Source organism: Zalophus californianus, chromosome 7 (genome assembly GCF_009762305.2).
Source record: "Zalophus californianus isolate mZalCal1 chromosome 7, mZalCal1.pri.v2, whole genome shotgun sequence".
NCBI classification, from domain to species: domain Eukaryota; kingdom Metazoa; phylum Chordata; class Mammalia; order Carnivora; family Otariidae; genus Zalophus; species Zalophus californianus.
The window spans coordinates 130,752,339-131,040,696 of NC_045601.1; the positions used below are offsets into that span (position 1 = coordinate 130,752,339).

At 42.4% G+C, this 288,358-nt stretch overlaps 1 protein-coding gene and 1 long non-coding RNA gene across 6 annotated transcripts; both read right to left on the bottom strand.

The window, feature by feature from the left end:
• Positions 1-28,241: 28,241 nt before the first annotated feature.
• On the bottom strand, positions 28,242-205,532 carry NEDD9 (neural precursor cell expressed, developmentally down-regulated 9). Of its 5 annotated transcripts, none has more exons than XM_027601733.2 (8): positions 205,373-205,532; positions 139,806-139,991; positions 55,734-56,180; positions 37,961-38,062; positions 37,147-37,248; positions 34,934-36,175; positions 33,504-33,593; positions 28,242-30,634 (listed from the first exon to the last, which is right to left on the bottom strand). In XM_027601733.2, the coding sequence occupies exons 2-8, from the start codon at positions 139,815-139,817 to the stop codon at positions 30,125-30,127; spliced, it is 2,505 nt and encodes an 834-aa protein (XP_027457534.1). In that variant the 5' UTR covers positions 139,818-139,991; positions 205,373-205,532; the 3' UTR covers positions 28,242-30,124. The 5 variants fall into 5 exon arrangements, with proteins under 5 accessions (XP_027457534.1, XP_027457535.1, XP_027457536.1 ...); XM_027601734.2 differs by lacking the exon at positions 205,373-205,532 and adding an exon at positions 203,941-203,956; XM_027601735.2 differs by lacking the exons at positions 139,806-139,991; positions 205,373-205,532 and adding exons at positions 63,399-63,672; positions 74,403-74,597.
• A 45,093-nt stretch (positions 205,533-250,625) lies between these two features.
• LOC113927235 lies at positions 250,626-254,745 on the bottom strand. Its single transcript, XR_003521552.1, has 3 exons — positions 254,388-254,745; positions 253,364-253,535; positions 250,626-250,745 (listed from the first exon to the last, which is right to left on the bottom strand). It is a non-coding gene; the product is annotated as an uncharacterized LOC113927235 (long non-coding RNA).
• Positions 254,746-288,358: the final 33,613 nt, after the last annotated feature.

The window sequence follows — 288,358 nt, forward strand, 5'->3', positions numbered from 1 at the left end:
AAGGCTTGTCTGCATCTCTTTAGTTTGTTCTGTTCCCAGAAGAGATCCCCAATAATGGATATATATTTTGAACATTGGAAGCCAAATATATAGCACCTCCAGGCCTTGCCTGAAATGAGTCTAACTCTCCATCCCTCCCGAGGTTCCCTACAGTGGCTGCCTTCAAGTGCTTGTTTCAGCGTTGCCAATTCTCATTAACTGTCAGATCCTGTTCCAAATACATTAGCCAACCTGTCCTGCGTAGTTGCTTTGCAAACTGTTACAAAAGTACTTGGTTCAAATTCTTAAGTACTGTTGTTAAACCAATGAGTTATGCTTCTGAGTGACTGAAAGAAATGAGATTGAGGAACGTGGGGATAGAGTCCCACCGTGAAGAGCTGCCCCCTAAAAGTAAGGGTGGACTAGAACTAAATGGGCCCTCATATGGAGCACAGCCTCTTTTCAAGTCATTTGAAAGACCTAGAAACTCTAAAACCTAAAATTAGAATAGGATTAGTCTAGATTGTTAATAGTGCCCCCATAGTTATGGCATAAGCAACAAAAACTCTCTGGAGCAAGCTATATCATCCTAGGCCTCATTTCTACAAATAATTTTTCAAATACAGATGTCTAGCATATAATGAAAAAAATAGCACAGAAAAACTTTTTTTAGCCTAATAAAATTGTGTGTGTGTGTGTGTGTGTGTGTGTGTGTGTGTGTGTGAGAGAGAGAGAGTGTATCAGTCCAAAAACCAGCTTCCTATATGATTTATCAAATGTCAAACACTTTAGGGAGGCATTTCCCTAAAGTCAGGAAGAAGACAAGGATGCCCACTACCTCTACAATTATTTAACATTGCATTTGAATGTTAGTTACTTCCATTAAACAGGCAAAAACAATTAGACTCCTAAGAATTGGAAAGGAAGAGGCAAACCCTGTGTTGGTAATATAATTGTATATCTGGAAAAACCAGAGGAATTAATGGAAAAGTCCAAGCATGAGATAATAAAGTAGTATGATGTAATATTAGCACATTGGAATCATTAGCCTTCATATATAAATGATAAGCAATTTGAGGATATAATGAAAGAGAAGACCCTGTATACAATAACAAACATTTAAACACCTAGACATCAAGCTAATAAGAAATATGCAAAATAATAAAACTGTAAAACATTCTTGAAAGATATAAAGATAGCTTTGAACAAATTGAAAAAAATACCTATCCTTCAATAGGAAGACTTAACATCATAAAAATGTTATTTCTCCCTAAGTTAGTTATAAATTTAATGTTACCTCAATAAAAATTTCCTCAGATTTTTTCGTCCAGAATTAGACAAGTCGATTATGAAGTTTATATGGAAGAATAAACAACTGAGAATAGCCAGGAAATAGTTGGAAGGAATATCTGATGTATGGCTAATCCTCTTAGAATATAGTAAAACATTTAAAATCCTCTAAAGCATTGATATACTGGCTCAGGAAAAGACTTTTAAACTGAAGGATCATAATAGATTGCCCAGAATATAATTAAGAAAAATGTAGTGTATGACAAAAGAGGCACTGAATCAGAGGGGAAATTTTACTTTAAATAGTGGTGGAGCAAATAGATAACTGCAAGAAAAAAGAAAAAAAAGAAAGGATCTTTTTCTCATAAGGTAGTCCCGGATAAATTATAAATGTGTTAGAGATCTAAATGAAAACAAAACAAAGGCGGAAAAAAACAAAAAGAACCCACACAGGTACTAGAAGAAAACTGTGGGTGAATTTTATTTTATAACCTGAGTGAAAATTTCTAACTGAATTAAAAAAAAGATTCAATAAAAGAAAAAAATTGACAACATTGCAAACAAAACAAAATAAGTAGAGTCACAAGATAATTACAAATTGAGAAAAATTTTGTAACATACCACAAAGTACTAATATGCTTAATGTAATAAGGATTTCCCAAAAATTGAGAAGAAAAAGATACGCAAACTGATTTAAAAAATAAGCAAAGGTATGAATAGAGAGTTCACAGAAAAGATACACAAATGGCCCTCATTTGCAATAAGAGAACTGCATCTCAGAACTACTGAGACACTGACGTCTATCAGATTGAAATAAAATCTACAAAGTTTGACATTTAAATTTTGGCAAGGTTATGGGAAAACGGGCACTTTCACACAGTGTAGGTGGGGACACAAAATGGTACAATGTCTATGAAGTGAAATTGGGAATGTCTAGCAAAATTTCATATGCATTTCTCAAATATTCAACTGCAAATATATGAAGATCGATACAGAAGGCTATTCACTGTGACCTTATGTGTTATAGCAAAAGGCTGGAACAACCCAAATGTTTCTCAGCAGAGAACGGGTCAAAGAAGCTATAGCATATCTATGAAGTGAAGTACTATGCAGTTGTTGAAGGAAACAAAGGGGCAATTCCCATTTCCAGATATGACGGAGCAGGTGGTGGAAAACTGCTGATTTCTATTGAGAACAACTAGAAAAGATGGATACAACTGAAATTGATCTCTCTGAAGCATTCAGAGAGCCACCAGGACAGCCTGGCGGTGAAGGGTCCAGATATCAGAGTGAGGGAACCTCACTGAAGTAAGCCCAACATCCTGAAAGCTGCTTTCCTCCTCTTGGCATCCATGATCCTTGGCACTGAGAAAGAAGCTGAGAGCTTTGGTGGGGGTGGGGGTGGGGTGGAGGGTGAGGGGGCAGGGCACTAAGAGGCAGAGAATCAGCAGAGCTCCCGGCAGTCTTATAGGTCTGAGGAGCTAACACTTGGAGTAGATTTCCGAATCAGCCAAGACTCAAGAAGCCAAAGTTCCAGAAAAAAAGGGAGGTGCAGAGAAGTGAGCCTGACATTTGATGGTGTTCTCTTTGAAGTACTTGGTGACTCTTAGTCCATAAAGTGAAAGGCTGAGAAGCCAAGAAAAGCAGCTGGAACACAGAGTGGAATTCTTAGCAGTCTTAGGTTGTTGTGGAGATAAAAACTGGAAATCAGGGACTGACTAGGAGGCAGCATCTAGTATATGTCATAGACTTTCAGGTGAGACCCTTATGAGGGGGCACATTAGGGTAGATCAAGCCTTGTTACAACTCAGCCTTGATCCATCTTAGTACCTGATTGGGTGGAGATAAACTGTCCCTACTCTAGCTGCTTGCCAGACCATAGATATTCCTCCCTGTAGGAAAATCACTTCATCTGGAGCCTCTACGCTTTTCCAGGCATAGTGATTAGCATTCAATCCAAAATTACTAGGATCCAAGAAATTGGGCCAAGAGAAAAACATAATAGAAATATACCCACAGGTGTTCCAGATTATTACAGTTATCAGAAACAGATTTAAAAATAATTGTAATTGCTGTGATCAAGAAAATAAATGGAAAAAGGAAGACTTTTGTTAAAGAACAAGAATCTATATTTTTAATAAGCATATAGAAATTTAGAGCTGAAAAATATAGTAATCAAAATTAGAACTCAATAAATGGGGTTTGACAGCATGTGGGACACAGCTGAAGAGAGAACTGGTGAGCTGGAGATAGGGTAGTAGAAAAATTTTGACTGAAGTACTAAAAGGTTGGAAAATACAGAAAAGAGTGTAAGAGACATGATCTATCATATGAAACATTCTAACATATGTAATTGGAGTTCAAGAAGGAAGGAAGAGAATGTGGCAGAAATAATATTTGAAGAGATAACAACCAAGAATTTCCCCAAAGTGATAAAAAGTTGTGAGTCCCAGAATCAAAAATTACTAAGAACCCTTAGCAGAATAAAGGCAAAAAAACAAAAAACACTACGCATTGGCACATGATAATAAAATTACTAAAAATCTAAGATAAAGAGAAATGATAAAAGCAACTAGAAGAAAAGAAAAGATGAATTACTTTCAAAGAACCACCAAGACCGAAAGTTAATATCTCAATAGAAATTATGGAAACCAAATGATCGAATGACATCTTTAAAAGCCTGAAAGGAAATAACAGCCAGTCTAGTATTCTATACCTCATGAAAATAACCTAAAGTGAAGGCAAAATAAAGGTATTTCTAGGAAAACAAAAACTGAGGGTATATATTACATATGTCACCAGTAGACTTTTATTAGAAGAAATATTAAATGGGGCACCTGGGTGGCTCAGTTGTTAAGTGTCTGCCTTCAGCTCAGGTCATAATCCCAGGGTCCTGGGATTAAGCCCCACATCGGGCTCTCTGCTCAGTGGGAAGCCTGCTTCTCACTCTCCCACTCCCCCTGCTTGTGTTCCCTCTCTTGCTGTGTCTCTCTGTCAAAAAAATAAAATCTTAAAAAAAAAAAAGAAATATTAAATGGAGTTTTCATGTTCTGCATCACAACTGTGGTGGTACATACAAATCTATATGTGCATTAAGATTCATAGAACTGTACATCAAAAAGTGAATAATTATTTAAAAAATGGAGTGCATTCAGCACAAGGAAAATAGTCCCAGATAGAAATCCGGAAGTGCAGGAAGGAATGAGGAGCAATAGAAAAAAACAGATATATAGGAAAATCTAAGTGATTATTGACTGTACAGAAATAATAGCATCTTTTTTAAAATTTATGTTGATTCAGAATATATTATAATAACACATAAGGCAGGATGGGGTAAATAGAGAAAACTGTTCTAACAAATGAACATTTTGGGGAAGTGTAAATACTAATTTATGTTAGAATCTTGCAAGTCAAGAATTCATGTTGCAAACTTGAAGATAAACAGTATAACAGTAATCTAAGAAACACTTTATATAAGAATAATAGAAGAAACACTTACTTTAAGAATAGTAAAAGAATGTATAACTGAAAAGCTAATGGAGAGGTAAAAATAGTAAGTACTACTTAAAAGAAGGGAAGAAGGGAAAGAAAAAGAAACATAAAACAGATGAGGTGAACAACAAATAATTAGTCAATAATTACAGTAAATATGAATGTACTAAACACTCCAATTAAAAGATAAAGATTGTCATGATAGGTTTAAGAACAAAACATAACTATGCTGTTTTGTTTGGATTTATTCCAAGAATAATGCTTGGTTGTTATTTTAAAAATAATTAGTTTAATTCACTACATAAAAGGAATGGACAAAGAAGAAAAACTCGTGAACTATTTTTATGAATCCAGCATAATTTGACAAGGAAATTACAAGAAAAGAAAATTACAAGTTAGTCTGTCTTATGGACATGGATGAAAATTTCTAAACAAAATTTTGGCAGCTTGAAGCTAGTGGTATAGGAAAATGGTACTATAATACAATCCAATCTATTGGGTTTAGATAAGTATCCAATCTATTGGGTTTAGATAAGTATGCAAGATTGTTAACTATATGCCATACTGTATGAGGATAATTTTCAAAAGAAAAAAATTGAAGGCTAAACAAAAACGAATGAAGTTATCTACAGGGGAGTGAGGGAGTAGGGTTGAGGGGACATAGATGGAAGTGAACCTTCTGTGAAAATATCTTCTTAGATAGTTTGGACTTTGGAGAACTATAAATGTTTTATATAATTAAAATACAAAAATTAAGAAGGAGTGAAAGCAAGCAATAAAAATGGTGAGTTAATTGAAACAAATTAATCTAAATGTATATCAAGTTGTTACCATAATCACAAAGAGAAAAGAATTACTCTATGTGACTTTTAATTACAGTAATTTGTACATCTCTCATGGGATATATCCTAATGACAAAAATAACTACAGAAAACCCTCAAAAACTCAAATGGTATTCAGTATTTAATTTTTAGTAATACTATTGTTATTATTACTTTGAAACTGTTATATAAATATTGCAGGATAAAGTAAATATCTAAATATATCACCCTTAAAAGGCATCAGGATTTTCAGTGTAAGTGAAATGAGATAAAAGTAAAAAATCAAAGACTTTAAGTAAAACTTTGTAATTTTTTATTTAAATTAAAATATAAATATGAATTTGTGACTTTTCCCTTTATTATATAAAAAATCTTATTTCTTAATTCTGTCAAATATGAAGACTAGATGAAATGATGACTCATAGCAGTGGTGACCCCTAATGCCCAGATTGTGGTCTCTAAATACCCTTTCCCATTTAAAGTAGAGCATTTTGGGAAACTTGATGATTCCAGGACTGGAGCAGGGAAATACTAGTTGGATTTGGGTTCTTATCATATCAGAAAGCGAGAAAGCAATCAAAGACTAATGCAATCATATTAAAAGTTCACAGAAATTAAGTAGGATAGGCTCCCACCGACCAAAGATGGGAAAATTTTATCTCAAAAAGAGAATAATGGCTGCAATTTATAGAAACATACCAAATATATAAAAATGCATAAGTTCAGAATAAGATAAGCATGTCCATTCTTGCCACTTCAGTATTGTACTAGAGCTCCTAACCAGGGCAACTGGGAGAAAAAAGGAAAGAAGGAAGGAAGGGAGGAGGCGAGAGAGGGAAGGAGAAAGGAAGAGGGGAAGGAAGGAAGGGAGGGAGGGAGGGAGGAAGGGAGTGGGGAAGGAGGTTAGGAAACTGTGGAGAATCTGGAAATTCATATGTATGCTGGTAGTGTAAGTGTACAAAGTGCAGTCACTTTGGAAAGGAGTTTGACAGTTCCTCAAAATGTTAAACACCATATAACTCAGCAATTCCCTTGGGCAGATATCTGCCCCAAAGAAATGAAAACATACATCCGGGGCACCTGGGTGGCTCAGTCCATTAAGCGTCTGCCTTTGGCTCAGGTCATGATCCCAGGGTCTGGGATCAAGCCCTGCATTGGGCTCCCTGCTCAGTGGAGAGCCTGCTTTCCCTCTCCCTCTGCTGCTCCCCCTGCTTGTGCTCTCTCTCTCTCTCTCTCTCTCTAAGAAATAAATAAAATCTTAAAACAAAACAAAACAAAACAAAACATACATCCACACAAAATCTTGTATATAAATGCTCATAGCAGCATATTCATAATAGCCAAAAGTGGATACAACCCAATGTCCATCAACTGATGAATGGATAAGCAAATTATGGTATATCCATACACTAGAATATTATTCAGCAATAAAAGGACTGAAATACTGCTCCATGCTACAACATGGATAAAAGTAAAAAACATGATGTTAAGTGGAAGAAGCCAGTCACAAAAGGCCACATATTGTATTATTCCATTATATGAAATACCCAAAGTAGGCAAATCTACAGAGAAAGAAAGTATGTTAGTGGTTGCCTAGGACTTGGAGGGAGGGACCCAGTAGAATGTGAATGATTATTAATAGGTACAAGGTTTCTTTTGGTGATGATGAAAGTGTTCTAAAATTAGATTATGGTGATGGTTGCACGATTCTGTAAATATACTAAACACCCTCGAATGTTGTATTTTAAATTGTGAACATTATGGCATGTAAATTATGTCTTAATAAAGCTGTTTTTTTTAAATTTTTTAAAAAGATTTTATTTATTCATTTGAGACACAGAGATAGAGAGAGAGAGAGCGTGAGCAGGGAGAAAGGCAGAGGGAGAAGCAGGCTCCCCGCTGAGCCAGGAGCCCAATGTGGGGCTTGATCCCAGGACCCTGGGATCATGACCTGAGCCGAAGGCAAATGCTTAACCATCTGAGCCACCCAGGCGCCCCATTAATAAAGTTGTTTTAAAATTTCATGAGTGTATATAATGCCATACATTTAAAAATAATGTTGATTACCCATGGAGATTGGTAGGGTATTAACTCTTACTCTGGAAAGAATCAAGCATTTTTCCTGTTTATCCTTTCAAACTGCGCTTTTGGGTAGCAAAACAGTTATAGTTGAAAGGAAAGTATTCATTATGGGAGAATTACAATTAATAAAGGCAGAATGTTATGGAAATAGGAAATTACCATATTGAAACCCTCATGAGTAATTTCAAGAAGGAACTGAAAAAATAACAGTATTTTAGATTCACAAAAAAAGTAACTTGAAATTACAGAACTGAAAGATAAAATAACGAAAATTAAGAACTCAAAATAGCAGTTTAGATACAGCTGAAGAGAGGATTAGCAAACTGAACAGCAAATCAGAAGAATGATGCATAGAGAGACAAAAAAATGAGAAGTAACCTACTAGAGGGTAAGAGACATATATGATCAAATGGTGTCCTGGTAGAAGGGGAGAGAAAGAATGGGGCATAGCAATATTTTAAAAGATAAGGTTGAAAGGGAATATAACCTTAGATGCTGAGGCCACCATTTTAGATAAGCATCCTGGGCCATACAGAAGTAGATGAGATAGTGGATTTTCTGAGGAAGAATAAAATCTGGGATCATGCTGTTTCTAGAGAGATCAAGGCAGAGACTTAAAGACGGTAGTCCTGTATCCAGGAATTTTTTCAGGTCTTATTTCTGGTCCTTAGTGATGTCCACTTGTATTTCCCATTCTTTGGTTTCTTTAATCTTTATAATAAATTCCCTGTCACTTAGCTTTTTTTGTTTAAAGTGATGTTTTAAAAGACAAAAGCAGTATCTTTTTATTGCTTTATTTCCCTGGTGAGACATCCTTCTTCTTTTTTTAAGATTATTTATTTATTTATTTGAGAGAGAGAGAGAGAGAGAGGGAGAGAGAGCACAAGCAGGGGAGGGGCAGAGTGAAAGGGAGAAGCAGACTCCCTGCTGAGCAGAGAGCCTGACGCGGGGCTCAGTCCCAGGACTCTGAGATCATGACCTGAGCTGAAGGCAGGTGCTTAACCGACTGAACCACTCAGGCGCCCCCCTTCTTTTGTTTTAGACCTTTGTGGAAATGACATTATTGTTTTCATTAACATGTATGCTCTTTGCTTTTGGTTTCAGATTATGGAAGCATCTTTCTATTCCAGTATACAAAGAGCTTTTGTATGTTATGAATGGATGTGGGATTTTATTGGATATCTTTTGGGAATTTATAGAGATAGTCATATGGATTTTTTTATATCAACTTATTTTTGTTATGGTTTACATTAACAGATCCACTACTGTTATATTAGCCTTATCTAACTGGACTAAACCTTACTCATTTATGGCACAATTATTCTTTAATTTTTTAATTTTTTATTTTATTTTATTATTTTTTAAAATTTGAATTCAAGTTAGTTGACATATGGTGTAGTATTGGTTTCAGGAGTAGAATTTAGTGATTCATCATTTATGTATAACACCCAGTGCTCATCCCAACAATTCAATTTATGAATATCCTTTTAGAATCTGTGCCTGTTTCATTCATTTGGACACTAGTCCTTATCTCTCTTTTTTTCTCTTGTTTTAGAATAAAAATTGTGTAATGCTTATAAGATGAATTAGAAACTCTTCATCTTTTCTCTATTCTGCATAGTTTTAACTCACATCAGGTTTATTTATATCTTCCTTAGGAAGATAAGAGTCGCTTCAAAATCCGTCTGAATGCAGTGTCTTATTTTGGGGGTAGTGCTTTGAAACTTTTTCAGTTTTTTTCTCTTAGCTAAGGGTTATTTTCCATTAAGTTTTCTATCTCTTCCTGGTTTTACTCTGATGATTTAAAATTTCCAGGCACTATCCTATTTCATCCAGATTTTCAAACACATTCACAAGGAGTTACATATAGTAGTTTCTCCTGTATGCTATGATTATATGTCTCTTCATTTCTAATGTTATAGATTCATGGTGGTTATTTTTTCTTTTTTTCCTGCACACAGTTGCCAGGGATTTGTCTTTTTTGCTGGACTTTTAAAAACCCAAAATCTTGATTTTTATTTATCAATTATACTTTTTGTTTGTTTTCTAATTCATTACTTTTTGCCTTTATCTCTACCAATCCTTTTTTTCTACTTTGTTTCAGTTTATTTTGTTCTTTTCTGAAAATTAGTTTATTTAGTTAGTTCCTTAATTTCTCATTACTTTATTTTGATATTCTTCATTTAAGCATGAGTGTGAAGCTCGATACCTTCTCAAGAGAACTGAAAACATTATTTCCAAATCCTAGCTATGGACCTGTATTATGTTATCTTACTCAAAGGAATCAATCTGAGAGAATTCACATGCAAATATGTGGTTAAATCTGTAAGAGGGAAAAGCTTGCTGTTAGTCTCGTAAATTAAAAAGATGTCTTTCTTTGAAAACATCAAGAAGTATGAATGACCATGTTTCACTTTTGTTATTCCCACTTGATTTTAGGATTATCCAAATTCCCATTTCCTAAAACTGCTAATTCAAAAAAGGTATGTTCCCCCAAGGAACTTCTTGCCTTTAAAAGCCTCACCCCGCTTAACCAAGAATCTTTCTTATTAATATTATTTGACAGCTCTCATGCCTTTTTGACCAACCAGTTCTCCGAGTTCAACCACCTTTGTGCTGAAACATTTTAAATATCTTATAATGCAGGAAAGTGATTCATTTTAATTGAAGAGAGCTCGTTCAGAGTTTCCAAAATGAAAGTTGAGCTTGCACAAAGAAAGCCTCAGACAGAAAGGCTAATTTTTCATAAACGACGGCAAAGGGGACACAGAGTGGATGCCTGTCTGTGACCTTAGCGTTTGTGGTTTCTGCCCAGGAGTTCAACACCCATTCTTGATTGTCCTGTGACTCAGCCGAATGAATACTTGCACGAAACAGAGGCACACAGCAGGGGAGTTCTTCATGAGTTTAAATTGTTTAGAGTTTCTTTTGTACCTATAATTCACAATTTAAACATTCTCCAGGGCATTTGTTTCTGTGTTCCTCGGGCTTAACACTGAGGCCTTTGAGAAATTCCTATGTGTGATTACACGGCGAAATGTCTCCTTAGCGTGGGAAAGAAGGCATGGGGACGTTGAACGGGACTTTGTGCCCTGAGAACATGTTTGAGAAACTCAGAGTGAGGGTGGGAATCCGGGGAGAGAAGTGACTCCTCCAGAAACTGAGAGAGGAGCGTAAAACAGGTGCCCTGGTAGTAGAGAGGATGTACGGGAGGAAAGAGCCTGGGCTTCCGAATTGGACAGAGGTGTGAGTAATTCCCGAGTCATGAAGAAGTAATGAAAATTAGTCCAGTGAAGAGGCATGGCAGTGTGTGCCAAGCGGAGAGGTAGCATGAGCAAAGTTAAGAAGGTGTGAAGTGGCTGATGTGTGAAGAGGGGCATGGCTGAGGGAAGTGTGGGCAGGACAGGGTGCAGGAGACGAGGCTCTGGTCAAGGAGGACCTTGAATGTCACACCAGGAGAACATTGGGGTGTCCCTGCAAGATGGCATAATCACACTGGTGTTGGAGGAAAATCACCCTGAATGCAGGACGGAGCACAGATGGGAAAGGGCAGGGTGCATGGAGGAGGCTCATTTAGAAGGTCCTTAACAGTAGTCTAGCTGAGCAGGACAGTACCTGGCAAATGAGGGACAAGCCGTAGGAGTGGTCATGAAAAGCAGACAGGTTCTATGATACCAGAGGCAAAAGGCTATCACTCTTGGCCACTGGTTGGATATAGAGCTTGAAAGAATGGAATGAGTTTTGATTTCTGGCTTCACCAACAGGGTAGGTGGTAATGCCAGTGCAGAGACAGACCGCATCTACAGAGGTTGTCTGCAAAATGCAAGCAGAGTGGTTATGTGTGTTTGAAGGTGTGAGAAAAGTAGAGAAGGCCTGCGCTAGCCCCATGCCAAATGACGGGGGGGTGGTGTGGCCGGTGACCAGAGGCTTGTTAAGTAGCGTTGGGACCCACCTGGAGGTGAGGACTGTGAATGGAACTGTCTGCATGACTGTATGATTTTTTTCCACAAGCTTGTGAAAGAGGTGGATGCTGACACTTGCCTGGCATGGTCAGATGTCCCTTAGACCAAAGCAGGGAAGCACATAGATGCAGAAGCATCCCATCTGACAATAACCAATTGGTGGAAGAAACCTAACTGTCTTTATCAATAGATGGTTAGATAAATAAAATGTGGCAGATCCATACAATGGAATATGATTCAGCCTTAAAAAGGAAGGAAATTTGGATGCAGGCTACAACATGGATGGACCTTGGGGGACATTATGCTGCGTGAAATAAGCCAGTCTCAAAGAAGACAGATACTGTGTGATTCCATTTATACGAGGTTCCTGGAGTAGACAAATTTGTAGACAGAAAGCAGAAGGGTGGTTGCCAGGGGCTGGGAGAGGGGGTAGGTGTCGAGTTGTTATTTTTTATTTTATTTTATTTTAAAGATTTTATTTATTTATTTGAGAGCGAGAAAGAGCACGAGCCGGGGGAGGGGGCAGAGGGAGAGGGAGAAGCAGACTCCCTGCTGAGCAGGGAGCTGGACGTAGGGCTCAATCCCAGAACCCTGAGATCATGACCTGAGCCAAAGGCAGACTCTTAACTGACTGAGCCACCCAGGTGCCCTGAGTTGTTTAATACAGAGCTTCAGTAAGGGAAGATGAACAAGTTCTGGAGATCTGTTGCACAACGATATGAATATACTTATCACTAGTACACTATATACTTAAAAATGGTTAAAATAGTAAATTGTATGTTACGTGGTGTGTTGGTTTTTTTGCCACAATTAAAAAAAAAAAAAAAGACATACTACAAGCAGTAAGGATGCGTAGCTTGATTTACAACTGTAAAAAAAGGTGTCCCGTCTGATGCGGCTGAGCTGGGTCATCCCTCCCTTACCCCTCCCCTCATTCACCTTTGCCTGTCCTGGGGCCAGCTCAGCCTGGTGTCTCCTCTCTTGACACCTGCTAACTGACTTTGGCCATCACCTGAGGATTCACACTGGCTTTCTACAATGCACTTGATTTTTCCTGTTGCCTCCCCAGCACTGACTCAGGGAGGGAGGATATTGGGTTTTGTTCTCAGCAGCTGTGGCTGGTGAATGACACAGGTGACTGATTCCTCTTGTTAACCACATAAATCTATCTTATAACATTTAGCAGAAGGTCACCTCCACGATTCACTTACGCACCACCATATTTTATTAAGGGTTGAGAGAAGCTTAGCGGTGCATTTATATCTACTTTTTAAGATAAACAGATCAGTGCAAGAGGAAAGTAAGGAGAGAAGCATCAAGAACGTTCAAAGTTAAGGATGTTTCCCTGAAATGCATGTTGTAAGGTTGGGTCAGGTAGAGAAGTGAGCCTCGCCTTTGACTCTGAAAATACTGGGGATCACAGCTATGAGAAAAACTCATGGTTGTACAGTCTACCGTGTTCACAAAACTCTTTCAATAAATGCCTGTTGGTATATATCCTACCCTGGCCACTCTTGGGCTCTGAGAGCACAACAGTGGACAATACAGGAAGGATTTCTTCTCCCAGGGGATCACATTTTTAGGTAGAATTAGAGAAAAAGGCAAGAAGTATAAGAGCTAATTAGAAGAGTTCTGAGAGGGTTAAGTGAATGTGCTAGAAGGTGGCTGGGAGGGGACCTTGGTTTGGGAGGTTAAAGCAGCTGAGCTCTGGGTGACGATAAAGAGCCTGATCTTGACTATCTGGGAGGGAGCCGCAGGGCAGTGGGACAGCTAACTTTGGCTTATTTGAGAAACATGAAAAGACGTTCCTGTGATTGGAACATGGGAGGCGAGAGTGAGTGTGGTCTGAGCTGAGGTCAGAGGTCAGCACTGGTCATGAAGGGCTTTACAAATCAAGGTTCGAATCAAAGGGCAAAGAGGAGGACAGGAGGGCACTGAGCAGGCGGATATCAGGCTGTGATTTATGTTTCTAAAAGGTTGTCCTGGCTGCTATGTGGTAATTGCATTGTAAAGGGCCAGTGTGGGAACAGGGAGGCTGGTTTGGGGACATTTGCTACCATCTAGGAGAGAGATGACTCTGGCCTGGATTATGTTAATGGGACTGGGTCAAGAGCGCTTAGGGAAAAGAGAGATCAAGCCCTGGAGCCCTCCAACAAGCAGGGCTTAGCGTTTAGGAGAGCTTAGCGTCTCTAGGTCTGAGACCCGAGAGAAATATCTCAGGGGGTCCTTATGAAGGGACACTTGTGAACAGCGGAATTCTCAAAAGCATCACTACATTGTCCCTTCCTCCCCAGGCCGCCTCCTTCTGCCCCTTCCCGTGCAGCCTGCAGGTTTGCAGGGGTGTGGGTTTGCAGGGGTGCAGACCTGGCGCCTCTCTCACTGCCCAGCAACCGAGGAGTCTGCGGCCCTTGTCACGGGTGATGCAAAACCCAAGGAAGTGTAGAGACTGGGAACAGCGAGCGAATTCATTTGAAGGAGGTGGGGCAGGTTGTTCTGTGGAAGATCAAGAGGAATGCGGCACTAGCCGCTGGATAAAAACCTAGAGTAAAGATCAGATTCCAATCTGTTGGGCAGATAATCAATGAAACCAATGCACCTGTGCAGCAGAGATGAAGGATAACAATAGAAGTGATGCTCTGTTTCACCGCAGAACTCAGACAAGAAAGCCCGCTCGGTTAGAAGAGCGCAGTTTGATTCCACCACACCCTGACTTTCATACAGTTTACTCTGTCATTTCCCCCTCTCTTTTCCTTTTTCATACATAAAGGAACTGGCTTTTGTGACCAGGTCTATTGTGTTATTATTCATTTTTTACTAAATGGTTATTGATGTATTCTATTGACATCTGAAGGAAATGGGAGTGGAGGAAAAAAGCTTTCTGTAAGAAGACCCTTTAGCAGTGTGCTCATTCAACTTTTATTTTATTATTATTTTTAAAGGTTTTATTTATTTATTTGAGAGAGAGAGTGGGAGCAGGGGGAGAGACAGAGGGAGAGGGAGAATCTCAAGCAGACTCTGCGCGGAGCGTGGAACCCCACGCACGGCTCCATCTCACGACTCTGAGATCATGACCTGAGGTGCCCCTCAACTTTTATTTTTATATGTCATTAAATTATTTTGCTCTCATTGCTTGACAAGCAATAACAACAACAAAATCCTTGGCGTACTTTATTTGATTGGAGAATTCTAACCTATTTCACTTATCATTGTAAAACCAAGGACAACTCAAACATTTTATAGTCTTTTGTACATAGCTGTTACATAGAGGGCAATCTGTTTTTAAGTCAGAATAAATTTCTCTAAAGGAAATGAATCCCGGGTAACTTTTATTTCAAGTCAAATGTCTTGTTGTTTAAATGAACTTCTTGTTTAAAATAATAATATAGGGATACCTGTGGATCATTCGGTGAAGCATCTGCCTTCAGCTCAGGTCATGATCCCAGGGTCCTGGGACTGAGTCCCACATCGGGCTCCCAGCTCAGCGGGGAGCCTGCTTCTCCCTCTCCCTCTGCTGCTTCCTCTGCTTGTGCTCGCTTGCTCTCTCTGTCAAATCAATAAATAAAATCTTTAAAAAATAATAATAATATAAAGAACTCCATCACTGGGGCACCTGGGTGGCTCACTTGGTTAAATGACCGACTCTTGATTTCGTGTCAGGTCATGGTCTCAGGGCCGTGAGATCAAGCCCCACGTTGGGCTCTGTGCTGATGGGGGAGTTTGCTTGGGATCCTCTCTCTCCCTCTCCCTTTGCCCCTCCCAGCTCAGTTCTCACGTTCTCTCTAAAAATAATAATAGTAATAATAAAATCCATCACCCCATCAGTAGAACAGTGAGGCTGTTTCATCAGGGTTTGACCCGGATCAAGTCTGGCAGAGTTGCAGGTGTGGCTGAGCTGCTTATCTCTGGGGTTACCCCAAGCGAACATTCATCACCTCTTCCACGCTGTAGTCACCGTGACCTGGGGCTTGGAGGCACTGCCATCCCCTTGGATGCTGTCAGTGGTCATTGTCCTGGAACCTGGGGGATGAGCCAGAAGGCTTTCTGAGGTGCCCTGAAGCCCAGAGAATGCTCGCTCGGGCCCTGCCGACACGAGGGCTTTCCTGACAAGAGTCTTCAGGAACTTTGCAAAATGCCTCTTAGTTGCCCTACCTCTGCTCTCTTCCAGGACAAATGACAGCAGAGGCTGAAAAATGGGAGATTCTTACCTTTCCTTCATCGGGTTTGTGGTGTGTAATAGGACATTCTCCTATGAAGTTTGAAATAAGTCATGGCTGTGAAGAGACTTGTTTCTGATTTTCTGCTTATGTTGTGGCCCCCAAACAAGGCTGGGCCATCTGGAAAGTTATATTTCCCCCTCTCCCTTTATTTCTTGGAAACTCAATATTATATTTCAAAGATGTGCTCAGTTCAATGAGTACTTATTTTCTCTGTGTGTATTTTATTTTATTTTTAAAGATTTTACTTATTTGAGAAAGAGAGAGAGCGAGCATGAGCAGGGGGGAGGGGTAGAGGCAGAGGGAGAAGCAGACTCCCTGCTGAGCAGGGAGCCTGATGTGGGGCTCGATCCCAGGAACCCGGGATCATGACCTGAGCTGAAGGTAGATGCTTAACTGACTGAGACACCCAGGTGCCCCATCTCTGTGTTTATTTTAATGGAATATCTGATGTGTAATATATTTCACTGTGTTTACAGAAGCAAAGTTACCTGAATAGCTTAAGCTCCCTCCACATTTCTGACCTTCCTCGATGAATCATACTTGTCTGGTTGGCCACCCAACAATTAACACACAGTTCATGCTAAATCTATGAAAACATTGATGTACTAACTTAGTTAGTCAGTGGATCCTAAGAGGGGATGTTTAGGTTTGGAAAAAGGTGTTTTGTGTGTTTGTTTTGTTTTTTAACTTCAAAATTATAGCCATGCATTTATCAAACAATTGCATGATGCTGACTGTGTGCCGACACCTGTTCTTAAATATTACAAATATTTACAAATATTATTACAAATATTAACTTGTAACTTTAAGCTTTGTTATGAGCCTATGACACAGATACTATTATTATACTCATTTTACGGATGAGGAAATCAAGGCTTGCAGAGAGGAAAATAGCTCAAGATCACACAGCTAAGAGGCAGAGATGAGATTTAAACCCAGATTCTATTGCTGAGGCCAAGCTCTCAGAGGTAAAATCGAAGTGTTGTTGTTTTTAAGGCATTTTATTTGGACATAATTCCAAATTTACAGAAAATTTGTAGGAAGGAGAATAGCACCCTTTCCTGAGACTCCTTGTGCTTAGCACGTGTAACATTCTTTTTCTGAGACATACATGTCTACACTGTGTCCCTTTACCCCAGAATACTTCAGTGCGTATTTGCTGGGAATACAGCTGTTCTCTTCCAAAAGTAGCATATTTATCAACCTTAGGAAATTTAACATTGATGAGATACTTCTGTTAATTTACTGTCCATATTTCAATGTTGACAATTAACCCAGTAATAAGGTCCTTTACGGGGGCACCTATGTGGTTCAGTCAGTTAAGTGTCCGACTCTCGATCTCAGTCCAGGTCTTGACCTCAGGGTCATGAGTTTGAACCCCGTGTCGGGTCTTTTATTATTTCCTCCAGAATGGGATGGATCCAGATTCGCACCAGGTATTCTTTCTTGTTGTGAGGTCTCTCTTGCCTCTTTTAATCTGAAAACATTCCATCGCCTTCCTTTGTTTTGTATAAGATTGATATTTTTGCAGAGGATGTATCCCCTCTCGCCTTTGAAAAATAGAATGAGCATCCTTCATCTTGTGTTTGATGTTTCATCATGATTAGGTGAGGAGATTCAGTCTTACAGAAGTGATGTTGTGACCGTCTCAGGCGCTCATCTCTGGACACACACGATGTCCATCTGCCCCTCACTGGTGGTGTTTCGATCGCCCTGCTCTGTCAAGTGGCTGTCTGATTTCTCCACCATATAATTACTATTTTTCCATTGCAGCTAATAAGCGGTCTGTGGGGAGACTGAAGGATGTTTCTCTGCCACGTGGAAGCACCAGTCACTGGGGGAAGTATATGTGTGTGAGGGTAGAAGGAAGTCCTTCCCTCCATGGGAATGTGACCAGAGTGGGGATGTGCTCCTTCCACCTGTAGCTGGAAAGTTTGCACATTTTTTGTTATGAGGCTTCCAGACGTCACGGGGCATTCGATGTTTCTGGGCGCTGATGAGTCAAGCTTGCAGCGATGAAATAATAAAGGGGCTGTGATGCCTCCTGAAAGAACAAGGAATGGGAACCTCACCCTTAATGTTGGACACGGGATTTCAGGAAAGGGCATTGGTTCCTTGAGGGAAGACGGCCAGCAGCGGAAGTGGAAATCTGGACTGGTTTTACATCCCAACCTGGGAGAAGTTGCAATGAAAGATTGACTCAGGGTGTCAGAAATGGCCAGTAGAACCTGTCCCACCCCGGGACCCTAGCAGCAGGCAGACTGGCTGTGAGCCCAGTAGGACTGGCCCAGCCCATCCTCCTGGAGAACATCTTGACTCTGCAGAAGGGAGAAGCAGAGCCCGGGAGTCTTTACACACCCCATGAGCATCTAAGCTCTCTTACAGTCAAAATATTTCCCGTGAATACATGTGATAGTAAAGATAGTAGGCTACAAAGAGAGGACAGGGAATGAGTTAGGTAAAAAAGATTAGACAAAGGGAAAAGTTAGAACGCAGAGACTCAAGCCATAGGTTACTACATAGTTACTGACACTGGGTGTCAAATTTGTCTCTGAACTTCTTGCTAAGAAAGGCGAAAAGGAGAACATGATCTACGGGTTACAAAAATCCCACTTCCATGACAAAAAGCTTATCAGTTTCTCACAAGAAAGAAAACATTCCTGATGCTTCCACATGAGTACATCTGCCTACAATTTGCTTACAGGTAATAGAGCTCTTCTTCTATTTAGGCTTTTGTCAGTTTTCTCTATAATTGATTTTTACCTCTAGACCGCATGGTTGAAAGGTCTGTAAATGCTGTGAGGTATCAAGATCTGAGTGTCAGGATGGGGAAGAAACAGAAGTGCTGAGTCCCATCCAGAGAGTGCAGAGGGTGATGTAACAGCACCGCACACCGATTCTAAATCCGGGGACAGAGGGCTTGGTCTCATTACACCAACCTCTCAAGGGAGTACCCTGGAGCTGTGCCCACAGGAAGCTATGAAACATGAAATCCCACCTCAGGAACTTGCAGGCAGAGAAATCACAGCCCTCCAACAACCATCACCACCACCACCACCACCACCACCACCACAAGACAGGCACTAAAGTAAATGATGGAAAATCACTTACATGAAGGGAAACAAAGCAACCAACACGTATGAGTACTCTAAATCCTGCCCTTCAGAGGGATTTCAGTTTTTATTTGTTATCTTTAAAGGTCCTGCAAAGTCCTTCTGTTTCAAAGGGCTTCTCCAGTGTGGGATTGGTAGGGGGCAGTCAGGGAGTAGAGTCATTCATTTGGTGAGTGAACCAGTCAGCACACATGAATTGAACTCCTTGTGTGAGCCAGGCCATGAGATGGAGAAGAAGAACCCAAGATGCCCTAGATCTGAAATATACAATAGAATAGGGCGATGTGCAAGCAGAGAAATAATAGTACCGCTCTGTGTTTGCAGAGCACTCCAGAATTATGTTAAAAGCTGTGGTTCATATATACAAGGGAGTATTACTCAGCCATCAGAAAGGATGAATAGCCACCATTTGCAACGACATGGATAGAACTGGAGGCGATTATGCTAAGTGAAGTAAGTCAAGCAGAGAAAGACAATTATCCTATGGTTTCACTCATATGTGGAACATAAGCAATAGCATGGAGGAGATTAGGAGAAGGAAGGGAAAAATGAAGAGGGGGAAATCGGAGGGGGAGATGAACCATGAGAGACTATGGACTCCGGGAAACAATCTGAGGGTTTCAGAGTGGTGCAGGGGTGGGTTAGCCTGGTGATGGGTATTAAGGAGGGCACGTAATTCACGGAGCACTGGGTGTTATACGAAAACAATGAATCATGGAACACTACATCAAAAACTAATGATGTACTGTATGGTGACTAACATAACATAATAAAAAAAAAAAGCTTATATTCGTCACATCGAGCAAGGTCTGCATTAGCATCCCCATTTCGAAGGCAGGTTGGTGGCCAAATCTGTTTGAGAAACCCCGTTGTCCTCCTAGGCTTTTTGTTTCCCCAACAAACCACAAGGGGGTGCTGTGTGAGGCTACCCTGAGGGCTCCCCAGTGAACTCTGCTTTAGGTCAGCAAAATGCTGGGCACTAAGTGAAAAGCTTCAGAACCTTCTAAGGTGGTGCCCAGATAAAGACATTGTTACCTGGAGTGAATGAGCACAGGCCATTTGCAGTGGCAGGGAAATAAAGGAGTCTTGGGGGGGCCCTTTCTAGTAAGGGCAGCCGCCTGGGAAGTGTAAACACACGAGCCCAGTCCACTTTGCGAACAACCGGACATGATAACTTTTCTCTAGAATGCTTTCCTCTGCACAACAGGCCCCCACAGGCCCTCTTCTGAGTGTTCTTTGCAGACCTTTTGTTTTCTTGCTTGTTGATTTTCCTTTTGCAAACAGGATTGGGGGACCCATTATTCAACTAAAACCTTCTTTTGTCAAATCTTGGGTTTTTTTTTTTCCTAGTGTTGATTGGATGTCTAGACAGATAGGTGGAAATTATTTCCCCAGCGTGCGGGGGGTGGGGGTGGGGGGGGGAGGACAACCTTAACTAAGTTGTCCATTTACATTTTTACATCCTCCTAAAAATACACCCACACCAGTCCTTTGTCTTGGTATTTCAACATTGTGCAAGACTTGAATATGTTGCTTCTCTTTGCAATGTTTTAAAATGTCCCACTCACAAGCATTTTTCTTGGAGACTTCAACTTCTTTAATAGGGATTTAAATCACAAAGGGCTCAGGCAGTTCTGAAAAACCTCTGTTATGCTCCCTGGGTCATAAAGGAGACTCATAAACTGCTTTTTCATGGTAGCTGCGGGGGGAGGGAGAGATGGTGTCTGGTGTCTGATGGTATCCTAACTGCCAGGCAGTCCAGAGAAAATTAGGGGTATGTTTTCATTTAACATCATTCCTTGCTGACTCTTGTCTCCCTGGAAAATTGTCCGCGAGGAGACAAACGAGGGTGCCCTTTCTGTTAACTCAGTTTTCTTAATTATAGTTGTTAGGAGATGGGCTTAAATCGTGTTGTGAGGTATGGGCTCTTTCTTCCCTCCAGGCTGCAGAGGAATTTGTTTTAGAGACTGGTAACAGTAAACCCTGAGATAAAAGTCAGTATGCTAAATTTTTTTTTGGTTGCCCCTTGAAGGTTTCTCCCCTGTATGCTGGCCTGTACTCATTAAAATGCTCTCAAGGTTGTTTTTTCTTTTCTTTTTTTCAACCACAAGATCAGCATGTGCATACACGTTCAGGACCTGGGAGGAAAGAAGGTGGACTTCACAGAGTCTTCTCCTGATAGCTTGGCGTTTCTTGGAAAACGTTGTTCGCTCTCTCTTGTTCTTTGCCCAGCCTTGTGTTCAGCGCCAGGCTGGGAGAATGCTCACCATAGGCTGCTTCCGTGGAGATGTGGAGAACTTGGGTGCTTCCTAGCTCAGAAGGAGTCCACGTCTGTCCCGATGCCCAAACCAGAAACCCTCAGCCTCGCTCCCTCTCCATCGGGCGCCATGTGCAATGCATCAATCACGTTGATTCCTATACACCTGGAATCTGTCTGCTTCTGCCTCCTTTTTAGTCCAGGCTACCTTTGCCCTTTCTCCTAGAACTGATACAAGAGCTTCCTAACTGAGCTTTCAGGATCCTGGAGGTCCCTCCTCACTCCCCTCCACACTGCAAAGAGCTGTTTTCAGAACAAAGTTGGTATTTGTCTGTAATCATAATGGCGGCCTTTTCAAGAAGGCTTCCCGTGTGTTAAGCACCTCTTCCTGGATTAAATCCCTGGATAGGCCAGACAGTGTCTTGGACTGTATTTCTCCTTCTATCTATATGTATTTTATTTTCTATCACTTTCTTGGTTCCCATTTCAAAAGTACTTTTTTTTTAAAGCTCCTCATACGGGATTGACTTTCCGTTGGGCTTTTGTCTGTAATCTGCCTTAAATTGTTGAAAAGGCATGTTTACTTTTGGTTTCAAACAAAGAAAAGCAGAGAGCAGGTCTTCCCTTGCTTTCCTGCTCTGCTGGAGCCTCACACGTTTGCTGAGCAGATAAGAGACCCTGGCTGGGAGGCTGGGAGGCTGGGAGGCTGTGCGGCTGGGCGGCTCCTCGAGGTGGGACCGCTCACTGTTGCCTTGAAGGCACAACCCATCTCGCGGGTTCTGGCGGCCAGGCAGAAAATGTTCAATGAATAAATGAATCCTTGTTTTTCATGTCCTCTGGTGAATGGCAACCGTTCTTTTGTCATATTTCCTCAAAAACTGTGAAGAATGTAGATGTGGTTTATGACTTTTACTGATGAGGGAATGGGGAAAGTGCCTTTGTCTTCCAGATGGCTCTTGAACTAGCCCCAGGGTTGACACTAAAAAGCTGAACTTTCTTTTCTTTTTTTTTTAAAGATTTTATGTATTTATTTGAGAGAGAGGGAATGCGAGATAGAGAGCACGAGAGGGAAGAGGGTCAGAGGGAGAAGCAGACTCCCTGCTGAGCAGGAAGCCCGATGCGGGACTCGATCCCGGGACTCCAGGACCATGACCTGAGCCTAAGGCAGTCGCTTAGCCAACTGAGCCACCCAGGCGCTCAAAAGCTGAACTTTCTGATTTGACCTTATTTTTGTGGGCCTTCCGGTGTTTCTGTGAATTAACGGGTAATATTGGCTTGAAAAAAATGGAACGTTACAGTTAGTTGGGAAATGCTTTACCTCCTTTTTTTAAAAAAAGATTTTTATTTATTTATTTCAGAGACAGAGAGTGAGTGAGAGAGAGAGAGAGGGAGAACACGAACAGGGTGGGGGGAGGGTGAGGAGCAGAGGGAGAAGCAGACTCCCCGCTGAGCAGGGAGCCCCATGGAGGCTCAATCCCAGGACCCTGAGATCATGACCTGAGCTGAAGGCCGACTCTTAACCGACTGAGCCACCCAGGCACCCCTGCTTTACCTCTTTTTAAAATCAACTTTATTAAGCTATGACTAACATACTATAATATGCACCCATTTTGTGTGTGTAATATAATTTTGACAGATACCTGCATTTGCATAATTACCCTAAGATTCAAGATGTAGATACAGAACTTGTCCAGTATGGTAGCCACTAACCACATGTGTCTATTTAAAGATTTATTTATTTATGAGAGAGAGTGCACAAGTGGGGGGAAGAGCAGAGGGAGACAAGCAGACTCTGCACTGAGTGGGGAGCCAGACTCGGGCTCAATCCCAGGACCCTGGGATCATGACCTGAGCTGAAGGCAGATGCTTAACCAACCAGGCGTCCCATCACATGTAGCTACTTAAAATGAACTAAAATTAACTGAAATTAAAAACTCCTTGTTTGTACTAGTCACCTTTCAAATGCTCAAAAGCCACATCTGACTATTGTGTACTGCGTTGGACAGTGCACATGGCAAAACACTTCCATTATAAATCTACAGCACTGAAATAAAATATACTGATCACACCAGAAAGTTCCTTTGTGCTCTTTTCCAGATTATTCCCAACTCTCACCCTTGACTTCAGGAAATCGCTGATTTGATTTCTGTTACTAGAAAATAGATTTGTGTTTTCTAGAGTTTCATATATATGTACTCTTTATTTGGGTAGCTTTTTCTCAGCAAAATATTTCTAAGGTTGATTCATTCATGCTGTTACATGTATAATTAGTTCACTCCTTTTTATGAATTTTTTGTTTTGGTTGCCTTTTTTTTGTAGTTAACATACAGTGTTGTATTAGTTTCAGGTGTACAATATGATTCAATAATTTTATACATTATTCAGTGCCCATCTGATAAGTGTACCCTTAATCCCTTTCACTTATTTCACCCCCTCCCCACCTCCCCTATTAGTTTGTTCTCTATAGTTAAGAGTTTGTTTCTTGGTTTGTCTCTTTTTTCTTTGTTCGTTTGTTTTGTTTCTTAAATTCCACATATGAGTGAAATCATATGGTATTTGTCTTTTTCTGACTTATTTCACTTAGCATTATAGTCTCTAGCTCCATCCATGTTGTTGCACATGGCAAGATTTCATTCTTTTTTAAGGCTGAGCAATATTCCATCGTGTGTATACACACACACACACACACACACACACACACACACACCCACCCGTCTGCATCCATTCATCTATCAGTAGACACTTGGGGTGCTTCCATAATTTGACTATTGCAAATAATGCTGCAATAAATGTAGGGATGCATATATCTTTTTGAATTAGTGTTTTTGTATTCTTTTGGTAAATAGTGTGATTACTGGGTCATATTGTGATTCTATTTTTAATTTTTTGAGGAACTTCCATGCTGTTTTCCAGTGGCTGCACCAGTTTGCATTCCCACCAACAGTGCACAAGGGTTCCTTTTTTTAAAATTTAAAAATTTTTGAAAGATTTATTTATTTATTTATTAAAGATTTTATTTATTTATTTGAGAGAGAGAATGAGATAGAGAGAGAGCATGAGAGGGGAGAGGGTCAGAGGGAGAAGCAGACTCCCTGCTGAGCAGGGAGCCCAATGTGGGACTCGATCCCGGGACTCCAGGATCATGACCTGAGCCGGAGGCAGTCGCTTAACCAACTGAGCCACCCAGGCGCCCTGAAAGATTTATTTATTCACGAGAGAGAGACAAAGAGACAGAGAGAGAGAGTGAGCGAGCAGGGAGGGGCAGAGGGAGATGGAGAGAGAAACTTTAGCAGACTCCTCGCTAAGCTTAAAGCCTGACACAGGGCTCGATCTCACCACCTTGAGATCATGACCTGAGCCAAAACCAAGAGCCTGATGTTCAACCAACTGTACCATCCCGGTGTCCCACGAGGGTTCCTTTTTCTCCACGTCCTCACCAACACTTGTTGTTTCTTATGTTTTTGATTTTAGCCATTCTGACAGGTGTGAGGTGATAGCTCATTATGATTTTGATTTGCATTTCCCTGATGATTAGGGATGTTGAGCATATTTTCACATTGTCTGTTGGCCATCTGTATCTCTTTGGAGACCATGTCTCTATATGTCTTCTGCCCATTTCTAAATTGGATTATTTGTTTTTTGGATATTGAGTTGTAGAAGTTCTTTATATATTTTGGATACTAACCCTTTCTTGGTTATGTCATGTGCAAATATCTTCTCCCATTCTGTAAGTTGGCTGTTTTGTTTTGTTGATTGTCTCCTTTGCTGTGCAGAAGCATTTTATTTTGATGCAGTCCCAATAGTTTATTTTTGCTTTTGTTTCCCTTGCCTTAGAAGAGACATATCTAGAAAAATGTTGCTGTGGCGGATGTCAGAGAAATTACTGCCATTCACTCCTTTTTATCGCTGAATAGTATTCCATTGTATGAATAGACCACAATTTATTTATATACTCACCTATTGATGCCATTGGATTGTCTTCATTGCAGTTTTTTATGGGGACATGTATACTTCAATTTCTCTTGGGTAAATACCTATGATTGGAATTGCTGGGTTATATGGTAAGTGTATGTTTAACTTTATAAGAGATTGCCAAACGATTTTCAAAAATGGTTGCACCATTTTACATTCCTACCAGCAGTGTAGGGGTGTTCCAGCTGCTCCATCTTTACCAGTTATTACTGATAATTTGTTTACTTGTTCTATTAATTACTGAGACAGGAGTATCTAAATCTCTACCTATAATTACAAATTTTCCCTTTCTCCTTTTAGTTATATCAGTTTTTGCTTCATGTATTTTGAAACTTTGTGACTAGGTACATACACCGTTAGTAATGTTTCACTTTTTTTTTTATGAGTTGACCCTTTGTCATGAAATGTCCTCCTTTGTCCCTGTACTCAATTCTACTTTGGCAATATAACCACTCCAGATTTTTCCTTTTTAAATCACAGTGTGCATGATACATCTCTTCCTATCCCTTTGCTTTTAAACTTATTTGTGTGTTTTTATTTAATGTAGGTGTCTTTTAAATAGTATATAGTTTAGTCTTGCTTTTTTTTAAAAAAGATTTTATTTATTTATTTGACAGAGACACAGTGATAGAGGGAACACAAGCAGGGGGAGTGGGAGAGAGAGAAGCAGGCTTCCCACTGAGCAGGGAGCCCCATGTAGGGCTTGATCCCAGGACCCTGGGACCATGACCTGAGCCAAATGCAGATGCTTAATGACTGAGCCACCCAGGTGCCCCAGTCTTGCTTTAAAAAAAAAAAATCCAGCCTGAGAATCTCTGACTTCTAATTGGAGTGGTTAGACCACTTACTTAAAAAAAAAAAAGTCATAATTAACAAAAGAATAAACTGCATGTATTTCAAGTGTACAATCTGATGAGTTTTGACATGTGTATACCTGCGAAGCCATCACCACAATCAAGAAAATGGGCATTTTCATCATTCCCAAAAGTTTCCCCGAGATCCTTTGTAATCCCTCCCACCCTTTTCTCTTTGCGGGACAACACTGATCTGCTTCCTGTCACTATAGTTTGCATTTTTAGAATTTTGTGTAAATGGAAACATACCTTGTGTATTCTGTTCTGTCTGGCTTCTTTTACACATCATAATGGTTTTGAAATTCTTTCATGTTGGTTTTATTTCCATTTTTTTTTTTGGTTCCTTTTTGTCTCTGTGTAGTATTCCATTGTGTGGAAATACCATGAGGTTTTATTCATTCACAGAGACGAGCATCTGGGTTGTTTCTAGTTTTTGGCTATTACAAATAGAGCTGCTATGAACATTCTTCTTCAAGTTTTTGTATGGACATATGTTTTTATTTCCCTTGAGTAAATACCTAGGAGAGGGATTCCTAGGTTGCATGGTAGGCATAGATTTAATATTTTAAGGAACTGCCCATCTATTTTCCAAAGCATCTGTACCATATCTCCCCTGTCCATCAAGCTGGTATGGCTTGCCTTTTTAACTTTAGTGACTCTGTTTGGTGTGTTTATATTTCATTTGCTTGTTGCCCATTCATATGTCTTCTTTTGTGAGGTTTCTGTTCACATTTTTTTGCCCATTTAAAAAAATGTCATTGTCTCCTCATTCCGATAAATGTTCTTGGCTGATGTATGTGGTGCAAATATTTTCTTCTGGTTTGTGGTTTGCCCTTTTGTATTTTTAACAGTCTCCTTAGAAGAGCAAAAGTTTGATTTTGATGAAGTCCAATTTATCAATTTTTTTCTTTTATGGCTTATTTATTTCCTTACTTATTTTTTTTTCTATGTAAGGAAACTTTGTCTACCTGAGATCACAAAGATTTTCTCCTATGATTTCTTCTAGAAGTATTACATTTAAGTCTATGATCCATTTCATTTTTGTGTAGGGTTTAAGGTAAGTACTTATTTTTTTCCACGGAGAGATCTAGTTGTTCCAGCAGCATTTTTTCAAAAGACTTCTATTCCCCACTCAAGTGCCTTGACACTTTTCTTGAAAATCACTTCATACTTATAGATGTGGGCAAAATGGTACAAGGTATACTCAAATACCTTACCTACAAATCTTAGTAGGATACATGTGTGAAAGAGTAGGCTAAGCATTAAAAATAATTTATGTGGTTATGAATCTCTAATTTTCATCAAAAATTTTTCTTTTACATGTATCATATGACCTCACTGATATGAGGAATTTTTAACCTCAGGAAACAAACTGAGGGTTGCTGGAGTGGTGGGGGGTGGGAGGGATGGGGTGGCTGGGTGATAGACATTGGGGAGGGTATGTGCTATGGTGAGCGCTGTGAATTGTGCAGGACTGTTGAATCACAGATCTGTACCTCTGAAACAAATAATGCAATATATGTTAAGAAAAAAAAAAGAAGAAGAAGATAGCAGGAGGGGAAGAATGAAGGGGAGTAAGTCGGAGGGGGAGACGAACCATGAGAGACGATGGACTCTGAAAAACAAACTGAGGTTTCTAGAGGGGAGGAGGGTGGGGGGATGGGTTAGCCTGGTGATGGGTATTAAAGAGGGCACGTTCTGCGTGGAGCACTGGGTGTTATGCACAAACAATGAATCATGGAACACTACATCAAGAACTAATGATGTAATGTATGGTGATTAACATAACAATAAAAAAATTAAAAAAAATTTCTTTTAACTCTTTCTTTTTTATGTCTCTTCCAAAATGAATTAAGTCATTCTCTTTGACTCTAAAACCTCATGAATGGCAACCTCCATATTATGATAGCAGAAGTCATTCTATCCATCACTTAAATGTACAGGCTTTTTGGTGAAGCTAAGCCTTGTTCCAGATATTTGGGTTTGGCAACGTTCACAGATCCCAGAATGTTCTTCAAATGTAAATACACTCTGAAGTGATAAAAAATGAAAAAATAAACAACTCTCAATTTTCCTAAAAAATCCAGATCTATACTATCAATACAATAACCATAATTTAACTTTCTCTATTAGGAGTGCCCAAATATGCCAAAATGAAATTCTGTGACAAAGACAAGAATAGGGAAAAGAAAACCCAGTGCCTATGGAAATCAAGATCGAAAAATTTAATGATTTAAAAATAGCCTTTATATACAAGATGGGGAAGAGAGTAATACAGATCGAAATTTTGGTTTTGAAAACGTGAAATGTCACCACTTAGCTTAGAACAAGTCTGTCATCTCTTAAGAAACACACATTATACAATGAACTCTATAGGGACACCTTTCAACTCCTGCGGAGTTTGTTTTCAGAAATCTCCTTTTTCCCCACATGCTTGCTTGTCATATAATGATACATTTTAATCATCTCTTGACAGAATGGGAACTCGGAGAACTACAATAATGGTTGTTTCGAGAAGCACCTTCTATGATGTTTTGCTGATTTTTTTCTCACACTTAGATCACACATTCTTTTCTCTTAAATCTTTTCCTGTTCCAGTGATTTGGTTGTTTAAAACAAGCAAGCTTCATTAAGTCAAGGCATATATTGCAAATAAAAACGTTTTCAAATAGGCTAGATGAGAACCATTCGATAAGAACTGGACTGAAATCCTATAGATAACGTGCTTCCTGACTTGTTAATATGTGAATACATTTACCCACTAGGTAGGAAGTATTTCATTTGCCCCAAGACCAGTCTGATAGCTCGTGCGTATGTCTGTGCTGTGCCAACACCAGCAGGTATAATAGGACAGACTATGGCATGGGCGCTGTGATGAGCTGTAAGACGGTGGTGGGCTGTATACACAGGCTCATGGGCCAGACAGAATTGTAAAGATTGGATGGACTGAGTGTCAGGTCAGCAGCTGCATGTTTTAAGGAAGGTGCTAGATTGAGCAATGAATTCCCTTAGAATAGGATGTGGCCTGGTGGCTCTAACCTTTAAGTGACCAAAGAACTGGGTGGTTTTCCTCAGGTAATGGAGGTAGTAGCACCTAAGTGAACGTTGAGAGTCAGAAGGCCCTCTACTTAACAACTGGCAGGTGGAACCTTCCCTTCTTTTTGTGGACAATGGTAGTCTGATGTGTCTTTATGAATTACTGCTGCAAATAATATGATTTTTGGAAATCTAAAAACACCCCTTGGAAAACCTCATGGCCAAGTCACTCGTAAATGCAGATGATCAAAAGGCCCTGGGGAAAACATTTGCTTTCCTTTTATTGCGATGTCCTCTCTGTGTTGAAACAACCTAGCCCAAACTGAGGATATGGCCTCTACATACTTCTAAAATATCGGTGCTTGGGTTAACATATACTTCCTGAAATTCTCTCTTTTATATATATATATATATATATATATATATATATATATATATATATATATATTTCTCTCTTTTATAAAAGGGCTTTTTCAATCACAGGTGAGGCATTTTGCCACAATGGGCCCAAGACGGTCAATTTTGAAAGGGGTTTCCAAACAAGAACAAGTCATGCCATGCCTTGTTATTGGAAGGTGAACACTTATACGTATACTGTGCTTCCCAGACTTGGAAGTGACAGGCTCAGAATAATCGCTAATATATGTAGAGCAATATTACAACTAACTGGTATGTTTTCTAAAAAAAAAAAAAATGCAGCATTAGGACGTGCTTACTAAGGTGCTTCTTCATTCATGTTTTCTAATGGAATGTATCGGACAAACATCTACAAACGAACACCAATACACAGGCATACACACACACGTGGACCAGTTTCTGTACAGTTTATGCCTTAGATGCTTCTGTGTTTACATAAGAATCACACAGAAAAAAAAAAATTCCCCCTCTAGCTCCCTGAATTTCTGAATGTTGTCTAACCCATAAAATGTTAAAATAGTTCATTTTCATATAAAATTATCTACAAAAATAGATAACATTTACAAAAACCAGATAGCATTTCCAGTTTTCCTTAGTAGCGCACTCAGTCCCCGCTTTCCCTCCTTCTCCTCTCAGAAGGTGGCCATCTCCAGCAAAGAACGCTTGAAGAGCTGGGCATTCCTGGACAGGTCTGTCACTTGGTGCACCATCTCCTGCAGGGCCGTGGTGCTGGGGTAATGGAGGGCCGCCATCTTGGTCGCCATCACGATCGTCTTGAGCTGCTCGCAGAGCTGGTTGCTGGAGTTCATCACTTTGTTGCGAATGTCCTGGGCGGCAACCTGCCTTGTCAGCGTGTCCCCAATGAACACCAGTTTGTGTGCGCTCAGGATGACAAACTTGCTGTGGGCCACGAAGATGCGTGGCGGCTGGGCCGAGCTGACGCAGCTGAAGAGGGCGTCGATGGCGTTGAGGAGGGAGATGTAATGGGTCTCGCACTGGTCGTAGTAGAAGCAGAGCAGCTGACGATCCTGAGCGCCCACGCTGCTGTTTGTGGTCGGGAGGCTCTGAGAAGGCTTCCACTTGGAGATGTCATTCTCCACGGGCTTGGTGATTTCTTGTTCCAACAACTGGAACTGACTCAGCTGCAAGGGAGACAAGCAGATTTCGTGAAGGGGAAGGCAGTGTGCTGTCCTGGAAATTAACCAGGGCTTGGAGTTCAGGGACAGGGATTTCAATCCCTAATAAGTGGCAAGTGCCTATTAGATGGGAGGCTTTGCTTTCCTAAACTGTAAAATGTAGAGGTTGAGAAAGAGGATGGCTAAGGAATCCTTCAGCTCAGGCCCCTGTGGTTGGGTACTGGTCTCTTCTGCCCTAAGGCTGGAAGTCAGCTACTTTTATACTCAGCTCTGTTACCTGCACGTTTATGAAAGTTCCATGAGTTAACATTTACAAAGTGCTTAGAGTGGTGTTTGGTCTATCCTCATCTCTATGTAAATGTTTATTGAATGTTGAGTGGAGGCAAAGGAAAATCAAATGGAGGGATCTCTTTATCAAGTAAATCAATGACAGTTGGCTCCTTCTCTGGGAAAGACTTGACTCTGTCCCTTCCAGACTCTTAGATAAATGACCATCCATGACCCCTTTCTGTTTCTCCTACTCTTTCAGTCAAGATTTGTAAATGTTATTATGCAGCACTACGGGAGAGACTAGCGCCTATAAATACATGTGCAGTGTGGAAAAGAGCATCTCTAAGGGAATCTGAATGCTAATTGTTCATCAGAGCACTTAGCCACCCAGAGCTGTTGAAAGAAAAAAACCTCTCACAGAGTTAGACTCAATGAGTGTTAGCTTTCTTCTTTCCTTACTGCTCCCGGCTGGTGTATTATTTAAACTGCAGTTATAATAGTCTCATGCTATTCCACCAAATCTCAGGGGAGACCCTTCTTTTGCAGGTAATGACCTGAGCTTAGGACTCCACGATCTTCTGCTCCAAGGTAGAGCTCAGTCAGAATAGGGATAATCTCATCCAGCTTCTCCGCCAAGAAATGCACAGTGAGCTTTCCTTTTCAACAGAATCTGCTTTCTTCTTAGAAATTACTACAGTTTCAACAAGTTCCCTAAAGCCCTGCAGTCCTACTTGGCCAAATGCCAAAGTGGACATAAACAGATACAGGGTGATGTTTGAAGACATTTTGCTTATGCTTTTGCAAATATGTTCATAAATATATCATCTTATTAGATGGAGAGGTGGGGGAATTTTCTCATTTTATATAGAAGTAACTGAAGTTCAGGGAGGTTAAATGACTTGCCTAAGGTCACAGAGTTGGCTGGTGAGAAAGCAAGGATTAGAACTCTGGTTTCCTGGGGCGCCAGGGTGACTCAGTCAGTTAAGCAACAGACTCTTGATTTCAGCTCAGGTCATGATCTCAGGGTTGTAAGATGGAGCCCCTCATTGGGCTCCGCACTCAGTGTGGAGTCTGCTTGAGATTCTCTCTCTCCTTCTCTGTCTGCCCCTCCCTCCACCCCACTCACACTCTTTCACTATCTCTCTTAAAAAAATAAATAAATAAAATATAAATATAAATAAAATAAAATAAAATATCTTAAAAAAAGGAACTCTGGTTTCCTGAGTGCAGTGTGACAGTTTGTGTCTCTACATGCCATTTCATTGAGGCATGTAAGTCCTCAATCCATTACTCTTTATTTTTATGCCCTGTACCAGCAATACTCATCATTATCAGCCCCACTCATGCCCAACTCTTGAGTGAACCTGCCTTGCCCAGATCCCTTGTTTGAGGGCTTGGATATATTTTGAACACATTTGATCTTGCCCTCATTCTCTTAGATTGGACCAAGAACAGCCAAGCCATATGCTTGTGTTGTAGGAGATAGATAGATGATAGACAGATAGAGATGGCCCAATCAGACTCTCTCTCTCTCTCTCTCTCTCTCTCTCTCTTTTTTTAGGAATTTGATGAACCACAGTAAGGAGCTATCAGCCGAGGATGCTGAGATGAAAAGCCATCTGTGGAAAGGACTTTGAGTGGCCATTTATGGGTTCCGTAAAGTTCAATGGGAGCCAAATGAGTAGATAAACAGAGGAAACTGTCAGACAATAGAGGAGAAGAAAGCAGATTTAGAGAAAAGGAAGTACAAGAAGGAGAGAGAATTTACAATCCTAGCTCTCATTGGACTTGACCGTATCTGCATTTTCTTTTCCTGCATTCCCCTACTATGGCCTTACTATAAAACCTGTTTGCTTGGGCTAGCTTGACTGGGTCTTGCTTCTTGAGACCAACAGTCTTAAGCCAAAGAGTCCTAACATGTTAGATGTACAGAAGTAGCTGGAAAAATGGCTGTTTAGACATAATCCAGGTACACCAGCTGGATTGCTAAAGCTATAAACTTTCTCTTTGTTCTTATCCCCTATTATAAGACTTGGAGCTTATTATTATTTTTAAAGATTTATTTATTTATTTGAGAGAGAGAGTGGGGGGGAGGGGCAGTGGGAGAGAGGAGAGGAGAGAGAGAGCAAGAGAGAGAAAGAAAAGCAGACTCCCCACTGAGCGTGAAGCCAGATGGACTCGGGGCTCGATCCCATGACCCTGAGATCATGACCTGAGCTGAAATCAAGAGTCGAACACTCAACCAACTGAGCCACCCAGGCAGCCCAGAGCTTATTATTTTTTTAAAAGATTTATTTATTTGAGAGAGAGAGCATTCGGGGAGGAGCAGAGGGAGAGGAAGCGAGAATCCCAAGCAGATTCCACACTGAGCACGGAGCCACGGAGCCAACATGGGGCTGGATCTCAGGACCCTGAGATCATGACCTGAGCCAAAACTAAGAGTTGGGACACTTGATCATTGAGCCACTCAGGCACCCTGAACCTTGGAGCTTATTTATGCCCAAGAATGCTGGAAGGACCAAAATCATGATCTTCTGAAAGGCTACCTTCCTTATGAAGCAGGAAACCTGCAATACTAGGTAGGTTTTGTCCTGGTTGAACTTACTTGATGATGCTCCAGCTGCATCTTGTTCTGTTTGATGATATTTTCTTTTTCCAGCAGCTCTTTCTGTTGCCTCTCAAACTCCTCCTTCCCCTGTTATTTTTCAACATAAAGAAAACATTACATCACCCCTGTGATTCACTTGTGCTACACTTTCATTGACAAATGTGCAAATACCCTTTAGTTTTCCATTGCCTTGGCCCTTTTAGGCCCTGTTAGGCCCTAAGAACGCCAGTCAGGGATGGTGCACTCCCCTGCCAGACTTCCAGAGTCCCCACATAGGGCAGGGCTGGAAACTAAAATCCGTTTCCACATGGGGTGCCACCATCTCCGCTCCACTTTACCATTTTGGGAGATCCACGCTCCCCTTCAAACCTCCTTACACAGTACTATTTCTCAGGGTTCTTCTCAGATTATATGCAAACCCATAAACCTCCTAACGCAGGTCTAAATGGGGACCGTGCTGCACTCCTGGTTTCTTCGAATCATCTACAACTCTAGACCAAATTAGTATTTCCCAATATGCAGAGCTGAACCACCCTCCAGGGGAATGGTGAATGCCCCTATCAACTCTCTCCCACACCTTTCCTTAGCAGTGGGGGGTGGGAGGCGGGGCTCAGCTCTCTCCCTTGCCTGGTCTCCTGTATGCACGGGAACTGTAGTTAGTTAAACAGTTCTTAGGGTGATCCATCCCTCTCAGTCAAATGAAAGGAATGGCCGAGGAAGATAGCACGACAAATTCTGAATAATGGATCTTGGTCAAATGTTTGAATTCCCCAAAGTGAAAGGGATCCCAGGTCAACGTGGTGGAATTTCCACATGTAGAAGGCAGACTGTGCCTGCCCAATTCCCCATGTGCTGGTGACGTTCTAGGTCAACTGGCAAACGCCCAGTGTTCCTCAAGGTAAGCCTGAGGTGGGGTGAAGTTTTTCTGTAAGTAATTAAACACACAAACACACACACTGTAGGACTGAAGGGACCTGAGAATTTCTCTAGTCTAGAGTTTTCATTTTTTTTTTAACAGTGCCTCTCTCCTTCTTCAAATAAAATACCATGCAGAACTCTATCATAAAATGCAAATAGAGGTGGAGCTGGTGTGATTATCTGAAGACCCACGTTCCTACTTGGGGAGTCCCTTCCTGCTTGGCATATCAATGGATCGCTCCAACCCCGTGCTCCATTCACTTTGCAGATGAAGAAGTGACGGCCCCAGGAGGTTCCTAAGTTGATCACACAGTGTCAGGAAAAGGTCTAGAACTGATTACTCAGCACTCTCAGGCCAGCGTTCTTCCTACTGTACAATGTTGCTATGGATTCTGCTCTTGAACCGTTAACAATGTCGCCTCTGGCAGTCCAGCCTACCAGCCGTATGCGTGTCAGTCCCAGGCTCCCTGAATGCGAACATAGGCGCTTTATGAGCCTGGTTTCCTTACCTGTAGGTGGACGTAGTCATAATCATCCATCCAGCTCCTTTCAGAGCCATCACTGCTGCTACAGTCAGGAGGCTGGTCCTTGCCCAGGCTTGGGAGCAGTGGCTTGTGGAGGACCTGGGCCTTGTGGTCCCCAGGATGTAGCAGCTGCATCTGCGATGCAGGGTGTGGGTACTCCGTAGAGTTCATGATGTTCTCGGACCCACTCTTCACAGGCGAGCTGCCAGGGCCCGGTCTAAAGAGGGCCTCTGCATTGGTGTTGATGGTAGTGGTGAGCTGCTTGGCATCATCAGGCACTGTCTTTGCCACCATCACAAACCGGTCCAGGTCATCACACTTGTTCTGGGGCTTGTTGACGGCCAGAATATTCAGGGACCAGCTGCACTCATTTAAGTCGTGGCTGGTCTGGCTCAGGATCTGGTGGGAGTCTTCCACTCTTTGGAGCTCCCGCTTCATTTTATTGTGGAGGATGAGTTCGGGGAGGAAGGAAGCATTTGCTACAGCTCCCTTGGCAAAATGGAGGTAGTCCCTCACGAACAGCTCCACCTTGTCCACGGATGTGCGGATCTCGTTGATGTGTCGTTCCATGTATCCGTAACACCGCCAGTCTGTGGTCACCAGCGCCATGAGGCTGGAGACGCCCATCTCCAGGGTCTGCTGGAGCCGCTGAAGCCTCTCGATGGCTGTGTCTGGATCCATCAAGAGTCTTTTGTCCTGAGATGGGGAGGCCGACAAGGAAGATTCCTTGGAGGTGGTGGAAGATGTGGACATGTTGCTCCTGGTGCTGCCCGTGCTGGAGAAAGATAACCGGTTGATACCATCGACCATGTCCTGAGAGCCTTTGGCATCTGGGGGGTTGTGCAGAGGGATGTCGTACACACCGTCTCTTTCTTCGGGGTTTGCTTTCTCACTGGTTTCTGTTGGCGGCTCCAGAAACTGAACCCCTCGCGGGATGTCGTAGGCATCGTTCTGGGGACCCAGGGACTGTCCCAGCTGTGAGGGCGGGTGGTTCAGCGAGACGCTTTGGTGTCTTCGTGTCGCCAGGTCAGCGGCTCCCGGAGCATCACAGTTATATTTTATGTGAAGGTCCTTCCCCATCGGCTTGGAGCTGGTTGGGGGGATGTCATAGATGCCCTCGGGTCTGCCGTCCAGCCTTACAGCTTGTCTCACTGGAGGGGGGAAATCATACTCTTTTTCCCTAAGCCCTGCCTCATCTCGGCAAGCAGAGGGTGGGATGGCATATACCTGAAAAGCAAGTAGAAAAGGAGCTGTTATTTGTTCAGCTGGCTCATGCGAACGTGCAGAAACTGAAAAGGACCTTAAAATGAGTTTAGAATTCTCAGTCTTCATCACTGGCTCCTGGCTTTTCACCTTCCACCCACTTCTGGCCCGTGTTTCCCAAGGCTCTGCTCTGCTCTGTTCTCACTTCCCTCATCCTTGGACAGGAGCATCCTTCCCATGGCTTCAGTGCTGCTTGTGTGTGGACCCCTCCTGGCTGAGTTGCCCTCCCTGGGTCCCAGTCCCGTGTTTCTGACCACCTCCTGGGTCTCCTTCCTCGGCTGATCCAGGCAGGGAGGCAGACTGTGCATTCACACACAGGACGAGGCATCGGAAGACCTGAGGTCTCTCCCTGGATCTGTCGGCTGTGAGATGCTGAATAAGTTGCTTAAACATTCCGACGCACAGTTCCCTTCTCTGCACAATGGGGATAACTATACTTCCTGTGCAGGCGTACCCCAACGGACAAGAGAGGGTATCAAATGCAGCAACCCCTATCCATGGACTGAGGACACTGTAACACTTCCCTTAAATATGAGATATGTTGGCTGCTTGCAAAACTGAATTATTTTAGCTTCTTACTGGCTCTCCTTGTTGACTACCTCATTTTTAATGGAATGCCCTAACTATGGAATGCTTAGACTTACCTTTGAGATTTTTTTCCTTTCCCTTTTTTTTAAAGTAATCTCTGTGCCCCATGGGGGGCTCGAACTCATGACCTCGAGATCAAGAGTTGAATACACCCTGACTGAGCCAGCCAGGTGCCCCTATTGCCTTTTCTTCCCCCTGTTCATTCTCTCATAAAGGCTAGTTTTTCCCCTTTGGTTTGCCCTTCTCGTTTTACTCTAATAAACACACACACACACACACACGCGCGCGCGCGCGCGCACGCACGCACATGTACCCATTGTTTTGCTGCTCTGTGGTAGCTCACTTACCCCTTTAGTAGGAGGGATGTCATAGACGCCTTGAGGTTTTATCTCTCCCACTGGGACTGAAAACACAGGGCCTTTCACTGATGATGGAGGGATATCGTACACCTGAAGAGAAACACTTGCGTTACCCAGAACAGAAATGTCGTATACGTGTCATTTCTTACACTACCAAGCCTTTCACTATGGATTTATTTGCCAGGTTATGTATACCTTTGCTGTATGTCATAAGGGGTTGGTAGAATTTTTCTTTTTAGATTTCATGTTCTTTGACTTAGACTGAGTATAAAAATGACCTTACATGAAGTATCTACACTGTCTGGACTTTATTTTTAAAGATTTTGTTTATTTATTTGAGGCAGAGAGAGTGAGTGAGAGAGTGAGAGAGAGAGAGAGAGAGAGAGAGAGAGAGAGAGCATGAGCAGGGGGAGGGGCAGAGGGAGAGGGACAAGCAGGCTCCCTGCTCAGCAGGGAGCCCTACAATACAGGGCTCCATCCCAGGACCCTGAGATCATGACCTGAGCCGAAGTCAGCCACTTCACTGACTGAGCCACCCAGGCGCCCTGCTGTCTGTGCTCTAAACTGTAGTTTAAATTTTACATTTCCTGAACGAAAATGATAAGCGATAAACGCTTTGTCAGATACAGGCCTAGGATTTCCTGATTAAGCAGATCCAGAAAACATAATTTAAATAGCATTGTTGGAAATGGCTTCTGGATAGTTAGCTTCAAGTGAAACATGCATACTTGGTGAACTTCCCTTTGCTCTGTAGCCCTGAAGCAATGCCACCCTGAAGCTCTCCCGGCGTTCTGATACATACCCCTTGCGTGGCGTGGGAAGGAGGGATGTCGTAGATGTCCTTTTGGTGTCTGGACGGGTACTCGTAGACGTAGCCCTGGCCTGTCCTCACGGGGGTTACCACCTGTGGGCAGGAAGACAGAGAGGTGTAAAATTCCAAGCCCCAGTCCTGAGTGACTCTCTTAGCTTCCTAACCAGGCACCCCTCCGTCACCTCTCCCCCATAAGAAGAAAGAAAGGAAAACCCGGAAGGGAAGAGAAAAAAGGAAGGAGACAAAGCGACATCAGGTCAGAACACTTTTAAATCCCCTCTCGAATCCCAATAAAGAACAAATCCCTGAAATAGCTCCATCCCTCTTCCTCTTGATGATAAAACCATCTCAAAGTTGGTCCAAGTCTCAATTCCCAGGATGTACCTTAAGGGAGAATCATTGTTAAATTATGAAATTTTAAATTATGATCCTAGATCATCCCTTTGAAGCACCAAAACCACAGCATAATGAAAAAGAAAACATTTTTTTAAAAGGCTCTGAAACTATTTGTAAAGCGAATAATGCAAATAGAGTGTTGAGCTACTTAAAATTCCTCTCATGCCTTCCCCAGGACGCCTCTACATGTGACATTATTATTATTATAACAAATTCCATAGATCACTAGAGTACTTTTATGAAGCCAACAGCTCAAGAAGCCTCCAGGAGATTTCAATCCAACCTTTGAAACCAATGACAGACCTATCAGGAGCCACCAGGAACAGAGTTCAGGTCTCTAATCATTTTCTCATTTCCACCAGGGAAGCAGACATCCCAGACAGTACCTACGTCCAAGGGATGTGGGAAGTCAAACACACTCATCACAACTCTGGCATCTGGAACCAATGCCAATAAAAGGAACCTCACCCGGCAGGCTAGTAGTTTCCCATCTACCATCCTTCCTTGTGTCCTAAGCATCGGCAGAGAACTTACTCGAACTGAAACTCATTTGGAAATGTATTTAATCCTCCAAGGTCTTCTAAATAACTAGAGTCTTGTGTTTGCCTAACCCCTGCCCCCCGAATGACTAATAGTGCCCCCCCCTTAGTATTGTCTTTTTTTTTTTTTTTTTTTTTGGAGAACGGGCATTGTAAATTAGGCAGAGTTGGTTCTTCCTTAAGAAACCATCATCTTTTATCCTCCCCCTAATGTGAAAATTCTGGCATCAGGCTGCCTACGAAACTATGTGAAAAATGCTCGTGTTCATCTTATGCTGAAGTGGGTGGAACTCAGCCAAAAGCACCAATGCCCTTCTCCCCAGGGAAGCTCTAAAACGCTGAAATCCCTGGTGCTTGCAGCTCATTACTTCTTGCAATGAAGGTAAAGGAGATTAGTATTACAGTCACCATCCCATCAAATCTCTTCACTGCCTTGGGTTTAAGAAAAGGAATCTATGGCTTTAAACTTTGTTGGCATGGAGCATACAGAACCATTTATAGAGTGGCCACCGTATTGTGCCTAGCAAATCTTCCTTTTAAAAGTGGTATGCCCTTTGCCATGCCAGTGGCAGAAAAACGCACTGTGTTCCTAGGGCCCTTATATGATTTTTTATTTTTTTCGCTCACTATTGTCCAGGAGAGAAGTGAAGTATCTTCTCTGAGTGTATCGCATCAGCCCCTCTATTTATAGCTCTCTGTTTTGGCTTTATAATAGAACCTGTACACAACACAGCTTTTGTTCAGTCTGAAAGTTTCTAAGAGTGGATTCTGTCCGAGGTTGCCAAGTTAGTAATAATGCTAATGGAAAACCAAGGCTGGCTATGCTGAAGGCCAGCTGAGTGGTTCCATCTTTAGTTTAAAGATGGGAAGCGGGGGCTGGGAGATAGAGGGGGTGCTGCCGGTATCTGAAAATAGTCCTTGGTGAGATGTAAACATATGGCAAGACCTCAGAAAGGCGGGGCCCTAGACAAAGCTTTTCCTTGCCTTTGTGGATCTTCCCTGGCAGGGAGCATTAGTGCTTCCCGGTATTTAACTTCTCACTTCCTGACAAATGTCACAAAACCTCAACTTGCTCTCTCTCTTTCTCATTTGGAGGATGCCTGTGGTCATCTGGTTTTTAAAAACTTTGCATTCCAAGCCAGTCATTTTCCTTGTTTATGCATTAAAAGAAACAGATGGTGAAAACCACAGTTGGGGGGGGGGAAGCCAACAAAATGAAGTCTCCCCCGAGGCCAGCATTCCCGATGGTACCATCTAATTCGCGCTGGTCCACAAATAGCATTTAAAAGGGACCAGTGTTTTGCCTCTGGTCAGACACAGCCGGGGCACACAGCGATCCACTCTGTAACGTCTGAAGGAACAAGGAGCTGGACGTCTTCTCCTTTTGGACATTCTCCTCCTCAACCCATTGCTTGGGTGGCTTTCATGCCAATTGCGTGTTCTCTCCTCAGAGGAAAGTGCTGACTGTTCTGTACCTTACAGAGTATCCAGTTCTGCGGTCATAAGACCTTTTCTTCCTGCTTGACACAGTACACAAAAACCTCTCTACTGTCCCAGAATCACTGAACGTTAGCCTCTGAGGAACACCAGGGTCTAGCTAAGGGGATGTAAATTTTGGAAGCATTCTCCTGCGTGTTTGCAAGGGCAAGACCTTGATGGCATTGCTACACAAAGGGCATTTCAAACCTAATTTTCTCAATGAAACAAAGTCACGTTTTTCATTTCCTTTCTCACTCCGTTGGTTTTTCTTTTGTGCTTTCCTTTTATTCTGTGTATTTATTTATAGTTACAAGGGCTTAGCCTTAGGAACCTCTTAGTTCATTAGAGTTGATGCAAACGGGGCTAGAAAGGGGGGATTCCTGGGGCTCTCAGACCAAGGGCTAGGGCAGGCAACCCCCTTCCTGATGACCCTGGCAGAGGATTTGCATTTTCCAAATACGGATTTTCTGCCCTGTGAGGAACCTGATCGGTCCTCAGATATTAGTCTACTATTTTTGTCAACTAACTGAAGAGTCTGAAGGTGGACACTTTGAGAAGAGAGGAAGGGCAGATGTAGACATTTCGGAAAGGAACAGTCCATTTAATAAATCTCCCAAAGTGCAGAAAGTGGGGTTAGGTTAGTGCTCTAATTATGTGCTTGCCTAAAAACAAGCAAACACATACACGGCGCCCCCCACCCTACACTCTGATGTGTTTGATTCTCACCATTTTCAGCATCAGAGCCTGGGCACCAAGAGCTGCTTTTAGAGATGATTTAAATCCCTCCAATGTCTCATAATTTTGAGAGCCGTGCATGCTGAAATTTTAAAAAGGCTGGCAGCGATGTGTGAGTCAGTGAGCTGGAAGAGAGGCCCTTGGGCCGGGCCACTTGCACCTCCCCAGTCCTTAGCCTGGGCTTGCACCTGTAGCCCAGCAAGGGCCTGATGCTTAGATGCCTGTGGGGCCCAGCAGATGAGGGGGAGGGAGAAGCGAGCTGGGATCTTGCGCTGGGGAGACAGAGCTCACAACCTCCCGAAGGAGAGCAGCCATTCCTCAGCTCCAGTCAGCTGTCATCCTGAGAAAATACGCCCCGTGTGGCTAAGTCTCTCAAATTTTCAGGACAAGCCAGAGATCTGTATTTTTTAACATGAAATCTGATTTCCAGAATTGGCTCAAATATTTCAAACAACGCCCTGGCCAAATGTCTCTGGCCCTCAGGGGGCCCGTCTTGCCTTCATCTATGTATTTCTGCCCTCCTCCCTCAATACCTTGAAAGTCTGAGGGCAGGTACCAAAAAGCTCTTTAGCAATTCCATTCCTTGGCAAGACTGAACTCCACCATTTTATACAGATGCCCCACGTGCCCCACCTCTGTGCCTTCACTCATGCTGTATCTTTCTCCAAGATATTATTCTTCCCGTCCTCATAATTCACATTTTATTCGGCTTTCAAGGCCAGGCTGAGTGACTCTCTCCCATGGGGCCTTTCCAGACAAATAGAATACCTTTCTCCTTCGAACGCCCCAAGCACGTTCTGTGTACATCTCTAAGGGGACTTATCACTTGTGGTCCTTTTCAGTGCTTCCCATTTCTTCTCTTGGCATGGTGGAGATAGAGCCTGTTTCTTCATTTGTAGATAGACAGCAGGGCCTATCACAGTGCCTTGACTGTAGTAGGGCTTGGATAAATGCATTGACTGGATACATTAATGAGCTAAAGGAAAACTCGAGGCTTTTCTTAAGCAAGATGGTGTGGAACTGGACAGGACGGGAACCAAGGTCTGCCTGTGCAGGATGAGGTTGGTTTCCAGGTGAGTCAACTCTAGGATGAGTGGGACCCATGGGAGAAGGGGCGGAATGGGCTCTTCTCAGCCATGCATGGTAAGGACAGGCAAGTGAGGAAGCCAAAAAAGCAGAGTGAATTTTAGATAAAATCAAGAAATCAGAAACCACAGAAGCATGATCACCTGTACCACTGTTTGGTGCAAACCACCATGGAGGCCAAGAAGGGCTGCTAGATGGTTTCCTTTTCCCCAGAGTCTGCGTGTGACATGAGCATCTGTGTTCTTCTCAGCCATAAACTAGAAATGTACGGGGGAGTTTTGCAAAAAGAAATCAAGACAAACTCTGCAGTTTACCTTAATATCAGAAGGAAAACACAATGGAAAGGAGCGGGAGCTGTATATCAGAGGCCATGGCCACATTAGGTCTTTAGCTCATGGAAAGGATTCGGTCTGATGAGGGGAGTGATTTAGAACACAAGCTGGACTCAGGCAGAGCTGACTCTACCACGTGTGAGAACATGACCAAGGGATCTGTCCATTCTAAGCCCGTTTCCTCATTAGGAGAATGGAAATAATAACACTTATAGGCTATTAGTGTATAAAATGAGATCAAGTACATAAAGTGCCTGGCCTCGGGTAAACCCCTTAAGCCTCAGTTATGTCTATTATAATTGTCTATTCTAATTCTATTATAATTGCTAGGTTATACAGCTTTTACTTTTGGACTTAAGTTGTGGACCTGGTAATTCAGATCAACCATCCCACTGAAGACAGTTTTTGAAAAATGAGGAAAAGACATTAAAAATCTTCTTCATAGCATTAAAGCATTAAAAGATAGTAAAGAATGATCAGGTCCAAATTTGGGAGCAGAGAAGGAATTCACAGAGGTAAGCCCACACTTTAAGGCTGCTTTTTTTCCTGGGGGGCATTTGCGGATGTGAAATAGGTGTCTGAGAGGCCACACCTCTCAAAAAGACTCAGAGGTGTCTTTTTGCAGCATCTTTGGGTGCGGGGGAATATTGGACTCTAGGGCTCCCCAAGGTTGGGACCCTGATAACCATCCCCATTTTGGGGTTGGAATCCTAAGGGCTGCATGTAAAAGTGAGAAGGTGCTGGAAGGGAAGCCACCCTTGCACGGGCTGGAGCCAGGTTTTCACTCATCGGGGTGGGTAAGAACATTTCCAAGCCCGAAATTAGATTTATGCATGGCTGGGAGGCTGGCAGAAGGAAATAAAATCCTCTCTGGAAGTAGAGAACATTTTTATGGGCCTTAAATGATTTCTTACAAATATTTAAAAATACAATGTCCACCCTACAAAGATACCCAGAAATATAGGAGACAAGACAGCAGAAAAAGACAAGAGCCAATTTTTGCTTTCTTCTCAATATGAGGAGGACGTGGTCTGTGTCTTAGTGACCACAGATCTCAAGGCTGTTTGCTTTCAGACTGTTTCATGATTAAACCATGGGAGCAAATAAAATTTAATCATTTAGATATGAGTCAAATAGAAAGAAATTAATCTTTACAAATGCATACAGTGTTCCCAGTTAGGTCTGTGAGGCAATGGGAATTTCACATCAAAGCAGTAAGTGACAAGAGACTTTGGTTCTCTATGGCCATCAATAGATTTACTTGGGTTACTGTTTTACTCTGGTCTTATCAGTATTGCCATTGTCACAGTTATCACCCTAACAGCCCAAGACACTCCAGTGGAAAACCCCAGGAGAAAAACATGCTTTATGAGGCATAGAAATAAACCTGTTATCCAGGAGAAAGATGGCAACATCCCAAACCCAGGACCCTTGATTGAATTTCTCTTCAGACAAGGCCTTTTCAGTGGAAGATCACGAGCTGGGTTTGTCAAGAGGATCTCACCAAGAAGTGGGGCACATACCCAACTGGAATGTCTAGAAGCAAAATACCTTCAAGACAACTGCTGCTCACATGGTATCCCTGGGGCCAACGTCTCAGCAAGTCTCTGTGGGCATCCGCTTCACCTCTTCAGAGCAGAGCTCATGGGTTGGGTGCCTCGGAGTGGGGCCTAGCTGCTGTGAAGGCCCTCAGCTGCATGCTACCCAATCATGAAGGCAGACCCTCCCCACCCCGCGAATCCTACAAAAGCCGAGATTAATAGGGTCTCAGGTCCCGCCATGTTCTGCCATCCTTCCTTCTGACGCCAGCCCTACTACTTGCTACTTATGGCACCTTCTCATCTTTCTCCTCCAACACCCACCCCTGTTTTGGTTCCTTCCCTCCTGCCATGCTACCCGCAACCGTAAAGAAGAATAAAAACAGTAAAAAGGAAGCGGAAAAATCCTACTGTTTGACAGAAAGAACTGGGTGGAATGGAGAAGAGATGGAGATGGGGTGTTGGGGGTGGAGCACAGATTAACTGTTCTAGGGTATTCTCATCATTATTATTGCTCATACTTCTACATTTGGTGGATGCCTGCTTCAACAATTACAAAAATCAGAAAAAAATATTTTTAAATAATTTTAACAGAATTTCAAAAAAATAACAAGAAATCCCACTTGGAAGGATATGGAGGGGTCTTTGTAACTGTTTGGGGTTTCTGTGTCCCATGATTTAATTCTCTGAGTCTAGGTCTCTACATTTCAAAGCAACATCAGAAATGGCCAGAATGACACAATCCTTTCTTCCTGATATCCAGATAATGCCTCGATAACTGACCACCAGAGTTTACCCATCAATCTAGCAGAGCAGACATGTGTGGACCCAGCTCCTGGCGTTCCGCCCCAGGGCCTAATCAACACCTAGGCAACCCAGGAGGTACTCAGGAAGTATAATGAGTAATTGGTGAGAAGGTAAAAAGTGCCACTGTGCCGTAATAATTATAGTACAGTTTTATAACTCCGCCATTAACAGTACTAAGATTGTCTGAATTCAGAAGTAGGCCTCACTTATTAGCAGTCGGCCATTTGCATTTTTCTTGGCATCTGTGGAAAGTAAAATTAGATTGCTTCCTGTCTATTTCTAACTCCCCTAGCCCCCTGTTTTATTTATACTATCTTTGGGTTTCATGTATTAACGAGAGTATTTAGATTTCTAAAACCGCCCTCTGGAAAGGACTTATTTCACGTAAGTGCCCTTAAAAAGCATTCACAGAGTCACCACAGTATTTATTAGATCTTATAATAACCTCTTTGTCTTAAAGCCCATGAACTGCGTGACCCTTTCCCTTTAAAGAAAAACCCTTAGGAAGAGAAACTTCACTATTATCACTGCCTGCCTGTTAGAACTTGGATCCAGTTTTCAGAAACGGCAACGTTATACAGGTTTGTCTGTTTAAAATCCAAGATTACTAGTTTCTTTTCTATGACCAGAGGAAAAGCCACATGTTGCCTCCACTGGATTTATTAATTCTCTATAAATTCTCTCTGCCCAGCTTGGGTGTAGCAATGAGCTCATTTATTATTCGCATAGCAACAATATAATGAAAACCGAGTCTGGCCCAAAAAATACACCCTTGTGGGCCAACTGCACGCTTCCTAACACTTCTCTTGAGCTCATCGAAGTTTCTCCCCCTCTGTTGTTGGGTGGTGATTTACTTTCCCTCAAAGACATTCTGCTGTCTGATTTTTAGGCTAGAACTCAGCCTTTTCCTCACCACATCTAAATCGTGGCGAGTCTCTCTCTCTCTCTCTTTTTTTTTTTTTTGTTCCCCAAGGAGGAAAAAGTCACAACCAAAGGCTCAGAAGTGGAACGGGGCTCTTGGGTCACTTTCATTTGACACAGCATTTGGGAGGCAAACCACTCCATGGAAACAGTGCCTCGATTGTCAAGCCTCTAGCACGCCTCCCCTGCTGCTTTCAGGAAGCAATTCGTGCAGCAAGTGCTAAAGCAATATTTAGTTACGGAGTGACCAAGAGCCGAAGAGCAGCTCGAAGCATTTAATGTGTAAGAGCATGGCGGGGAATGACGTCTGGGCTCCTGCAGTGGTTTGAGGTCTTTCTCCGGACAAAGCTGAATGTGACCCGTGACAGAGCTGGGTCCAGCGAAGTCATTTTTTTTTTTTTTTTAATATCCCGTGGACCGAAATGTTCTTGGAGAACTATAAAAGGCACAAACGTTTTGGTTCTTTGGATGTCCAGATACATTCAACAGGGCACTAAGCACGACATCTGGGTTTTGAAATGGATTTTAGAGAGATGCCCAAAAGGGGATGTGATTATGGAAAGGGGGCAAGGCATGAGCATTTCTGGATCCACATGCCTGGAGCTCTTGGTTCCTCCTACACAGGAGCCCCCTCACGGCCTCATTGGGAGACAGGACACGGTGGCTGAGGTGACAGACCCATCACATGGGCTGTTGCTTCCAGAGATACCTGACCTGCCAAGGGTCTCTGCCATATCCGAGAGGATTAAACAGAGGAAAATGGACAGAAAAATAAGTTCTAGGAGGAAACACTCTCTTAGCTTTTGGTACCAAAGCAGGGAAGAGAGTTCTCCTGAAGAAGCTGCTCTCTGGAAAGTGTTCTCACGTACAGGATGGGCCTTCGAGCTCCAAGTCTCCCTGGCTCGGCATACCCACCACCACCGCCGCCCCCCCCCCCCCCCCCCCGCCCCCGGGTTCTTCCGGCTCCTTGTCTTCCATTGCCACAGCTCCATCTCCTGGAGGTGACTGCGGTTTCTAGATGGGAAGGCAGACTGCATCCTAAAGGAAGAGTAAGAAGATTTGCCAAAACCTATGGGGTCAACTTGAAATTTATATCAAAGCTTGAGTGTCTTTTTTTTTTTTTTTAAGAATCTTGAGGTCAAGCGGTTTTACTAAACTTTTCAAGTGACTCTGGGAAAGAATCAGATAAGGATATCTGGATCATAAAATTTTAGCGAAAACCATTAGAGATAATTCATCCCTACTCCCCATTTCACAGTTGAGGGAACTGAAGTTCGGAGAGGTTATTCAGCGGGTTAATGACAGAGAAGTAAATAAGAGCCTGGTTAGCTGGGTCCCGCGGCCCACCTCTACTTTTCTCTGTCCCGTTGCTTACATTAGCAAGACAGATTAGAAATTTACTAGAAATTTACTACTTTCCTAGTTTCACAGAGAAACTTACTTCCTTGTTAGAGAAGCAAAACTTGAAATCTGGGTATCTTAAATTTTGGGGGTGCCCCTTTCCCTGGCAAGCCCATTCTGGGAGATTTAACTAGACAGCAGTCTCTCCTCATCCATGGTGGATATGTTCCAAGACCACCAGTGGATGCCTGAAACCGTGGTTAGTACCGAACCCTATATATACTATGTTTTTTTCCCTCTACATACATACATAAAGTTTAATTTATCAATTCAACACAGAGATTAACAACAACAATAATAAAATAGAACAATTATAATGATATGCTATATGTGAACGTGGTCTCTCTCAAAATATCTTACTATACTGTAGGTACCTTCTTATAATGACATGAGACAATAAAATACCTACATGATTGAGGTGAAGTGGGGTGAGTGACGTAGGCATTGACCATGTCAGAAGGAGGATCATTTGCTTCCAGACCCTGACTGACCGTGGGTAACTGAAATCGTGAGAACAAAAACTGCAGATAAGGGGGGGGACTACTGTGTCTGGTTAAATGAAGTTATCCATCTGGACCAATTGGAAGTCATTTGAAAAGATGTTGCTTCCAATGGTAGAGGAAGCCAACACAGCAATGTTCTCAGTGATACTACGGTCTTTACATCACCTTCATCATCTGCTCAGGACTTCCAGATCACCTGCCCTGATCACTGCAGCTGAGTGGCAGGAATTTCCACCTTTTTCAACTCACACTCCCTCAGCATAGAGGCTTCTGAAGTGACTTTAATTCTTTCTGTCCAAGACGATGCTGTTTAGCACCCAGGATTCTGATGATCTGGAATTGCTAATGAAATGTCCTAAACAAGCCCTCTTATTTTAGGGCTTGGCAGCATCAACCATTAGCCAGGATGTAAAAATCATTAGCTTCAGAGTCAGACAGATGCAAGTTCAAATATCAAGGTCACCTCCTACCAGAGGTATGTCCTTCAGCAAGTTAACTCACCTCTCAGACCTCAGATCCCTCCCCCGTAAAGAGAGTGTGGTGTTAGGAACACCTTAGGAAGCTGTTGAGAAGATCAGATGAGATTATGGATGTAAGGTCCCTAACATGGAGCCAGGGCCCAGGGCACTTTTGGGTTACCCCCACTTTTGTCCTAAAACTATCCTGAAAAATGAGTAACTTCATAGCATGCTAAGGGCTACACAGTCAATTGGTGGTAAATTTGAAAATAAATGACCGTTATGATAAATAACTGGTTTAAGCACATCCTGCTTTAAGAAAACCCAATAAAAATTACCTAAATAAACCAGATGTGATTATCCATGGCTAAAGATTCTTTGCTTCAAAAATCGACCTACTCTGGAGTCCCTTTAAAGAGAAGATCCCTTGGTACTCTTCAAATGTTACTGGAGTTACATAGAACTTTGAGAGAAAACACACTGTCCTAAGTGAGTCACACCGTGACTCCTTAGCCAGGAACAGCATACCTCTCTAGAAGTGTACCTTGAAAACTGGGTGTATGGCACTATTTAGAACCAAGCGCACTTCTGATGGAAACTTGTAGTGCATTTTCCACAATGTACTCAAAGAAGCCTGCTTGTGCTCTCTCTCTCTCTCTCTCTCTCTCTCTGACAAATGAATGAATGGAGAGGTCTTTAAAAAAAAAAAAAAAAAAGAAGCCTGCTTTTAAAGACGTGTTCTACCAATATTGTCTGAGTTTTGTCATCAAATCAAATAAATAAATGTATTTTTTCTCCCTCACAAATACAGCATTATCCACTCAGCCAGACATCACACCACACACAATATCTGACCCATTCACTCTGATAAGCACAGTGGCTTAGCATGAAATCATTGAAAAAGGAAGGAAGATTACCTCTGCTTGCTCTGGTGTGGGTTTACAAGAAGTTATTGATGCACTTTTAGAAATACGCACTATCTGTGAGCTTTATGACAAATTGCAACTGAGTTAGAAGGCCTTGGCATTGACCAAACAAAAAAGGCCTTTGTACATTTTTAGGGAGGTGTTCCAGTTTGCTCATTCCCCTGGCGTGGGTGGCTCGGCTGGGAGGAGAGACTTCTCATTTTCAAAGTGAGCTCATAAAGTCCTGCCCTTAAGTGCTCAAGGACCTCCAGTTCTGTGTAGGATGTAGAATTCATCTTGACTTTTGAGGGCAAGGAATTTAGATGGAAGTTCACTTCTCCACACAGCCCCAAAAGCCATGTATTGAGGGGAAAAATAATTTAAATTCAGATTATCTTTATATAGAGATGCACAATTTTGAAACATGGTCCTACTTTATGGAGTTTATAAGTGAAGAAACCAGAGGTACTCTGTGCCCTGTCAAACTCTGATTCTGTTTTCAAGGGGTATGTGTGTGTCTGTGTGTGTATTGGAAAGGAACAAAGGAAAGTGAGGTGTAGTCAGAGTTTATCTTCTCGGGGCGCTTTCATTTCCTCTAAATCTATTTTTACTTGTTGGTAGACAAATCATACTGCTAATATATAGCAGTTAGCTGGTTGGTAACTGAATGTTGCTCCGGGCAACCAGATTTTGCAATGCTTCACATCCCAATAAGGGAAGTCCTCTGTTCCCATCCAATGACTTTGGGTGAGGGTGTGTTTGTGTGTTTGTGTGTGCGTGCATCTGTGTGTATGTGTGTAATTCGCGATGACTCAGTGTCTAAGAAGGTACAAATGTTATAGTGAATCTATTTCTGGTTCTTACGTTACCTTTCAGGAATGGGCCTGGAAGACCTGGCAAAAATCTTTTAATCATTTCCTGACAACATTTGGCTGTGTCCCATTTTGGAATGTAGGACATGGTCTTTAAAGGTGATGTCATGGGGTTTAGATAAATCTAGAGTTTTCTGAGTGCCACCCCCAAAACAGTACTGGCCCCCAGCCTGGCCCATCATGCCCATTGTAACGGCCATTGGTTTTTAATGAACCCATGAGCTTCCCTTGAGATTAAGTGAAGAGGACGACATATTTTGGGGACAAAAGAGGAGGGAGAAAACGGCTGGGGTGCAGACAGGAAGCTTCACAGAAGAGATGAACATTGACATGGGCTTTAAAGTATGAATAAGAGTTTACAGATAGAATGGAGGAGAAAAGTCATTCTAGGTAAATCACAGAATATGCAAAGGAAGCTCTGCTCCCCAGTAAAAATAGTATTGTTCTCCTCTTTAAGTGGCCATGGAAGAGTCAACTAATCTTGTCTACATTGGGCAAAATGCATAGAAGTTAGGCTCTCGGGCACCTGGGTGGCGTATCCGGTTAGGCGTCCAACTCGATTTCAAGCTCAGGTCATGATCTCCAGGTTGTGAGATCGAGCCCCGCATCGAGCTCCTCACTCAGTGGGGAGTCTGCTTGAGATTCTCTCTCCCTCTCCCTCTGCCCCTCCCCATGCTCATGCACGTGCACTCTCTCAAATACATAGGTACGCTCTCAGACATGCTGAACTTTACATCAGTCATGCTTTGAATGCTCACTTGTTGTGTAGAGATAGTTATGATTACAGAAAAAAGATGGTGGCAATCCCCAACATCCTTCTTAGGGGAAAACTACCATGTAGAATCTGACATAGGTCATAAGAGATCGTAAGGAACTGGACGATAAGATTTGAACAGTGTGTAAATCCGATGGGTGATAAGATCAGAACCACTTTTCAGTTTACTTAAAGGTCAACTCAAATTACATGCTTCATTTCTTGCGTCTGCCTCATTCCTTCGGTCATTGGCTGTCATCCGTGTGCTGACACTTTGCTGTGAGTGTGGCCTATAGCAGGAAATGTCATACATGGAAATGCCATATGTAAACAACAGCCCAGGCCCCTGCCTGCCGTAATGGGGCTTATAATTTAGCTCAAAACTGATCTTCAGAAGGATGCAAAACAAACCTAATTGCATCAGTTAGAATAAAAATGATGTGTCCAAAAATAAGCAGAGAAACACATATCATTCTCCATGCAGATCAAGGCACAGAATGGATGAACTCAGGCGGCAGTTTTACTAATCTTTGAAGTAGAAAAATGAGGCTATTTTAGACCTTTGTGGCCCTTAGGCTTTTGGACCTTTGGGGGCCTCATTCTCAGCCACAGTCCCTTAGTAAGTAGAATTTTTGCTTTTAAAGAATTGAGAACATTAAAAAATATACATAATTTAGCTTTTCAAATTATTGGACTGTGAGTAACTCAGTTAATTTAAAATTGCCTGTGAGTTCTTGGCCATCACAGGGTATATTTAGAAATCTTTGCAAAGTGAGAAGAATCTAACCTACAAATTGTTTTCAAATGTAATAAAGTAGCTCTGAGCTCTAAATGTAGTAATTAATGAGGCTGACATTATGTTGTTTCCTACACATTTGTCTAAATGTTTATTAATCATATTTGCATATAAATATATTTATATTAATTATATATTAATTATATAAATTATATATAATATATAATTATTATATTTATATTAATATATATTAATATTATATATTTTGTGTTTCATACTTTGGAGTCAAAATTTTTTGGGGGGGAGGGGGGCCCTCAAACATTCTTGCAGGTCCTGGGCATTCTGCCCATAATGCCTAACGGATAAAACGGCACTGCACCCGAAACCCACAGGGCAAAAGACCAATGAAATTAAGAAAGGTGTCAGTGTATATGGTTTCCAGATAGCTAAGAGTTCTTTTCCACTCTGTGCAAAGTTCTTGTAGAACCCAAGAGAGAGAGAGCCCTGCACTCAGAGGGAACAGCCTATGTGTTAGCAGGGAAGTATTTGCATATTTGATGCACAATCAGAAACACAAACAGGGCTGAGGCCGTTCAAAACAAACTCTGAGAAAGGAAAGACAAACAAGGGAGAGGAACTAATTTTTTAAGCCCCCGCCGTGCTAAGCCTTGGGCCAGGTCCTTCCTGTATGTTGTTCTATTGAATTCTCACAAGAACTCTGTGAGGTAGTTGTGATTAGTCCCATTTTACAGATGGAGAAACCAAAGCCTAGGGAAGTTGAGGAACTTGCCAAGGGATTGACAGCTATGAAGGAAGAGAGCCAGGGGTCAGCCTAACCCCAAAGCCCATGCTCTTTGCACCATACTCATGCTGTCTTGTTTCATAAAAGGGTGGAGATGACATGAATATCTTCCTTTTTCTAACTGCTGGTATAATAAGTGATACATGGCACTTAATGTGGTTGGGATGAGTAGAGGCATCTTAGGTGGGTAGAGGCTGCAGTTTCCCAAAGAGCAAAGTTGAAGTGATAGAAGGCAGAATTTTTTTTTTTCCTCTTAAATGATTCATTCATGGAAAAAACTGTTGTGGATAAAACTCCTGAAGCCCACAGTCTGTAGCAACATCAAGGGCATCTTTAACTATGGAAAGTCCCGAATCACAATCAGATTGGAACATATCCAACCCCCCATCATGGTCACTTCACAGTGTTTCCCAAATGCAGTCCTGGGTCACCTCCCCCAGAACTAGCTAACGAGCTCACCCCAGGGCAGATTCCCAGGCCGCAGGATTAGAATTCCTGGTGGGAAAGGCCTGGAAGTCTGCATTTCAGCTCACCTTCCCTACCTCTCCAAATGATTCGTATGTTCTCTAAACATTTTAAACCACACTTCCATGGTTTAGAACAAGATCCACCTCCTCTTTCTTTTCTTCTTTAATAGCTTTAAAGGACCATAGCTTAAACTTCCAGAAATGTCTAGTTCTGGGCTTACCACCATTTTACCGATGGGAAAGTAAAGAGAAAAATGGGTTTAGGGCTATTCACTAAGTCAGCTACAATAACAAATGAAAAACAAAAAAAAAAGCCCGAAGACAAAAACAAAACCCAGAAAGCCTGCCTGACTCTTGCTGTACTGAGACTAACTCTGGGGGCCTTGGCTTACGTCATTAGTGTGATTCTCACCCACCGAGAAGACCCTACACAGAGGAAGATGTTGACAGAAGTTTTTTAAACAACTATTATCTAGAAGGTTAAAATTACCTTTTAGCAGCCAAGCCATCTCCACTAGGAAGGAAGGAGAGAAGGAAGGAAGGAAGGAAGGAAGGAGGGAAGGGAGGGAGGGAGAGAGAAAAGAGGAAGGAGAAAGGAAGGAAGAGAGGGAGGGAAAGGAAGGAAGAAGTTTTTCCTCCTCATACCCATGGAGGTTCGCGCCAGTGGCCCAGTGGACATGATGAAGGGGGTCAGCCGAGGGGACCAGAGGCACTCGGATGACGTTCAAGTTGAGGGCAGGATATCCTGCAGAACACTTGGTGTTTGGCAGGGAGGAGCCAGGACCATTCCCTCCTGCCCTGCCCATCCTTGCTGCCATGTTACCACTTTGGACCCCCCACGGCGCAAAGCTTAGCACTGCAGGCATTATCTACTTCTCAGTTCTGGTAAAGTCCTCCCCTGGAAGGCTGGCAGAGGTACGATTCAGAAGTTGGCTTCCTCCTCCAGGAATCATCTACCTTTTGGTAAGCATAAAATGTTCCACTGATTTTAGAATTAGACAAACAAACAAAACATTGAGTTCGAGTGCACACCCCAGCATCAATCCAAGGGAAGGCGTGGTCAAAGTCTCTCCTCTTTAAAAGGTTGGAGGGTCAAGGAGCAAATCTGCAGTGCAGTTCCAGCAAATAAAATGGGAAGGAGTCTGAAGTGCTTTTCAGACTTGGAACTAAAAAGGTTGAGTCTAAAAAGGAAAACATGTCACCTTCCTGCCAAAATAAACTGTGATGAAAGTTTAGACCCCCACCAACTTTCAGCCAAGCATTTCCTGTTCTGGTCTCCCTTGTCTGCCTCACACTAGCTCAGATGAGGGAGAGCTATTTTTAAGGTGCAAACAACCAGGACTTAGAATGAGAGAAATTATTTATTTATAGTTACACCTTTCAACTGTTCTTTTTTTCCCTCTGGAGATAAAGGGGCTTGGTTTGGCTTTCCCTTTGAATCTAAAGTCCCTGGGGTAAGAAGGACTTTGGAAGGTCATGATGGAGTCACTTTGCCTCCAGACAGTGATCATTGTCCTGGGCAAAACAAGTCACCACTTCTTCTCATATGCCTGCGCTTGGCTTATGCAACACAGGTGCTCCTGAGCAATGGTGTGTAGTACATACCTTTTGTATAAAAGGTGATTTGAAAATACATTCATGGTTTTGTTACTTTAAGGAATCCAACAGTGATTCTCCCCCCTTTTTTGTCCAGCAGAGAATTCCATTATCATGCAAGTAGATATTCCGTAATTGACCTGGGTTTATAAATTCAGCCTTTGTATTAGATTTTCTTGAGCCAGGACACACGCATATGTAGTGTTCTTGGAGCCAGCAAGCTCCTTCTTGTATCTAACTGCGTCTTCCCTTCTTTCTTATTCCATTAAATCAGCACATTCTTAATACCAAACCTCAAAGGACCCATTGTAGACCCTTGGAATTTGCCGGCAAACGAAAGAGAAAAGTCCTCCCTTGTAATGCTCACACAAGCATGATCTTGGTGTTGGCTATTACTCCCGTAGTTGACTAACCTTATTTTCTTTCCAGTGTGTATTTCCACCTGACATTACAGTGTTTGCTTGTCTCCCCACTACAATGTAAGCATCATGAAGGCTTTGTTCACTCTTTAGTTCATCACTGTATCACAAGCATCAGAAATATACTAAATGAAGGGTGTCTGCCTGGCTGGCTCAGCTGGTAGAGCATGTGACTCTTGATACTGGGGTTGTGAGTTCAAGCCCCATGTTGGGTGTAGAAATTACTTTTAAAAAAATTAAAATATATATATACTAAATGGTTAAAATTAATTTGATGAACAAATTTCTATTTATGTCAAATTGTTGTGACGTTTGGAATGATACAGAGTGCTGAAGCGGTACTTCCTTTTTTTTTTTTTTTTTTAACAAAATGGTTTCCTAACTATTCTAGCTCTACTGTTTTCACCCACTGGCTCGGCATTATTATAGGAATTACCTGAAGGACAAGAGGATGGCTCCTTTCTAAATTCACTAGTATCCATATGTATTAATTGGACAACCTTGAAACTAACAACTCTACAGAAAAGTTGGTTGGCATGACCCACTTCAAGCTTCTTTGCTCCCTTTACTTTTGGTGGGTTCTCTGTGCAGCCCAGCCCAGTGGGGTCATGATTCAGCTTTTGGTGAAAGGAGAGTCCTTTCTGCATCATTGTACTTATGCGAAATTTGGTGCCTTGTACCGCTCAAGGAGGAAACAGAAAAGACTGGAAACTATTTGAGTGTAGAACCTAGGTCTAAAAGCAGATCTATCAGAAAGACAGAAACAACTTAATGATCCAGTATGATCTGGAATGACACAAGAACTTATAATGACATGGGAACAAAGTTTTGCTGACCAATGAATGGAAAAATGATGCAGAACCAATGCTCAAGTTCAGGTATGTAGGTATACTTACTCTTTGGAAGATATATTTACTTCTTGCAAGTTTCAAGTTTTTGTTCTGGGAACATTTCTACCGCTCTGAGTGCAATGGAAACAAGTAAGTAGAAACAAAAATCCAGTAGGTCGCTCACTCACCTTTTTGCTTAAGTGGGGACCATTAGCTCCCCCAATGCTTCTCTGCACTGATGGTGGTACTTGATACACATCTTGTTCCTGGGTACCATGGCTAGTGGGGACCTGGTAAATTCCCTGATGTTGGTAGGAAGGTGGCACTTGGTAGATGGTATCTCGAGGGGCACCATGTGGGTTTGGCACTTGATAGAGCTTCTGTTGGCCAAAGGTCTGGTGCATTAGCCCAGAAGTAGGCTGGTCCTGACTGGAGGGGGTATCCTGAATGGGGCCAATCAGAAGCTTCACCCGATTGCCTGGGACAATGCCTTGTCGACCATGTAAGGAGCAGAGCCACCATCCTTCCAGTCCTCCTGTGTTCTGCTCTATGACAGTCAGGATGTCTCCCTTGCGGAAGGCCAGTTCCTCAGCACACTCTGGGACATTGTCGTATAAGGCCCTTGCCATAAGATTCTAGGAAGAAGAGAACAGAGGGAAATCACGTTAGAATGCTAGCTCAGTCCTTTAAACACCGAAAGTCCATGCTCCTATGGAGGCGCACACTTCCTGGAAGGGAGAGAAGAACAAATATGAACAATAGCCTGTAAAGAGAAAAACAGGTGGTGCAGACAAAACACAGATACATACGTCCTATGTCTGCCACCAATGACATCAGACTGTCTCCTCGGCGAAGCTCAGAACACCCCAAGAGTTCTTTCCTCCAGCACTAGATGCTGTGCCAAGGGATTATGAGTAGCACTGGTAAAGAGTTCACTATACAAAAACACTTTTCTTCCTTTCTTAAAGCCAGCTTAAAGAATAAAATATTCCAAGATGTGCCACAGCAGACATTTCTCAAGCTTTTCATATACTGGAGGCAGAAAGAGTCAAAGAAAATCCCAAATAACAAACGGTACACATGGCATTTATATCTGGTGTTAAAATGGAAACAGAAGTAGACTTATATATGCCTTGGCAGGGCTTACAAATTCCTATTCTCAGTTGATCAAGAAGTCCTTGGATACAGGGAGAATCGACAAGCAAGTATTTTTTCCATGATAATCAAGCATGGAGCACAGGTGACAGTAGTAGTAGACAGTACATCTCCAGACTGGATGGCAGGGAGCGATGAAGAATTTACTGCATGTAGGTAGATGTCACCACTTTCTTTTTTGGTCTTTTATTCCTACCTTTCCTGAAGGCCCCTCCTCACCCTGCCACTGCCCCCCACCCCCAGCCCCGTACTTCTTGAATCTCACCATTCACATCAGAAAGGCTCTGCCTTCCCCTTTCATGGGCCCAAAACACTCTCTCCCTTTGTATGAAGGCCTGTCTGGCACATTCAGTAATAAGCAGACAGCCAAAGTAGGCATTCAGCAGAGAGTGGGCAAGCAGTACGTGCTGACATTCTTGGAAGCCTTTCAAAGGCTCCGTAGATTTCATTTATTGGCGTTAGTCATGTTTTGCAGTATGATGGCAGCCATCACCACATGCCTGCCCCTTCCCAGCACACAGAGGAGTCGGGATGCTATAAATTCATCACAAGCACTTGGAAAACTAAAAGTGATCTCTCTGGTGCTTCACTAAAGTGTCTGGATGCACTTGAGTCACTGGCATGATGATCATTTGTGGGAGGAGGAACTGCCTATTGGGTGGAGCATGTTTAGGACTTTACATTTTCATGGAATTTTTGGCAGTTGTTTGGATTTCTGCGCCGCCCCCCTGCTTCTCTAGAAACATGGACTTGATCTCTTAGCCCCGTGCTTTTCATTCCTTTAGAACTGACATACATTAATCATCTCCCCCTGTACTATGCCCCATAACCACAGTCTTGTGCTGTGCGCTAGGCCTCCTCTCTGGGAGCAGGGGGTGGGGGGCGCTGCATTCTGTAAGGCAGCTCCCCTCCCGTCACTACCTGAGAGGGGGTCCTACCCTTACTGTTAATCTTCTTAGTGCAACTACTTAACCTAAGAAAAGGAGATCAAGCCATAGAGGTGAGTACCCAGGGAGGCTGAGGATGCTTTTTTAAGAATAAGATTGAAATTCTTGTTCTTGACAGTTTTGAGATCCAAGAAGTCTATAATGTAGACAGGTGAGCAGTAAGGGAAGCTCAAGGGAAACTAGGTGAAGGTTTTACTTAGTATTTATATGCTAGGAAGCTTTAGGGTTTTTCCTAACAAAAATACACATACATGAAGATAAAATCATGCAGCATCCTATCCTGGCTTGAGGAACCACTTAAGGATGTGTCATATCCCTAAAATCTGTTTCTCTTCTTCCATTTTTTGAGTGTTGTGTAACTTAAAAGAAAAGTCATAGAGTTATGGATAAGATTCTGGTCCTTTGTACCAAAGTAATCTGAGGGAGATCACTCCACCAGAACTGTATTGTGATTACAGAGTAGGGAGAGAGCCGAGCATTCTGGTCTCTGTCCCTTTCACTGGGGCCTTATTCAATGATTGGGAATGGCTGGTAAAAAAGCCCAAGATGAAATCAGAAGTGATAGAGTTAGGGCCAGTTCTATGGAAGCTGGGGGGGGGGGTAACTGTACGATTCTAGTGGCTACGAAGAAGGGAAAGAAAAGAAACAGAAAATAGTAGAAAGGCAAAGGACTACAGACCTAATCAGCACAAATAAGCTGGAGGCAGTGGAGTTGGGTCCGTGCCATGGGACTCCATGCAGCACTGAAGTGGGGCACTGGACCGTGCTTGATGGGAGGCAGCTAGAAATCCCCCATGTGAGAGTCGTTCTGGATGTTCTTCATCTCCTGACCCCCTGACCTTCCCACCACCTGGGAAGCAGCATGCTAATGCTTCAGATGTGCCCCAAGAGCTGTTTCTCCGGGAAAACTTTCAGAGACTGTTGTCCTCGCTAACTAACCCAAGGTGAGTTATCCTGACGGGTTGTCCATGATTCCCCAGCAGTCCTCCCTGCTGCCCACAGAGGTGAGACTTTAGGACGAGAGCTTGCTTGGCATGACCGTTGGTGGCATGCACCCAAGTGCTAGGCTGACACTTCACACAGTGACAGATATTCTCAGCCTTGGCTGAACAGGAGTGAGTGATTTAATATCTGTGCAAGCTACACAGATATTAAATCTCTCCCTCTCCCATACGGAAGGTTACGTGCACTTCCAGAGACCTTTAGAGAACACCAGACCCAAACTCCCTGTTTTACAGAAAAAGAAACAACTCTGGGGAGGCCAGTTCATCATTTGCCCAAAGCCACACTGTTGGTGTCAAGGATGGGAATGGGACTATGGTCTCTTGGTTCAGTTCTCTTTCCACAACTCTGAGCCACACAGTGTCCTCCTAACTGGGCTCAACTCCATTATATAGCAAAGTTCTGAAGATGACAATTCTTGTCATGTCTATAGAATAGATTATTTCCTTTTGTGCCTTAACTTCCTCATTGGTAAAATGAGGAAGGTTTACTGTGAGGATGAAATGAGTTAATCCAAGTCAAGTACCTTAACACTGCTGGAGGCTTAGGAAACTATTGTGACAACTTATTTAATTTGCTGGATGGCACTTTGGCCTTAGGCTCCCTCCCAACTCAGACTCCAGTCAGGTCTCCATCAAGGGTTGGGTCCTGTTCTAAATTATGCTACCATAGCTGATATTTCTCTTGCTCACAACTATATATCAGGAAAACTGTATCTTGCAGTATTTCTCTGAATTAATAATGAGTTGTGGTCACTGTAACCTCTTATGGAATATTTGCCTGCAAAGAGCAATAATCAAACTATTGATTGCCCTCAAGAGACCGAGACAAAATATTATTATTAATACTACTACTCTGATGACTCCTGAATGAATTATGGATATATCTCTTTAGAGTTCAGCAGAGCCCAAGCCATCAGAAAGTGGGGAAAAAATGGGTGAGGAGCTTGGCTTTTGAAAACGCTTGGTGCTTTGGGGGCAAGAGTTCATTCGAGAAGATAACAGCAAAATTAACGTCAGCCAGAACACAAACCATCTCATTCATAAGTCAAGCAGAGAAAGTCAATTATCATATGGTTTCACTTATTTGTGGAACGTAAGGAACAGCATGGAGGACATTAGGAGAAGGAAGGGAAAAATGAAGGGGAGAAATTGGAGGGAGAGATGAACCATGAGAGACGATGGACTCTGAGAAACAAACTGAGGGTTCTAGAGGGGAGCGGGGTGGGGGGATGGGTTAGCCCGGTGATGGGTATTAAGGAGGGCACATACTGCATGGAACACTGGGTGTTATACGCAAACAATGAATCATGGATCACTACATCAAAAACTAATGATATATTGTACGGTGACTAACATAACATAATAAAATAAAATAAAATAAAATAACCCCCAAAAAACAAGAGTGCATGGAGTTGATAGGCAGATCAAGAGTTAATTTGTCTGGATAGGAGAAGGTAGAGGGACCTCCTCCTTCAGGGTGGGAGGTGTGATGCCTTAAGGCCACAAAGTCAGAAGGGTGATTATCTGAATATCTTAGAAAAACCCAGGAGAAGGGGTTTGTCTATTCAAGATCTCCTCTTTCTCCCACCCGCCCCAGGATATTTATCTCTAGGGCAGAAAAGGTCAACAGAGAAACAAATCTAGGAGAGATAAGAGAGCTATGTCCTTCTATAGCCAGTTGGATGGTTAGCCTCAGGAGGGTGGCAGTTAGAAATGCAACTAGGGCTTGGCAGAGCGCCAGAACAGTTGGGGCACAGAAGTTGAAAGCCAGAGGAACTTCAATTACACTCCAGCTCCTTTACCTTACAAATGAGAAAAGAGGCTCGAGGGGTTAATGATTTGCCAAGCCACCTGGCAAGAAGGTCACAGAGCTGGGGCAAGAATTCAGGGCCTCCAGCTCCAGAATTGGGATAGTATTCAACAAAGTCAAATGCATGTGCTACCAAAGCTGTGGTTCTAGTTAGGATTGGAAATCAGCATTTAGAGTTATAAATTCTCTTTTAGGGAACCCTAACTCTAGCAGCCTCTAGCATTGATCCCCCCCACCCCAGTCTTTCTCGAAGCTCTCTTTTGGCTCCCATGATTCCACCTCTGGTTTCTTCTTTCTATTCTCATGACCACTCATCTACCTTCTTCTTCACAGACTAATCATGTTCCAAAGGGATCCCTCTGTTCTTTGCTCGTCTTTACATGCTCAGTCTCTAGAGGAAATCTTATCCCACCAATGGCATCTAAACACACCAGATAACAGATCCATAGCTCCAGCCTAGAAGTTTCTTCTGCACTCTGGTCCCATATCTCCAACTGGCTAATGGGTATCTTCACTGCTAACTCAACAAGTTTACACTTGTTGAGTGTGAAAACCCCTTTCTCCTGCTTTATCTCTCTTAGTTCACAGCACGCATGAAGATAGGAGGCTCAGAGGTTTGCTGAGTCTCTTCACAATCTGGAACCCAATCAGTTTGGCCCCCATCTTCCTCCTCACTGTCTCTCCTAGTTCAGGCCTTTAACAACCTTCTATTGGGAGTCCAGCAATTGCTTCTCAACTGGTTTTCCTGCATTTACCTTCTCCCACCTCAAAATCTATCTTCCGCCTTCCCCAGAAGAGTTATCTTTCCAAACATATCTGCTGGTTTCCCTTTCCAGTTCTTTGTAATAGTATTTCTCTCAGTATGACTTGTAATGTCCCATTCAAGACCGTGAACTCCTGAAGTTCAGGGAGGCTGGCCTATTCCTTTGACATTTCCAGAACTTGAGCCCAGTGTCTGAAGCAAAATGTACCTCACTAAATGTTTGCTAACTTAAAATGGATTCTGGACTCCGATTTCCTGGCTCTCTACAGAGAAGGTGAAATTGTTTTCTAGAGACATCAGCAAGATACTCGGTAAAACTTTTCAGATGGACATAGGAAGATGAACTAACGGAACCAGAAAGATGAATGGCATGTCCAGACCTCACAGCCAGAGAATGTGGAAGATGGCAAGCAGGAAAGTGCCCCCGCCCCCATTAAACAGGATGATGACATAGATGGGAGCTTGAATCTAGTGTCCACAACCACTGAGCAAACAGGAAGGCCAGGAGGAGCTGACCATCCCAGCCAGATTAAATATAGTCATCTTTGGAAGAGCTTTTTCTCCCTCCAGTGCAGCGACCTCCATCTGGCAGCAGGTGACTGGGCACCATTCATGCTTTGCCAGGATGTTGGGTTCTGCTGTTCCTGGTTCAGCTGTGCCTGAGGAGTGGGAATAAAATACCATAGGACTAGCCAGAACACTGGGTACAGAGAGCTCTAGGTCATATGACAGTTTCCACACCATCCCCCACTCTTCCCTGCCTTTTTTTTTTTCGTTGCTATCAAAATGTCAAGAAAGCTTATTATTACTCCCACTGCCAGGGAAACTATCTGCTTTCCCAAATACAGAGAGGTGTGACTTATAATTTCCATGACCATTCATACTGTTCTTTGAAGAGAAATGAACACAATGGCTGATGTGTCACCCCATTAGGACTGATAGCATCATCAATGGCCCGACTTCCTCTTATTATTTTTACTTCATTCTATATTTATCACATAGGAGCTCCTGCCAAGACCTTGGGGCTGCCACATTCTCAACCACATGACTTTCCTGTACCCAACTTCCCAGACTTTTGGCCTGGACTCTGGTGGAGTTCTTGTGCACGCACGGGCATGCACACACACATACACACAGTGGACAGATCCTGAGAAACAGGCACAGTAAGGAAGGAAATGGCCATTGTCAAGGAAATCAGTCCTAAAGGAAGTAGCTAAGGAATGAGCATCATCAAGGTTAGTTTCAGGACACACTGGGGAAGAGAAAGAAAGGCTCATGTGCCTGCTGACAAAAATCAGCTTCGGTCTGAGGGCGATCAAACCACTTTGGCTCTTCCCCCCACCATAATCTTTGGGTTATAGGGAAATGTGGAATTTCCCCAAAGAAGGTAATAGTCAGAAAACATGGATATCTACAAGTGTCTGGATTTTGATTCTTGGAATACTTGGTTTACACCTGGGTTTTTTCACTGGATGATCTGGGCTGTTGAATTTTTGGAGCTGAATCCTCTCTGGAGGTTGTTAAATAGCAGACGTGAGACTTTCAAGAAAGTTCAGGAGTTAGAAGATAGAATATATATCACTTCCAGATTTTTTTCTCGGCGATATATGTCAACTGTAGTCTGACATGGTGTTCATTATGTGAGCTGAACTAGCCATGGGAAGGCAGCAGGAGAATTTCCCTAGTCATACTTCTGATACCCTGTGAGGGGCACCCAACATGTGCTGTGAAGATTTCTCTGACACCAAGGCCACATTTCAGCCAATGATTTTCATTTTCTGGAAAGTGCTTCTCAACTCCTATGGTGGTCACAAAGCTTACATGAGTATCTCGGACCTTCTGAATATTCGTGTCATTTACTCTGCCCCAAGTCCTCACATTTTCTTAGATTTCCTAGCCTTGTGAACTTTACCCATAGCATTCTCTTTTGAGCACTTCTGAGTGGAAAATGCTTTAAGAAATCTGGCATTAGACACTTGTCTCCCAGAGGTACTCTTTGACACACAGCAGCCCTGACAGCCACTGTGGGGCTGTGTCCTGTGTGTGGTCAAGACCCAAGGCACCCAGATTTGGGAATCTTAACATCTCTTCCATTATTGGTCCATTCCTGTTTGATGAGGTATCGTTTAGAACCTTGCATTACTTTGGGGGTTCATGTACCAAAGTGACACTACCTCTTGAGAGTTGGTGAGATCTGAGGCTCTTGACCAGTTTTGATATGTGGACCTTAGAAAGAATTTTCCATCTGACCAGATTTGGTCACATCATATGGACAGCATAGATGTGAGATTAAATAAGTGTTCCTTCAAATGCTGGTTTTCCTTCCTTCTCTGCACAATGCCACCTATTCTCCTTTGATTGAAGTTTGATGCAGGACAAAAACATCCATATGATGGGGTTTGTTTACCATGAAACCAACAAAAGCCTGGAGCAAATCCTTTGTTTCATCTAAAAAAAAATAACAAATGGGTTGTTAGGGAGGCCTGCATGTGTGTGTGTGTGTGTGTGTGTGTGTGTGTGTGTGTGTGTGTGTGTGTGTGTGTGTGTGTGTGTGCGCGCGCGCGCGCGTGCGCGTGCATGTGACTTCATAGTAACCTTCTATTATTTCTTGGCCAGTTGTGGAGGATGAATTTGAATCCTGACCAGAGTGAGAAAGTAGCATTTCCTCACAAGTCTGATGATCAGAAACAATACACATGTCTTCAGGAGCTCGGTTTTCTATTCCTCTATGGTCTTTGAGATTTTTTTTTTAAGCAACTCCTGAGGGTCTTAAAGAAGGTGGAAGGATGCCGTTGTTTCTATGTGTTAGAACCAGAAGTCACCCATAGCTTGACCAGAACCAATTAGGCTAGAATTTTAGACCAAGAAGGGATTCTAGAGATCATTCAAACCCGATCTTGTTTTACAGCCCAGAGGGTCATCTATTAGATTAGCAGCAGAGCCAGAACTAGCATCTGGTTCCCCCTCTTAATCTAGGATTCTTTTCCACTGGACCAGGATGTGCTTCCTGAGAACCTCTCCATCTTAGAATTTAGTACTGTTGTTATTAAGCCTTGGAATTTATAAGCATTTGTCCCAGGTTGCCTGGTTTTGAGAGATTTAAGTATAGTATATTGGCAAAGGATCAAAAACATGGGGTAGGCACAAAATCTTTTCAGGGTTCTGTCCCTAGATAAATCTGACGGGCGCCATATAATGATGAAGGCCGGACACCCACTCATCCAAAAGATAGGTTTTTATTAACAATAAAACAACCAGCTGGATTTCAGCCAACATTACAGTGTTGGCACTGGACCACATCTATCTGCCTGTCTAGACAAATCCCTCCAACCTCCAGGTACTTGGGGAAGTGAAATGAGAATTACGTTATAAAGGAGTAGGAGACGCCAGTCCACTATATTACGGTTTATTTCCAAAAACCAGTATCATTTCTCAAAAGGCAAAGCTCGAAAGTTATAACATCTTATCAAGTATTTGAAAGAAGGGAAAGATCTTATTTTTTCCATTCCCACATATCTTATCTTCCTGCACCAAGGTATGCCGCTCTCAGGGTCTGAAGTAATGTCTAAATCCATCAACACCAGTACGCACACACACTAGCAACCCTGGCCTGCCCCCCAGACAGACCCAGTCGACATACCTTGGATGCCCCCCCACAACTCTTTGAGATGTCCCCTTACCTAGGTTCGCTGCCTGATTGCTATTATCCCACTTCACTTGTGAGGTCCTCAGAGAGTTTTTAAAAATGGACCAGTACACATGGCTGAAAGGGTGTCTATAACCATAGGCTGTCAGCCTTGCACCTGCAGAGAGGTCTCAAGGAAGAACCTTCAGATGCTGTAACCTCTCAGCTAGAAGAGGGAGAAAATATGGCAAGAGCACATGGAATGGAAGAAAACCTCTAAATGAAATGGTTCAGCGGCTAGGTATATAAAGCTCCTACATGTATGTATAATATACCAGTTTATAAGAATAAAATGGCTTTCTTTAAGGTTCTGTTCTAAATGCGTGTCCCATTATTTTATATACATCAATATAAAATTATATATATCCATTATGCATGCACACACGTACATGTACACACACACACACACACACACACGACAGAGGAAGGCTTCAGAGAACTAAAGGTTGCCTTAGAGACGGTCTGATGGTTTTACATGTGGTCTGAGTGAGATCTCATGCTTCTTAGTATTTTGTGGTATTCACTTGAACACACAGGGCCATGTATGTAAGAGGAAGTTTCCCCTTGCTGAGGACCTGTGACATGAAGCTCAACCTCAGTGATGGTACAATTATAGTGAATGGTTCTGTGCTTGTATTTTTGTGCTTCTGTCACATAGAACCAGTAAGGCAATTTTTTTTAAGTAGAAGGAAGCAGGGGAGATGAGACCAGTGATTCTTAACTAGGGGGGATTTGGGGATTTGGCGATGTTTGGAGTCATTTTTAGTTGTCACCATGCGTGTGTGTTGCTCGTGGCCTGTGGGTAGAGGACATCCTGCAATGCACAGGATGGTCTCCCATCACAAAAAATGATCGAGCTCTAAAAGTTAGCAGCGCTAAGTGGAGAACCCTGCATAGAGGAATGGACACTCACTGAATTAACAGGATCTAGTCTCGGTCCTCAGACTGTAAGAGTAATGGCCAAGAAATCACAATTTCCCCACCTGCAAAATGGGGATAATGAACATGTTCTTTCTAATATTATGAGAAATCATGAAATTATACATGCGGAACACTCTGATTTCTTCAGAAGAAAGGGTCTCTATAAAATCAAAGCACAGTTATTATTACTGCACTATTATGAGCTCATGAAATTGTGTCTTAAGAACTGTATTCCTCCCCCTTGGAAAAAAAAAATTCCTCCAGGAAAAGAAAACAAACCAGAAATGATCTCATCATGATTACACCTGCCACACCAAAAAACAGACACAGTTCAGAGAAACTAAATTCTTTCCCTGCAGCAATGAAGTAAGCTGCGTCTGTAATTAAGATCTTAATAAGGGAGGCAGGAGGCTTGATGCAGCCGCTGCAGGCCATGAGGCGCGGAGCCGCCCCGCTGGGTCGAAAGCAAGAACAATTGAAATAACAATCTCCCTCACTGCTTCTGGCTCTCAGGTGTTCTCCGCAGAAGTCCATATTTCAAAAAGGCCCTTTCCTTCATTTCTAGAGATGCCTATTTCTGCAAGGGAAAAGAAAAGAACCAACTAATTATTTACCAGTAAAGTGTATTGATGACTCTATGTGAAAAATTCACCTGAATTCACTTAAAAGAAGAGCACCTCTTAGATAATTTCCTGTCAAAAAGCTGACATAAGGGAAAAGGGATAATGCCTTCAGCGGCTGATCTTTGGATCAATTCACGTTGACTGTCTAGAGTGGCCATGTGCTCCCGAATTTCCAAGACAGTCCCAGTTTCAAGTGTCTTTCCCATTGTCAGACCGTATGTCCCATCGTTGGGTTGTGAAACGTGGATGCATATCCACGGAAGTTATATATATTTTAAGCTAAAAATAAAAGATAGGCATGCAAGTGTATATCTTCCTAATGGGTCTGCCTTGGTAGAATTTAGGATTTGGGAGAAAAAAAAGGATAGGTATTCAGTCAATGGACATGTTCTCCAATTGACAAGATGACCTTTGTAAGGAAATGAGATATATTTTAAGGCCATCTGGGCCTCTGTGAGATCGTCGAGAAGTCTTGGCTTCCCAGGGAATGGGGTTAAGAGAAGGAATGCTGTTGAGCTCACTGTGTTCTTATTGCTCCTTTCCCTTCCCCCATCTAAAGGTACGCTCAACACACTTGGCTCCAAGTGGAGAAGGCTGGAGAATCAGAGAATAACTTGAAGTTCTATCCCAGAGGAGCATTCAAGGAAAAGAGGTCTTCAAAATTTTGCTTATGCCAATGCTGTTGTGGTGGTAAGGCAATACTGCTGGTCCACTAACCCATTTCCTGCCAAACTCGGACTCATACCACAAATGCCTGGTAACCAAAAAACAAACAAACAAAAGAATTCATCGACAGATTACTGACATGTCCTGATAGAAGACTCAACACCAAGAAGCCTGGAGCGTCTAGAAGTCTACTTTACTAGCTTCCTGGTGGGCTGGTTTTGCTTGTTATGCTTATTGGGGGTGGGGTGAATTCTAGCTCATTCTTTTAGTAGAGCACAGGGCTGGGTGACAGAGAAGCCTACATGCGTCCTGAGTTAGCCACATCCCCTGTGGGAGTGAGGTGCTAAGTTAACAATAATGAACTGACTACTACAAATCAATGAGATTAAGGCTAATTCATAGAGGAGCATAAGGTTTCCACATAACTAAAAAAAAAAAAAATTAGAAAAAATATTAAGGGCACATCATTTTGTCTAAATACATACTGCTTTAATAAATAGGAAAGATCTGGTTCAAATCTTAAGCTTATATACTTTTTGGTTGCTGCAACTTTCTATCGAGCTTCCCAAATAATTCCCCCCGAAACACACTCAAACACACACACATACACATACACAAAAGAGTAAAGAAAGGAATTAAATTTCAACTCCAAAGATCCTATCAGACATTTCTGTGCAGTGCTTGCACCTTTACATAGTCATGGTTGCTCAATCTTTATTTCTGGTAAGCGTTAAGTATCAACATTCCACTAAGAAACATTTCTGGTAATGTATGTATTACCTTGACATATTAGAAATATAAGGAGGAATTCTCATTTGCAACATATACACCATGATTTACAAAGAGATAAGACACCTCCAAAGTGATGGGCCCAGCCTTGGAATAAGGTTCCTGAACCACCTAAAACACCATTTAGCACCATTAATCGTTGGGGAGGAGGTTGGGGGGAAAAAGACTAGCTCTTTTTAAATAATAAACTGGGCCCAGGCATATGTATTTGAGAGCACTTGACTGGCAAGTTTAATATCTCCATGATCAGCTGCCCCAGCCCCACTCCAGGCATGAAAACATGACTGTCAGAACTCATGCATGTTTTCTGGGGTGCCTGTTCCATCTTCCTCAAAGGATATGCCTCAATTCACCTAGATCTCATTGTCAAGTAAAAACTACCTTCTCAAGGAATCACTCTTTCTAGGGGACGGTGGCAGGGATCACCACCAAGTCCATTTCTCTTAAAATGAAGATTCTTCAGGAAGACAGACTTTTGCAGCCAAGCTGTAATGTTCCTCAGGCGTGTATCGGCCTCATTAACCAGTACGAATGACCACAGGGAGATGACTGGAATGCTCTAAGTAAATAAGATGGAGGGGGGTGCCATTGATGGAGTTTTGAGCAGGGTTTTTTTGGGGGGGGGGAAGTCCCCTTCCATGCCCATATTTTTTGCAGTCATCCATCACCTAGGAGACCAGCAGCTATTCTCTGCGCTTTAAGTTGGAAATACAGCATTTCTTCCCAGTGGTCCTTCTTGTTTATCTTGGCAACGAGGCTTGGTAATTAAATCTATATGTTACTGCAGAGTAATGCCATGGGCCCAGTGGCTGGCATCTCAAACCAATTTGTTTAGGTTTCTTTCTAACCCTAAAACGATCTAAAGATAGATCACCAAGACCTCTTATTTTACATCTCCTGCAGTAGGATAATATATAGTTTCCCTGAGCTTCCATACCCCCCAAATCACCTCCTTAGCATTTTACCTTCAATTTTGTACATTGATAACTTTCTCTTGTCCTCACTAATATATTTGTTATGGATAAGTGATTCTAGCAAATTCTTCCTCTTAAATTTTTATCTGTATAATGCTTCTATATCTATATAATATATATGTTTTATAATGCATCCTATAATAGCTGCCATTTTTACATGCCTCTGTGCTAAAAATAGATGATTTCCATATAGTATGTCCTTGCCACAATCTGATAAGATCAGTATTATTACTCCCTTTTTATAAATGAGGACACAGAGGCCTGAAGTAGCAAAAGTGGGATTTGCAACAAAACCCAGGTCCTTTCCACTATGCCATACAGCATTAAGACTTTTAGTGGCAAAAAAAAACAAACAAAACAAAGCACCCACCTCTTTTTAGCAGCTATTTGTAAAAGTATTTTACGTCCTTCAACATTCAAGTCAGTATCTGTTGAGTGCTGACTACGAGCAAAGTCGTGTAGTTTTAGGTATATCAACTCTTGTTAATAAGGATGGAGATCCTAAGTCATTCATATATTAGCAAAGGGGCACATCAGTGTGCTGGTAAACCCCTGTTGTCTGGCACCTGCCTTTCCACACTACACATCCAGCCCATGGCACACGAAACAATACTCGGCCATCTTTACCTAGTTAACTGGGATTTTGACAGAATCCTGTCACCGAGTCTTGGTCCACACTACCCTCTCAACACCTATCCACGCAAAGAGAGCCAGGGCTGACTAGCATTATCTATTTTACTATATGCCAGGAGCCGTGGTAAAGCCACGGTAAAGCCGTGGTACTTTACATCCATGTATTATCTTGTTTGGGCCTTAGAACAATAGTCTGACACAGGTATTATCCCTATTTTACAGGTAAGAAAACTGAGGCTCAGAGAGCTTGCCTTTCCTGAAGCTGTCAGGCCATAAGTCACAAGAAACAGACATGCCTTTCTCCAAAGCCCCTACTCTATCCACAAGAACATATAAGATCAAGGCCGTGCCCCCTCCAGGCTGTAACAGAGACTAGATCACACTTTTTATTCAAGGACTTGTCTAACAATCTGCCTCTACCCCCAAATAAAGGGTTGGGGGCTCTCATTTTCAGTGGGGCTTCCTTAAAACTGGATGGCCCCCCAGGGCACCCAATGGCAGTTACAGGTAGCCTTTCCATAGTGACTCCTTGGAAGGGGTTAATAAGTAAGGGAGTGCTAACAGAGTAGGACAGAGATGGAAAACCTAGAGCCTGTTGTAGGGATTACAGGTCAGTCGAGGAGACAAACGTGCAGGCTTTTGATGGTTTTATAGAGTGGATGGATGAGGAGACCTGGCCGGTGGGAGGTGACAGGATAACCCAGTAGGGTAGACACGGAGACAGAGAGACGGGGGCCAGTGAACGGGAGCAGCAAGAGACCAAGCTTTCCCACAGCAGAGTCAAAAGAGAGAAGAGAGGTAGGGGGTACGGGGTGGGTTTTAAGGGCACCGTGTCTACGTGGGTGGAGGAGGCGAGCTGCACGCAAGTCTGCTAGTAGAGCTGCGTAAGGACTGCTTGAATGAAAAAATGAGAGACGACAAGGTCATAAGGGCACACAAGGGGGAGGGAATTTGCAAAGGGGAAAAAGTGGAGAGGAAGTTTTTTTAGAAATCTGGGGGTGTGGGGGGGGGAGGGGTAGGAGCTGCAGACCGGAAGCCACTGATGATTCTGAGAAAAGGAGTGATGTGTATTACAGTAAGGAAAGGATGCTAAAGGAATCCTTGGTATGTCCCGCACTGCGCAACTTGCTAAATTTGGTATTGTCAGAGCACCTCCAGCTCTCCAAAGACTTTCATCTCTACGTGGGTAAGCTCTGTAGCTCTCACAGTGGGTTTGCTCAATAAACACATCCATCCATAAACAATTCAGTTACTCGTGAAACATCTTTCAGTGCCTTTAAAATTCCTAGATCTCACCTAAGATTTAAAAAGGAGCACGGGGGACCGGAGTCTCTCGTTCGGATGGGGTGCAATGAATCACTGACAAGAGAATACCTAATTCAAAGCCGAAACATCAGAGCAAGGAAAGAGCGGGGAATTATCGAAGTCATAAACGACCGTGTCGACTCGCCTGAAGACCCTCGATCATTTTCTCTCAATGTAGCTCCGGAAAATAAAAGGCGTTTCAAAGTCCCCCTCAAAAGCGTTCCACAGTACACACGTTGTTTGCCCACAGCCAACCCAGAATCCAGTTTTCTCATTTCTGTTGTAAGTTCCACCTGTACTTTTTCTTGGCTCAAAACGTTGAAGAGTGAATTTGTTGTTTGACCATACTTCGGTGGAAAAAAAAAAAAAAGAATTTGTGGAATGGTAGACTAGATAACATAATTTAGAATTTTAGGGTAGGCACCCAGGGTTCCGAACTGTGGCAAAGTCACAGAGGCTGCTCAGCTATTAGAGACCAGACAGGCAGTGTAGGCTGAGCTCTGACCAGGCCTGGGCCTGCACAAAGTGGGCGGGGTCTCGGGCGTCCTCTCAAACACAGCAGTGCATGCATGATTCAGTCCCCCTCCTGGCAGACAGCAGAAACGATCTGCTTCCAGACCCTCAGAAGGGGAGCCTTCCCTGGGCAAGCCACCACCACCACCGAGGCACCATGCCCTACCCCCGTTTCAGGACATGCTTTGCATATTCAGAAGAGCTTGTGGACAGCTCTCAATAAATGCAGGCCCCGCAATTTACAGTCTACTATCACAGAACCTCATACTGAAGCCTTTTAAGACAAATGGAACCTAAAGTCCATATGAAACTGCAGCCTCCCCATGAACACCACCACCAAGAACCATAAAATGGAATCAAGCTAGGCTAGATGTGCGCTAACCAGAACCGTTGTGTTCATCAGTAATAGCTTACATTCCACAGTTTTCAAGATTATTCTAAATACAGAGCCGGCCAGCCTGGGGCTGCGGAAAAGTGCAGAATGAGTGGGGGTTTGGTTGCCCTCTAGTTATGATTTCTGAAGTAGCCAAACCAGATAATCTGGTTTAAAAAAAAAATCTTATAGTGGCTGAATTATAAATCTCTCCAGTGAACAGAAGTCTGACTGTGCTACATTTATAGCATGTAGAGCAACACTTGGTTTCAAAGATAATTCCTGACTCCAGGATTTTACAATCGAATAATAATCTGGTTTTACTACCAAAGTGGCTCAGATTAAACAAATAACTGCCAAACATGTGTTATACTTTGCTTTGTCGAGTTATAGCTAAAAAAAAAAAAAAAAAAAAAAAAAAAATCTATCCTGCAGGAATACTGGAGATGAAATAGTTTTAAACTCCCTGGGGGACAAAAACAGTCACAAAGGACATTTCAGGGAGGTCACTTTCTTTAATGGTGGTTTAAAGTCACAAGTTTTGGAGCCAGATCGCTTTAGTTCAATTAACATTTCCGTGACTTTTAAAGCTGTGTGGCTTTGGATAAATCACTTAGCCTCTCTGTGCCACAATTTCCACATTTGGAAATAACACCCACCTCATAGAGTTTTTGGAAGGGTTAAATATGACAATCCTGTATTATCATGGTAACTCTTAATACTATTTATCATCCCTCTACCTTTGCGTCATCTCCTCAACTTAAAATGACAAAATCGTCTCCTGAAATGGAGTTGTCCATTATTAGAGAGAAGACAGGCTTTATAAGACAGGGACAGTAGATTTCTTCAGGTACTGCTTTATTTTATAGTCACCCCAAGGTGTCATTTTGGCATTTAGCCAGTAAGAGAAATCAGTGTTTTTTTCTGGTGAAAAAAGCTAATAACATGAGCTAATCACAGCCATATATTTACACCGGGCAGGGTGTTCAAACTGGTAAGACCCGGTAAAGAGAAGGGTTTTTTCCATGAATGCCCATCACAATTTATTTCGTCAGTTGCCATGACGTTTTCTCTCCATAAGAATAAAACGAAACACGATGAGGTCACTGAATAAAAGTGACTTTAGACTTTGTTGTTTTTGTCACTTTCTAGATCGAGGTATTCAGCGTTGATGTCAGCCATTTGTACTTTCCAATCATAAACGTATGAACATATTTTCCCCTTGCCTTTCCCCTGCAAGGTGGTTATTATGAGACTAAATGCCTTCAGCAATAGGGATAGGAGGGGGAAAGAATCACTGCAGGCTCAGGAATCTCTAGGCCAATCACTATTCTAAACAAGGGACTGTGGAAATATGGCGTGAGCCACTTCAAGAATGGGAACTTTCCTGCCAGGTAGAAGATTTGTTGCTGGTTGCATCCTAAAGCCAAAAGTATTAAGAATCTTCAGGATTATTCATTCCTCTGCTCTTTCCTATGGAGAAATAGTGGAATAATAATAATAATGATAATAATAATAATAGAAAGCTAATAATGTGCCTTCACACAGTTGTAACCTTTCCAAGGAGAATCATAACTCATGCATTATAATGAAGACTTTCGGCATCTTGATTTAGAGCTTTTGAACGAGATTTATAGCTTTTGAATAAAAGATTTACCACCGAGGTTAACCAGTGGCTATTAGCCAGAACCGAGTATTTACAACCTCACATTAAAAAAGGATGGGCCAGAAGCTATATAATTCAGAAAGGAAGCAAAGTAGCTCCCAGCTAGCACAAACCTGAAGGTCAGACAGGTAATACAAATTGTCAATCCAAAAGCATAGCCACCTTACCAACCGTCATTTTAATAATAGCACATTTGTTTAAAAGCATTAGGTCTCATGTCTATTCTAGAAGTCACACCCAATTCACTGCGATGTGCTTCGAAGTGCAGTGTCTCTGGAAGCTGCTTGCCTGGTTAGATGGGGGTGCCTTACATAAAATAGGGATATTTTGAGCAAGTTATAATCCTTTTGCCAAGAATACACAAAAACAATGGAGCAAAATGCATGGGAAAATAATGTATCACGACATTCTGTAAGCTACAGGGACAATAAGCTGGCTGGACACTTCAGACCCTCAGCCCATTCAAACACCAGTAAAAGTATTTTCAAGAAATGGCAGATCCTCATTTGTTCTTATATGCAGTATCATTTAAGGATGTCAGAATTCTCCACCATCCGCTGTGTAGCAGTACCTGAGGCTTTTAATTTCTCCCACCCAAAGTACATAAGGCAAACTGCTTCTCATATCAAATGCTTAAAGCAAAGGCTGAAAACTGCTTTGAGAGCCAGTCTGAGAGACTCAGCAATTCTGATTCCCCTCTCATTACAGCTCCGGGACAGCGGAGGCCAGGCCTGGGGGGAGCCGCGCGGAGACTTGCACTCCTCTTCAAGTTAGACACCCTCCGAATTCCAGGGCTCCTGCAGCGGCTCTAAGACGAATGCCCAAAACTTTCAGGGGAGATGGACCGGGGTGTGCTGTGAACTCCCGGAGTGGGTCTCGGAGACTGGGTCTCTGCCTGCCGTATGCCAACCTCGGTGACTGAGACCCATCTCTCCCGAGCCCCGAAGGGGTCCCTGGAGAGTTGTCACAGTGGGCAACACACACACACAGACCCACACGCGGAAACCTTAGGGAAAAGGCACCCGCTTACCTTATACTTCATCTCGGCGGCGGGGAGAGTTGAGCCGTTTTTCTACACTAGTGAGACTGCATCAAGCACTGGCTAGTCCGCCCCTCCATGGAGTGCAGGGCTAAATGAAAGTGAGAACGGTCCGGGCCTGGGCGGGTTTGCCAGTCGCAGCGCGCAGAGCTCCCTACGGCACAGCCTCTGAGCTCACTGTTTTGATTGAGGCTGGCCGAGCACCGACTATATTTGCATACCGCCCGCCATTGGCTGGCGGACCAAGGTAGCGCGGGGCCCCGCCCACCTCTTAACTTCGGAAACTGACAAAGAACTTGTAATGTGGTCATTTCTTCTATTAACAGGGTGGAAAATAAAACGATGTGGGGAACCCTCTCGAACTTTACTCCCTATCTCCCAACCCCCCCCAAAAAAAAACCGGGAAAAGGAGATTCTTTTTCAGATTAACCTAAGTTTTAAAGAAATTGAATTCGCAGAGCAGTCTGACAGTCGTGCTTCCTGTGACCTAGCAACTCCTTCATAAACCCATTTCATTTCAAAGCCATTCACCTCCCAATCTCTACATGAAACGAATTCGGGGAACAAAAGGTTTTCTGTCTCCGGGCCCCTTTTTACTAACTACCCCTGCTGATATCTCTCTCTCTCTTTCTCTCCTCCCCACCCCTCCCCTTTTTTGTGGCTGTTTGCTTTTTTTGTTCTTTTCAATGTTCAAAGTACTTGCAACGTCAGTCTGCAGAGGAGACAGAATACAATTCTCCCTCAGTGAAAAGGAACTCCTCTAGCACAGACACCCGGGCTTTCCTGGCCAGCTTCTCACCAGGGCCTCAGAGAGCTGTCAGCCACATTCGGCGATCTTCTCTGGCTTTGCTGAGGATAAAGGTTAGATGTGACCTTTCCGAAGAGGCTGGCCAGTGCACGCCCTATACATCATCGCTGTCCACTGAGTACTGTGTCCTTTGATGGCTGGCATTTCTAGCTCCAGCTTTGAACACTGCAGTGTTTTCCTTCTGACCTCTCTCCTGAAGATGACCCATTAACCCACCAACACTTATTATCAGGGGAACAAAAAATGCCCACTGTTTGATGAGCCTGGTTAAGAAAGACCAGTCTGTCCAGTGAAGCACAGAACATTTGGTTCAGCCTCCTGATTTCTATAGAGAAAGAGATCACCCAGGAGAAGACAGAAACAGTCACCTTTAGCGACTCTTCGGAAGGATAGAGCTGATAGAGGGGAAAATTCCTTTTCACTGGGTCTCAGGGTTGAGACTCCGTGATTGTAGACAATAGCTGTCCCTGAATGGGTTGGGCTCCAACCAGACTACACGACTTGGATGGAAAAAATCGGCTCTTATTTTTTTCCTGACCTAGTTGGATCAGAATCAGTTTGATTCCCCTCCCCCACAAATTCCCAGTGGATTAAAATTCTACTTTTATGATCCAAACAAAAAGAACAGGAGAGCAGCTGTCCTGCAAAAGTGGTTTCCAGATACAGGGCTCATAGTTTAGATCACAGTTTAATATGGCACCAATTCCCTGGACGTGACCAGCCCCCCACCCCCATCCCCCCTTACTAGCGGTCATAATGAGGTTGACACACCCATTCAGGCCTCAGCTTGGACTTTACTTTTCCTCATTTAGCGTTGGAGTGAAAATGAGCCTGAGTGATTTTGCAAGGTCTTTCTGAATATAGATTAAGCATGCAGCATATTGCATTGCAAAGGCTCTTCCTAACAGTCCCATAGTCTTCTAGGCGAGTCATTAGTTTGCAGGAAATTGTGTTTTTGGTGTCTACCTGGATCAGTCAAAGGCCTTCTCATCTGTAAGATGAGTCTTGTGGCCTCCAGAAGATCTAGATAACATTCCTTTGGCTTCCTAAGCAGTGAAGCTGAATCCACCTTCTGTTTAGTTTGATGAGTACCATTGAGTAGGTGAACACTATCTCACTCGATTTCAGTGCTTTCAAACGGTTTCCCAAAGCATTTGCTAGGGCTTTTTGTCATTTTGTTCTCTCGCTAGAAAGTTTAATTCATGCTAAGTGACCCTCTTGCTTTCCTGTTTCTCTCCTGTTGGGTAAGACACCTCAGATCTACCTGCAGTTTCATTTCAGGGCAGTTTGGGTCGGCGTTAGTTACCTTGGAGTCAGGTAAACTGTGTTAGAATCTCAACAAATTTTCTTAATTTCTTGATTTCGGTGCCCTGAAGTATAAATTAGGGAAAATAATACTGCCTACTTGCTGGAGTTATAATGAGTATTGAATGAGATAATATGCATAGGGGCACCTGGGTGGCTCAGTGGGTTAAACATCTGCCTTCGGCTCAGGTCATGATTGCAGGGTCCTGGGATCGAGTCCTGCATCGGGCTTCTTGCTCAGTGGGGAACCTGCTTCTCCCTCTGCCCCTACTTGTGCTCTCTCTCTCTGTCTCTCTGACAAATAAATAAATAAAATCTTTGGAAAAAAATAGATCATGTGCATAGAAGGTAATAATACCCAGTACTATCTTAATTAATGTCTGCTTATTAATATTTTGTTATGAATTATTTCATCTTAAATTCGTCATATATCATTACTATATTATATAACATTATTATGATATATAAATATATGAATATTTATTTAATTGTATTAATTATGACAGTTATGACTGTTAGACCGCTGTCAATATTTTAAGTGTGAAGCACTTTTTTTTTTAAGCATTCAGGAAAAGGTGGAAGACAGCTTTCTAATTTAACAGATCTCGATTGAGCACCTCCGAGGTACTGTTCCAGGTGGGGAAGGTACAGGAGCAACCCAGACAGACAAAGTCCCCACCGTCTCGGTGCTTACAGTCTCCTGGGAGTGGGGGACAATAAGTCAATGAATATGTGTGTAATACAGTTTTGGAGTGATAAATGCCGTGAAGAAAAATTAAGCAGGAAAAATTGCTAGAGGAAAACAGATGAGGGTGGGGTTGTCTTCTTTTAAAGAGTGGTCAGGTAAGCCCTTCTAGGGAGGTAATATCAAAGCAGAAATCTGAATGGCACGAGGGATCCACTCAAAGATCTGGGCAGAGGAAAGCGTCTGAGCTTGGTGTGTTTAAGAACAGCATATAAGCCAGTGTACCTGGAGTCCGGCACCTGGGGTTCGGGTGGAGGAGACAGAGACAGGTGGATGGTGGCAGTTGGATTTCCTTCTGAGCTCCAGAGGAAGTCACCGGAGTGATCTGAGCAGAGAATGATGTGATCTGTTTCTCTGTGTTTTTACCCTTTGTGTAAACACTCAAGGGTAGCAGGCCCTTGGTTAAAATATTGAGTTCTGGTCTTAATGCAGTTTACATAATGCAGCTAGTTGTTACTGTATTCATATTTTGTATTAATTATATCAGTATTTAGGCACGTAGTATGTTTTTTCCTTCCCCCTTTGGGGAAACACAAATTCTCTCACTGAACAGAAAAACAGCCCCAATCCCTTCTATTCCCTGGGATTTTTGGATGCAGAAATACTGTTTAAACTATGCTATATAAACACTGTCGACCAATCTATGGGGCCACCCTCCTACTCCCGTGGGTAGCCTTCTAAAATGGGCCAGGACTCCGGGGTTCGGGCCCTACCCTATGCTCACCAACACCCTGGCGGGAGCACCCCTCAGCCATGCTACCTGCCTGCTGGTGGCCAAGGGCTCTATCTCCCCTGATGCTGATACAGGCAGGAGCAAGGGATATGGCACCAGACAACGTCCAAATGATTTTCCAGCTGCCGCTGGACACGGGCATGGATACAGCAAGAAATCAAGAGGATGCCAGAGGGAAGAGATTCTCCTACACACAACTTGGGAGGAACCCATGTGGCTGCTAAGAGCGAAGGGCCAGGTCAGAACATGCAAGGGCAGGAAGTGAGCTCAGGAATCTAGAGCAGCCCCTCTGAAGAGGATGAAGCTGCTCCGAGGGCCGGGTGCCTTGCACGGGTGCCGCCAGGTTGGCTCATAACAGCAATCGCTGCTTCAGGTCCATTCTGTCTCTCTCTTGTCTGATCTATTCCAGTCCTTTCTTTGTCATTTCCCCGCCTGCAGTCTCTCCCTGCTGGAAGCTATCTTCCACATCACTACCTGTTTAATTTCTAGAGTTCAGAGCACATCACATTGCTACCGGGATTAAAAACCTCTAGGGACACTTCAGTGCCTTTAAAAACAAAATCTGCAGACTTTGGCACGGACTATAATTTGAGCCCCCCCCTTCCTTTCTGGCCCCATCCCCTCCCATCCCCCCACCCCACACCCCACCCTCCAGCCAAACTGGCGGGACTCACCAATTCTAAGACACACTTGTACTGTCCTGACTCCGCACAGATGGGTCCCTCTGCCTAGCGCGTCCTCCCTTCACACGTCTGCTATCAAGCCGAGCCCCAACACTAACCCTTTTGTACTTCCTCGTCAACAACCCCCACTCTGCCCACCTCCTCCTTTCAGAACTAATTCGTCCCTCCCTTCACTATGCCCCCATTGTATTTGGAACACGGCCCTATTATAAGGCTTTTCCACATTGTACCATAATATTGGTTGATCTCTGTGGCCCTAGCTTCAAGGTGAGCTCCAGAGGGACAGGGTGGTAACCTGTTCATCTGTGTCCCCCGCAGGCTTATGCCTCATAGGGGCTTAAATACTTGCTGAATGAATGGATGAACAAGAGGACAGCAGTAACTTCAAAGAATGTCTATTTTCTGAGAGTTCTGTGTGATGCTCAGGAAAGGAATGGAGAAAACTTGAGTTTGAAGGCAGTAGCGTGGTTTACATTGATAAGTGAAGCTAAGATGCAACGTTGCAGAACCTACTCAAGGCCTGTTGCCAGTTCTGGCTCTTGGACACGGTTTGGTCTGAAAACTCCAGCTTGTAGGCCTCCTGTTTTTGTGTGATTGATGAGCTAAGAATAGCTTTTACATTTTTTATATGATTGGAAAAAAAGGAAAAGAAGAATATTCCGAGAGTTGTGAAAATTATGTGAAATTCACATTTCAGTGTCTATAAATAAAATTTTATTAGAACACAGGCACCCCTTCCTTTACAGGGTGTCTTTTGAGCTATAATGGCAGGCTTGGGTGGTTGTAACTTGAAGAGGTAATGGCTGCAACCCCCCTCCCCCCAAAATGTATTATTTAGCCCTCCACAGGAAACATTTGCTGACCCATGCTCTAGAATAGTGCAAGATAGATCTATCCCTGAGCTCAGACTCAAGGATAGATCCTTCCACATCCACAGGGAAACGATCTAGAAATACCCCTTCTACGGCCATGTGTTATGATTTCTAGTTTGAAAAACAAAACCTACAAAAACCAAAGTTATTTCACAAAATAATGCGAGGCAGCAACTTTTCCATTCTGTAAATCTCCAGAAATCTCCCCAAACAAAGATGAGCCACCAAGAGTTTTCCAACTGACCACTGGCATACTCAGCCTTGATCGAAACCCTCCCGCTTGCCAGGCCCTAGTGTTACATATCACAAACGTGATTTCATTGAATATTTATCTAATATGACAACCCTAATTTTACATGTAACAAAACTGGAGACCCAGAAAGGTCACACAGCTTGCACAAAGTTACAGGCGGGTGAGTGTGGGTCTGGTGTTGGAAGGCAGGCTCTCTGGCTCCTGAGTCTGTGGGTCCTCATCGCTGTGCCTCCTGTCCCCCAGCATCCCCTGGGAGTCTTCATTATCTGAGCCCCCCACTTGTCAGTCAGTTCAACAAGGTAGCTTCTCCATCCAAGTGGGTCTAAACCCAACTGAAGAGCAAGTTGTCAAGTTGTGACACACCTTATCCGTGCTTTCAAGCCCTGCTTGTCTAGACTGTCCCCCTTAATCATTGTGCCTCTTTAGGTCCGATCTTTCCCCCGGCTTGCACCTTGTCTCCTTCATGAGACCTTTCCTTTCCATTGCTGATCTCTTCCCCACCCGCCTGTCTCTCCCTACCTCTGCCCTGGGTCGGTGCTTCCCAAAGCTGACCCCCCCTTAAAAGCAATTATGAATGCTCCATGGGTCTGGGGAGGGGACTTGGAATTTAGACATTTTTAAAAATATCCCCCAGGTGATTGCGTACACAGCTTGTCGTTTAGTGCTTAGGTGTTGCCTTTACTGTTTCTCCTGAGAGGAAGAGCTTCTTCTCCGCAGTGAGATTTCAAGCAACTTGGGGAAGGGGATTTATGCAGGCAACTGAGTCTCATGGTACGTCTTCCCCGAGCCCTGTGTCTTGTCCACGCTCCCAGCCTTTGCTGATGCCAACGAGGAAATAATAAGTCACTTTTCAGCCGGCAGAGGAAAGAACACCTCTCACTCTAGGCAGTAGCCCCTCTTTTTTTAATCTGTTGAGCTGGTCAAGCTCTTGGAAGGAATGAAAGTCTGTTATTAAAGAGATGCTCTGGATACAATCTCTAACACCTGTTTCGTCCTGTGCTGGGGAATGGAGTGTTCATTCACTTTCTCATCACTACTATTTTGGTGAAAGAGACTCATTAAGGCTGCCCAATCCTAACCCTTCCTACTCACCCCCTCCCTTAACAGTTATTTTATTATTACTATTATTTTTAAAGTTTTTCTTCCTACCTGCCTCCCCTTTTAACAATAGTGTCTGAAGGATAAACTCTGTTTTCTGAAAGAGTTGTTAAAAAAGTTGTCTTATAATATTTGTTTCTGCAGATGGAGGGTGTTGTTTATTGAAAAGGCTTGTTGACTCATGATCCCAAAATTACTTCTGATTTGGTGCCCTCTGACTTACTTCTTATTCTCAGTGACAAGCCACCGGGGAGCGGTGGGACTCTAAACAACAGAGAATAGAAATGATTCTTCTAGAATTCTCTTTACTGCATGACATGGTGGATTCCCACACTGTGGTGACTTTACAAGGTCTCACTGCCCTGTTTTACTGAGCCAAGGTTATAAGTGTGTCTTTGTGACCTTCCTTTTAAAAATCTACCATCCTCTTTCCCTACCCCATTTTGCACTGCCGTCTGTCACAGATTCTTTGAGGTGGCTTTTAATTTTCCCAAGGGTGAAGTGCTCAAATGGTGTGTGTTAGACTCCTATCCGTCCTTGATAAACCATGAAAGAATATATGTAATCCTGTGTCACCAACATGCTACTAAAAACCTACAGAGACTCATGTAAATTGCCCCTCATAATTATGGGCAATACCTGGACTTGATTTTTGAAGAACTGTAATTGTGAAGTTTTTGATGTTTTAGATATACCTCCATCGTAGTGTTATTATAACTCTGGAATCCTTAATTACTACCTTCCCTCCCCCGCCAAAGAATAAAAAACAAAACAGATTAAATTATATGTCAAGTAGACTTCCTCAACTTTAGTAAAATATGATAAGCAATGATGAAGCTCCATTTTAGCATGGAGTATTTTCTTCCTGTGAGGGATTTGGGGAGTTAATTTAGGGGTGAAATTGTGAGCAAGACGAACATGCGAAGGTTTACATTTCCACTCTTCAGATGTGTCCGGTTGGGCACAGGAATGACATTCAGTGGGACGAAAGGACTTTCTTGGCACAATTGTGCAGGCTGCCTGGCGAGGCTCCCCCCTGCTCTCTCTAACCGTGAGGTATTCTGTTATTGCATGCTTCAGTTTGTCCAAATAAACTATCTGTTATACAAAACTGTCATGGAAGTCTCTTCTGCGGCTAGAAACGGCAGACTGTGGATCCTTACGAAGGTCAAGGTGCTCTGCCACAACCGTATAGGCAGACTCTGGATCCTTACGAAGGTCAAGGTGATCTGCCACAACCGTGTAGGCAGAAATCCCATGCCTGGGCGGAGGATGGCCTGTTTTTCCAGAAGGTGCTGCTGGACACAAGGACATTGCTATGTGCTGTGTATCCAGTAAGAGGGGACAAACGCACCAAGCTTCCTTCTTGCTCACTTTTGTTCTTCCTTTATATAATCTTTTTTTTTTTCTTTGTATACTCTTAAGTCTGAAGTCTTCCTGTCCTCTCCTTGCATCTGTACCTATGATGGGACGTGATAACGTGACATGATGTGTGCGGTTCCCTCTCCATTTGTGCTCCATTCCAGGTGTAGTAAACAGAGAGGCTTAGGGACTGTGGGCCCGATGTGCCTGGATGGGGCCGGATGTTCTGTGTCCAGTCTGTTCCTTCAGACACACTGGCCACTAAAATTCACCTTCCGCATCCAGCATCCAGCCTAGCTCCAGGTGGAGGTGGGGGGGGGGGGCGGAGATGGAAGCGCAGTGGGGTGGGAAAAGATCAGGGAGCGTGGCCCGGTGGGTGTTTTGAACACCAGACGACCACTTTCCTGGAGGAACAGGTTAAATCATTTCTTCCGGAGTTTGGAGATGCATTCCTGCCCAGCCCCCGCTGGCCCTGAAAGGGGCCAGCTAACCCAGTCCTCCAAGGAACCCGGCCTCCCGTCCCTTGCTGCCCTCACCAGCTGGGGCCAGTGAGTGTCCAGCGGGCCCTGTCCCAGGGCATCGGGCCTGTCTGGCTGGCCCTGGCGGCCGCCAGCTGGCGCTGATGAGCGAGGGGAAGGAATCTGAGTAATGCGGGGCCTTGGGGGGTGATGGTTGTGGGGGGAGGACAGGAGAGGAGGAATGTGGTGTGGGGACACAGCTCAGCCGGCACTGTTCGAGCCAAGCTTTTGAAGAGTTTGATTCATTTTAGAAAGCAAACAAACTGCTCCAGCTATCAGCAATCTTTTATTTTGTCTGCGAGAGGAATGCCTCTCCACCGTGGGCCGGGCACTGGGCGGTGGTGGAGACACGGGTGTCCACCCTTGACTTGCCATGTGGAGTGTGGACGGCGCGTTCCTTTCTGCCCACTGAAGCTGAGAAATGCAGAGCAGCTCTCTTCCTTGCAAGAAAAGCCGAGGGGGAGCCCTGCTAATTAATGAGCAAGCCAGAGGCCTTGAGCCTCACCGGCTCACACCACGGGGGCTTACAGAGGTTGAGCGTGAGTTCCCATCATTCGCTTATGTCCTGGCACCCTATGACTTCAAACAGGGGGTGGGTAGAAAAGGGGGTGTTGCAAAGGTTCTCTTGAACTCTGGGGCCTGCGGGTCTCGTGATTTATGCTCTAACCAGGCTTGGGAGCTTCTCGTCTTCTGAAGGGTGGAGAGCTGGGAAGAAGCAAGGCTTCTGCTCTTTCTGCCCCTAGAAGATAGGGGCCACGTGTTCCCCAGCTTCAGATATCGCCACCTTGAAATCACTCTACATCTTCAAAAGCCATCTCCTGTGCTGTTCTATTCACCAGGAAAACAAATCTCTTTCCTCCTTGCCCAGACTGGGCTGTGTTTCTTCTTCTCTTCGAACCTCACTTCGGGACTCAGCTTCCTGCTCCCTCTTCTCTCATTTTTACCCCGAATCTCTCATATCCTGCCCTCTACGTGCACGTTCAGGTCTTCCTCATCCTAAATAGAGAGCCACAGTTCCTTGTTCAAAAACCTGGAGGCCAGAAGGGTTGTGGGATTCTGAATATTTCAGACTTTAGAAACAGACTGACCTATCCCCCAGACTACACAGTTCCCAGTGGGACCGGGGCCAGCTTCCCATATGCAAACTCATTCATATTTCGGCAGGAAGATGTATGAAGACTCATGCCAAGTGGGGTAAATGAAGAATATGCGTTACCTTGGGCCAAGCCAGGTCAGGTTTTGCTAAATGAGTTGTGAAAGAACTCGAGACTTTCATCCTTCATAACTGTGGATGAGCGAGCATGGACCACTAGTACATTCTAGTTCCTCCAGGCCTTCCCTTGGGCACTTCTTCCCCCAGCATCAGGCTGAGTGCTGTCTCTCTTCCACTTGCCATAACCAGAGGGCCAGAGCGAGCAGCCCGGAGCCTGGCCTCCCATCCAGGCCTCCTCTTCTCTGCCTCCGCCATCCACTCCGTGGACCACCATTCAGGCCAGCGCCTCTCGGGCTCTCCTTGGGCACGTACCAGGCCTTCCCATTCCCAAATCATTTACAACACACCAGTCCACTGTGTTGTACAATACTTAACAATATGTTATTAGAAAAATGGAGTAAAAAAACCATCTGAAATACAAACCTTACCTTGTATTTATTATGGAATCCAACGATATATAACGGCCCCCATCTAATTGCCTTCGGGGCTGTGAAGGGCTCGCTCCGAGGTGGACTTGGGGTGGCGGGGGTATGGCCTGGCGGGCAGGGCTCTGCAGGTCACATTTGGAGGAGTCCTCCACTGCCCATGCCGGGGGCTCTCCTGGGCCCTTTGCCTTCCCTAGCTTCCGACGTTCTCCACTGCCACCTCTCTCAAGGTGGCCTCCTCCTCTGGCCTCCACGGCTGTGGGCTCTTCTTGCTCTTCCATGGCACTCGCCAAGACATCAGTCTCCTTTCCAGGCAGGATTTCCACCAGGTTCCATCCTCAGCCTGTTTTCTTCTGTGCTTTCCCATTATGTATTCAATCCTCCCTAGCGACTTCTACTCTCATTCCTGGGTAGCTGACAATCGCATCTCCTGTCCTGTGTTCTGAGTCCCAAACTCTCACTTCCTACCGCACCCAAATAGTCCAGAGGCACCTCACTAGTCACATTTTGTGACGGTTAATTTTATATGTCAACTGGGGTAGGCCACAGTGCCGAGATATTTGGTCAAATACAAGTGTAGACATTGCTGGGAAGCTATGTTGTAGATGAGAATAACAAGTAAATCAGTAGACTTTGAGTAAAGCAGATTATCCTCCAACATGTGGGTGGGCCTCATCTAATCAGTTGAAGGTCATCAGCCACAGACGTCCCCCAGCCCCTGAGGAGGAGGGAATTCTGCTCTAGACTGCCTTTGAACCTGATCTGCTGCATCAACTCTTCACTGGGTCTATAGCCTCTCAGCCTGCCCTGCAGATTTTGGACTTGTCAGCCTCCACAATCATGTGCCAATTCCCTAAAATCTCTCTCTGTACAGACGCACGCATGCACTCACGCATGCACACACACACACATCCCATTGGCCTCTTCGTTCTGTTTCTCTGGAGAACTCTAGCTAATATACATATGAACTTCCCACTGAAACAGGGCCCATTTCTAACTACTCTATTTATGATGCTGCTTTTGTCTCAGATGCCTAGAATCAAAAGTTCAGACTGATCTTTTGTTTTTTCCTCCCTGCCTCTCCCCACTTCCGTTAGCCATGTCAGTTCCACATCCTCAGTATTTATGGCATAAATACCCTCCTTTCCCTTCATCTGCTAATGAAGATCCCCAACCACCACTCAGGCCTGATCTCTCATAGAAGGCATGCCCCGGTCCATGATGATAGGCCCAAGAAATTGGCATGTGGTTCACAGAGTCAACCTGAGATCTTCTTTAAGATTTTGTAAACGAAGCTTGGGAGACAGAGGACCTTTCTTTCTTTGGATCATAATCTGTAAATGTATGTTTGGTAGTGAACATCTTTTCCTCATTTTACAGAGTGTCTATAGCAAGAGAGAGTGAGTCCACATGCAAAAAGAAGCAAAGATATTTGGAGTGGAGGAATGCAGAGAACACTAATGCTGTTGTCTGTGCCTCTGGATGAAGCCACGCCTGATGTCCATTCTTAGACAACCCAATTCATAAGGCAGTGAACACACTTTCCTGCCTAACCTAGTTGGAGTTGAGTTTCTTTCATTTGCAACTACAGCTCTCCGACTAACCCTTGCCAAAAAGTATTCTCCTAAAGGGCAAAGACTGTACCTTATTCATGTGTATCTCCTAAACGTGACACCACATTTAGGATCTTCTTGGTCTGTGTGTTGCACTGAATTCCCAGTTTGTCCTTAAGACACTAGCTACATTGTGAAATTATGTGTGACAGGGGAGGAAGAAATGACAGAAAGGAACATTTTCTGCAGCTTTTGTGTTGCAGAAATAGAGTAGAGACTTATGTATGGGGAATGTCCCAGAGTGATGGCAGTTGGGGTCATGGTGGCCCAAATGAGAAGTAGATCCACCCTTTGATTTCAAATTCATTGATTGAGAGACACAGATTTAATAATGAAAGGAAAAGTGAGACATATTTTTACTATGAAGTATGGGGTAGCAGTGTTTTGTCTACATATAGATCCATATAAATATTTATATTATATTGCCTTTCCAATTAACTTGTACTTGTTAATCACTGCTGAGATTTCACTCATCTATCCACCAATACTTACTAATTGCTCAACAGAACGCTAGGCACCATGGGAATTACAAAGATGAATAATACCCAGATGTTGCCCTTCCTTCTTAAATACCTGTTACAGTAGCAGCCAAGGGGACTTCATGAAGATAAACTTGTGTAGAAAAAAAAAAAAAATCACACCGTAAAGTTATGTAAGTTTCTATTTTAAAATCATCTGGTTCTAATTTACTAAATTTAATGCTTTAGAGTCAATGCCAAAGTGCTACATTTGATTTATGGAAATACTTTAGCACATTTTTCCATCACGCTCTTGTACAATATATTTACCGCCCTTTTGTTATGGTTAGAAAGATTATGGATCTTAAAAAAAAAGCCCTCTTTATGAGCTTGGTGATATTTTATTATAAAATGCCATAAGATGGAATAAGAAATCTAGTAAACGATAATACTCACTTAGGAGCATTCCACATGGTTTAGCCTTTTGTGTGTGTGTGTGTGTGTGTGTGTGTATATATATATATATATATATGAATTTAACAGAGAGATCTGGAAAATGGATGCTTGAAAACTTGCACTTTATGCCAAACCACTTCTTTTCAGGGCAAACAAGTACTTTAGGGTGTGTGTGGGGGGGTTATTTAAATGGCAGTCATACTATACTACAATGCTAACAAAAAAAAAATGTCAATACCAAAGGATACAGAATGTCATAGACTCAGACTTCCAGAGGGAGCTTACCAAATATTCCAGCAAAATGGAATCTGAGAATATGGACCTAAGTACCATTGGTGTCCGTGGCTCAGGGCCCCACACCCGCCAGCAGGGCAGGGGAGTGAGGTTTCAGGAGATGTGGGGCTGCTCTCATTACCTCCACCCTCCCTGACATGCTCACCCACTGAAGAGGCAAAGGTAGGTCTGCCCAGGTCCTGGGAATGAACCACCTCTATGTGACCTTCTGGGCTCCGGGCTTGACCAGCTCACTTGACCAGCTCACTTGGTCATAGAAAAATCCAGACTTTGTGTCAATCTTTTCAGTGAAGCCTCCCAGATGTGCCCACGAAGGCCACCCTGCATCTTCAAAGCGGTATTTAAAGCTTGTTTGTATTCATTTTGTTCCCGCTTTACCCTGGCTTCGCTCAGCTTACAAAAAAATGCAGGTTTTACACTTCACACCCACATAAAAGAAGATGGCTGCCTAGGAATTCCCCGTCTGCCCTGCAGCTTTGCACTTCTTTAAAACAAAGAAACCTCATTTCTCTCAAACAGAGTTTAGTCAACTCTTGTAAATGAAAAATGGCAAAGGCCACGCCGTCGAAATGTTTCCTTTTCAGCAGGCGATCTTCACGTCGTGATATGATGAAGGATGCAGGTGATCCAGTGCCTCAGAAGGAATGACAGGTGGCTGTCCAGCATGGCTCAGAGACCTCGAACTCTGGCCTGGATGCTCCCACATCCAGACAAAGCTTGAGTAGCAAGGAGCTATCAAATATAGCTCTTCCCTGTCTGGCCAAGACTGGTTCTCCACACTCCTCTGCCCTGGAGCCAGTCTTCCCGAAGTGAAGGGAACACCATGATTTCTCACTCCTTCTGGAGTCTCTGGAGTGTGTCTCACTTTACCTCTTCAAGTGCATTTATTTCTCCCTGACCCTCAGCTCAAGCCTCACCTTCTGCTTGACACGGACTCCAGCCTCTACTGAGGAGTCCTTCTCCCGAATCCGTGTGATGCTCACAGCCTGGCGTGGATGCCAGCATCATGGAGCTGCTGTGTATCACTTGTGAACCCCTCGCTGTGCCTTTGTTTGGGGCCAGGTGCCTCATGTCTGCATGACGTTGACCTTGGAGGCAGGCAATCCCCTATCTGAGGTAGGCAATAGCCATTTGTATGTATTGACACACAATTCGCATACATATACTTCACCATTTTAAACTGTGTACTGGTTTTTGGTATACCCACAGAGTTGTACCACCATCATCACTAATTCCAGAACATTTTTATCACCTCAAAGAGAATGGCAATAGCAAATTATAACTGACTTCATGCATTTTGTTTTTTTTTTTTTTTTCCCAGCACCATTCCAGAAGCTGGCACAAACACGAGATTGCTCATTAAAATTTCTGTATGCATTGAAAAGGATCGCTTCGGTTGTGTGAACACACATACATATTTAATACTTGCGAGGGAATGCAGAGAGATAACAACCAAAGAATGGTAATTGAATACAGAAAGGGAAAGCAGAAGTTGGGGCGGGGGGAGTGTTTGGTGAGTCGGGGGGCTTGGGGAGTGAAGGCTTTAGAAAGAGAAGAGAAATCCTGTCTTACAGGGACAGGGAGATTATTCTCTTTGTATTTACCTAGTAGGGTCTTATCATGTGCCAGACACAGCTAAGCAAAAGCACATCATCTGATCTCTGTACCAATCAGGCAGGAGTTAGGAATCCTAACCTCTCGATGAGGAAGGAACCTGATGTTCAGCGAGGTGAATGCCGTGCCCAAGACCACACAGCAAGAATTTAATGAAAGTTTGCTGGTCTCAGATCCCATGCTCTTAATACTTTATTATTTCTTTTGAACAATGCCGCTCTTCAGGGCTCTGAGCTTCTCCCTTCGTTTTCTCTCAGGCAATGCCTCCACTCACAATGCTTCCATAGCCACCCAGCCACATGCCGATGACTCTCCAGTTTTCATCCTTGGGATGGGTAATTTTATAGGTTAACTTGGTTGGGCCACCTTGTCCAGATATTTGGTCAAACATTACTCTGGGTGTTTCTGTGAGGGTGTTTACTTTTGTGGGTGGGGTTCATCTAAACACTTGAAAGCCTGAATATGACAGAAGGCCTACCTTCCTTGAGCAGGAAGGATTTCTGAGGACTGCCTTAGGACTTCATCTGTAGCACTGGCTCTTCCTGCTTCTCAGCAGGTTGTCTTTGAACTTGAACTCTTTCCTTAAGTGTCCCCCATCCGATTTTGGTCTAGCCAACCTCCACAAACACATGAGCTACATCCTTCAAATAAATCTCTTTCTATATCTGCACACATCCTATGGGTTCTGTTTCTCTGGTAGAGCCCTGACGAATATGGTCCCGGAGATTTAAACCCCAGTGTTCATCTGGTTACTGAACATCTTCATGGTCACGTCCAGTCATGGACCCCTGGCTCTCTTTCACCCTCTAGAGCTCCCCAGAAGAGTAGCTCCACATCCAGCTATAGTAGCAAGCCAGAAAGCTGGCATCTGCCTGACCCAGCTGACAACCTATTGCTAGTGCTCATATTTACGCTTTGCATGTGTGTTTCAAACTATCCCCCATCCCTTTGTACTCTCTGTCCCCAACTGTACAGCTCAGGCCACTCTTGTCACTCCCTGAGTGTCTGGGCTTCCACTTAGGCCTCCCATGCATTTCTCTTTTAAAACGGCCAATCCAATGATCCTCCTTTGAGGCTTAAAGGGTCACCTCCCAGTTTTCTCAAGAAAAAGTAACAACACAAATGAAACAAAACATAATCTCCAATGTGACCCATACCAGTGCTTCTCAAACTTTCTCGTTGTGCACGCCTCGTCTCCTGGAGCTCTTGTTAAAATGCAGCTCCGGGGGTGCTGGGTGGCTCAGTTGGTTAAGCAACCGACTCTTGATTTCGGCTCAGGTCATGATCTCAGGGGCCCGGGATCGAGCCCTGCGTCGGGCTCTGCGCTCAGTGGGGAGACTGCTTCAGGATTCTCTCTGTCTCCCTCTGCCCCTCCCCCTGCTCACTCTTTCTCTAAAATAAATATATCTTAAAATGAGCGCCTGGGTGGCTCAGTTGGTTAAGCGTCTTTCTTCTGCTCAGGTCAGAATCCTGGAGTCCTGGAATTGAGCCCTGTGTCAGGCTCCCTGCTCAGCGGGGAGTCTGCTCCTCCCTCTCCCTCTGCCCCTCTCCCTGCTTGACCTCTCTCTCTCACTCACTCTCTCTCTCAAATAAATAAATAAAATCTTAAAAATTAAAAAAAAAAAAAAAAAAACACAGCTCTGGTTCCATAGCCTGGTGGGGCCTGGGGGATCTGAGTTCCTAGCAAGCTCCCGGGAAGGATGGAGCTGCTGGTCCATAGACCACTCTTAGAGTGTTGAGGGCTCAGAGGACACAGCATGGTGGGGCCTCTGCCTGCCTCTGTGGTTCTCTCCCTTGTGTCTCTCCTGGAACCCAGGTGCTGCAGACATTGGCCTTTTCCAGCTCCTCTGTGCAGCATGCTGCCTGTCATCACAAGGCTGAGAGCACTTTCCCTCCTCACTCTTGCTCAGTATTCAGGATTCATCCGAAATAGCACTCTGCTTACTGTGTTGGAGCTCGCTGGTTCTATACCAGCATTGCACCCCGCACTTCTCTTACAGTTCATCACACTTGTTCCTACTTGTTCAAAGTCAAGCTCTCTTACGAGGTCATAGGCATGTGAGGGTGGGAGCCACATCTGTCTTGTTACTGCCCCATTGCAGGATAGGGATTAGAGCTGGGCACCTAGAACTGCATTCATTCGTTCACTTTTTTTTTTCACTGAATCACCGAGAGGTCAGTTGGTCACTCAGCGAGTATTTATTGAGTCCTGCAGCATTAGATTTGACTGTGAGTGACAGAAAAACCCTAGGACAGGTTTAAACAAAGTAGAAGTTAATTTTCTTCTCATTTATGAAGAGTCTGGAGGCCCACAGCCCAGGACTGTCTCAGGGCTTGATGAGGTCTGCAGGGACTCAGAATTTCTCCAGCCCATGGCAGGGCCTGACGCCATGACCCGCCCCTGATGGTCTTCCTCCCAAATGGCCATTGTCCTTGGAGGTCAGAGATGGTGCCAAGTTGTAAAATTTTGCAAAATGTTGGCTCTGGATGAGAGTTAGAGCCCCATGACAAGCATAGTAGCCAAATCCTAAATTTAATTTGACACACCATGAAAAGAAGACAATTGTATGGAAGCCTTGGTGGAACCTCCACCTGCCGCCGTCCATGGGTCGGCATCTCCCCTTTCCCTCAGCACAATTATGTGGGTCCTTAACACACAGAGGAAGAGAGAGGCTGCTCGTGCATAGAGTCATCCTGAATCTACCAAAGAGCTTTTTGCCGCCAGTCTTATGCTCACAAGTGCTCAGGTTCCTCTTCCCCAGCATGCTGACGTTCACCCAGTAGGGATCCCTCCTTCCCTAGGTCCCTGAGAGAGACCTGTTAGCCAAGTCCAGTGACACTTTTTAAGTTTGACAGTCTTTATTCCCTGTGGGTAAGTGTGTTGGGGAATGCACTGTGACTTTAGCTCTGTGATTCTAGAAGTGGGCACAGCCTACCACCCCCCACTCCCATTCCTCTGAGCACTGAAGCGCCTTTCAACTTTACCATTCCTCCAGGTTTCAAAGTTCTCATTGCAAATCAATTTCATAAGGCCCCAGGCTCAGCCCCCTGGTTAACAACCTTAAAATGGCACTTCTCCCTGGATTGAGGAATAAAACCACACACCTGCAAATTCCTTACTAACTTTAACTCTGATCTTTAACTGTGAGTCCCTGTGCCCTGTTCTAATTTCTCCAGGTACTGTGTCTGGATCTCCCACCTGTGGAAATGTCTCCAGAAATTTCCTGCTCTAAGGAGATTTAAGGAGATGATGGCTTAGATGATAGGTGTCTCCTTAATTTGGATTTTAAAGGAATAAAGGTGTTTTGTTATGGTTGTTGTTTTGCTAAAATCACCTACCTTGGCCTGCTACCCTCTGTTAATGGGATATCTATGATGGGGACGTTTCAGGGAGATGAGTGTTAAACAGATAGGGACATCGGAATCCAGAGTAGTTAAGTGAGGAGCTCACATCCAGGCTGTAGGGGAAATAGCTACCTTCCTTGTGAAGAAGTCATGTCCAGAAGTATCTTCCGCTCTCCTGGTTCTCTCTCCCCTCCCAGGCTGGTGGGACCCATATTAGGAGCCTAGTTTTGAAAGTGAAAGGGCTGAGGGCTGTTTATTTTCTGTAGAAGTGATTTGCCCAGGCAGCAGAGCTGGTTGGACCCTGACTCCAGGCTTCCCGATTTGTGTCCAGTTCCCTCCCACTCAGTAGGTTCCAGTGACGCGTGGAAAGTCTCAAGCCTCAGAGACAAGCATTCAGCCCTCCAGGGATTTAGGAGCAGAGGTACAAGGGGAAAACAAAGCGAAACTAGGAATCAACATGGTCTCATGGAAGAATATGGTCCTTTTTTCGGGTATTTCCACAAAGAAATGACCCTTTATATTCTAGTTGCCCAGAATCTTCCACTAATTTCTCTGTGGCTTAATTCCGGGAGTATGTTTGCCATGGGCTCTGTGCTGCTTCCTGCCTCAACATGAGCATGTGTGTGTGCATGTTCACCCCTCAACATGAGCCTGTGCACACGTGTGTGTACGCGCATGCGTGCACATATGCATGTTTGGGCATCTGTTTGTGCGAATATGTGTGTGTGTGTCTGGCAGGGGGTAAAGGGCACGATTCTCCCCTTATCTCCAGTGATCAGTTCATATAATGCCTCTCCCATACCCCGCATTTCTGCTCAGCCCCTTGGTTGGAGGCCCTGTTATTTGATTCCTGCCAACCACAAGTTGCATTTTGCTCTCCGGCCCTGAATGGGAGCCTCATCTGCTATCCTAGTCCTGCCCCTGTGGATCTTCGGCTCAGGTCTGGCCTGCGAGGCTTGGCAGTGGCAGTCAAGGCCTCTCCAGGGGAACTGGTGTTCTCACTTTCTACCAGCCTGAGCATGTCATAAACGTTCTGGCCCAGTGGCAGCTGAGAATACAGGTGAACACAAAAATCAAAAAAGGCCCTTGGAGGCTCTCGGAGGGTGCCAATCAAGTGAAGGAGCAGTAGGTTCCTTTTGAAATAATCTGAACCAACTCGTGTCTCTACCTCGTGGTAACTCATTTATCTCTGCTTCGTTGGAATGCCTCAGCAAACCTGTGCTAATATAATTCTCTGAGGGTCTGAGTGGGCCAGTCTCTGCCTTTAAAGGGAGTGAGACAAATTAACACATGCACACAAGTGCTCCCTGCACACCCTCCCCCCGCCCAGCACACACACAATCACAGACACACACTAAAACATGATTCACTACAAATTGGCATTAAAGACCCTGGAAGTTATGATTAACCTTTTCCCAGGCCTCCTGGAAGCACCCCCTTCCACGGTCAAAGAAACGCTACAGAGAAATAGACATCTTAGTTCCACGTCGCTTACACCGTTTAATTAGGCAGAACCTTCTACACATGCAAAGCATTATTATCTTAATATGCAAAGTTGAAAATGACAAATATTGAAGAGAAACTCATTCCTAGCCTGGCCAAGTTCTGTTTTCCAAGAAAAAGCTCTGTCTCTCAAATATATGGTTTGTTTTTGTGTGTAAATTGGTTTTGTACTCTGGGTCAACATATCCCCAAAAGAGAGACACAGAGAGAGAGGGAGGCAGGCAGGAAGGAAAAAAGAAAAACTAGAGACAGAGATGATAGGAATACATTTCCCCCCCCACCCCCTCAATTTCAACACAGAGATCATTCTTTTGGAAAACTAGGCTTTGAACTAGATGTTTTTAATGCTTACTGATGGTCACCTAGGAACATTATCTTCTGGGGAAACAGTAGAAACACAGTAATGTTTACGTTTGTCTTAATGATCTAAGATCCTTGCAAAGAGCTGAGTCCCAAGGAAGCCAAGACATGTTCTTTCAAGAACTTGTAGACAAGGATCAGGTTATGGGCAAAGGAAATGCTCCAACTTTAGTCCTAATAAGTTCCCATTTAGTTTCTTGTCCAGCCAATGTCCTATTTTGGTTTTGTCACATTCACACATGTGTGTGGTCACTCACTCACAAAAACTTGTCACATCAAACTGAGTTTTAAGTTTTGTTAATAATGATTAAAAAAAATCTCACTTTGCAGGGTTGTAAGGGAGGAAAAGATGTAATGAAATCAAATAAAACCTCCCCAGTTACAAGAATCTGGCCTCCTCCACTGAGGTTGCTGTAGCAGTTGTGATTTCTGAAGGACAAATTTGATCAGGGTGGATGGCTCATTCTTCACTTTTATGTCCTCCTCCCCGAAAAGTCCTGGGTCTCCAGGAAAACTGCTGGAGAATATATGCTTTTTCCTTTCCACGCACAACCCCATGCTCTGGGACAAACACACGTGATGGTGAGTTACATCGTGAATGTTCATGGTATCACCAAAGTCTATTTCTTCTTCTTGAACATAATAGGCGGTGACACGAATATGCTTTGAGTACACATGTAAATGCAGCATCATCCTAAGGACTGCATGCAAAGAATAAAATAGATCCATCACTCTCCCTTTCAGAAAATGATGATTCAGGAAGTGATATGATGCCATATTGAATAAACATTGAGGAAGAATTAGATTCGTCTGATTATTTTGTATTGGTATTCATTTTTTTGTGGATTGTCATTTGGAACCACCAGTTAATATCATGGCATCTTCAACCATATGTTAAAAGCGTGTGCTTCAAATTGCCAAACTATGAAAAGAACCCATATGTCCATCGACAGATGAATGGATAAAGAAGATGTGGTATATATATACAATGGAATATTACACAGCCATCAAAAATTACAATTTTGCCATTTGCAATGACGTGGATGGATCTAGAGGGTATTATGCTAAGTGAAATAAGCCAATCAGAGAAAGACAATTATCATATGATCTCACTGATATGTGGAGTATAAGAAACAAGGCAGAGGATCATAGGGGAAGAGAGCAAAAAAAGAAACAAGATGAAACCAGAGAGGGAGACAAGCCATTAGAGACTCTTAATCATAAGAAACAAACTGAGGGTTGTTGGAGGGGAGGGGGCTGGGGGGATGGACACTGGGGAGGGTATGTGTTGTAATGAGCACGGGGTGTTATATAAGACTGATGAATCACAGACAAGTACCCCTGAAACAATACATTATATGTTAATACATTGAATTTAAATAAAAACAAAACAAAACAAAAATAAAGGCATGTGGTTCAGGTTGTTAGATAAAATACATCATACAGGATGGCCAGTTACAGTTGAATTTCTGATAAATTATGAGCATTTTTTTTTTAGCATAAGTACATCCCATTTAATTTTGGGGACATGTTTATACAAGAAAATATTTGTTGTTTATCTGAAATTCAAATGTACCTGCGAGTCCTGTATTTTTATTCGCTAACTCTGACAACCTTACATGCAGAGAACCAGTGCTACACACAGGATAGCCATCTGAAACAGGAGAAGAAATCCCACTGGGCCTCAAAGATGATAGTAACTTCCTGATAGAAGTCTCGCACCACATACCTAGTCTTTCTTCCCTCACCGAGACAGAACTTCTTCCCATCTCTATTCCATATCCTCCCAGAGAAGCTGAGTGGGTGGAACATCCCTGGCATTAGTGTTATCTTAGAGGTGCTACTTGAGATTATTCCTATCACCAGAGCTTTAACAAGTGGCATTTTGGTTTAACGGATATTTATTGAGCGCATACAACTTTGCAGAACAGTGTGCTAGGCGGAGTCTCTTTTCTCAAGTAGTTTAAAATCCAAAAATGAAGAGTAATGTGTTGACAACTGATGCTGATTCAAAGCAATATGTGAGAAGATCCAAATAATGTACTACAGGGGTGAATAAATTCTGCGAGGAGTGGGAGATGAGAGAAGAGTTCATGGAGGAGAGTGGGTGAACTGGGCTGGCAGGGAAGGAGGATTCTTGATGGGCAGATATAAGCCAACAGCTTCCCGTGCTGCGAAGATAGAACCATCAAAGTGACAGAAATAGGATTGTCTGTTCAGAGCCCCTGTTCCACCCCAGGAGGGAATAAGTCATTTGTTTGTTTGTTGAATAGATCTTTATTAAACACCAATGCATACATTAATGTAAAATTGTAATTGTGTAAAGAGCAATGAAGAAGAGACACATAGTCCCAAGAAGGGTAGTATACAAGGAATGACCTAGTGAGGGCAGTTGGACATGGCATTTGTGAGGGAGACAGTGGTTGAGTTGAGCTCAGAAAGGAGAATAGAATTAACCAGATGACAAGGGGTGGTGGGGGCCTGGGAAGAAGAGGATATAAGACAGATAACATAGTATGTGCAAAGGCCCAGTGGCAGAAGGAATCAGGGGGCATTCAAAGAACTGAAAGAAAGCCGGTATGTCTGGAGCATAGACAGCATGGTGGGATATTATGCTTGAGAGGCAGTAGATAGCAGTTGGATCCACGCAAGGCATTTTGGAAGTCTTTAGGGAATTCTCTCATAACACCCTGAGCCCTGTGGATCCATTCTATGCATTTAAGTAGGAATGTAACATAATTGACATTGAGTGTGAAAGAATCATTGGCTATACTGGTGAGAAGAGGCTGGAGGGGAACCAGATAGCTGTGAGGAGACCAGTCAGGAGGCTACTTCAGTAATTTGGGCAAGAGTTGAGAGAAACCCATATTCCCCATCCTTCCTGATGACCTTTTCTGCTGCATTTTCAGAGGAATCCAAGAGGAGCAGCCCTAGGTCTCCGATCCGCATGCCCATGGAGCATCCGGGGCTTGATGGCCCAGCAAGGTGGGAAGAATTCCACACGTCACCATGTGTTGGTATTGCTAGAGGCAAGGTACAGGGTATCCTAACTGAACAGTGACAGTTCAGGAGAGTCCCGAATGGATATTTCAGGCCTCAGAGGAGTAGGGAAATGCAGGCCAACTCAAAAGCCAACTTGGCCTTGGCTGTCCGAACCACCTTTCTTATGCCAAACACCTGACAAGGTAGAGTCCCAGCTGCTCCAGCTGGAGTCTTCCTGTTGAGACGTTCAGAGTCCTAGCACTTTTCTTCTCTCATTGGTTCCTCTCTTCCCGGGGCTGCCTGTGGCAGGAGAGCGGAATGGTTCTATGACTCTTGGAACCTCTCCAACCAGTTCTAAAATCATCGGGGCACCTCCACTGTGGTTGGTTGTATTCACCCAACAATTACTAAGAAGTGTAGGTGGCATCTCTTCCATGGCATTCTTTGATATTTCATTCTTGCATTATATGCTCGTTACAAACTCTGTGAATTCAAAAGAGCCCCTTGAAGTATCCTTTTAATATCAATAAGTATGAATTGATGTAGGCGACATCATATATCTGTACACTCAGAGCAGCCCCCGACGTGGGTGGCATATTTGCTGACTGGCCACTTTCATGCATCTTCCAACTTTACCACAGGCCAAACCTCCCTTGGAGTAACATTGGTCAACCTCTGAGTATGTTGGACAGATGCTCATGAATGCTAGGAAAGAAGGCAAAATTTACAAGTATAATGGCTCAACATTGGCTCTTTGGCCCTTGGAAAAACGCAAAGTATGGCCATTGGACTCCTGGTTCCAGCCCAATGCTATGTTGGGGGTTCCATCAACCATGTGGATCTTGTTAGAAGTCAATAGACCCTTCAAATGGTGTAGCCCAGAGTTTTTCAACTTTGGCACTATTGACATTCTAGGCAGGATAACTCTTCGTTAGGGGCTGTCCTGTGTACTGTAGGGTCTTTAGCAGCATCCCTGGGCTTCCCCCCAACCCCCGTTTTGACAACCAAAAATGTCTTTAGACATTGGCAAATATCCGGGGAGGGCAGAATTGCCCCCAATTGAGAACCCAAGTGTACTCTACACTCCTCATTTATCTAATGAGAAAATCAGGACCTGGAGAGGGAAGAATGCCTTTGAAGGGTCCACAGTTCTATAGAAACAACCCTAAAAGGAGCCCTCGGGTCTCTGGAATCCTAGTCTGGATCTGTCTCCACAGCCCCCCAAAACAGACTATTTTTCTGATCAATGTCGCATCTTTTTCTCCATGCCCCCCCCCCCCAGACACTGCTCCTTATCCCTTCCCTTTTGTTCTAATGTCTTCTTTCTTGTACCCTCTTGCTCCTGAGGTCTGCCTGGAAGCACTAAGACATTTGCTCAGTCGAATTTCAACCCAATAGGAGAGCAGGTCCCAAGCAAAACTCTAAACAAGATGAGAACCGAAGCTTTTCATGTCTGCCTTGTCAGCAACCCAGCAGAGCATCGGGCACAACATAGATGCCTTGTGCTCGCATGTGTATGTGTTTATGAAAGAGAGAGCGTGTGTTTTAACTGAGTAGCAAAAAAGTTATTTTTTTTTTTAATTCTTGGTCTCCTATTCTAGTGAGTCATATCTTGCTCATGGACAAGTGTCCTTCTCTCCATCTTTTGCTTTTAAAACTGATTCGTACAGCCTTTAGTCACAACAAGGTATAAATAACTGGTAATAACCGCAGATGATAATTTTCTACAGAGTTGGCATATCCTGAAAGAGGAAACATACAATTTCCTGTAGCACACAACTCTGGACCTTTTTCTAAAAGAATCGTGTAATAACAAAGTCCAAAGTGAACGCAGACAAACTCCGATTTCATCGCAGCCTCCTATAGCAAGTACAACCCTCCATTTCTTGGGGTCCCAGTGTATTCACAGGATTCAGAGCACTGGGCGGTGGAGTGCCCCGGGGTGGGGGGTGGGGCTTACCCTGGCCAGGCTGCCTGCATGCTAGCATTTTCCTCACAGGACAACAACGTGAGAGCTGGGCCCCAGCACCCCAGATGGGCCCTTCCGTAGAAGGTGTGAATATTCTTCTCTGAATTTTACTTACAGCAAGCCTCACTTAATAATCTAACATGTTTGCTATCAAGAATTTGAAGGGAAGTGGTTTTGTGGGTTTTAATGCATTCTTTATGTTGAAGTTTTGTGTCCCTCAGTTATTGATGGGAAGAGCAGTTTTTGGTATCTGACCTGCTTTGGAAGCCAGTTCGCTGTCTGGGTTCTGCTCTTGGAATCTGGATGAAAGGTTGTAGGTTCTAAACCTCCTGTAGCCATGAAAGGGATGATGCCCCCTTGGGGACTGTGCCCACACTTCCCTCCCGGAGTGAGTGTGAAGCTGAGTGAGGTCATTAAGCTCTCAGAAGGGGTGATATCTACTCACATCGGAGGACACGGAGTCATAAAGCTTTCAGGGCTCATGGTGCCTCAGAGCAGTGTAAAGCTGGTGAACGTCTGGGGGAGAGGTTGGTGACATTACTTCATCCGCTTCCGGCATTGCAGATATTATTTCTGCCGTGGGACGAGCTAGAAGAGCTGCATTATGAAACCAGAAAACGCACACCTCATTTCTCTCTGTTGGCTCTTGGTGCTGCTGGTGGTTTTTTGGGAGGTCCAGTGGAATGTCATGGTGTGGGATGGAGGGTGACCTGGAAACATGACCCAGATCTGGGCAGTGTGTGTGAAGGAGCCTGACATGGGAAGGAGGTGAGGAGGGAAATGTGCTTGGCTTTTGTGCTATGCCAGGTGGGGTGTCCCTCCTCACCCAGTGACCCTGGGGTGAGCTGAGCAGCCTTACAAATTAGAACTCTCTGGCAGCATGAAGGCTGCTTCTTTCTCTTTTGCTCTGAGAGCCTTGCAGGGAGTGCTGTTTCTACAAGGAAGGTATTTCTGAAGGCACTGGTGACGTGGAACCTGGTTACTCAGAAGTATTTCCCAGTTAACCCAAGTTTAATGACCTTTCACCCCCCGAAGGCCAACTTAGAAGAGGAGCAGAAATGATTAGTCCCAAGTTTTTTAAAAGGCAAATTATTTATTCAGATTCTGGGGAATTAAGTATCTGATCATATCCTTGAGACCAACAGGAGCCCACGAAAGCTTGATGTGATAGGATGGACTTTGAAGGTGGGTTTTAGTCCTGCCCCTGCAACCCCAGCCTTACAAAGGAGTGCCTCTGTGAATAATGTTATGAGTACATATAGTAATTTAATCTTAGAGCTCTAGGCATGCATTATTATTAGCAAAATCAACTGTACATACACTGGAATTTTGTATGCTCTTACTCAAAGCAAAAAAGAAGATATCCTACAAAAGGAACACACAGACATGTGTGGTCTGAGACACATTCCCTCACCTTCCCTGGGGTTAGAAAAACAAGCCATAATTTTAGGAATAATCAACATAACTTCTGACTTGCTGAATAATGGAGGTAGATACTGTTTTAAGATAGACTGAACAAGTATTTATATTAACCAGCCATTTTTACATCCAGGATGAGGACATTGAAAACAATACTGACACGTTAAACCTTTGAGAGATCAGGTTGGATGGCCCCTAAATGGTGTGGTGGTAGGTGTGCAATTGCAGTGACTGGCCTTTTAAAACACACTAACAAAAACAAAAAAAATAACCCCGTAGAAACAAAGCTTCCTCCCCATCTGCTTGCCTCAGTGGCAGAAATGGTACCATTAGGAACTCATTCATTTAGCTTTCCTTTGAAAACACAGATAACCCTATAAAAGGGTATTAAATCATCAGTAGTCACTTACATTATGGAAATATTGAGTTCTTTGTATTTCTCTAGGCCTAGCTTAGTCAACCATGGGTATGGAAGAAGTTTTTTTTTTTTTTTTAAGATTTTATTTAATTATTTGAGACAGAGAGAGAGAGAGCATGCACACGGGGGTGCATGGGCAAAAGGAGAAGCAGACTCCCTGCTGAGTGGGGAGCCCAACGTGGGGCTCGATCCCAGGACCCTGGGATCATGACCTGCGCCAAAGGCAGAAGCTTAACTGACTTGAGCCACCCAGGTGCCCCTGTGAAAGAGTTTAATAGGAGGATTAATAGTAATGAACAGAGTGGGAGATGTACATGGAGGAACTCCCAAAGCACCTTCTTCCTCCTTGCAAATCTCTCCCCTAGCACAACAACACAGTCCTGTGATAGAAACATTTGGGAAGGTAGTCTTAGAGTGAGGTGGACTTAGAATCAGCTGGAATAGGTTTCAAATCCAGACACTGCCACTTGGAAGCTGTGTGCCTTTGGGTAAATTCCTTAGTCATTCTAAGTCTCAGGTTGCCCATCTATAAAGTGGGGTCAATAATATTTATTTCACAGTGTTGTTGTCAAGATTGAAATTGATGATGAATGTGGGGCGCCTGGGTGGCTCAGTCAGTTAAGCATTCGGCTCTTGATTTGGGCTCAGGGCATAGTCTCAGGGTCTTGAGATCGAGCCCTCCACACTGAGCATGGAGCCTGCTTAAGATTCTCTCTTTCTCTCCCTCTGCCCCTCCTCCTACTCATGTGTGCTGTCTCTCTTTCTCACACACACAAAAAAAAGTTTAAAATAATTGATGATGAATGTGAAGCCCCATGGTAAATGCTCAATACATGATGAAGATTGCAGGGATGGAGATGATGATTTCTTGCCCCGCTCACTGCCAACCCAACTGTGACCTTTGAGCAAAGGGCCAACTGGCAGGAGCAGTACAAATGTAGGAACTATGTTTGGCAAGTCCTAGATACCTTGAGGGTCCTGGGCGTCTGGAGGTGGGGATGGTGTTAAGAGGAAGAAGATACAGTTTGTGAGTCACGGAAGACAAACTATTTCTCAATTTTTCTGGGGGTGGGTCTTCTTCATACCTTCCATCAAACATTCTCAGTGCTGAAGAATATGTGGTATTGGTGTGCGCACACATACCTGTTATGTGTGTTTGTGTGTTGCTGACGAATTCTTCCTGGGGTTGGTGCTAGATAATTTCCACAATTTGATTGTGCCCTGGTTGTCTCACTATGGGCACAAAGCATGCACTGTTAGAGTAACTTTTTAATTATTATAAAAACTAAGTCAATTTAAAAAGTAAGCTCAGATGCAGCATGAGATTTGTTCTGGCTACTAGCAATTTTCTTTTTGGCCAGATTTGAGATTCCTGAGCAACCTAGAGTACTAGAGCAGTGATAATTAATGACAATCATGATAAATAATGATAAAAATCTTTAAAAATTAGGATAAAAAATTTACATTTGCATTCATCTTTTCAGGTCTTCTAGCATTTTCAGATTCAGTGTCTTGTAACTCTGTAACTCTGTAACATAAGCTAAGTAAAGGAAGTTAGTAGCTCCATTTTATAGTTGGGAAAACTGAGTCTTTAGAAGGTTTAGTAACTTTGTCAATAGTGCTTTACAGAGCTAGGATTAGACCCTGGATCTCTGGATGCTTAGTTAATGCTAAAAGCCAGTAATAGAGGTAAAATAGCTTATCCATTTTTGAATTCCACATATATACAGCCCTTTTTATTTGCCATATGTCATATAGGGCATTACAAATACAAAGATAAATGTGTCACAAACACTGTCGTCAAAGAACAGTTCAATTGTATGCTTTCTTTTATAAACTATGCCTAGTTTATAATTTTAATTTTCCTACATAAAATGGAGACAAGCTACCTGGCAAGTATGAACTATTTTTATGGGAACCACTGGAGAGATTATATGAAAACAGGTCATGGGAAATCCACGATATATGGTGGTTGTTGATAACTTATGACTTGTTTTTACCTCATTTTCTCTCTTTCCCCTTATTCTTGCTTCATTAAAATCCCCAAACAGGCAAAGTCTGGGCAGTGAAAGATCACGCTGGCTCAGGGGGGATGTTTGCAGGCCATCACACCATCACTGCTGTGATATGTTAGATGCTTGTCTCACCCTAAGGATGTCAAATTTGGAGCTCTTCTCTTTGGAAGAAAACTCCATCTTAAGCACCTCCCAAATTCCTCAACTTAATCTGACTTTGAAGCATTTCTTATAAAGAAATAGATAATCAAAAACCTTACGTGTTCCTGAGAATTCCCCAACATGGAAATTTAGCAGCGAATGTGCCTAGACCAGATTTGCAAAGGGCTGTGGTTTAATGAGGCCCTTTGCCTTGCAGCCGGCTGGCCCAGGTTCTGTGTGCCATGAGTCGCTGGTGCATAAGGTCTGGCTCTCAGGTGACCAAGGAAGGGCAAGAGGAAATTAACAAGAAACTTCCCAAAAGAAAGAACCAAAGAGGCTTTGCTTTAAAAATTTACTTTTTCTGCACCTTGAACATTTCTGATGGCTGTATTGCTGACAGATTTGTGGCAACATTCTTCTGGCCCGGCAGGTAAATATTCACTCTGTTTTTTTCTTCCCACATCATGCATTCAAGAGCGTATGCATCTCGATTCCCTCCCTGCCCTTAGGTGGAAACACGCAATCTACCCTTCTGAGTGTAGAAGAAGGAAAACATGGACTTTGTTCACTCCCCAGATTCTCTGCTTGAAGCAAGTTTAGGAATTTATGTGTGGTTGGAATGGGGAATTAAGACTATTCTGGAATCTGGCTACCATACCGCATTTCCAATTTGGCTTCAATTGTTATCTCAGGATAGAGAAAAGCATTTCCATCCACACAGCCCAGAAAACCAAAATAGAAAACTCTTGAGTTGAACACAATATAGATTTGTTAAAAGAATAAAATAATTTAAAGCCTCGCAAATACATAGAAAACAGGTTTGCGGAGGAGAAAGCAAGAGCAATAGTCTCAGCTTCAGATCGATGTGGTTTTGTAGATCATGACATCTGCTTTATATGAAGGTCACAAATAAAATCAGGTGATGTTTTAACATACAGAATCATCCACTAAAGTGTAAACTCTGTGCCAAATTCTCACCCAATAAAATTAGATGGACATGGTCCTATAGAAAAGAAGTTATTCCATTTTCTTCCCCCCCACAGTATTCCTGATGGTGAAAATCTAGGGTAACTAATAGTTGAGCAGGGAATCTAAAGGAAATGAATGGTCAGCCCTTGGCTAATTTTTAGTTCTCATGATTTCATGATATGCATAGCAATTGCATTTTTGGTTTTGAGGCCATTTTCAAATGATTAAACATATGCTCAACATGGGGTATGTATTCCAGATAAACTATTATTTCAATATTTAAAATCATTTAACTCAGATAATCAGACAGGATTTTGAAGCTTTTGTGTGTATGTGTGTGTGTGGGGGGGCGGGAGGTTGGTGCTGGTGGTTCTGATTAAATGTAAAACAATTCAAAGGAGTTCAAGAGTCTGGTCTGCATGATTAATAGTCTGCAGTGGATATTAGAAATCCAGACAGACTAAAGGCAAAATGCCTTCCTCTTGTAGACAGACTGTATTCTAACCTCCAAGGACTCTCTGCACATTTAGTCACTCTCTCAATTCAACGGCCTTTGCCAGCCCGGGCTTCACTGGATTAGAGAGTAGTGGAAAAAGCCCCTCCCAGGAGTGATCGTATCAAATTCCCCGAGTGTTTAATCTGTCTGGCACATGGATGGCCCTCTTGGGCTGTGGAGAGTGCTCAGCAGAGAGAGCCGTCTTGGGCTGGCGTGCTGGTGCTTGGAAAGTGAAAGCAGGCTGTTATATTCTCCTCCCCAGCTTACATTCCTGGCCTTCGACATCATGAGGCCATTGTTTGGTTGGAATGGAAGAGTGTGTGTTAAGGTCCCACATGGATAGGAACATTTCTGTCTGGGACAGCCTCTAACCTCTCATGGTAGTTGGAGGCTATCATTTTCACAGAAAGGAGGCTTGTTAATTCTCACCAAAATTTGAATTTATGGTTCCTTAAACCTATACCCTTGCTAACCTTAGTCAAGGGGAAAAGCAACCCATTTCCCTCAAAATAATCCACGTGGAGCATCTCCTACTCTTCCCGGGTTCAAGGCCAGACTTTGCCATTTATTAGCTCTGACTGTGGGCAAATTCCTCACTTTCTCTATGTCTCAGTTTCCTCAGCTTTAAGACAGGGACAATAACAGTACCTCTGTCCTAGGGTTGTTGTAAAGATTGACCAAGACCATTTATGCCTACAACTTGAAGCAGTTGCCATGTACATGAGAAGCACTCAGTTAATATTTATAGTAATAATAATATTATTAAAGTTCTATATCCTGATCGTTCACTTACTTTTTGGTATTCCTTTATATATCCTTTCTCTCTTGAGCCCTGGAACATGTTAATAGAATTCTCGATATATCCCCTTTATCAACAAATATTTACTGAATACCATTATGGATAGGGTATTCTGTTGAGAGGCTATTTTTTTTTTTTTAAAGATTTTATCTATTTATTTGAGAGAGAAAGAGAGAACATGAGCAGGGGCGGAGAGGGAGAGGAACAAACAGACTCTCTGCTGAGTGCAGAGCCCCACACAGGGCTCAATCCCAGGACCCCAAGATTATGATCTGAGCCAAAGGTAGACGCTCAACCCACTGAGCCATCCAGGCGCCCCTGGAGAGGCTTTTTGGCACAACCTAACAACATAACTATTGTTTTCCATGTGCTCAGATGTATCTAGTAGACTGTAAGTACAGTCAAAATTTGGGGGCAGGGTGACAGGAGGCAAGAGTACATGGATGACACTTGAAGAAGTTGGGGTTATCTGCCTTGAAGGATAAGAGCTTAATACCAGAACGTCAGTTTGGAATCATGGGATAAGTAATCCTCGGTTATTTTATATATCCATTTTTGGAATGAGTGGGGATATTAAGAGTATACAAGGAGGCCTTTTTGGCACCCACTAGAGTAGCTAGGTGCGCCCAAAGGGCAGAAGTCAATGGCAGATCCTGAGTGGGGAAATTTAGCAGAAAGAAGACTGGAAGAGACAGAAATGGTGGCTTATTCAGGGAAAGGGGAGGAAGGTCCCAGGGGAAGAGACTGGGAAGAAGGGAAAGAGTGGCCACCAGAGGTCCCTGGAAATGGATGAAGGGCAGCGGGAGAGGCACAAGGGTCTGCTTCTGCTGTCATTTTGAGAGATGAAGAAGTGGCTATGTTCCCAGCATGACATAGAGTGGTGAGATGAGACTGGCCCCAGAGCTAGCAGGCCACTTCAGGAGCAGGTGTGGCCTCACGAGTGACTCCCTGAGAGAAAGGACCAGGGAGCTGGGTGGAGCCATATGCCCCAGCATCCAGCATGGGCTCAGATGTTGCTGCTGTGGGAAGCAGCCATCTCCTCCAGCAACCATCCTGGAGCAGCATCTATAAAGCTTGAGGGCAAGAAATGATCACCCAAGAATTGAATCTCTGGCCAAGTTGTCCTTTGAGTATGAAAGCAGAGGGCAGCTATCATCAAGGGTTGAAAAAGCTCAAGAACTACAGCATCTGTGGGTCCTTTTTGCAAATAAAAACTGTCTCAAAAACCAATCCACCCAAATGGAAAATGAATCCAAATACAGAATTCAGGAACTGACAGGCTGTGGATTCATTTAAATAGAACTGATACCAAACAACCATGGGAAGTATGGCTAAAGAATAGAATTTAAAGGTCACATGTAAATATTATAAGTAATCCAATTGGGGATGGGAGGGAGGGACAGGGGTGGGAAAAAATATGCTAACTTCCTTCCTCATCTTCTCTGTTAGGGAATCAGTAGATACTCCCTAATGTTGAAAAGGACAGTTTAATAATAACTTCAGCTCTTAAAATTTGGCATAAACATTTTTCTTAATTCAGGGAGATCTTTTAAGAACCAGTATCTCTAGTGGTGAAGGAACATTTGTCTGAAATTCATCAGTTTCTTCAGTTTTTAGTTCCTTATCTGAAAATCCAATTGAATTCTTTTAATTTAAAATTGCATGAGGATAATCTTGTTTTTGTAAATGTCAGTGTGGAATCATGGGATAATTTATCCTGGGTTATTTGGTCAAGGAACTTTCGTGTATCTATCAGGCTTTATCCCTGTAGAAGTACATGGAGAGGTGTCTGGAAGACTGCCTGCCAAATATTAGTATGGTTCTATTTCTGCGTGGTGGGATTTGGGGTGATTATTAGGTGTTACTAAAAATTTTTCTGATATTACTTGAATTTTTTAAGAGTATTTGCTGGGCTTTAACTTGTTTCATTCTTTCAACAAATCTCTGCTTAGAGTTTCCAATTTTAGTTTTCCAGGATGTGTGGTTGGGAACACTTTTCTCTAAGAACTATATCCTGGGATAACAATTTGAATTAATTCATGTGTTGTCCTTGTACCTGGTAATGTCAGGGGACAAGTTGTTTAAACTAAAGCCGGTCATCTTTTTACAGAACAAGAGGTCATTCTTTTGGAGGGCTTGGAGTAAGGAACTGGGGGAGAGGTATCATTGGTACAGATGAAATGAATTTATTAAATAATGCCCTAAACCAGTGGTTCTCAACTGGGTGTGATTTTGTACCCTTTCCCCTCCAGGGGACATTTCATATTGTCACAACTGGGGTGGGGGGAGTGGCATTGAGTAGATGGGGTCCAAGGACACTGTTAAACATAAATGCACAGGACAGCCCCCACCACAAAGAACTATCTGGCCCCAAAAGCTAATAGTACCAGTCTTGGAGAAGAAACCATTATATAGACAAGTAATTCACTCACAGGAGTGAGCCCGGAGACAGAGGATCCTATTTTGGAGATGAAATCTCTTTAAGAAGCTATGTTTATTCTTTCTGGCCACTAGAGTTCTTAGCCAAATACATTCATTAGAAACAACTTCTTTGCTTTTTATTGGGCTCTAATTAGTCTTCTACTACAGTATCAATTTGTTTGTCACCGAGGGGTGAGAAGCTGTAATTGTAATCAGGGGCGTGAGTCTAAGGAAGGGTCGATGTAATTTTCAGTGGTACCTTCACTACCAACCTGGCTGAGCCGGTCTCTGATCTTAATCTTTACTGGCTCAGCAAGCCCAGCCAGGCGATTTGAAGTCTGTGAAACCAGTGGATGGTCTGGATAAGCTGCATGAAGCAGGAAGTTAATGCTGGAAGACTGGACCCATCTTGGTGTACAAGCATGTAGGGAATGAGCTACTCTCTCCTCATTCACTGTAAGGACCATCCATCAGTGGATGGAAGTAGGGTTAGCTTCAGTCGAGGAGGCATTTTGCTCTCAGCCCAACAGCTTTTTTGGCACCCATGCCAATGAAAAATCTGCACATGCTGGAATTACCTGTCTGGCTCGTGACTATAAACAGCCTTCATATACAAAACTCTCAGCATCTCTGGTGGCTATTTTCAGGACCTCTTAAGTCAGAATTCCTGGATGTCAGTGACTTCATTTTAGCCACAGTCATTTCTCTCTTGCCAGTGCTTCCTGCAAATGTGTCTTTTCAAGAGACTCAACCTGGAAATGGCTTGTGACATATCATCTGACTTTATTGTGCGAAGAACAAATGACTCTCGTGCTCATTAGCACCGGATGAATTGATGAACCGAATTTTTGGTCTGAAGCTTTGATAAGGTCAGCCTTTTTTTTGCAAAAATAAAAAGCTACCACTTCCTTGGCTTCAGGGATGTAGTTTTCAAGTACCTTTTCATAATGCCTTAACACTTGTACTTTGACTTACCTCTATCGTATATAGCTTATGAAATGTAGAATTGGCTTTACTGTGATATAGAGTCCTTTTAGACTGGGGAGCAAGGTGGGCATCCAGGGCTGTTAGAGGCATTGGCTTTCAGCTAAATATGCTAATTACTATGTATATTATCAATTTACGACATAGGTCCTAGGGGGTAAGAGCATGGGGGTGTGTCAATATAGCCCTGACGAGCTAGTAAGACAAGAAAAAACATGCACCTGTTATCCATGATTATTGAGATATGGGTCTTGTCTGGGGGAGACAAATTGCCTTTCTTCAACTATTTTCCATAAGCTAATTATATCCGAATACTTTATCTCAGGCTTATAATAAAGCTTATTTCTAAGCATATGGATAACCATAGATTGCATTTAAGTAGAGAAATGTAAAAGAGGGACCCCACCCCGGAGGCTTTGCCTTATGGTAGTCAGTGCCCTTACCACAGGAGTGGGCCTCAGCTCTGCAGGCTCTGGAACCAGACATTCTCCTTTCCTCCTGAGTTGATGAGGCTCAGAAGACAGTTCAGAAGACAGAATGAAAATTAATTTAGAGTGAGAAATATTACTGCAGAGTAAGTCTGCAGTAATGTTTCTGCTGTCATTCTGAGAGATGAAGAGGTGGCTGTTTGCCTAGAGTAGTGAGAGGAGACTGGCCCCAGAGCTAGCAGGCCACCTCAGGAGAACACTAATGTTGTCATGGATTCCATATGAGCTACAAGTACATCACATCTGGAGATGGAATAGTGTTTCACATCTGTGCTCTGCACAGATGCAGATTCATGGATATGTGTTGCTGCATTTATTTCAAAACATTATTGTATTTGTGGGGTTTTTTTAACTAGAATTTTTTCACAAGCAAAGGATCCTAAAAGTATATTTTGATTAGCCTTTACTATTCTATATTGTATTTTGGCACTCCTAAATGGCCTTTCGAGCACTCAGTGTAGACACTAACCAACTAGTAGATTTCAGGCTACTGCAGGATGATGTTGCCTACAGTCAGCTATTGTGTTTTTGTGTTCTCATCTTTGTGCACTGATACTTGTGCAATTATTTGACTTTTTTTTTCAGTTTCAATCTGACTCTTTTATAAAAGGAAGCAGAAAACGAAGCAATTCATGAAATGTTCAAACTAATAACCAGAGACATAGCTGTCATTTACCTAATGCAATTGAATCTTTAGACAAAATGGCGAATCTTAAGTTTCCAGTAGATGCTTGTCATGAGAAAGAACGAAATTGAAGAACATGCATGAAATGTTGAAAATACATTGTCAACTCTAGTGCTGAAGCATTTTGATAGTAAACTTCCGCTCCTTGAGAACAACTTGTCGCTTATAAGACACAAATCTCAGGTTGGGAATTTTGTATACAATTTTTAGGAACAGTGATATTACCTATAGGGGAATCTTAGAACTTTCTTAGATCTAAAAGAAACCCCTTCTCCCCAAAAGTTTTCTCCATACTTGAAAGATCTGAAAACCACTGGGCTAGTATCCTCCAGTCATATTTCAGAGCAGAATCTTAAGATAAATTCTTAGGGCATCCTTTTCCCTCCCAGTACACTCCCTTGCTCCCATGAGTGGACATGGGCACATTCTTCCTCTCCCTGCATCCAGACCCCATGGAGTCTACCACTCTTTGGCACACTAGCCTTTCCCCAGGAAAGATACAATGTAATTGCCTATAATTGCAGAATGATACTTCCTCCACAGGCTTTCTTAAGTCTCCCTTAGCACACATTTACAAACCCCCTCAAAGACAGTTACTCCAGGTCATGGGTAAGTCCAAGCATTTTGTGTTGGTTTTCACTAGATTATCTAAGAGGATCACCTTTCCTGATTTTAGCCTGAATTTGGACTCATTTATCATCATCCTCTCTGGCCTGACTAGCCCTCAAAGAAATGTTAGTTTCATACTAAAGACGTAAAGCATTTGTAATAGTTTGAACCTCAGGTCTTTTCTATTATCACTAATAAAGACTTCCCCAGCTATCACTCATTGTGTTACAATTGGATATCGCTCTATTGTTTACGAATCATTTTCACAGCCGGGCCTTCCCGCTCTCTGATTTTGTACCGGGGTACAGGGAAATGGGGAAGGAGGCAGAACAACCCTGCCATTCCCTCCGTCAGCCCTGGTGTTTGCCCCGGCAACTGCTCCTGCCCACGGGTTAGGCAGACACCCCTCAGCCCCATTCCAGCTCTACTCCCAGCAGCTGGGGGCAAGGCAATCTTACATGGCATTTTCGAGCTATTCTGGTGAGTCTTTGGAGAACACAGAACATACTAAACATACTTCCACATGTTCTGTACTTTATATATTGATCTTCTAATTTAACTCTCAGGTGGAAACCTTATTTTTCCAATTTTCCAGTTATTCTAGGGCACCTTCCAGGAGATCCTACATACTCAAGACATAAGCCAATATGTCAGTTTGCTAATTTACCATGTGTTTATTCCTTCTCAGTGACTTGTCAATTATTTGAGGCGCTCCCTTTTCAGGGGGGGTACGTGGGTGGAAGAATCAGTATCAGGGCTATCTATGGGATTGGGGAAAACAGACTTGATTTCAGGCTCAGAGGGTTATTTGGCCCAAGTCTTTGAACAATTTAATGGGAAACTCTTGAGCTGACAACATACCTTTCCAACACAAAGGCACCTGGAAGAGAACGGTTCAGAGGCCCCCATGAAGGAGGTTGATTAGTCTTTGAGAAGTAGAAGGACAATCAGGAGCGTGATCCCATGGAAGTGCCCACTGTCTAGGGGAAGGAGGAACAAGTGGGGACTCGGACACTTTTCAATTGCAGAGAAATCCATAATGTAGGAACAGCTGATGAGAAGGGTATAGTCATTAGACTCTATTTTCACCATTGTTGGTAAACTTATTCCTGTTATCAGACGGATGCCTTGGGCTGTTTTGACTCAATTCTGTCAATGTTCTATTTAATAATTAAGCCTCTGGTTCTGATTCCCAGGACACACAGCCCCCTTCTGGTTAATACTTGGTTTTTCCCTATAAGTTTTCAGGTAGGGATGATGTAAAAGGCCAGCATTTTTTTCTTATGACAAAAGTTTCTCAAGATGAACCAATAAATTGGCTTCTGGTTATGGCAGAGCTTCCCATGAGCCTGAGTACAGGGAGAGAATCACATGCATATGATTGCTTATTCTGTCATTGTATTTTTTAAAGATTTTATTTATTTATTTGAGAGAGAGGGAGAGAGAGAGCATGAGCAGGGTGGGGGGGTGCAGCAAAGGGAGAAGGAGAAGCAGACTCTCTGAGCAGGGAGCCGGATGCAGGGTTCAATCTCAGGATCTGGAGATCATGACCTGAACCCAAGAGGGAAGCTTCGCCAACTAAGCCACCCAGGCGCCCCCTCATCCACTGTATTTTGAATAAATTTGTCATTCTAGACGATACCTTAAGCACATCTGCATTTTGGTTGATGTCACCCATGGACACAGATAAGAGTAAATTTCTGGGATTTCAAAGCAGAGCACTAGCTCCTTCTCCTTCTAGAAGTACCAACCATCCTGGGTTCTACCTGACTTTCTGACCTCTTATTTTCCACCTGATTTCTACAGGTGGTGCATCAGTCTCTTATCCATTTGGTTAATCTGCGTAAATTCTTGAGCATCAGATTTGTCCTGGAACAGAGATCAGATTTATTTGTTTTTTGACTCATAGGAGCCTATTGCGGAATGTAGTGACTACACCTGGGGAGCTGGCAGGTGGCTGGTCTGTCTGGCTCCTCTCTCCTTATTAGCATCTCCATTTCCTTGGCCTCTAACCGAAACATGTGGCAAAGGAAAAAAAATGAGAGGACGTATTTTCTGGAATGAACATGGCAATGGAAATTGTTTTGTTCGCTGAAACATGGTAGAAGATTAAAATAGATCTTCAATTGATTTACATTGAATTATTTTCTGATTTATAAACTATCTGGTAGCAATTTTAATACCGGATGTCTGTCAATCAAGGTAAACTGTAGCAAATGCGCATATGAAAGTCATCTTATTGCTAACACAAGAGGGATAAAAGAGCATACATATGAAATAAGACTGAGTTAAAGTTGTTGCCTTTTAATGACAATAAAGAATTTTCCAGTATTCCAGAAAGGGGACTACATTTATATTTATTTTAACTGACTAAAATGGGAACACTATGTTGTATCTTAGTTCCTTAACCTAGTTTCCTTTAAATCTACTTGAAATTAGGAAAAGAAATTTTACTTGTTTATAACAAAATTCAGTAAAGTTGAAAATTGGAATTAGAATTTGCAAACTTAAAGACAAGGCTCAAATGCCTGAAATTCTTTATCACACAAAAGTGCTGTTCTCTTTTAGCATTCAAATATTTCATACAAGCCTGGGCATCCCAATTTAACCGTAATTCAGCAAATCTAACCTATTCATTACTAAGGAGTGTCCATTGAAGATTTTGGGCTGGGGGTGGAGGAGGTAGAGAGGTGGGGGATGGAGGGGAAGTTAGTGATGATATTGCAGGGTAGACCTTCTGATCTCTAAATAACCTTCGGTGGAAGCTCCACTCCCGCAGCTCTGTCTGGTTAGGTCATGGGCATTCTTCTTGCTGATGGGGACAGTTTGAATGGTTAGTGTCTGACCTCTGATGTCTTAGGCTCTTTAGGGAGCTGGTGAGACCTTTGGGAAGAGGCTCCAGAGCACTGTAGCTGTTCCACTTGTTTTGGTCTTTTTTTTTTTTTTAAGATTTTATTTATTTATCTGAGAGAGAGAGAGCTAGTGAGTGAGAGCATGAGCAGGTGGAGGGAGGGCCAGAGGGAGAGAGAGAAGCAGGCTCCCTGCTGAGCAGGGAGCCCGATGTGGGGCTCGATCCCAGGACTCTGGGATCATGACCTGAGCCAAAGGCAGACACTTAACCATCTGAGCCACTCAGGCACCGCTGTTTGAGTCTGTTTTTATTCCCAGGGATACATTCACATTATGATGGCAAAATGGATCACTTGTTACCTAAAGAACAAATAATCCAATCAAGAAATGGGCAGAAGACGTGGGCAGAAGACGTGAACAGACATTTCTCCAAGGAAGACATCCAAATGGCCAACAGACACATGAAAAAATGCTCAACATCACCAGTCATCAGGGAAATACAAGTCAAAACCACAATGAGATACTACCTCACACCAGTCAGAATGGCTAAAATTAACAAGTCAGGAAATGGCAGATGCTGGCAAGGATGCAGAGAAAGGGAACCCTCCTACACTGTTGGTGGGAATGCAAGCTGGTGCAGTCACTCTGGAAAACAGTATGGAGGTTCCTCAAAAAGTTGAAAATAGAGCTACCCTACGACCCAGCAATTGCACTACTGGGTATTTACCCCAAAGATATAAATGTAGTGATCCGAAGGGGCACGTGCACCCCGGTGTTTATAGCAGCAATGTCCGCAATAGCCAAACTATGGAAAGAGCCTAGATGTCCATCAACAGATGACTGGATAAAGAAAATGTGGTCCATATATACAGTGGAATATTATGCAGCCATTAAAATGAAATCTTGCCATTTGCAACGACGTGGATGGAACTAGAGGGTAGTATGCTAAACGAACTAAGTCAATCAGAAAAAGACAATTATCATTTGATTTCACTGATATGAGGAATTTGAGAAACAAGACAGGATCCTAGGGGAAGGGAGGGAAAAATGAAACAAAACGAAACCAGGGAGGGAGACAAACCATAAGAGACTCTTAATCTCAGGAAACAAACTGAGGGTTGCTGGAGGGGAGGGGGTGAGGCAGATGGAGTAATGGACATTGGGGAGGGTATGTGTTGTAACGAGCACTGGGTGTTATATAAAACTGTTGAATCACAGACCTGTACCCCTGAAACAAATAATACATTATATGTTAGTTAAAAAATGGATCACTTATTAATTGGTTTGTGCCAGGCTAAGTACTGAAATCATACGATAAATAACTGGAACTTTACCCCAAGGATTTTCCTGAGAATATTTTCTTTACTTCCTCTGTTTTAAACCTAGGATAAGCCATAAAGATATGAACAAACACTCAGTATTCATTTTGTGCAAGGGAGAGACTGGTGTCTGTCTAATTGTGAAACCAAGCATGTCCAGAATGCATCGGGCCCCTCTCAGCGTCTCTGCATTTTGTGGTCCCTCTTAACCAAAAAGGTATAGTGTATTTCTCTGCTAAATATTCCAATTAAACTCAGGTAGTGAAATAAATGGATTTGGAGAAACCCCCCAAATACTCCTGTGTAACACCAACTTGATAACCTGCCAGACTCTCAAGAGTAGGGGAATATAACCTGAGACCTGTGTGGTCTTTGGTGCTCTCAGTCTTTTAGGGGATCCAGTGGAATTTAGTACAGGACTGAGGCTTTATAATAGCATATGGTATATATAATAGTATATAATATGTATATGACATGAACATGTATCTTACCAATTCATCCAAAGGGCATGCTACTGACACGTTATGAGTGGGACCAAACACATAGACTTTCCAATAGTAAACTGAGGTTACAGTGATCCTTCTACTGCTCTGTCTTCCCTCCTGAATGCAGTATGTATTTTGTGGGGCACCTGGCTTGGACCCACTGTCCAGTTGGCAGCTCTTGGACTAACCGATGGATGAATTCAAACTTTGCCCTTGCTGGTATCATCGGTGTAGTGAAGTGGCTACAGGTGTATATTAATGTTAATCATCTCTTCATTAGCTGAGCGCCTACCATGGTGACTAGTTTGGGAGACATAAAAACGGAAAGAACATTTCTCCTGCTTCCAAAGCGTTTTCAATTTAGTTGAACAGACAAATGCAAAGAGATACTGAGGAATCCGAAGAGGGAAGTCAATGAAAGAGGACTGCTTGAGGATTTTAGGGAAGGATTCTTGGAGGAGGCAGTACCTTAGCTGAATGCTGGAGAAAAAAGAAGACTTAGAGGGCAATTGGGGTGGATGGGGAGGGGGTAAGAGAAGTCATCTCAAGCCAAGGTGATGATAGGAGCAAAGGCAAGCTATTGAGAAACAGCAAGGGATTAGTGCTCTTGCTTGACCTGATTTTAAGAGTCCAGAATCCTTCACTGAACCATTTTGCCTGCTTTAGCAGCCTTTTGCAGGGCAGAAAGACCTGCTCAGGCAGTGTGGGCCTGTCCCAGGTTGCAGAGGGATTTGGTAGCATAGCTGGATCTGGGTCTTAACAGTTAGCAGGTGCAATTTGAGCTCTTGCACTTCTTGAGTCAAGAGAAGAGTTAATAGATGCATTCTAAGCAATTACAAGTTTGCACCTGCAAAAAGAAAACAAGGACCCTATGTGGAGAGGGGCCAAATACAGACCTTCAAGGAATCCAGGTAAAAAAAGTCCTGAGCTCCATCTGCTTTATTTTCACAGTCCTGGTTTATGTCCACCCTTACTTCTGTGTTTGGAAGAAAAAATGCAGTCATGACACTTTGACACCAATGACATATGACTGTATCTAGAGCTTCATTATCAAGGAAGTTGTAGGCCGTCCATTCTGGTGTTTTGATTCCGTTCCCTCCTCCCCAATCCCATTTAGCCATTTTCTCCAGCTGTTGTTGGTAAGGAAATGATAAACATGCACATAGCTTAAGTATGACAATATTATACAGAGCTACATTTCTGCTGTTGCTATATAAACTCGGCTCATGTATTGTAAAACCACAATGAGCAACAAGACACATCCCTTCCCTGAAAACATATTTCCGTCTGGGTCTGGTTCTCGTATTGAGATATTTCCCCCTGCACTTCTTAGGTGGCCCCACCACAGAAGGCAGGTGTCATATCAAAGGACGGCCGAGTGGAAACTGGCATGCCAAATCAGGAGACTATCTCCCTGTTTTCTTCTACTGGCCCTGAGCCCGGGACTCAGTTTATCCTTTTCTCCGGAAGCTGAAGACAAAGGATCTCCACAGCTCATGGGTTGCTCATTTTGTGCACAACATAAATCAGATCTAGTCACTCTGTCCACCCTCAAGTCTTTCTTCATTGGTCACAAGCTGTGGCTCCTCCCTTCCGCCAAAGCCCAGAGAGAGGAAAGCGAGGCTGTTATAAGGTGTCCTAGCAATATGCAGCACTTAGCAGAAGATATTATTGCTTTTGAAATTTAAACAAAACGATCACCTCCTATTTTTAAGTTTTTTTGCTATATGCACAATTGAAGGCAGGTTGATCTAGATTTGCCTTCTTACTTTGCCTATCATTGCAATGTTAGGATGTGCAAGCATGGGACAAAAAGGAGAACAGAAAGTAAATTGCCCAAGGAATTTACTTTCAAGATAGTTGACTGGGCAAATTCCATTTTGCACTAATGGCAGAATGTTTCTCATTCCTCCCTCTCCCAGGTGGCTCCTATCCTTGCAATGGCCTTGGCTTCCACAGACTCTGGAGGTGGGTGACCCAGGTGCAGAGCCCAAGGAAGTAGGCTGCGGAGGGGTCTGCAAGTTAGGGAGAGAAAAGCGGGTCTGTGGGAACGGCAGTGGAGGGTACCATTTCTTTATTTCTGGCTCCCCCCTATTCACACTTGATTGCACATTCCACAGTGTGCAAAGGGGGAGCATTGTTTATCCACACAGATATTGGATTGTTGTTCTTCTTATCTGGTCTTCATAACTGTCTACTTGATTTTCATTTCTCTTCCTCCTGGTTTGATTAATTGCGTCTCTCTTGACCCTGAAACCATTGGCCTGTTCATGCCAAAATGCTGACTCCCACAGCGCTGGGGCCTGGTGAATGAATAGATCCGCCACACAGTACTCCTTGTTTTCTAGTCTTTGTTAGTAACCAATCATCTGAGGGACTGTTGGCTTTGTGCTGTGGTCTGAAGAAAAGACATCCCTATTGCTTAGTTGTCTCATTTAGCTCAGTCAAGGAAGCAGTTTCTTCAGGGTAGGAGAGGTGAAGTTTTATGGAAAGGAGTGTCCCAAATTATGACATTGTAAATTAAGTAGTCATTTGATTACCTATCTACCTTTCTTTATAGGAGTGTACTTTATCATAGATGGATTCTCGAAAATGCGTATTTTTGTTGAAATTTTAAAATATTATTATAACAGCATAGAGGTGATCTTTAGGACTGGTTACACACACAAAAAATAATTTACAAATGAATAATCCCTCTTTAATTTAGTTTCTGCAAAAACAAGTATACTAAAGGTTGAATTCGCTTAAAGCAAAGACAAACTTGAATCGTGACACGGGTTACTCCGTGCCACCGAAGCCGAGGCGTGAATACCCTGTGGCCTGCTTGCTTATCTGCATCTGTTTACTTGGGCTGCCTCGTACACAGCCACCAATTGGTGTCAACCAGGCTACTTGTGTCCTGCTGTCAGTGACTCAGTATGACTTCATTTATTTGAGGCATTGAGCAAATATTGTCAAGGCTCAAATGGCTCTAGGCATTGTTCATGCGACTGGAGGAGAATTGACAGCCCATGACCTATAGAACACCTGTGAGTAGTTCTTAGCACATAGTTCAATAGGGGATTGTTCTCTGTCCACCTAGACAACCTGATCTTCACGGATCGGACTCTGATGTCTGATGGGGCAGAAGAGCTGTGTGCGGGGCAGGGACACTGAAGTACTCTGACTACTCATGTTGGATGGCTTCCTTCTTCACTAGCATTTTGCCAGGTTGAGCCAAGGGAGGAGGCTGACAACATTAGTGACACTTCACTTAAAGGCGCCTTTCCCCCTTTCTCAGGATGGGATTTAGCCACAGGCTCCAATTAAATCACAAAACACTACAGGGCTTATTGTCTTTGACAATTTTCTTGAAATGTGTTCCAGGCAAAATCTAAATGTCCTTTTTTTTAAAAAAAAAGATTTTATTTATTTATTTGTCAGAGAGAGAGAGAGAGAGAGAGAGAGCACAAGCAGGGGAAGCTGCAGGCAGAGGGAGAAGCAGGCTCCCCACTGAGCAAGGAGCCCGACATGGGACTTGATCCCAGGACCCTGGGATCATGACCTGAGTCAAAGGCAGATGCCCAGGTGTCCCTCCAAATGTCCTTTTGAGACTAAATTCTTCATCTCTTCCTACATTAAACCTGAGAAGTAGATTAGAATTGGAGTAACTATTTGTTAGGAACTTTTTGAATGTATCCTAGTTTACACATAACCTGGTCTTCCAGTTTTATGGGAGTAATAATAGAGTATTTTACTCTAGGAGCTAAGTAAGCTGGTCCCAGTCTAAGTTGCCCCATCATCTGGGAGGGTGTGTGCCATGTGTTCCAAAGGGTAACTAAGATCCTTCCCCGGACCAGGAAGAGACACCCCAACCACCAGCTCAGTCATCAACCCTCAGTGCAAATGGGGCTACAGTCTGGGATGTGATTTTGCCGGGGAAGGTGATTGACCCCGTAGACAATGCTTCCTTTCTCAGAATTACTCGTCAGCCCATTCCTGCTCTCCAGGAGTATTAATGCCTATGACTTTCCACTTTCCATTCATTGGTTATTCAATCAATTCATTCATCCCCATTTCCCTGGGCCTGCTGCACATAAAGCCCCGTGCTCCATGTTGGAAATGCCAAGCTGAACAAGACCCACTGCATGTTTTCCAGGAGTTGCACAGTCTAGCGAGATGAGGCCTCCGTGTGCATAGGCAGCAAGCACAGCTTCTTTGAAAAGTGCTGTGATCGAAATATGGACAGAGCATCAAAGCAAACAGAGCAGGTGTCACTTGTAATGACACCCTTGTAATGACTTACTTCTAAAAACATCTTACTTACCTGTAATAACATAATAACATATAATGTTATTAAATCATAGTGTAATAACACTATGAGCTAAAAGCTGAGACGTTCTTCAAAATCACTCATTGCTCAATATTGGACTTTGTCTTTTCTTTGCTAGTGATACGTGTGGGCAAATGTGTATTTTGGCGGTGGGGGGGTGGGGGGCATGTTCTTGGAGGTATTGGCTTTGTTATAGTGCCCATCCTGAAAAAAATGAGAACTGAAGATATAAAGCATACACTTCAACACCCAAATGGGGAGTTATTTTTAGATAATTTCTACTTTAAAAGTATTTACCTCTTAAGACATCATCTGAAGACATGTCTTTAGTTATGGATGGATAAATCGTTAGTAAATTTGTGGATGTGTCATGAATTCAAAATGTGAAACAGCACATTGGATGTGGAAGTGGGAGAAATTTTTCAGCCACCAAATTTATGCATATGGAAACAGAGGCAGATTAAGAAATATAGTGAAAATCCCACCAATACCAATTGAAATGGAAATTACCTGGGTTGATAATGAGTGTTGATTAATGGAAATGCCTGCTTTACAGATTTTTAAAATGCATCTCAATTATTATTATTTATGTACTACTTAATTGACACTCATCCTTTGCTAGCCTGCATTATTAGGAATAGGAGTGTGCCGTACGCACGCGTATGTGCATATGCCTGTGTGCACACACTGTGTCCTTTCTCCTTATCTAAAATGCAAGCTCCTTTGTAAGGAATACAATCAGTGATATTGTAACAGTGATGTAATGGGACAGATAGTAGCTACACTTGTGAACACAGCATAAGGTCTAAACGTGTCAAATCACTAAATTTTACACCTGAAACTAACATAACATTGTGTGTTGATTATATTAAAAAAAAAGTGCAGACCGTACCAAAAATAAATAAATAAAAATAAAATGTAAGCTCCTTGAGGGCAGGGATTTATGGAATCCCTAAGGCCCCTGTGTTCCGTGAACACTACTATTTCTGCTGCTGCTTTTGCCCAGGCTGAACCTAAATCCATGGTTCAAATCCTGCCAATTCAGACCCAAGCAGGTATCTCTTCTTAACTTCAATCCCCAGCTCTTTCTGGGGGCATTAGCACATCATTATGATGCTTTTGTCTAAGGGCTCCTAAGTTCTGGGAGGGAAGGAGTTAGTGGGAGCAGAGTTCTCTCTTTCCTCAGAAAAGCCAGTAAAACATCTGCCAGGCTTGTGAAGGGGAACAGAGCCGAATGATAGCTGTTAGGATAGCACAATGTGTATGTGATAGAAAGCATGACTCCAGAGGAATTTGGAATGCACATAATGGAGTAATAAGGATGAATAGTTCAATTAAATCTGGTAAAGGAACATCTAGTCATAGGATCTGGAAAAAGCTTGGTGATGTAAATGAAGAAAGGGTCACAGCAGGGCTCCCAGTGCAACAAAAAGGTTGCCAAGACACCCGGGCATGAATCTAAAAGTTGATCATTTTCATTTGCAATACGGTGTCGTGACAAAACAGGGGGAGGAAACGTCACACGCATAGATGTCTATGGAGAAAGCACCAGTCACCTCGAGCACTGTCTTTTAACCCTCACACTTAGAATGGAAATTGCTGGAAGACAGGGGCTTCTGCTTCCACTTTATGTTACTCAGTACTTGACAGGTAGTGAGACTCCAAGGACGGTTTTGTAGAGCAAATGCAAACACAGCCGAGAATGGCCCCTTGAGGAGAAAGTGGGAGGTTGGAAGACTGAAGTCTTTATTGGACAAAAGGTCAACATTCATGAGTGAGAGGAAAGAGGAGGTGTTTGGGGGCGGGCAAGGGATGGAGGAAGAAATTCCAAAGCAGGCTGCAAATTAGGCTCAGGAATGTGTTTCAATGAGCAGAGGAAGTGAACTCAGAGCTGTTTCTGATATATTCAGGCAGGGGTGGGAGGGAAGCTGAGGAGCACAAGTGAGGTAAAGGTTCAGAGGGGAGCACCGGTGGTCCGTAGGGATGAGGGGCTCTGCAAACCCTGGAATCCCCAACAAGCTCAAGACCTGTGTTCTGATTGGACTTTTGCCCAGAGCCATGTTGAACCATCCCAGTTGGGTGCTAACTGCCTGTGGTGATGGCACCTTTCTTTCAGGGTGAGTGTGGCTGGAGGGGGCAATTCTCCCGATTCTACAGCGGATGCTCTTGGGCAACAAGGACTTTCTCTGCTGACTTCCCAGCTCATACAATAATCAATAACCACTAACTGTGCTGGTTATTCTCTATTTACTTCCCCACCCACTGTGATTCATTTTCCTACCTTTCCTGCTTAGCTCGGTGTCCTGGGATGTTGACCCCCCCCCCCCAACCCTGGATGGCTGCTCTCCTTCTACTTCCTGGCTTCTCCCAGGGGCTCAGCCAGTGGGAAGCAGCAGCAGGAGATCAGAGGTTGGAAGGAGAGAGAGATCGGGGTATTTCTCCCCTCTCCTCTCCCTGCTTCTTCACCTCATCTTTGGCAGTTGCTCTGTATCTCTACCCCAGCCTTGGCTTTCACCGGATTCTGGTAACACTACTAACCCTATCCCCTCCAGCCTGGGCTGGTGATAGCTTCCTACCATTGCAGTCTCTGGGGTTGTGCCAGGCTCTAGTGCCAGGCACTAGGCTCTGTTCTCTGTGTGCACTAACCCATTTAGTCCTTCCAACATTTATTGATGAGGCCGAGCCACAGAAATATTAAGCCAGTTGCCCAAGGTCACACAGTAAATGGCAGAGTCAAGGTTTGATCCTACGCAGTGGAGCTTGAGGTGCCGAACACTCGCCACTGATACATCTTACCTCTCTCCCTCCTTAAATCACTTCCTTGGAGCGCAGCTAAGAATGAGAACGTGAGACCCAAAGAGCACCAAAATACATGCTAGGAAGGTTCATATGCTAAAGCTTATTCATAAGAAAATCTCTCAGATCGTCATCAGCTCTTATTTTATGCCTAATTCTAACAGGATAGGATATTCCTATTCCAGTGGTTCTCAGCTTTCGTTGCACAACAGACTTACCTGGGAGAGTTTTAAACTATCCCCATGCCCAGGCCAGGCCCCAGACTAATGAAATCAACTGGAGTTGAGACCCAGACATAGATAATTTTTTAAACTCCCAGGAAATTTCAGTGTGCTGAAAAAAAAATTGAGAACCACTGTCTTAGCACTCAGCAGCAGTTGCTAGAAAGCAAGGATTATGGGTGAACAAGCCTAATGCTGTATGTAAAGAGTAACAGCTAACAGATAGACAAAAGGGGGATAAAGAGGAGCTATGGGAGTTTGCACAAGAACCAAAGGGGAGAAAAAAGCATGATCTGGGTTGATTTAATGCCCGAGTGAAGCGATCCAAAGTCTGAGGACATCTTATTTTCTTATTATTACATTATAGCAATTGCCCTGAGTCACTTTACAAGATAGAATTATTGTCAATATATTTTGTTTATTGAAACAAAGAAAGCGTATACCATTTAGAAAGCTTTTTATCCCTGAATATTCCATCAGTGAAGGTTATTCTTAAATAGGGTAACTTCAGGTGTCTGGAAGACTCACTTAAAATACAATATTTTTGATTCATCTCTAGATTTGCCATCTATAGTGAGTGAGGAACAGAGGTATGACAGCAAATATCTATCCAAATACACCTGCTGACCTTCAGCAGAAAGCTAAGTTTACTGCTCCTAATTTGTGGTCACAGGTAACATTTTTACATGTTTTGGTCCTAGCGTGGGTGATTGCACAGACAGGAGGGCTCATCAGGCCATGGTAAGAACACAGGGCTGGGCCAGCAGGTGGTCCCTTTGGAAATGGTCCTGGCACGAGGAAAATGCAGGCTTCGTCTATTTAAACGTCGGACGTGGTCTCCTAATTGTTATTGTTGGTTGTTCCTTTTGGACTGGGGTTAGAATATTCCAACAATCTGTTCCTGACGGCAGACCAAACAACTTTATTTCTTTCTTATGTTCTTGTGGCTGCCTTCTTGTTTACATGCTTGCCTGCAAAGAGCGGGTGTTGGGGTGTGATATGGCTCGCACGCAGCCCTGCAGCTGGCGTGGGTCCACTGTGGCCGCGGGATCATGCTCCCCACTATTAGCCATTAGACTGAGGGGAATTAAACAAGGGCCATTCTCCGGTGAGCACAGAGCCTCTCTTCTCTCACCCACCTCCCCGCTGTAACTCTGCTTGCACTAACTCCTTCCCTCCCTGCCCTGTGCTGTGTTTTATTAGCTCACCCTGAAAACAAAGATTTCAGTCAGGTTCACAGGGGGTACTTTGGGCTGTGGCTCCTGGGGAAGATCTTCCACCTGCTAAAGTTCTCATCTGTGGCACTACTGACATTTGGGGCCACATCATTCTCTGTGGTGGATGCTGCCCTGTGCCTTGTGGGATGTTTAGTAGCATCCCTGGCCTTGACCCACTAGATGCCGGGAGCACCTCCTCCCTGAAGTTGTGATAATGAGAAATATCTCCAGACATCACCAATATCTCCCAAAGGGCAAAATTGCCCCTGGTTGAGAACCATTGTGCTAGGAAAAGATACATGGAGACCCTAACCTTCAATCTCCAGTGGACACTGGGGTCAGGGACTAAATTAATCTTAATGACTTTTGCCCTGACACCTGGCTATGAGGTGCATGGGCTGTTGTCCTCTGTCTAAACTGTTGTCATGGGGATGAGGAATAGGCCTGTTCTATACAGGACCCCTCTCCCCCGCCCCCACCCCCGGTTGACTGGGATCTTTCCAGAAATCAGTTTTCCCAAGGTGAAATGAATGCCATTGGAGTAGCTGATCTTCCCCATGGGGTGGGCTGGTTAGCTTCTATTTGTTCTTCCAGAACCTTCTCCACTCTTCTCTGCTGTGTGCCTGAGTCTCACCTCTGTTTTCTAGTTGGAGGGGGAAAGGAGGTGAGGTCAGAGCATTTATTCGTTAGCATTCCTCATCCTGCAACATCGCTGTGGGCTGGTTGGCTGTGCCCCTGAACCAAAGGTCTCAGCTCCTGTTGGGTGTGGTGAGGGAGGCCTCTCTCATACTAGCCTGGACTGCTGCACTACCCTGTGGTTTTGCTATGTTCTGCCCTCACTCACGGCTGGTGCTGGCATCAAATCCTCTGAGTTCCTGTTAAATTAGGATAATTCGAGTAGGTCCTATATTTCTCACTGGAATCTTGTCTAATGCACAAAGTCATGAGGATTTGATATTGAGAAAACATGGACTTTCAAGGTCTTTTCTACCCCCCAGATTCTATGATGCTATGGTAGGCACAGGTATGCACCTCCCTGCTGAGATTAGTTTAGGCATGAGCCTGTGACCCATTCTGGTTTAGCTGAAAAGGGAATTCTGCAGGGAGGCTACTTGTAAAGTTTCCTCTTAAAAAAGAGACGATAAATGTTATTCCTTTTATCCCACCTGAGGGTGTGACGTCCGGAGTGGCAGTAGCCATCTTACTGTTATGAGAATAGCGAAGTCCAAAGATGAAGGGGTCTTGGTCCTCGATGACATCTTTCAGCCAATGAACTAACCAAATTCAGAACTACTCTTCTTCCAGAATTATGTTATGTTGTAAATGTTCTTATTGTCAGGCTAATTTTACTTGAGGTTTCTGGTACTTGGCCTGCAGCCCAAAGAACCCTTAATACACTGTTCTAGGTGCTCATCTCATCTAATTCACTAATAAATTGGAATCTTTTGTTTGGATCCTCCTTTTCTTGTTGGAATTCTTCTCTTTTCTAGCAAGAGTCACCGCCTAGGTGATCCTACCTAGTGCTATAAATTCCATTACCATGTGGACACTCATGACTCCAGACGTAAATCTCCAGCCCTGACTGTCCAGCCCTGTGTACGCAACTGCCCACTCGAACTGCCTCTGGCACAGCCGATGGACAACCCTAACTTAAATGTCCCAAGCAAACTGTTGATGTGCCCTCTCAAAACCTTCTTCTTCTCCAGTCTTCTCTATCTCAGTTAATGACATCCACTTCTTGTACAGGCCAAAATATTGGAGTCAGCTTTTACTCTTTTCTTATTCCGTGGCATGAAACTCTTACTCTACATCTAATTTTTAATGTTATGTTCCAAACATTTGTTTCTTACCTCTTTCATCTCTCTCACTCTAGTCTAAGCCATGAATATCTATCTTTCTCCTTACGGGAGCAGCATCTCTTCCTGGCTCCTTCTGCTTCTTCTCTGGCCACTCGACAGTCTGTCCCGAGCATATCAGCGCAAGTGAGCATTCTAAAAGAAGTCAGACCTTGTGAATCCCCTGCTCAAAACCCTGTAGTGGTTTCCTGTGTCACTTAGAACACATACACTCCAAAGTCATTATGCTGGCCTCCAATGCCCCATATGTATTGGCCCCTAGACTGCTCTCCAACTAACTCTTTACTGAGACCATATGGGCTTCTTAATTTTCCTCCAACATGCCAAGTAAAATGACCTTCACACTTACCACTCCCCATTCTGGAATGTTCTTGCGCCAGCTAGCGTCATGTCACATCATTCACTTTCTTTAGGCCTCTGCTGAACTGTCACCGCCTCCGAAAGAACTTCCTTTACCACGACCTAAACTAGCATTCCTTTTCATTCTTGTCTCTTTACTCTGCTTTATTTTGATTCTCGCAGTTCACCACTCCTTGACCATAGATTACATATGTGTTTACTGCTTATTATCTGTCTCTCTGACTTGCATATGAACTCTGTGGGAGCAGGGATTTCATTTTGCTCACTGCTGGCTCTTCTGTGCTTAAAACAACATCTGGCACTGGTAAGATTTGCTGGATGAATGAATGGTTCAAATGCCACCATCCCCCTTATGATATAGCAGGGAGCTGAAGTAGAATCTTAGGTTACAGAGAAGGAAGAAGGGCTGTTAGGATTAGAACACAAACCTTGACTCTTCTGGTCCGGGGCTCTTTCTATTACTTTATGCTGTCAAATATATATGTGAATAAGCTCATGATTATTTTTTCTTCAAACGTAATTTGCGATTTTATAGGGAACAAAGCCATCAAGTATAGAAATGGGTCTCCAGTTAGGCAACTTGTGTGAGCAAGCTTGAAGGGAGATTGTGTGTGTATGTGTCTGTGTGTACGGGTGTGGAAGGTAGTGCTGGGAGGTGATAAAAGGTGCACAGGGCCTTCCTGGGTTTGGAAATCATATCACACCATAAAACCAGTCAATATGTACCCTGGACACTTCTTTGCCCTATAGCAAGGGCCATGGGTTGAGTAGATGCATCTTCACGAGGGAGTCAGCTTTCTAAGGATTTGGCAAGCAATAAGAGAAAGTGATTCATATAACCTTTTCCAGACTTTTAGATCTCAAAGTGGGTAGAAGAGAGATTAAGAAGCCAATAGTAAACCTAAATGTGGGAGATTTGCCTATCATGTTGAGATCTTGCATGGATGTGTCTGATGCAGACTCTCAAATATGACATCCGAGGAGTAGAATGGGGAGTTGTGTTTAGTATCAGGGTCAGGTCTTTTAAGAACAAACCTCCTACCAGCAAATTTAGGTCAGCTTGTGGTATTCAAATCAGATGAGAAGCATACGTGAAGGTGTTAACCAAGTAGCCTAGTTTGTTATATAAGCTAATAATTAAATCTACCCTTTATCAGTTACAGATGCCATGTTAAGTGCCACTAATGATAAAACCAATACCCACTGCTAACATTTATTTGTTGCTTATCACATGACAAGAATATTTCTAGTGTTTAATAAGCTCATCTGACCCCCATGAGGACCCTGGTGAGGGAGGCACTAGTATTTTCTACATTTTGCTGATCAAAAAGCTGAATTCTAGAGAGATTGTGAATTCCCTAAGATTGCTCAGCTGTAAGTGGTGGAGCTGGGATTTGAACTCAGGCAATCTGAATGATAGCCTGTGCTATATTAAATTGAATACTGTGCTCTCTCATCTAATGCTTAAAATTCTAGGAAATAGGTACTATCATCCCCTCTTTATAGTTCCTGCATTGTATTGCTGTAAAACAATACTGGGGCTTAAGCCTCTAATGCCTTTAGCTTGTCAATCTTGAATAAACTGGTCATCCTCCTTGATGGTTTGTGACTGAGAAATGTTTATAGTTCTCTATGCACTGAAAACTATAAAACATTGCTGAAGAAAATTAAAGAAGATCTAAGTAAGTGGAGAGATAGAATGTGTTCATGAATCAGAACCCTCAATATTGGTAAGATGTCAGTTCTCTGCAGATTGATTTATAGATTCAGCACCATCCCAATCAAAATCTCAGTAAGCTTTTTTGTAGAAATTGACAAATTGATTCTAAACTTCATATGGAAACACAAAGGACCTAAAATAGCAAAGGCAAAACAAAACAAAATTAAGAAAGAGAAAAAAATCTTATAAAAGAAGAACAAAATTTGAAGACTCGACTTACTAGAAAGCTACGCAAATCAAGACAGTGTGGTATTGGCTTAAAGATAGATCAAGGGAACAGAAACAACATATGTGGACAACTGATTTTTGACAAAGGTGTAAGGGTAATTTAGTGGGGAAACATGTTCCTTCCAACAAATGGTGTTGGTGCAATTGGATATCCATATATAAAATAATGAACTTCAATCCATACCTTCCATCATATAAATATGAACTCAAAATGGGTCAGAGATTAATGTAAAACCTAAAACTGTAAAACTTTTAGAAGAAAATATAGGAGAAAATGTGACCTTGGATTAGGCAAAGATTTTTTAGCTATCACACTAAAAAGCATAATCCATAAAAGAAAAAATTAATAAATAGGACTTCACTAAAATTAAAAATGTCTACTCTTCCAAAGACTATGTTATTAGAATGAAAAGTCAAGCTAGAGACTGGAAGAAAATATTCACAGTACATACATCTGACAAAGTAATTGTATCTAGAATAGATAAGAAACTCTCAACACTCAATAATAAGAAAACAACCCAATAAAAGAATGGACAAAATATACGAATAGTCATTTTATTAAAGAAGACTTACAGATGTCGAATAAGCACATGAAAAGATGCTAAATAAAGCCATGGGAAGATATCACTGTCCACCTATTTGGATGGCTAAAATTAATAGAAAAATCCAACCATACTTAGTGCTGGCAGGGATGTGGAGGAACTGGAATGCTCATGTACTACTGATGGACACATAAAATGGTACAACCACTTTGGAAAACAGTTTGTCAGTTTCTTAGAAAGTTAGGCATACATCTACCATATGACCTACCCGTCCATCCTAGGAATTTATCCAAGAGAAAAGAAAGCAGATGTCTGTACTAAAACTTTTATGCAAATGTTCATAGTACTTTATTTCTAATTGCTCCAAACCCAGAATAACACAAGTAACTATCAACAGGTGAATGGATAAACACACTGTGGTCCATTCACACAAAGGAATACTAATCAGCAACAGTGAAAAGAGATGAACTATTGATACACACCACAACATGGATGAATATCAAAATAATTATGCTGGGTAAAAGAAGCCAGGAGAAAAAAAAAAGGGGGTACATACTGTATGTTTCATTTATATACATTTCTAGGAATTGTAAACTAACATATAATGGCAGAAAGCAGATTGATGGTTTCCTGGGGATGGGATGGGAGTTGGAAGGGGCAAAATGTGGGATTATAAAGGAGTATGAGAAAACTTTTGGGAATCATGGATATGTTCATTATCTTGGTTGTGGTGATGGTTTTATAGGTGTATACATATGTCAACATTATCAGAACTCTCACTTTAAATATGTGTAGTTTATTGTAGGCCAATTATACTCAATAAAGTTGCTAAAAAAAACCCCAAGTAGTTAATGTCTATGAACATAGGATTATATGTGTATGACAAGCCAGTGTGAGGGCACAAGAGTATAGAAACCCTTCCCTAGGTAACCAGGAGACAGACAGACAGACAGACACACATGCACACACACTAATCAAAAAACTTGTAGAGACTAGGGATAATGCTCTCAAGTTCATAGGCCATATTCTTTATTCCCTTCATCCCCGCCCTCTATGTGCAGTTTTATATATTCCTGAGGTTTTGTAGTAAAGCCTTCTGAATTTATTTTCACTTCAAAAGGCTTTGTATGAAATCTAATGCCTTGAGTGCATAGGATTCCAGACAGAATTGTAGGGTGGGGAGTGGAGAAGGGACAGGGGTAAGATCCTAACCTATCACCCAGCAAGTGAGAGGTGCCACCTAACTTCTCAGCTTCTGGAAGCTGAATTTTGTAATGAGCTGTCAACGTATTTATCACCTAACAATTACTGCAATTGGATAAGGTGTGAAAAAACCTGGAAAACATTACTCTGTCAACTACCTGGTATCTTTGGTGAAGCTGTCTGTGGCGGGGTCCCAGATACAACTGAAAATCAGCACACAGCCTGTTAAAACGGTTTAGGTTCTTTCCATCCCTTTATTCTGCAGGCTGCTCCTGGCTTACAGTATAGCAATTGTTTTTCAGATCACTAAAGGCAGTAATATGATTAGAACATCCTGATCTTGACTTTATATATGGTTCAGTCAGAATGGCATGGGGCCAGTTCAACTACAGTTCAAGAAGTGCAGAGTGAAGCCCAAGCTGTTGCTAGGTAACAGTACTGTGCCCAGGTGCACTCCATAAGGTGGTATTTACCTTGAAGAAGAGATCATGGTCTAAGGTCCGTCAGGTTAATAAAAGTGATTTTGTTGGCATGCTTAAGGTGGAACCAGCTCACAGCATCAGACACAATTACAAGTAATTTAAAATAGTAAATACAACTGGCAGATAGACTGGAAAGCATTGAGGCAGCTCTGTCATGAGGAGCCACATTATCTCAGGGTTGCTTGATGTCCACAGAATCAGAAAAAAAGGTTTGGATTTCACCATTTTAAGATCAAATTCTAGACCATTTGACCTTAGAATGTTACTGTCAATGTCTTGAGGATTGTTGCTCATAACAGAGATTGTCTCATCAAGGAAACCATCATGCTTTGGCCAACAGTGCCAAGATCATGTCTTCTTTAGATTCTTCCATGCTGATGGACTGTACCATCCAGAGGGCCTCTATGACCCTCTGGTTCTTTTTACTGAATTTTGGCCAATCAGCTCCTTTCATTCACATAGTCTTCCTCCAAACGGGCATAATGCAGCCACTTAGTTTTCTGCTTACTAACTTATAATCACATGTACACTCTCCTCATTACTGTACCCCCAGATCAGTGGGGCTTAGGTTTGAGATGCTTTCACACACTTTTATTTTATATATAGATGGATGTTTTCTTGGATTCCTTCTACAACTGGCTAATTATATCCATTCTGTTTTACTAGTTTGTATACATTTTACTAGTTTAACTCTGAGAGTGGCCTTATTTCCAAGTTTTTTGGAGATACCTAACCAGCCTGCCTCTCTTGCTCACCATGCTGACCATTGATTTGAGTCCAAGATTTGCCATAAACTAGCATGTGATTCAGCAAATCCATTCGTCTCAGGTCTTCAATATGACTGTTAATAACTTGGGCACAATATATTCCCCAACTCACAAAGATGAAAATTTTTTTGGAAGGGGGAGCACTGAGCATGACAAACTGAGAATGAGGTAGAAAGATTAAAAACTAAAGGCACATGTAATTACCTTCTGCGCCATTTTTAATACCTGATCTGTAAATCTAGGAAATGCCATTGTGTTTTGGTTGAATGAATAATATAATTTGGCACTCACTCTAAAAATCTAATTCTGTTATTATTTTTAAGATTTATTTATTTGTTTGAAAGAGAAAGAGAAGAGAGAGCATGTGAGCGGGGGCGGGGGCAGAGGGAGAGGAAGAGAATCTCAAGCGGACTCCCTGCTGAGCACAGAGCTGGATGAGGGTCTTGATCTCACAACCTTGAGATCATGACCTGAGCCGAAATTAAGAGGCAGATGTTTAACTGACTGAGCCACCCAGGTGCCCCAAATTCCCTTATTATTATTATTATTGTTATTTGATTTTATGTGATAAAGAAATGTTTAGATTAAATCAGCACCTTAATTTCCAGTCAAGTGACAGATTATTATTTTTATTTCTTTTCCCTCCCTAAAACTGAGAAAACTAATATGCATCTTTTAATGATTCAGTGTCAGAGTGAAAATTTGAAAATTCAGGCAAAAAATCCAGATATATAATCTTTGTGACGGTAAAGTCAGAATTAAAAAAAAAATAGGTATGTAACTGTGTTTTCAGTAGACATTGATCTAGATGGTCAAATGTGTGGCAAAGATTCATCCAGATTCCCACACAGTTTTTTCCACTAGTGTTCTCAACCTGTCAAGGAGACCATCCTTGCCTGCACCCATTTCCTTATTCTTATTTTCTGGAAGTCTCTGTTTCTTCTCACATTTGAACTCAACGGTGAGGAGGACAATCTTTCAAGACGTGTTTTCCATGAGCCAATGTGATGGTTGCAAACCAGGCTGATACCATCCAGAATTTCTCTCCTTATCAACTATCTCCACCCTATAAGCTCTCTTGACAGAATCAAGCACAATATGCAAGCCTTAATAGGTGACTTTTGGCCTCTGAATGAAGCATTACAGGGTATTCTGTCTCTATTTTTCTTGACTTTCCACAAAGTAATTTTATATCCTTAGGAGCCAAGAAGCATTTCCCGTAATTAAGGTTTGCTACTGGGACTTGCTCCTTAAAACCTTCATCTGTCCAGCTCTCAGACTGAGAGGACTACACCGGAATTGTGGGGTTTGGAGCAGGTTGGTCATAGTCCTCCTCACCCTGGAGTCCTGGATAGAAAGTTCTAGAAACAATGCTTCAACTGTATCTTGAGCTCTTATGAGACTTTTTATACATTAATTGGAATTACTAGGAATGGGCAAGAGGCCTTTTGGCCAGCATTGAACTGAGCTGTCACTGTAGCTCTGTGTAACTGGTGTTCTCTGGGTCTCAGTTGCTTCAGCTGAAAAACACTTGAAGGGACTGAAAGCAAGGGGCATCTAAGGACTCTCTGAGAAAAACACTATTAGCATCTTTGTACTTGTCAACATTTCTCAGCCTTCTTTGGGTCAGTGGAATGCTGGTTTACCAATTCTCCACTTTCCTGGCTTGCTTGCCTAAATGTCCCGTACCTTCTCTCTTTTTATCTACACTGCTGGAAGGGAAGGACCCTGAGATGGTGGGGCCACATAGTGGAAGAAGCCCAGATGCCTGAGGAAAGCTGCCCGAGAGAGCCAATGACTGTCACAGGAGTGCGAACGAAACTGTATTGTGCTACAACGCCAATATTATAGGGCTTACTCATTGCCGCAGCTCACCGCAATGTTACCCTGACTAATGCGTTCTTCCAGCCCTAAAGGTCTGTGTTTCTAAGAAATGGCAGAGTATAAGGCTGAGTCAGAAAGAGATTTGAATGCAAGAAAGAAGCACTAGATGTAAACCCACTGTTTAATTGGACGTTGTACTCAAAGACGCTTCTCTAAGTGGGCCAAGGGGAAAGAGCAGGGGGCTCTGGGTAATACTTAAAGGTTAGGGGATGCACAGTTCCTTTAGTGTAATGATGACTATGTGTGTTACAAGGCCCTGGTCAAACCCAGAGGAATATTTTTTCAAAGAGAATAAAGGCAGTATGTGAGGAAATGAGGACAGAGACCCCCTTCATCTCTAAGAACTCAGAATAAGTCTAACGACAGAAAGAGCTCACCGATTCCTGTACTTGTGGTGTTAGTACAGAGACGGTGAGTATAGAGTCACCTTGGACTTCTCAGTGATTGTAATACTTTCGTTGTGCTGCTTCTAGATTTTTTTTTTTTTTTTTTATTGTAAGGAAACTGGGACCGGGTCTGGGTGGCTGCTGATCATTTGGGGAAAAATAGACTGTTTCTCTCATGTTCTCAGTTTAATCCTTTTTCCGAATGGATTCCCACAGATAGTGTTTTCATCTTGACTTATTTTTACTGAGTGAAAGTACCATTTTCAAGAAACCCCTAAAGTTTCATATTTTAGAATAAGCGAGGCCTCTTTCTGTGGGAATAGAAAGCCACAGAAGACACTGGGAAACCACATGGCCCCACGTTAGATCAGGGGAAATCTGGTAAGGATGTGAAAGCCTGTCTCTGCTCAGGGGTCACTTTCCACGTTCCAACTCCTGTTTACTTTCTGGACCTCGGTCAGGTGTCTTTTCAACAGTAACATTTCTGCAGCGCAGCTGGGCTCTGTGATCCCTAATCAGACACAGAAAGACTTCAGCAATCCCATCCAGGGGAACTCAATTTTCCTTCATTTCAATGAGAAAGTTAAATCTCTGTCCAGATGGTGCTTCTTCGCAGGCCCAGCAGCTCTTACACCTGCAGGACACTTCATCTCTGAATATGCTTCCCATTTTCCAGACAAGCTCAGGGGATCTGCATCCCCCAATAAAATTCCTGTCTGCACTAAATTGCCTTGTAGTCGTGATTTATACTTCAATAAAACTACATCTTGAAAAGGAGAATGGGTTTGATTCTATAGCTGACATAATTTATGCATGTTTTCATGTTGGAATGCATAGTATTTATGCAACGGGAGAAGTCTATGGTATGTGTATACCTACATCCACAGAACTAATGACAATGAGGACAGCGGAAATGTCCCCAGGCATCTAAGCACTGGACCCCATTCCTGTTGAGATGGTACCCACAGCCTCAAGCAGGGGGTCTCCAGATTCTCTGGATATCAGAAACCCCCATGGGGCTTGCTAAAATTATGCATTCCTGGTCTTCACCTTAGATCTCCTGATTTAGATTCACAGTGAATGGGGTCCAGGAATCTGTTTTGAGAATCTTTGCTGGTGATTCCGAACACACCAGAATATGAAAAACATTTTCCTTCAGGTTAGGAGATCATACCTCTATTTCTGGTTTGCAATTAGTTACCACCAATGAACTATTTAAGGAAATTCATGCTTTTTTGAATGCCTTCTTTATGTCAGGCATTGTGCCCGACACTCTTTTTTTTTTTAAAGATTTTATTTATTTATTTGACAGAGAGAGATATATAGAGAGAGGGAACACAAGCAGGGGGAGTGGGAGAGGGAGAAGCAGGCTTCTTGCAGAGTGATGCGGGGCTAGATCCCAGAACCTCAGGATCATGACCTGAGCCGAAGGCTTAACGACCGAACCACCCAGGCACCCCTGTGCCCGACACTCTTAAGTACATATTATTTAAAATTTTCCAGTGCTCTAACAAAGTTGGCACAATCATTCTCATTTTGCAGAAGAGAAGTTGGAGGTTCAGAGAGGGTAAAAAATATTAGTAAATACTGAGGCAGAGAGTTGAACCCAGATCTCTTTGGTTCCAACCAGCATACATTTCCCACGAAGCCACATTCCCTGACTATTCTGCTGGGCTTTTTCTATGCACCCAGAATTGGGCCAAATGTTTTAGGGTTCATAATGGGTCACCCTTTAATCTACTGAGAGATATTATGAGAATTTTTTTTAAATTTAATTTTATTATGTTATGTTAGTCACCATACATTACATCATTAGTTTTTGATGTAGTGTTCCATGATTCATTGTTTGCGTATAACATCCTGTGCTCCGTGCAGTATGTGCCCTCCTTAATACCCATCACCGGGCTACCCCAGTAATACCCCCACCCCCCTCCCCTCTAAAACCCTCAGTTTGTTTCTCAGAGTCCATAGTCTATTATGAGAAATTTCTTAAGGGGAGGATGAATCTTTGAGGAAGAGATGAATCTTTTCATTCACTTGGGAAAACTTCTGCTCCCTTTATACTGTGGACATGAAGTGCACTGACAGGAGACCCCATTTGAGACTGAGCAATCTCTGAAGATTGGGTGATGGGCCACTCTCAAATGAGTCCTCCTGAGATTGTCCTCAGCTGAAGAGAGCCTCTTCATGCATGTCATACCCCCCCCCCACACACACACACACACAATGACTGGTCCGGAAAGGGGTATAAAGTCCTGGCGCCCTTACTTCCATTCCAGACAACTTTCCCCATGCATAGAAGGCTATGTGGTCAGCATGGGCCTTAACTATGTACTGTAGTCCAGCTCCCCTTCTGCCTCATCCTTCTGCCTTTGTTGCTTGTAGATATTCCTGAGAGCACCTTCTGTAACCCCCTGCATACCAATCTCCGTCTCTCCAGAGTCTGCTTCTCTGGGAACTTGACCTGTGATGTTGTTAAATCGAATTTTCCTTGTGGATAAATTATGGTTATGTTTGGGCGGTGTAACGGGCTCATTTGTGTCCCCCTCCAAATCCATACACTCAAGTCCTAACCCACAGTATCTCAGAATGTTAGGAGTTGGTTTAGATATAGGGCCTTTAAAAGAGCATTCAAGGTAAGATGAGGTCACGTGGGTGGGCCCTAAGCCAGTCTGAGTGGTGTCCTAATATCAAGAAGAGATTAGGACACAGACACATACAGAGCAAAGAGCACGTGAGGACACAGTAAGAAGGCAACCATCTGCAAGCCTCAGGGGAAACCATACTGGCTGACACACCTTGATCTTGACCTCCTAGCCTCTAGAACTGTGAGAAGGTAAATGCCTGTTGTTTAAGCCATCAGCCTGCAGTATCTGTCACGGCCGCCCCAGCACACTAACAAAAGAAGCTTTAGAGGTATTCTTCATTTCGGCCCCTATTCTTTCATCCTTACTCTCTAGGAATAACCTGGAAAGCTGAACAAGTTAAATTATCCATGAGGTGTACTGAGGAAAGGTAATAATTCTCAGGGCATAAAGTTGTCATATTCCCTAAAATAGGTCATATTTGTTTAAGGGCTGAGAAGAGAGCATGTGAATTCCTTCACTTTGTTGTATGTCCCTTTTTAGGACATCACAAACCTATGGCAGGTGTAAATATACACTTTGATGACCACTTTGGACCTGCAGTGAACTTGTCTCTAATGGGGAAAAAAAGGACACAATTTGCAAGTCCTGTCAGTCAACACGTTTTGGCCATTTGTGAAGCAAGAGTCCGGTTGGATGCTCTTTCTTGAGATAAACCATCACAGACCATGTCCATCTGCCAGCTTCCTGCCTGAGTATAAAGGGGAGGAGGAAAGAATGCCAAAGAAAAGGTTTTTGCAGTTTAAAAGATTTTTTTTTCAGCGTTCTTATTTTTCTGAGCCAGCCCCATCATCAGTGATGCATTGGGAAATTACCTACCAGCTCTCTGACAGTAAAGCCAAATGAAACAACCCTGAATTGTCTGCCAATTTCTGTGGTGTAAATACCTCTACCATGGCCACTGTTGAGTTACCTACGTGAACTCACTGGGAAGGACGAGCACAGTCAGCTCTGGGGAGCTGGAATTAGCTGCCTCCAACATACCACTGATTCCTACAGAATCGCAAAGGGAGGCTGCCCACTGCCCAGCCTCTCTGCAGCTCATGATGGCCCTCCGGGTGTGCACATGGACTCTCCGCCTTCCCTCCATGTTAATGTTTGCACAGGTAGCTTGGGGCTTGCTATCACTTGCTGAGTTGTTTGGTAAAGGGCTTGCTTTTAAGTGTATTTATAAGGTTAGCACAGGTTTCCCCAAAGGATGTTTCTGGCCCTGAGCTCACGGTGTCTTCATTGCGGCTCCCCAAACCAGGCAATCACAGCATCAGGGGCTCAGGAGAGCAACACAGTCCAGCCTGACCCAGATTCCTAAAGATTCAATCTCTCCCTCGGCCTTTTCTTACATACTGCTTCTTCCATCTTTTGCCTTGAGTGATTTCTTTGAGCTATGTAGACTTTATTTCCTATGTGTTGTAGGACTCTGAGTGTCACTGGAAGCCTCTATCGAGGGTTTAGAATATGCCAAACACAAGTATAAGCAATTTGCATGCTTCATCATCACAACAACCCCTGCAAAGAGGTGCTCTTCTCACCCCATTTTATATATGAAGAAACTGAGGCACAGAGAGGTTAAATAACTTGTTCAAGGTCCTACTACTTGTGAGTGTCAGGGCCGGGATTCAAATCAGGCAGCATTGCTTCAGGTCTGGATCTTTAACCAGCACGCTGCCCCCCAGACAGCAGGAGGGATGTATCCCTAGAAACCATTGATGACAAAGAACCAATGTTCCTTTTTGCTGTTAGGTGATACTGATAATGGCCAATTTTTTCCATTCTATTTAGTCTAGTATGAAGTTACACACAAGTGTGTACGTGTGTGTGTGTAATATTGACATACAGTTCAATAATGACAAAAAAAAAAAAAAAGAAAAACCCAAACAGAAGTGATGGAATTAATGATCTCAAGGACCCTTGGACTCTGAACATAGATGATTCTAAAGTAAATGAAAGATTTCAGGTGGTAGAATTGTCTGGTTTTCAGATCCAGAATACCGAAAGTTGAGAATCAACATGTATTTGAAATACCACAGTGCTAATGTTCATTGCAGGGACTCAAATGGAATGAAATATTGGCTTACATTCGAGAATGCTAAGGTTTTTTGGTTTTTTTTTTTTCTTTCTTTTTGTCTTAATTTAGTGAAACTGGCTGAGTAGGTCTAAATAAATGAGGAGAGACTATTTCTGTTTCACTCTTCATTAAGAAATTAACATTCATGCTGAGCGACTTGAGGAATCACAAATAAATGTAACATGCTCCAGTTTGAATTCTTACAGGAGTCCTCCCTTATCTGTGAAGCATACATTCCAAGACCCCCAGGGGATGCTGGAAATCGCAGAGAGTACTGCACCCTATATGCACTATGCTTTTTCTCATACGTACATGCCTGTGATAAAGTTTGATTTATAAATTACACACAACAAGAGATTAACAAAAACAGGAATCCAATAGAATGATTATAACAATATACTGTAATAAAAGTTATGTGAATGTGGTCTCTCTCACTCCCAAAATACCTTGGTGTCCTGTGCTCACCCTTCTTCTTGTAATGGTGTGAGATGGTCAAATGCTTACGTGAGATGCAGTGAGGTGAATGGCGCAGGCATTGTGACATAGGGTTAGGTGAGTGTCATCAGAAGGGGGATCATCTGCTTCCAGAACACAGTTGACCACGGGTAGCTGAAACTGTGTAGAGTGAAACCCTCCGTAAGGCGGGGACTACTGTCATTTGGTGTGGTTGAAGCTTCTAAAGTGTCCAGTTCTGTGACAGATTTTTGTCATGGGATCTGGGGACTAGGGGACTTTTAAGAGGTCATTATTTTAAAACACTGCAGTAATATAGCAATCTAGTTTTTTAAGACTTCCATGCAAATCCTTTTATTTGTCATTGAAATGTTTTAAAAAACATTTGTCATTTTGCTTAACTTATAGCCTTTCTCCCAGAAATGAAATATTGGGCCCTTTTTGGATTGACATGACTGTCCAGTTTCTTTCTTATTTGTACTGATGGTTTGTTCTCCATGGGATTACAGACAACAGATTATGGATCTCAGCATATAAGGGAATTAACCTTTCTTCTTCTTCTTTTTTTTTTTTTAAGATTTATTTATTTATTTGAGAGGGAGAGAGAGAGCAAGGGGGGCGGGTAGAGGAAGAAGAGAATCTTTAGCAGACTCCAAACTGAGCACAAGAGCCCGACTTGGGGCTCTATCTCATGACGCTGAGATCACCACCTGAGCCAAAATCAAGAGTTGGGTGCTTAACTCACTGGGCCACCCAGGCACCACTTATACTTTCTTCTTTTGAGCACAAGTTACTTAAATATGCATTTTCTCATTTCATTTCATCCTCAGGACACTCTCCCTGTCTCCATTTTATAAATTCGGAGACAAAGACTAAAAAAAGTCAAGTAACTGGCTCATGGTTACTCAACTGCTAAGCATCAGAGTGATATAAATCCAGCTCTGCCTGACCCCCCAATGCCACCACACCACCCATGCCGCTTGCTTCCATTACAAGTCAACTAACAGATGCATTACATATCAATTCTTTGACTTAGCTTCCATAAAACCTTTAGAAAGCCTTGGTTAGATAGGAGAATGGACCATTTTAACCCTAACCTCCACCTCAGGCCAAGCTGACTTTCTTGCGGAACGGCTGAATGGAAAAGGAACCGTTTAATACAGATTGGCAGATGGAGAAATGAGGCACCAGGGAATTGGCTAATCTAACCTAGGGGATCGGCTTCTGAAGAGTTCGGTGAGTGTAACTTCCAGACTTGCTTGTGCACTAATTATACTAAGGGGAATATTCTACCTTTATCCCGGAAGATTGCTTCCCCTGAGATTGAATGGAAGAGGATTTCCTGTGAGCATCAGCGTGTCCATCTCAAACGATTCACCTACCAGAGCAAAATCAGGTGGCCCAGAATCAGCCTTTTAATTCCAAATATTAGTTACCATCCCGAGTGAGGGTTGAATGCCATTTGGTTTATTGTTTCAAAGGAATGAGTCTGGGTTGAGCCGGACAAAAGAGAAAAGGATGAAATGGACGTTTTTCCCATCACTACTCACCATTGCCCACATTTTCCCAGGTGCTTCTCTCTGTTATGCCAAGGAATGTGGGAGCTCTCAATCTTGAAAAAGACAATTCCCGTCTTAGTCTGCTGACCGGCTTCTTTCTTTTCATAACTTGGCTTAAAGAATACACGATCTTCTCAGGCCAGTGTGTGACATTATGGAATTCACAGCTTCTTGAATCTGAAAAGAAGTTTAAAATGTGTAAGTGGGTGAACACTGACAGAGGCTGAGACACTTTTTATCACTTAAGGATGGCATCAGAGCACCTGGAAAAGCCAAATCCATAGTCCCATGAATGGAATCCATCTTTCATTCATTCATTCATTCATTCAATCATGCCAGCAGGGACAGCATCTATGGTACCCTCACCCTGCGCTGACCTGGAATTGCAAAGATGCAGAAAATGTGGTCCTGTCCTCAATGACTCCACAGTCTAATAGGACAAACCAAAAAGACACAGTTCCATAAACTATTATAGGTCCTCTGATTAAATATGAAGTGGATCTGGGGAGGTCACAGAAGGAGGGAGAAGGTAAACTTTGGGTGGGGTCTTGAGTGTTGGGTAGGTATTTGCGAGGTGCTTCTTATTGGGGCAGAATGGGAGAAGTGAGCGATCCTTCATTATCTACAGTCTACAATTTTAGTCCTGTCATTGACTGTCATTGATTTAACTTGTTTTTCCACCCCTCCACCCGCTGCTTCTTTATCCCCCTTTTATGTTGTTGCTCTTATCATTTTGAAGCCACCAAATGTGCCTGAATTTACTTCTCATCAACGGCTCGAGAAGGACACTCTGCAGTCATATGCTTTTCTTGTTTCCCTAAGATGAGGAAAACTGGTGCTTTGGCAGTGTGGCTTTTAAATAGCTTAGATGCAAAGCCCAGAATTTTATTTTTCGGGGAAAAAAAAAAACCAGGACTGGGCTTTTGGTCGATTAGTACAGGCCAGCTTTTCACTTCCCTTTCATGATCTCACAGCTATATTCAGTTTTGGGATGGGGTGTGTGTGTGTGTGTGTGTGTGTGTATCCTTATGGACCATTGTTGAAATATATATTAGAAAAATCCTGATATTTAAACCACATGGGCTGCACAGACATCTCTTCATGAACCGGGAATCTGAATCTTTGTAAAAGGAAAGTGTTTTTCCTAACAAGAATGAGAAATCAAAACCAAATTGGTGTTTTAAAACGTGGAGCAGAAAAATAAGGATTGTGTCTGGCACATAGTAGAAGCTCAGCAAACTGTGTGATAAATTTATCCAGCTGCCCTTATGGGGAAGAGAGGTCTTCTTAGAACCGCTTTCCAAAGGGCAATTGGGAGTCGGTCTCCTTTCACTTCTGCTAGGATGGGAATAGCTTCCTGTAATTTCAGTTTGATAAACACAGTATTTAAAATCTTGGTCAAGATGGGGAGAAGGGGATTTTCCTCTGAGGCACTTGCAGTGGTTATAGGCAGGAGGACATGGGCCCATGACTCATTTGCTCTGCCTGAACCCGTCCATGCTCCCCCAAGTATCTGGGCCTTACATGGTGGAGAAAACCAGCAGTGAGAGTTGCTATTTCCAGAATTCAGTCCATTTCCCTATGAGGTATTCATGCCTTGAGGCATTTTAACTGCCCAAGGTGTCTGAGCTTAAAGGCAAAGCATTCAGAGCTGATTTGTCTATGGGGATCCCATGAACGACGGTACTAGGAATGATAGATGGGAGATAGATAGATAGATAGATAGATAGATAGATAGATGATAGATTTCATTAATTCTTTTTTTAAAGATTTTATTTATTTATTCATCAAAGACAGCGAGAGACAGAGGCAGAGGGAGAAACAGGCTCCCCATGGAGCAGGGAGCCCGATGCTGGACTTGATCCCAGGACCCTGGGATCATGATCTGAGCTGAAGGCAGATGCTTAACCTAAGACTGAGCCACCTAGGTGCCCCATTAATTCTTTATTGTGATATATAACACACATAGAAAAAACAAATGTAGAGCTGAATCAGTTGTCATAAATTGCCTTCCAGGTGAAGGCACAGCATACTACCAGGACCCCAGAAGTTTTTCAGCTGCCCTTCCAAAAACATCCCCTTTCTTTAAAGGCAGTACTGCCTTGAGTCCCATGCAGGGGGCCCTATGTTGGGTCTTGTGCTTTTGGGCTTCTAGATTTCCTCCATTGATGTCCCTTTCCAAGGGGAGAGGAGTCCTTGAGGCCAAGAGGCCATGTCCACCTAGAACCCATGTCTCCCTTTCTAAACCATGCACCAAATACCAGGACCTTGGGAGTCCCTGTCCAGATGATTCTGAGTCCACTTCCAGATCTTCCCCGGCCTCTTCTTCAGGTCCACCTGCCCACGGGGTGGCCTAGGAGCAGATATTTGTAGGAGCTGTGGGTGAACATACATGGACACAAAGGCCCTTGAGGTATGGGATGGGGCAGAGGGTGGGAAGAGACGGTGGGAGTCTGGGGGCCTCCTCCTCTTGCGTCACACATTCCAGTCAGAAGCTCTAAGCAGTCCAAGAATTCTAGGGTCCAAACTGGCCTTCCAGGTTGCCATGAAGATATATTTGTCGAGGTAAGAGGATAAAACATCTTTTATTTAATATAGTGTTAGTTTAATTTACTTTAAAATATTTAGGCCTATGATTATGATAAGCTGTTCTCCATTTAACCCCAGAAATGTTAGGGGTGAGCCTGCTTAAAGGCAACTATCCTGACTATTATGGTAATCCCCTCCATGCCTTTCTTTATACTTTACCCCTTACATCTGCATTCCTATACACTAGAGTCGCTTTTCCCTGTTTTTGAACTCTGAATAAATAGATCACACAGTATATATTCTTTTATGTTAAGTTCCTCCACCCAGGATTATGCTGTGAAATTCATCCATGTTGTTGCCAACAGCTATAGTTTACAATTTTTATTGCCATATAGTATTCCATTGTATTGATATCTACCCATTTTAATGTCGAGCGACAAGTGAGTTGTTTCCAGGATGAGGCCATTATGAATGATCCTGCTAGGGAGACCTTTATGCATTTCTGTTGTTCATATACCTAAGAATGGAATTTGCTGGATGATAGATACACATTTTTTCAACTTTACTGGAAAATACCAAATTGTTTTCCAGAGTGGTTGTATTAATTTATATTCTCACCAGCAGGGCCTGATACATCCCATAGCTCCTGACAATGTCTGGTATTTCTTTTTAGTTTTAACCATTCTGTGCTAGGAATATTCTAGTACACTACTCAAATTTTTTCTTTTTTTCCTCATGATTTGTGTCTGACGATACCGAAGTGATTCTAGGAACTTAGGAGTTTCAAATTGACTGCCACTAACATCAGTAGAAATATATACTAATAATAACATTATTATTTATAATAATAGCTATAGTTTTCATTTCAAAGATGGCAGCTAGGGGAAGATCTACAGTCTCGGAAGAGTCACAGTAATAAAATCCAAACCAACAGGGTTAGCCCATACAGCATTTTAAAATAACGCTGATTAGCAGACTGATCTGAGTGTGTGTGTATGTGTGTGTGTGAATCAACCCACTAGCTATGCAGTTGGTATTGACCTTTTCCTTTCATAGAGGTACGCGTGTCCCCAAGACATACTCTAACAGTTGTGGCAGCACTGGGCACAGATTGCTGAATTGCCTAGCTGGGGCCAGTTGGGGCCACCCTAGAGGAGGAAGATTAGCTGGGGGAGGCCATCAGCTTGCAGCTCATTAGCCACCACATCTGGCAACATCTGTTTCTCCAGGAGGCAGCAATAGCCATGTGCTCTGGTCAACAGAAAGCAAGGGACGCGCACAAGCCTGTTCTGCAGAAATGAGCATAACCTCCTCACTGCCCACCTTCTTCTTAGCCTACTTGGGTCCTTGAGCTTTCTCACTTCACCTTCCTCTTGCTAATAACCTCAACCTCCATGCGCCTTTGTCCTTTTAATGCACCCTCCCGGACAAAGCCCAGCTCTGAATGCACTCAACTATTTACTTTCTCTACATCAATCACCCAGCTGTGGAGCATTGCTGGAAAACCCACACACCCTGCAGATGGTGCCACTATATACTTATGGTCACTAGTGCCATCTTGGCCCTTGTTACGGTCAGGCAGTCCCTCTCTGTTCCACTGGTTCACTCATTCTCCTATTTTCCCATTTTTCTGTTCTAATAATAGATCATCTCCTGTAAGGATGCATTGGTGCCTACTCTAGACACGGCTGGCTGTTGTCCATGATGCACAGGCTTGTTTCAGACTTTCTCCACTCTCCTTAAGTCCCTGGTTTTAGTGCCAGCCCCTCTACTGAGCCGTACTTCCCAACTCCACTGTCAGCCCCAATAGGCAGTCTCTCCTCTTCCTTCATGAACCAAAGCTAGAGCCACCTCACACGGACTCCCTTGACTTCCCTCCTCATCTGCGGATTCATTTAGCATCCAGACTCATCCCTTTCTCCTTCCTGCCTCTTTGTGACAATAAAGGAAGTGTCTCCTCTGTGCCCAAGTGTATCCCTCTACCTGGTCTCAATGCCTACTCAGGGACATCTCTTCACATTCCTCTCTTCTCTCTCCTCACTTCTTCCCAGGAGTTGTCCAATAGACTCACGTTTCTCCCTTACAAACCTGGTATCAGGAGCTTCCTTAGCTCAGCCAAGAACCTCATCCAAGCAGGGCAAGAGGCAGTGGTAGGGGTTGGATTGTGTCCCCGCCCCCTCCAAGTTCTTATGTTAAAGTCCTAGCTCCCCGTATTTCAGAATGTGACCTTATTTGGAAATAGGGCCACTGAAGATGTAATCAGCTAAAATGAAGTCATAGTCGCTCTGGATCTCACTTTCCTCATTTGGGACACGGGAGTCATTGGATTGTCATTTTTGGGGTGGGCAGTTCCAAAATCTGTGCGAGCAGAGGTGGCAGATGGGAGAGGGAGGTTGCGGGGGGGTGGTTCTGAGCTTCGCACCTCTCCTTTGACCACAGCAGTTCCAGTTTTAAAAGTTTTACAATTTGGAACTCTTGGTAATATTTAGCTTAAAAAAATGCGTTTCACTCTTTAAAAAATAAAGTACAAAATTTAAATCTCCTGTCTTAGGTGATATCTCTGATCCTTTCTAACTGCAATAGACTATGATTATAAGATTTTACAGGTGAAAGCATATGGGTTTGATGAACATATTGCACAAAATTTTCTCAAAAAAGCCCTATTTAATAAAAATTTTTTTTCTGTGAAGGAGATTTGATAAAAGACTGACTAATGCAATTTAATTTTTAAGCCCTTTAAAGATGCTCCTATAAAACATTCACAAATTAGAAAAGCAATTTTTCTTGGGGCACCATATGTTGGAATTTGGGGTTTAGAAAGATGCTTACTATCCACCTGGGGCTCTGAGACCATGTGCAAGTGAGTACTTGTACATGAACGGAGACCTTCCGATGATGAGCTCTTGAGGATAATCACTGTGGCTGCTCCATCTTTGTTTCCGCAGGACCTAGCTCAGTGCCTGGTACACAGCAGGTGCTCAGTAAGTCCTTACTGAATGAGACTCCCTGAAGGTCTGTGAGAATTCTTGGTGATAGGAAAGAAATAGAAGTTCTTTCTAAGGGAAGGGGTGGGTGGGGTGGAATCCACAAACACAGATTAAGAGGGGGCAGTGCTCTTGAGCAAGGCGTGGGTAAACCGGCAGGGTTTCTGCTTGTGGGACAGTTATCTGTGGGATGGGATAAGCACAGTGGAGGAACACAGCTCTATGGCCTCCTCAGAATAGTCTGTCTAGGTTCCTGGTTTCCTGGCAAATCATTTCATTTCCTACACAGAGACCAGTGGACCACTGAGCCTACATTTTTCTTATTTCTCCCTGGATATTTCTTTAGTTGGTATCTGATCCTTATTTTTAAGGACCCCTAATGGGATCCTTGATGGGAAAGGATCTGGGTAGCTAGTAGGATAAACCAGGTTCTCCAACCTTCTCTGTCTCCCAGTCTGCCATATGCAGCTGGCAATGGTCATGGCAGAAAGTGCCCTGGAAATCAGGAGACCTGGGTCCTAGTCCCAGGTATGTGACTTTGGTTAACTCAGCCATTTCTCAGTCCCAGTTTCATCCTGTGGAAGATGGAGGGTCAGACAAAATCATGTCCTCAATTCCATATCTCATATAGGTTATTACCTGGATATATAATTGGTGGGACACCTGTAAAGGCATTATTCACCAAAAATAGTGTCTTTCTTTCTCAGTCTCCATCTCTCAGTCTGTCTCTGACCCTGTCACACTTGGTGATGTTTCCACTTCCCTGTGACTTTGAGTTAAGGCCTTGGAGGGGATGCTGAAATTGCAGTGCTACTTAATTAGAAGGCCCAGAAGCTAAGCATTTATCGGTTGTGCACATCAGAGATGTTACGCTTTCACAACCTGGGGCGTGTCTTAAGGAATGGAGCCTGACCTAGATCAGATTTATGGTCAAAGGTGTCAGAAAGACCCTCATCAGGGGCTGGGCAATACTCCCCCAGAGGAGGAGAGCAGGAGAAGGAGGGGCAAAACAGGGGTTAAAGCCAGCAGGGTGCCCCTTTATGGTTCCACACTAAGGGCAGTTCTAGGCCTGGGACCACTGCACTCAGCGGCACACACTGGCTGTCCACTGTCTGGCCACCGACAGCCCCTGGAATAGAGACCTCTTGAAACTACACACTTACACGCTTACTAAGTTGTTTTCCGTGGGAATTGTATTTCCCTGGGCTGTGGAGCCTGGCTAAGATGTTGCTTGCCAGCCAATAGAGGCCTTCTACCACACTGGGATTTTCACCATTTGTTTTGGTAGGTAACTAAGAAAGACAGAGTTAATTAAACCCTTCATAAAACAGTCCATCAGCCACCTGCTTGCAGAGCAAAAAGTCAAATTCTTCGCTGTGCTTTGGCAGAAGGATTGTGTCCCTCAGCCTCTTCTTGGGCCCCATTCAAGATTCTAACCAGGTTACCTATGAAACTTCTTTTTCGTTATGGTATATATATTTTTCCATTTGTGTAAAAGCAATAAATAAATACCAGTGATCTGAATTTGTAGGGGATTTAATACCCTAATGCATCGGACACACTTGAATTTAGCTAAACATTCAAATTGGGTGGTTTGGCTCAGTTGAAGCAGTTTAACTGTTGTTGGGGTATAGCTTTTCAACGGGCCTCGATTCTTTCAGAATGATCACTGGAAAGGATTGGCTTTTAAGTGAGTTGGAAATTCTCAGGTATGTTTTAGAGATCTACAAAACAAGCCTTCCCTTTGTTGGAAATGGGTAGGACTCAGTTAAGAGAGTGAGATGAGCAGGGTTGTCTGTTCATCCAAGTGCACATCCAGACATGCACCCTGGGGGCATAGGAACGAAGCCATCCATGTTTAGGATTTTTTACAAACATCGAGATATTCCAAACGACAGCCAAAACCCTGACCAAGAAAAAGGGCATGGCAATAATCATGAAATAAGAGAGGGTGGAAGTCAAAGTTGTAAGTCCTTAAAACCCTTCTGTGTTGAGGTATTGTCTTGCTGAGCTTGTGGCCCTGATTCTTTTCCTGGTCTTTGCCAGCAAATTTTCAGCAATCTCTTAGCAGAAGAGAGGACATTGTTTGCTGCCCCTTCCACTCCTGTGGAGTTCCTGGATGCTGACTGTTTACAGGGACTCTCAACTGCCTTCATTCCCCATCTGGTATTAATTTTTATTTCTTCTTCTTTACCAGACTCTGACTCATCTCCACCCAAACCTTCAGGCTTCCTGAAGGCGGGCTTCCCCAGACGTGGTGCCCCACCCAGGTAATGCAACTTGTCATGAAGAAAGAATGGTCTCTGTCCCCAGTCTCGGGGAATGTGACAGTGATTTACTCAATCATCCAAGTCAGAAATGGAGAGGTTTTGCTCAGCGCTTCATTTATTCTCACTGCCCACATATCATCGGTGATGGGGTCTTGTCCTTTTGAGCTCCTTAGCTCTCCTACTCACCTTTTTCCCCCACCTGGCCACATCTCAGTTGCCCCCATCTTAACTCACTGTCTCGCCGCTGGACCAGTGACATTTTCATCCCACTTTACCCTCAAGGCAACGGGGAAGACTTTGAAAGGTTTTGACTGGGAAGTAATTTGATCACATTTCTTTGTCAGAAAAATCACACTGAATCTAGTGGATGAATTGGAAAGGTGCCTGCCATGGAGACGCCGAGAAATCGATTACAAAGCTGTGCCAGAATCCAGATGAGAAATTCGAGGGTCTGGACTAAGCCCATGACAGAAACGATGAAGACGAGAGCAGGTGGCTACTTAGCAAGTTGGTGGATAAAGTATAGTATCTGATTGGAACTAGAAGGTGAGGGAGAGGAAGTGTTTATAATAAATGTTTTGCAGATAAAAGAGGAGAAGATGGGGTGGATGATAGTATCCTTCTGAGAAAGACAAAATTAAGAATTAAGTTGGTGAGAAAATGATGAATTTAATGTGACGCGTTAGGTTCCAGTTTCGCGTGGGGAATGTCAAATGGGGAGAAAATCTGTAAGCAGTTATATATATAGTTGATGCTTGAACAAGACGGGTTTTAACTGTACAGGTTCATTTATGTGCGATATTTTTTTAAGATGTATTTATTTATTTGAGAGAGAGAGAGCATGTGTGCAAATGGGGGAAGGGGCGGGGGAGGAGAGAGAAAATCTCAAGCAGACTCCGCCCTGACTCCGCGCTGAGCACTCCAAGGGGCTCGATCTCAGGACCCTGAGATCATGGCCTGAGCCGAAATCGAGAGCTGGCTGCTTAACCGACTGAACCACCCAGGCGCACCCCCTTATGTGTGGTATTTTTCAATAAATCAGCGCAGTATGACAGACTTTAGGACTTGCCCATCTCCATATTTATATGAGCCACTTCCTTATAATAAATCATATATATATATATCTACATATATATATATATACACATATATATCCATGCTATTACTTCTGTTTCTATGGAGGACCCTGACTAATACAGCACAGAATGAAAGAAAAGAAAAAAAAATGGAAGTAAGGAAGGAAGGGAGAGTGAAAGGAAAGTGTGGGATGGACGAGTCCACGAGAGCCTACGTGCTTTGAAAACGTAGGGAGAGTGAGGGTAACTGTCTGCTTGTCTGTAATATCTGATGACATCGATGACTCATCAACATTATGTAACTAGAATTAGCCTTCAGACTTTGCTGTCTTGGAGGTTTTGTCTCATAAAAGCAGGACTTCCTAGCTTGGCTTGTTTTCTTGTTACTTAGGAGCTGTTGCTAGCATAAGGTCATACTTAGAAAATTGAACCTTCAGTAAGATTACTCAGAGACTTGGCTGCTTTCTCCCTGGCCATTTTATCTTTAGGTTGAAAAAAGAAACAGCTCACTTTTCTTAAGTGACATTACACATGACTTTGAAATATGCTTTATAGGCCAGCCCTGAAATCTGGTTATTTTTGTTTGTTTGTTTGTTTGTTGATACTCTCAATTGTTATAAAAAATGTCAAAAATTTTTTTGTTTGTTTTACTCTAAAGATCTTCTTTGATAACCCAGTTTTTAGGAAACTGTTTGATGAATAGAAGCTGAGGCAGAGGTGAGAATTTGCCCAGCTCATACCCAGTTTATTTCTGACCCAGTGATGGGATAACCTCAGAAACCACTGAGGTGATTTAAATGAGAGACTTATTGGGCATATAGAATGTATTTTGTTTTTGCTCTATTTTTTATAATCTTTTCTGTTACAGTATTAAAGTGGTGGTGATAAGCCATTTTATCTGTGGTTGTAGCAGAGGCCACACACACACACACACTCACACACACACACTGAGTCACTCACACAGCCCCTCTCCAAGTGTGCACTTGGAAGCATGGCTGCATTTCTGCCTCTGGCATTGAGCGCTAGCCTTGTCCTTACAATGACCACCTCCCTTCCTCTCCCACTAGCCCCTGCCACCCCACACCATGCTGGAGATGACCTGTATTTTAATCCTTGCAGCCAAAAAGTCCCCATTTATTCTGTTAAAATAAAATAAAAATATTCCCTCCTTGGGTTGTATAATAAAAACTCAAGGGGTGCCTGGGTGGCTCAGGTCATGATCTTGGGATCCTGAAATCGAGCCCCCATGTCGGGCTCCCTGATCAGTGGAGAACCTGCTTCTCCCTCTCCCTCTGCCCCTTCCCCCCAACTTATGCACACACTCTCTCTCAAATAAATAAATTTTTTTTTTAAAAAAAACTGAAGTTCAAGAATTTCGATGATAACAGCCATGGGCAGTGCAGTGGGGGAACCCACTCATACTCTCTCACCCCTTCCTTATCCCAGGAAAGCCTCAGCCGCTGGTGGCAACGGTGACTGCCACGCTCTTATTGGTGGAGTGTGGTTAGCGCCATACTTATGACAGTCAACTTGTCTGAATCTATCAGGGTTACACGGGTCTATATCTATTCCCAACAATGCCATTTGCAGGAATTTATGCTGCAGGTACACTTGTACAAAAAAATGTATACAGATATCCTTGCACGGGTGCAAAAAGACCTAGGACAAGCGTACTTGGTAAAGCATTGTCGGTAAGAGCAAAATATCCGAAACAATCCAAATTTGTGTTGATGTAGAAATGGTTGAGTAAATTATGTGAACCTACACAATTGGGGTATTATGACGTAAGAAAATGCACAAGGTGTTTATGCGTGGAAAGAGCTCTACAATATGATGGTGAGTGAAAAAAGCAAGGTGCAGACCAGTGGGTTTCACAGGTTATCATTTGGGGGATGATGACATCTCTTCAAATTTACCCATGTGTGTACACATTGAAAAAACTGTGGAAAGAGAAGGAATAGGTTAATGCCAGTGGTTTACTTGTGCGTATGGATGTGTGTGTGGCAGGAGTGCAGGGAAGTGGGCAGCTTAGGTGGGAGATGGAAGTAGGAAGAACACTTTAACTGCATACTTCTTACAAGTTTTCAAAAAAAATGCTATACTAGGTATTGTCAACTATACAGAAGAAAGAGAGAGGAGGTGGAGGAGGGAGAGAGGGAAGACAGTCAATGGCTATCAACAGAGACAAACCTTTATTTCATCAGACTCTTAGCTGGTTATTCTTATTTAGTAAAGAAAATATTTGGAACTGTTTTCCTTAGAGCAAAAAAAAAAGAAAAAAAAAGAAAAAGAAAAAGAAAAAAAAGAAAGAAAAAAAAACAAAACAAATCCTCTGACACTTAGGGACAGGCCCGGCTGTGGCCATAGCATCGTGGTTTTGTGGCTTCCTCCCTCATCACTCCCCGTTATCCTCCAAGGTCAGGAATCACGGCCGACCTAGAATCTCCACCATCTCTGGCTACGTCCACCTTAAACAATAGCCTTTCCATTGACGGTTGAGAGGAACTCAAAACTCTGAAACATTATAGGAATGGGAAAAAGGAGGAAGGAAATTCCTTCCCTGTGGATAAAGTCTACTATTCTTCCATGTTTGGTCATGGAGGACAGGCTTAAAATGTCACTGTGTCTGAGAGAGAAAGAGAAAACTGACTCAAAATGCACACTGAGGTATAGAAACCTTAATTTGCTATTTCCTCTAAAATAGATGTTCATAAAGGAGCGGGTTTCTCAGCCTCATTACCTATGATGGGGCCCGAAGAAAAGAATGTACACGTTTATTTGGGACTGCCCCAGGTAGTGTTGGCAGATAAAGTACAGGATATCTAGTTAGAGTTGAATTTCAGATAAACAACAAATAATTTATATACCAAAAATATATACTACAAACTGTGCTCAGAATTATTCATTGGTTACCTGAAATTCAACCTTAACTGGGTGTCCTGTGTTTTTATTTCACTAAATCCTTCAAGCTGGTCCCCACGGACTGGCCTGCAGGAGTGGAAGCTCTGGCCTCCAAGGTTTAATGCACAGGTGGGAAAGGCCCATTTGTCCCATCATCTCAAGGAAATGACAAGCAAACACCCCTTCCTCCAAGAGCTGGTCAGATGCCCCTGACTCCAGGTTCCAAGCATGGCATCCACCTTGGGACTTTGCCACCATGTCTGTTCTTAACAGATGGATATCATCCACTCCTTCACTGCTGCCCCAGATTCCACAGATGAGACACCAGGGTATGTGTACTGCTCTGCCATCAGAAGGACTTTGGCTTCCTGTTTCTAACAGAAAATACGGATTTATGCTCATCTTCTAAATGTTCCCATCTGGCCTGCCCACTCTCATGGCTTATACCTACAGAGGGACCTGTATTAAACTGAGTCAGGAAATCTTCTAAGAACCAGAGTGTGATTCCGGGTGTCAGGATAAGCCTGGAAGGTGGTGGTCGCTCAGTGAGCATGAAGTTAGGACAAAAGGGAGAGGACCCTCATGACACTGCTTCACCTGTGCAGCAGTGTGGTTCTGATGAAGCACGTCCTCCCCCGAGCAGAGACCATCTTTCCAGTGATAAGGTGGCGGGCTCAGGTGCCATGACCCCTGAGAGAGAAAGAGAGGGAGGCTATCCTCAAAGGTAAGTCAGCTTTTAAGCTGCCCTTCCCAGGGCACAGATCATGCTCATGGAATACTGCTCAGGTTCCTTCCCTGTCAAAGAGGAAAACCTTGCACATGGGAAGACCACTTGGAATGTTGGCCCTCAGGTTACATGAGGTCTCCGTGTGCAGCCAGCTCTGTGATTACAACACATGCAATGACCGATGACACAGCGACAGAAAACACGTTTCCCAGCACCCCGCCTCCCAAGGACAAAGGGTGTGTACACTCCACCAATAGTAGGCCTGTCTTCTCTGAACCTTGCTCCTCCTGGTTATGAGCTCTTGGTAAGTTGACAGTCTGTCTGTCTTCTGAATCATCCATAGGATTGGAGGCACATGATGAATAGGGTTTGGCTTTCTGGAAGAGCTGGGCTCATGGGAGAATAATTAAAGAAAACAGCTGTGCCAGAGTCAGGGCTACTGTGGAGGAACTGACTCTGGCTCTTTCCCGAAGCTGCAGCTCACCAAAGAAAAGCCAAAGGCACCAACAGCAATGGTTTGAGCAGAGAAGAGTGACCACTGAAGTCATGACTCAGAGGCACCGACTTCTCCATGTCCATTGTGGGGGCATAGCTGGGTAGGTTGCATCACAGAGAGTGATTTTAAAGTACCATGAACCCAGTTGAGGTTTGTAGGGCAGACATACAATTGCTTGCAAACAAATGGCAGGCACTATGAGCAGCGTTTTATGTTTCTCTGCAGGTTTTCTTTTGGGTCTCTCCAGGGAGCTGGGAGGAATTTGAGTCTGAAACTCTAACCTGTGTCAGCCATTCTCCCCCTGCCCCCTTACACTAGATATGAACCTCAGGAGATCTTCTGGAGCATTTGCTGAATTCTAATGAGAACTGAGCCTTCCAAATATTATTCTTCTTATGGTTTGCTAACACTTTTTTCCTGGAAACACATCATACTGAGATGTCCTATACCCTTTGTTTTCCCAGACTATTTGAAAGCTAAAGTATGCAGATATCCAACTTGGGGGCTGATCCAGGCTTTTCATGATCTAGCCAGGGTAGGCAAAGATTCCAGGGAAGGCCAAGGATTTAGACCACCTGCATTAGAATCACTGGAAACACCTGTTTAAAATCCTGATTCTTGGGGCCTGTTCTAGAGCTATCTGTTGAGTCTGTATGGGGGAGGTCTGGGAACCTGCATTGTTCACAGCCTCCATCCCCCCCCATTCCAGGTGATTCTTGTGTACACTAAAGTTAAAAGGCATTGGTAGAAGTGAAAGGGTCTTAGATTAGCAGCCAAAAAGCTGGAGTTCAAATCCATTTACTACTGGGATTGTTTTGGGCAAGTTACTTACTAACTGCCAGCCTCATTTCCCCATCTGTAAAAATGGATATGTTATTTTATAGAAGTTATATTTTTTTCTGTTTGAGGATTAAATGAGATAAGGCATATGACAAGGCTGTCAAATACTGAGCTCTTGCTAGATATTAGTATGCTGTACCCTAAGAGAGAGAAAAGGGATGGTGAGCTCAAGCAATCTTTGTAGACCTTGAGATGGATATGTTTTGCAGCAATTTTCAGAGGCTCATGTAACCCCTTTTGGATGGACTCAGAATAAGGAGATTTACCAACAAAGTGGCTTTACTACCTGCTAAGGCCCTACTAACAAACCCAGGAGTGGAGGATATCGTGTTATTGGGAAGACGAGATGATACATAGACATTTTCAGAAAAGCAGCTCCAGGCTAATATAAAAGTGGAATAAGTCAGCTAAGAGCATAGGGTGTCTTTACAGGCGTGTTCCTCAGCAGGGGCCATGTGCTCTCAATCACTGACTCACCAAGGACAATTATGTCCCCCAGAGCACACAGGCCAATGTCTGCAGACATTTTTGATTGTCACAACTGGGAGATACTACTTGTATCCAGTGGGCAGAGGCCAGGGATGATGCTAACCGCCTCATGGGGCATAGGACAGTTTCTCACACAGAGAAAGATCTGGCTCCAAATGTTAATAGTGCCCCAGTTTAGAAACTCTGCTCTAAGTTGAAACAGAAGACTGAGTCAAGGGTGACAGAAGGAGGCCTCCAGGCAGTTAAACACCTCCCAAGTGACAGCCTCTTGCTGCTGTCTTGCAAAGTCTTACGATGTACGACAGGACCCAGTGTCCTGCAAGCTGTCAGGTCACCATTAACCCCTTCCCATGTCTCATGTTCAACAGAGCCAGTTTCCTGCTCATTTCCACAACAAAATGACTAGGAAAAGCATTCCTAGGGCTTTGGAGAAGGAGAAGATGTTGCTCTCTACAGGAGAGGGAGGAGGCTACCTCACTCCTGGCAGTAGTTTTGTTCCTTATCAGGAGGTTAGAGCATTGAGAAACCACTGGAAGGCCATGCTGTCCAACAGGGTTTGCCCCTGTAAGGAGCCCAGTGCAGGCCCAGGAGAAGTACCTGCCAGGCTTAGAGGGATGCCATGGTGGCACTCAGCATTCAGGGATGCAATCAGATCCAAATGGCTGTTGGTTTATGCTAACCCTTTTCTGGTATCTTGCTCCACTATGTGATCCTTGGCTTCGTTCCATGGACTTCTCCCAGTGCTTCCAGTTTAGTGTCTTGGTTAACCAGCTCTCTGGCTTTATTCCCTCTACTTGATCCCGTCTCTTGTGTCTCTTCTTTCCTGACATGGCTTGTACTCTCGGGCTACCAATCTGGGAACCGATCTCTTTGGTTGTCCTGGACTCTTCCTGCACAGGATCCCCTGTGCACCAGCCTGACTTCCTAGGTTTCTTTTCTCCCTTCTCCACCCACGTCCCCTGGGATTTCTTTAGCATTTTTACGAATGCTGCCTTCCTGCTTGCAGGGTCATCATCAGGACCCCAGGCTGGGCTTAAAGGCTCTGCTGTCACCATATTAAAATTATTTTTTAAAACATTTTATTTATTTTATTTTATTATGTTAGTCACCATACAGTACATCATAAGTTTTTGATGTAGTGTTCCATGATTCATTGTTCGCGTATAACACACAGAGCTCCATGTAATACGTGCCCTCCTTAATACCCATCACCAGGCTAACCCATTCCTCCACCCGCTTCCTCTCTAAAACCCTCAGTTTGTTTCTCAGAGTCCATAGTCTCTCATGGTTCGTCTACCCCTCCGATTTCCCTCCCTTCATTTTTCCCTTCCTTCTTTTATTTGAGAGAGAGAGAGAGAGCACAAGCAGGGCAGACTGACAGGCAGATGGAGAGAGAAGCAGGCTCCCACTGAGCAGAGAGCCCAATGTGGGACTTGATCCCAGGACCACGGGATCATGACCTGAGCCGAAGGCAGATGCTTAAGCAACTGAACCACTTTGGCACCCCTTAAAATCCTTAATAGTTTCTTCTTTGAACTTGTATTTTGTAAATGAAATCCGATGGGACAACAGAGCGTGCACAAGAGCAAAAAAGATGCATACAATATATGCACGTCTGCCTTTTCTCACCATTCCATTCTTGTAGAGTGTTTGCCATGAAAACAGGATTCCAATGGACCCACAACGTGTGGCAGTTCGTGGGGATTCAAAGCAAATACGAAGTAAGTGTGTTTTGTCTACCACTGGGTAAGCTGGGGCGGGGAGGGACACTGATGGCCCCCAGAGACCATGCTTTCCTTCTGAACCAAAACTTGCTTCAAACATGAAAGAAAGGGATGGCATGCTAAGAAACACCAATGACCAAGAAACCCTTTTGTCCTCTCTTACTCATGTTGCTTCTCTGCACTAGCCAACCACTAGCTCCTTTCCTTTCCGTCTTTCCTTACTCATGTCTAAGCCAAAGGTAGTACAATGAGCATGATCAAGAAATGACATGAAAGCAGCTGAGTTAGTGTTGTGCAGCTTTTCCACTATTATGGTAAGAACAAAATATGCAAATCGTGTAATTTTGGTGATTAGCATATGAGTTAAATGCTCTTATATTTGCATTTAAAAACCAGCACCACACAATGTAGAGATGAAAGGTAAGATTCATGCTAATAATTTAAAATTTAAATTTTCCTGTACTTAGAGTGGCATGAAATAGCAAATGAAAAAAAAAAAAAAAAACAAGCCATGACAAGTGAAGAGAGAGACTGTGGATGAAAGGAAAAAAGCTTTTATTTTAGTACCTCTAATGGCACCCTTCTCTTGCTTTTTAAAAAGAAGAGTGCCTACGTTTTCATTTTGCACTGATTTATGCCTGTATGCTCCTATTTCCTAAGGCCAGAACCAGTGTCTCTTTGTCGGCGGACCGTGTTCAGGCTGTAGGAATCCATTAGCCTGTGTGCGCAGACAGCAGGCGGTGCCTGGGAATGGATGTTCCCTGGGAGCAGCGCTGAACCAATGGCTGACAGATTCAGAAGTATAAACACTGCAGCTCCTGTGTTACCCCTCCAGGACAGCTTTGGAAGGGGGCCTACACTGACTCCAGGCTCCCCTGTGGGTTACCAAGCTACCCACCCTACAACTTTGGTAGCACACCTTTGCCTGCTCCTCGCCTTCATGGTCCTACTGCCTTACCACTTTTTCCTGGGGAGATTTCTGAAACAATCAGTTTATTTCAACCTAAAGCAACTTCTCTACGTCTCCTGAAACCTGGGACCTCGCCAGCTGAGACACTTTTTTTTTAAGAGGGAGAGAGAGAGAGAACATGAACAGGGGGAGGGGCAGAGGGACAAGGGGACAAGCAGACTCCCTGCTGAGCACAGAGCCCGATGCGGGGCTCTATCCCAGGACCTTGAGACCATGACCCCAGCCAAAGTCAGACACTCAACCAACTGAGCCACCCAGGCATTTGAGTATGCTGTGGACAAGCTCACCTGTTGTTCCCAGCTCTATGAGTATCTCTGCCAAGGCCATGGTTTTTGTGAGGTGTCAGTGGTAACCTGTGATCAGGTTGTGGGGTAGGAAAGCCAACTATGGATATGCCCAAAGGAGTCCTCTATATATGCTGGTTTCTGAGGTTTATACTGAAACTTTCGATATAAAAATCGTTCCATGCTAGTCAGAGGGAATTTGGAAAGCACTTTGGAGAAATGGTCTATCACAGTCCACTCCACCACCAAGCAATGCTCAGGCAGATCTGGCTGAGACCTGGAGGAGAGAAAACTGGACAGCTCAGACCTCAGGGAAATGTGCTCTTCTGACCAACCGAGCCTCTTGATGCCACAATGTCCCCAGCTCTTGCTTTGGAAGAGAGGAGAATATAACTTACAAACAATGGGCTTCATTTTACCTTTTTAAATTAATCATAATCTATTCTGTGAAAATTTGTCTGGAACCAAAACAAGTTTATACAACGGGAAAAAGTCTGTTCAACAAAAGATGTTGGAAAAAGTGGACAGCAACATGCAAAAGAATGAAACTGGGCCACTTTCTTATGCCATCCACAAAAATAAACTCAAAATTGATTGAAGACCTAAATGTGAGACTTGAAAACATAAAATTCCTAGAAGAAAACATAGGCAGTAATTTCTTTGACATCAGCCATAGAAACATTTTTCTAGATCTTTCTCCACTGGCAAGGGAAACAAAGGCAAAAATAAACTATTGGAACTACATCAAAATAAAAAGCTTTTGCACAGTGAAAGAAACTATACACAAAACAAAAAGGTAACCTACAGAATGGGAGAAGATATTTGCAAATGATATCTCTTATAAGTGGTTATTATCCAAAATTTATAAAGAACCTCTACAACTCAATACCCCAAGAACTAATAATCTGATTAAAAACAGGCAGAGGACCTGAACAGACATTTCTCCAAAGAAGATGTACAGATGGCCAACGGACATGTGAAAAGATGCTCAACATTGCTCATCATCAGGGAAATGCAAATCAAAACCACAATGAGATATCACTTCACACCTGCCAGACTGGCTAAAATCAACAACACAAGAAACAACAGGTGTTGGTGAGGATGTGGAGAAAAAGGAACCCTCGTGCAAGTTTGGTCGGAATGCAAACTCTGCAGTCACTGTTGACAACAGCGTGGAGGTTCTTCAAAAAATTTAAAATAGAACTACCATATCATCCAGTAATTCCACTATTTGCTATTTACCCAAGAAAATGAAAACACTAATTCATTGATAGATGCATGGATAAAGAAGAGGTGGTATATATACAATGGACTATTATTCAGCCATAAAAAATGAAACCTGGCCATTTGCAACATGGATGGAGCTAGAGAGTATAACGCTAAGTGAAATAAGCCAGTCAGAGAAAGACAAATATGCTATGATTTTACTCATATGTGGAATTTAAGAAACAAAACAAACAAACAAACAAAAAAGAGACAAGAATCAGACTCTTAAATACAGAAAACAAACTGACGGGTTGCCAGAGGGGAGGTGGATGGGGGAATGGATGAAATAGATAAAGGGGATTAAGGGTACACTGGTCATGATGAGCACTGAGAAATGTATGCAACTGTTGAACCACTATATTGTACACCTGAAACTAATATAACACTGTATGTTAATTATACCTTTTTAAAAAGTCATCATCTTTTTCTACTCATCTAGGTACAAGGTTACTTGAGCAATCTTGGAATGCCTTTTCACCTTCTCTGCCTGGAAAATTTTTACCCATGCTTCAAAATTCAACACAAATGCAAATAGCCTCTCTTCCCATGCCACATCATGTCCCAATGTAAGTATATTTACCACCCAGCACTCTTAGATTATATTGAGTCAGAATCTTTATTTTATTAATTCTTGAAGTTCCTCCACCTTGTGCAACACTTGGCACGTGATTGGTCTAAAAAATGTTTGATTAGATAACCATAATGGCTCGTGTGAGCCCTGTGCTATGCTAAGTACTTGACATGCATTATTGTTCTCTTCACACCAACACAATTAGTAGGTACTGGTATTCTCTTTATATAACTGGGGAAACCGAGGCCTAGGGAGGTTAAGTCACTTGCCTGAGCTCACACAGCCTCCCTAGGAATAGAGGGTAGTCAGACCCAGGTTTGCTAGCACCAGAGCCTGCGCTGTTCACCACAGAGTGAATGAAGTAGGTGAATAGGTATTTCCAAGGCTGTCAGGAAGAGCACTCATTAGAAAGACTTGTCTCTACCACAGCCTCTTTAATTAAACAGTGCAGCCAAGTTCCTTACATGAAAAGGAAGCCATTTTCACCTTCCAACTCTGTTCGGAACCGTTCTCATTTTAACTAGCTTCTCCCAAGTCCCCCGAGCTTTGTTATCAGACGGTCTTGTTGCACAAATATTTCGCTCCTGTGTAAGTTAAAGGCAAAAGAGAAACCAAGCAGAGCTATAGACCCAGGCTGCCCTCAGCTCCTGGTTACAGTTTGCTGCAGGACTTCACCAAAATTTCATCATGTGTTTCCAGCACATAAGAAATTCTTGAGAGTGGTACTGGTATACCAATTAAAGACCCTGGTATTTTTGGCCCTCTGGGGCAGACAAGGAAAAGGGATTTATTTTATTATGAGAAACACTTTCTCGGTTCTACTTAACTTCTGTTATTCAAAAGGGTATTTCAAAGTATTGCCAAAGAATAGGAACACCATGTTTGAGTTATCTGAACATGCTGGACGTGCGTAGTCTAATGGGTGGTGTTTTACAGTGCATTTCTTTTCAATCCAGTGTGGGTTTGTTTAAAAAAAAAAAATCACAAAAATGCACCAGCTTCCTTGCCCTTCCCCCCACCCCTTCCAGCTTTTGTCGCTGAGAATGTGGGAGCACATGGGTAGCTGTCTACGGCTTGATCAAGACTGCTGGCTTGCCTGGGGCCCGGTTGATCCTATTCCTGAGGTGTCTTGCTTCCTTGTCTGTTCAGGAACCAAGGGTCCCTGAGTTCAGGCAGTCTGGACTTAAGGATGACTAGGTTGCAAGCACATAAGAAATGGAATCAGATAGGAGGAAAGTTTTATGAGAACCACAAAAAAAGAAAGAGGGAGGGTTGTATAGGGGGAAAAGGAATGAATTGACCGGTAGGAGACTTGAGCTTTAGGCAGGGTGACAATCTCATTTATTATCTGAACTGGGACTTTCTTGAGAGTGGGAGGGATGACTATGGATAAATGTCCTGGGACAACAGGCACAGATAGAGACTGTCCTGGTATGGTGTGGCCACCACAGTTCTGGGCCGCTATCTATCTAACCTGCAGCAAGTCACTTAGTATCTCCGGGCCTCAAGTTCTCGCAATGCGCTCAGTGGTGGCAGAACCACCCACCAGCTGGTGCTGGAAAATGAGTGTGTTAAGACGTGATTGGTTGTGACAGTAACCAAAGGCAGAGAGCACTAGCATTTTGTGCCCTGAATCTGGGAATGCTAAATGTCCTGCTATGAGCTGTGAGATCACTCGCATGAGGAAGAGTCATCCCACCCAAAGTGTTTAAAGCATCCCCACTGAGAAACACAGAATGGGCTTTGAATTCTTATATATAAAGAATTATTAGACCCTGTAAGAGGGCTCCAGTCACACCGGACAACTTTCTATGGTGCCAGACCATTGGGCAGAATTTCCAGATACAGCAGGTTAATTTGATAGCCCCTGGATAAAAGCCAAGAGCAGAAGTCACCCCAACTCATCCTCACCCCAAGATAAAGTATATGAAGTATTTTATGGGGTGGTTTTTCTTTTCTCTCAATGTCGACAGAATTGTTGAATAATTAATTGTCTTCATTTATTTGTGAGATGATTGACACTGTCCCTCAAAACAGAAAAACAACTTGAGCTAAATCTAAACTGCAAGTATGCAGCTGACATAGCGGAACTTTGTCTCTGCTTTGTCTTCTATGGTACACCTGGACTTCTCCTGAGTTGGGTTCCATTCATTTCAGCAAGACGTGTGTAGCAAATAAACTTTTCACCAGTCTTCCCATGGAATGGTAGATTCAGCTTTACCATGAGTTAGTGGCCCCAGGGGGAGCAGGCCAAGGGCTCCCTCTCCAGAAGATGCCTCTTAAAAGGAAAGAGGTCATTGACAACACTCAAAGGAGGCTGTGGCCATAAATATTTCAGTATTAGGCTTCCTTGGTATCTTAAATAATGAAAAACATTTGCTTATTTAAGACCTTTAATTCCGCTAATCTTTGGATTCCACCTCTAGAGTCTTGCCTCAGAATTCCATGGTGAGGTACAAGCATGATGTCATGGTCAGGAGCTATGCACTCCACGGACAGCCTTGCCTGGGTCAGAGAGAAGTGCTATGGTCTCAAGAGGCCCTAAAACAAATACATACATGTGGCCTCGCGCATGTCAGAGACCTGTGTGAGGGCAAACGTCTTTATGACTTTGGTCCTGGGAAGAGAGACCCAGCCTGGGATTAGAATTTACAGCTGACAAGCTGCTGCTGAGGCAGTAATGGCCATTTAGTGCATGAATGGCCACTATGGGAACAGGGGGCTTAGCACACCAGGCTGAAAATCTCAGAGTGAAGCCTGGGGGCAACCCCATTCACCTTTGCTGGAATAAGTTAACTCACCCACAATCTGTCCCTTGGGCCTTTTCTCTGCCTTCCTTTGGATTTATAGCCCTCCCTGCAGTTCTTTAGGGCTTTAACACACATGACAGTTTAGCATCAAGGGAATTCTCAAGACCAGGGGAAGAATATCTTTCTTGGCTATAAACGTCACTCTGACATTCTTCTCATCTATAATATTTCAAGAGCACTTGGAATGTGCATGGCCTGCCCCCTGCAGAGTCCCCACCCTCTAAGAACTCACAACTTCCTGAACCTATCTTGCTCACAAGAGTACTTACAGATGTCTCCCCCACCCCAAAGCATCAGCCAACTTTCACGCAGTGATTCTCAACTGGGAGCAGTTCTGTCCTGTAGGGGACATTTGGCAATATCTTGAGACATTTTTGATGGCAACAAGTGGGAGAGAGGTTTTATTAGCATGTAGGAGATAGAGGCCATCTAAACACCCTACAATGCAAGGGATGGCCCCCCATAATAAACAAGGATCCAGTCTACAATGTCAGTAGTGTCAAGGTTGAGAAATCCTGCATTAGGGCAGGAGTAGCCCACCTCTGCATAGGCCAAGAAAGTAATTGTCTAAACTTGCACTATCCAGTGGAACTTTTGGGATAATGGGAATGTTTAATATCTTCGCTGTCCAATATGGTAGCCACGAGACACATGTGATTATTTAGCACTTGAAATGTGGCCAGTGGAACTAAGGAATTGAATTTTAAATTTTATTTAATTTTAATTAATTAAATTGTAATTGTCCCATACAGTTAATGACTACTATCCTAGACAGTGCAGGTCCATAAATGGAAGCTTAGAAGCACTGAGATAGCCTGTCCTAGCCAGTTATCTACTCTCCTCGTTTATAATTAAAATTCCACAGTTAGACACTCCTTCTTTAGTTAAGACTTTGACCCATATTGATATGACATTACCCTGAAAGGGAAATGACCTTTCACTTATGAAAAGACCTGATGCTGATTTAATATGACTAATGCATCTGGAAGAAGTTCTGACAGGAACCCAGAGTGCTGAGGGCTCTGACCTGAAGGCAGGACACCATGAGACTGAGCAGCAGACTCAGGGGAGATATCTAGAGTAACCTGGAGAATGGAATGTCATGGGCTAGAGGTAGCAACAGCAACCTTTGCTTACTTTAATCATCTAAATTCTGTTGTCAACAGAAGCTAAATATTCACAGTTCCCATTCAGACACATGTGTGGAAACCAGAGCCCCAGGGCAACAGACAAGACAAAGTATATGACAAAGACAAGCCTGTTTCTTGCTCCTCCATGTGCCTTTAGTGCTTCGGCCAAGTCTCCGAGCACTGAAATATTATGGTGCCCCCTCCCATATGGAAGCCCAAATAAAAGCAATACTTAACCACAGAACACAAAATGGTTTTTTTCCCCTTTGATCTGATTATAAAATTCTGAATAAATCCATCAAAGCCACTTGTTCTGATTTATGCTGCTGCCCCAAGCAAGTAAGTGCCTCCTTGTTGATCTGGCACTGTTTTGGGGGATGAATTTGAAGGTCTATTTTTATATAACCCACTGAATAGCTAGCTTTTTATACAGATTTGCAAAGATAAGATATTATATACTCACTATAAATATTTCTAGAGAAGTCACAAACCTCACTTGGTAAGTTATATCTATCCATATTTCTAGAGATCAGAGAAAAATAATAACTGGACTAAACCAAACCTTCTCTTCCTAAATGTTCAATAGGGCTCAAACTGGAGTTCCTGGTGGCACCAAATTCGGTGATTCCCATGGCAAACAATGGAGATCGAATTGAAAGAGTAAGTCCACAAAAATTATATCAGAGATGTGGGAATTTTGGTATAAGAAGAGCTAAAAAAACCCCAAGAATTCTTCTGTTCAGAAAGACAGAAGTTGAGAGAGACGCATGACCCAGAGAATAGATAGTTGTGAGCATTGACTTTTCTCAGATCTCTAGTTGGTCTGAACATAGCAGAGGTGAGAAGGGTGTGGAGGGGAAAGGTAGGTAAATTTAGGACAGTGAACGGAAGTTTTTTTTTTTTTTATCTTAGTTCATTCAGGTTATTATAACAAAAATACCTGGGACGCCTGGGTGGTTCAGTCAATTAGCGTCTGCCTTCAGCTCAGGTCATGATCCCAGAATGGAGATCATGGGATGGAGCCCCCAGTTGAGTTCCCTGCTCAGTGGGGAGTCTGCTTCTCCCTTTCCCCCTCCCCCTGTTCGTGTTCTCTCTCTCTCCCAAATAAATAAATAAAATCTTTTTAAAAAATAACAAAAATACCATAGACTGGGTGTTTGCAAACAATTGAAAAATTATTTCTCATACTTCTGGAGGTTGGGAAGTCCAAGATCAAGGTACTGACTGGCATGAAGATTTGGTGTCTGGCAAGAACCTCTTTTTGATTCATAGACGTCTTCTTGCTATGCCCTCACATGGAGGAAGGGCTCTCTATAAGGGCACTAATCTCATTCGTGAGGGCTTCATCCCATGACTTAACAACATTCAAAAGTCTCCACCTCCAAATACCATCACACTGGGGATTAGCTTTCAATATACGAATTGGGGCAGGGTTGGGGGAGAGAGGATGCAAACATTCAGTCTTCAGCATTCTGTCCCGTCCCCCTGAAATTCATATCCTCTTGCATACAAAATGCCTTCATTTTGTGACAATAGCCCCAAAGTCTTGACTTATTCCAGCAGCAATTCAGAAGTCTAAAGTCCAAAGTATTATCTAACGATCATCTAAATCAGATATAGGTGAGACTCAAAGTATAATTCATCTTGAGCCAGATTCCTCTCCAGCTGTGAATCTGTGAAATCAGACAAGTCAGGTGCCTACAAAATACAGTGGTAGGGCAGGCATAGGACAGATTTTGTCATTCCTAAGGAGAAAGAGGAAAGAAGAAAGTAGTGTCAGGTGCCGGGCAAGCCCAAAATCTAATAGGGCAAACTACATTGAACCTTAAGCCTCAAAGATAATACTCTTTGGGTCGATGCTCTGCTTTTCAGCCCACTGGGGTGGCAACGTCACCCCATGGCTCAGTGGGACAGCAGCCCCTCAGTGGCTCTTGGCTTGGGCTCCATGTCTGCCCCTGCCATAGTTCTCCGCCAAGCCCTGCTCCATCACGGTTCCCTTCCAAGTGACCCTGTCCATGCCACATTAGACTGGATGCAGCCCAAGTAGGGGACTCTCTGTGGGGACCCCCATCACTGAGGTACTGGGTGGGGGCTTCCTGCCTCACCTGGACCAGAGAGGTGGTCCCCCCTCTGAAATCACTCTGCCCCCCAGGCCTGTGGTAGGAGTGGGATCCCTGATGACCTCTGACTTGCCTTCAGGGTCATCCTTTCATTGTCTTAGAGAACAGACGTGGCTTCTGTTGAGATGGCTGATCTATACTAACTTCCTCAAATCGTTGCTCGGCCACCCTTCCAGTGTTCTCGTTTTTTGCAATAGAAATACTGAGAGTTTCCTAAATCTTTAAGCCCTGTTTCCTTTTTGCTTAACAATATCACCTTTACTTTTTTTTTTTCTCTTCTTGAGTTTTACTATAAGCAGTTGGGAGGAGCCAAGCTGCGCCTTCCACACTTTGCTTAGAAATAGCTTCCACTGGGACACCTGGGTGGCTCAGTCAGTTAAGCGTCTGCCTTCAGTTCGGGTCATGATCCTGGGGTCCTGGGACAGAGCCCCACATCGGGCTCCCTGCTCAGCGGGAGGCCTGCTTCTCCCTCTCCCACTCCCCCTGGTTGTGTTCCCTCTCTCGCTGTCTCAAATAAATAAATAAAACCTTAAAAAAAAAAAAAAGAAATGGCTTCCACTAATGTTGAATTTCATCACTCCCTCAAACGACCCTCCATAACACTAGAACCTGAACACAATTCAGCCAAGTCCTTCGCCAGTTTGTAACAAGGATGGCCTTTCTTCCAGTTTCCAATAACATATTCCACATTTCCATCTGAGACCTCATCAGAATGGCCTTTACTGACCACGTTTCTGCTGACATTCTGCCCAGGGTTACTGATGTATCCTCTAAGAAGATGGAGGTCTTCTCTGCAATTCTCTTTTCTTTCTGAGCCCTGGCCAGAGTCACCCTTAACAGCCCATTCATGGCAATGTTTGCTTTTTCTAGCATGCACCCCAAAACTCTTCTCCCATCTGCCCATCACCTGCTTCCAGTGCTTCCACATGTTTGGGTATTTGTCCTAGCAGCATCCCACTTCTCAGTATTAATTTCTTAGTCCACTGGGGGTAGCTATAACAAAAATGCTGTATTTCTCACAGTCCTGGAGGCTGGGAAGTCCAAGAGCAAGGCAGATTTGGTGTCTGGTGAGAGCCCTCTTCCTGGTTCATGGACATATTCCCACTGTGTCCTTACATGCTGTAAAGGACAGGGGAGTGCTCTGGAATCTTTTATAGGAGCACTAATTCCATTCATGAGGGCTCCACTGACATGACCCGATCACCTTCTAATGGTCCACCTCCTAATACCGCCGCATTGGGGGTTAGCCTTCATCATATGAATGGAGGTGGCACGCAGACATTCATTATATGGCAATTACTTAATATAGTATAGTAGTGGCAGTAGTGGGGGGGTGGTGGTGATTTAAGAGTTATTCATCCCAATGCCAAATGTGGCAGAGATAAAGAGCTCAAAAGATGTTTAAATATAGAATGGCAGTTCCATAATGAATCCTTGATTAAAGAAGACTAGGATGTTTAAAGCTAATTTCTTGAGATAAGCAGACAGAGGGGCTCCTCTTTTTCCCATCATGACGCCTGCACCATTCTCCAAAATGGAACACTGGACCAATCCTGCCACAAGTCTTTGGGTTTATCTCCTATGGCCATGCTTGCTAAACCTCATGACTGAGTTTGCAATTAAACCATAGTTGACACAAGCAGCTTTTATGCGTTAGTGCTGGAACAGCCCGAGAAACACAACACCTCGCTGGGTAGAAGTGGGAGGTTCCCTGTGGCAGCAGCAAGCCCAGACATATGGGGTGGGGGACTGCCATCCAAATGCACTAATAGCTGTTTTTAAACTGATCCCCTCTAAGTCTTTAGAGTGTAATGGCTGATTATTGGGTCAACAAACATGAAAAGCTTTGTCACTGGCCCACGTTTGGACCAGAAGCAACATGTCTTTCATGAGCATTTAGGATGAAAGATAGAAGATGAATAAAGAAAATGTTGGTGATAGTGAGCAGCACATGAGGGTCTTTTTAATGTGTGTTTGCCCTAAGAGAAAAAGCAGAGCAACAAGATCTATGAAATGTCCTTGATCTTTGTTCATCCCAGGCTTGTAAGCCCTGAGTTACCTTTGTGTTTCCATCACCAGACCTGTGGGGTGATATTTCTAATCAGACTTCCAGGTTGCAGCTAAGTGAGATGATGACACTTATATGGAGTGGTTCAGTGGACCTTGGTTCAAGGAATACTTCACTGAGTAGGAATTTGACCATATCATCCCCCTTCTTAAAATCCTTACAATTCATCAGTGGTCTCTATAACCTCCAGGATGGGGAGAGGGTCTCTCTGTCCACATGTACACTCTCAACTTTGCTCCTGCCACACTTCCCAGTTCTCCAAATACTTCGTGTTTTCTTATAACTTCACGCCCTCACACATGCTATTCCCTCAGAAATGTATGCATCTTCTCTGTGAAACCAACCTTGACAATCTTGAATTAGATTATCTTGTGCACTCTGTGTTTAAGTTCATTGTAGCACACACCATGTCTTATTGAAATTACCCCCCAACTTAACTGTGAGATCCTGAAGGCCAGGGGGTGGTGCTACAGTGCAATCATCCTTGCTTTCCCAATGCCTAGCCCAGTGTCAGGCACAAAGGTAGCAGGTCAATAGATGGAATGGGTGAGTTTCAGTCAATTGGAAATGATAGAGACTTTTCCAACACAAGTGTATCCCATCCCACATTTTCTCTTCGGCAGAATAGATACTATTAAAGCAGTTAATAGGTGCCTATATTAGCTCCACATAGTCAAGGATATAGTGTAAACCCCATCACTTCCCTTAAGACAAATGAAAAGAGAAAGTAAGAACAGAAACAATTTATATACTTCAGGCAAAGAAGGAAGGAAGGAAGGAAGGAAGGAAGGAAGGAAGGAAGGAAGGAAGGAAGGAAGAAGGGAAGGGGGAGAGGGAGAAAGGAAGGAGGATTTTCCTTCCCAAAGTTTACCTCAAATGCAAGAGAAGAGATTATTATATTTTGTTCTGAGGCTTGGTCCATGAACGAAAAAAAAAAAAAAAGGTGACAGAATACATTATGTTCCATCCATGAGATTAGAAGAGGGATGTTTTTCAGCTCCCAATCCTTCAAAAGACACAAGTTGTACTTCAACTAGAAACCTTTTCTAAAGCCACTCAGGAGTGTAGGAGTTGCATTAGATAATGGAAAGCAAACTGAACCTAACATGAAGTGACTGATTAATTAGTCTGTTTATTTCCCAACACCTCCCCTTTTCATTCTTCAGGAGTGAATAAGCTTTATTATTCCCCTCCATTGGACTTATGGTATCTCTCCTATATAAATGCCTGTCTTGGAAAGAATCACTCCTCCTCCACCTCATCTTGCTGTGGAAAGCGCAAGGGAGTGCTAAGACAAACAAACACTCCCAGGATGTGGGGAAGACATCAGGTGAGTGACAGGTGCAGAGGCGGGGCCAGGGCCACACAGCCTGGAGAGGTTTTCCCTCCTGGCAGAGAAGGCTGTCTCCACTATCTTCTCTCCGAGATTGCTCATCAGAGGTTGCTCATCAAGTGCCGCTGGGTTTGGGCAACCTGCAGCTGTGTTTAGGAATACATTTGCTTTATCTCTCACATCCTTTGAGGATTTCATTGCAGGCCATTTTATCCACTTTAATGAATGCTCTGGCAATTTCTGAACATGGGGCTGTGTCTGCATACCCTGAACAGTGATTATGTTCACCGTCATTGAGATTGAATGGAACATATGGTCACATACCCTTTCACCATGTCTTTTTCAGATGACATAACCTTCATTTCGGGTCATAACGATGAGCAGATGGCCAAGGAGAGAAAGGTTTTAGCTCAAAAGTTGGGGTTGCCCAGTTTTCCTCCTTCCCTTCATACCCCATCAGCTAATCAGTCACCTCCTGCTGCTATTTAGAATTCTCTAACAGTTTTTGAATCTGGCTAAATAAATATGGCATATCGATTAGAAATCAAGTTGTACAGAGTTAATGAAATAGGGACATATGATCTATAAAGTGGAAAAAGCAGGTTATAAAATAGTTTGAGTAAACGACTACATATATGTATATATAAATATGATTTTGAAAAGAACCTAATTGCATATGCACCTAAAAATAATAATGCTTACTCTTGGACTGGAATAGAGGATCATTTTATTTAATTAATTAATTTATTTTTAATAAATTACCAGCTCCATACCCAGCATGGAGCCCAACGTGGGACTTGAACTCACAACTCAGAGATCAGGACCTGAGCTGAAATCAAGAGTCGGACACTTAACTGACTGAGTCACCCAGGTGGCCCATGGATCATTTTAATTTTATTCCATGTACATTTATAATTTTTTCCAAATTATTTACATTGAGCATGTACTAACTTATAATCTGAAAAATTAATACAAAATGTTAAGACAATGAATGAATGCATGCAAAGAGGGGAAAGTAAGTATTCTCTATGTGTTCTATTCCTGCCGCCACTACCAGTTTATTGCTCATTTTTTTCTCACCTAGAAAATTCTCCTTGCATGGCACCCTCTCTTTAATCTTTCCCACCCTTAATTCGTTCTCTCTCCTAAAGGTCTTCCTGAAAGAAAATCTGACCAAGTGGCTCCCCTAAATCCTCCAGGGTTTCCTGTAGGACAAAGGAGTCCAAAATCCTTGGGCTGAAGATTAAAACACTTCAGAAGCTTGTCTGCACCTGAGGTTCAAATCCAACTGCTGCGTCTCCATCCTGGTCACCCGAAGGCTGTCTGGGCCTCTCTTGATGTGAGCACCCCATCCCCTGAGACTCTCCCCTCCCCCTGCCTTCACCCACATCATTTGCTCTCTCAACCTTCAAGAGTCAGCTCTTGTGTCACTTCTCACAGAAAGCCTTCCCTGGCATCTCTAGGTGGAGTTAGGGGTTTTCTGTCTTGTTCATGTCTTCATGCTAGCATTTTCCACAGCAATGTAACATTAGGCATCTCTTTTCTCCACGTGAAGGGCAGGAGGATCTCTGTCCTCCTCTGTGATCAGCTCCCAGGGCGGTGTCACATGCTAGTATAGGTGCTTAATAGACATTATGGAGTGAATATACCCTTAGCTGGTGTGGATGGAGGAAGGGAGGAGAAGGAATCTGAACTTATTTTCATTGATTTCCTGCTCTGACTGTGGAAGCTGTGATTCTTAGTTAACTAAGTTCAGGCTCTCTCTTTCTTCAGAGGAGTGTAATACATGCTAAAATTTTAAGGTATTTGATCATTCAGCATTTATCCACTTTTCTCCATTTGGGATATGAGGACATGCATCCCATTGCAAAATACTTTCCCTCTGTAAGCAATCTAACTCTGGATAAGTGAAATGTTACTTGGTGTTGGGGGTTGAATTGTGCCCCCACAAAATTCATATGTTGAGGTCCTAAATCCCCACTGCCTCAGAGTATGCCCTTATCTGGAAATAGGGTTGTTGCAGATGTAATTAGTTAAATTAAAGTGAGATCATTAGGTTGGACCCCTTAATCCATGATGACTAATCCAATACAATATCCTGGTAATAGGGAGAGATTTAGACAAAGAGACACATAGGCACACAGACAGAATGCCCTGTGAAGATGAAGGTGGAGATTGCGATAGGGCTTCTATAAGCCAAGAAATGCCAAGAATTGCCAGCAAACCACCGGAAGTTAGGGGAGAGGCACAGATTCTTCCCCAGAGCTCTCAGAAGGAACCAGCCCTGTGGACATCTTGATCTCAGACTTTAAGCCTCCCGAACTGTGAGATAATAAACTTCTCTTATTAAGCCACTCACTTTGTGGTCCTTTTTTCAAAAGAGCATTTCTAGTTAACTAATATACCCAGGGACCCTGGTGACAATCAGAGAGGGGGGATCCAAATATCAGAGAGGAGGATTATGTCCTAAATGTCCTCTCTCAAACTATCGTTGTGGTAGCCAGCATCTGGCATATTATGGCTCCTTTTGCAAATAAGGAAGGTCCTATTCTAGCTGTTATAAAAATTTAAATTGTGGGTATCATTTTCTTTTCCCCTATAGCTTTTCATTTTTTAAACTGAAGAAAACAACTTGTCTGAATTTCGGTATATATAGAACTAAAATCAAAAGACGCAGAAGGATAGACTGAAAAATAAGTCCCCACCTGCTTCCTGTCAGTCGCCGCCACCTCGTTCCCCTCACTGGAGGCAACCTCTTTTATGTCTGTGCATATATATATATATATATATATATATATATTTCACTTTTTACACAAGTGATCATATATTTTAAACATTATTCTGACTTGACTTTATCCCATAATTGTGGATGTGGGAGCTAATTCTTTAGTAGAATATACAAACATGCCTCATTCTTTTGATGACTGCATGGTGTTTTCTTGATAGATATTTTGTGCCTGTTCTTAATGAATTTTTAGCTGACTTTTCTCAATCAAAATAAACAGGAAGCATTCCCAAAGTTTCCTTCACAGCCCAGACAGGGCTGAGCCTGCCCATTGCTCTTATCCCATTAAAGAGATGGATACTCTCTTTGCCACCAGAGGTTGGTAAATATGCTTTAAACCCTGTGAAAAGTGGACTTCAGTTTTACAAGTGTCTCTAAAGCAAAGCAGCTTATGTTTGGTGTGGGACTGGCCCTGCTGGCCCAGTAGATCCTATGTCATCAAATTTTTCTCCTACGTGGGCTACGCTAGAAAGGCTCATTTGGATACGTGTTGGGCCAGATAAAATGTGAGATCACATGAATTAATCAAAACCTTGGAGTAATGTATCCATTACCTTCCTGTGACCCATGTGTCTTCATTCATTTCCCAAATGCTACTGCACTGGGATTTTAGGACCCATCTGAGTTCTCTCTGCTTGCATTTTTTTTTTTTTTTTGAACCTTTCCTAAATTCTCACAGAGATAAATGGTAGATGCTTCTGGTTCAATAAGACTCTGCTTGCATTTGTCATCTAATTTCCCAAAATAAGTTAATAGAGTCATTCATCTGTAATATAATTGTATCTTATTTTAAGTGGTTGATTCTGAGTGTGAGCTTAAGGAGGTAATGGCCATTCCTAACTCATTATGTTTCACATTGAGTCCAAGAAGCTCTTTATACATTCACCATGGCCAAAATTCGGATGAGTTTCAGAAGTCATACTTGCATAGAACATCATACCCATGTGAGGTCTGTGACTTTCAAATAGGCTAGGCAGCACATGCGTGTGATATACATTCCGTTCCTTTCCAGGGCACCCATCCCATTCATCCTTCAAAGTCTTAACTGATTGCCTCCCAGAAGTCTTCAAAGATCCCCCCAATGGAATGAATAGGTTTCCCCCTTATTTAAAAGTTGAAATGTATATCTCTACTTAGCTCTTATTTCCTTCAGTGTTGTTTTAAGATATTGTTTCCATGCTAGTTTCCTTTATGGAGCTGCAAATAGGCCTTGAGGACAAGAACTATGCCTCTCATTCATAGCAGGGAGATCAGCCAATGTCTATTTTTTTTTTTTTAAAGATTTTATTTATTTGGCAGAGAGAGACACAGCAAGAGAGGGAACACAAGCAGGGGGCAGTGGGAGAGGGAGAAGCAGGTTTCCCGCGGAGCAGGGAGCCCGATGCGGGGCTCGATCCCAGGACCCTGGGATCATGACCTGAGCCGAAAGCAGATGCTTAACGACTGAGCCACCCAGGCGCCCCTCAGCCAATGTCTATTGTGAAGAGTCACACATTTAAATTATCAGATAGTAATAGTTTTCATGTATGGGGCACTTACTTAATACACGTAAGTCATCATTGAAAGAACTGTGCATGAATTATCTAATTTAATTGTTTTAATATCTTTTGTATGATAGAATCATCTCCATATTATAGAAAGAGAGACATTTTAAGCCACTTGCCTAAAGTCATATAGCTAACTTGGCTGTAGACACTTAGGCACTAAGATGCCTATCCCTTAGCCCTAAAGTCTACAAAATTGATAAAAATCCAGTCATCAAACTTATGTAGTATAGAATTTTAAATAATTTCCAAGTTTAGTCAATTGAGTATTTCAGTGGCCTTCCAATTACATTTCCTGCCTTTTTCCTTGTTCCCTTGTATTTGTCCTAGGGGGTTTGTTCTCAATAGACAGTGTGATCCCATGCTAACTCAAATTAGTTCTTGGACCCCAAACTTCTCAATGACTTCCATTTCACAAGAGTAAAAGCCAGAATCCTCATAATGGCTTATTAGGCTAAACCAGTTATTTTCCCACCCTGTAACCTCTCCAGCCCTATTTCTTGCTCTCTTCTTTATTCACTGTACTCCAGTCAAGTTGCTTCCTTGCTGTTCTACTAACAAGTCAGGTGTGCTTCTGTCTCACAGCCCTTCTTATTGGTTTTTCCCTCTCTCTGAAACCGTCTTCTCCCCAAATATTCTTCATCTTCTTCAAATTGTTACTTAAAAGGAAATTCCTTAGGCTCCTGACCATGATCAAGTAACTGATTTCAGACTAGCTCATCTTCTATATGTAATTAGGGAACTGGACAATATATGTGAGGTAAAATCATTTTTAGACAATGGATGAGAAACAGCACAAGATGTCAGCGCCTGGAAGAAGGGAACATGGGGTGAGCTGCCTAGAGAGCCGAATTTGAGCAAAGGACAGTAGGCAGGGATCAGAGTTCAAGGCAACTGAAATAGCGGGAATCTGTGCAGGGAGAAATCCCTGGAGGTCTATGTATATGGGTGGCAAGGCCCTCCATGAGCCCATGGCTGCAGGCTGGACTGTATATGTGCAAACCACCCAAGGCTTACAAAATACTGGCTACTATGGGTTTGAGATTGAGGCAAATGTAAGAAAGGTTGAGCAGTTCTGGAGGTAAATGTGTGAGTATTTAAACTTAAATTGAAGAAAATGAAATGAAATTTAAAATTCAGCTCTTTAGTCATGCTCAAGTGTTCAGTAGTTGCCACCATATTGTATGGTGCAGATGCAGAACATTTCCCTCAATGCAGAAAGTTCTACTGAACAGTGCTGATCTCAAGGATCTACAATGTAAAATTCACAGTGTCCAGTAGTCAATCATAAATTGCTAGACATACAAAAAAATACTAATCAGGATCATGTCTTCCACAGTAAAAAATAAAAGCAGTCAAAAGAAACTGATTCTAAGAGTGACGAAATGTTGGCTTTAGTAGATAAAGACTTTAAAATATATATGTTAATATATATGTTTTATAACATATATTCAAAGAATTAAAAATATACCCATTAATTTTTTTGAAAAGGTCCTAATAAATGAGGAGTGAATAAATAAGGAATCTTAGCAGAGAAATGGAAACTATAAAAAGAACCACATGGAAATTTTAGAATTATGCAAGACCTAAAGTGAGTCATTCACTGAGGGGCTTGAGATGGTGGAAGAAAGACTCATTGAGGTTGGAGACAGATCAGTAGAAATTATCCAAGAGAGAAAAAATTATTAAGGAGAAATGAACAGAGGGTCAAGAACCTGTGAAACAGTATCAAACAGTTTAACACATGTGTGATTGGTGTCCCAGAAAAAGAAAGTGAGAACAGAAAAAAATATCTGAACAAATAGTGGCCAAGAACATCCCAAAGGTTTTGAAAAATGACTTAACAAATCCAAGAAGCGCAAGAAGGATAAAGATAAAGAAAACCCCACACAGGTACATCATAGTCAAGCCACAGAACACTAAACATAAAGACAAAATCTTGGAAGCAGAGAAAAAAGACACAGTACATACAGGTGCACAAAGTTAAGAATTGTTGATTTTTCATCAGAAAAAAATAGAGGCTAGAATACAATAAAACAACATCTTTAAAGCGTTGGATGAAAAATTCTGTCCATCCGGAATTCTGTATTGAACAAAAGTATTCTTCAAAATCGAAGGTCGAATAAAGACATTTTCAGATAAACAAAATCTGAGAAAATTAATTATTGGAAGACCTGAACTACAACGGACGTCCTTTAGTCCTTAGGAAAATAATGCCAGCAGAAACTACAGAGAGAAGGAAAAGTACCAGAAATAATAAATAATTGAATAAGCCAGTTGTGGCATTTTCATACAATGGACTAACGCTCAGTAATAAAAAATAGTAACTATTAGTAAGTGCAATAACATGGATTAAAGTGAATCAAAGAAGCCACATACAAAAGATTGTCTTGTTGTATGATTCCTGTTATATGACATTCTAAAATAGGAAAAACTAAAAATATAGTGATATAAATAATATCTGTGGTATCTGGCAGTGGGGGGTTGGCAGTGACTATCAAAGAGTAAGTGGGAACTTTCTAGGAGGATGGAAATTTTCTGTAGCTTAATTAGGTATTAAATGAATATAATAGTCAAAAGTCATCAGTCTGTACACTTAAAATGTGTGCATTTTACAGCAGATAAATTATAGATTAATAAGGTAGGTTAAAAAATTTTTAAGTTACCTTCTCTGTGATATTTTGCCTGAGCACCCTTTTTAAAACTGCTCCCTTTCATTAGTTTTCTCTGTAGTATGTATCACCAACACAGTAGACATGTTTTTAAAATTTAAATTAAATTTAATGTTTTTATTGAATAGTTTTAAGTATAGTTTTTTTTATTAACATATAATGTATTATTTGTTTCAGGGGTATAGTTCTGTGATTCATCAGTCTTACACAATTCACAGTGCTCACCATAGCACATACCCTCCCCAATGTCCATCACCTAGGCACCCCATCTCTGCCACCCCCCTCCCCTACAGCAATCCTCAGTTTGTTTCCTCCTGAGATTAAGAGTCTCTTACGGTTTGTCTCCCTCTCTGGTTTCGTCTTCTTTCATTTTTCCCTCCCTTCCCCTATGCAGCTTTGGACAGTGTGAAGGAATTTCAGGTTCATGTTACTTGTGTATGGAGTTATCTTGATGTTTATTTATTCCATTCCATTATTCCATTCCTTGATCCAGCATAGCAGTAGATGTGATGGAGAAGCAAGCACCAAGACAGCAGGGATGTGTGTGTGTGTGTGTGTGTGTGTGTGTGTGTGTGTGTGTGTGTGTGTGTGCATGCTGCATTTGGAGACCTTACAGGAGGTCTTCTCTTCTCCTGCCAACTTTGGCTCTGTACGTGAAGTGAGGATCTTTCTCCTCCCCTACTGTCACAGCCACAGAAGGTGATGGTTTCATTTCCAGGTAAATCTCAGACCACCCAAGATGAATCTGCTCTTAGTCCCCTGTCCCCAACTGCCAAGTTTCCAAAGAGACTTTCTGATGGCGAGATTATCTTCTTTTCAACCCCACAAACAGGTGTAGGGGATTTCTCTCTGAGTAGAAAGTACACAATGCATCATGCATTTGTTGTAAATACCAGTACAATACTAAGCAAAGCAGCACTACTGAAAACTATTTTTATCTGAGATCAAAAGGCCAAGCCATTGTGATGGATAAGGGCATAACCAATCTCCAAGCTCATCTTGTACCACTTTCCTGAGCTCAGGCCCTCCAGCCCCACTGGCCTCTTGCTGTTTCTCAAGCACAACTTCTGCATTTGCTCTCTGCCTGAAGGCCTCTGATCCCAGCTTTCCAGGGTTATGGCTTCTGAGACCTCCATATCTAAAGTGTTTCCTACCCTACATCACCCACTTTCAGCTTCCTGATGGCACTCACCACTCTTGATGTGATCTAGTATATCTATTTATTTATTTGGCTTATTTGTGTATTTATTGTTAGAATATAAGCTCCATGAGAACAAGGACCTTATCCATCTTTTCCAGCACTAAAGACACTGGCCCACAAAAAGTATTCAAAAAATGCTCATGGAATAAATAAACATGCTTATTGGTATAATATTTGTATTTTTTGTGTTACATAGAAGGTATTTTTTCTGCACTGGGTACTGATTCAGCAGACTCTCCCAGGCCTAGTATTCTATTCAATGATGGGGATAGTCTTTGAAAGACAAAAGAATGAGGGGATCAGTTAGCTGTTAAGGACCCAGTGAAACAGCAATACTCTTTATTAAAGAATCAAATGTCTGTGGTTCACTTTTGTTGTGTGGTCATAAGAAGGCTCCAAGGCCCCCCCGCCACATGAGTTCAAATCCCTTCTGTTTACTGGGTAGACTGAATCTTATTATGATGCACACACTAGAATTTGCAGGCAGAGAGGGCTTGCTCTCTTTGACTTATCTCTGTAGATCTGTTTGTGGCCAGTATGACTCTCCTCGGGGGACAAGATTAAGCACTGGTGTTGCAGAGGAGATCTGGCCTGTTTGCAAACTGAGCAGCTACTACCTCTGCTTTTCAAGGCTCCTCCACTTGCTTTGATTACTTGCCCATTAGCTGCTGCAGGCAGCAGTTTGTAGGTCCCAGCTTCTGGGTCCTCATGTCGAGAAGGTGTGAAAACCTTTTTTTCTCTGTGGGAGCTCACCCTCAGCCAGCTTCAGAGCCTGGAGCTATTGAGTCAGGGCTGACCCAAAGCTGAATTGTGAAGGGTCAGTCAATCTTTTCTATTGCCCGTCTTCACAACTGCATTTCCATGTCTCAGTCCCTTCCCTTGGCCCTTTGCAGATCTCCATTTAGGTTAAGGGGCCCCCAGGGCATGGCTTAGCCAGCCTGCTTTGCCCAGCCCAGCCCACCTCTCCCTCCACCCCCTAGCTTCAATCCAGGGTGCACCCCCTCTACCAAAGGGTCGGGGCTGGGAGGTGCAACATGAGGAGCGATACTGGGGGGGAGGGTGGTGAAGATGGGGATTCCTGGCCACTTTTTTTAAATCTTTGTGAACAACAGTTCTGGGCCAATCACTTCTTTCTGAGACTCAGTTTATTTCTTTGTAAATCTATGATTAAACCCCCAATTTACCTAGCTCAGAGCATCTCTAGCTTCAAAAGAGATAACAGATGGTGTACACACTTAACTCTTACCTGAACTTCTAAACTGGGAAGATCACACTAGAACTGTTTAGAAGTAAATGGTTCACAGCTCTTCAGGAGCTAGTCTGGGCAACACAGATTGATCTACAAAATAATAAACTCAGTTGATAGCTCTTAATGGCCAAAAGTGGCTTTAAGGGTTATACCATTTAGGTAATGTGTTTTCATTTACAACCAATCTCTTCAAGTAAGTGCAATCTTAAGGAGAAATCATTTAAGGTGAAGATTTCAGGTGTCAGGCTGACCTCTAGAGGCAATACCTTGAGGGAGAAGGGGCAGTTAAACACTCAAGTCCTAGTTTTGATCATTATCCTCTTAGCCCATACACAAAGCTAAGCATGCAAAATCTCCTGCAATTTGGACAGACCAAAGATGGTCTCAGAGGTTACCATCACCTTTACACAACTAGTTATTTCACAACTCTTGCCTCATCAAAATGATGTTTTTCTCTTGGCTTGTTTTCTCTTTCAAGTAGGCTGACTACAAATTGCAAAGACCAGGCGGACCTGGGCAACCCCAAACAGAAGTCGTGTCATCTGGCTTTGGCAACTTCCTCTCCTCTGTGACTGTGAGAACAGAAATAGAGACTCACAGGACTCTCAGAGTAGATGGGAAGTTAGAGGTCAGCGGGCCTGGCCTTCCTCAATGCTGCCAGTCAGTTGATATGCCTATAGAACACCTACTCTGTGCCAGATGCTGGAATGGGTGCTGGAGGGGGTAGGACCAAGGTGCTGAACAGGACACTGTGGCTAACCCTGTGGAGGAAGGCAGGGAGGCAGACAAGAGGTTGGGATGCCCAGATAAATACAGTGAGGTTGAACACTCAGACTCATGCACGGAATGTCACCCAGGGTGGGGGAATCAGAAAAGGCTTTTCAGAAGAGGTGGAGTTTTTTGTTTTGTTTTGTTTTTTAAGTAGGCTCCATGCCCAGGGCAGAGCCCAGTGCAGGGCTTAAAGCCAGGACCCCAAGATCAAAACCTGAGCTGAGATCAAGAGTCAGTTGCTCAACTGACTGAGTCACCCAGGCACCCCAGGAAAAGTGGAGTCCTGAAGGAAGAAAAGGAGTGAGCCAGAAGAAGATCAAAGCGGGGGGGTGGTGGTGGGAAGAGGTTCTAGGCAGTTTATAGCATATGCAGGGCAGAGAGACCAGAAAGGAAAAGAGGTGGGAAGAAGAAAAGGAGAGAAGGAAAGGGCAAGATGAAGGAGTGGGAGGAGACCAGGTAGGATCAGGGGGATATGACTGAGCTCACTGCCCATTTAGGGAGCTGCCAGGAGCCCCCTGCTGCAGTGTGAAGGTCCAGTGGGGAGCAGCAGCAAGTGAGGCTGGAGCAATAAGCAGGGGCCAGATCAGAAGGAGACTTCTGGTCCGTGTGACAGAGGCAGGAAGGTAAGACTTTATCCCAAAGGTGACAAGATGACTCTGAAGGTCTTAAATGGCACAGTGAATTCTAAGATTTCTAAAGTGGTTCCCCTCCGCCTGCAGACAGTTCATTCCACTCACTCGGAAGTAGGTCAGCTTGTTGACAAAACGTGTGTTCAAGTGGAGTCCAAAGATGCCATCCGCAAGAACATGGGCCAGGTGCTGCCCTCCCTGGTCGGCTTGCTCTTCCACTTGCAGTGGTCTCAATACTGGAAGACTTTTTCTTATCCCTCCCATGTCCCACATTTCCTCCTCTTCAGGGTTCACAAACCTAATCCCTTCTACCTCTGTTCATAGACATAGAAGAGCTCTCCTTGGAAGCAGGGGGCTTAGAAATCCCAACTTTTCCACCCTTGCCTCTCTAGGAAAGTGAGTTGTCTACACCGTAGATGTTCAAACAGCCATCTGGGCACAGATGAAGCAGATGAGTCCTCTCCTAGTGGCAGTGGAGATGTTTGTACAGACACTGAGCCCAGCTTGCTTTGTCTTATAATACTCAATCTCTGGCATTGCTTCTTTGATTAGCTAGCTCTCCCACTGCCACTCAGTTGGCTGACCACTTTCTCTTCACTCTTGCCTATTCTCCCAGGAAAAGTACTCTCTTTATGGTGCTTTGTTTGGTTAAGCTTCCCATATAACTATTCAGTTTCTTCTTACAGCTTCTTTCTCTGAAGCTAGGTACATCTTGATTGGGATGCCTTCATGCTCCCCTGGCAGCATGGCATAATGGTAAGAACAGTCTTCAGAGTCAGAAAGACCTGAGTTTGAAATTTGGCACAGCTGATTCATAACTGTGTGACTTACTAGGAAAGTGACCCAGCCTGTGTTCTTCATCTGTATAACTCTGAGCAATGAATATCTGCGTTCATTTAGGTACTGACTTACTTGAAGCCTCAGTTTTCCCATCTCTTAGATGAGGATAACAGCAATTATTTGGTAGAGCTGGTTGAGGATCCAATGTGATAAAAATGTGCAAAGCACATGGTAGGCCCTCGAACACGGGTATGTGCTCTTTGCCCTCCAGGGGACCCTTTTGCTTTTAGCCAGCCCCTCCATCATTGGACACCCTTCCCTCCACCTTGGGTGTTCCTGTTAGGGGTCACAGGCTCTTCTGGGCAAACAGCCTCTGAGAAGATGAGGCTTTCCTTTCTTTTTGCCTAAAATCAGAGTCATTTTTCTGTCTCTTGTTTTTCTTGTGTTGTCTGTTTCTGGCCTGTTATGGATTGAATTGTGTGTTCCTCACCCTTTTTCGGGGTGGGGAGGGGGAGGATAAAAAAGTATGTTGTGTTCCAATACCCAGCACCTGTGAATGTGACCTTATTTGGAAATAGGGTCTTTACAGATTAAGCAAGTTAAGATGAGGTGATTAGGGTGAGTTCTTATCAAACTTGACTGTTGTTCTGATAAGAGAAGAAGAGAGCACCATTTGGAGACAAAGACATAGAAAACAGCCCGTGAAGACAGACAGAGATTGGAGATTTGCCATCACAAGCCAAGGAAACTTGGCTTTGAATGAAGCATGGCCGACACCTTGATTTCAGACCTCTGGCCTCCAGAATTGAGACAGAATGCATATTTGCCATTTTCAGCCAACCGGTTTGTGGTCCTTTGTTACAGCAGTCACAGGAAACTGACACCCTGGCCCCACTGTTAGTTAGAGTCCACTTGACTGAGAGGTTTATTAACTTGTGAAATGAACATTTCTTAAAGCCCACCTTTAGAATTGACAAGTTGTTTACCCAAAGGGGGGGATATATTATGCACTTATGTGTAGAATAAAATGGATAGAGAGGGGCAGGGTTAGTCTGATCAAGAAGGGAAAAGAAGCACTTAGAAGACTTCAAAGCACCACCCTGCTAATGAATAAGACAAAGCAACTTGGAAAAGTAGGGAAGGTCTGAAGTGAGGGTCAAGGTGGAAAGAGTCACAAGTCCACAGTTCACAGGTTTCAGGGGGGCTGGCATTTTTGTGCTGATTTAATCTACAATTTCAGCTTATCAAGGGATAAGGCTGACAGACTAAAAATTAGCCACAGGGTACAACTTTACTCCTGGCTTAACAGAGGACTAAAGACATAAAGTAAGCCGCCGTGTCAGAACTTGCAGGGCAGTGTGAAACACTGAGGTTTGAACAAAGCCGAGTTGGCCTGAGTATGAATTACAGGAAGAAAGGAAGGAAGAAAAAGAAAGAGCTCTGGGCTGTTTATTCCTTTTCTATGGAACACATTGAAGAAAAGATTTGTCACAGACCCAGCTGGAGGACGTGGGGCCAGACAGGGCACAAGGGGCATGAGTCACAGCTCCCAACTTTCAGAAGCTCCGTATGTGGGAGCCCAGCAAAAGGCTCACCACTATTCTGATGGAGTCCCTTTGGTTTGGGGGCTACACAAGATTCAGCCAAATGTTGTGCAGGTCTTAGAACTTAGAACCAGTTATGATGGCCTTGGACTGACGCAGCATGTTGTTTTAGGTAAAACAGTACTTAGCTATCAGCTGGGTGGAGATGGAGGAAACTGCTTGACACTCTGTTGATGGGGTGATCAGATCAGATGGGGATGGGGTGGCTCTTGGCTCAGTTTAAGACTATAGTGGACTTTCAGTTGCCTAGCATGTGTTCCTGCCATGTTCTGATGTTCCTTTGGAGACTCAACCTTTCTTTCTTCCCAGTTCCTGCTGCTAGGAGCAGGTGCATGGCCATGCTACAGACAATCAGCATATTCCATTGTCCTGGCCCCACAGTAATGGGTTTAGGAATGGGCACATGTCAGCCCCAAGGGTCAATCCTAGGGATTTTTACAAAAACTATTGAGGACAAGATGCAGTTACTTGGATTGCTGAGAGAAGAGGATGTGCATCGGAAGCCGCTGGGGGCCATCTTGGTACCACGTTGGAAGAGCCAGTCTGAGTAAGCCCAGGGATGGAGAGAGAGAGAGAGTCCTGATGAGACTGAGCCCTTACATCTAGTGGTGCCTAAAGCTCTTTTTTGTTACATGAACCAATACATTCTAGCTTTTTATTTTTTTAGGCCATGAGAAGTTAGGTTTCTTGGAAACCTAAAGAGTTCTGACTAATACACAGACCTCAGCAGGGCAAAATAGGACCACAGAAAATGCCACCAAAATATATAGAAGACAGAATATACGAGATATAATGTGTGGCACGTTGCACTGGATGGCTTGTAAGGTAAAGATATGATCTTAGGAATAGCTTTGAGAGCATTTTAGAGTACTTAAGAGTATTTCCAAACATAAAATGATAGTATTACTCTTTTAAATACTTCTGGGATTAGGGAATAAACAAAGTAAAAAAAAAAAAAAACAGTAATCTGAATTTTTCTTGTAGTAATATGGCATCATCATCACCATCATAAAAAGACGATTCCAAAGGCAAGAGGTGTGGGTTTCATCTGGGCTCTGATCTAGGGCTACCAACTTGTCCTGGTTTGTCCAGTGGGACTGCCCCTGTTTTATAATGGAGAGTCCCCTGTTCCCAGAACCACCTCAGTCCCTGGCAAACCTGGGTGGTCTGTCATGTTGTATCTTTGGGAAGCTCCAGGTTTTCATAAAGGGCTGCAGTGCTCACTGCAAAAGGGGAAGGGGTATCAAGCGACCGACCTCTTCTGCTTCAGTCAGAGCAATTTCTCTTCTATATTTTTATTTTTTTTATTTTTTAAAAGATTTTATTTATTTATTTGACAGAGAGAGAGAGACAGCAAGAGAGGGAACACAAGCAGGGGGAGTGGAGGAGGGAGAAGCAGGCTTCCTGCAGAGCAGGGAGCTGGATGCGGGGCTCCATCCCAGGACTCTGGGATCATGACCTGAGCCGAAGGCAGACGCTCAATGACAGAGCCACCCAGGCACCCCTCTTCTATATTTTAAAAAAATCAGAGTCTGCCCAAGATTTTTTGGGGGCATAGGGAAACATGCTCTTTGAAGGACCTCCTTTTAGAATTCCATGATTTAATTTTCTTTGTTATGAGGCAAATGGCTCTTACAGACCAGTGTTTCCTGCACCTGGCTGATCATAGCAGTCACCCGGGGAACTTTAAAACAGCATACATTCCTGGCTACCACACCTGGAGATTCCAACTCAGCCAGAATCAAGTGGAGTCAGAGATCTATATTTTTAAAAATCTTTGCAGGTGACATACATATAAATTATTCACAAATGCTGGTATGTTAACTATCATTAATAATAAATCACTTTCCACACACCTCACAAATGGCTAAGACACACCATTGTTTGAGGTACTGTTTCCATTACACCTTAAACTTTCCATGCATCAGGAGGGCTTGTTCAAACAGCTAGATGGACCCCACCTGCAGGGTTTCTGTTTCAAGGAGGGCTGGGGCAGGACAGGGAATTTGCATTTCTGAGATGCTCACTCCTTGGTAGGCATCATCATTGTAGACCATAATAAGCTTAGTTGAGTGTCTTGTCTGGTCTCTCTCATCTTTGTAATTATTGTAAAATGCCCCTCTCACCTCCCCCTAGCATAGTCCTAAGTAAATTATTGATGAGACAATGTGTGGATAAATGTTTTATTGGCCTCAATGACGGTGACCTTTCCACCAACTTTCTAAAGACTATTGTGACCTATATCCCTTAGCATGTGAAAAAGGTTTCTGTTAGTTATCTAAGGAATACTGTCTCCTGGGACCTCTGCTGAGGACAGGGTGGGAACAACAGGATTTCCTGCTCTGGGCTTTAGGGGCTGTGTGCTGAATACAATGAAGTAACTACCACGTTCTGTCCTGGGGCCTCCGGACAAGCACACTGGACCCTCCCCAAGACTCCATTTTGCTTGTTTGTCGCTTTCTAAAGCTGGCAGATTTGCTTTTCACCCACCAATTCCTTTCTGTATTTCTTTTGCTTGTCATTATATTTAAATTGTTGAACTGATTTGCCGGGACATTACCTAAACATATTGTGGTTGCTGTAACTCTTTATTTCTGTGGATAAACTTGTCATTATCCTTCTGGAAGCCCAAGAAGGATTACTCCAATCCCTGCTTAGGCTGTGCAGGGGCCCTTCATCAGGCCTGCAGCCTTTGGCTTGTATCTGTTCTCTGTTGGTGCTGGAACAGCTGTGGGCACCTTGGCACTGTCTTCCCACCCATCTTCACTAGTGCAAGAAATGTTTCTTGTACTACACATGGCCACAATCTTGCCCTCAACCCAGACACACCCCAAACAAAGTTAGAAAAAAAAAAAAAAAAAAAGAAAGCCACTGACCATTATTAGCTGCTAAATACAGGAGTACATTGTCCAAGTTCTGCAGGAACATTCAGATGGTGTTTAAGTGGCTTTGAAACTTGTATGTAACTACTTGAAATAAGAAACAGCACCCAAAAAACACAAATAATAATAATAATAGAATTTAAAGATTCCCTCTCTTTATTAGAGACCATGATAATATTTCAAACAGATGGTTGTTTAGTTGGTATACAGTCTAGTTACCCCAGAAAACAAGATATGTGCCCCAAATGCAGGAAACAGAGGACCATTCCAGCTCCGCCCTGGAAAGAGGATTTGTTTTTGGTCAGAGCATATAATTATGGAGAAATAATCCATTCTAGATGAGTTCTATAACAACAGCCTTGCTAAATGTCTAAGTCTGTGGCAGTGAACAAAAACAGGGTTCTCTGCCCATTACGCAGGCAGCCGGTGTGGTCTCAGCTCCAGAAGTGACTAGTCAGCAACTAAAAGAAGCAGTCTGCTATTCCACAACATCAACAGCATGATGGAGACACTACCTTTCCCCCCAAAGCCATGGTGGCAGGAATGCTTGCCAGCGTAGAACTGTCCTCTAGTACAAACTCGTCTGAGAGGCTTGGCTATGTGTACCCTGGAAGGTTCTGAAAACCTTTGGTGTTGTAATGACACTTGTGTTTCAGGAGACACCTCTGAATCTGGCTGACAGGAAAATATCATGTTAGGTAATAATAAAATTGAGGACTGAAAAAGTTTTGACTCTCCTTTTTAGAGACTCAAGTCAGTCTTGAGGGAAACTGGGTATTTTCCTTGTAGGCTTTCAGAAACACGGTGGGTGGTGATGGACAGGGGGGTGGGAGGAGGGAGGAAACATGACCAGCATGTCACTCTTAATAATTGCTTCTTGTCTTCAAATCTGGATGTTGATATTTTTCCACTTTACAAAATGTGTGTGTGCGTGCATGTGTGTGTGTGTGTGTGTGTGTGAGAGAGAGAGAGAGAGAGAGAGAGAGAGAGATGGTCAGGGAAGGGTGTTGCAAGGAGAAATGGAAAACAATTCCCACTATTCACAGAGACTGAGGAGATTCAAACACTAAGAAGTCAAGTTCACACCATTGCAGGCCACAGAGTGAGGATGCAAAAGTATCATGGCTTAATTATGCATATTACCACTGCCTGCCAGGGAAACGAGGCAGTCCACAAAGTCCATCTTTTTTAAGGTGGATCAGCATCAAGTATTTTGTAAGAGACACATGAGTTTGTAAAAGTTAAAGTGACTTGAATGGGCTTCTGTATATAACAGAGAGAAGACAAAGCTCCTACCATGTGGAAAGACAAGTCCTCAGCAATCTAAGTCAGATGAGTTATAGGAGAGAGCCAGCAAGGGTTTCCTTGGGATGGGAGTGGAGAGGCACAGCAAGAAGGATATGTACATGTATCTCTATGTAGGGAGATGGTTAAGGAAGCAGACTGAAGTTTCCGGTAAGGCCTTCCTTCCTGTTTACCCTTGGAATCCAGAAGCAAATGGGCCTTTGCTCAGGAGTCTAAGAAGTCATTGGCCATGTTCGGATTTCTCTGAGGAAGAGGGTGGGGGCAGTTTCTGCCTTATGGTCTAGCATCATGAGGACATACCCAACGGACTTTACAAAACAAGTGCCTGACTATCTGTATTTCACAACAGTCCATATTGGTGAGTTAATTTTTGGTAAATTCATGTTAAAGAGATAACTACATATAAGCCAGTTCAAAGCTATCTTTGAGATGAGTTCCCCTCATATAAACTTGACTTTTACCTCATGTCCTTCTGGACATATTCCTCCATACTGATGCTTGGTTGTCATTACAGAAGTTTCTCAAGACCTGCTTCAGCCATCATTAGACAGAGTTGAAAAATTTTTTCTTTCATAATATCCCATATGAATTACCACATGTTGTTGACCCCAGGCTTCAGAGAGATCTATCACATAAAGTTGGCATCCAATCCATTAAACACCATTTTTGTCATGAAGATCTTCTCTAGTTGAGAGAGCTTACCATGTTGGTGCACCATTTTGTTTCCAGATACCTATTCCCTTGAAACTTGTCTCATGCCACTAAGGGACAAACCACTGAACCAGTGTGGAACAAACAGGCCTTATCAAATAATTTTCTGAAATTTCTGCCTGCATCATGACAAAGAAAGGATGCTCTTCTGTCAGCAGAAGTTGGTGTGGAATTCATAACGAAACTGTCCTTCATATGCTAGAATTCTGCAGGCTTCAATTGCCAATGTGTCACAGGGCAGGGTGAAGATCGTCCTTTCTAGCTCCAAATTCTGTAGTTCCAGGGAACTGCTGTTGGAAGAAGCCTCAGTCTCCAGTGCCACCCAATTAGGCAAGTATGGATAAATTAAAAAGATATCAGGCAAAAGGAACACTTCACTCATGGTGAAGAGGGAGTGACATGGGAGAAAGGGTTGAACTACAAAGTACAACAGAGATCAGCAAAATAACCACCAAAGGAGAACATGATCAAGAGTCTGCTAATAATTTAAAGAGTTCAGGGAAGAGGAGAAAATGAAATAATCCTCACCAGTAAGAATGGTGTGGTCACTGCTTAGCCAGGGAAGGGTACCACCCCTTGCCTGCATCGACCTTTCGTGCAATGGACAGATCTTCACAAGAGGAGAGAACTATGGCAGGAACAGAAAGGGTACACAGCACAGTTTCCCACTCAAAGTCCAGAGACAGGCCAAACCCTACCTATGTGTAAGCTTTTTTGTGTGTATGCACATGAGGCACTTTTTCTTACTGCCATTTACTTTTGGGGTACTCAAATCTTATTCCATGAAAGAGTGGAGGCTCCTCTCCAGAATTAAGCTGCTTGATCTGGAAATAAGAAAACTGCTTTTAGCAAGCTTGGTTTGGGGTTTTGCTACAGGGAACTTTTGTGCTAAGACAGCAGTACCATTAGGGTAGGAATCAGAGGAAAGGGGACCATGGTTAAAGTCTGACCAAACCCTAGATGGCACCCTCTTTTTATCCTATTCACAGTAGATGGTTGAGAAATGCTTGTTGCTGATAAGAGAACAAAAGACGCATCAGTTTTTGTGAGGAAACTTAGAGGAACATTGTGTGTCAACTATACTTCAATTAAAAAAAAAATTCCAAATCTAAAAAAAAAAAAGAAAAGAAAACCCATCATGTAGATTTAAATCATTTCAAATAATTAATGATGTAATAATGAGGTGCTTTGTTTCACATGTGATAATTAAATGTTATAATCAAAGATTCATAATGTCAATTATATGAAGAGCTTTCACTAAAGAATCTTTTGTTGCTGTTAAAAAAAGAAACTTAAAAGTATACAAAAATTTTATATATATAAATATATATAATTTCTATTGATAATTACATATGATCTAATTATATATGCATATATATGTATGTATATATGTGTGTGTTTATGTGCATATAAATATACATATATACACACATATAGGTATGTATATATATAATCTGTATTGTCTATATTATATATCTGTATCTGTATTTTACATATATATATGTATATACATATATGTATATAAAAATCTAAATGTGACCCTAAGAAGCAATATTTAACATTAGTAAGAGAAGCTATGCATTTGGAGGAGGGGTAAAGCACCAGGGCCTGGAACATTCAAGAGGAGATGTCAAGAAGGAAAGAGTATGTGAGCTAAGCCTGGCACATGAGTAAGAAGGAGAAATTAGTCTGGGCAATGGTGAAGGCACAGATATTCGAGGAATAGTTGGGAGACTGTAAAGGAAGAAAAATGAAGTGTTCATGCATGGTGTTATGTTGGCAGTCTTCCATCTCATCTCTCGTTCTATTCTGTGTGTTCTGCCTCTCACTTCTCTTCTGCATGTCTTAAGTCTTACAGTAGCACCCCTGGGCCCAGCTACTAGCAACCAGAGCCACAATGAATGCTTTGACCTCCATATTCTAGGAGCTTCTCTTCTTATTTTTTCCAGATCCTGTGATTTATTCTTTTTTTTAAAAAAAGATTTTATTTATTTATTAGAGAGAGAGTGTGAGAAACAGCATGAAAGGAGATGGTCAGAGGGAGAGGCAGACTCCCCGCTGAGCCGGGAGCCCGATGTGAGACTCGATCCCAGGACTCCAGGATCATGACCTGAGCCGAAGGCAGTTGCTTAACCAACTGAACCACCCAGACCCCCCTCCTGTGATTTATTCTTTAAATTATATCGAACAGCCCCAGTCCCATTATTCTTTCACTTTAGTTTCTTTTTCTTTCTTGCCTTTCTCACTGGAGGGAGAGATTGTGTAGGTGTCAAAATTTGGCACTGGGTTGACTCTCATCATCCAGGAAATACACACCTACACACTTGGGATATGTCATAAACCACCAAGTCAAAGGTGAATCTCTTTTATTAAATGGCAATACATCAGGAATTGAATGTGAAAGGAACAGACCTTTATTGATCAAGAGTCTGCTAATAATTTAAAGAGTTCAGGGAAGAGGAGAAAATGAAATAATCCATTAAATTCTATGCAAAGCTTTATAGGGGACAGAAATGACTAAGAAGTTTAAAAGGTTTCATTTATTGGACAAGACAGATGGCTAACAACTAACTATGCTACTGTTGAAATAAACTATTGAGCCAAGACTCTGTTTCAACATACTCCATGACGATACAGCAATCTCCATTGATAGCGCATTTTTTAAAATTTATTTAAAGATTTTATTTATTTATTTGACAGAGAGAGCGAGAGCAGGAACACAAGCAGGGGGAGTGGGAGAGGGAGAAGCACACTCCCTGCCCAAGTAGGGAGCCCGATGTGGCGCTCGATCCCAGGACTCTGGGATCGTGACCTGAGCCAAAGGCAGACACTTAATGGCTGAGCCACCCAGGCGCCCCGATAGTGCATTTTTTTAACTTAAAATTTTTTCCTTATGAAATTTCTCTCATAGGGTCTAACTACTGAGGCAAAATTCAAAGGATTCTGTTAGCCCTGCCCAATTTCCAAATCCTTTTTTTTTTTTTTTTTGACTAAATGATCCCTCTCAATTGAAGGACTCCCTCTCAATGCAGAGACTTCTCTGGTTCAGCTGAATTAATGTGTGCCACAGTTGTCTACATGGCATTCACAGCCAGCTGTGGGATAATCATCCCACTGACAGAACCAAAGACACAAAAACCTGGTGAAAGATGCAGTAGAGGGAATCCTGTCATGTAAAGTCATGATTAACAGGTTAGCACTGGAAGGGGATGAGCAGGAGAAATTTCTTTGCCAGAAGTTGTGTAAGCCTAAAAATGATTTACAATTGGATGACTTCAATTATCATGTGAAGATTCACCTTCTAGATCTCATAAAAGAAAATTCTTAGAGTGTTATGGATACATTCCCCCCCCCCCCCAAAATGAGGGACATCAACAAAGCATGCCTAATTGAGTAGGAGGGAAAGACTGTGGTAAATCCAAACTATGCTCATTTGGGACATTAAAGTACTAGATTCTAGGAGTATATTTAGCCAAGGAAGATTCTGCATCGTAGTGTGACATTGTATGTAGTTTGACAAAGTTGTGTCTTCAAAACAGTCACTCCCACTTCTGTGAGCCTGAGAAGGGAGGAACCCATCACCTCCATTCTCAGCTGGGGTTTGAAGGATACTATTTTGCTTATGCTAGAATGAAGTGAATAAATGCATGGATGTTTTTTTAGTCAGGTAGATCTGAATTCAGATTCCGGGTAGGACAATCTTGGGTTTGTAGTCATTATAAACCTTAGAAATTTTTCCCATTTAATAGTAATGGCTAAACAAATTTTTAGGGCTTCTCAAGTATAAGACACTGTTGGAAGGGATGGATATATATTACTTCACCTAAATTCACAATAATCCAATGAGTTGATGTGTAGAAATGAGTTAATACGGGAGGGCTGAGGCCTTAGAAGGCACTGCTTGCAAGGTTGGCCCTTGGCTGGCATTTGGGAACTTGGATTTCAGGAGGGTTTCCACCATTCCTGATAAGAGATACTCACTCTATCTAACTGTTTGTACAAACAATGTAGTTTATGCTAACACCCTCTCCCTTTCTGGGAATTTTGAAGTTTTGGTATGTGGCAGACAAATGGTACCTAAGTGACCAGCCCTTGCTCAAAATTCTAGCCCTGAGTCTCTGATGAGCTTCTCCGGTAGACTCCATTTCACCCTTGCCATAACTCATTAGAGGAATTAAGCATATCCTGTGTGACTCCCCTGGAAGAGGATTCTTGGTAGCTTGTGTCTGGTTTCCTCTGGACTTTGCCCCATGTGCTCTTCCCTTTGCTGATTTCTATTTGAGTCTGTTGGGCATAATAGATCATAGCTGTGGGTATGACTATATGCTGAGTCCTCTGAGTTCCCCTGGTGAGTCATCAAACTGGGGGTGGGCTTGGGGACCCATGGCACAGGTATGTGGCATTATTATTATCATCTCTGTTTTAAAGGTGAGGATGTGGCTTCACGGAGAGGTTACTCCATGAGAGGTAACTATCTTAAAGTCACACAGCAGGTGTGCAGCACCACCAGGACTTGAACCCAGGAAGGCTAGCTCCAGAGCCCTTGTTTCCCCCTGTGGAGGCTCTAAACTTATAATACCTCCCTCATTGTGTGATCATGAGGCAAAGGAGGTGTGCTTGCTCAGAACATACTAAGTGCTCAGTGAAACTCTATTATATTATTATGCACCAGTCCTCTATCCCTCCCACCTGCTAACCAGGAAATCTACCTACATTCCCTATAGGCCACTGATAGATAAGTAGAATGTCTCTAAGAAGTTGAAACAGGCATGAGGAGGGAAATGGAAGGGAACAGTATGCAACTCAGTGACTTATTTTTTTAACAACAACAATATCTATCATAAGATCTTTTCTCTTAGCCAAATGGAGCTTCTATGATTCCACTCCTCTTTCCTTGCCTCTTCTGTCTCCTTGGGCCCAGCTTGGAGGGGTCGGACAGGGTGGTGATGGTGATGAAATCAGCAGAGCTGGCTGGGTGTTTAGGAGAACTGAGGCAGAACCAGGAGAGGGGCCAGGCAGTTTTGGTTGAGCCTCTTTCATTATGGTAACCCTATTTTCTACCACCCATCCCCCAGATGGGAACACATTGTCTTGCAACAGAATACTGTATTTTTTTTGTAGAAACCATATTTTTAAAAATTCAGTTTAATTAACATGTAGTGTATTATTAGTTTCAGAGGTAGGCTTTAGTGATTCTTCAGTTGCATATAACACCCAGTGCTCATTCCATCAAGTGCTCTCCTTAATGTCCATCCCCCAGTTACCCCATACACCCACCGACCTCCCCTCCAGCAGCCCACTGTTTGTTTACTATAGTTAAGAGTCTCTAATGGTTTGTCTCCCTCTCTGATTTCATCTTATTTTATTTTTCCTTCCCTTCCCCTATGTTCATCTATTTTGTTTCTTAAATTCCACGTATGAGTGAAATCATCTGATATTTGTCTTTCTCTGACTGACTTATTTCGCTTAGCATAATACCCTCTAGTTCCATTCATGTCTTTGCAAATGGCAAGGTGTCATTCTTTTTGATGGCTGAGTAATATTCCGTTGCGCGCATGTGCGCGTGTGTGTGCGCACACACACACACACACACACACACACATACACACACACACACCCCCATATCTTCTTTATCCATTTATCCATCGATGGACATCTGGGCTCTTTCCATATTTGGGCTATTGTGGACATTGCTGCTATAAACATTGGGGTGCATATGCCCCTTTGAATCACTGTGCTTGTATCCTTTGGATAAATACCTAGTAGTGCAATTCCTGGGTTGTAGGGTAACTCTATTTTTAACTTTTTGAGGAAACTCCATACTGTTTTCCAGAGTGGCTACACAAGTTTTGCAACAGAATACTTAACATTCTGCTTGCTAAAATTATTTCCCAATCACCCTCACTCATTTCCTACCTTTCAAGCAGAAACATCCAGTTTCTTTCCACTGAGGAAACTAAATAACCCTAGCATTTCATAGACTTATTCTTACACTGCTTTCAAAGAAAAACAGCTCTTCCTGCCAAATGCCTGTTTGCTATATGTCAGAGCAAATGTATGGCAAGTTGCTGTGTTGCCTTAATTACTAGAACAAGATGTCCTACTCAGAGCTGAGTTGGCTAAAGCACAGGACATCTACATGGCAGAATCTGGACGGTAAAGGAAGATGTCCTTGATGTAAAACATCATCTCCTCCATCTCCTCCCCAAAATGCCTTTTACTAGAGAAACAAACTTATTTCATAGTAAGAAATATGACTTAAAATGTAAATGGTGGGTGAGTAGTGGCTTGGTGATGCCAAAATCTAAATCAATGAGATCAAATCCTTCCCTATGAGCACACTTTGATGAAGTCAAATTGGAAGGAGTCCACGCCTTCCATGGATATCAAAGAGTTGGAAAGAGGACTTGGTCAGAACGAGAGCCAAAAGAAGGAGATGAGACTTAGGAAAAGAAGCTGAAGGGCCACTTAATCTGTATAGTAGATTTTCTCATGGGAAATCTTGGCCTTTGGTGGGCAGTATGATAAAAGCAATATAGGAGAGGTGGAAATTTGAACAAAAATATCCTATCTGGCAATAAAACCCATTTTTATCTAAGAAAAATCAATGTCCTTACACCAAAGGTGTGTTCACTGTTGGGATCCACTGCAAAGAGTTGCCTCATCATTGGATAAACTCCTTTAAGCCAATGACTCAGGTTCAGTCCTAGCTAGGCCTTTTGCTCAGTTGCCCAATTTTACATAAGTTATCTCATCTCAATTGCCCAATTTTACATAAGTTACCTTTGGACCTCGATCTCCTCAGTTTCATTATCTGTAGAGTGGGGGATATAATAATGCTCCCAGGACCCCTGTGGGCACTGAATAAGATGATGTGGGTCAACGTGCTGACTGAATTGCAAATCAATACCTAAAGTTTGGTCTCCAGGTTTCACTGTATTGAACATTCAGAAAGGAGGGTTACCTCAAGAGGAGGGCCTTATAAAGCTAAATTGCAAATGGAATGGGCATGGCAACAAATTCACTTCTGTGACCAGTCAAATATTAACTTTCCTTATTGCAGCAGCTGAATCCTTCCTCTCCAGTTGGTCTAAATGTGGTCCAAAAAGGTCATGGGCATCAATTAAGACTTAGGTCAGAGTCTCTGAAGTAGCCAGTGATTTAGTTTCTGGGATGAAGGAAAACAAAAATCTTACCAATGGCTGGATAAAAATAACATTCCTTTCTATTGTGATCATCCAACATCAAGGAAATGTTTGAAATTTAGGCAGCATAGTATGATATGCCTGCTACAGTTATTACATGGTGAAACTTCTGAAAAACACAGCAGCACAAATGTGTTTTATCAATCTTTGCTGTTGGTAAGAATCATGGGGAAAGCAAATTTGAGTCACTTCCCAATGCAGTTTACTCTAAAATGGATCATTATTCTAAGGGACTTGTCATGCCTGTTAGGTTCAGATTCATCTGCTTGGAGTACCCCACCCCCACCCGCCCCCGCTCTGCCCCCCATCATTCAAATGCTCTGTGCTTTCTTCACAAATGCTGCACACAGACTGTCATTAGGTGCAGAGTAAGCTGCAATTAGCAAGTCTGTCAGCTTCTCTTACAAGGAACTTATTTTTCAGTGGAAATTTTTGTAATGGTTCCTGTCTGATCTTTAACTCTTCCCTGGAGACCAAACTCCCTAGCTCAATTCTTGGCAACTCGATTCTAAGAGTGAATGATACTCCTTTGGACCAATTAATTACTGTAATTTCTTAAAAATGTAGCTACTAGCTGTTTTGGCACCTTCCACACAGCACCCCTTGCAAATAAATCCTGCAGAGCTCTGAAATGTTTGGCCTCCCTGTTTGAACCCTCAGAGACTTGCAAGACTGAGTCTCAGTTCTCACAAGGCCTCTTCAGTGTGGTCAGGGGTAGTAGGCAAAAGCCTCAGTGTTTCAGGGACTCACTTGCATTTCATTTACTAGGTGAGGGTGATAAGGTGTTTGCCAACGTTGCCCAGCTCAGTGACCAAGGGGCTGTGTAGAATTTATAGTGTATCCCCCAGAAACTGCTTCTCCCCTTTCCTCTAGGCCCATGGGGCCCCTTGCAAGTTGAGAAGCAGAGCTAGGGTTGGAACCTAACTAGGAATCTAAACAGAGGGAGAAAGATTTTAAACTTAAAAGGCAAAAATAATGAAGATCTCTTTAACTTACAGATAAAAGGCACATAATTTAATTTATCAACTAGAGATATTCCTGTGATTCCTCATGAGCACAGAAAATCGAGTTGTCTATGTGAAAATCGAGTTGTCTATGTCTCTCAAGAGGCCATACAGTGCTTTTCTTTTCTATTTGTTTGAGTCACACTGAGCTAACTATTATAACTACTACATGACTACAAATCAACATACAATGAAAGAAATCATCCCAATAGTTTTGTGACTTCAAGCCTGCTTGAAAAAAGCCCCAGGCTGGCAGGGCCCTATTGGTGCTCTTCCCCCCGTGTTGCCCAGCATACGGCAGGGACTCCAGAAATACTTTTGACTGGTGACTGATAGGCGTGTTGGTCTACGTGATGACAAAGGATATCCTCCTTGTATTTCATCTTCATGAGCTCATGTTTATCACCGAGGTAATGAAATATCATTTTAACCCTCTTTTACAGAGGCGGAGATGAATTTAATTGGATTATTTCATTCACCCTAGAAGTCTTTGGGTTTTTTTTTTTTCATGCTCTTCTCTTCCAGAATTCTTTTCTTGTCAAACCCTATTCATTCTTGAGGACCCTTCTCTTTTATGAAAACTTATTCTCTGTCCTACTCTTCTTCCTCATAGCTAGTATGTACTGAGCTTTTAATGCGTCAGATACGGCTCTAAGTGTTTTGCATATATTAACTCATAGAACACTCAAAACCATGTACTGAGTCATAAAAACCACTGAGTGAGGTACTACTGCTCTTACCTCCCATCTGTAGAGGAGAAACTGAGAAACAGAAAGGTAGAGTGTAACGTGCTCAAGACCACACAGTCGTAAGGGGGTAGAAGAGGGACTAAGACCCAGCCCATTGGCTCCAGAGTTGTCTTCCTGAATATTCCACTGGTTATCCAGCCCTCTTGGATCTGCCCATTTCCTGAACTCTGATGATCCCTTTTGCTTTTGACTTTTTTTTTTTTTACAAGGAGATAGATACTAACCATCATTTTACTAAAAAATAGGCTTAATACTCTATGTTCTATTGTATTTGTTGCTTTGGATTTAGTTCACATCTTTTCATATATTTGTGTATAGATCACTTTTATTCTTTTATTTTTAACAGTAGCATGGTATTCCAAAGTGTGGATTCCCAAGTTATAAAAGGATCCTTCTGATGGACATTCGGACTGTGTTCACATTTTCAATATCCTGCACAACTGCATTTCGAATCATCACAGAAGAAAGAAACACATGCTACGTTGAAGTCAAATAGAGAGTGTGGGGTCAGGTAGCTCTTCTCTCCTAAGAAATAAATTATTCAGCAGAGAGAAAACGAGACCAATATTGCTGCTGGAGGCATTAACTCGTGTACATAAAAACTCTTTTCTCCACCCAACACTTTAACTGTGACATAGACACATTTTGCCACTAAATCTTCCCAGCAGGAACCCGGGAGGGCCGATGGCAAGCCTGCTTGGGGTAAGGTATTACGTGAAAGCATTCCTGACATTTTCCTATGGCTGAAACAAGCAGCCGGCCACATTTTCTCAGAAAAGGGCTCAGGCCAAAAATATTCTTTGCTCAGCTATATTGACTTGAACTGTGTTTTTCAATCAGGCTGTTATTCGAATACTGGAGCAGATCCAAATTTGCTTTCCTGAGGAAATGTCCATTTCTGCCCACAACATGTGCAGGCCAAGAGGATGGGCTTCTGGCCTCTCACGAGGGACAGTGTGCCAGAAGGCTGGCTCCTGCGTCTGCCTTCCCATGACCTGCATGCAAGTCAAAGGGAGCAGCTCACAGATCCCTAGAAGTCCACTGGGGCACAGCCACCTTGCGCCTCGGCTCAGACCACCTAGTCTTCCCTGCACCATCTCCTCACGCTTTTCTGTTTCCTATTCTTCCATATGGGCCATCTGAACCTCAGCCCTCCTGAGCAGGCTTCCTGACCTAAAGAGCTCTTCTTATCCTGGACAGTAATGGCATTGCCCTCTATCATTCACTCGGTGAGTCACTCAGTCATCATTTGTTTATCCATTCAACAGATATTTGTTTTGCACCTACCAAGTGCCAGAGTTGCAGTACTGAACAAAACTAAGTCCTTCCCTGACAAAGCTGGCATTTCAGGGGAGGAAAGAGAAAATCAAGCAAACGCACATGTATTTACTACGCCGGGTGGTGGTCAGTGCAGGTAATGGAGTGGGTGTTCGAGGCGGGATGTGGCTATTTCCTATAATGTGGGAAGGGAGGGCAGTGTGATAAGGTGATCCATGACCTGAGAGCTGAGGGAGGGGAGGAGCTTCACAGGTAAGTCTTGGAAGGTCCTTCCAGCGCACAAGTCATGAGTTGGGCGCACACTTGGCCATTTAGGGGAGCATCAAGGAGGCCATTTAGCGGCTTTGCAAATGTGATTTTTGTTTGGCAAATGTATGTTTTCTCCTTAACTCAAATGTAAGCTTCTTGGGGGGGCGGGGCATGGTGGAGATTACAGGTGATGCTTTCTTTAGTAAAATTCTCTTCTCTGAAGTACACCGATCTGTAGTATGTGTCCTTGTGCCCTTTCCAGCCCTTTCTAAAAACTTTGATTGTATTATTACCCCTAGCTGTGACACTTGACTATCCTAAGAAAATACTAATGCTCTCTCAGAGCATAAGTTGTGCACGTGACGCTCAAATGCCCAGGGCGACATATCACACTTAGCAAGCTGGCACGGATAACCTCATCTTAAAAAAAAAATAGATTCTCAGTTCTAAACAGTATGAACTAATGAACTAATGCCTTTTTCTCTAATGCCTGCTTTTGTGTCAGACAAGACATCAAAACCAAAACTAATGAAAATAGAGGCCAATAAAGTAAATAATTTAAAGCAACCAAAGAAACACCATCAAACAGTCCTGTCTTTCCAAATCAATACTTCTCAAATCAGAACACCCCGATGAAGTGGTTCTTTTATCCATCTTGCCATAAAAATAAAGAAATTATGAAAAAAAATCAAGTAATTATGTGCAATGTACCTTGATCATTTTATTTCAAATACAATGGTTTGCAATTATCAATCCTTACTGTCATTTATAACTGAATTAGATGTGCTTTCAAAAGCTGTATAATGGATAGCACGTTGTGTATAATTGTTGAATGTGTTTAAGGTCATTGTATAATTTACATCTGAGGTCTCTTGTCAACCATAAAGTCCATGAAGACACAACCTCATTATGTCCCAATACCACATTATCAAGGAAAATTGCATTTGATTGACTTGTGTTGTATTTGCAGTGCTTCTTGAGGGCATAAAACATACACGTGTTTTTAATTACTTGGACATGTCTTACATATGAATTCCTTAGAGATGGGGATTTTGTCTACTTAGCCTCACTGTCGAATCCTCAACACCTAGCACAGTGCCAGCCCATAGGGGTCCCTTAACAAATGTTGAATAAATAACTAACTTACTTTCTTAAATGAGATACGGTACCTGTGATTGTTAGTTTTATGTGTCAACTTGGCTAGACCAAGAGACCCAGATATTTGATCAAAGATTATTTTACATGTTTTTGTGAAGTTATTTGTTATGTAAGATGAGCATTTAAATTAGTTGACTCTGAGTAAAATAGATAACCCTCTGTAACGTGGGTGAACCTCATCTAATCAGTTGACAGTCTTAAGAGAAAAAGACTGATCTGCCCTGAGCAAGAATTCTGCCCGCAGACTGACTTTGCACTCAGCTGCAATAGCACCTCTTCCCCTGGTTTCCACCTGCCAGCCTGCTCTGCAGATTTTGAACTTACCAGCTTCCATCGACACATAAGCCAATTTCTTAAAATAAATCTTTCTGTATACAAACATATATGCTCACATACGATTGCTTCTGTTTCTTTAAAGAACCCTGACTAGTTCAGTATGCCTTAATCATTTATTCTCTCAGTGAATCAATCAATATATGTTATTTACCAAGAATCATTCTCACCCACCAAGACCCAAAGCCACCAAAGCCAGACCAGTGACACAACCCTGGAGAGCTTTTGACTTCAACTTCTGCACTCTGGTGGTGGGCCAGAGAGCATTACTTCCTCAATGTTTCTTTTTTTGTGTGTGTGTGTGTGATGCAAAGCACCTGTACATCTTCCCTCTAGAGAAACAGGTGCCAAGAGAACATTGTACTTGCTAAAGCCATGTTGTGATGGTGTTATGGGAGGTATCAACTTACTACCGTGATTTTAGGGGAAAATACTTCCCATAGTGAGTGATGCAGAGCCATTAATAGTATCACTTCCTCTAAATATTTCCACTCTTTATGAGTGAAGCTGTGGGTGGGGAATTTCTGTCATGGAAACTAGCCAAAAGGTTACAAAAGTTCACGGACACTGTACCATTTGATGACTGTGTGGTCACTAATTGGTCCCATATATGCTAAGGGAAAGATGATTCTAAAAATACATCAGCAGGAAGCCTCTAGGGGAGCATGGTATGAAATTTGGTTCTCTTCGGGATCTAGCAAAGTGATTAGTAGTCACAGAGCCCGTTTGCTGACCTGGGGGAGAATGCAATGTAGAGTAAGTATTCAAATAGAGCCTTCCACCAAGAGTTTATGTGGTAGGAGAAGCGGACATTGAGAAGGAAAGCCTTCCTTATTGTGCGCACAGTAAGCACAGTTCTCATGTGTGAGTTATGTTTTATCCCTGAGAGTCATTTTTATCTCTTTCTTCCTTCCACTTAAAGCCCCTTCCCTCCTTTGATGTCTTTTTCCTTCTGGCCCTCAATTCTCTACTTCATTTACCTCTTATCTCCAGTGAAAACCTGTTTCTAACATGCAGCAAAGCTTCACACCTCTGCTGGTCATACTTTGTGCACGAGAGAGGGGGAAATTTGGGGAGCACTGTGCCTTCCTGAAATTATACTCTGAGCCTCCATCTTTCGCAATTACCTAGCACTCTCAATGGATAGAAATGATAGATGGTCATATGTTACACAAAAGAACGCTGTACAGCCATCAAAATAACTCATCAACGCCTATTTGCATCAACATGGATAATCCTCAGAAATAATGTTGAGCCAAAGAGACAGACACGGAAGAATATGTATGGTATGATTATATTTGTTTCAAGTTCCCAAACAGGCACAAATAAACTGCATATACAGTACACATAAATTAATATATATATAGTAATTAATATATATAGTTATATATTATATATATTATATATAATATAATTAATAATATATAAATTATTTTTATAGAAATACGTTTATGCATAAAGTGCACATACACATATGATATATGTATACATATGGACATATGAGGCTGATCTAAAAGGAAAAAGAAGAGAATGTGATTAACACAAAATTTAAGACAGCAGTTCCCTTTGTTGGGGGGGCATGGGTAGAAACGGGTACAATTGGTAAGCCGCTGCAATCAGGCTTCAAGGGTCGATAAGGTAAGCATTAGTTCAACATGTATTTGTTTTATTTCTATTATTATTTAGAATGTATGTCTACATAACATGTACTTCTTTGTGGTATGAAATGTTTTGCAATATTTTACAATTTTTCTAAAGTGAAATTTACTTGGGTTATTAATCCTCATTTATCTTCCTTGGGAAAGGAAGGGAAGGGCTCAGGGAATAACAGCTGGTTATAAAAATTAAAGAGAAAGCTCATTGAGTTATAGACCTCCATTAGCCAACGCTTCTAATCCAAAGCGAATGTGAAGAAGAACATGGATGCATCAACACCTCCTTCCGCCATTGCCAAGTGACTTCTGAACCCCCCGGGGAGGGTCGCTCGAGGCAGAACCGCTATGTATGTAATGGAGCCTTGCGGTGTGTCAGTTTCACATGGTCTACCATCATCAGCTGGACATTTGGGAGCCACGGTGGGTGCACTGAAGTTGTTTATTTGAATGATTAAAACTCAACAGGGGGCAGCTGGCTGGCTCAGTCGGGTCAGCGACTGACTCTTCATTGCGGTTCAGGTCCTGATCTCCCAGTCTTGAGATCAAGCAAGCCCCGCCTGTCGGGTTCTTTGCTGGGTGTGGAGCTTACTTAAGATTCTCTCTCTCCCTTTCCCTTTGCACCCACCCTCCTGCTCGCACCCAAGCTCAATCTCTCTCAAAAAAAAAAAAAAAAGTGCAGCAAAGGGTGGTGTGATCACCCCCTGCCTAGGACATCCCCGTCATTCCTGGGCGTGCGGCACTCCCAGGATGGGTGCTGGATGGAATGAGATGCCCCTGTGACCTTGAGGAGCTCCTGCTCTATAGAAGCTCTGCCAGTCTTCTCACAAAGTCCTACCTTCCAGCATCTGCATACCGGGTGTGCTGCCAGTACAATCAGTAACATGATTTTTTTCTTTAAACCGACTCACATTTTTTTTTAACTTAAAGATGTTTATAGCATCAGATAATTTATACCACTCCTGCAGATAAATTACCAGTGCCATTAAGGTTAATAGAAGGTAATCATGAAAAGTAGATGTGGGAGAACAAAACCATCCTGTTAACTTTTAGCTAGCGAGCATTGCCTGCAGATGGCTCTCAGCCCAAGGGCCCACTTTCTTTTTGTTTAAAATGATACTTGGCCAATGGTTAGAGAATGCTAAGATCAGGCCAAAATCAGAGGCTCAAAAGAGTGAAAATAGAAAAGTTTTCTATGACAAAGTCTAGAGATTCAGCATGATTTTAGGCCATATCTATATATCGTGTACCATGTAAAATTATCATATGGTGCCCCACAGTTTGGAAATTTTGATCAAATGACTTGCAAGGAGACAGATAAGCAGAAGGCAAATGGAGGACGCTTGTTGTAAGATGCAGTACAGTTTTGTAGAGGACGTGTTAAGTCTAAAGGTGCTCTCCCTGCGGCACCTGGTTTGCTCAGTCAGTAGAGCATGTGACTCTTGATCTCAGGGTTGTAAGTTAGAGCCTCACGTTGGATATAGAGATACTTAAAAACAGAAGCTTAAGAAAAAAAGAAATAAAGGAGCTCTCCCTATGGTAGAACCTGGGTCCTTTCTGTAAGCAGGATCTCAGAAGGGGATGAAGAGGACCCTGAATGGATATGAGAGAGATCAAAATGCAGATATCTAAGATTAAATAGGGAACAGCAGATGACATGACCCAAGTGTCCACAGCGCTGTGTAGCAGATTGTCTCAGCTTCAATTTCACCAAAGCAGACCCTGACTCAGATTCAAGTGCATGTAGTTTAACAAATGATCCCAGGACACCCTGGTGGGGAACAGGGAGTGGGGGATGGGTAGTGAGAAGGCACATGAAAGGCACATTATCAAGCCAGCTACCACTGAGCTTGAGCTCACGTGGAAACTTTGGGGCAAAGGTAAAAGGCTTGTGTTAGAGTTATTCCATTCAGGCCTGAGGGAGCTGGGATGATTATGGCCCATTGGAGAGTTAGTTTCTGGGCATTTTCATCGCCTTTAAGCAATTACAGTGACACTACCTGGCTTAGAGAAAGCTCTCAGGTCTTTAGATAAAGATTCAGGCTGTTAGAAGTTAGTCCAGTTCTGGCAAACCATGAGAGACTCTTAGCTCTAGGGAGCAAACTGAGGGTTGCTGGAGGGGAGGTGGGCAGGGGGATGGGGTAACTCGGTGATGGGCATTAAGGAGGGCACGTGACGGAATGAGCACTGGGTGTTATATGCAATTGATGAATCACTAAAGTCTACCTCTGAAATTAATAATACACTACATATTAACTAAATTGTATTTAAATAAAGAATTAAAAAAAGGAGGGAATAAAGGGATGTCCCCAAGAGGTGAGCAGCTTGTAAGAAAGACGAATTAAAGGAGTAATCATCCTCTTAACTATGACAAAAAAAAAAAAGATGACAAAGAAGAAGTTAGTTCAGTCCTGATGAGGCCGGAGGGATCTAGGTAGGAAACTGCTTTTACTACACCCTCCCTCTGCTAGAAACTTAAAAAAACCTGTCCTGTTTAATCCTTACCAGAGCATTCCAAGACAGCTAGTTCCCCTAATTTACATACAGAAAAAGAGGCATCAGAGCTGCTTCATTTGCCCAAAGTCATACACAGCCTGTGTTCGATACCTCCGGTTACACCTTTCTAGTCTTCTTTTTCAGTATTGAGGTGAAATTCACATAACAACAATTAGACATTTTAGAGGACCATTCAGCAACATTCAGTATATTCACAGTACTGTGCAGTCACCACCTCTACCTCGATCCAAGACATTTTTGTCACCCGAAAAGGCAATCTCAGACGCATTAAGCCCTTGCTCCTCATTTTCCCCTCCCCCAGCCCCTTGTAGCCACCAATCTGCATTCTGTCTCTACTGATTGACCCATTCTGGATATATATATATATATATATATATATGTATGTATGTATATATATATATATATATATATATTTTAAGATTTTATTTATTTCACAGAGAAAGACACAGCCAGAGAGGGAACACAAGCGGGGGAGTGGGAGAGGGAGAAGCAGGCTTCCCGCTGAGCAGGGAGCCCAATGAGGGACTCAGTCCCAGGACCCTGAGATCATGACCTGAGCTGAAATCAAGAGCTGGATGCTCAACCTACTGAGCCACCCAGGCGCTTCTTCCTTAGGATTCAATTCTAAGCCACCCTCCTGCTTTCTCATTCAATACTTTCCCTCAGGTGTATATCACCAGAACCTGTGGCGGCAATTACCAACTCTACACCAAGGATCCCCAGACCTCTTCTTGGAGCTCGAGATATTGGTCAGTGTTGACCGCCTGGCTGACATCTGCCTTTGGATCCATTCTAGAACTGAACTAACCTGGGCCTGGTCCCCACCAGCTTCACCAGTTTCTGTGATTGACAAGCAGCATCAATATCCATTTGGACGTGCAAACCAGGAAACTGGGGGTCATCTTTGACAACCCCCTCTCCCCCACTCTCCTTTTCTGTCAACCGCAAAGCACTGTTGATATTCCTTTCTAGATGACTTTTAAATTTGTGTAATCCCTTCTCCGCTGCCACCACTCTTGGCCGTACTCACACAGATATGCTCCCTTGGCTGACTTCATCCACCTTCTCATTGGTCTCCCTGTCTCTAGGTGTGGCCCCCTCCCATCCATTCTCCACACCTGTTGAAAGGGATTTCTGAGAAATGCAAATCAGACCCCAGCACCTCTACGTTCTGCAGGGCTTTTAGAATCAGCAGCATCTTTATACTGAAACTTTGGGCTCATTTTGAGCCACTCCCCACTTCCCTCTTCTTGCACTGACCTTGATTTTGCCAGATAATTCTGTGGTCTCCTATCTCAGGAAATGATCTCCGCTGTTCCCTCTGCCTGGAGCATAGCCTTGTGAACTCCTACACCTTTTTCAGTTCTAGTCTCACCTTCCTTCTAGAAACCTCCCTGCCTCCCAGATGAGATCAGCTTCCCTTACAATATGTTCTGATCCTTATCAGATTTGTGTAATGAGTAATTAACGTCTGCTTCTCTCCTGGACTGTAAACTTTTTGGAAACAGGACAACATCAATTTTGCTTCATCCTATGTAAGTTTTGACTTAAACACAGCTGCCACACAGTGAATACTCACTAGATAGGTGTTAAATACATGAATTAGCTAATTAATGAGAAATGAAGCACCACCTTAAAGCTGATTTCACATCCTTCCCTCTCCACTGCTCCCCTTTGCCCCATTCTTAAAACAGGAATGTCCTTGAAAATGGGGAGGAATTTCCTCCCAAACTTGGAAGGAAACAGAAACAAGGAGGAAAACCACTTGGCTGGTTCCCAGAGTTCTGTCACGGGCAACTGCTCTTCACACCCGCTTCTGGGTGGGAACCAGCTTCTGGGGGGAGGGGGGTGCTCCTCAAGGAAGGGTTAAGAAGACCAGAGCACCCACTCTCAGCTCTCATCACTGGCACAGGGGGGAAAAAAACTGCTCACCAACGTCCACACAACTTTGAACAACGTATAACCCTTTTAGAATGGCTTCCCCCTTTCAAGTTGTATATGTTCTTCATTTTGAAATAATTTCAGCAAGATAAAAACCCTTTGTGGAAGAAAGGCAATCAAATGAATGAACTAGTTACGTGACTTAGTATTGAGAAAGGAAGGATGAAGCTGTTGGGGTGGCCCAGTGTGACCAAGTAGAACACCGTGCAATTTGTTCCCAACCCCTTAGAGATGATGCTAAAGACAAGGCCTCTGCAGAGCTGGACAAAACAAGTCCAATTCTCAATCATGGTTTCTTGTCCCCTCAAGGATCGTTCCCAGAGGACCTGAAAATGACATTATAAATGACTCAAATCCACCATCAAGTGTAAGTGATAGCCCACATTTAGGAAGTATGGAAATCATTTAGAAAGAGCCAAAGCACAAGGTTATCACAGGTGAGCTCTCTGAGGAGGGCAGCAAGAGGGGAGGAGCCATCCAGCTCCTACACCAGGAAGCACCTACCCAAGATGATTCAAAAACTAGAATCATGTAGCTTTTAGGTTGCATTAAAGCCAGTGCCTGCAGGTCACCTTGAGAGAAACCTGGAGTCCCCCTTTCCTCCTTTGGGGCATGTTGAGTCCCTCTGGGCTCCAGTTAAGGGGTATCAACAGTGGGGAACACTAACAGATGTCTGACACCAACTCAGGAAGTCAGAGTCTGAGTGAGTCTCCCCACCCCCTCAGGCCACAGCGAGTGTCTGGGAACTCACCCAGGGCAGGACCAGTGTTGCTGGCTCATCGGGTCTTCCCTGGTGTTCTTGCCCTCTGTCTCACAGGCAGGTGGGAGGGGGCAGCTTAGTCCTGCCTCACGATTATGCTTCTCTCTTGCGGCAGCCACCAGACTTGCTTCTAAAGGCAGCTGCAAGCATTTCCCTACTGGGCAACCACACACGTAGAATGTGAGTGGTGTCTGTACGTGTGTGTTTTTCCTTCCGGTTGCTGTAAGTGATGTTGTCTCGGTTCATTTCCTCTCTGTGCCACATTTTTTTTTTCCTCTGATACATGGGGGGTGATTTGTAGCTTAGGGACAGGTGGGAAATCTAGCTCTACTCTGGACTGCTTGCTATTTTGAGAAAGAGAGGTGATCTTTAAATTATGATCGCAATGAAATGTAGGGCAGTGGCATAGGCTGCATGGAGGCAAACCTTAGGCTATTCCAAGGCCAACTAGATTAGGATTTTGTGGTTTTCGGGACTTAAAATATCCTAAAGATTTCCACTATAAATTGACATGAAACATCTTTTCATTTAACCAGTATTTATTGAGTCTGTGCATTGCAAGAGGTACCCTGTTAGACACTGGGTACACAGATGGAGAATTCCTATTTCCAGTGTGGTATAGAAGCAGAGATTGAGCAAGGGAATTGGGAAGGGGATTTGGAAGTTACTTAGTCCCAAATCCTTTGTCTTCTCACCGTGCTTTTGAGTCGTAGCCAAGTGGTATGGTCTGAGGCTAACCACCTGGTGCTTGCCCTTTAAATGCTTTTGATCTTTCTGTGACTCAGCTTCCTCATCTGTAAAATGGGAGTAGTCATAGGATTTTTGTGGGAATTAAATGAGTTGTTCTACGTAAAGCGCTCAGGGGATGGCTGCCACAAGTATATGAGTGTTTACCATTATCATTAGTGGCCAATTTTATTAGCATGAGCTCAGTTCTTTGCTTTTTGCCTTCTCTTCCCACTTCTTGTCCCTTACTGGTGCCTAGAGATGACTGGGGGACAGAGAGGGTGGAGGAGAGAGGGAGATGTTTTGAAGAATCAATACTCCCCAGTGACCCGGCGGCTTGGGATGCTCTTGCTTGCTCTATCATTAAGACAAGGAAAGCACTGTCTCTGGACTTCCCTTCATCCTTGACCTCTGTTCATGCTGTATACTGCATTCTTGTGACGTCTATTTTGTTGTTGTTGTTTTGTTTTGCTTGAATTTCCTGTAATACTTCTCTGAAATTCAGATCCGTGTCATTTATTTTTAAATGTTGAGCTTGTCTGAATCATGTTAAGGACATACTTGGCCCATAAGCAGATGCCACATTTAAACAAAGAAACAAACATTCAGCTCAATGCCTTGTGTAATTAGGACTTATAAATAAATCGATAACAAGAACATCTATGGCAATCTTCATAGACGTATTACATCCATAGGTATAATTAGCAATATTCCTGATAAAAATATCTATTTTTTCTTTCTCTCTTCTTTTCCTTAAAAAAACACACCACTCTTGTGTACATGCTGTATATCAGGAACTATTCCAGATTAGAGGTAGAATTATCCTATTCCCAAGTTTTATTTTAGAGTGTAGCATATCCATAATAAATCAAGTGGAGCAGAAGCCTAAACAGTACATATTTTTTCCAAAAATGTCCCTCCATGCATTTCCCATGATCCCATTTCTCCATTAAATATTTAAGCAGTTTAAATTTAAATGTGTCAATTTCAGAAAAAATAACTTGCAGTTGTACATAATACCCAAAGGTTAATGCTATCGAGTTGTCTCCTAGGTCAGTGACACCCTAGAAATACACAAGAAGCCTTGGCCTTCAGATACAGAAAGCACTCAGGTTTGTCAACTTGATTATCCTTAACTCTGTTCTCTTGTCTACATCTTCATGGCTTCCTTTCGCACTGGGCGCTGCCTGCACGTCCCAAGCCTGAGGACTTCAGAATGGAGAGAGAGAGCGTGTCTGTCAAGGCTAACTAACTGAAGAGCTCAGACTTTGTCCAAACACAGATCACACTTGTTCTAGAAAAACAAGTGAAATGTTTTTTCCCACTTGGAAAGACGAAGGTATTCTATGTCTGTTTTCCTACTTAGATTTTTTTTTCCCTTCTTTTTTGGGTTTGTTTTCTTCTTTTTTTGATTAGTGGCAGGTTATGCCACGTGTAAGGATTTTGACAAAACCCAGACAGTTCTGACAACAAACAAACAACTGTAATTTCTAATCACTCTATCCCATGAAGACCGTGCTTACATTTTCATTTTTATTTAAACAATCTTCTTGACTGCTTTAATTAGCTTCTTCACGCCGGCTCAGTTAGCACCACAAATGGTTTATAACTACCTGTTAAGCAGTAGCCAAGCCCCAGGCAACTGTTTTGAATTTGTCATGGGTGTTTGGTCCAAGAAGCAACTGCTGTATGGAGTGGAGTCTAAGGGGCGGGGGAGGCAGAAGTGGGGAACATTTGGGAAGATAAAAAGTTAAAAAAAATCTATAGCCAAGTTGTATGTGTGTGTGTATTTATGCTTCCATTTGCGTGACTCATTTCCCTCCACGACTGAATACAGTATTAGCCACAGGGAATCAGCTACCCACTGAGGAATTTAAATGAATATGCCCAAGAGTTGGTTTGGCAAATTTTAATAGAGAACTTGTCTGGTATTATAATGTGTGCCTCATCCCTTCTCGGGAATAGGAGTCAGTCTTGGGGTTTTCATTTCTAGATGAAGAAATCGGAGCTCAGAAAGATCCAGTTCATATTGCCCATTGAGTAGCTGTTGTTGTGTACCTGCAAACTTCTGTGAGCTTTCCCAGGCATGTGTGGTACATTAGTCCCCAGGACACAGGGCCTGCCCTCAAGATAATCTGGTGACATAACTATTCCCATGAATTGGTTCACTCAGATATTAAAAGCATTTATTGAGCAAGTGTTATGATAAGTAAAAAATGAATGAGAATCAGCTCCTCCCCTCAGGGAGACTATAGGCTAGCAGGCATGGCAAACCCTATCCACTTTCCTCTTCTGCTCTCTTCCCACTTACAACCTTCTCTTTTTCTCATTACAGGACAGCTTTGTCTTCCCCCCTTCTGTTCTCCCAGTTCATCAGCTAAGTCCCCAGTCCCCAGTCCCAGAACCTCACGACCAGTTATTTCGGCAACGCTTTAATGTTGATTTCCTTGTTCTTCTTCTGGGTGTTCGTGCATTTCCAGCCGTGAGTGGAAGCTCGGTCTACTTTCCTGCTCCAGAGCTACCTGGCCTCACTGGGGGAAGTTAAGAAAGGTTGATCTGTCTCCTTGCAAATTCTCCCCCAGTTAGCTCCACTGAGGCCCTTCTGCTGCTCAGGAATCTTCTTGTGCATCTCCCACAGACTGTCTGTCAAGTCTCGCCTCCATTCTTTTCCCCGCGCCCCCAGCAGCTCTGCGCCCAGCCCTTACCTGGCGCCACGTGGGGGATAAGCACTGATGTGAGCTCTTCTAGCGACCTCCTGGTCCGGGCAGACCGTGGCTATAACATCCTCCTGTTTCCTCATTCTTTGCACATTCTCCAACCCTTTGAATTATAGCTTCTAGCATTGCCACTTGACTAATAGTAAGAGTCATAACTACCATTTTTGATGTTTATTATTAGGAGGTAAATGACATTTGCAAAGATGAAACCATCCTTCTAGTTCACAGAACAGCTGTGTGAAGAAACGTGGGCACCTCGAAGGGCAAAGGAAGAAAGACTAAATTATTCTTAAGAGACCGCTGATGGCAAATTTAAAAAGATTCCAATTTATTGGAAGCATTCATTGCATTTAGGCATCTGGCAAACACCAAGCCCTTACCTCTCCATTACTTGTATCCTGTCTACCTATCCCTCTTCTGGATGGTAACCATCTTTGGCTCCCCGCCCCCACCAAAATAATTGGGAACATCTTATTAGTGTTGATTTCCCCATAATTTTTTAAAACTAACGTTTTAAATCTAAAAGTAATAAGTTTATATGGTAAAAAACTAACATCGCAGGTAAAACTGAAGTGCCTTTTGAGCATCAGTCTTATTTTAAATTCCTTCCCCTGCTTTGCCCACAGAGAAGCCCTGTTATCTGTCCAGCATGAATTCTTCTGAGTCGTTTTCTAAGCATTTACATAAATATATGTAACCACTGTCAGTTTGCAGTTGGGTACATGTGCCATCTCCCCCTCAAGCCTGCGTGTGCACACACACAGGACACGAGACTGAAACCATTCTATTACGCTTGGTTTCTGAGGGAACTGTCTAAACTGCTATTCTGGTTTCACATGCAAATAGCAAGTTGAAAACAACATCTTATTCATGAGAATATAAAAATAAAAAGACGGTGCTGCCTTGGATGGTTGAAGAAACTGGACTCCTTCGTTTGTCTGACTCTTGCTCTTTTGTTTTCTAAATATACAAAAATGTGGATTTATGTCCAGCTGGTTGGTCTCTGAGTGGAGATTCCCGGATCAAATACCAAAGGTTTGGTAGTCATTTGATAAAGTGAATTTCTGGACTTTCCTCTTTGCCTACATTGATCACATAGCCAAAATTCAAGTCAAATCATGCCTCTCCCCAGGTAGGTGTGCTGCTCCTGACCATGACCTCAGCCCTAGGGAGGGACCACCACGTGCTGTTTCTGATCATTTATAGCCACTTTTCTCTCTGCACTGGCTGGCTCTTTATCTTTCCTCTTTCTTGTACATTGTCTTCCTTCTCACCTGTAGAGCAGGCTCCATGCACAACCACATATGGAGGGATGACTACATCAAAGATTGAGAAATATTTTTTACTGATTCCCAGTACTTAAAACCCCAGAACTATTTTATTTTCCCTCTAGATTTTGGACAGTTATTTTCCACTAATACAATACAACTTAAAAGGGAATTCCAATTTATTCCTTCTCTATTTTCACCACGACTTCCTATTATATAAGCAAAACCCTTGTGTCTACATGTTCACGAAAGCCCTAAACCTCAGTCCCTCAATTCTATCTACCGTCTTGCTTTGCCTCCTTTCTTCTTCCTTTCAGGCTCAACTTCCCTGATAGAGGAGTCTATGTCTTGTGCCTTCACATTCACACCTTCCATTCCCTCCTTTCCTACTGCATTCCTTCCATTCCAACACCTGGACCCCCCGCCCCTAACCCTCCATGGAGGTTGTCCCTGTGTCACCTAGGGATCCTGGGTGATGAAGCCAATACAAAGTCTTTCCCTCTGTCAACATTTAAAACAATTGATCACCTCTTCCCACTCAGACTGTTTTATTCTTTCTTTGAGGGACCCCACTCAGCCCTGGTTCAACTCCTTCATGGCTACTGCACCTCCTTCACTGACTGCCCCCTACGTCTCACCATTGGACTACATACATTTTCACTCTCCTACTCCCTCTGGATGGGCTCATTGACTCCCATTTGGGTGGGGCCAGCCTTTGCCCACTGCACTCTCTCGTAGCGTCATCATCAAACACTTAGTCTCTGTCTTAGTCAGTGCTGCCTGCTTTCACAAAATACCATGGGGACAGGGTGGCTTAAACAAGAAACAGTTATTTCTTACAGTTCTAGAGGCTGGAAGTCCAAGATCAGGGTGCCAGCATGGTCTGGCTAGAACCCTCCTCCTATTTTGTAGATGGCCACCTTCTTGCTGTTTCCTCACATGGGGGAGAGACATCTCTTCTGTGTCTCTTCTTATAAGGTCACGAATCCTATTATGAGGGCTCCATCTTCATGACCTAATTACCTCCCAAAGGCCTCATCTCCTAATCCCATCCCACTGGGGATTAGGCTCCAACATATGAATTTGGGGAGGAAGGGGGACACAAACATTCCGTCTCTAGCAGTCTCTCTGCCCCCAAACACTGCAAATTTCTTTTTCTTTGCTTCTTCAATTTAACCTGTCACCAAATTCTTGTTTTGTTTTGTTTTGTTTTTTAAATCTCAAATCTTGTTGACACTCACTGGTACCACCTTAGTTTCGTCTTTCATTGCTTGGACCGTCACAATTCTTAACAGTGACAACCATTTTCTAGCACACTGTTGGGCACAGGCTGCATCCTCAGGAAATATTAGTTGAGTAAACATCTGCCCAGTACTAGATATTCTCAAAGGCAGATTTCAAAGCTTCCACTATTTCCTTGTTGCCTATGAAATAAAGTTGAAATGACTTAGTGGTGAATCAAAATCCATGTATCCTCAAATTCTCTCCTGGTTGTCCACACCTAGAGTGCCCTTCACCTTCCCATCACCCTAAACTGCTCACTGGTCCCTAATGGTTCATGTGTTCTCATGACCGTGGTCTTGTAAAGGCTGTTCCCCTGCTTAGAATTCCCTTCCCTCTTCTCCTTGTGGCAACCTCCTTTAAGACTGTACTCCCCTGGACAGAGTATCTTTCCTCCTTTCTCTGTCACCCTGGACTTCAAGGCTCCTGATGGCCAGGAACTGTTGCTTATTCATTTTGGGGACTAAACATTCTACAAAGTGGTCTATAGAGGTCTTGCATCAGAATCACCCATGAAGCTGGTTAAACATAGATTCCCCAAAGCCCCACCCTTGAATTGCTGAATCAGTTTGCTGGGGAGTGAACTCTCCTGGGTAATTCTTATGCATATGAACTTTTGAGAATACAGTTACAGTATCCAATAAATATTTGATGAATAAAGACATGATGAAAAGTACTGAGATCGCTACTTCCAAAAATCTGCTCTACATCCTTCATTTATCTGGGGGTATATTTTGGCTGGAGAGAGGTCTAGGGAATTTGGCTCGGCCATGGATCAAAATGACCTAGTGGGAAACAGCCTTGCATTATTCTCTAATCAGGTCATGCAAAGTACCTGTCCAAATGCCAGATGAAGGGTCATTAAAAGCCCTGAAGATGGTTGGCTGTGATAAGAACTAGCAAATTCTTGCTCAAGTCAGAACTGGTATTGCGGGCTTGTTCTACATTTTTAACTCACCAAAGCCAAGTTCTTAGGTTTCAGTGGTTCACAAGTACCTTCTAAGGAGTCTCACTGTCTCATTTGCTGTGCTTCTCACCAGTATTGATAACTCTAGTGTCAGTTAATAGCCCTCCTTGTTGACATTGGGTGGACTGTGAAAGCACCCTAAGGATCTTTAGACTTTAGGTGAGACTGCTAGATTTGTGAAGACAGGCACGTCTTGTTTGGGCCATAATGTCTCTAAAGTGTTCATTCTAAATTTCTTCAGTAGATTTGGAGCTCTACCAACAAGGTCTTGAGACTGTCATAAAGCACCATACCAGGCCTAATGAAGACAAATATGCCTCATCTAAATGACCTCATGACTACGCAAAGTATCCTCCATAGATATTTGTTGGATTTGTTATTTACCAAGTAATTAAATATCTCCAAAAGTACATATAACAAATGTGTAGAAACACACTGATATCATTAGGTAGTTGCATGCTAACCTATGTATCTGAGACATGGAAGAAAAATGAAAGACATCATGACTGATTTGAAATTGGTGGTTCTTTGTGGAGGAATTGAGACCTGGGGATAGCACTCAAGAAGAAGAGGGAAGATATAGGTTGACAACTGAGCCATCTCCTGGATTGTTCATATGATGTCACAGCTAGGCTGAGCCTTAGAAGGTAATTTTTTAAATATTACTTATTCTTTAATATTTCCATTACTTCTTTACTACACAAGTAACATATATTCATTGCCTAAATAATAAGTAATTCAAAAAGATGACATAACCAATGCTACATTAATAGCATATACTCTTTTAAATGTTTTCTTAAGTATATGTATTATAATACTATACTGGATTAATTTCCTATTGTTGCTGTCACAAATTACCACAGACTTAATGGCTTAAAAGAAAACACATTTATTCTCTTACAGTTCTCTAGGTTAGAAGTCCAGCACAGGTCTCACTGGGCTAGAGATAGCATGCTGGTAAGGGCTGTATTCTTCTGGAGGCTTTAGGGGGAGAATCTCTTCCCTTACTTTTCCCAGCTTCTAAAGGCTGCCTACATTCCTTGGCTCATGGCCTCTTCCTCCACCTTCAAAGCCAGCAATGTTGAATCTCTATGACCATTCTTCTATAGTCACATCTCTCCCGACTATAGCTGGGATGTTTCCTCTCTGATTTTCAGGCTCCATGTGATTAGATTAGACTCTCATGGATAAAATAGAAGCCCATCTCAAGGTCACTAACTTAAAAACATCTGCAAAATCCCTTTTGCTGTATCAAGTAATATATTTATAGGTTCCTAGAATTAGGATATGGACATGTTTGGGGGCCATTATTCTACCTATTGCATATAGAAATTAAACAAGTAAAGTTCATGGACGTTGAGTGATTTACCTAAGACCACAACACTGGTAAATAATTCCATCTATTAAACTCAGAGTGCAAGAATCTGATCAGATTCTCAACTAATGGGAGACTTATGATAAAGGAATGTAGGGAAGACCGAAAACATAGGACCAAGCTTTTCAGGAACTGACACCTTCTTCTCAGTCTATAGATGCCATGATTTTGTTGATTTCTCAATAGCAGGCATCCGTGGCACCAATAAAGCCAGTACCTGTTTCTGCTGCTGCTCTTGACACTTCTCAAACCCCTTCTAGCTTCTTCCAATGGCCTTCCTTTACTGCTTAGCTTCCTAGTTTCTACTGACTCATCATGGTTTCTGCCCACTGCCTCCTCTCCATGGTTCTCTCAGTTTCTGGACCTTTCTGTCACTTGTATTTCTGTCCTTGCATCACCTTCAAATTCGCTAAAAGAAAGGATGTGAAAGAGTCTGTTGGTCACTATGGAGCACTGGACACCCCTGTCTAAAAGGGGGCTCCCACTGGGTTATCTCATTGGCTGCCAGCCAGCTTATGGGTAGCTGTCTTCAAAAACAATGGACACTTTCCAGGTCCATCAGCCAGGGTCACAGGGTGAGTCACCACAATCTGTATATAAGGAATCATGTAGGGTCATATGGCTCAGAATAGGGCCACAAGCAAGTAGGTGCAAAGAGATTTGTCTCCAAATGCTAAGTTTCCCCACATGTGCACCCCTGCATCATACACTATAGTTGAACCATATCTTGGAAACACAATTAGAATAATCTAGCTGAATGAAAGCATAAGCCAGGGATGAACAAGAGGAAGACAATGGTGCTCAGAACTAATACTGAATATGGACATCTTGAAAAGTTTTAGGTAAATGTTTTCAGTACCTGAAGACTCTAATTGCTGATTTTTAACAAAGAGGCCACACAGGCTTCTGAAAGTTCTAAAATTATATCATCTTTATCAGTAACCGGGACCTCAAATTGCTCCCACAAACCACATAGGGCCTTATGAAATAAAGACTTGGAAAGGGGACTCTGGTGTTTCTAAATTTTGCGCCCATTTGTTTCTCCAGCTACATTTGCTCTGAAAGGGGAAAAGTGGTCTCAATAACTTGGAAAGAATGAGTCTAAACAAGTTTCAGAAGGAGAAAAGCTCTCTTGGGCATGCTGAACCCTGCCGCCACCACCCGCCCCCTTCCTGATGGAAGAATGTTTCATCTGATATTTCCCACAAAAATGTGTGCTGTGGTCACAGCCCGGCGGTGCCAACACAAATCTCAAACACAGCCACCTCCTTACTGAGAATACAATCTGGGCTGCTTTTGGTCTGGACCACAGTGACCAGGGACAAAAGTTGATGTCAAATTTCAATTAATTACATGGGAGGAGAAGGCCATCTGACAGACAGGGTCTTAGCATGAATGCTTTTTCCCTGGTGTCAGAGTATTGGGGTGCTGCCATATTACATAAAGCCAGGGCTTTTTCTATGTGGTATGATATTTTTCTCCCCTTCTTGTGCTTTTAGAGAGAATACCAGTGGCATGTTGCTGTCTCAACTTTCTATACCCGCAATAATTCATTGAATTCATTCATTTTTTTTTAACTCTGAAATACAGAACATTCTTTATGCAGTCAACCAAAACCTTGATTTTGAGCCATTACCACTGTGTTAGGAGTGGGTGACAAACTATCGGGGAAAAATATACATAGTATGTTGTGTATATTGAATACTTTGGCTACAAATAACACAGACATAGAACTTATAAAGGCTTGAACTACAGTTATTTGTTGCCTCACCAAGCAAGAAGGTTGAGGTTGGTTAATTCAGCATTTCAATAAAGGTCTCATGTCAGCTTTATTCCCCAAGTTTTTGGTTCCCTCATGATTACAAGTGTGTGCAATAGCTCTAAACAGTGTATTCTCAACCACATCCAAATGCAAATAAAGAGATAAATAAAGCCAAAATAAAGACACTCCCTACTTTGGGTCTCTGCCTCTTTTCAAGAATGAGCCCTTTCCATGAAAGACATTCTTCCCTTTCCCCACCATTTCCCAGCAGAAATACTCTCAAGTCTTAGGAGGCAGAATTGTGTCCCAACTAAGCCAATCAACAGCAAGGCAAATGAAATGGTCATAACTGTTTTAGGCCAGTAAAATTTTGTCTCCTGAGGTTAAGAAGGGGCTCAGTTTTTCCTGAAGCACAAGGCTGCCCCACACATAAATACAATCCAGCTCCATTATCAGGAGGAAGGGATTAGCTGTAGGAAACCAGCAGGTCTACCTCAGTATGGGACTTCCAGATGACCCAGGTGGATGGGGAAAACATTCCCTATATACACATTTTTCACATGGCATCCAAAATACTCATGCTTCAGTAACTGCTTTGCTCCTTAGTAGTTGCAAGATCTTGAGTTAGTTTAACCTCTGGGAACCTCAACTTCTGCATATGTAAAATGGGGAATCATATGTATCTCACTGGGTTGCTGTGAGGATCAAATATATTAGTATATGCAGAATACCTAGCACCGTGCCTGGCCCATAAGAATCCCTTCCACAAAGCCCCCAGGCTGCTTACAGTCTAAATTGCTGGGTAATTGACAAGTCAGTCAGCTTGTATTCTGATCGATGGTTTAAGAGTTTGACTCTTGATTTCGGTTCAGATCATGATCTCAGGGTTGTAAGACTGAGCCTTGCATCAGGCTCTGCACTGAGTGTGGAGCCTGCTTAAGATTCTCTCTCTCTGACCCTCTCCCCCAACTTGCACTCCAGTGTGTGGTGTCCTGGACGGTCAGCGAAGAGTGTCCAGGCAGAGTTGACAAGGGTGTCAGCCACTCATAGGGAAAGTTCAATGGGGACTGAGAACTGCCCCATGGATTTGGTGATGTGGAAGTCATCAGTGACCTTGACAAAGCAGTTTTGGTTGTGGGTGCAAGTGAGAATGGAAAAGGAAGTTGGAGGCAGCAGTGTAGACAATTTCTTCAAGACACTCTGCTCTAAGGGTGAGAGTGGCAGGAAGGACCAGAGTCAGTGGAGGATCCTTTTTTAAAAAGATTTATTTATTTATTTGAGAGAGAGAGAGAGAGCGAGAGAGAGAGAGCAAGTGCAAGCAGGAACAGAGGCAGAGGAAGAGAGAGAAAGGATCTCAAGCAGACTCCCCCTTGAGTGTGGAAGCCAATACAGGGCTTGATCTCACAACGCGGATCATGCCCTGACCCAAAATCAAGAGTCAGATGTTCAGCAAACTGAGCCACCCAGGTGCCCTGTTTTTAAGATAGCAGATTTAACGTGCTAAAATGATAATAAAAAATCTAATAGAAAGGGGCAATTTTATGACACAGGAGAGAGGAGAGTGAACTGTTGGAATGAGGACTTTGAGCAGGATAAAGGTATGGGAACTAGGACGTAGTGAAGAAGCTGGCTTCCATTGGAGGGTTAGCTCAGCTGCTCCACAGTGTGGCTGCCTTGACATTCACTTTTTTTTTTTTTTTTTTAAGTAAGCTCTATGTGGGGCTTGAACTCATGACCCTGAGATCAAGAGTTGCATGCTTTCCTGACTGAGCCATCCAGGCACCCGTTGGCATTCATTTTGTTTGGCAAAACAGCCTGGATGGTCCTTGAACTGACACTAGCCCCTCATATAAGCACATACCCTAGCTAGCAGCCTGCAAAGTCACAAGTAAATGTAAGTTCCTGATATGACTTCCCCAACAGCCCTTGTGATCAAGTCCCCCCCCCACCCCATGACCTCCCAGGGCCTTCCTCTTGTATGCTCCTTAGATAAGACTCCCTGGAGCTTACCCAGACCCACTGTGATTTGAACTGGCCAATCTGTCTCTGGCTTGAGAATCCCAAAGCATTCCACCCCTGATCCTAATAAAGGCAGTGCCCTAGGTTCTGTCACTCTCTCTGCCTTGACCTCCCCTGCATTTACTTCCCCTAAGACGGATGAGTCATCAACCTCTCTACTTCAATTTCCCTCGTAGTCTTCTGTTGAACTGTGGCTCACCATCCCACATCCTGTGTTCCGTGTTAACAAATGTCACTTTAACAAATTCATAAAAGCTTCTCATGAAGAAGGGCAGACTACAGGTATGGGGTGTGAGTGGAAGCAGGACCTCTGCTCGTGGCTTCTATTTTCTCTGTGAAATAGGAAATAAACTTGTCAGCCAAGACTGAAGTCTGGAAGTGAGGTGGTGGGGGTTTAAAGAGAGAGGATAGGATGTGAGATAATCATCTTGAAAGATGAATGAACTTGGGAGATATGGTAGTATCACTGGTCAGTAAACCAGGGCGGATCAAGGCTGTGGCTATTGTATGTTGGCTCCAAAATCTATTTTTGGACCCTGATATCTCTCCTGAGTTCCAAATTCATATATCCACCTACTTGTTGATATCTATCCCCTGCCTTTCCGTGGGAAAATTAAAACTATTCTCTCTCTGCCCACCACGACCCAGTGCTCTTCTGCCCCCCATTTCCAAAGCAGAATAATAAAAGCTTTGAATAGCTCATGAACTAGTGTAGGACAATATATATTTTTTTTATTTTCTGGGATTGAAAATACTGGAGGAGAATCATGGTTTTTGGAGGAATATTATTTGTTCAGTATGGACATTACTGTCAAGATGTCTGTGAGAAACCCCAGTGGGAGTGGTGAGTAGCTTAGCTAATATACATTGGGTGACTGACTCCCTGGCCTGATATTATTCTTCTGGTAATCATGAGGCCATATGCATCTGATGCCCCTGGAGCTGTTATTAAAATACAGATGGTGATTCAGTAGGTCTAATGCCAGGCTTCAGATTCTGTAGTTCTAAAAAGTTCCCAGATGATCCCAATGATACGAGTCCACAAACCTCACTTTGGGGTTTAAAGGTTAGAAGGCAGAAACCCATGCAGATGATTTCAATTTAATGTGTTAATTGTTATAATAAAAAGGGAGCTATAGGAACATAGGTTAGCAAATAGATTAAGGCAAAACCGTGGAGACTGTTCACTTGCAAACCAAGGAATGTGTTCTTCATTCTGAGAAGGATATAGAACCATGGTAAGATTTGAACATCAGGGTGACAATGCTTGAGCATTTGTCATTTGAGCATTGGGGTGCAAAAGGCATATTGGATGTCAACCTTGTGTCAACCACTATTCCAGCAGCAGACATAAAGAGTGAACAGTAAATAGGACAACCAGATCTTGTCTTCAGGAAGCTTACATCCTGAAGGGGTTAGACAGGTTGTAATAAGAAAACAACTGGGGCACCTGGGTGGCTCAGTCGGTTAAGCGTCTGCCTTCGGCTCAAGTCATGATCCCAGGGTTCTGGGATCGAGTCCCACATCAGGCTCCTCCTGGCTCAGCGGGGAGTCTGCTTCTCCCTCTTCCTCTGCCTGCCGCTCCCCCTGCTTGTGCTCTCTCTCTCTCTCTCAAATAAATAAATAAAATTTTAAAAAAAGAAACCAAATAAGCGGGACGCCTGGGTGGCTCAGTCGGTTAAGCGACTGCCTTCGGCTCAGGTCATCCTGGAGTCCCGGGATCGAGTCCCACATCGGGCTCCCTGCTCAGCGGGGAGTCTGCTTCTCCCTCTGACCCTCCCCCCTCTCATATACTCTCTCTCATATTCTCGTTCTCTCAAATAAATAAATAAATCTTAAAAAAATTAAAAAAAAAAAAGGAAACCAAATAAGTAAGGTAATTTTAGATTGAAGAAGTGTTGTAAAAAAAAAAAATAGCAAGGGTTAACGTGATTGAGCCTCAGGGGACTGCTCTAGCAGGAAGTAGTTGCTGAGCCCAAACCTAATTGTGCAGCGGAGCCAGTCCTGCAGGGATCTGGGGGAAGAGCATTCTGGGTAGAGGGGATAGTGGGATGGTGGCCTTAGACAAGGGTGAAAAGTAAGGCAGGGGAATCAATCAAATCAGTGTGACTAGAGCCTAGTGAGCAGGGGGAGAGGGTAGGAGACGGGGTCAGAAAGATGAACAGGGGCCTATAGGGGCTTTGAAATTTGTGATGAAGAGTTTGCATTTTGCTCTAAATGTGGGAGTAAAAGAATCCACTTTTTAAAAGATAATTCCTGCTGCCATATGAAGATGGGATTGTGAGTAGGCCTGTGGGGCAGGTGCAGTATAGATTCCTTGGACATGCTCAGAACTGTGCTTTAGAAGGAAGAATCTGTTAGCAACATGTAAAGTAGCTCAGGGAGGAAAGAGTAGCTCTTCAGAAATGTCTACACTTGACAGTTAAGGAGAGCATGAACGGGGAAGTCAGACTCATGCTTCCAAATGAGGCTATGGAAAGTGAGATGAGAAATTCCAATAATGCTCAACTCTCTTAAGCCAGGCACAGAGGCTAGGACTTTCCCATTAATACCCTCATTTAATCCTTCCCACAACCCTGCCATGTTGGCAACAAAAATCAGTTTCCAGGGTTTCCACCCAGACCTATGGAAAGAAAGATCCAAGGGCATCTGGTTGTCAATACATAAATGCTTCAGGTGATTTTTAAATTCAAGGGCGGTTGGATTCACTGTGTGGGGCTCCATCTTTCTGCTCAAAGGAATGAAAATAGCTCTCCCGTAAGCCTTCCTGTCTTTCTTAAACCCTGCCCATTAATTTACAACCCAAAGAGTGACATTGCAGGAATTCCAGGATGAATCCACCTTAAAAATACCAACCAGCAGGGTCAGGGAGCCTATGAAGGAAGCCTCTCTGCTCCCTGCTGGGGTTTGTGTGAAATGTTGTTGGGGGTGTTAAAGTAAAGGCAAATCTTGGGGTAATGCTTTAAGCTGCAATCCGCATTTGTATTTTAATGTAAATGAGTTTCAGATCCTTCTTGAGAGAATCTTTGGGCTGGGAAACTATGGACCATTCTGTGCCCAGAATTGGGGGCAAAAGACTTGAGGGAGTAGAACAGAGAAGGGGAAAGAGGAAGGAGGTGGCACCAGGGCACTGAACTTGACTTCCTTCCCACGTTTGCTGGGAGCCCACCCTTTCCCTGAGCAGAGGCTCTTAGAATGCTGAATGAAGAAGAAAAATCTGGTTTTATAACTTTGCATTATTTGTGCTTCATTAGATTCTAATGTGGCCTGTGTATCTGGTTGGCTGCCTTCAAAGAAACATTTTTTTTTTTTAAAGGGAAACTCTGGGGGCACCTGAGTGGCTCAGTCTGTTAAGTGTTCAACTCTTGATTTCGGCTTAGGTCATGATCTTGGCATTGGTGGATCGAGCCCATGTTGGGCTCCATGCTAAGCGGGGAGTCTGCTTGAAGATTCTCTCCCTCTGCCCCTACCCCCTGCCTCTAAAATAAATAAATAAATCTAAAAAAAAAAAGAGGGGGGAAACTCTGATCTGCATTTTAACCACTTTCCCTTGTAGCTGCTGGGCTCTGTTTGGCCTTCTCCAGACCAGAAAATGTTTTGTGGGCACAGGGGAGCTCCAAGGTAGAGCAGGGATGGTGCGCTGACATTTAATTTCATAGGAATAGGGAGATGGCAGAAGTAGAAGGAAGGAAAGCCATCACTTACGGAATACCAGCTGTATGCCCAGGTCTGCCTGGACACTTCTCACGAATGGTATCTCAGAGGCTCTTCCTTTTCCTCTGGTTCTCTTTGAATCTCCAATACTGGAGATTTGCCCCAATGGTGAACACACTTGCTCCTGAGTCATTTGTGTATTAGTAGTAACTAATATCTGTCAGGCACATAACACATGCCAGGTGTTTTACAGGAATCTCCTCATTTAATGCTCCCAAGAGATGCGTCACATTTGCATCTTCCTTTTCAGATAAAGTAACTGAATCCTGGAGATGCTAAATGATTTGTCCAGAGTCAACAGTGTATGATTCAAACCCAGGCCACTGGACTCTAGAGATTCCATGTTTTGCCATTATGTGATACTGCTTTTTTCTTAGACAGGAAATGCACAAAATCACACCTGCTCTGGGCATAGTTTTCCTCTAGGTTTGAGGTCTTCAGCCTCCTTAACTTTTGCCTCCCTTTTCTCCCTAAAGGCATCCCCTCTTCACTTTAGGTTCCCACAGCCCTCCTATACTGTGTATGTCTCACTATGGCTACCACCTCTTTTCTGAGCAAATTACTCAATATAATTTGCTCATTCATACTACTACTATCTGTGCCTTCTAAGCATGAATACATTTGGAAACTTTTTATATCTGACTACTCTAACTATAAAGAGATTGTTCTTTTTTTTCTCAGAATTTTCAGCTATCAACTCAGAGATAAAGGATCTATTTGCCTCTTAACTGTGGTTTGGGGATGTCTTGGGCTGGTGACTGGTTGAAATATCTGGGTGTGAGAAATATCTCAAGGGCTTCCTGCTTAACTGGAGAGGGTGAGCTCCAGAACGGGTTACCAGAAGGGCGTTCTTTGGGAGATGTGAGGTACAGGAACAGGTGTTCTGTCCTCATTAGTTTCTTGGAGCTGTGATTCTGAGACCTGGAGCCTACTGTGCCTGAACACGTACTCACTCATTCATTGATCAGGTAAGCATGTTCACTTGAATTGGCACTGGAGACACTCTGATAATCAAGATTGACATTCCTGCTGCCACAGGGCTCAGAATAGGAGTAGGAGGCAGACATTGGTAGGAAGCTTCAAGAAAAATGAGCAAATCTCATCTCCTATTGGTCCTTTTCCTTTCTCTTCCTTCCTTACTGCATTGATATTATAATTTCTCTCCCATCCCTTTGCCCCAAGGTCCCCAGATGCTGTGCATCTAGAACTTCCCTTCTTCCTGTGTGCCAATATGCCATCCTGGACCTCCCTATCTCACTTCTGCCTAGTGGGTGATGATTATGTTTGGCCCAGTTCACTGCCAGCCAGGAAATCCATGGCTCATGGTCCATTTTTTTTCTCTGCCATGAGCCTTTCTGTTATTTCAGACACACAGAATTAAAAACAGCTAAAAGAACAGGGACAAGTTGATGGTCGAGTTCAGAGTATCCATTAATTAATTCTTTTATTCATTCAGTAAACATTAAATAGCCAGTATCTTCCAGGAATTGAAATGCAGAAAGGGAAAACACATGGTTTCTGTGCAGTAAAACTATAAATTTCCCCATCTATCTTCTGCATGCCTCTGTCCCTGATATTTAACTTCTTCACACCAGGTAGGAGCTCAATAAATATTCATGAAATAAAAGAATAAATTCATATTTTGACAGAAAAGACAAATATACAAACTATAATAAAGTGGATAGCCATTCATTCAATAAATATTGTTTGAACATTTCCTAAGTGCGAAGTACTATGTCAGACAAGACATATGCAGTCCTTCCCTTATGAACCTTACAGTTAAAAATTCACTCAAGTAAGTATTAGAGTTGTTTGAAGTGATGTGAAGAAGTGCAGGGTTTAGAGAGCATAAATCTGGTATGTTTTCCTGGCCCATGTGAGAGCCCTGCAGCCCAATCAAGCTCAAATTGCTTCTGAAAAACCAAAAGATTGATGTGGTTGAAGCATTTTGAGTGGCGGGAGAAAGGGAGAGTGGGAAGAAATGAGGCTAACAAGGAAAGCAGATATTGGATTCCCAGAGCTTGTTGGGGATGGGGCAAGCTAAGGAGTCAGAGCTTATCTCAAGAGCAATGAGAAGATTTTCTATGAATTTAAGCAGGAGAAAAGTATGGTGAGTTTTAATTTTTAGAAAATAGCTCTACTTTGAGGATAAAGAATGGGAGGCGATCAAGAGTGGACGGTAGGCCAATTAGGGTGATATTGCAGTAATATAGGTCTGAGATGATATCCACTTGAACTAGGAGGGTGATTTTGGAGGCAGAAAAAAGTGGATGGATCCAAAATACATCTTGGTTGCAGAACCAGTAGGCTATGATCATTGGACTGAGGATGGGGTGATGATGATAGTAAGGGTGATTGTCAAGCATAACTTTTTATGTTTCTTGCCTGAGTTAACCCATAAATTTTGGTATTATTTTCTGAGATTGAAAATATGGGAGGAGAACCACGCATTCTGGAGGAACATTATTAGTTAAGTTTTGGATACTTTCACCTTGAGATACCTGTGAGAGATCCAAATGGAAATGTTGAAGAGTTTAACTGGTTTAACTGGTACACATTGCATGACGGTCTGGCCCAACATTATCCCTCTAGTAATTAGGAGGTGTGCATGTGACCCAATTTAAATCAATCATCATGCCTTGATTCCCAGGTCACATGACTGATTCATTGAAAAGCTATATAAGCCTCACCAGACCAGTCAAATTCCTTCTCTTAATCTGAGTGGGCAGAAGAGAGAGTTTTACACTGGTTGTAGAGCTTTGAGGCTCAGGTCAGAGCTGTTGATGAATATGGCCCCTGTAGGGGAATTATGTTGGCTTAAAAGAATGAAGATAATATGCAACCAGAGAAGAATAGAGGAGAAAGAATCCTGAGGATACTGGAGTCTTCTTGCTTCTGCCCCTAGTATGAGTTAAAAGTCTCATATCTGTCATATCTGTTTATTAACTAGTCTCCCTGACTCTGTCTCTTACTCTCTCTCTCTCTCTCTCTCTCTCTCACACACACACACACACACACACACACACACACACACACATTAATTGGACTCTTGGCAAACGACTGCAAAAATGTCCCAGAACTGATGAAACAAGTTATTTTTAGACAACTTTGCCCTAAAATATGTTGGTGCCTCTGTGACTGAGTTCATCACACATGCTACAAACTCTTTTGGACTGATCCTTTAAAGAAAAAAAAAACTTCATTTTTCCTTTTTATTACATAATAAAATAAAATGAGCAGTCTCCCAGTATCGTCTCTTGGCTGCATTCCTCAATCGAAAGTTCTTTTTTTCTGCTTCTACCTTCATGTTTGCCTTCCTTTGTATGAGCCCTTTTATGCACATGCCCCACTTTTATAACCTAAATATGTGAAGAGAAATTTAAGTTCTCTCCACCATCCTTTTAGGATTTTAGTCGTCCGCATTTTTAGCCCATGAGCTCGCCCTTATGATTCATCGGATGTCCTATGCTACAATTCTCTGCTCATTCTCCAACGACAAAGTTGAAGACAAACAAGTTCTATGGTATTGCAGGGAAGGCTGAAGCCATTGGTGGTTACGGAGATCTGACTTTCTGATAAGAGACCTGCCGATGATTAGAAGACCTCACCTAGTTGGTCTTAAAATGGAATTAGCCCAGATGGTGCCAATGGGAATTAAGGCGCTGCATGGTCCCAGAGCAAACACAATACCTGTCGTTTGGATGCTCTTAATCTCAGAGTCATGAGGGAAATAAGGCTTTTTGAGGCCTAGCCACACATTCCCCAGTGATTATAGTACCAAATACTCATAATTCAAAGTGACTGGTTATCAGATACTAGAAACATCTTCTCAATCATTAAAGGATTTAAAAGTCTGCTTGAGGGTTCCATGTTATTGAAATTAATGAGTTTTAAAGTCATTTATACACATTTCTGAAGCTGTATATACAGAGGTTTTCAATAATGTTGGCCATATATATCCTTGGAAGGAAAAGCAAATTTACTTCTAGAAAGCCCAATCTGGATATAGATATATTTCCTTAGTGTGTACTGTTTACTTTGCTTGCGGAACCTCTCTCTGTATATCCTGGACAAATTTCAGAAACTCTATGCAAACAGGCATACTTACAGTGCTTATTTTTTTCTTTCTAGCAGCCTAGAATTTGACACAAGAGTTCAAGTGGATTCTTGGTACATGTACTGTTTTTAAGGGCTAGGAAAATCCAGAGCCCTTTGGTACTCACAAGATCTTGCCCCGTATATTACTTCCTATAAAACTGTTTGATGACAGAAATGATCAATTTCTGGGCTTCAGGCTTAAGCTTGAATCTCTGATAAAATGCACATAGTCTGATTGAAACTTTCTTTAAACTGTTATCATTCATTTTGACCTTAATGGGAATGAAGATTCTGAAAGATCGTGGTGCAGAGTGAAGAAGAGAGCTCAGTTTACTGGATTGCTATGGGTGATAATGAGGAAATATTATGAAGGCAAACATGAATAAATCCTGACTTTGCTTAATTCCATAGTTGTGCATGGGATGGCCTTGCCCTCAGGATGAAACTAAGCCAGTTTCTTCAAAGAACAAGAGTTTCCAAACTTTGAGTATTTTTTCTGTATGTAGGAATGGAATCTAGGGTGTCACAGAATCTAAGAGCAGCTCGCATTTCTGGAGGCCCCCACTTGTGGGCACGCACCAATGGATGTCAATGTGGGCAAACCAACATGGCTTCCATTCAGAAGGCTTAGGCATTTGTATCTCTCACATATGCTTCATGGCTAACTTTCTTGCTGCTGGTTACAGATTTGACTTTTGAGGTTAGTGATGCAAATACTTGAACACAGAGTTTTATTTTCTTGTGATGACTTTATCTGGATTTGCTATAAGGGTAAGAATTGCTTTATACAATGAGTTGGAAAGTGAACCCTCATCTTTTATTTTTTGGAGGAGTTTATGAAGGATAGGTATTTCTTCTTTAAACATTTGGTAGAATGCACCAGTGAAGCCATTGGACCTGGGCTTTTTCTTCGGGAGTTTTTTGAGGACTTTATGTATAGAGAAGAAGAAAATAGTTTGGCAGTTGTCTGACGACCACTAGGCAGTGACTGATTGCCTTGTGGGAGTGAGAGGGCAGAGGGCTTCTTTTTAGGATGATGAAAATATTCTAAAATTAGATTGTGGTGACGGTGGCACAACTGTGAATATACTAAAAACATTGAATTGTTCAGTGTAAGCGAGTGAGCTACATGGTATGTAAATTTTAGTAAAGTTGTTTAAAAGACAGCTATTGATTCTGTTCATCATCTCAACTGTTTCTCTTTTCTGTATACTATTAATTTCTGCTTTCTTTCCTTATTTGTAATTTCTTTGGGTCTGCTCTTCTTTTTCTAGCTTATTAAGTTGCCTCCGTCTGGCTCCTTGGGGCTTGCTAACCAAACAAGTCTTAATGTTGCAGGTTTGGAGCTCACAGACCTTAAAGATTATGGCCTCAAGTTTATGGCCAGTCTGGTCCTGGAACCAGCAGTTAATGTCTTTTAGACCCTGGAGATGAGGCTGTTTTTATGTCCTACCAATTCAAGGAGGCAAAATTCCCAGGCAACAATTAGCAGAGATTTTCTCAGCTCCCCCTACCTTTTTTTTAAATCAAAGGGAGTTCCACCCAGTTTCCACCTCAATTCCTATTGCCACTTTATATAAAATAGTTTTAGTTACCATTACCTCAGATGAGCCAACCTGCCAGATGCCGTTGCCTGCTTCCTGTCCCAGAAGCAAGCCCAGAGCTTTGTGCTGTGTGCTACCGATCGCCTTGCTTTTCTGGACCATGTACCTGGTCCGTGTAGATGCTTATCACAGTTTGAACCTGCTTATATTGTTTTACTTATTTATTTATACTGTGTCTGCTATTGTTCCCGTTTGAAGTGGAGGGGGTGGGCATACAAAGCATGTACTTACTGAACTAATCTTGATGCCTCCTTAGGGTGATTATTGCTTAAATACAATCTCCAAATTGCCTTAAAAATAACTTCAGGCCGACTGAAATAAACCCTTTCTTTGTGTTTTCTTAAACTTAGAGCAGTGTCGTCCAATAGAGATAAAATGCAAGCCACAAATAAACTTTTAAATGTTCTAGTAGTGACACTAAAAACACAAAAAGAAACAGGTAGAATAGATTCTCACATGTTTTATTTAACCCAATACAGATCTTCCTCACCATACGATGGGGTTACATCCTGATAAACACGTCTAAGTTGAAAATATCACAAGTTGAAAATTCATTTAATACAACTAACCTACAAAACATTGTAACTCAGGATGCCTGGGTGGCTCAGTTGGTTAAGCCCTGCCTTCGGCTCAGGTCATGATCCCAGGGTCCTGGGATCGAGTCCCGCATCGGGCTCCCTGCTACTCAGGGAGACTGCTTCTCCCTCCGCCTGCCGCTCCCCCTGCTTGTGCTCTGTCTCTCTCTGACAAATAAATAAACAAAATCTTAAAAAAAAAAAAAAGAACATCGTAACTCAGCCTAGCCTACCTCAGACGTGCTCAGAATACTTACTTTAGCCTATAGTTGGACAAAGTCCTCTGACACAAAGTCTAATTTATAATAAAGTGACTATCTCATGTAATTTATCTAATACTGTCCTGAAAGTGAAAAACAGCGTGGTTGTGCAGGTGCTGAATGGTTGTCAGTCTCCTGACTGGGAGGCTGACTGGGAGCTGTGGCGCCTGCCCTCGACAGACTATCACACTGCAAATCGCTAGCACGGGAAAAGATAAAGACTGAAAACGCAAAGTACGGTTTCTAATTGAATGACTACCATTTTCGCACCACCATAAAATCGAAAATTGTAAGTTGAACCATCATAGGTCAGAGACCATCTGTATATCCAGCATCCTCTCATTCCAAAATAAAATCAATATAAAAATCATTAAGAAGATATTTTTATTCTTTTTTTCATCCTAAGTCTTTGAAATCTGGCGTGTATTTTGTATTTACAGCACACCTCAATTCAGATTAGCCACACTTCAAATGCTTGATAGTCGTATGTCACCAGTGGCTTCCATATTGGATGGTAGAGATTTATAGTATGCATAAAATGATAGTAAGTTTAATCGGCACCACTACTTGGATCTTTTTCCTCCAAGAATTTCATTAAGTAATTAAAACACACAAAGCAAAATCTAGATGACCTCAAAAGCTGTGTTTTCTTCTATGATACATGTCATCACAATGCTAGTATATTTGGAGAACTCCCCTTATTTTCTCTTTTTGAATTGAGGGAAGAGAGCAAAAAGCCTTATGTGTACAAACTTACAGTACAAACAAGACTATTTATGCTATCAATCTGGGAAAACTGGTTTCTGAAAAATCAAAGTTTTCATTTTTCTGAGTTACATGAAATGACAATATATATAAGATTTGAAATGGTCATCACATTAATTACCTATTAGTTAATTAAGGAGTTAAACTCCATTTAATGCCAAAAAGCATTTGAGGGTGCTGGAAAGGAGTGGAAAGAAATTAGAATTATAAAATATAATGGAGTTTTACGGGTTAATATGGAATTTTTTCGGTTGAGATTAATTTTCAATTCCCTCTAGACAAAGATATTCTGTTTTATGAGTGTTGTAGCAATGATTTTGATAGGCTGTTTACAGTCTGATGTCCCAAGTATCTCAGGCAGATAAGTAGATCTGTTTAAATGCAAGAACTTCTTGCCTCTATATGGGTATTAACAACCCTTGCTACTTCCAGGGAAAATAATCCTCTCAAAGTATATTGTTACATTATTAAATCACTTGTTTCCTAAAGCATGGGACCAGCTTCTCTCAAGAGCTCTAAATAAATCACATTACTTTATCAAACTGCTTATTTATGCAGCTTAGAAACACTAATATTTCATCAACCTCCTGATTTTATGGCCAATCTTCAGACATGCTAATCTGTCACATATTTTGAAACCCCTTCCTTCATGGGTAGGAGTTTTCCCCGGGAATTCCCAATCATGTCATATTTAATGAAAACAATACCAGTAATCACATTGGTACATAGCCCCTTCCTCTTGGGAATCTCCAAATGGTTTCCAGATTGGTGGGGTCAGTTTTCAAAAGCTGCTAGTAAAGGAAGAGGGGGAGGGGCTTAGTTCCCTATCAAGGTTGGGGGAGGAAGGCTCGCAAGGAGATTGAATCATTACCCCTGTCATTCTGTCCATCTGGGCTGTATCATTTCCATTCGGACCCAGTGTTCCAATAAGCTGAAATGCACCTATTTGGCAGCACCTTATGCTGTCCTGGGAACCCTCATACCATCATTACAGCTGGCTATGACAGTTTCCAGGAGCTTAGAAATTGTTTTTGACATGGTGTGAAGCATTTTCATGTCCTAGCATCAGGAATGCATCATTTCCTATGTAAGTGGAGCTGCCCTACCCCCAGCCCTTTCTATCTAGTTATCTAAGCTTATTTTCCCCCCATGGTGCTCATCAGCACATAGTATGTCACGTATTTGTCAGTTTTCTGTCTTTACCCACTACCATATAACCTCCATGAAATCCCCAGGTTTGTTTGGTTTTGTTCACAAGTGTGTTTACAGCGCCAGGCACTTAGTAGGAGTTCCTTCGATATTCAGTGAATAAAAGAGCGAATGTACATGCAAAACCCCCACCTCCTTTCAAAGAGTTCAGTGGAGTCAGAGAAACCCAGCTCAACACCACAGTGCTGTAGTTTATGGGCTGCAACATCTAGGTTTCTCAGGGATGAAATGGAATAATACTACGTACCTTAAAGGTTGGTTGAGGTGTAGATGATGTAAAATGCGTTCCTAAGCATGGGGCGGGGCTTGCAGTGAGTGAGCACTCAGGAAAGAGTGGCCATTTGAAAAAAAAAAAAAAATGCGTTGCTGTTCTAGTGGTTCCTTACCTGGAAGGTGGTTAGATCTCGGAATCCTAACTTCAACCATAGAGGCTTAAGCCTCAGGGCTAAGTTCTATTCCTTCAAGAGTTGGGGACCAAGACTTGGACATAGTTACGGGGCGGGGGGTGGGGGGAAATCTAGGGCTGCAGGAACGTGCTGAAGGGTTTTCCAGCAAATCTCAACGCAGTCTTTAAGTATACCTAGCTCTACACACAGGGCCTGCAAGCCTGCTTCATATCCCAGCCCAATGGGGACAGTGTCTGAGAACGGGAGGGGGCTCATGGTACCCCCACAGAAGGGAAGATTTTGGTTCAGCCCCCTCTGGCTGGGGGTTATCACGTTGTCTGCTGAGTGGGGTTTTGCCCTTATTTGGGCAAGGAGGGAAGGGGGGAAAATAGGTAGAGGTTTCATTCCTATACCCCTGATTACCAGCTCCTTCCCAGCCCCACTGGCAAGAGCAGAATGAGAGTGGCAACAGCTGATTCACCCAGCCCAACCCCTCACCTTCTGGAGAAAAAGGAGCATTCTTGCTTCTGGTCCAGAGGCCCTCCTTGAAGGATGCATACCTCTGAAAGCAAGTGAGTGTGAAGTGAATAATCTTATCTGCTTCTCAAAGCACAGAAAGAATATTTTACCCATCACTTTAAAGAAGTGGCACAGCAAAAAATGCAGTATTACTCGGACAAGCATTCCTGACGCCTCCAGGAGTGGGTAGGAAGCACTTCAAACGAGTTAATAATATAATGTGAAAATGAGACAAAGATATGAAAAGCCGTTTTGAAGTTCTTTGCACTTTTACATATCTGAGATACTGTTATAGCTTAGACATTTTTTTCAGATTAAAAAAAGGGAGGTAAAAAGATTTCAGAGACAGACCACGCAGATAAAGCTTTCCATTAAGGCACGTATGCACATGCGTGGGTCGGCTTGCACACGGGTGTACATAGGCGCATGTACACATCCACTGCTTTGCAAGGCTCGCGTGTTCTCGCCTCTCCTCTGGATTCCCGCACAGAGTGGTCCTGTGGGAGCACCGACCCTACACACTCGGCCCATTCCCAGCTCTGAGCGCCACTGACCCTCGGCGCAGGCGGCGCAGGCGCAGGAATGCTAGGAATGCCCTCCCTCCCCTTCCCTGCTCCCCATGCTATCCCACCTACCCAAATCACCGTCAGTCATCCGGGCTCCAATCCCAGCGCCTGGAGAATTCTTCCCTACAGATGTCACAGTGATCCACAGTCTGCTTTCTCTAAACATCTGTGGAATGCGGCGCTCTCCCATTTTTATAATCGGAAGTTTGTTCTTGTCGCTGCAAGAGGGGAATAAACAATCCCTTCACTCCCTGGCCCCTCTGGTCCCACCCTAACACGGCTGGGGCGGCAGCGTGTGGTTCTTGCACAGAAGGGTCATAAATCCTCACACCCCCTCTTCTTCGAATGGAAAGTCTTGCACTCCCTAGGACAGGGATGTGACCTGACACCAAAGCAGCATTTCAGCACTTCTGAGGGGTTTCCTGTAGCCATCTGTGATCAGATGGTCCTGACTGATTCAGGGTTTCTTTCTTTTTTCTTTCTTTCTTTTTTTAAGTATTTTAATTTACTTTTGAGAGAGAGAGAGAGAAAACGAGCCGGGGGGGAGGGGCAGAGGGAGAAGCAGACTCCCCGCTGGGCAAGGAACCTGATGTGGGACTGGATCCCAGGACACTGGGATCATGACCTCAGCCGAAGGCAGACGCTTAATCCACTGAGCCACCCAGGCCCCCGTGATTCGGGGTTTCTTAAGCAGAGGTCAGGGGCCCAGAGGGCAGCCTGGAGTCCATCTGAGGAGAACAGAATAGGGAAACTAAGGTAGGAGGGGTGGATGACGCTTGACACCTGTCAGTATATTGATGGAAGGCACCTAGTCCATAAAATAAAATTATACAATATTAGCATGGAATGGATTATACCGTATTCAGAAAACATGCTTATTTGTGGATATTGAAATAGATCACATGACTTTAAAAAGTAATGGCTATTTTTGGGTGTGTGTGTGTGTTGTGTGTATGCACATGCACACTTGCAATTGATTCCAGAGTTATCTGTGGGATAATCAGCACGCCTTCCTTCTGTGGCTTATGATGCTTTAAAGCCCCTCCTGGATCCCATTCAGTCAAAACACTCTTTGAGCACCTACTCTGTGCCAAGTAATGTTCTATGTCAGTGAATCAGTTCCTACCATCCAGGAGGTCGCAGCCTTCCAGGAAGCAAGAGAAGATGAAGGCAGAGGGATGCATGGTGCGTGGTGCTGGGGGGCTGATAGCTCCAATTTAGATGAATAAGATGATGACAACATTGACGTGAAAGCTAATTATAGAAAAATTCGTCTCTCCTGGAATATAAACAATTTCCTGTAACTCTTTTATTGAGAAATCTAATCTCATGAGGATTTTTTTTTGTCCCTTTCGTAATTTGTTTTTCTGGGCTGTGTGTGTGTGTGTGTGTGTGTGTGTGTGTGTGTGTGTGTTTAACTGCCATTGGGATTATCATACACAGCGCCTGCTGGGAGAAACTTGGGATAGCCGGAGTCCTATGTCACTTTTGCTCTTCCCCAAACCCTTTCAGTGCTGACACCCCTGCACAGCACCCCCAACCACGCATGCACACCCTACTCTGTGCGTGTGCTTACACACGCACGCACGTGTGTGCATACTTGCACACCTTTTGTGTTGGGAGGTCCTAAAATATAATGACCTGGCTGACATTGCACCTTCCATCCCATAACATGACTGTGGGAAGAAAGGACACAGGAGGCTGTTTCTCTGATCTAAGACATTTTATGGTTAAGAGCAGCCTCCTGGGGCGGGGGGGCGGGGGTTGGGATCTGCTCTCATTCCCATTCATATCTTTTCATCAAAATTGGCTATGAACGTAATAATCCTTATGACTCACTTGCAAAAGTACATAGGAAGTCAGATTTTTTTTTAATTTCCTTTTTCTAAAGGTTAAAATTCAAGCAGGGAGGAACAGAACATTTCTCTCCTGGGCCCAGCGGGAATGGGGCCTGGGTGTCCAGGTTCAGTCTGGTTGTCTGTGTTTTTCCCTCGCCACCGTTCTCTGTGATGTATCCCATGTGTCCACAATGGCCTTTCTCAACTACATGGCCCTCCTCACCCAGGAGGCTTTCCTCCCACCACCCTGCCTCTGGCACCCCAGCCATTCCCCCTCCTGAAAGTGCTCGGTGTCTCCCCCTCTTCTGGTTTGACTCACCTTTGTCCCCTTACCTGCAAGAGGGAGCCCTTTCTGTCACCCCTCCACCAGCTGCATTGCGTCCTAGCCCTTCTTGAAAGCATTGCTGAAATTCCATCTCCTGCAGCCTGCCCTTGTCACCTAAGCCAGGAATGCTCACTTCTCAGCCTAGGAAGGACTCCCTGCCTCCTGGAGTGTTGATCTCATTCATTTATTTGACAAATATTTGTTGAACACCTAGAATGCCCTAAGTAAACACTGCTCCTACTGGGGGAGATAGAGAGATGAACGAACACAGAGAACAAGCTTTCTGTCCTTTGGTTGATTCCTAGACTGGTTGTGGGTTCTTTATAAGGGAGGACTGGCTCTAACAGTTCCTTGTATCCCCCAGAATACAGGAAGAATTCAAATGCGAAATTCCAGTTTTATAAACATGTCTCAGAGAAACACCCCAGCCCCCAAAGCAGACAGCAGTTGTAAACATCTCTTCTGCCTACTGAGGGGCTGCCCAATTCTAGGGCCCGATCTGTGAAATATCAGTTCTCTGCTCCCTCCCTTGGCACAGAAGCTAAGCCCCGAGAGTATTTGCATGTTTAGACCCTCTGCATGATGCCTAGTGCTGGACCAGGAGTCAGCTGAAGCCACAAACCACCAGCAGAGGGGATAGAAAAAGACAGGACCTAGCAGAAGGGAACACAATGGCTCAATGGCCCAGAATCTGGGTCTTGGAAGCCAAATTGCGGTTAGCCACATTGCTTCAATATTGACCTTCTTTTTTGGCACATAGAAAACACACTTATGTGTACACTGTACCTTTCGCTTTTTCTAAAACCAGTCTCCTCCTTCCCACCAACACTGTTTATACCAAAAGATGCCAATGGCATGTATCTTGGCATTTTTCTATGGCTTAAGACACAGTTAAGACTCTTGATGATGTAAAAGAAAAACAAATGACATCGTCGATTTCCTTCCTGATTACCATACCACGTTAAAGGAATGCTGAGGTTTTGTTCGTAAAAATAAAACTGATGATTATGTAAACCAGTGAGACCTACATTTCTACCTTATTTTGTTTAGTGCAGGCTCCATTAAACTTCTCAGTCCTCATATAATCTTCTTTAATCTTTGTGGTTTATTTGACAATCTGGTGAACTTTTATCATATCCTGAGGTTGGATGTGCATTTTAAGGCATCGGGGAATGATGAGTTCTGTTCTGAGGTGAAGTAGGCAATGCGGGATAGGTTTTCCATCTTAAATGAGCATAGATCAGAGGCTTTCGGGAGAGCCCATGACATCAGGTGACCGGAGTGAGGGACAAGAGCAGCCCATGAATCACGTGACCACAGGGGAAGGAAATGGAACACTTCTTCCAAATCCAGCTGAGACTGTTAATGCCCAGACTGGGGAAGAGCTGGGGTCACCCTTCTGTAGCACTGAACTGGGCAAGCCAGTGGGTTTCTGGAGAAGCTTCTGTTTGCATGGCTAAATAATAAAAGATGGTCTTGATACGTCTACTCTTATACTATGTGATGGACCATTATCAGAGCTCTGCTAACTGATCAGACATTTGATCTACTAAAGTGCAGTCTTGGGGCTGATCAAGTCCATGGGCATTGGGGTAGAGGAGCAAAAGAACTTGTCAGTCAGTTCTTCTGCATTATGCATTCATTTCTCCTCTTAATATCGGCAGAAGCTGTATTCTGGACTGGATGTGCCCCACCTCCACATTCGTATGTTGAAGCCCTAATTCCCAATGTGATGGTATTCGGAGGTAGGGCCTTTAGGAGATAATATGATTTAGAGGGGGTCATGAAGGTGGGGCCCCCCAAGGTGGGATTAGTGCCCTCATAAGAGGAAGAGCCCAGAGCTTGCCCTCTCTCTATCATGTGAGGACACAGTTAGAAGGCAATCATCTACAAGCCAGGAAGAGAGCTCTCACCAGACACTGAATCTCCTAGAACAGTGATCTTGGATTTCCCAGCTTCCAGAACTATGAAAAATAAATTATTGTTTGAGCTGTCCAATCTAGGGTATGTTGTTATAGCAGCCCACGTGGACTAAGACAAGCTGTTTGTACTTGTTGAACAGAAAATGGCTCATACTCAACTCTAAATGTACTACCCTCTCTTTTCCATATTTACTTAATATTTCCAGTATCTAATTAGTATCTTTTAGTGTACAGTTGACTCTTCCAACAAGGGTTTGAACTGCCTGAGTCCACTTGTATGTGTTTTTTTTTCCCCAATAAATACAGTAGAGTACCATAAATGTATTTTCTCTTCTTTATGATCTTCTTAATAACACTTGCTTTTCTCTGGTTGCTTTATTATAAGAATACAGTATATAGCATATGAAATATGTGTTAATTGACTGTTTATGTCCTTGATAAGGCTTCCGGTCAACAGTAGGCTATTAGTAGTTAAGTTTTGGGGGAGTCAAAAGTTATGCTTTTCAACAGCTTGGGAGGGTCGGCGCCCCTAACGTTTACATTGTTCAGAGGTCAGCTGTATTCTCCTTTTATTTGGCCCAATATCCTTTTCCACCCCACTGCCCACCTTTTCCACTTTTACATCATTGCCTGAATAAATCCTACTGCACACATGTCAAGACTCAGCTCAGGTGTCCCTTCCTACATGGAGCCTTCCCTGCTCTCCACTTCTTCACCCCAGTCTGGCTTCAGGGCAGATTCTATGCACTCTGGTGGTGGCTTCTACCAAGGCTTCTATTCCTTTGCTTGGTACTTTTTACTCAGTCCCTCACTGGACTGAGTTTCTCACTGAAGGCAAGAGTGTGTGCTGAGCTCAAGGAGTAGAACCTGGAGTAGAGCAGTAGGCACAAAACATCTTTATTGAGTGAAATATGTTTTTCAGTAAAATCTTTTGAATAGAGACTTTAACTTGTCCGTGTGAAGTAATGTCTGTTTGCAGAAAAAGGTGAGAGAAAGCATGCAGGCAAACACTAGGTTGCAGCTAGTAGTTTACTGAGGACTTTCAAATCAGAACGGGACCTCAGATGTTGCTGGAATTGTTGAAGACAAAGCCAGTGAAATGATAGAGGGCTTTGGAATGGAACTGGGTTGTAGAAGTTTAGAATTCAGTATCCTGGGAGGAGATGAAGTTCAATATGGAAGGTCCAAGACTGTAGAATTCTTGTTCATTTGAACAGCAACTCTGTTATGGGCTGAATTGCATCTTCCCAAAAGATGTTGACATTCTAACTCTCAGCACATGTGATTGTGACCTTATTAGGAAATAGGGTCTTTGCAGATGATCAAGTTAAGATGAGGTCATTAGGGTGGATTCTAATCCAATGTGACTGGTGTCCTTATGAAAAGGGGAAATTTGAACACAGAAACAGACACAGAGGAAAGACAACATGAAGATGCCAGGAGAAGGTCATCAACAAGCCAATGAACTCCCAAGGCTGCCAGAAACTAGGAGAACAGAGTGGCACGGATTCTCCTTCCCAGCCCTGGGAAGGAGCCAACCCTGAGAGAATACATTTGTGTTGTTTAAGAGTTGTTCCTGACAACCCTGGAGAACTAGTACAAACTGCTCCACTTAAACTCTAAATTACCTGCAGACAGGGACTTGGGGTCTTTTATCCCCAAATCTCTAGCACCCGGCATACCCACTAGATGTTTGCAGAAATCTCGAGCTGCCTTCTCAAACCGAGCTCTCTTTGGACTTTAAGTTGGAGGATACGAGCTAAAAAGGACAGAAAAATGAGAGCCTGGAATTGGTATGCACCAGGATTTTGCCCAAGTTTTAATGTCCCCCCCGCAAACCACGATGTCTCCTTCTCCACATGCATAGAGGAAAGACTCCCAGATGCCAAGATCCAGGGCCATTCATCTTTAAAGTCATCTGCTAAGAAGCACAAGTAAGAACACAATGTCTTCACCCCATGTCCTGCACCCTCCCTACCCTGGGGTTTAGCTACCCCACAATTTCCTAGGGAACTCTTGTTTCTTATTATTTAAAGGTTAACTTGAAATTCATTTCTGATGAGAAAAGTAACAAAACTCTGGAAAGCTGGGCTTGGATAAGTGTTTTACCTTAGGTTAGCTTTTAATTCCAGAATCTTTGAAAACTATAAAACTTATTTTGGAGTTTATGTGGTTCCCTGACCAATACAGATATTTGTAATAATAATAATAATAGAGAAAAAGATAGCACAACCTCAGATTTTTTTCCCCTTTGCTCAGCTGAAAATTAAACCAGACAGGCAATTGCCATAATATATAATATATGTCCACTGCATTTATGGCACATTACATATTATATGGTTATTATTCTGCATTTTCATCCAATCATCCTATTAGCTCTGGTATTTTTATGTGGTGAATGACTACAAGCTGAAAGTCAAGTGAGGAAGTCACTGGTGGAGAAATGAAACACAGACTCAGTAAAGCAGGACACATTAAAATGCGACCACCACCACAGCAGACCGCAGTTGGGGTGTTGACAATGAACTCTGGAAAAATACTAAGGTCCTAGGGTGAGAAGCACCATCTGTGATACCATCTGTACCGCATAACTAAATCTGTGTTTCATTCTACTATCAAACCGCAGTTTCACCTCATTCCTCTTTCGCAAGCACCACGGTTAAATAGCTTTTTGATTGCTTTTGTAATGTTCTCCGCACTTAACTGAAAAAAGAAATCAAAAGAGGAGAGCGCCGTGTCAAAATAGAATTCACGATATCTTTAAATATATTTTTCAGACCCTGGAGAACGCCATTGTATATATATTCTGACGTATTATTAAAAGAAAATAAAACCGCCCCATGAAATTCTAAAAATAAACTTGGACCCATTTTTATAGCTCATTCAACCGATTTTCTAAGTTATGAGTCATTTGTTGCTTTTGGTGTTTGATGTCATTTGCGTAGAGCTGCATTGAATCCTATTTTGGGGATATGAGCAAAGATACGATGGATTATAATAAATCAGGCTGCTGTTCACATTTTTTTTTCTAATAGTGTTCTACCTGTTATTTCCCATTTCTAAATTCCCTAACCCCCTTTGTCTTTTCTTCTGGAGCTAAAGTTTTGTTTTCTTTTATTTCTTTCTCATTTGTTCCAATGTGACCCCTTTCTCTTCCGAGTTAATGTAAACCATCACCCCTACGAAGTCCGGAATTTTCCATCCAGAATTTACCAAAGGTAACATAATGTGGCTTAGTCAAGCAGCTCTGGGGGTAAAATTCAACTTCTTACATCATATTCTAAAAAGTGGGATTTGTAGAGAAAGGCTTTGGATTTTTTCCCCCAACATAGGAGAAAGCGACCATGTGAAATGTATTAAAACAGAAGGGGCTAATCAAAAGGAATGAGATCTTGCCATTTGCAACGGCGTGGATGGAACTGGAGGGTGTTATGCTGAGTGAAATAAGTCAATCAGAGAAAGATATGTATCATATGACCTCACTGATATGAGAAATTCTTAATCTCAGGAAACAAACTGAGGGTTGCTGGAGTGGCAGGGGGTGGAAGGGATGGGGTGGCTGGGTGATAGACCTTGGAGAGGGTATGTGCTATGGTGAGCGCTGTGAATTGTGCAAGACTGTTGAATCACAGATCTGTACTTCTGAAACAAATAATGCAACATATGTTAAGAAAAAAGAAAAAGAAGAAGATAGCAGGAGGGGAAGAATGAAGGGGAGTAAGTCGGAGGGGGAGACGAACCATGAGAGACGATGGACTCTGAAAAACAAACTGAGGGTTCTAGAGGGGAGGAGGGTGGGGGGATGGGTTAGTCTGGTGATGGGTATTAAAGAGGGCAAATTCTGCGTGGAGCACTGGATGTTATGCACAAACAATGAATCATGGAACACTGCATCAAGAACTAATGATGTAATGTATGGTGATTAACATAACAATAAAAAATAAAAAAAAAACAGAAGGGGCTAAACACCCTTATTAGCACAGTGACTGATAGGTAAGTTGTCACTGATTATAATTACACACTAGACCATGTATTCTGACTTTGAGATCTAAAAAGCACAATGCATATGTTAGGAACAATTATATTTTGATCCAACAAAGAGTAGTAAATGACAAAGCAATATGCTGGAATATGTAACTTCTTTGTTTTTAAATATTTTATTTATTTATTTGAGAGAGAGAGGGAAAGCATGAGTGAGAGAGCACAAGCCTGGGGAGAAGCAGGCAGAGGGAGAGGGAGAAGCAGACTCCCCGTTGAGCAGGGAGCCCAAGGCGGGCCTCGATCCCAAGACCCTGGGATCATGACCTGAGCCGAAGGCAGACGCTTAACCAACTGAGCCACCCAGGTGCCCCAAAATATGTAATTTCTTTTCTATAATCACTAGGTGCGGTGAGCTAGTTAAAATCAGGAAGTAGGACCATTTATTTCTGCTCTGTAGCTTAACGTCTAGTTTACAATGAGCCTTCAAAAGTTGAACTGAATCAAACTGAAGGAGTAAACCCTTGATCAAAATCAAATATGTAACTGCCTTTTGGAATAGACTTCTCCTTTGCACATGCTTCCCGTGAATTTCAGGAATCTTCTTAAGGCAGGACTGGCCTCCCTGGAGAAGGATTATGAAAAAGTGGGCACAGAGTCAATGGATGATGAAGATGAGAGTGGGGAGTTGTAGGGGGTCCTGGCACCTGCAACGTTCAGTCTCTCTCCCCAGTTTTGTGTCTATAATTCCACTGTTCCTGTAATCCCCTACAAATACAATCAATGTCTCAAGTGGAAACAAAAACAGACAAAGGCCAAAAACTGGAGCATGTGTTAGCTGATTACTTATCCTTCGTCCAACATATTGTAATATTCTGAAGGTAGAGATCATGTTCCCTACATCTTGATAGGGCTCAATGGCCAAACAGAGTGCTCTGCAGTAGCAGATAATCAGGAAATGTTTGCTGCATTGGAAACATAAAACAATAAATAAAAGTAATTGCTGGAGGGTGACTCCTCATTTTACAGTTCTGGGATGTGGCTAATAGTCATAGATCTATGACCACGTTCTCAGCAGCCCAAGCCTGTGTTTCAAGGAAGCATATTCCTGAAACTTCTAAGAATTCCTTGTAATCTTTGAGTAACTTGATCCAGAACCAAGTATCTTGACTCCAGTCCTTTATTTTCTTATCACTTACTGTAAATGTTGAAGAAAAGACTGAGTCTGTGTTACCCTTGTATTTGGAGCTTGTATATACACTGTATAATGGGGAGTTAAGAAAGCCAGCTAGGCTGCTGTGATCAGAACAGCTAATGTGGTTGACCAGAAGGATCTTAGAGAGTCACTTTTTTTTTTGTTCTTGTTTTTGTTGTTTTTGGTTTTTGTTTTTGTTTTGCCAGAAACAGAAATGCATTCTTGGGTGTAAAGCAACATATGGCTGAAAGCCATCAGCTAGATTTCTCAACCATCTCCTCCATGGTGCAATGCCCTATGTTGGAATCTTGTGGCTTGAACTTTTTCCCTCATGGTGGAGCCAAGACACTGTACTCTAGATCAGTTAAGAGTTCCTGGCTGTGTTTAGACACCCTGGTAATTGTGTAGGGGGCAGTAGAGTTCAAGCTGGTCGTGTCATGTGGGGTCCAAATCTGGACAGAGTCAGAATCAAAGTGACCCCATGTCATGATCCTTCTTGAACACTCTCCCTGTGGGCTATTTGGATACTTTTAGGTGGTACTAGAACCCCTTATAGACCAGTTGAATGGAAAGAGCATGGACTTCAGAGATAGGCAGATCTGCTAAAAATTCTTGCTCCCACATTTACTATGTGATCTTGAGTAAGTTTCTTAAACAGTTTAAACAGTAGTTTTCTTGCCCGCAAATGAGAAATTATGCCTATTTTGTGAATTGTTGTTTCAAATTAAATGGCATTATGCAAAAAAGTTTGTATTTTAATTCATGGCATATAGCAAACATGAAATAAAAGCCCTTCTTCCCTTTCTTCTCCCCCTTCTCTTCCTATTCTCCTTATTCTTCTTATTTTTTATTTAATCTCTATGACTGGGTTAAGTGTGGAAGTCTACACACATCCTACATACAACCAGATGTGAGTCAGGATGCTAGACCTCCTCCTGGCTCTGTGTGTGTGTGTGTGTGTGTGTGTGCGTGCGCGTGCAGGTGCACACACAAATGTAAGATCAAGGAAAGGGTTTGGATGGAGAGGGAGATGACAGACTTTTTAAGGCATGGATATTATCGCCCAGCAGAGTGTCTGAATTCCCCACTCTTCACCTTCAAGCTCCTGCCCACCACCAGCTAACACTCACAGACCACAGAGCTGTTGGTGTTTTTGGTATGATTGCTATTTCTCTGCAGTCTCTTCAACCCCCTGCCCTGGGGGTCTGTGGAAAGAGAGAGGCAGTATCTTGTTAATGAATGGTTCTGCATCCTCGTGAAGACCACTGTCAAGATTATGGGCTTCAGAGGGTTGATGGCCTCCAGTCATTCTTCACTTCACCCCAATCCCTTCTGAGGAAGCTAAGGCCACGTGGGGGCTGTACCCAGTGGGCTTCCTGAGACTCACACGGTACAAAGCCTTTCCATTGGCTATTTCATTGTTCCAAACACTAGTCAAGGAATGGTCAAGAGGAACACTATAGGAATTAATGATGTAGAACTTGACAGAGAAGAAAAACAGTATTTTGGGCAAACCAATTGTAAGCAGATCACCAGACTTACAGAGTAAGAAAAAGTGGATACACAAAAAGCTAGAAGAAGATGGCATGCATCCTTCCATTCATCTATTTATTTACTTCAGATTATTTATTCAGTACTTTATTATGTGCCAGACACTGAGCTAAAAGCTGAGGTTATAATGGTAAACAAATCAGATGTAATTCCTGTCCTCATGCTTGTAGTGTTTGGTGCAGGGTCTCATAGCCTAGATAATTCATGGCTGTGCAACAGATTATCCCCAAATCTAGCAGTTTAAACCACTACTTTATTATGCTCATGCATGGTTCTGCAGCTTAGGAATTTAAACAGGGTACAGGATTCCATGATGTCTGAGCCTTAGCTAAGAAGACTCAATCGTTGAGCATGACTGAATAGCCAGGGGCTGAAATTATCTGGAGATGTCTTCACTCACTTGGCTGGCAGTTCTTGCCTAGCTGTCATCCGAGAGCTGTTGCCTGGACCACTTATATGTTCCTCTCCAGTATAATAGTCTTAGGGCAACTGGACTTTTCACATGGTAACTGGCTTTCCCCATGGTAACTGGCTTTCCCCAGAGCAAGTGTCTTGACAGAAACACACAAAAGCTTCAGGACCTTTTCTGATCCAGCTTTGGAAACCATGGACCATCACTTCTGCCACATTCTATTGGCTACTAAGTCCAGCCTGGATTGCGGGGAAGGAGAATTAGGCTCCTTCAACCTCTGCCCCCAATCTCTTGGTGAAGGACAACAAGGTAAAAGCATGTGGGAATGGAGATATAGGTGTGGCCATCTTTTGAAAACACAGTGTCCCCAAAACATAGTGAAATAAGTGTTATGGTAGAGGAGGATGGGTTCACATAGAAGGGATCCTAATCTTGACTGGCAGGGTCAACCAATAACTTTTCAAAAGGAAGTGCATACTAAGCTGAAATTGAGGATCAATGGAAGTTAGCCAAACAAAGACAGTGTTAGTCAGTTCCAGCTGCTAAAACAAATCACTCAATGTTGGGAGGCTTAAGTAAGAAATATTTATTTCTCACAGTACTGGGACTGGAAGTCTAAAGATCAGGGTCCCACCACAGTCAGGCTATAGTGAGAACCCTCGTCCTGGTTCACCTTCTTGCATTCTCACACAGCAGAGAGAGAGGTCTAGCTCTCCTCCTCATCTTACAAGGACACTAATTTCATCATGGAGGCTCTGCTTTCATAAACTAATCATCTCCCAAGGCCCTATCTCCTAATACCACCCTTTGGGGGGAGTTAGTGTTCCAACATATGAATTTGGCAAGACCATCACAAACATGTGGTCCATAACAAAGAGTATATGAGGAACAATATTTTAAGCAAATAGAACAACATGGGCAAAGGCCCAACATCTAGGGAAGACCTAGGCCATTATGGAACTGAAATGATTTCCATATGGCTTCCTTATTAGGTGTGAATGTGCCTCATCAGGGACAGTGGGATGGAGTTGGCGGAGGGAGGCTAGCATGTGCATATGTGTGTTCCTGCAGGATAAAAAAAGAAATGAAGCTGAAGAGGTAAGCAAGGACCAGAAGATCCTCGTGAAGATCCTGGTGAAACATCCTGGGGAATTTGAACAACAGTCAATGAGAGGCAGAAAGAAATGTTATCTGTATATAGAAAGACCACTATAGGCAACATAAAAATGAGAACAGAATTCAAATGCAAGCAGCCTTTAATTTGCCAGTATTCAAACTCTGAAAAAGATAAGGATGCTTATTTTGCCCATCTGGAACAAAGTATATGATGCTTTTTTGTCACCTTTATTATTTTTTAAAAAATTTAAATGGAAAGTGCTGTTCACTATCCCAGAGAAGCATACATAAGACCCATGGATTCAGACACTACCCCTCCTTCCCCCCACCCCACCAACATACAGCATTTTCATCACACATATAAGACTTTCCTGATTCCTATCAAAAGCAGTGGTGCACCTAAAAGATCAACATAATGCCTAATGTTAAGCATCATTTATTGCTAGTACAATTTTTCATAAATGTAGAGAAAATCTTTTGAAGAGGAAATGAAAATCCCCTAGTCACCATTTTCTTCTCTAGATAGAATCGAACTTTCCTCAGGAAGGGAAGATGCTGAGCAGGAAATGCATCATTATAAGACACTTTATGATACTGTGATGATGTGGCAAATGGCCATTTATATGAAACCATTCATTTCCTGCAGCGTGGTTCCCAAGTGTTTGCCTTCTTGGAACAATGATGGGAAATTTCCTAACACAAGGACTATGAGGACAGCTCCACTTATATGTTGCTCTTACACTAGTCTTGGAAAATGTCCCATTGTCTTTCATGCGTTAGATGAATCTAAAATAGGCAAAGGAGTCTAGACAGTGGAAACCATATATAAGATCTATGTTCTTCCTCCATTATTTAGTACTGTAAAGTGAAAGTCACTCAGTAACCTCTAGTCTAATGGAAGAAAAATTAGGGAAATATACAAGGGTAAAAAATATATATGTCAAGTGACAAGTCTTTAGTTATTTTACTAGTTAATTACCAGCTACTTCAAGTCTTTTTTAAGAATAGGTGGGGTAAAAATTAAACATAAATGAATAAAATTATGTTTATCAAGTTCAAAAGCAGCTAATTTATAACATGTCCCCAACCTTCAAGACTCTACTGTTTGACCAATTTTGATTATATCCAGCAAGTATTCATTGGGCTCAGTCTACATGATACTTTGCCAACCTATGTGATGCCACACCAATCTATTTTGTTGTTTACTACATCCCAACACAACAGATGTTTTATACCCTTTTATTTGGACAGACTTTGGGCAAACTTACTACTGGAATCTTTGTTCTTTTTCCTTTTTTCCATCTGAACTCAAAATTAAGTAGTGGCCTTCAATTTTGTTCTTTCCCACATTTGCTTTGGACACTCTAAGTCATTTGGATCTCCAAATGAATTTTAAAATCTGCTTTCATTTGTACAAAAAAAAAAAAAAAGCCCTCTGGGATTTTGATTGGGATTACACTGATTCTGCAGAGCAGTTTGGAGAAAATTGCTATCTTAACAACATTGAGTCCTCTGATTTACAAAGTATATATCTCCATTTATTTCATTCCTCTTTAATTTCTCTCAGCATGGTTTCATAGTTTTCAGGTATTTCCATCGTCAAATGTGTCCTTAAGTAACGCAAATTGTAAATGGCATTGTTTTTTAAATTTTCAATTGTTCATTGCTAGTTTATAGAAATACAATTTGCTTTTGTCTATTGATTTTGTATCCTGAAATTTTGTTCAACTAAATTATTGATTCTAGTAACTTTCCTGTAGATTACACTAAATTTTCTATATAGACATTCATATTGCCTGCAAAAAAAGTTTTTATTCCTTTTCAAAATGATGCCTTTTATTTCTTTTTCTTGCCTTATTGCACTGCTTAGAACCTCCAAAATAAGTGGTGAGAGAAAACATTCTTGACTTTTTCTTCACATTGAGGAAAGCAGTCAGTCTGTAACCATTAAGTTTCATGTTAGTTTTAGGTGAGTAGATGTCCTTTATCCCAGGTTGAGGAAGTTCCCTTCTATTCCTGGTTTGCAAAGAGGTTTTACCAGGAACAGATGTTGGATTTTTCAGACTTTTCTACACCTGTAGAGATGATTATGTGGTTTTTCTTTTTTACTTTGGTGAATTACATTGGTAGTATTTAAAATGCTAAGCCAACTTTGCATTCCTGACCTAAATCTCACTTGCTCATGATATGCTTTTTATTTTTTGTTAGATTTGATTTGTAAAATGTTTTTTAAAGAATTCTTACATCTAAGTTTAAGGGAAAATACTGAGCCATAGTTTTCTTGTCTTGTTATGTTTTTATCTAAGTAATTTCAGCTTCATGAAATAAGTTATCATCTCTTTAATTTCTAGAAAAGTTTGTGTAAAATTAGTATTCTTTCTTTTGCGACTGTTTGGTAGAATTCACCAATGACCCTACCTAGATCTGAAATGTTCTTTGTAACTACAAATTTAAGTTCTTTCATACATGTAGGGGTATTCAGGTCTATTTCTTCTTTTATAAAAAAGGATTGATTGATTGATTTTTGGGGGTGGGGGCAGAGGGAAATGAAGAGAATCTCCAGCAGACTCTCTTCTGAGCACAGAGCCCAATGCGGCACTCAATGTCACGACCCTGAGATCATGACCTGAGCCGAAACCAACAGTTGGATGCTCAACCCACTAAGCCACCCAGGCACCCCTATTTCTTCTTTTCTTATTGACATATAACATTGGATTAGTTTTGGATGTAAGCATAATGATTATATAGATATATAACATACAATATAATAATATAATATATGATAATAATGATATATATTATATCATACATACAATCTCATATATATTGTACCTGAATTATATTGTAATATACAGTGCTAAATGATGTCCATATTAAATTTAGTTAGCATCTATCACTACACAGTTATAATTTTTTTCTTGTGATGAGAACTTTCAAGATTTACTCTCTTAGCAACTTTCAAACATATGATAGTGTTAACCAGAGTCATCAGGCTGTACATTACATCCCAGAACTCATTTATCTTATAACTATACCTTTTTGTACCTTTTGCCACTTTCACCCATTTCTCCATGTGCTCTACCCCATGCCTCATGAATCATACAGTTTTTTTTAGTACAACTTGTGAGAATGGGCGCTATTCCTGGCCTGTGTGAGCTCAGGTACTATTTCCTCTAATCACTTCGGGTGGTTCATTCTCTAGCTTCAGATGGTTTCATCACACACATATGATTATTACTCAGCTGAATGTTGGTGGAGAATCTTCTGCAGATCTCTGGACTTCCCTCTGTGTGCAGCTCTCCTCTCCTCAGCATTCTGTCCTGCGATTTCTGTCTGTCTTGGTCTCCTGAGATTCTCAGCTCCATCTTCTCAAATCAGAATCCAGTAGGTTCTACTTGAGCTTTCTCTCTTGGTGACACAGCCTCTCTCACAAATGACAGGTCTCTCACAGCAGAAAGTTCAGGCAATTAGAGGACTCACTTTATTTGTTTCTCTTCAATTGGGATCACTATCTTCTATTACCTGCTCTCCAGTGTCTTAAAAACGGTTCCTATTATATTTACCATTTGCTTTTCTTTTTTTCCCAGACAAGAGAATAAATCCAGTCCCTATTACTCCGTCTTGACTGAAAGCTGAATTTCTCCTCTTGTTAAGCCATGGCAATAGTGGGTTTTTCTATTACTTTACCTGAACGTAATCCTAACAATCACAGAAAAGTGGTAGCAATTTGATAGAAAATTAGTAAACTAGAAAAATCTGAAGACATTATTCAGAAGGTAGCACAGAGAAAACAAGAAATAGAAAATAAAAAAAGTTATAAGAGACAAGGAGGTAGAATGAGAAACTATAAAATATTTCTTGCATGCCATGCCATTCTTCCTTCTGGGATTAGTTCCCTTCCTACTAATGTATGTCCTTTTTTTTTTTTTTTTCATTCTCTCAGTGATGGAAAAGTCCATGAGTTATAAACTGTCAGACTTGATTTGTTTGAAATTGTCTTTATTTCATCTTACTCTTGAATAATAATGGAGCTAGATAGAACTTTCCAGGTTGACAACCATTTTCTCCCATTACTTGAAGGCATTATGCTGCTGTTTTTTGGTCTCTTGTAATGCTAATGAGAACTCTGCCTTTCGTCTAATTGTTCCTTTGTAGGTAATCTACCTTTCATTCTGATTGCTTTTAAAATTTTCTTTTGTCTTTAGGACCCCACTGTTGCTACTGACCATGTGTCAGAATTTCCTTCCTTTTTGAGACTGAATAATATTTCCTTACAGGTACGTGCCCCATTTGGTTGAAATTCTTAATAATGTTTTAACAAAGATTCCTGCATTTTCATTTTGCACTGGCTCTGCACTTTATGTAACTGGTCCTGTCTTTGTTCTATCACGTGAGAGTTTTATTTGAAAAGCTGTAAAGGAATACAATATAGGAGAAATTAATAGTGTGTGCTTCACAAGATTGTTTTAACAGTCCAGGGGAAAATCACTCAGTGGGTTAAACCCTTCACAGATATACACAGTGTGCCCACCCTGGCCCCCTGATTCTCAGGTTGATCTCCCCCTGAGGGGGGTTTTCTTTTTCAAACCACCAGAATGTGAATCTTCATCTCCCCTTGGAGAAACACACCCTCTACTTGTTGATATCAGGGATGTCCTAGAATCAATCCCCTTCCATCCATTTGCACACCTTAACCAATGCAATCCCTAAGGCAATCGCTTGCAGAAGACGTTTCCCAAGTTAAGCTAGAGTAGCACTGGGAGACGGTTTTGTTTTTTTTTTTTTTTAAAGACAGTCTACATTTCTGCAAAGAAGACATCCAAATGGCCAAGAGACACATGAAAAAGTGCTCAATATCACTCGGCATCAGGGAAATACAAATAAAAACCAAAATGAGATATCACCTCACACCAGTCAGAATGGCTAAAATTAACAAGTCAGGAAACAACAGATGTTGGTGAGGATGCGGAGAAAGGGGAACCCTCTTACACTGTTGGTGGGAAGGCAAGCTGGTGCGGCCACTCTAGAAAACAGTATGGGGTTTCCTCAAAAAGTTAAAAAAAGAGCTACCCTACAACCCAGCAATTGCACTACTGGGTATAAAAGATACAAATGTAGTGATCCAAAGAGGCATGTGCACCCCATTGTTCACAATAGCCGAACTATGGGAAGAGCCTAGATGTCCATTGACAGATGAATGGATAAAGAAGATGTGGTATATATATATACACAATGGAATATTATGCAGCCTTCGAAAGAAATGAAATCTTGCCATTTGCAACGATGTGGTGGAACTAGAGGGTATTATGCTAAGCGAAATAAGTCAATCAGAGAAAGACTATCATATGATCTCACTGATATGAGGAATTTGAGAAACAAGACAGAGGATCATAGGGGAAGGAAGGGAAAAATGAAAGAAGACAAAACCAGAGAGGGAGACAAACCATAAGAGATTCTTAAACTCTTAATCTCAGGAAACAAACTGAGGGTTGCTGGAGTGGAAGGGGGGTGGGAGGGAAGGGGTGGCTGGGTGATGGACATTGGGGAGGGTATGTGCTATGGTGAGCGCTGTGAATTGTGTAAGACTGATGAATCACAGACCTGTACCCCTGAAACAAATAATACATCATATGTTAATAAAAATAAATTATATAAAAAAAGACAGTCTAGGATAAATCTTAGCATTCCAGATTCAGTGCTCTTCAAGATTTCCCTGGTAGTTTAATATGCAAACATGCTTTATTTTTATTCTTTCTGGGTCATGTCATAGGTAACTATTGTCTCAGGAGAGATATGAAGTTTCACAAACATCAGACCCAAGATCCATATTAAGGATGAGAAACATTTCTCTAATGGTAGCATCGTGTGCTCTGACTGTTCCCCTGAGTGCATAATAATATATATATATTATATATTGTTGTCCCCTCAGGGGAGCAGTGTCAGGCTGCCCTTTGTCTCCTTCCTAATTCCAGAACTTGACCAGAGGCCCATAGCTCATGAAAAGTGAGTCCTCATATATGTAACTTTTTCAAACAACAGAGCCATTTGCTTCTTGGTGCCTTTCCTTTGGCCACACAAAGACCTAGCGGAAGCTTTGACATAGGGTTTTTCTGTACCTTAGATCACATTTGTAAGCAGGACATACTGTGCTAAAAAGTGAATCAGAATTAAATTTTTTTCTAATTTAAAGCAATTCCCAGGGTAAGAGGCTAGGATACTGCAGGTTGTATGTGTGTGTGTGTTGGGGAGGGGAGCAAGTACTGCTCATAACATGGGTTTAGAATGAAGAAGAGTATGTAAAATTGAATTGGATGACAAAAATAATCCTTAGAGAAAAGCCTACTAGGTAGCTGGAATTCTAAGCGTAAATGAAAGAGGTCAGACCTCACTATAATAAAAATGCAGCTTTGGCTTCATGATTACAGCTAATGTTTTTGATCCAGCTGTCAGAGATCCTGCAAATATTTTAAAAGCATTTTTGGTCTGTTTAATGGATTGTGTAGAACTGAGCTGACCAGCATGAGGACAACTAGTCACAGGTGGCTCTGGGCACTTGAAATGTGCTGTGAAGTATAAGTTTCACACTTGAGTTTGAACACTTATTATGAAAGAAAGAATGCTACATATCTCACTAATATTAATAATGATAGCATCTTGTACATATTGGGTTAAATAATACAGTATCTAAAGTTACTTTATCTGCTTCTTTTTGCCTTTTTAAAAAGATTTATTTATCTGCTTGAGAAAGAGAGAGCACAAGCGGGAGGGGCAGAGGGAGAGGGAGAGAGAGAATCTCAAGCAGACTCTGCACTGAGCTTGGAGCCTGACGTGGGGTTCGATCTCGGGACACTGAGATCATGACCTGAGCTGAAACCAAGAGTCAGACACTTAACCGACTGAGCAGCCAGGCGCCCCTTTTTTTTCTTTTTCAATGGGGTTACTAGAACATTTAGAATAGCATATGTGGCTCACATTCTATCTCTATTAGAGAACCCATGTAGTTTCTGATAAAAACCCAATTAGTTTGGGACCTTTGGTATTCTCAGATTTACTCTCTTCCTGAAGATTCATCCCATTCTGTACTCACAACTTTGGTCTCAGACACGTCATTTGCTGGTCAGTGATCCTGCTCACTTCCCCGCACCACCACCTCTGTGTCTCTCTGCAGGTTGTCTTCTCTGCATGTGCTTCGGGGAACGGGAGAATCATTTTATTTCTGTGAGGAAAATACCCAAATTGACATTCCAAGGTGGGTTATTTTCTTAATTGAAATTTAGAATAGAGTGACTAGAGGAGTGAATTGTCAAATTTGGCAGAAATTTTCTTTCTAATATCAATGAGTCTGTCAATCACACCATAAAGACATACATGACTGACAGCCGCCAATGTCTTCCTCACTGTCTTGGTCAGAGCAGAAACCACTCATGAAGCCAGAGAAACCACTTGTGCAAAAGCAGGATTTCGCTAGGTTTTATTCTCCATCAGGCAGCTAACTCGTAGTGTGAGGAGGTACACAGAAAATGCAATGTACAGTGTACTCAGGGAGACTTATTTCATGGATATACAATTGTTTTGGTGGCTGGAAGTTAAAGGGCAGACAGAGGAGAGAGAAAGGCAGAGAGGGGGCAAAAAACTTGTAGGATTTCATTACTTAATGCATGTTAAGAATATACTGTATGCATTAACTTTTCATTTATTAAACAAAAGTTTTCCATTTTGATAGTTGGCTAATACATGAGTAATAAATGTAATCTTGTAATATTTTGAATATTTTACAATTCATTTGGTGTTATATTGAGCAAAAGATGTATAAAAAGATATATAGCTAACTCGTTTTTATTTTGTATTTTGTTTAATGTTTAATGAAGTTAAAGTGTTGAACTTATAATTTAAGCTTATAATAAACACATCCTCTCATATCCAAAATTTTGGATTCACACTTTTCTATAACCTTATTATTTTTTTTAAGATTTTTTATTTATTTTTTTTGACAGAGAGAGACACAGCGAGAGAGGGAACACAAGTAGGGGGAGTGTAAGAGGGAGAAGCAGGTTTCCCGCTGAGCAGAGAGCCCGATGCGGGGCTCGATCCCAGGACCCTGGGATCATGACCTGAGCCGAAGGCAGATGCTTAACACCTGAGCCACCCCAGGGGCCCCTATAGCCCTATTATTTAAACATAAAAACTTACTTAGGATTTTTTTTAAGTTTGATTTGCCTAAGGGGTTACTATTCTGTTAATTTTTTTCCCCAAGCTGGTTATTTCGAAACTTTTGAAAAATCTTCAATTTTTTTTATGTTTTTTTTTCTTGTGTGATACAGAATACTCTGATACTCCTTTGAAATACAAGTGATAGGTAACAAAACTAGCATTTTCCTGGAAACTGCTTTTCTTGTGTAGTTACTTTATTGTGTCTGGGAGCAGTTGTGGATTTTTCTGGATATTGTCCAAATCTCTTTACCAGTGTTTAACATAATAAGAGTCAAATCTTTTTTTCCACTGTAATTTCAGCTCTTGAACGTACTCCAGATTTTGTGTGGTACAGTTTGTCTTTGCAACGAAGAACATTCGTTGTTCTCCCCACCCCGCAGAAGGTTAATATTAGGAATTATAATACGTAAATGAAATATGGAAGCCTATTTCCTGACCTCACTCATGACCTATGCCTGAAATAACTACTGAGTAAAAAATAATGTTACATTTCTTTTAATGCCTCTAAAGCAAATTGTGATAATGGTGTGAATGGTCAATGAACAGCTCTATTTTGCTTAGATGAAATACCGCTTACTTGAATCTACCTAATGCACCTTTAATATTGAACCGACACTGGTGATTATTATGAAATGCAATCTAAACTTTAATATTTTATTTATATCTAGCTCTAGCATAATTGAACTTGTAATAGTAGCACATGCTGACAGCTGCTTATTGCTAAAACCTTTAATTTTCTATCTGAGGACTTTCTTCCTGGCCACTGGAGTCTTAATGTTCTGCCTATCCGGAGGCTGAGCCACAGTGCCAGAAAATTCAAACCCTGAAAAGTAGCTCACAACCAATGTCAGATGAGGAGTCAACGGATAAATCTCACAGTTTTCTCTCCCCTTAGTGTAATGTTGAGGCACAAGGCTCCAGCACTCTACAGACTTTATCACCTGGTGATATTGTTGAAAATTCATGTTCTGACTCAGGGGATTTGGGGCAGAGCTTGAGATGATGGGAATGATCCACTTTGAGTAGGAAGTTGTACACAGTCCCCCAGCATTCTCTAGTGGAATTAAGCTCCATTTGCCCTCAGTGGAAGTTGCTTGATTATTCTTTAGTTTACGTCCCTTCTCTGTTTTTAAATTATCCTTTCCCTTACTAGTGTTTGCTACTTGCATTGGATCCTTATCTTAGGGGCTGCCTCTGGGGGACCCCAAACTAATAATACACATACATATATAGACATGTATATCTTGCTCTCTTGATACCTATTTCTATCTTGATATCTAAATCTATATAGATTTATTCTATGATATCTATGATCGATCGATTATCTATCTATCTATCGTCTATCTTGAATACAGCAACACAGTGCAGTCTCTTAAATCCAGGAAATGGAAGAGCTAGAAGAGAAAGGAGGAAGACATCCAGGAGAGGCTGGAGAGGGAAAGTTGATGGTCACCAGGTAAACTGACTCTTTCTCCTGATGTAGTTGTAGAAAAGATTTGATACGGTGGAACTCTGGTTAAAGAAGGGACTGGGCAGTCAGCTGTGGCTGCATAGGTGGTGTATTTCCAGAAGTCCACAGAGTGGTAGCCATTCTCCTCAGGAACATGGGCAAAGACCTTTTACCTGATTCTATTATTCAGGACACACCATCCAGAGGGTTGGTCATGGGGGTCATGGAAAGAAGGCAGGTCAAATGTTAATCTTGGAAAGGACAGGAAAGCAGAATAAGCAGAGAGGCTCTGGGTTGCTGGGTGGCAGGAAGGCAATGCCACACTTCTGGGCTTGTGGGCCAGCTCTGAAAAGAAGAGGAAAATTAGCGAATGGGCTTTGCAGATGTTCACCCAGGATTCTTGGTGCAGCTGATACAATGTGTGCTACTTACCTTGTAGAAATGTGACTGAGAGCTAAAGCTTGGGACTTTCTCAGCTCAAATCCCAACTCTGCCACTGCCAAGTTTTGCCACTTTTCCATTTTACTCATTCTCTTTATGCTCAGTTTCCCCATCTATCAAGTGAGGACAATAATGCTTATTTCATAGTGTTGTGATGAAAATCAAATGAGATGCTGTGTATAAAGTAATTGTGTTACTATAACCAGCAGATAAGAGACCCACCTTAACATATCAATGATTCCCATGCATGCTGGGGAGGCGGTGGGTGGTTGTTTCATCTGATTCTGGCATTGTGTACACACACACACACACACACACACACACACACACAAGCATTTAATATCATATTCGTAGAAAGCCGATGGAGTGATAACACCGTGGTGATGTGAACCGATCCCAGCTATGATAGCCAAGAAATCCCACCACTGTTCTTAGCTGTGCATGGCATCCCTCCTGTGAAGTCTTCCCTTGAGCAAAGCAAACACCTGTTCTTGGTGAAACGCAAAAGGGAAACTTGGTTTAAAGCTCTTGCTTCCCCTTCTTGTGAAGCTTGGCGATCCCCGCTAAAATAGTTCCTGGCAAGGCCACTTTCAGTTTCTCAAGCACAGCAGAGAACCAGTGATCTGAGGTCTCTTAGGACAAGGGCTCAGTTTGGGACCCATGCCACCATATTTGAGACTTATTTGGGGCTTAAAGAGAGGCAGAATCACTTTGATTTTGCCATCAAGATCCACCCTTCCCATCCCATGGTCTCACCATTTGCTGTGGCTTCTCTCCAGGACCCTGATGGGTTAATATTCCGGAAGCAACATTTTGGAAAGCCAAGGACAGGTCAGTTCTGAGAATCGTGCAAAAGAGAATCGGTCATTGCACTAAGTTGTTTGACTCCGGTGCTTCTTTCATCTGTTTTTTGAAAACTACTTCCCCTCCTTAACCAAGTTTTGCCCCCGCCTCTTGATGGGTCAAAAAAGGTGGATGCTGATGGAAATCACAGATGTGTCCCAACCTCCCCAGCAGCAGTCCGGTCAGAGGTCATTTGGCCCCTTTCCAGTAACAGGTGGCACTCAGTCATCAGAGACGCTTCTACTTTTCAAGACGGTTTGAATCAAGAGACATTTACAGTAAGACAAGGTCACCTTGCATTTCATCTTCTGTAAAGCCAACTACAAGCTATTTGACAGCTGCCTTTTTGAAATAAGCTTGTAGTGGTGGGTGTCATAGGTATCAGAAACAAAGCTTCAAGTCTTTCAACAGTGTGAGTTGCCATGGTTTCGAATTACACTTCAGCATACCACATAATAGATGTACCCCCGGCCCCCACACACTGTCTCTCACACACACTTACACGCACATGGAAGTAGGTAGGTAGTCAGAGAGGGAAGCATAAAGAATGTATGCTAATGTCTAAATGAAGGAAAAGTCGTTCGTAAAAGAGATTCCCATTTACACTCTTCTACTATTAGGAAGGATAATCATTTGTTAGTTAATTAACATGCTGGTCTTGAAGGTGGCTCCCATTTGTGTGGAAACACAAAATGTGTGTCCTCCCCTCTCCTTCCTCCCAACTGGGAAAAATAAAAGATACACAGTTCACACATACTTGTGAAGTTCAAACAATTCATTTCATTTTTAAAGAATTGATAGGCTGCAATACTAACCTAAACGATTCATATTGAAACCACTGATCACAGAAATCTAAATAGGTCCTAATTAATTCAGAACCTCAACCATTCTTTTCTTGGGCTAATTGCCCAAGTTCCAAAACACAGATCTGACATTCATACACCATGCAAAAACCTGGGTGCAGATATACAGAGCCCCTGGGAGGAGGCATAGAACTCCAAGGATGCCATCAGAAATAGAAATGTTACATCTGACAGTCATGTTATCTAACACACTGCCCTATAAGGAAGATTTTCATCCTCCTACTTACTCTCCCATATGTAAAGGGACTCAACAGCGTGACCACCTGGGGATACACACATGCATTTTCTCCACACATACCTTTAATTCAAGAGTCATATTTGTAGCTCCCCAGGAAAGAATCAAAGGCCAAGGGTGAGTGGCCCCGACTCTCATTTGGATTGTAGAGCCACAGACAACAGCTGCAGCATGTCACCGAGAGATCGGCTGCTGACAGGAAAACACATTGATGATTTCATCCAACCTTATAGATCAGTGACAACAGAACACCCTCCCACTAATCGGAGGCCACCGTGGTAGCTATAGTTGGTTTGACTGAAATCAGTATTCGGTTTTTTTTTTAATTGGGGAGTAAAATACATGTAACATAAAAGTAACGATCTTAACCATCTTTAAGTTCAGCTCAGTAGTAGTAAGTACATTCCTATGGTTGTGTAACCCATCTCCAGAGCTCTCTTTATCTGGTAAAACTGAAAATCTGTACTCATTTAAGCAATAGCTCCCCATTTCCAATCTCCCCCAGCCCCTGGAAACTACCATTCTACTTTCTGTCTCTGTTAATTTGACTAATTTAGCTATTTCGTATAAGTGGAATCATACAGTATTTGTCCTTTTGTGACTGGTTTATTTCACTTAGCACAATGTCCTTAAAGCTCAACCATGCCGTAGCATGTGTCAGAATTTCCTTCCTTTTTAAAGAATAATATTCCATTGTATGGATCTACCACATTTTGTTTATTCATTCATCTGTTGATGAACACTTGGATTGTTCCTATCTTTTGGCTATTGTGAATAACGCTGCTATAAACATGGGTGTATGAAATCAGTATTTTTAATTACAACACTATAGGGCTCATCTTCCATTTCATGATTATTCTACTATCTGATCCTCAAGTCATGTATTTTGTAGAGTGTAAAATTGTTCTGATTCAGGGAGCCCTTTTGACCCATGATACTCACTGATATAGCTGAGTGGGATTAAGGAACCTATGGGCATAGAGCAGAAATGAAGCTACCTGGTTGATACATCTATCTCAATTTTAATATCTGCCTCCATAGCACTAAATTTTAATCGTCCAAACTATTCCAGTTAAGATATACCAAATGAGAAATATTATCCAAGAGTTCTTACCCTTAATTGACATCAGTCATGGCTCATACTTGAACAGCACTTAAAATGTTTCAGGCACCATTATTAACTATTATGCTACCAGTATACATGTTTTACTAATGGGACAAGGAGTCCAAAAGTGACTAAGCATCTTGCTGAGTGGTACACAGGTACTTGGGGCCATTATGTGAACTCAGGTAGTTTTGCTCTGGAGTTCATACACCACTATACTACACTACACTGTAACTCATGTATGGATGTATATGGATAGATAGATGTATGTGTGTGGGGGGGGAGGTGTATCTAAGTGTTACTTTTTTTTTAAAGATTTTATTTATTTATTTGAGAGAGCGAGAATGAGAGAGAGAGAGAGCACATGAGAGGGGGGAGGGTCAGAGGGAGAAGCAGACTCCCTGCTGAGCAGGGAGCCCGATGTGGGACTCGATCCCGGGACTCCAGGATCATGACCTGAGCCGAAGGCAGTCGCTTAACCAACTGAGACACCCAGGCGCCCTCTAAGTGTTACTTTTTGACAACCAACCAACTTTTTGACAACCATGGTTGGTTGTCTCATGTGTCTCAGAAGACACATGAGAACTTCAATTGATATTGCTAGAAAATGGTGCAATGATGTATGATAGAAAGTACTCTGGTTTGGTCATTGAACACAGCTAGTTAGGATCGCATTCTCCCACTAGCTGTCTGGTAACATGGACCAATTGTTTTATCCTTTTGGCTTCAGTTTCCTCTTTGAAAATGGGCATAATAATAATATCTACTTGGCTTTGTTGCAAACACTTAAGGAAATAATGTCTGTAATATAATTAGCTCCTGGAAGGTCAATAAATGTTAGTTCTCTTAACCCTTATGAAGCAAGGGAAGAATGTGATCTCAAAAAACAGATACGTGTTTTCCTAAGGACATGCACAGCAGAAACACATGCATTATAAACACACTCCGATTTTCTTACTAGGGCACTTAAGAATTATATTGCCTCCTCTCTCTGTTGCATTCTGCTAAAGTATAATCAGAAATACAAGGGACTTGCATTGGGGGGGAGCAAGATGGTGGAGGAGTAGGAGACCTGGATTTTGTCTGGTCTCAGGAATTCAGCTGAATAGGGATCAAACCATTCTGAACACCTACGAACTCAACAGGAGAGCGAAGAAAAGAATAGCAACAACTCTGAATAGAAAAGCGACCACTTACTGGAAGGTAGGGCGTGCGGAGAAGTGAATCCGAGGCGATATTCGGGAGGATAGACGGCGGGGGAGGGGGCCTCCGTCGGCCGCTTCTGGCAAGTGATAGAGCCGCAGAGCACAAAATCAGAACTTTTAGAAGTCGGCTCCGCTGAGGGACGTCGCTCCAGTGGCTAAGTGGGGGGGTGGAACCCTCATGGGACAGTGTGGTCTCAGGACCCTCGGGGTCACAGAAAGACCTGGGGTGCCTGAGTGCGGCAGAGCTCCCAGGTATCAGAGCAGGGAAGCCGGCTGCAGAGATGGAGCCGAGGCCCGGGCTCTCAGCTCAGGGTGGCCATAAACCGTGATCGGTGACAGTTGGGCCACTGCTCCTCCAGCAGGGACCCACACAAGCGGCAGAGCTGGGGAGACTCCCCTTCCTCCCCTGGGAGGAGCGGCGCGGGAGCGCACCGCAGGGATCTGCTGGGTTTGGAGACTCCACACGGGGTCTGGTGCCAGAGATAGAAATGCTCTGTCACAGGCCGGGTGAGCACGCAGTGCGGCCAGAGACCAGGGAGACGGGAGTGACTGCTTTTCTCTGAGGGCACACTGAGGAGTGGGGCCCCGAGTTCTCAGCTCCTCCAGGTGGAGATTGGGAGGCCACCATTTTCACTCTCGTCCTCCAAAGCTGTACCGAAAGCTTGCAGGGAACAAAAGCTCCTGAGAGCAAACCCGAGCAGATTACTTAGCCCAGACCTGCAAGGGAGGGGCAATTCCGCCTCCGGCAAAGACATTTGGGAACCATGGCAACAGACACCTCCCCCAGAAGATCAGCAAGAACAGCCAGACAAGACCAAGTTTACCGATCAATGAGAATGGCAGAACTCCAGCGCTAGGGGAATACTGCACATAGAATTCATGGCTTTTTTACCATGATTCCTTAGTCTTTCAAAGTTAATTTTTTAACTGTTTTTTTTTTAATATTTCTTTTTCCCTTTTTCAACCAACATCTTATCAATCCCTTTTTAAAAAAAAATTTATTTTTTCATTTTTAGAGTCATATTCTATCCTTTCATAGTAGTACCCTTATTTTTGGCATAAGTTGTCCTCTCTTTAAAATTTTGAGCTACAGTTTCTTCTAACAGATCAAAATATACCCTAAATCTCTAGTGTATGGCTTTGTTCTAGTCTCCTGCCTGATCACATTCTCTCTCCCTTTTTCTTTCTTTCTTTCTTTCTTTTTTTAATCCTCTTCTTTCTTTTTTCAAGCACCTTATCAATTCCTCTTTTAAAATTTTTTATAATTTTCATCTTTAAAGTCATATTCCATCCCTTCATTGTATCAACCCTTAATTTGTAGATATATAAGTCTTTCTCTCTTTAAAATTTTAGGAGGCACTTTCTTCTAACAGACCAAAATACACCCAAAATCTAGTGTGTGTCACTGATCTATGCACTAGCGTGATCATATTTGATCATATTCTGTTTTTTGTTTTGTTCTCTTTTTGTTTGTTTTTATCTTTTTCTTTTTCTTTTTTTTTTCTCTTTCTTTTTTCTTTCCTTCCCTTTCTTTTTCCCTGGTTTCAGGTCTTTTCTGATTTGTTTAAAGTATATTTTCTGGGGACGTTGTTAACCTGTTAGCATTTTGTTCTCTTATTCATCTATTCTCCTCTGGACAAAATGACAAGATGAAAAAATATCACCTCAACAAAAAGAACAAGAGGTAGTACCGTCTGCCAGAGACCTCCTCAATACGGACATTAGTATAATGTTGGACCTAGAGTACAGAATCATGATTTTAAAGATACTAGCTGGGCTTGAAAAAAGCATGGAAGTTATTAGAGAAACCCTTTCTGGAGAAACAAAAGAACTAAAATCTAACCAAGTTGAAATCAAAAACGCTATTAATGAGGTGCAATCAAAAATGGGGGCACGAATTCCTAGGATAAATGAGGCAGAAGAGAGAATCAGTGATATAGAAGACCAAATGATGGAAAATAAAGAAGCTGAGAAAAAGAGAGATAAACAACTACTGGATCACGAGGGCAGAATTCGAGAGATAAGCCATACTATAAGATCAAACAACTTTAGAATAATTGGGATCCCAGAAGAAGAAGAAAGAGAGAGAGGGGCAGAAGGTATATTGGAGCAAATTATAGCAGAGAACTTCCCTAATGTGGGGAAGGAAACAGGCATCAAAATCCAGGAGGCACAGAGAACCCCTCTCAAAATCGATAAAAATAGGTCAACACCCCGATATCTAATACTAAAACTTACAAGTCTCAGAGACAAAGAGAAAATCTTGAAAGCAGCATGGGAGAAGAGATATGTAACCTATAATGGTAGAAACATTAGACTGGCAACAGACCTATCCACAGAGACCTGGCAGGCCAGAAAGGACTGGCATGATATATTCAGAGCACTAAAGAGAAAAATATGCAGCCAAGAATACTATATCCAGCTAGGCTGTCATTGAAAAGAGGAGAGATAAAAAGCTTCCAGGACAAACAAAAACTAAAGGAATTTGCAAACACAAAACCAGCCCTACAAAAAATATTGAAAGGGGTCCTCTAAGCAAAGAGAGAGCCTAAAAGCAGCATAGATCAGAAAGGAACACAGACAATATACAGTAACAGTCACCTTACAGGCAATACAATGGCACTGAATTCATATCTTTCAATAGTTACCCTGAATGTAAATGAGCTAAATGCCCCAATCAAAAGACACAGACTATCGGATTGGATTAAAAACAAGACCCATCGATATGCTGTCTGCAAGAAACTCATTTTAGACCCAAAGACACCCCCAGATTGAAAGTGAGGGGGTGGAAAACCATTTACCATGCTAATGGACACCAAAAGAAAGCTGGGGTGGCAATCCTTATATCAGACAAATTAGATTTTAAAACAAAGACTGTAGTAAGAGCTGAGGAAGGACACTATATCCTACTTAAAGGGTCTCTCCAACAAGAAGATCTAACAATTGTAAATATCTATGCCCCTAACATGGGAGCAGCCAATTATGTAAGGCAATTAATAACAAAAGCAAAGAAACACATTGACAAAAATACAATAATAGTGGGGGATTTTAACACCCCCCTGACTGAAATGGACAGATCATCTAAGCAAAAGATCAACATGGAAATAAAGACTTTAAATGACACACTGGACCAAATAGACTTCACAGACATATTCAGAACATTCCATCCCAAAGCAACGGAATACACATTCTTCTCTAGTGTCCATGGAACATTCTCCAGAATAGATCACATCCTAGGTCACAATCAGGTCTCCACCGGTACCAAAAAATTGGGATCATTCCCTGCATATTTTCAGACCACAATGCTTTGAAACTAGAACTCAATCACAAGAGGAAAGTCGGAAAGAACTCAAATACATGGAGGCTAAAGGGCATCCTACTAAAGAATGAATGGGTCAACCAGGAAATTAAAGAAGAATTTAAAAAATTCATGGAAACCAATGAAAATGAAAACACAACTGTTCAAAATCTTTGGGATGCAGCAAAGGCAGTCCTAAGAGGAAAGTATAGCAATACAAGCCTTTCTCAAGAAACAAGAAAGGTCTCAAATACACAACCTAACCCTACACCTAAAGGAGCTAGAGAAAAAACAGCAAATAAAGCCTAAACCCAGCAGGAGAAGAGAAATAATAGAGATCAGAGCAGAAATCAATGAAATAGAAACCAAAAGAACGTAGAACAGATCAACGAAACTAGGAGCTGGTTCTTTGAAAGAATTAACAGGATTGATAAACCCCTGGCCAGACTTATCAAACAGAAAAGAGAAATGACCCAAATCAACAAAATCATGAATGAAAGAGGAGAGATCACAACCAACACCAAGGAAATACAAACAATTATAAGAACATATTATGAGCAACTCTATGCCAGCAAATTAGATAACCTGGAAGAAATGGATGCATTCCTAGAGATGTATCAACTACCAAAATTGAACCAGGAAGAAATAGAAAACCTGAACAGACCTATAACCACTAAGGAAGTTGAAGCAGTCACCAAAAATCTCCCAAAAAACAAAAGCCCCGGGACAGATGGCTTCCCAGGGGAATTCTACCAAACATTTCAAGAAGAATTAATACCTATTCTCCTGAAACTGTTCCAAAAAATAGAAATGGAAGGAAAACTTCCAAATTCATTTTAGGAGGCCACCATTACCTTGATCCCAAAACCAGACAAAGACGCCAACAAAAAGGAGAATTACAGACCAATATCCTTGATGAACATGGATGCAAAAATTCTCACCAAAATACTAGCCAATAGGATGCAACAGTACATTAAAAGGATTATTCACCATGACCAAGTGGGATTTATCCCTGGGCTGCAAGGTTGTTCAACATCCGCAAATCAATCAACGTGATACAATATATTAACAAAAGAAAGAACAAGAATCATATGATCCTCTCAATAGATGCAGAAAAAGCATTTGACAAAGGACAGCATCCTTTCTTGATCAAAACTCTTCAGAGTGTAGGGATAGAGGGTACATACCTCAATATCATAAAAGCCATCTATGAAAAACCTACAGCGAATATCATTCTCAATGGGGAAAAGCTGAGAGCTTTTCCCCTAAGGTCAGGAACGCGGCAGGGATGTCCACTATCACCACTGCTATTCAACATAGTATTAGAAGTCCTAGCCACAGCAATCAGACAACAAAAAGAAATCAAAGGCATCCCAATCGGCAGAGAGGAAGTCAAACTCTCACTCTTTGCAGATGATATGATACTTTATGTGGAAAACCCAAAAGACTCCACCCCAAAACTGCTAGAACTCATACAGGAATTCAGTAAAGTGGCAGGATATAAAATCAATGCACAGAAATCAGTGGCATTCCTATACACCAACAACAAGACAGAAGAGAGAGAAATTAAGGAGCCAATCCAATTTACAATTGTACCCAAAACCATAAGATACCTAGGAATAAATCTAACCAAAGAGGCAAAGGATCTGTACTCAGAAAACTATAAAATACTCATGAAAGAAATTGAGGAAGACACAAAGAAATGGAAAAACGTCCCATGCCCATGGATTGGAAGAACAAACATTGTGAAGATGTCAATGCTACCTAGCGCAATCTACACATTCAATGCAATCCCCAACAAAATACCATCCACTTTTTTTCAAAGAAATGGAACAAATAATCCTAAAATCTGTATGGAACCAGAAAAGACCCCAAATATCCAGAGGAATGTTGAAAAAAAAAAAAGCAAAGCTGGCAGCATCACAATTTCGGACTTCCAGCTCTATTACAAAGCTGTCATCATCAAGACAGTATGGTACTGGCACAAAAAGAGACACATAGATCAATGGAACAGAATAGAGAGCCCAGAAATGGACCCTCAACTCTATGGTCAACTAATCTTTGACAAAGCGGGAAAGAATGTCCAATGGAAAAAAAGTCTCTTCAACAAATGGTGTTGGGAAAATTGGACAGCCACATGCAGAAGAATGAAACTGGACCATTTCCTTACACCACACACAAAAATAGACTCCAAATGGTTGAAAGACCTAAACGTGAGACAGGAGTCCATCAAAATCCTAAAGGAGAACACAGGCAGCAACCTCTTCGACCTCAGCCGCAGCAACTTCTTCCTAGAAACATCGCCAAAGGCAAGGGAAGCAAGGGCAAAAATGAACTCTTGGGATTTCATCAAGATCAAAAGCTTTTGCACAGCAAAAGAAACAGTCCACAAAACCAAAAGACAACCGACAGAATGGGAGAAAATATTTGCAAAGGACATATCAGATAAAGGGCTAGTATCCAAAATCTATAAAGAACTTATCCAACTCAACACCCAAAGAACAAAGGATCCAATCAAGAAATGGGCAGAAGACATGAACAGACATTTTTCCAAAGAAGACATCCAAATGGCCAACAGACACATGAAAAAGTGCTCAACATCGCTCGGCATCAGGGAAATCCAAATCAAAACCTCAATGAGATACCACCTCACACCAGTCAGAACCGCTAAAATTAACAAGTCAGGAAACGACAGATGTTGGCGAGGATGCGGAGAAAGGGGAACCCTCCTACACTGTTGGTGGCAATGCAAGCTGGTGCAACCACTCTGGAAAACAGTATGGAGGTTCCTCAAAAAGTTCAAAATACAGCTACCATACGATCCAATAATTGCACTACTGGGTATTTGCCACAAAGATACAAATGTAGGGACCCGAAGGGGTACGTGCACCCCAATGTTTAGAGCAGCAATGTCCACAATAGCCAAACTGTGGAAAGAGCCAAGATGTCCATCGACAGATGAATGGATAAAGAAGGAGTGGTATATATACACAATGGCATATTATGCAGCCATCAAAAGGAATGAGATCTTGCCATTTGCAACAACATGGATGGAACTGGGGGGTGTTATGCTGAGTGAAATAAGTCAATCAGAGAAAGATATGTATCATATGACCTCACTGATATGAGGAATTCTTAATCTCAGGAAACAAACTGAGAGTTGCTGGAGTGGTGGGGGGGGTGGGAGGGATGGGGTGGCTGGGTGATAGACAGTGGGGAGGGTATGTGCTATGGTGAGCGCTGTGAATTGTGCAAGACTGTTGAATCACAGATCTGTACCTCTGAAACAAATAATGCAATATATGTTAAGAAAAAAAAAAAAGAAGAAGATAGCAGGAGGGGAAGAATGAAGGGGAGTAAATCGGAGGGGGAGATGAACCATGAGAGACGATGGACTCTGAAAAACAAACTGAGGGTTCTAGAGGGGAGGGGGGGTGGGGGGATGGGTTAGCCTGGTGATGGGTATTAAGGAGGGCACGTTCTGCGTGGAGCACTGGGTGTTATGCACAAACAATGAATCATGGAACACTACATCAAGAACTAATGATGTAATGTATGGTGATTAACATAACAATAAAAAACTAATGATGTAGTGTATGGTGATTAACATAACAATAAAAATTTAAAGAAGAAAAAAAAAGAAATACAAGGGACTTGCCTGTTGAAATCAAATGGTAGGTACTGATAAAATCAACTCCGTACTTACTTCAATTGGGGAAGAAGCTCCAAATACCACGACTTTGGGCATTTGTCGTAAATCAGCCTTTCATGCCAGTGCAGGAAGGGCTGCCTCCCAGTCTTGACTCAAGGCCGTTGTTGTGCAATCATGTCTTGACAAGTCACATAATCAATTTTGCCTCTTCCCTTGACTTAATGTTTTAAATGGTGTAATAATTTGAATAATAGAAAAGTTGATAAATTCGCTATTTTATTGATAAAAATTACTCACATGGAACCTTATATATTATTTGCCTACTAAGTTGGATTGCTTGAAAAACGATCCTTCTGAGCTCAGTTGATTCAGGAATGATCACCCATAGTAGAATTTTGTTGTGCAAGAAAGATTTCTTCACATTGTCTGATACTCTGCTTTGAAAATATACACAGTAAGGTACCAAGGGGACAAATGAGAGATGCATACAAATCCAGGTCAGCCAACTCTCAAAAGAAAGACTTTCCTGACAGCAGAGAAGGAGTTTCTTAGTTCTTCATAGAGATTGAAAGATGTATATGTCTCTATGTGGACATACTTGCATCTTTACACATGTATATAAAAAATATAGGTTTTACACTGTTTCTCACTATCCTTCTTTTCCTTGTAATGTTTTCCTTTGAGCAATACATTTCTATTATATGATTATCAAGGATTGATTACTGCTAAGTCCAATACCAAATGAATGCCAGATTTAAATAAGTTTTAGAAATTTGGAAACCGTCTATAAGAGAGATTCAATTTTCCCATCTGTGTACTAAATGTCTTGTCTTCTACCTTGCTGGAGGTTCCCAGACTACTGATAGAGAAAAACATTTGATTGGGTTCAAAATGCAGGAATGGAAATGTGTGTGTTTAAAAAAAAAAAAAAAACTGTTATTTTAGAACAGTTTAAGGTTCACTGCAAAATTGAGAGGAAGGTACAGAGGTACCCCACACGTTCATAGCCTCCCCCATTATCACCATCCCCTGCAATGTGGTCCATTTGTTACAACTGATGAACCTACATGGACACATCATCCCCCGAGGTCCATAGTTGCCCTTTGGTGGTGCACATTCTATGGGTGTGGACAAAGGACATATGGACGTATAATGTATAGTGACAATGGAAGTATGGGTTGTCTCCCTTCATTGCTCTTTTCGGCTTATTGCCTCAGGAGACAAAATGCAGGTCTAGCATCCGGTTAAGCTGCACGGAGGGCTAGTGACTTCCTAGATGCAAGAGTTAGCTGGGAAAACTACCATTTTGTAGAGTTGGATCAACTCTTCTGACTTTTAAGATGCGGCTACCAGCTCTGGCGTGTGTATGTTGTGTTGTGTTGTGTTGTGGTAGTTTATGCTCTCTGATGCCTTTTCTTGAACAATGGGTGGAATGTCTCCTGCCAACACATGACAGATTACATTTTTCCCTCAGTCCAGCTCTGCTCACAACTGAGCTATTGAACTATTGAACTACTCAGTTACCACACTGAATGAGACTAGAGCATATTCTCCTTGCTGAGATGACACCAAGCATGAAATAGGGTGGTGACTGGTTAAGAAGCTAAAATGAATTTTGGTTCGAGGTGAGAATTCACAGGCCTTGGTCCATTGAGCCATATTTCCCATGCTTACATATCTGTGAAACAGCTGCTATAAATTGAAACTCTGAGAAGTTTTCTCAGCAAAATTGAAGATTAAAAAAAATAAGTAAAACAGCCAACCTCTCCCTTCCCCCTCTTCTTTTGACATAGCATCTGCCACATTCCTCACAGCTGCCTTTCCTCCTTGGCTTGAGTGCCCTGCGACAGGGTGCTCATTGCCTACCAAACAACTCTACTCAGACCCAAGTACTTGGTCTTGGTGAAAGACATTCATCTGTTAGGCGGAACCCTGTGTCCCTAAGAGTCTACTTCCTGGTCCTTGAAGCTTGACCAGCATTCTGGACAAGGATTTTTAGAAATAATTTTTAAAAGAAGAAATGCTGTATACCTTAGCAGCCAAACCATTTAACTTGAAGTTCAGGGGCCTTCCTCCTATAATTTATAAATCAGCTTAGGTCTTCATTTGTATCATCCTTTTGCCTTTGACCTCTGTCATTTTGCTCTATTTTCCGCTTGGTTGTCTTCCTTCTTTGTGTATATGTCTATCTTTTTTCCCAGTATCTCATGTGTATATTTCTTCCTGGGGTGTTTTTCAATTTTTCTCTTTTTACTTTTTTATTTTTTTACTGTTTCCCTTAATTTTAGTGACTATTTATTATGCAACTACTTCAGACTGAGGAATGGGCTAAGGTACTTAAAGAATATAATGAAATCCTTTGCCTATCAAGAAAATTAACTCCTCTGTAAAGTCTAGCATGTCTCCCTTAATTAACTAAAATAGAAAACCAAGTTATTTTTCCTGGCTTTGTCTTATTGTTCCTCCTAGTTAACTGAAAAAGAGCAAGTTGAATATATTCTTTGTTGTGAGGAACAAAAAATATCATCTAAGTGGGTTTATTTTTTTACCTTTCTATGGCACCCAATTGATTTTCTGCCTTTTACATCAATGGGCCTTGGTTAAAAAAATTTTTTTTTTTCTTCATCCCTGCATTACCCTCCTTTCTTCGGTATAAGGAGAATGTGAAGAAGAAGGGCCAGGTGCTCCAGAGACCCTCTTGGTTTATCTGTCTTATCAGTAAGCGATACTGTATGGTTGGCTTATATTCAGATACCTGGTAGTCTTTCAGATAGTGAGGTGTATAAACCAGTGGTCCTCAAGCTTGAGCCTACATTGGAATCACCTGCAGGGTTTGCTAAAGCGTCCATTTCTGGGTTCCCCCCTCAGAGTGTCTGATTCAGCAGATCTGGGGTGGAACCTGAGAATTTGCTTTTCTAACAAGTTTCAGAGCAGTGCTGATGCTGCTGGCTTGGGGACCACATCTTGAAGACCACTGTATTAAATTGAATTTCAAAAATTTCAAATGGTTAAGAGACAGTTTTGCCAGTAGGGGGTTGGTGGCGGGTCTATTTGCATATTCTGTTTTTTGGTTCAGAACAGTGAACTTTAAAATAAACCTTTATTATTACTTTCAGTCAAGTTTATTCCTAGATATTTTATTCTTTTTGGTAAGTTGGCAATTGTAAGTGGGATTTTTTTCTTAATTTCTCTTTCTGCTACTTTATTATTAGTATATAGAAATGCAATTGATTTCTGTACATTAATTTTATATCCTGTAACTTTACTAAATTCATTTATCAGTTCTTGTAGATTTTGATAGAGTCTTTAAGGTTTTCTAAATTGGTATCATGTCATCTACAAATAGTGAAAGCTTAACTCCTTCTTTACCAATCTGTATGCCTTTTATTTCTCTTTCTTGTCTGATATCTGTGGCTAGGATTCCAGTACCATGTTGAATAAAAATGGTGAGAAGGGACAACCTTGTCTTATTCCTGATCTTAGAGGAAAAGCTCTCAGTTTTTCACTATTGAGTATGATATTAGCTGTGGGTTTCTCATAGATAGCCTTTATTATGTTGAGGTATGTTCCCTCTAAACCTACTTTGTGGAGAATTTTTATCGTGAATGGATGTTGTTAAAATAAACCTTTAAATAAAAATATTATTGAATACATTGTTCTTATTTAAATGTTCTTCTGTGAGTAAAGAATATGATGATTCTCAAGAGGGTCAGAGCTTCCAGGCCTGGTATGGATCCAAAGGGCAGGAGGTTGACACTTCTCATTAGGTGCTGCTTAGTGTTTGCACGCTTCTCTCCAACTGGGTCATGCTCTGCTAGGCAGATTTTAGGTTAACTCTGACAATATTGTTTTTTGAAGCAAAAGAGCAAAAACATGAGTGTGACTCAGATTATAAAATGTTGATTTTAAAGGCCTCCTACGCTTACTGTTTTTGTAATTTAAAGAAATCTAATCCCCTCAAACTGCCCTGCTGTGTTGTTCCCTGAAGTCATGTTTGTTTGGGCTTTGGATTCAACGTTAAGATCATGATTAAAAAGAAAAAGGAAGTGGTACCCTTAAAAGTCAGAGTTTCTCTTAGACCCAGGGTGTGGACAAGCCAGCCATTGTAGGCATGGACATACCTCCCTGTACACACAGGTGTGGTGTGCGCTCATCCCTGCCAAGGGCACGTGCACACTGGCACTACCCAACTCAAGAAGCATTTGATGCTTTATTGTTTAAGATTCCTGAGGATCAGCTTGACAGATGGGCTAGGGACACAGGATAGAATTGTAGAATTTACGAATTCCTAGAAATTATGTTTAAGTGTTATTTAGTAACTCCAACTTCCAAGACAACAGTTTTCATTAACTTGTTGATTTCCAGTGCACCCTAGGAATAGCAAACGTATTGCAGTGATTCTCAAATAAGAACCTCTTTGGTTTTCTGAGACAAACTGTAAGCTCTTAAAATACTTTTCATTTGTACCATAAAAAAATTCAATGTCAATCCTGGGACTATTTCATTTACAAATATTACACTATCCTTTTTATTTATTCAGCAGACTTACCTTCATACCCCAGCGTAGTAGTACAGAGAACACTTCATTTCAACTTACTTAGTCTGCCTATGTGTAAGTTGGTAATTGGTAGAACTGGAAAGATCTTGACATATACACCTGCCTGGGAGAGAAGAGATTTTTAATGTTACAACATAGCATTAAAAAACAACTTTATTTCAAGGGAGGGAAGGAGGGAAGGAGGGAGGGAAGGAAGGAACGAACGAACGAACAAAAGAGGGGAGGGAGGGAGGGAGGGAGGAAGGAAGAGGTAAATTGAATATGTTCTATTTCTTATTAGAAGGAACGAAAGGAAAATCTAAGTGGGTTTTTTTTTTTTTTTTTACCTTTATGTGGTTTTCAGTTGATTTTCCACCTTTTCTATCAAAGGCTGAGAAAAAAAAATTCTCCATCCCTGCATTACTTTGCTTCTTTGGCATAAGAAAAATGTTAGGAATAAGGTTCAGGTGCTTCAGAGACCCCATTGGTTTACCTGTCTTATCAGTAAACAAGGTCATATGGTTAGAAAGGAAGTCCCAATTCTATTCCAAAGTATCTTTGTGATCTTCCCAAGACACAAACATCACAGGTCACATCATCTATCGTCTTCTTTGGTCATTTGAAGAACCTCAACTTTTTGGGGACATTGACAGAGAGAGACCGGGAGACAAATGAACTAATCAAGAAAGGAATTTCTTGTCCCAGAACCAGGCTAACCCAGAATAAAGTAAATCTTGTTGTCCACGTTGACTATTTGTAACCTGTTTCAATAATGGCATGTAATTTACATGGCAGCACACAGTTTATTTGTGATGATTAAGTGAAGCAATAAAGGGAGGGGGGCTGATGATATGTGTTTAGAGACAGAGCCAATTTCTCCCAGGGGGATATCCCATTGGTTCACATATTAAAGAGCAACCCAGTGCCCATTTCTGTACACTTGTGGTTTCACTAAACCCCAGTTCTGCCTTCCCAGTCATTAGAGGCCAAAGATACAGGGAACATTTTTCATTTTATTCTTCTCTCTACATGGTTTTTCATATACCAGTCTTTGCAACTTTACTGGCTTTCCTTTGCTACTATTGAGAGTAAATGATCTGGGGCTGGGGTAGGACAAAAGAGCAAACTGTAAAGAGGACAAAGACAGGATAGAGGATGACAGACCCAAAGCTCAGAGTCAGAGAAAGAGCCCAGCAGAATGATTTAAGACCTAAAGAAAGATGAAAACAGAACACCCTGAGTGCATGGATCAGAGACCAGGAACTGATGAACTACCTTCAGAAGAGCCAGAGTGAGGCATGACTCCCAAAGTCAGAGGCAAAGAAAAGACCAGTCAATGGCTTACAGAGGTGACCCAGGGAGATAACTGGAATAAAGGTAGAAAGTGCCCTGAAAGTGGCTCTCTCCTGGCCGTGCATGAGAATCATTCAGAGCTTTGGGAAAATGCCAGTACCTGAACAGCTATCTGTCCTTTATAAAGTTCAAAAATAAGCAAAACTAAATAATTTATATGCAGTACCTATTATATATATATAATATACATAAAACATTATATATTATATATACATATATAATACTTTTAAAGCAAAGGCATAAAATTTCAGGGTGTGGTTACCTCCGGTGCAGGCAAATGGATGAATAGATGAGGAGCACATACATAAGAACCTACTTGTAAAGTTCTGGTTCTTGTATCAGGTGGTAGGTTCACAGGTATTTGTTACATTATTAAAATTCAATTAAAAGAGGGACATGCATGGACAGTGTCGATAGTGTGCGATGAATCATGAATCAAGATCTGAACTTATCAAATTCTGAGCACCTGGGATCTGAATATCAAAATCACTAATGTAGGGAGGTGACCCTCAAGTGTTCTGGTCTAAGTGGTATGAGGTAAAGCCCAGGCATCAGTATCCTGTCAAAGGTTCCCAGTTGATTCTAGTGCACAGCCAGGTTTGGGAACCAGGCTGGTAGAAGAACACAGAGATTTCCCAGGGGGGCAGGAAAAAAACCAGGTCTGGAAAGACTTCACAGAGAAGGTAGTATTTAAGCTGGGCTTCAAAGCGTGACTATGATTCTGATAATGCACAAGACATTTTGAGGCAGAGGGAAAAGCAGAGTTGGTCCTTTGAGATGTAAGGATTCAGAGCCACAGAGCAGCATGTAGTGAGGCTACACTGAAGGGGGTTTGGGGTATGGGTAGGGAAGAAATGAGGGTGGAAAAATAGATTGGGAGCAAGTCACACATTGCCTGTGCTATGTAAGAAATTTGAATTTTGGTACAGGCAGTGGAAAATCATTAACAATTTTTAAATGAGGAAGTGATTTTTTTAAAAAAGTTATCTATATTTTAGAAATATCATTCATGAAAAGCATGGAAGAAAAAGCACTTTAAAAAGAAATAGAAACTAGTGCCTTCATTAGTAGGCTATCTAGTAGATAAGATAAAAAATAGTCTGATTTTTATAAGTGGCAATGAGAATAAGTCATGGATTTGAGCTACATTTTGCAGAAAGAATTTACCTGACTAAGAAAGAAAGAGGAACTGAAGATGATGCCCATTCTTCTAGCAAGGTAGACTAAGTGGGTAGTATTACTTTTCAGTACGCTAGGGAATAAGAAGAAGAATCCAATTTGCAAATGTTGAGTTGGAAGTGTTTAGGGTAAAGGTGACTCATAGTAAATGTGGCTGAAGTTCAGGCAAAAAGTCTAGGTGGAGATGCAGTCTTGGAAATACACAGTGAATAAGAGGGGCCCAAGGAGAGTTTTGAGTGAGTGAAGAGAAGTTGGCAGTGGCTGAGACCCTGGGAACCACCAGTCTTTAAAGAGTAGGCAGAGGGGGAGAGACTAATAATAGGAAAAGATGGAGGAAAGAGTTATCAGAGATGGTGGGGAAACAAGAGAAAATTTCAGAAACAGAAATTCCAAGGCAGTCAAGGGAGAAAAGCTACAGAACGAAGGAGGGGATCAAAAAGGAAAGTGAGTTGGCCTTCCTAGTGGGTCATTGAAGACCTTGAAGAGCAGGCTAGCTCAGCTAAGGAAATGCTTTGGTTTCCTGTGTTGTAGGGTGTGAGATTTAAATGAGTAGGGAAGTGAATGGGACTTTCCAATGGGAAAGGCAGTCAAGATATAGAATTGGAAGGAGTCAGGTCCCAGAGGAGGGGCTGGAGGATGGATGTGAACACAAAGAGTTGTGGTCATAATCATTGAAACCCGATAGGAAAAGAAAAGAGATTAAAATACACAAGTAAGAATGATGGTGGCAATGTTAAGAAGTTGGCTACGGGAGATACTTTTTCTTTCTTGATATTTTTACGTTGTTGTTTTACAATATTTTTTGTAATTCTTTTACCTCACATCTATATTGGAAGATGAAGTTTATTTTTAAAGAACATGTGAAAGGTTAACCTTGGAAATGAGTGGATATCTCTTCTAAGATAAGGAGAGAACCAGGAAGAATTCTCTACAGCTCTTGATGGTTTTGGAAGCCGAGGCAAGAGAATTTAGGAAGTTCATCGCAGATGGTTGTTGTGAAGCTTTTCCTGTCTTTTCAAGTGGAAGTAATAGTCCCTCCCTTATGTTCCCTTTGCCCCATACATCTACCCATCCGTTCACCTACATGGTTCAACTGTGCTCACTTCTTCTGTGTACCTCCCTCTAGCCAGCTCTAAGCCCATCTAGGGCAGAGATTATGCCTGATCTGTTTTGTATTCCAGAAACTCTGCACAATTCCTACTTCTTGGCAGGTGTTTGATAAATCATTAGGTAAAACTCTGCAGAGAGGAGACAGGGATGTTTTATCCCATGACTTTAAGAGCAGCATTAGCAGCAAGAAGGTAATTGATGCAGGCACACCCTTGTAAGAAAAAACAATCCAAGTGGAGGCTTTCAAAGAGATGTGAGTTACCAAGCAATGTTCCTAAGACTGCCTCTCAGGCACTGGTGAGTGCAGAGCCAAAAACCAGGGTCTCTACAGCCCTCCCTCTGCCTGAGAGATATTCTTCAGGGTGTCAAAGACTGGGATGCATGAGCCATGACTGCCTCCTCGTCACCTGGCACGGGGACAATCAAAACGCCCCCCCTCTGCTGGCAGAAGGTCATGGTCCAAGATTATAGGTAAAGCAAAGGTCACAGGCACATGGTTCTCAAGGAGGCCAACTGGCTTTACCATATCGGGTGATTTCTCATACTCCCTTGGCCAAGTCTCCTGTTTTGTAACAGTTCAGTCAAGGGTTTTACTGGAGTAGACAAGCATGAAATGAATTTTCCAGAGAAGTTTCCGAAGTGGGGGAAAGTTCATGGCTCGAAAGCACTGGTGGCTAATGAAACAGGCCTGTGAGCTTCTGTTTTTCTTTATAAAGAGAACTCTCCAGGTTTTCAAATCTGAATTGAAAACTTGAGCTGTATCCTCGACTCGAAGCCCATCCTATCCGCTGACTCTGCTGTTGCAAATTTATTTTATGCTGCTTCTAAATTGCCCGAGTGGCTTATGCAGTTTCCATCAGGATATTGTTGGGAACATGCACGGGCTGGCCTCCATTTGCTCTGGAGACTGTTGGTGTGCTATTCCTCTCCAACCCAGGTCACAATGACCCAAAGGAACTCACCAAGAGCAAATTCGTGAAGGGTGCTTGCCTTAACCAGCTGGTCACCATGCATTATCGATCTTTATTAGACTGTTTATTATCAGGAACTCATTTTTCATTTATCTAAATCCAATGCACAGTTTTAAGCATGAAGAAAGAAAACGGGAACAAAACTGGCCATCCCTTTCTGCTTTGGGCATTACCTACTGAGCCCTTGTCTTTGAAATACAAACACACACAAACGAACGTGTGGTTCCCAGACTAGGAGAAAAAAATAAAATAAAATAAAAGTAGAAATACTTCTTTCTAAAGCAAACAAGAGAAAATACTTGGATTCAATCTAATTCAGTCTGCTGGTTCTTAATCTGCTGGTTCTTAATCTGTTGGTTCTAAACGCTGGTTCCACCATCTGACCTTGAGTAAGTCATTTAGTAAGTCCCTGAGACTCGATTATCTCTAAATTGGAATAATAATACCTATTGGGAAGGGTTGGTAGGAGAATTATGTATGTAAAGTATAGAACACAGGACACTTGATAAATATCCATTGCCATTCCCTTCAAACTGCCTCTTGCAATTTCTCCTTTATCTCTATTAAAATTACCACTTTCAGAAGATAGATCTTTGATTGATTACATCTTACAACCTTAGTACAGAAACAGCATCATGGTATGACTCTAAGCTTACCTTCTCGCAACCCATCTTGCCTGATGCCACCAAAAGTGTCCCTTCCTAAAACACACTTTCTTCATGACACCCTTGCTGGAGGTTTCTAAGAGCTTCTTCCTGCCCACTCACACTGCACCTGGAGTTCAAAACCCTGCAGCTTCATTGCATTCCTTTCTTTGGACTGCACCAAATATCCCTGTGCTTCAACTGGGGTACCCTTTGAAGGTTTTTCCTGGGTACAGGGAAGCCTAACTTATTTTTCCTAACTTTTTTGTTTCTTTGTTTCTGGGTATGTGTCTCTTTTTATGTTCTCTCATAAAAACCCTGATTTAGCAGAAGATTAAGCAGAAGTCCAACCCTTTCCGTAAAGTGATTTCCAGCTTCTCTGGGCCACACTGACCATTAGCCTCTCTGAACTGCGATTGTCCTTGTTGTCCTAACCACGGTTGCACACTTTTCAGAGCTGAAACACACTGCAAAGTATGGAAACACGGAGAAAAGGGTAAATAAATATTGACCGTTATTTTCTTGATTGCACACAACCCAAGAGCCTGAGTTCCAATTGATCAAGCTAGCTCATGCATGGCACCTTGTCAACAAACCCTGCCTTTCTTTCTTTTGCCCTTCTTCTCCCTTCTTTAGTCTTTCTTTCCTTCCAATAAAAAGCATTTTGCATTGGATCTTTTATCTTGACCTGCCAGGTTTTATATTCAATTTATCACTTTTTTCCTAAAGAATTTGAGAGGTAGTTCTTTGCTATTTTCTAGAACGCTGAATGTGATATCTCAACCTGACCTTCAGTTTTTGCAGGCATTTCAACAAGTCAGGATTTTGGGTTCCTGAGTCCTCTGCTTGAAACAACACACCTGTTAGTTGCAACTTTGTTTTATTTTTTACTTTAGAATTACACACACGAAAAAGTTGTAGTATGCCACAAAACACAGATGGTTTAGTATCCATTTCTGTTATGAGCTCATAGCATTACATCAGTGTTTTATAGATACAATTTCATATCTCCAAGTATTGTTGCAATGAATTCCAAGTTGGCATCTTTATCTTGTAAGTCTTGGAATAGGAAGAGTTAGCAACCCATAGTCTTGGGACCAAAGTATCTAAAAATAAACAAAAAGGTTAATTTTGTAGCAGTTCTAGAATTTCAGTAGTTGAAAATTACATACAAAGCTTCCATAGCTATGACCCCCATCTAAATTCAGGTAGAATAAAATTCATGAAAGGGACAGAAAATAGAAAAGATTAAATTTTGGTAGTGAAAGTCTGATTGCTCTCATAACTCAAACTTTGGTTATTCACCATCATTAAGGGATAAACTGCTTAAAGGCTAAGACATAAAAACTAGGAGCTCCCTCCCACCTGTTAAAGTTCTACATCCTCTTTTTTATTTAAGATTTTATTTATTTATTTGACAGAGATTTTATTTATTTATTTGACCAGCACAGCAGGGAGCGCAGCAAGCAGAGGGAGAAGCAGGCTCCCCGCTGAGCAAGGAGCCCAATGCAGGGCTCGATCCCAGGACCCTGGGATCGTGACCTGAGCCAAAGGCAGTAGCTTAACCAACTGAGCCACCCAGGCGCCCCTCTACATCTTCTTTAAACATAACTTGAAAACGACATATGTTCTTTACTCGCCCCACTAGATATTTTACCAAGGAATAGATTGGCAGGCAATCAAAAAAAAAAATGGTTTGAATAATCTAAAAACTCATTCATTCAGTTCATGAATACTTATTGAACATCTATAGCAGGCAGGCATTGTTCTAGGCAGCAGTGATTCAGCCATTAATAAGACAGAGCAAGGCCCTACTCTTAGGGCACTCACATTCCTGTGGGAGATGAATGACAGCAAATGAGAACACAAACAAGCCTGTAATGACAACTTGTAGCGCGGGCTTTCCTGGGCAAGAATTGGGTGTGGTGATGAGAGGGAACACCTCCTTTGAACAAAGTCATCAGGGAGGTTTGATCTAAAGGGCTAACAGTAACCTATAAATTAAGAGCTGACAAATAAGAAGGAACCAGCTATGCAAAGGGATAAAAGAGAAAGTATGTACAAGGATCCTGAGGTGGAAAACATTAATGGCATATTGGCAAAAAAGACAGCCAGCATGGCTTGGATAGAAGAGGTGAAGGAGAAATGGTACAAGGTGACAAGGAGTTAGGTAGGGGCCAAGTCAACTGGAGTCTTGTAAAATGGGGAAAAGAGGTGCATTTTATTCTAAGTGCTTTGGGAAAGGAGATACCTGGATGGTTTTAAGCATAGAAATGATACAATCTGATTTATATTTTAAAAATATCTCTCTGGTTGCTGTGTGGCAATGGATTGTAGCAGGGGAAATGGAAGGAGGGAGACATTCAGAGGCAATTGTAATCATCCAAGTAAATGGTGATGGTGGTTTGCATTAGCATGATAGAAATGAAGATGGAATGAGGTGGATGGATTTGAGATACACATCGAAGATAAAGCCCCCAGACTCACTGATGGAGTAGAAAAGAAAAATCAAAGCTTGAGCTCTTGGCTGGGGAGAAATGCCATCATCTAAGATTGGGAGGTCTGGGGGAGGAAACAATTTGGAGGGTAGGAGAAAATTAACTTTATATTTGAGATACCTAATAGAGAGCTGGATGGAGATAATAAATACAAAGTCGGATATCTGGTCTGGAGCTAGGAGAGAGGTTAAGATTGAAAAGGAGAATCTGGGAATCATGGCATATCTGCTGTCACAAGCCATAGGACAAGATTATTTCCTTGGAGAAACGATGTAGGGAGACAAGAAGACCTAGAACTATTCTCTGGGGGCCCTCCCGCATGTCTGAGATCAAGCTAAAAGGAGAATCCACCAGAGAAGACATAAAAACACCCGAGAGGTAGGAGGAAAACCCGGTGAATAGAGACTCAGAGAAATGGGACCCTCCAACAAAGTACAACAGCCTTATTAAAAGTGAGTGAGGCTTCCATGAGAGGAGCACCTTGGGAAGAGTCTTGGATTTGGCAACATGGAAGTTGCTCAGAAAGAATCTGAGGAGGTGAGGATATGCATACAGACACCATGGAGGGCTCTGTAGAGAATTTTGCCAGTAAAGGGAGGAGAGAGATAAGGCAGTGGCTGGAAAAGGATGTGGGGGTCAAAGAAGGAGCCTGTATGTTTTGTTTAGTGTCAATCTGGGGGACAGCAAAGTGACAGGTATCCTGAAGGGAATGATCCAGTAGGGCTGCAAGCCTGATGATGATGATAGAAGTGGGGCCAGCCCTCTGAGGGTTCTACCACCCAAATGAAAGCCGGCCTGACCCCCCACGAAAGGTTCAGACTTGATATTTGTATTCTAAGACAAATCTTTTGGCTTCTACAATAAAATATAAAATCTGAATAGAAGGGCTAACATTTGTTTTCTATAATTCCTAAAATCACAGAGCAGGGATATAAAGAAAGGTCTTTAACACTCATATTGACAACTGTGTAGCTTCATTTTCTGCTTCTCTACTTATTACTTAACGCAACTCTTAATCAGACAGGAATCTAAAACTCGTTAAAACATTTTTGAAGCTTAATCCAGATTAAGGGTGGAAGCGCATTCCCCGCACCCCAGACCCTCTCTCACCTTGGGTAATGTCTGAAAGTAAAACAACTTTATTTTCACAAATGAAGTGGCTCTAAGTTTAGAGACTGATTCAAGATGAACTTCCTTAGCTGAGGAGACCGACACCCTAAGAAGAAAACGTCAATAAAATGAAAGGAAGAAGGAATATGTTTTTAGAACAATGATTGAAAAACTTCTGACAAATTAAAAATGTAGTTTAAAAATCATGATTCCATAATGCAAATAAGAGGAAGACTTAGATCGAAGAAGGTCCCTTTGGGCCATTAGGACAATATATAAAAGGAAACGTATTCTATGGGGACCAAAGTGTACCTAGAAAATTGTACATTTCTGCTGCAGTTTAGACACAGTGAATAGGAAACTTGGCACTGTCTTCAAGCATAGCTAGCAGGTTGAAATGGACTTAAAGACAAAATGGATTCACTATTTTGTATTTATTAAAAATAAACAGGTGGAGACAATGGATCAATAGTGACACTATTGTTTCTATGTCCATCTCTGATCTCTCTCCAATCTTCCACCACCACCAGAATATCCCTCTTCTCAAACTTCTGATCCAACTAACCTTAGGCTAACCTAAGGCATTTGAGGAGTAAGTTCTCAAAGACCAGTGTGTGGGGGGGAAGGTGGTGGGTTACATGCAGATTTTAAAGGAAGCTTCAAATTTCTAATCTTGGGCAAGCAACTTCACCTTGAGCTAAGTAAATGACCTCTGCATTCACACCCATTTTTAAAGACTTATCATTCTACGGTTTTTCAGTGGTGACCTTGTAGCTGTCAAGTTCATTGATTTAAAATGAACAGTTAAATAGGTTAAATAGGTGATGGAAATTGAGGAGTGCACTTGTCATGTTGTGTTGTGTTGTATGGAAGTGTTAAATCACTACACTGTACACCTGAAACTAATATTACGCTGTATGTTAACTAACTGGAATTAAATAAAAACTTAAAAAAATAAGATAAAATGAACATTTGAATTCTGTGTTAATGCATCATTGCCTTTAATTAGGAGGTTTTAGACATTTTAAATAGGAGCTTTAGAATTAATTTGTTGTTTCAACAGAAAAGTTCAATAATGCCTAGGTAGGAAAGAAGGCAAATTCTAAGACTCACATATAATTTATTTTAAAACTGGACAACAAATTAACACTAATTTGAATTTTTAAAAAATGAGCTTATTTAGGGACACCTGGGTGGCTCAGATGGTTAAGCGTTTGCCTTCAGCTCAGGTCATGATCCCAGGGTCCTGGGATTGAGCCCGTATTGGGCTCCCTGCTCAGTGGGAAGCCTGCTTCTTCCTCTCCCTCTGCCATTCCCTCCTCTTGTGCTCTCTGGCTCTCTCTAGCTCTCTGTCAAATAAATAAATAAAATGTTTTTTAAAAAAGCTTTTTTTTTTAATAAAAGAGCTTATTTTTTCTCCCTTAGCTTTTTTTGTTTTTTTGCTGTTCATACACAGATAGACAACTGAAAAACAAATAAAGGAAGAAAGAAAGAATGAGGGAGGAAAGAAAGAAGCGATAGAAGGAAGGAAGGAAGGAAGGAAGGAAGGAAGGAAGGAAGGAAGGAAGGAAGGAAGGAAGGAAGGAAGTGGGTGGGAGGAAGACTTTTCTCATCAATTATATAGAATATATTAGTTGTCCCAACAAATTTGAAATCCCAAAATTAGAGTCCCCTTTAGCAAGCTGCTCTTTATAAAAATTATCAGTCAATATTCAGCAGTAGTTTACCTGAGATAAAACTAATATTCTTTGTCATCTTAGCTTCAAGGACACTCAATGTTTGCCTGGTCAACCACAGAGTACAAGCAGTGGCCGGGCCACAAGTCCCTGAAGAGAGAGGCATCTGTATTAAAAGCTTACCCTATTGGTAGCCTAAAATTCCTTAGATTCTGAAGGCCTTTCAGCCTTAGTATTTCTTCCTCTTTGCTTCTAAAATATTACCTCTCTCAGAGGCCATAATAAAGTTCCAGCAACATGAACAAATATGTCACTTAAGAATCTCACTTTATAACTTGTTAGTTTGCTGGATATATGACATTCCAGTAACTATGGCTGTGCAGTACGTTACCCCAAATGTAGTGGCACCAAGCCATCATTTATTATGCTCATGAATTCTGTTGGACAAGAGTGTGTCCAGAGAACAGTGAGGACAGCTTGCCTCTGCTCCATAATGTCTGGGCTTCAGCTGGAATAATCTGAAGGCTTGTTTGTGCAGCTTTTCTGGAGGTTAATGCTGGCTGATGGCCATCAATGTAGCTGGAGTTGTCGGCTCAAACACCCACATGTGGCCTCTCCTTCTGGCCTGAGTTCCAAAACATGGTTTCCAACATGGCGGCAGGGTTCCAAAGGTGAGTGTCCTGGGAGAAAGGGGGTAGGAAGGAGAGGAAGAGAGAGAAAGACAGAGAAAAAGAGACAAACAGAGACAGAAAAAGAAACAAAGGAAAGATAGAGAGAAAGGAAAAGCAAGAGGGAAAGGACAGAGAAAGGCAAGGCAGAAGCCATATATCTTTTATGATCTTGTCTAGGAAGTCACTCAACTTTGCTTTCTGGGCATTCTGTTATTAGCAACCAGTCACTAAACCCTGTCCATATTCTTCACCTCTCAATGGAGCAGTGTCAATGTCACATTATAAGTAGAGCTTGTGGGATGAGATATATTTTTTGGTGGTCATCTTGGAAAAATACAATCTGCGAACATGGGCAATCCATATTTGAACTAGTTAATGGGCTTGTTCCAACTGCATCTAGATAGCTTTACTCCTCTCTGCCTAGTGTAGTGAAAGATGTTGCATTGTTCCTGTTTCTCAGGGACAAAGGGACAAATTCTTCTCATCAAAGGAGCCTGAATCTGGAGTTAGCACTTCACCTCTTACCTTTGAATTTTCTATGTGAAAGATCTGTCCTGAAATTATGGTAAACTTTAACAGATTGCTCGAACATTAAACTATACTGATTCAGGACAACCAAGAAGCAGTTGTGAAAATTAATACTTTCATCAAATGTTTCAGAATATTTTTAGGACTTTATTCAGAGATCTCAATATTATATTTTGATGTATAAAATATATACTAATTTAATGAGATAAATAATTAGGACTTTTTTTTATGCAGTTCTTAGGAAATCTGAGGAACAAATTTTTACTCATGTAAAATTAAATTTTAGAAGATAGCAAAGAACAGTATCACAATTTAAGAGGATAATGTTATGGGTTGAACAGTGTCCCCTCCAAAGAGATATGTTGAAGTCTTTCCCCTAGGACCTCAGAATGTGACCCTATTTGGAAACAGGGGTGTTGCAGTTATAATTAGTTAAAATGAGGCCATACTGAATAGGGTGGGCCCAGTATGACTGGACCGGCGTCATTATAAAAAGACAGAGACACAGAAGAGACATGGCCATGTGAAGAACAAACATAATGGGGAAATGTCATGGTGGAGGCAGAGCTTGGAGTGATCCATCTACAAGCCAAGGAGTGCCTGGGACAACGAGAAGCTGGAAGAGGCAAGAAAGGATCTTTCCTCAGAGATTCTGGGGGAAGCGTTACACTGACAACACCTTGATCTTGGACTTCTAGCCTCCAGAACAGTGTGACAATAAATTTCTATTGTTTTAAGTCAGCCAGTCTGTGTACTTTGTTACAACAACTCTAGAAAACTAATCCAGATAGAAAGTAAATCTTTATTTCTTCTTCTAATAAAAAAGATGAATATATTTCTAGCTCCCTTGGGGTCTGGACTTCAGTAATTTCTTATATCTTAGGAAAATCATGATATTGTCATTTAATGATTCCTACTTCTGTGACAGGCTTTTGTTACTTTCTGTCAGTGGCATGAATATTTAGGTCCTCTCAGCCACCATATTGCATTTGAGGAATCAAAACCAGTGCATTTTCCCTCATGGAATCTTTCCCAATCTTTCCAACAGGAAGTAGTCCCTCTTTTCCCTAAACTTCCGTAGCACCATGTCTGTGCCTTATGTGGCATTTTTTACTTGTCCTCATGTGCATGCAGTTATTTATATTAGTGATGTCTTCCTTATTGGGTAAACCATTGGATGGGAGAGTTAAGGCTTTTAGATCTTAGTATTCCCCATTGCACTTAATTAACACAGTGCCTTGTCGTTAGTAAGTGTTGAGTAAATATGTACACACTGGCTGAAAAGTTTTATGAGATTGTAGGAGATGCAAGTGTCTGTCCCAGAGCAAAACTTATAAGAATGTTTGGATCAGATTATAATGCAGCCCTTTTCCACCAGAGTCATGGCTTTACATGGCCTTCGGCACAGCTGACGCTGGGCTCCTTGTGAGTGGAGCCCCTAGATCGTTGAAATGAAGCATCTTCTTTTCCTACTCAGGTCTTTCATTGAGACAGGGTTACATCTTTCACTACACACCCTGAAAGTATGAGGAGGGCGGTGTAACAGAATGCTGAAGAGCATGGACTCTGGTGCAGTTTGGGTTCTCCAGTGTCCCACTCAGATCTCTCTTTGAAGAGCCTCCTACAGACGGTAGAGCCCCCAGCGTCTGCTGGGACTACTGCACTAAGCCATTCATGCTCAGTGAGGGATTCTTCCAAATTTCACCCAAGACCCCTCATCCATGGGCCTGTTTGAGACTTTGTAGTTGGAGGCTTTTCCTACCCAGTGCTTCCTTCCTTCCCTTCTTTCATAGATGTTACACCTGTGTCTTGGACTGGAGCCTTTCCCTGCTCAGTCCTCCTGCTTCTTCCCCCTTCATCCTTCATAGGTATTTCTCCAAATAAACCTCATGCACATCTAATCTCACCTTGGTGTTTACTCCCCTGAGGATGCAAATGGATACAGATTTAAATCTTGGCTCTTTTATTTATAAACCTCAAGGTGTGACTTTGGGCAAATAGTTTTTATTTTTTGCCTCTGTTTCCTCTTTGCAAAAATAGAGAAAGAATAGCACCAACTTCATAAGACTGTTGTAAGGATTAAATCCATTCATGTTAGATCCCCATTAGAAGTAAACAACATTATTATTTCAATTATCAATGGAAAGTATTTCTGACTCTGTGTTATGTAAATAACATTAATTCTTCAGTCCCCTTGATGGGTATTGCTATGTTCTTAATCCCCAGGTTGCCCTGTGAATAGCATTCTGAAACTATTTTAGGATAATTTCCCAAGTTCCTAAGTGTTCCATTATTATGAAAAAAAAATCTAAAAGAAATTATGTTAGTTAAAGTCAAATTCTTGCTTCTGCCTATACTAACTTGCTCTTCCTTACTCTTTGGTTAAAAAGAAGAATTGCACTAGTTCTGTTTATGACAGTTGGGAAAAGTATGCCTCTACTTATTCTTCTCTTCTCTAGACTAAACATTACCAGTTCTCCTAATGCTTTCTTTTTGATCTTCATTTCCAAACTATTTATCACTTGTGCTCTCTTTTCCCGAATGTTCTCCAGAGTTCCAAAAAGTTGAGCCACACATTGGAGAAACTTCTCCAAAGGGGTTTAAGTGACTGCAAATAGAAGCAACAAGAACTCTGCTTGCCTTCTTCAAAAGGCCTGTGATTAATAAAATCCAGGGAAGGCAGTTTCTTCCTTTAATTTATAACTTCACTCTATTTGGGAGGAAGCAGTAGATTAATAATGAATTAAGTGGAGGGAATTATTTTTGCATCTGGATACAATTAATATAAAAGAAATTCAGTATGAAGAGTTCCCATTTTTAATTGCTACAAGATGCATTTGTTTATTATTGTTAAAAAGCTAATTTGAAAGGCTTACTATCAATTAAATCACATATCATTCGCTGGTAACCACATAAGAACACTTGTCAAGGGCCAGAACTTAAATTAAAATGGACTCCAAAGTTTTCTTAAAAAAAAAAAGGCACCAATTAAAACTAGTATTCTGTTCCAAAATGCATCTTTTTTGGCAGTTAAACTATTTAATGGTGCCAACATAAAAGCCTTGATTAGAATGTTTTGTTTTAGATCCTGTTTTTAAGTAAGCACTCACTACCTTTTGTGTTACTTAGTGGTCCTTATGAATGAGGTCAGGTTTTGCTCCTTCTCCATTTGCTGGAAGCGAAGGTAAGGCAGAGTTTGCACAGCCACCAGAGCACTGATCTGCAGCATGCCCAGCAGAATCATTACAGATAGTCTGTGTAGACCTGGTTTGTAGTCTCAGCTGCCTATGTTGGTCTTTGTGATCGGCAGTCTAGGCCACAAGCCACCAGGTTCACAACACAATACCTGGCACTGTGTCAATCATACCAGTCAGTGGAGACCAGTCCAGAAGCTTGCATTTCCTCTATAGAACTGTGGCTGAAACAATGGTTTTTCTGAGAAATAGCCTCTAGGCCTTTCACCCTTTCTTTTTTGACATCGGGATTATGCGGAGATACTGCTCAACAGACTAAGCTCAGTGAGCCAGAACTTGTTCGGAGTCAAAAGCTTTGCCTTATCTCTCAATAAACTAAATGGGAGATGCCACTCAAAGCGGGAAATCAGAGATTTGGAACACCCTGGTAGATGACAACAACAAGAGGGTAGCAGGGGACAGGAAGGCCACAAAACAATGAGTCTTAAGGCTCTAAAGCTAACAAGGCTGTGCTTTTAAAAGCTTGTCATCTGAAACCAACAGGGGATGGAGAAAGAAAATTAGTTTGGCATTCTGAGGCCCTAGTGTTAAAAGAAAAAAAAAACCTAAAATGTACACATGCTCAGAGAAAACCAACAGAAACTAAAACTAAAACTAAATTTACTTACAAATCACTTCAACTCCCCCCCACCCCCGCCACCAATCCCCCAGCTGTCCCAGATTCTCTCATCAAAGGAGGAGGTTTTGGAAGACAGTCAACAAATCAGAGTTGTAAACACCAAGGAAAGAATCAGGTCTCCTTGGTTAAATTTAGGTCTCTTGGTCCAACGTGGTTTCTCATATTTAAAAATCATGCTGAAGTCACTTTGGAATGTCTACAACCAATCATTTTTCCCAATTAGGAACAAAGCGAGGAATGGGAATACAAATGCAAAATAACAAAAAGTCCTCACTAAGGTAGCCTGAGAATCGTTGGAGTTTCTAAGAAGCTATGAAATCATCCCTTCCTTTCAGACAATGGACTGGAATACCTCTTTGATACAGAGGGTGAGTGGAATGGCCAGCCAGCCAGCAGTCAGAACACACTGCCTCTGTTGGGGCTCTGCTATGGGGTCACCCCACTGGCCATTGGTTAACCTAGTCATCATGGCTGACTCCAGTCAGCTGTCTATCTCTGGTCCTATTAACCTGACGAAGAGACCACATGGCTCTAAGTAAGGTGAACAATGGCTGAGGACTTCCTTGGAAAGGACATTGGGTGTTCTGGGTACTTTAAAATGGAGGAGGAGACGAACCATGGGAGACTCTGGACTCTGAGAAACAAACTGAGGGTTCTAGAGGGGAGGGGGGTGGGGGGATGGGTCAGCCTGGTGATGGGTATTAAAGAGGGCACGTATTGAATGGAGCACTGGGTGTTATACGCAAACAATGAATCATGGAACACTACATCAAAAAAATTTTTTTTTTCACAAAAGTACGAAATAGATCCAGTAGGCACCTCAGTAAGGATTCCCAGTATATCTCACCTCTTCCCTTCCATTGACCAAGAAGCTACAGAGTAGTTTGTCTTCCTTGCTCTTACTGTCTTATCTTCATTACCTGTTATCCTAATACCTGAAATCCTCTGACTTCTGAGCTCATCTTCTTTTTTAACTGTAATTGAAATTACCTCTCAGCTTCAATATCCATTTATCATTTTCTCCTCAAACTTGCTGCTGCATTTACAACCATCGGTTGAGCACCTCCACCAGCCAAGCCACGTACCTTGGCTTCTCTGACTGCATTATTCAGGGGAGGGGGGATGGACAGAAAGCTGTACGGAAAGTCTTAGAGTCAATGGACCTGGATATGAATTCAGATTCTCTCCACTACTCAACATCTACCTGGCATTGTGCATGTGAATTCTACTCAGTTCAATAAATTTATTTTTGTGTACCTGTTGTATTTGTGATGACTGTGTAATAGGGAAGAATTCCAGATAACACCAGGAATTGGATTTAGATGAATGAGAAAATAAATGTGAAAATAATCAAAGCTTACTCCTCGTACCCAATTAGATGCCAAGATCTACTGATTCCACCTCTGTAGTATCTCCCACATTTATTCTTCTTCATCTCTAGTACTCTGGCAGAACCCCCACTACCATTGACCTAGCTTAGTGGTTAGCAAACGGAGTTCTGAGCAGTTCTTGGAAATCTCAGGGAGACCCTCAGGGACTTATGTGAGTGAGAAATAAGAAAGCAATGTTTCTCCTCATGAGGTCCATTCCTGACTCCTCAATTTTAAGAAAGTCAGTTCTGTTTTTATGTTTTACATGTTTTTTTTAATATTTGAATGAAATATTTTCTATTTTATTTAAAAAACTCCACTGGCCCACATATTGGTTTTGTCTCATAATTGGTCTCTCTATCTTTAGAGTACCTCTCTTATAATCTACTTTATAGTCAGCTTTCAGATTATTTCAAACAAAGCACACTTCTGCTCATGCCATTTTCTATCACCTGGAAATGCACTACTAGATATGGTAGCCATCAGCCAAACGTGACTATTTAAATTAATGTAAGCTAAATTTAAAATGTAGTTCCTCAGTTGCACCAGCCATATTTCATGCTCCATACCCACATATACCTAGTGGCTGCCATATTGCACAGCTCATACTTGGAACATTTCCATTCTTGCAGACATTTCTGTTGGGCAGAGCTCATCCAGATCACTACAGAAAAACTTCTGACCTTGACTTAGCCCTTAAATCTATCCTTTCTAAGCCAGTCTGCTGCTGTTTTCCTTGATGTAATGCTCCTATTAGACTGAACTGTTACCAAACATACATGCTTACTTCCTGTCTTCGTGGTCCAGCTTACCCAGCCCCACTTGGGTTTCCTTTACTTAATCACTGTATGCTCAAATCCTCCTCCCCACTTAGGGACTCTCTTCCGTGAAGTCCTTGTAAGTTCCCCAACTCAAAGTAATTTGCTCTTCCTGGGAACTCTCAAAGGATTTTAGATGATGCACTCTACTGTCCTTTTTCACCATTTCTTCTAGAATTATAACTATCTGTACATATGCATCAGCCCTTGAGTTGGTAGGGCTGCTTCCAGAAGCTGATTCTGAGACAAAGATTCAAATACAAGCAGTTGAGTTGAGAGGAGATCCCAGAAGTCACCAGTAGGGGTGAAGCAAATCAATAAAGAATGCATTAACAATTCAGATACTCCTATGCGCAACTGGAGCTCAGTCCCATGGGGGAGACAATGTCAAACAAACCACCCTAGGTCAAAGAGGTTGGAGTATTTATTCACCAATGCCTCTTCCATTTTTTTATTTGAGGGCTGCTTTCCAGGGAAAATAATTCTTGGGCACTTCCAGCTTGTCTGACATTCAGGCCAAACACACGCTTGACCAGAAAAGAAAAATCCCTCAAGCAGAGAGCTGTGATGCTCACAGTAAGAAGTCTTTCTTGTGTAGCAGTGGATGCTGAGGGGGTACAGGCCACATCCACTGTTGCACCCACAAACTGGAAGGTGGGTCCTTGGGGGCTGAGGCCATCGGAGTCAGTTATATGTGTCTCCCTCAGTCACCTAACACAGGCAATGGAGAGAGTTGTTCAGGGAACGAATACATTATCCCAAGGGTATGAGGCACTAGAGAAGAATTCTTAGCAGAATCTGATGGTTTGGATACCTGAGGTCACTTACTCTTAACTCAGATAATCTCTGAACAGACTGAGGGGTTTTCTGTTGGCTTTCACATTAGTACTTATGGACCAAATATCGTGTAAGTGTGGGAATTTGCTGAGGCAAACTGTAAAGGAGCTCTGGGATTTCTTCAGAAGCCTCCCCGGGCAAAGGAGGTTTTATCTGGAGAGGAATGCTCAGTAGAACATCTGTAGTACTTGCCTTTAACCCCGATTTCATCAGTGACTGGATAGGGTCCATCTTCTGTGTCAGTCAGGAGATGTAATGGAATCACATAAGAGTTGGGAAACTAGGAGGAAAGTGTGTGTGTGTGTGTGGTGTATGTGGTTGTGTGTGTGATATGTTTGTGTGGTATGTGTG

Bases quoted from the DNA above. Each gene is read 5' to 3' on its own strand.
- NEDD9 (XM_027601733.2), bottom strand. The intron at 37,249-37,960 runs GTATGTATCAGA...GTTTCTCTTCAG, and splicing joins CTTCCCACGCCACGCAAGGG to GTGTACGATATCCCTCCATC. The intron at 33,594-34,933 runs GTAAGGAAACCA...GAAAAATAACAG, and splicing joins ATGACTACGTCCACCTACAG to GGGAAGGAGGAGTTTGAGAG.